At 43.0% G+C, this 288,358-nt stretch overlaps 1 protein-coding gene across 1 annotated transcript; it reads right to left on the bottom strand.

The window, feature by feature from the left end:
* Positions 1-6,364: 6,364 nt before the first annotated feature.
* LOC124802920 (inactive pancreatic lipase-related protein 1) lies at positions 6,365-238,610 on the bottom strand. The gene is made up of 8 exons (XM_047263991.1): positions 238,378-238,610; positions 178,401-178,524; positions 129,784-129,940; positions 87,751-87,899; positions 44,857-45,114; positions 23,751-23,942; positions 19,209-19,377; positions 6,365-7,305 (listed from the first exon to the last, which is right to left on the bottom strand). Exons 2-8 carry the CDS (start codon positions 178,462-178,464, stop codon positions 7,182-7,184), a joined length of 1,113 nt encoding a protein of 370 aa, XP_047119947.1. The 5' UTR covers positions 178,465-178,524; positions 238,378-238,610; the 3' UTR covers positions 6,365-7,181.
* Between the last annotated feature and the right edge of the window lie 49,748 nt (positions 238,611-288,358).

A 288,358-nucleotide genomic window follows, 5' to 3' on the forward strand; every position in this document is an offset into this window, starting at 1 on the left:
AAAACAGGGTACTAGCACAAACAGGCAGCCTGGGTGGCCGACTAAAGGGATAAGAATATCTTGTAGAACAAAGTGGCAATTATATCAAAACGTTAGAAACAGTCAAAATCTAAATGCAGCAGCCCATTACAAACAGTATTGTAAGGTGCTTAAAAAAGTTATTAGGAAGGCAAAAAGTATGTGGTATGCAGATAGAATAGCTAAGTCTCAGGGTAAAATTAAAACCATATGGTCAGTCGTAAAGGAAGTGGCTGGTCTGCAGAGACAGGTCGAGGATATAGAATCAGTGCGTAGTGGTAGTGAAGCCACTTTATAAAAAGGGAGACAGGGATAATGTTGACAATTATAGACCTATTTCAATGCCATCGGTGTTTGCTAAAGATATCGAGAGGGTTGTATATACAAGGTTACTGAAGCATTTAAATTCACATAATTTGCTGTCAAATGTACAGTTTGGTTTTAGAAATGGCTTAACAACTGAAAATGCTGTATTCTCTTTCCTCTGTGAGGTTTTGGACGGATTAAATAAAAGGTTGCGAACGTTAGGTGTTTTCTTTGATCTAACGAAGGCTTTTGACTGTGTTGACCACGAAATATTACTGCAGAAGTTGGACCATTATGGAGTAAGGGGAGTAGCTTACAATTGGTTCGCCTCTTAAGAACAGAAAGCAGAAGGTGATTCTCCGCAATATTGAGAGTGGTAGTGATGTTCAGTCCTAATGGGGCACTGTTAAGTGGGGCGTTCCCCAAGGGTCGGTGCTGGAGCCACTGCTGTTTCTTATTTATATAAATGATATGCCTTCTAGTATTACAGGTGATTCAAAAATATTTCTTTTTGCTGATGACACCAGCTTGGTAGTGAAGGATCTTGTGTGTAATATTGAAACATTATCAAATAATGTAGTTCATGAAATAAGTTCGTGGCTTGTGGAAAATAATTTGATGCTAAATCAAAGTAAGACTCAGTTTTTACTGTTTCTAACTCTCAATTCAAGAAGGACTGATATTTTGATCAGACAGAAGGGGCATATTATAAGCGAGACGGAACAGTTCAAGTTCCTAGGCGTTCGGATAGATAGTAAGCTGTTGAGGAAAGCCCATGTTCAGGATCTTGTTCAGAAACTAAATGCTGCTTTATTTACCATTAGAACAGTATCTGAAATAAGTGCCATTTCAACACGAAAAGTAGTCTACTTCGCATATTTTCATACGCTTATGTCATATGGTATTATTTTTTGGGGTAATTCTTCTGATTCAAAAAGGGTATTTTTGGCTCAAAAACAGGCTGTTCGAGCTATATGTGGTGTAAGTTCGAAAACCTCTTGTCGACCCCTATTCAACAGTCTGGGAATTTTGACATTGCCCTCACAGTATATATTTTCTTTAATGTCGTTTGTTGTTAGCAATATTAGCTTATTCCCAAGAGTTAGCAGCTTTCACTCAGTTAATACTAGGCAGAAATCAAATCTGCATGTGGAATGCACTTCCATCACTCTTGTGCAGAAAGGAGTGCAGTATTCTGCTGCATCCATTTTCAATAAGCTACCACAAGAACTCAAAAATCTTAGCAGTAGCCCAAACTCTTTTAAGTCTAAACTGAAGAGTTTCCTCATGGCTCACTCCTTCTATTCTGTCGAGGAGCTCCTGGAAGAGTTAAAAAATTAAGCAAATTCCAGTGTTACATTGTTGGTTTTCTTTATTTAAACTTACGACTTGTCGCCTGAATATGTTTCTTATATTTCATGTTATCTGTTTCTACATTCGTGTTATAATTTCATACATTGACTCGTTCCATGACCATGGAGACTTCTCCTTAATGTGGTCCCACGGAACAATAAATAAATAAATAAAAATAAATATGTGATGCGCAATGTTCAGTCAAGGAATTATCGGTGCGGGCGGCCGGTGTGGCCGAGCGGTTCTAGGTGCTGCAGTCTGGAACCGCGCGACCGCTACGGTCGCAGGTTCGAATCCTGCCTCGGGCATGGATGTTTGTGATGTCCTTAGGTTAGTTAGGTTTAAGTAGTTCTAAGTTATATGGGACTGATGACCTCAGATGTTAAGTCCCATAGTGCTCAGAGCCATTTGAACCATTTTTTTTTTAATAATCGGTGCGATGTTCCTTGACGGCACGCTGACTACCGAACGGAACGTGAAGGTTTTCGGAGATGACCCTTATTTCGACAAGATGTGGTTTCTTACAAGACGGAACTCAACCCCATCGAAGCAGGACAATGTTTGATGTCATGGAGGAGCATTTGGGGACCGCATTCTGGCTCTAGGGTACCCAGAGACCATTTGCAATGGCCTCGATTGGCCGCCATATTTACCCAGATATGAACACATGCGACTGCCTTTTCAGGGGCTATATTAAAGATAAGGTGTACAGCAATAACCCCAAAAACATTGATGAGCTGAAAACAGCCATTCGACAGCATCGATGTTCCGACACTTCATCGGCTCATGTAGAATTTCGCTATTCGTCTGCTCTCCATCACCGTCAGTGATGGCAGGCTTATCATAAGCTACATCCGAATATCTGTAGTGACGTTTACATATTGAATAAAGTGTGTGTACGCCGTAGTTTGTAATTAATTTGCGCTTTTTCATATAGTTCAATAATTGGCACCTTGGACATGGTCCTATGACAGTGTGACACTGCGTAAGTTCGACTTGAATGAGTAATCACCACTGACAGGTGGCAGGTGGCATCAATGGGAATGGAGCGTATGTGATGCATCTTGAGGAGAACGCGGACAAGTCTTAATTCAGAAACGGAGGGATTTATGTGACATCCAAAAGGGTGGGATCGTTGGCGTCTGGGCCAAGGACGGAACTCTGCAAACTGTTTGTGAGTCGCCGTGGTTAAAATATACCATGCAAGGCAAAAAGACGCTATCTAAAACTAGCGGCAAGGTTTTTTCAGACAAATCACTTTTTATGCTTCACTGGACAGATGGTCGTTGACTGGTATGGTATACAACAATCCCCGTAAGGTTCCAGGCCGATGGAGGGAGTGTTATCGTCTGGGGACTGTTCTTGCGCCATTCCCTGGACGATTTCGTCATTCTGTTACCCACAGTTTATAAAAAATGGTGTGCATCAGTCCGAGGGGACCATGTCCACCTCTACATACAGTTAGTCTGGCCTTGGCACGATGACATCTATCACCAGGACAATGGAACGTGCTACACAGATCAGAGTAGGCCCATGATTCAAAAAGCACCAAGATGAGTTAACTGTTCTTCCTTGGCAACCAAACTCCCCTAACTTAAACCCAGTCAGGAATCTGTGGGACCACTGAGATCGGACTGTTCACATCGTGGATCCTCGTTCCACACAGCTGACCACAGGACTGGAGTCGGCGTGGCTCCACATCCCCGTCAGTTCCTTCCAGAATCTCATTGACTCTCTTCCTGCACGTCTTCCAGAAGTCTGCACTGCAGAAATATGGTCATTCAGGTATTTGGCAGATGGTCACATTAATGTGACTGGACAGTGTGTATACACTCATGCTCATAAATTAAGGGTAATTGCAGAAGGTGGCGCCACACAACGTGGCACTACACAAAACTGGCGCTAACAGCATCGGCACATAGGGAACACACACGACACAGATCCGTAGTCCCACGGTATTGGTGATAAGTTGAGAAAACCGTCCTGAAACACATGTGCTGCAAAACTCAGCTGATTCCTGCACATGTACCCCGACATCAATATGGGATATGATCACCATGCCCACTACACAGGCTGCACAACGGGTTGGCATATTCTGGATCAGATGGTCCAGCAGCTGCTGGGGTATAACCTCCCATTCTTGCACCAGTGCCTGTCGGAGCTCCTGAAGTGTAGTAGGGGTTTGAAGACGTGCAGCAATACGTCGACCGGGAGCATCCCAGAGGTGCTCGATGGGGTTTAGGTCTGGAGAATAGGCGAGCAATCGTCTGATATCTTCTGTTTCGAGGTACTCCTCCACGATGACAGCTTGGTGGGGTCGTGTGTTATCATCCATCAGGAGGAAGGTGGGTCCCACTGCACCCCTGAAAGGCGGACATACTGGTGCAAAATGACGTCCTGATACACCTGACCCGTTACAGTCCCTCTGTCAAAGACATGTAACAATCATAATCCCATCCCACACCATCAAATCACGACCTCCATACAGGTCCCTTTCAAGGACATTAAGGGGTTGGTATCTGGTTCCTTGTTCACGCCAGATGAAAACCCGGCGAGAGTCACTGTTCAGACTATACCTGGACGCGTCCGTGAACATAACCTGGGACCACTGTTGCAATGACAATGTACTGACACCAGGCTTTACGGGCTCTCCTGTGACCAGGGATCAGTGGAATGCACCTTGCAGGTCTCCAGCCGAATAAACGTTGTCTGTTTAGTGGTCTGTAGAGTGTGTGTATGGAGACAACTGTTCCAGTGGCTGCGGTAAGGTCCTGAGCAAGGCTACCTGCGTGGCTGTCTGCGTTCACTGATGGTGAGATATCGGTCTTCTTGTGGTGTTGTGCACTGTGGACGTCCCGTACTGTAGATCCTGGACACGTTTCCTGTCTGCTGGAATCCTTGCCATAATCTTGAGATCACACTTTGTGGCACACAGAGGGCCAGTGCTACCATCTGCTGAGTTTGACCAGCCTCCAGTCGCCCTAGTATTCTACCCCTCAAAACGTCATCAATATGTGTTCTTTGAGCAATTTTTAACACACCATTAGCATGTCTGAAAACGTCTGCACACTTACTCGCTGCACCGTACTCTGACATACACCAACACACCTCTGTTTATGTGGACTGCTGCCAGCGCCACCGTACGACGACCGCAGGTCAAATGCACCACATGGTCATACTCGGAGGTGATTTATACTCGCAAACCCAACAGAGCGTTGTTTCACAATGTATCAGCCTTATTCTTAATTTATGAGCATGAGTGTAGTTATTCCATGGACTTGTAGACAGAGAATCATTTGCGAAAGCAAAGAGCTCGCATTAAATCTCTGTACCCATGCAATATGTGAAGGAGCTAGCATTGTCATGAAAAGAAGTGTGTGTATGAGCAACTGCAACCACTGAGGGCATTGACCTTTCTCTTACACAGCCAATTTTGTGTGAGCAGTTTAATTTCACTACAAGAGGTATAGCATCTGCTAGAGTGACATCACAAGATCACCATGGCCATTGGCATGAATTGCCCTGCAACAATCGTCAGAAGGGTCCAGGTCAGTCCAGCCGATAACTTCTGCAACAGAGTGCTGAAGATACGCAATTCACATCTGCCATTTTATTTGTTGGTGAAAATGGATTCCTTCAAAATGGAATAATAAATTTCCACAAGGATGAGTAGGATGGGAAGACAAGTGCTGGTATACGTCAAGAAAGAGAGAAGGCGTAATTACACATTATCTCCAATGTTGATCAATTTGGAAGCGGAAAAAAAATTCACAAAGGGAATCAAACTGCAAGGGAAATAATATCAGTGTTAAGACTCACAGGAGCCATAGCGCTTCTGGCCAAAAGTAAGAAATGAAATACGTGCCATAGTTGTTACAGAACATATATTATGGGTAATCAAAGAAGAATTAATGAGGAGAATGCAACGAGCATTAGGAATTTTGTGCTATATGAGGGTATCCTAATAAAGTGGATTCATAAAGTTTCAGGATTTTAGTTTCTATGGGATGAAACGAAGACAGGTTAGAACTAACTACTCTGTTGATGATGTCATTAGAGAAAGTCCACTAATCAGGAGATGACAAGGGTCACAAAGGAAACTTATTCAGGAAAACCACATAAAACCTATATCAGAGTTTTCAGTCATGTTCCAGCTGAGTTGGAGTTCAACATGATAAACACTATAGCATACCACTTTTTTGTTTATGTGGATACAATTTTAATGCACCATCACAAAAATGGTTATTGCTGTGGACGTTTATCTGTATGCTTTCTCATTTGGAAAACGTAGCAGCCTGAAAATCTTGGCAAGATTAAAGAATGTGTGACCAACTGGTTATTACTTATGTAACTCTTTCATATGATTAAATACCAAAAGAGGCAGATGAAGAGTATTTTATGGAATGTTGTCATTGTTCCTATGGTATACGTGATTCATTGGTCCTATGGTATATGTGATACTCTCATTAATGGAAACAAAGGGAAGTATTTATAAACAGGTTTGATACTAAACAACACACATGCTCACAGAAATTTGATTTCATGCTCATTCATCATCGTATTCTTATTGGTTGTTGAAACATTTGTGCTGGACAAATAATACTGTTTCAAAATTGGTTCTCAGATATGTTTCATACTTGTTGAGCTTAGTGTATAAATAGATTTTATTAAAACCATTTAAATATTTCTTACATATACAGGAATATCATCAACTATGATGATCTAAAAACACATTGTCACATTTAAATGTAGTCCTGCAACGTTTCTTACTGTTCTAACATTATCCATTCTTGTTAGTATCTTTCAGATCTATGTAAATTCTTCTAGCAGTAGCTACATATGTGACACTTGTTCCTGCAACAACACCCTCTTGACTGCAGGGATATTTCTCATGTGTCACACTCTCTGTGTGAAAGAACTGATAAAGAATAGAAAAGTTCGAGATATTTGTGGCTTCAGTTTTCAACATATCACTAGCGGACTGAAATTGAAAAATGAAACATCACTCAGCAGCTTTGCGTCATAGGTTAAACATTTCACATCATACAAAATTTTGATTTAAGAAGACCACTTCATGGTCAAAGTAAGAGACGAAGGTGCTGATCCATTGACTGCTTTGTTTCGTTTCTTCTTTACATCATAAGTTCACTTTAATTGAGCTATATCAATACTGTTTTCGTAATAAAACTACTGTACAAAGTTTTCATCAGTTACTTGTGCTTCACACGGATCATGGTCATTAAATAATTACCGAATGCGACTCCACTTACTAATTCTAAAATAATTTGTACCACTCTTGTTAAATAGTGAGGTCCCTCTATGGCGGTCACAGCTGAGCGTCATGTCACTCATACAAGAGATCTTTCGGCACAGTCCATGCAGGCGAGTAGAGCTTAACGCGGAGGGCTGAATACTGTAAGCACGCTGCGACGACTTTTGCATGGCCACAGCCGGTGTGTTGCTGCACATGTGCAGCCTTGCGTCGTGACGTCAGCGTCCCGGGCTCAACCGGCACCGATACCATTCCTCGCTTTGCGCCAGCTTCCACGTGCAGGCCTCTTGCGGCCCGGAAAGCCCTTGGCATAGGGCTTCCGCGCGTTTGTCGTCAAGTAATACAGCCCACGTGCCCTGCAGAACAACACATATGCATTACTTAAAAGTGGCTGACATACACAAGGATTTTTTTTAAAATTTATGATGTTGACATAAAATGATTCACGCAATACTGACAGAACAGAACACTGAAATTGTGCTCTCCATGATTCAATGTATACACTCTGTGGAGGACGGGGGGTGGAAGGGTACGAAGGGGGGGAGTGGGGGAGGGGGCTGCAGCATTGTTTCACTATTCCAGGTGCAAAGGTCAAATTTTGGAATGTGACAGAAATAATATTGCAGACAATATCGTCCTATTCAGAATATTTCTCAAATGGAACGTATTTCATATCTGCTGCTTTCTTCTCTAATGCCGGCCGAAGTGGCGCTACAGTGTGGAACCGCGCGACCGCTACGGTCGCAGGTTCGAATCCTGTCTCGGGCATGGATGTATGTGATGTCATTAGGTTTAAGTAGCTCTAAGTTCTAGGGGACTGATGACCTCAGAAGTTAAGTCCCATAGTGCTCAGAACAATTTTTTTTTCTTCTCTCATGGTGCTGATGCAGTGACATTTGTATGGTGTAGAAACGGTACAGCAATAATTCGGGGGCCACAAAACCAGTCATGATTCTCTTATCCTAGTACAAAAGCAAGTGGCGAATTATAGTAAGCATTTAGAAAATTCAGCAAGGACCATTTAAAATGGAGTCTGAACTACAGTCAATTTATTTCAGATCACTGGAATGTATTGCAAGCTGTTGCAAGTTTGTTGTGAACTGTTAAAGAAGTACAAAAACTGTATGTTTTTGACCTGATAAGAAGTGATAGTTCATAATCTTCCCCATTTTTTCAGAGAGAAATTTGTCACAGTGCCATGGCAGGAGTAAATTTCTGGAAGTAACTCTTCTATGGTCAATCTTATTACAATCAATTCCAATCACATTTCCTCTGTGTCATCAGTGCAGTGGTTGTAGCAGCACTATTATCTGACCACCACCATCTGAACACTTAATACACCTGCATGTCTATTTATGGGGCTGGATGAGACGGAAGCGTACAAAAAATGTAGGTATCCATGTAGATAGAGACAGTAACATGTTCTTCTTTTGTTAAGTCTACTAACTGGTTTGATGCGGCCCGCTAAAATTTCCTTCCTGATCCAACATCTTCAGAGTGGCACTTCCAACCTTACGTCTTCAATTATTTGCTGGATGTAGTTCAGTCTCTGTCTTCCGCTACAGTTTCTGCGCTCTACATGTCCCTTTAGCACCGTGGAATTTATTCACTGAAGTCTATCACCCTATCCCTTCTTCTTGTCAGTAATTCACATATGTTTCTTTCTTCGCCGATTCTGCGGAGTACGGCCTCATTCCTTATCGTATTAGTCCACCTAATTTTCAGTGTTCTTCTGTAGTAACATCTCTAACGCTTCGATTCTCTTCTGTTCCTTTTGGCCACTGTCCTTGATTCACTACCTTAAAATGCTGTGCTCCAAACGTATATTCTCAGAAACATCTTCCTCAAATTAAGGCCTATGTCCTCGTTGTCTGTGCTAGTCTCTTATTTATGTCCTACTTGCCCCGTCCGTCATGGATTATTCTGCTGCCTAGATAGCAGAATTCTTTGACTTTGTCGACTTTGTGATGCCTAATTCTGATGTTAAGTTTCCCGCTGTTCTCATTTCTGTTACTTTTCGTTACCTACACTCAATCCCTATTTTGCACTCATTAGACTGTTTATTCCATTCACCATATCTGGTAACTCTTCTCCACTGTCACTGAGCATGGCAATGACATCAGTGAATGTTATGATTAATTTCCTTTCACCTTGAATTTTAATCCCACTATTTCCTTTTCTGTTATTTCCGTCATACTTCTTCGATAAAAAGAAACAACAGTAGGAGCTAAAGACTACATCCCTGCCTTCTCCGATGTATTGATTGAACAGCAGGAGCCAAATACTGCATCCCTGCCTTACACCTTGCTTATTCCGAGCACTTCGATATTGGTCTTCCAGTTTTATTGTTCCCTCTTGGTTCCTGGATATATTGTTCATTATCCATCTTTCCCCATAGCTTAGTCCTGTTTTTCTCAAAGTTTCCATTATCTTCCACCATTTTACATTGTCGAACACTTTTTCTAGTTCGACGAATTCTTTAAGTGTTGCTTGATTTTTCTTACAGCCTTGCTACCATTATCAACCGCAACGCCAGAACTGCCTCTCTGGTGCCTTTATCTTTCCTAAGACCAAACTGATCATCATCTAACAGATCTTCAGTCTTCTTTTCCATTTTCCTGCGTATTATTCTTGTCATCAGGTTGGATGCATATGCGACAGTTTTCGTACTTGTCGGCTCTTGCTGTCTTCGGAATTGTGTGGATGATATTTTTCCAAAAATCGGATGGTATATCTCTACTCTCACACATTCTACGCACTAACGTGAACAGTCGATTTCTTGCCTCTTCCCTCAGTGGTTTTTGAAATTTCGATGAATTTTCACCTACCCCGCATGCTTTATTTGACCTTGACTCATCTAAATCAATTCTAAACTTTGATTCTAATATCGGATCTCCCCTTTCTTACTTGTCAACTCTTATTGCTTCTTCTGGGACGGCATCAGAAAAGTTGTCCCATCGTAGAGGCCTTCACTGTACTCTTTCTACTTATCCGCTCTCTCCTCTGCGTTTACCAGAGGAATTTCCACTGCACGCTTAATGTTACTGCCCTTACCTTCAGTTTCACTGAGGGTTGTTTTATCTTTTCTATATGGCGACGTGATTATGCCGGCAATCATTGCTTTTCCGACTTCTTCACATCTTTCTTGTTGCCATTTAGACTTGGCTGCCCTACTCTCCCTATGTATTTCATTCCTAACAGGTTTATTTTTCTGTATTTCTGTCGTTCCCTGAACATTTTTGTAGTTCCTTCTTTCATATATTAGTGGAGTTATTTTATCTGCTACCCAAGGTTCCTTCGCAGCTACTTTCCTTGTGCCTAAGTTTGTCTGGCGAACATCTGTGATTCCCCTTTTTAAGGAGATCTACTCCTCAGCAACTGAAATGATTACACTGGTGTGCTGTATAACATTGTTCACATCCGTAGCGAAACTATTATTCATTACTTCAGTATCTCACTTCCTTTCAAGCAGGTGCGGCTGGTCCCGGCGGAGGTTCGAGTCCTCCCTAGGGCATGGGTGTGTGTGTTTGTCCTTAGAATAATTTAGGTTAAGTAGTGTGTAAGCTTAGGGACTGATGACCTTAGCAGTTAAGTTCCATAAGATTTCACACACATTTGAACTTTTTTTTTTCAAGCAGGTTCTACCGGATAATTTTTTAACCTTCAGTCAAAAAATGGTTCAAATGGCTCCGAGCACTATGGGACTTAACATCTGAGGCCATCAGTCCCCTAGAACTTAGAACTACTTATACCTAACTAACCTAAGGACATCACACACATCCATGCCCGAGGCAGGATTCGAACCTGCGATTGTGGCGGTCACGCGGTTCCAGACTGAAGCGCTTAAAACCGCACGGCCACAACGGCCGGCAAACCTTCAGTCAACTCTTGATTATTACTGAATTGTGATCTCCACTTGGGTAAGCCTTACAACCCAATATTTGATTTCGGGTTATCTGTCTGACCATGATGTAACCCAGCGGGAATCTTCGGGTGCGTCCGTGTCTTTTCCAAGTATACCTCCCCTTCTCGTGATTCTTGAACAGTATTTGCTATGACCATCTCAAATTCATTGCAAAATTCAACTAGCCTTTCTTCTCTCTTTTCTACTGCCAAGCCATATTCTCCCGTGACCATTTCTTCCGTTCCTTCCCCTACAATTGGGTTTCGATCCCCTATGATTATTAGAGTTTCACCTCCCGTTACATACTGAATTATCCGTTCAATATCCTCATATGATTTTCTCTCTCTTCATGTTCTGCTTGCAGCGTCGACATGTATACCTGAAATATCGTTGTCAGCGTTGGTTTGTTATTGAATCTGATGAGAACAACCCTATCACTGAACTCTTCATACGAGTAGTTGCTAATTCACTGCACAACTTTCCTTTTCATGACGAATCCTACTCCCGCTATAACATTTTCCGGTGCTGTTGATATTGCCCTTTATTCATCTAACCAGAGTACAGATACACACTTTAAGGGATGGTAAACTTTCTGAAGATTCATATGAACTGCTTAAAACTAATGGTTAACTACAGTTAATTTCTTGAAAGCTACTAAAATGCATTGTGAACTGTTATAAATTTATCGTGATGTTTTAAGTGTGTAGCATGACAAGAAATAATGGTTCACCATCTTTTCTATTTTTTTGACAGAACTTTTTACAGTTCACTTTCTGAAAAAATTGCAGCTACAGTTTATTTCTTTGGTTACAATTAGTCAAAAATACTGAAACTTATTCGTGAGTCTCCTTACATGTGGATAACCCTCCACTTAACACACAAAAAGCAGAATTAGTTTATCTGAGAATTTTAGTAAGTTGGAGTTGAAGTCAGAGACTGGAAGAAATTATGAACAATGTTTTTAAGGCAATTACTAAATTATTTTGTTGATCCTGCTTCACAGCTTTGAAGAAACATTGAATTCACGTATTCTGACACATGAAGCTGCTCCATAATTTATTTTTAGGTGTATGACCAGTTCCGTTTCAGTCAGAGACTACCAAGCGTATAATCAGAGTATATATTTATAAATAATGTAGTTTATGCCCAAAAATTAATAGACTGAATACGACTTCGCATTACTTTTGCATGTAAAATTAATGAGAATTTAAGAAAAATAACACTCTGCAGTTACTTAAACAGTTCATCTCAGCTATTTCTGCGCATAATATCTTTGCAAGTCGTGGACAAGAACAAATAAGTAAGTTGAAACTTCCTGGCAGATTAAAACTGTATGCCGGACCGAGACTCAAACTCGGGACCTTTGCCTTTCACGGGCAAGTGCTCTATCATCTAAGCTACCCAAGCACGACTCACGCCCCGTCCTCACAGCTTTACTTCCGCCAGTACCTCGTCTCCTACTTTCCGAACTTCCCTGCGAATGGCAAAGGTCCCGAGTTAGAGTCTCGGTTCGGCACACAGTTTTAATCTGCCAGGAAGTTTCACATCAGCGCACATTCAGCTGCAGAGTGAAAATCTCATTCTGGAAATAAGTAAGTTAATATAATTTCGTTATTCAGCCACGAATAAGACACTAACAGCTGTCATATGTGATTCTCACCAATCGGTACCTTATAGACCCCTGTTAAAGGAGTTAAGCACTCTAACTGCAGGTTTACTGTATACACATTGTCTTGTGAAATTCATAAATAATTCATTATAAGGGTGACCCGAAAGCCGATTAACATTTGAAAATACACTAAGTCACGGAATAATGTAGGCAGAGACGTAAAAATGGCACCTGCCTGAAACGAAAAAGGTTCTTATTGAAACTAAAACAGTGTGCAAAATCTGACCAACAGATAGAGCTGGATAGCAATACGTCAGTGATTCCGCATGAAAATCGTGTATAAAATGAGTTGTAGTTAGAAAGGAAGTCAGATCATCCCTAGCCTGGCTGATGAACACTTACTGGAAAGTACGACATTTATGCCGGATGGTGCTCCAACCCCATATTGCTACACGTGTGTAAGATCTCTTGCGCACGACGTTTGGTGAGGATTGCGTGCTGAGCCACCACGTCTGTCATGCGTGCCTCCCAGTTACCTAGACCTCAGTCCAGCCTCATTAGCGATACTAAAGGACAACATCTGATGGCAATATCTCGTCATACTTATTCATATACCGTACAATGATGTTCACAACATTGTCCCTCAACTATAGGCAATGTTGACGAATGTCGGCCGACGTGATGTGGATTTGTTTCAAAGAACACCATCTTTCCTTTAAAAAAAACTGTCATGCTAATTACTGCTTTTGTATCATATGTTCGTCACTTTGTGCACTGTTTTTGGTATTATTAAATCCCCATGTCTTCTCAAACATTTGTATCAGTTTTACCGCTCTACTTAAATTTTTCCGTGAAGTACTGAAATTTCAAATGCTAACGGACTTTTAGTTCAACCGATATTTTGGAACAAATAATGCTGTTCATAACTACATCTGTAAAAACATATTCCTCATTTTTCATGAATATTTTGAATTCATTAATAGCTGATAAATGCTAACACAAAAAGCTTTTGTGACTGAATTAATATTATACAAATATTTTTGCAGTAAAGCTGAATTTGAATTGGATCAATTCTGCTTTTCGATGCAAAACTTTTACTACGGTATACATAATGTAGCTGAACTACATCCTAACTTCTATTACTAAGCAAAATGTACTGATAAGCCAAAACGTTACGATCACTGCCCACCGCGACGGGCACGTGATGCGGTAACAAAAGTATGTAAGCGGAGCAAGACAAGGGATCACCCTAGCGAAAATATGGGCTACAGATGGGGAGTCCGTTGAGATAAGCGAAAAAGAGCAGATTATTATTATGCACAGCCTGTGAACGAGTTGAGGCGTAGAGCCATATAACTATCCTGCCTTGGAGGCGGTTAAGTGGGAGATGTGTCTCAGAGCTGGATAGGGACAGATCGTGACGCGAGACTGGACGCGCATGTAGTTTATGTATCAACCGATAGAGGACAGTATTGGATAAGGGACTGATTTAGTTTCGATTGTACCCACTAGAGTGCACTAAAGTAATAGAATGTTTTTCATAAACTGTTCTAGTATTTTCATAAAGTGTTATTACGTTTTTTTGTGTATGTAAAATGTTATAAGTGTGTTTTAGCAGTATGAATGATGCGTGAGTGTGGTTTAAGGTTAATATGGAGATAATTGTTTCACGAGTTATGTAGTAGGATGTAGTGTGGGAACATTTCGAAGAAGTATGGATATGGACAAAGGGGATTTTAGTAGAATAGATTTGTAAAGTAAGTTTATGGTAAAGAGAAAGTTAATTCAAATATAAATAACAATAGTAAATAACTTTATGCATAATCAAAACTTCAGCATATTAGGTAGTTACGTCGGTAAAAAGTGCAGTCGTTAGGTTTCCTATTTTGCGATTGGTTATTGATGAAAAGCCCGGACTGACGCGGGAGAATATTGTTTTGCTATTGGCTGTTGAGTAAAATGACCAATAGTAAAGCAATATTGTTCGCACACCTTTCTCTGCTGGTGGAGAAGACTTAGAGTATTCTAGGGAGGAGTCGAAGCCTAGCCATGAAAGAGGTCGGACGTGTGCAGTAGTAGTTCTGATGGATCTAGCAGTGTTCCATACATCAGAAGTGTTGGAAAGTGACGGCATAATTATTCCGATGTGTGTGTAGAAATTTCGGAATTTTTAAGTGGATTTTGTGACGAGTAAAGACATATGTTCCTCGTGGCATATTGAGCAGGTCGGTGGCTGAAAACTGTGACTGCATTTGGTACCGACAGACTTAATATTTGGCGAGCATTCTCAATCAAAAACAATCAGTATTTTTGTAGCTATTACGTTTTCTGGATATGCAACACCATAAACTTTCTAACGTGAGTGAAACGTATTGTGAGTGACTGTGTTAAGACTAGCACGGGCTTGGCAGTGATACTCGTTCACCCAAGTTTCAAAATATGTTAATTGAGGACAAAATTTCCACCCTTTCATTTCGTGTTTCTCCCGAAACGTAAATTAGTGACTTAAATTGCAGCCTGATTCACGTCGAAGTACAGTAGGTTTCACTTGGCCTTCCTATTGATGATCTGCGGAGACAATGTTCACAGGTAGGTGAAAGTCCGTCGCAAAGGGACGGTAAACCGCGCCGCCGCAGAGCATCCCGAAAACAGCCAAGCTGGTCGAATGTTCACGTGCTATTGACGTGAGGTCTACGGAAAGAGGTCGAAGGACAGTGAAACTACCACTAAAGCGTTATACGATTGGCCGTCCACGACACTTCACCGAACGTGGGCTTCGGTGGTTTGTCTGATCTGTAAAGTAGGATAGAAGGTGATCTGTAGCATCTCCACCGAAAGAGCACGATGTTGGTGCACGCACAAGGGTTTCGGAGCACACCCGTCGTCGTACATTGTTGAACATGGAGCTCTGCAGTGTGTTCACATGTGGACCCAACGACATCGTCATTTATGATTGCAGTGGACATGTGGACATGGGAGCATCGGGATTCGATCGTCGATCAACGGAAACGTGTCGGCTCTTCGGGAGAATCACATTTTTGCTACTGTAAGTTGATGCTCGTCTCCACAAACGTCGCCATCGAGGGAACGGGGGCTCGAAACGCGCAGCGCGCCACGGACACAGGCTGGCGGGAGCAGTATTATGTTAATAGAGACGTTCTCCTGCCCTTCCGTGGGGCTTGTGGTACTAATCGCTGACAGCTACGAAACACCTGCATGCTTGATGTATTCACCGACGACGATGTTATCTTTCAGCAGTATAAATGTCCGTGTCTCGGAGCCAGAAACGTGCTACAGTGGTTTGAGGAGCATTATAGTGAACTCAAGTTGATGTCTCGGCGACCAAATTCGCCAGGTGTAAATCCTATGGAACCCTCCTGGGTCGCTTTCGGGTGTCATCACCTCGTACGCAGATCAGTGGACCGTTATTTACGCGAATCACATGACCTGTGCGTAGACACCTAATGCCATTGTTGTTGTTGTTGTTGTTGTTGTTCTTGTGGTCTTCAGTCCTGAGACTGGTTTGATGCAGTTCTCCATGCTACTCTATCCTGTGCAAGCTCTTTCATCTCCCAGTACCTGCCGCAACCTACATCCTTCTGAATCTCCTTAGTGTATTCATCTCTTGGTCGCCCTCTACGATTTTTACCCTCCACGCTGCCCTCCAATAATAAATTGGTGAGCCCTTGATGTCTCAGGATATGTCCTACCAACCGATCCCTTCTTCTAGTCAAGTTGTGCCACAAACTTCTCTTCCCCCCAATCCTATTCAATACTTCCTCATTAGTTATGTGATCTACCCATCTAATCTTCAGCATTCTTCTGTATCACCACCTTTCAAAAGCTTCTATTCTCTTCTTGTCCAAATTATTTATTGTCCATGTTTCACTTCCATACATGGCTACACTTCATACAAATACTTTCAGAAATGATTTCCTGCACTTAAATCTATACTCGATGTTAACAATTTCATCTTCTTCAGAAACGCTTTCCTTGCCATTGCCAGTCTACATTTTATATCCTCTCTACTTCGACCATCATCAGTTATTTTGCTCCCCAAATAGTAAAACTCCTTTACTACTTCAAGTGTCTCATTTCCTAATCTAATTCCCTCAGCATCACCCGACTTAATTCGACTACATTCCATTATCCTCGTTTTGCTTTTGTGATGTTCATCTTATATCCTCATTTCAAGACACTATCCATTCCATTCAATTGCTCTTCCAAGTCCTTTGCTGTTTCTGACAGAATAACAATGTCATCGGCGAACCTCAAAGTTTTTATTTCTTCTCCATGGATTTTAATACCTACTCCGAATTTTTCTTTTGTTTCCTTTACTGCTTCCTCAATATACAGATTGAATAGCATCGGGGAGAGACTACAACCCTGTCTCCCTCCCTTCCCAACCATTGCTTCCCTTTCATGTCCATCGACTCTTATAACTGCCATCTGGTTTCTGTACAAATTGTAAATAGCCTTTCGCTCCTTGTATTTTATCCCTGCCACCTTCAGAATTTGAAGGAGAGTATTCCAGTCAACATTGTCAAAAGCTTTCTCTTAGTCTACAAATGCTAGAAACGCAGGTTTGCCCTTCCTTACTCTAGCTTCTAAGATCAGTCGTAGGGTCAGTATTGCCTCACGTGTTCCAACATTTCTACGGAATCCAAACTGATCATCCCCGAGGTCGGCTTCTACTAGTTTTTCCATTCGTCTGTAAAGAATTCGCGTTAGTATTTTGCAGCTGTGACTTATTAAACTGATAGTTCGGTAATTTTCACATCTGTCAACACCTGCTTTCTTTGAGATTGGAATTATTATATTCTTCTTGAAGTCTGAGGGTATTTCGCCTGTTTCATACATCTTGCTCACCAGATGGTAGAGTTTTGTCAGGACTGGCTCTCCCAAGGCCGTCAGTAGTTCTAATGGAATGTTGTCTGCTCCGGGGGCCTTGTTTCGACTCAGGTCTTTCAGTGCTCTGTCAAACTCTTCACGCAGTATCGTATCTCCCATTTCATCTTCATCTACATTCTCTTCCATTTCCATAATATTGTCCTAAAGTACATCGCCCTTGTATAGACCCTCTATATACTCCTTCCATTTTTCTGCTTTCCCTTCTTTGTTTAGAACTGGGTTTCCATCTGAGCTCTTGATGTTCATGCAAGTGGTTCTCTTATCTCCAAAGGTCTCTCTAATTTTCCTGTAGGCAGTATCTATCTTACCCCTAGTGAGATAAGGCTCTACATCCTTACATTTGTCCTCTAGCCATCCCTGCTTAGCCATTTTGCACTTTCTGTCGATCTCATTTTTGAGGCGTTTGTATTCCTTTTTGCCTGCTTCATTTACTGCATTTTTATATTTTCTTCTTTCATCAATTAAATTCAATATCTCTTCTGTTACCCAAGGATTTCTATTAGCCCTCGTCTTTTTACCTACTTGATCCTCTGCTGCCTTCACTACTTCATCCCTCAAAGCTACCCATTCTTCTTCTGCTGTATTTCTTTCCCCCATTCCTGTCAATTGTTCCCTTATGCTCTCCCTGAAACTCTGTACAACCTTTGGTTCTTTCAGTTTATCCAGGTCCCATCTCCTTAAATTCCCACCTTTTTGCAGTTTCTTCAGTTTTAATCTACAGGTCATAACCAATAGATTGTGGTCAGAGTCCACATCAGCCCCTGGAAATGTCTTACAAATTAAAACCTGGTTCCGAAATCTCTGTCTTACCATTATATAATCTATCTGAAACCTGTCAGTATCTCCAAACTTCTTCCATGTATACAGCCTTCTTTTATGATTCTTGAACCAAGTGTTAGTTATGATTAAGTTGTGCTCTGTGCAAAATTCTACCAGGCGGCTTCCTCTTTCATTTCTTATTCCCAGTCCATATTCACCTACTACGTTCCCTTCTCTCCCTTTTCCTACTACCGAATTCAAGTCACCCATGACTATTAAATTTTCGTCACCCTTCACTATCTGAATAATTTCTTTTATTTCATCATACATTTCTTCAGTTTCTTCATCTGCAGAGCTAGTTGACATATAAACTTGTACTACTGTAGTACGCGTGGGCTTCGTAACTATCTTGGTCACAATAATGCGTTCACTATGCTGTTTATAGTAGCTTACCCGCATTCCTATTTTCCTATTCATTATTAAAGCTACTCCTGCATTACCCCTATTTGATTTTGTGTTTATAACCCTGTAGTCACCTGACCAGAAGTCTTGTTCCTCCTGCCACCGAACTTCACTAATTCCCACTATATCTAACTTTAACCTATCCATTTCCCTTTTTAAATTTTCTAACCTACCTGCCCGATTAAGGGATCTAACATTCCATGCTCCGATCCGTAGAACACCAGTTTTCTTTCTCCTGATAACGACATCGTCTTGAGAAGTCTCCGCCCGGAGATCCGAATGGGGGACTATTTTACCTCCGGAATATTTTACCCAAGAGGACGCCATTATCATTTAACCATACAGTAAAGCTGCATGCCCTCGGGAAAAATTACGACCTGCCTTCCCACCTCACCGCGAAACAAAATGCTATGCCATGCTACATTTCCCCTCGCTACGTTATAAAAGATTCGTAGTAACATTTCTAGGTTATCACTGACGCTGTAACTAACTACTATGGATTCTTCACTCAATTTTAAATTCGTTTTCTCCCACATTTTCGCACTTCATTGCTAAACTATGAACACAAATCCTTTGCGTGGAGTATCACTACACATTGTAAATCCTTGACTTACGTGTGAGGTACGTCCTCTCCCATGATGATGTAGTCTTCATCTTTGGGTTGGCACCACCCAATGAAGAACAGGAACTGGTTAGAACAAGGCGCAGCCCAGAAACCATTGAGGCTGTTGATAGACTCGATGAAGTATGGTGTCACTTTCGTGTGGTCACAAGACAGCGACTCTGAAAAATACGTGTTTTCACTGTAAATAAAATATAAAGGGCCAGTACTTACGAGCTGTTGGCAACGTGCAGACTAGTTAATTGCAAGTCGCAGGAGAAAAGGTGAGAGAAATGGCCACTTGAGGTGAAAAACTTGCTGACAGATTTAAGCTGATTTCCGAATACTTTCAAAGCTGGAACACATTTTATATACAATGAAATGATAATTAAATCAAAACCCTCAGCTGTCGACAGGCTTTGATATAGATCAACGGGGATAGTTGAAAATGTGTGTCCCGACCGGGACTCGAACCTGGGATCTCGTGCTTACACGGCAGACGCTGTATCCATCTGAACCACCCAGGGCACAGAGGATAGTGCAACTGCGGTATTTATCGTTTGCACGCTCACCGTGAGACTCACATTCCCAACTTAATGTCCACACACTACATTCGTAGTGCCCCTACCCATTACACTCATTACTCGCGGCAGACAATCTTACGGAGCCCCGTAAGAGTTCGGGCAATGCGTGTGCATCCAGCACTGAAGAGGAAGGTCACTGGCCGGTTAGCTTTAACAACACGAAGACGCTATCTGTTCTTTCGGACAGCCGGCCGGAGTGGCCGTGCGGTTATAGGCGCTACAGTCTAGAACCGCGTGACCGCTACGGTCGCAGGTTCGAATCCTGCCTCGGGCATGGATGTGTGTGATGTCCTTCGGTTAGTTAGGTTTAAGTAGTTCTAAGTTCTAGGGGACTGATGACCACAGCGGTTAAGTCCCATAGTGCTCAGAGCCATTCTTTCGGACATGTTAGTTTAATTAGTGTGTAAGCTAAGGGACCGATGACCTCAGCAGTTTGGTCCCATAGTCCTTACCACATATTTCCAAATTCCCTATTAATTGGATCATTTTACCGATCCCCTGACTCAGAAGATGTAGTTGCTGAACAGTTCAAAGAAAACTTGAGTCTCATTTCAAATAGGGACCACACTCATACAGTTATAGTCGGTGGTGACTTCAATGTACCCTCGATATGCTGCAAAACATACGTTTAAAGCCGGCGGCAGGCATAAAACGTCATCCGAAACTGTGCTGGATGCTTTCTCAGAAAATTATTTTGAAGAATTAGTTCAAGAGCCCACTCGAGGCGTAAATGGTTGCGAAAGCAAACTTGACCTCTTAGCAACAAATAATCCTGGAAAAATAGTGACTATTGTGACGCATACAGGGATTAGCGACCACAAGGCAGTTGTTGCTAGGCTGAATACCGTAACACCTACAACCATCAAAAAGAAACTCAAAGTATATCTATTTAAAAAAAGCTGACAAAAATGCTTTTAACGCCTTTTTAAGAGAGAGTCTTCACTCCTTCCGACCTGATCATGTAAGCGTAAAAGGTGTAATGTAACAAAGCAACTTAAATCACTTAATAAAGCCAAGGTCTCCGATCCAGACTGTATACCAGTCAGGTTCCTCAGAAAGTAGACTGATACAATAGCTCCATATTTAGCAATTATATACAACCGCTCGCTCACAGAAAGATCCGTACGTAAAGACTGGAAAATTGCTCAAGTCACACCTAAACCCAAAAAGGGAAGTAGGAGTAATCCGCTGAATTACAGGCTCATACCACTAACGTCGGTCTGTAACAGGGTTTTGGTACATATACTGTATTCGAACATTATGAAGTAGCTCGAAGAAAACGATTTATTGACACATAGCACGGATTCAGAAAATATCGTTCTTGTGAAACACAACTAGCTCTTTATACTCATGAATTAATAAGTGCTATCGATAGGGGATGAGAAATTGATTCCATATTTTTAGATTTCCTGAAGGGTTTCGATACCGTCCCTCATAAGCGTCTTCTAACCAAACTGCGTGCCTATGGAATATCGCCGCAGTTGTGCGACTTGCATTCGTGATTTCCTGTCAGAAATGTCACAGTTCGTAGTAATAGATGGAGAGTCATCGAGTAAAACAGAAGTAATATCCGGCGTTCCCCAAGAGGTATTATAGGCCCTCTATTGTTCCTCATCTGTATTAACTACGTAGGAGATAATCTGAGTAGCCGTCTAAGATTGTTTGCAGATGAGGTTGTCATTTACAGTCTTGTAAAGCCATCAGATGACCACATCGAATTGCAAAGTGATTTAGATAAGATATCTGTATGGTGAGGGAAGTGGCAATTGACCCTGAATAAAGACAAGTGTGAAGTTATTCACATGAGTAACACAAGAATTTCGATTACGCGATAAGTCACACAAACCTGAAGGCTGTAAATTCAGCTAAATACTTAGCGATTGCAATTACAAATAACCTAAATTGGAACGATCACATAGATAATATGTGGGTAGAGCAAACCAAATGCTGCGATTCATTGGCAGAACACTTAGAAGGTGCAGCAGGTCTACTAAAGAGACTGCTGACACCACGCTTGTCCGCCCTATTCTGGAATATTGCTGTGCGGTGTGGGGTCCGCATCAGATGCGACTGACGGATGACATCGAAAAAGTACAAAGAAGGGCAGCTCGTTTTGCATTATCGCGAAATAGGGGAGATAGTGCCACAGACATGATACGTGAACAGGAGTGGCAATCATTAAAACAAAGGCGTTTTTCGTTGCGACGGGATCTTCTCATGAAATTTCAATCACCAGTTTTCTCCTCCGATTGCGAAAACATTCTGTTGGCACCCTAAATAGGCATAAATGATCATCACGATGAAATAAGAGATATCAGGGCTCGCACAGAAAAATTCAAGTGCTCGTTTCTCCGCGCGCCGTTCGAGAGTGGAACCGTAGAGAGACAGCTTGGAGGTGGATCTGTGCGAGGCACTTTATTGTGAATAGCACCACAAGCCCGTAGATGTAGATTAATGAAATTATGGAACTGTTTTACAGGACACTGCCGGAATAATTGTAATATTTTCTTTTATTCTCCTTTCTTTAAAAAGACGTCATCCTGTCTCATGTTTTAATTAATGTGAGTCGCGCGGAGTGGCCGCGTGGTTTGAGGCCCCATATCACGGACTGCGAGGCCCCTCCCGCCGGAGGTTCGAGTCCTCCCTCGGGCATGGGTGTGTGTGTGTTGTTCTTAGCATAGGTTAGTTTAAGTAGTGCCTAAGTCTAGGGACCGATGACCTAAGCAGTTTGGTCCCTTAGAAATTCACATATGTTTGAGCAATTTGAATTAATGTGAGTTTAAGAGTTTCACTCTGCTGGGTCAGCATTTTGCAGGGCCTTGATCATCCGTTGCCCAGGTTACGAAATTTTCTTAAATTTAGTCTCCTGGTGCTGATCAGGTTTAAACTGTTGAAGAGCCGTGATTGACCGTTTCTTAATTTGTTAAATTTTTTCTTAAAGTTTCATCTAGCACTGCCCAAGGTTGTTCTTTTTTTTTTTTTTTTTTTTTTTTACGGAGACTTTTATATTTAGATGCAGCATGTTAAGAGGGATTCATTTATAAGCAATTGTCTTGATTACCCACCATCATGTTCACTTTTTTTTATATATTAGACAGGATCCCGTACGTAGATTTGAATTGTGGTTTAAGATTCTAGAACGCCATATATTCGTCTTTATCAGGATAATTACTCCGCATGTTGGCACTGATAGATATTTTTCTTCTCCTAAATGCGTGTGATTCAGAATTTGACAATTCTGTTATTTCTTATAGAAGTTTTGTTTAAGGGCCCTGTGGACTTGTTTTTAAATTGTTAATAGTTTTTTATTCAGCCTATATTAAATTAATTAAGCCGCAGAAGCCGAGACCAAAATCGGAATCAGTTATGTTGTTCATGAGCGGATGGCGTGAACTAACCAGTGATATTTTCATAGTGCCTCGTACTTTCTGGCCACAAGATCTACAGACCTAACGCGATTCGATTTCGTTTACGGAGCTGGAGGGAGACTGGAGACTAAAGAAGAAACGTGGACACTCTAGATGAAAAGCCGGTTTGCCTCAAGGACACTGCTAAAAGAAGGTAGATTATGTCCTCCTAGATTTCGAAATGTCATTCCACACTGTACTACAGTGTCGACTAATAATGAAACGTTGATAGGAAATATATTCACAGACACTGACAATTTTTTTGTTCATTGTGCTGATGAGAAACGTTTACTCGAAACGTGGATTTCTGTCACCCCGTTCCTTTCTCATGCATCAGTTTATGCAAGGAATTAATTTTTTTATGCCGAATCTGCACTTTTAAACTCTGTTTGGATGGTGTTTATATTATTATGTCTGATACTTACACGACTATATTAGTGTCAGAAAATACATGTTATGTCTTTCGAGGTGACAACGCCTGCCAGAAACCGTAGATACAGTCTATGATACCTACTCCAGTTAGGTGGGAGCTTCTCAGGAAATGGTGGCGCGGCCTTTACTCACTTAGTAGCGATGCGTGGGCGCAGCCCGGCTGCGTGGTTCCGCCGTTGACGTAGAAGTCGGCGTGCCCGTTAGGCCCCCACTGACCCAGGATGCCGGCACCCGTGTGGATCACGTCGACGAAGTGCGCGTCGCTCGAGTCGAGGTCACGCGAGCTGTTGCTGCCCATGTAGAAGATGATGGTCGGATCCAGACCTGCGCAAAAACAACATCACATTTACTGTACGACCTGCAGCATACACAATTCATAAGAAGTCTGGGGACAGATTTGCAATATATTACACTACTGGCCATTAAAATTGCTACACCACGAAGATGACGTGCTCCAGACGCGAAATTTAACCGACAGGAAGAAGATGCTGTGATATGCAAATGATTAGCTTTCCAGAGCATTCACACAAGGTTGGCGCCAGGGGCGACACATACAACGTGCTGACATGAGGAAAGTTTCCAACCGATTTCTCATACACAAACAGCAGTTGACCGGCGTTGGCTGGTGAAACGCTGTTGACAAAGGTCGGATTGTAGCCTATCGCGATTGCGGTTTATCATATCGCGACATTGCTGCCCGCGTTGGTCGATATCCAATGACTGTTAGCAGAATATGGAATCGATGGGTTCAGAAGGGTAATAAGGAACGCCGTGCTGGATCCCAACGGCCTCGTATCACTAGCAGTTGAGATGACAGGCATCTTATCCGCATGGGTGTAACGGATCGTGCAGCCACGTCTCGATCCCTGAGTCAACAGATGGGGACGTTTGCAAGACAACAACCATCTGCACGAACAGTTCGACGACGTTTGCAGCAGTATGGACAGTCAGTTCGGAGACCATGGCTGCGGTTACCCTTGACGCTGCATCACAGACAGAAGCGCCTGCGATGGTGTACTCGACGACGGACCTGGGTGCACGAATGGCAAAACGTCATTTTTTCGGATGAATCCAGGTTCTGTTTACAGCATCATGATGGTCGCATCCATGTTTGGCGACATTGCGGTGAACGCACATTGGAAGCGTGTATTCGTCATCGCCATACTGGCGTATCACCCAGTGTGATGGTATGGGGTGCCATTGGTTACACTGTAAGATGGCAAGAACTATGCCCCTTACATGAAGTCATTAAAGATCACCTAACTCACGTTGAGCGAACAGTAGGGCTGAACAAAAATGACTGACAAGGCACAATGCATCTTGTAGAGGGTATATTATGGACGTATTGTAATAATTAATGTTGGTGATGGTTTTAAAGTAATTCACACGACATGAAAACTTTGTGGAAACGCGTTGGTTTACTGGAGGCTAGTTTACCCCAGGGAAGTACTCAGAATTGACCATGGCCGCTGGGGGAGTGGCTAAGGGAAGCGACAATACGCAGCTTAGGGAGGCTAAGGCTCTGAGAAAGTGGTAACGGGCGCGGCCTCCAGCCGCCTTAAGATGAGTGACAGTGAGTGGGTGGTTGACCCCGACTCCATGCTGGTCTACCGGGAAACAGACGGAAAACTTGTACACCTGTTGATAAATGTCCGTCATCCCATTTTCTGTGAAACATGCAAGAAAGCCGCGCAAAGCTACAGTGGAGCGGTCAACAGAGGTCAAAATATGCGTGTTCGTGACTATAGCAACTTCACACTGAATTCATGGTCCGCAGAGTCTGAAGCAAATCAGGTGATGAGCGACAGAATGAAATACGCCAGCCTCCGATGGGAATGTAGGACCAAAGAATTTGAAGTACTCTCCTGGGAGTCAGAATTCCGGAAAACTTGGTGTTGTGCAGATGCTAACCTTGATGGGTGGCCTGGGAGGATCTAAATAACAGCCTCTGATGGGAATGTAGGACCAAGGAATTTGAAGTACTCTCCTGGGAGTCAGAATTCCGGAAAACTTGGTGTTGTGCAGATGCTAACCTTGATGGGTGGCCTGGGAGGAGCTAAATAACAGAATTTGAGAGGGAGGGAAATTTTGTGAGAATCTGCTCACTTTCCAGAGCAGTCATTGGTCGGCGCTGGGAAGCGACGCAAAATTAACGCGACTTGCGCTGCAATTGGCGTAAGTGATTTTGCTGGAGGGGAAACTGAGGCGAAGAGCAGACTGTCAGAAGTCTCTGTAGAGGTCTTCTGTTCCCAGCTTGCCTAGAGTGCGGACGTGGCATTCTTTACTCAGCTTGCCTGAGAAGGAGTGAGCATCTCTGCAGTTTAGGACCTAGCAAATGGAATGATTGAGCTTGGAGATAGGAAGTTTTGGTTCAGCTATGTACTGAGCAAGATAGCTAGGAGTGAATAGACGAGCGCAGCCTTGCAGCACCATGAGGTCGGCCGACGTCCGCACGACACCGCTCCGCCATGCTGAATTCGGTGATATTGTGCCCGCTCCGGCCACTGATTAATTTGCTGGATCACGTCGGCAAAGTTTGCACGAGGGTTTCATGGGCCGTGTATTCCAGAATTCTTCTCGCACTTCGCATTACGCCTGGGTCAGTCGATAAGAATTACTTTTAATTTATCGTGCTTTACTCCATGCAAACGCAATTTATTACCACTGCCAGTTAGGAGAGTCATGTAATGTGATGACTGAAGGTCGTGAGTTAAAATAAATCTGTGCTAATCGACTGCATCTGTTTTCAATCAAGTAGTTGAAATCCCAAGTCACTTTCTTAATTAATTTTATGTTCAACATTTGCATCTGGTGTTCAATAGCTGAATATAACATCAATGTGCACCCCTTTTTAATTAAAAGGGATCAATTCTGAACCAATTAATGTCAACACTGTCACCGCAGTTCAATCAGGAGTCACAGGGCCTTATTACTTTCTTTGCGTTATCCAACATTGTGGCAGTTTTGCACTGTCTGTTAATCTGTTAGTCAATTACCTGGGGTGAACACTGACCAAAACCAGATAAGTGACAGGTGGGGTGTTACAACACATCTCGGTCGCCTCTTGTTCGCGTCGACGGCACTTTAACAGTTACATTTCACATGTGTTACGACCAGTGGCTCTACCCTTCATTCGATCCCTTCGAAACCCTACATTTCAGCAGGATAATGCACGACCCCATGTTGCAGTTCCTGTACGGGCCTTTCTGGATACAGAAAATGTTCGACTGCTGCCCTGGCCAGCACATTCTCCAGATCTTTCACCAATTGAAAAATGGTTCAAATGGCTCTGAGCATTATGGGACTCAACTTCTGAGGTCATCAGTCCCCTAGAACGTAGAACTATTTAAACCTAACTAACCTAAGGACATCACACACATCCATGCCCGAGGCAGGATTCGAACCTGCGACCGTAGCAGTCTCGCGGTTCCAGACTGTAGCGCCTAGAACCGCACGGCCACTACGGCTGGCTACCGATTGAAAACGTCTGGTCAATGGTGGCCTAGCAACTGGCTCGTCACAATACGCGACTCACCACTCGTGATGAGCTGTGGTATCGTGTTAAAGCTGCATGGGCACCTGTACCACTACACGCTATCCAAGCTCTGTTTGACCCAATGCCCAGGCGTGTCATGGCCGTTATTACGGCCAGAGCTGGTTGTTCTGAGTACTGATTTCTCAGGATCTATGCACCCAAATTGCGTGAAAATGTAATCACATGTCAGTTCTGGTATAATATATTTGTCCAATGAATACCCGTTTATCATCTGTACTTCTTCTTGATGAAGCCATTTTAATGGACAGTAGTGTATGTAGTGACGGAAATGGAAAGTGCCATACCGTGAAGTACAAGCTCAAATTTGATCAAACTTTGTGGAGACATTCATCGTATGAGTATTAAATCATGAAAAAGCCTCATACTGTTGAGAACTAACGTCCACCAACCTACGAGATTTGACCCCAAAACGCTCGAATACAATCTCGTATTCGTTGTGAGATGGAAGTAAAAAGACTTAGAGTACTATGTTGAGGAAGTTGTTGAACACCCGAAAGACATGCTGTGACAGGCCATGAAGCCTGCTTGCTGGAGATTGGTATGAAAGTGTACATCTCCACAGACATGTCACATGGATGAAAAAGCAGGGGATTAGGTAGGCCAGTCAAGCATTGGTGTACTCCTTAAGTCGTTTGTGGTGGGTACTGTAATGTGGGTTCTAGCATTATCCTGCTGGAATACGCCATTTGGTACTCTGGCTACGAGTATGATAACAGGATTGACTTTTCTTGTTACATACCGGCAGACATTCAGCCTCCCATCAACAACAGCAAGATCAGTCCAGTGCTGAGATCCAATTGCTCCCCACACTATTATTCAAAGAGTCGGAAAGGTGCTGCTCTCCAGAATCGCTGCTCCATGTTGCTTTCCACGAGGGTGGACAGCATTTATGTTGACTTGACCGCCAAGAAAAGAAGCGAGACGCATCACCGAGCATCGTAGAATATCATCTGTCAATAACCCATTTGACTCTTACTCTACACCATTCACGTCTCGGTTGTTCGTGGTACACAGTCAGTGGTAAATGACACATCAGAATTTGGGACATCAACCCAACTTCCCGTAATCTACTCCCAATGGTTCATGGTGATTACTTGCAACATATACACACGTGTCTGATGTCATCACCTGTCTGTTCGGCAGAGCAAGGCGAACAATCCTACGATCATCTCAGGATGCAGCTCTTCTGGAAGGACCTGTTCCTACTCTTTTCGCCACACGACTGCTCTGCAACGGAATGGTCCAGTCCAACATGTCAAAACAACCCTGAAATATTTTATGCCGGAGGAATACAATGAAATAAATCTTAGCTGCTGAAACACACTACAAGTATTTTTCAAAAACTGTTGAAGTTACTCGTTTCTTTTCGCACGAAGAACCGCTTATGACAGCAGGTTCTACTGCCCTTCCTGCCCAGCGCCCGATCGGCCGTGACAAGAAGACATAGCGCCGCATAGTGCAATATCTGAAGTACCTAAACCATACAAAAAATATCACGTATCATTATTGTTCTGAGTAAGAGGCAGTTCATACCAACAGCTAAACTGTTGCATATATTCTTACGTAGGTGAGTAACAGAGGGAAGTAAAAGCAGTGTTTGGTGTTATAGCCGACTTCCAATAACCGTGGCGTTAATTCATCGAAATGAAATATTTCTTACACGTATATCATTGTACAACAATCACTGTAGCACAGTTTTTATGACAATTTTTGAATAATGTATATTTTGGTAACAGTGAGCTCCTTGTTTACTCTCCATAGTGTCATCTGAATGACGAAAACAAATGTTTTCCTTACACCAGGCACACCTGACGAAAGACAAATTAATAGTTTGATGTACTTCACAGTAATTATTAACTTTATTTAGACAGAGTTGCGATTGAGTAAAAATGGTCCTGGCCATTGCTCTGCTTATTGGGCTGCATACCGGGCATACTTAAAGCAATTCGTAAAACTTGCCTATGCAAATTGATAACGCACAAATGTCTGAAATTTAAGAGTACTGCTCTCCTGATTAACCTAAAATGACATGCAGCTATCAAAATTCATAATATCCGACAATTTACTCAAAATTATTTTTCCACAGTTAAAAAAATTCTTTGTAGTGAGTCACATTGGTAGTTCCGGGTGAAATCTGAATTATATAAAGTCTTTTTATCGTCCTCCTGAGACACAGAGGTACAGTTATGTCCTTGTAAGGGTCCAGCAAAAGCAATGAATTAATTTCTGCAAGTGGTCAGAAATTCATAGGACTCTATACACAGGAAAAGCTAACAGTGTCATTATGATTACAGTAAGGAAGAAAGGTAACATTTGAAACTGAGTGTTCAGAATTAATGGCTGTTCATATTCACTTGAAGTGTAAAACAGATACAACTTTTGATCTGAGTCATCAGTCTTCTGACTGGTCTGATGCTGCCCGCACCGATTTCCTCTCCTGTCCCAGCCTCTTCATCTCATACTAGCACTTGCAACCTATTTCTTCAATTATTTGCTGGATGTGTTCTAATCTCTGTCTCCTTCTACAGTTTTTACACTCTGCAGCTCCCTCTAGTACCATGGAAGTAATTTCCTGATGTTTTAACAGATGTCCTACCATTATTTCCTTTCTCCTGTTTAGTGTTTTCACACTTTAATTTCCTCGCCGATTCTCCGGAGAATCTCCTCATTCCTTACCTTATCAGTCCTCCTAGTTTTCAACATTCATGTGCAATATCACATCTCAAATCCTTCAATGATATTCTGTTCCGGTTTTCCGACAGTCCGTTTCACTGCGATAAAATGCTTTGCTCAAAACGTACAACCTCACAAATTTCTTCCTCAAATTAAGGCCCGCGTTTGATATCAGTAGACTTCCCTTGGCCAGGAAAGCCCTTTTTACCAGTCCTACTCTGCTTCTTATGTCCTCTTGCTCCGTCTGTCACGAGCTATTTTGCTGCCTAGGTAGCAGAATTTCTTAACTTCATCTATTTCGTGATCAGCAATCCTGATGTTAAGTTTCTCACTATTCGTCATTTCTGGTTTTCCTCATTACTTTCGTCTTTCTTCGATGTTCTCTCACGCAAAATTCTGTACTCATTAGACTATTCATTTCGTTGAACGGATCCTGTACTACTTCTTCACTTTGACTGAGGATAACAATCTGATGAACAAATCTTATCATTGATATCCTTTCAACTTGAATTTTAATTCCATTTTTGAACTTTTCTTTTATTTCTGTCATTGCTTCCTCAATGTACAGTTTCCCTCTCATTAGTTTTGTTGCTAAGAACTGCTCAACATTTTTTAAAAAAGATACAGACTTCGCAAGAATAACACTAGGAACAAAAATTGACTAGACTGTTCGCAGTTTAATCCTACATTTCCACAAAAAGGTGTCTGAAACGGTACTATGTTTCAGTGTAGTTTAAGCTACACACACCAAAAAAGTTTTGCATCACCTCAGTTCCCAGAACTTCTGAAGATAGACATTGATTGTGGATACTGTATGACAGACACAGTCCCTTTGACTGTTCATAGATGACACTAAACTCCCCCAAAGATGTAAACAACTATAAGTGAGCAGCGCCTATTAGATGGAGGGGGTTCGACAGCCGATCAGCTCCAGTCATTCCTACAGGAAGGAAATACACTGTTCGTGTTGTCCATAATTCAACCATGCCTAGACGGTCAATACAGCGGTTTGATCACGTCCGGATTGTTACTTTGTGCCAGGGAGGGCTCTCAACAAAGGAAGTGTCCAGGCGTCTTGGAGTGAACCGAAGTGATGTTGTTCATACATGGAGGAGATACACAGAGACAGAAAATGTCGATGACATGCATCGCTCAGGCCACCCAAAGGCTACAACTGCAATGGATGACTGCTACCTATTCATTATGGCTCGGAGAAACCCTCACAGCAACGCCACCATGGTGAATAATGCTTTTCGTGCAGCCACAGGACGTCGTACTACGACCCAAACTGTGCGCAGTAGGCTGCATGATGCGAAAATTCACTCCCGACGGCCATGGCGAGATCCATCTTTACAACCACGACACCATGCAGCGTGGTACCGATGGGACCAACAGCATGCCGAATGTACCGCTCAGGATTGGCATCACGATCTCTTCACCGATGAGTGTCCCATATGCCTTCAACCAGAGAATCGTCGGAGACGTGTTTGTAGGCAACCTGGTCTGGCTGAACGCCTTAGACACACTGTCCATCGAGTGCAGCAAGGTGGAGGTTCCCTGCTGTTTTGAAGTGGCATTATGTAGGGCCGACGTACGCCGCTGGTGGTCATGGAAGGCGCCGTAACGGCTGTACGATACTGAATGCCATCCTCCGACCGATAGTGCAACGATATTAGCATCATATTGGCAAGACATTCGCATCGCACCCCCATCGTGCACATCTTTAGCAGGCCGGAGTGGCCGAGCGGTTCTGGGCGCTACAGTCGGGACCCGCGCGACCGCTACGGTCGCAGGTTCGAATCCTGCCTCGGGCATGGATGTGTGTGATGTCCTTAGGTTAGTTAGGTTTAAGCAATTCTCAGTTCTAGGGTACTGATGACCTCAGAAGTTAAGTCCCATAGTGCTCAGAGCCATTTGAGCCCTTTTGCACATCTTGTGAATGACTTCCTTCAGGATAACGACATCGCTCGACTAGAGTGGCCAGCATGTTCTTCAGACATGAACCCTATCACACATGCCTGGGATAGACTGAAAAGGGCTATTTATGGACGACGTGACCCACCAAACACTCTGAAGGATCTATGCCGAATTGCGCTGAGGAGTGGGACAATCTGGACCAACTTGATGAACTTGTGGATAGTATGCCACGGCGAATACAGGCATGCATCAATGCAAGAGGATGTGCTACTGGGTATCAGGGGTACCGGTGTGTACAGCAATCTGGACCACTACCTCTGAAGGTCTCGCTGTGTGTTGGTACAACAGGAAATGTGTGGTTTTCCTGAGCAATGAAAAGGGCGGAAATGATTTTTATGTTGAACTCTATTCCAATTTTCTGCACAAGTTCTGGAACTCTCGGAACCAAGGTGATGCAAAGTTTTTTTTTTTTTTGATGTGTGTAAACTGCAATAATGCTTATTAGCAGCTTTTGTGATTAATGATACGTTTCAGTTGATAAAACAGCTGTGATAAAGTGGGCAAAACTAAAGTAATGTTCATGGAGTATTTTCACATGCCGGATTATGGGACATAAATCCGACGATGTTTGGAAGTAAGACAATATTGCTGGCGTTTGCTGTACAGTCGATTCCGAAACTGAACATGCGCTCAAGTGAACACGAATACGAATGTGAAGGAAATTCGGGCGTAGTCTGTACTTTTGATTAATACTACGAACAACTTAAACTGTAGCGATAACATAGATAATGTTGTGGGATAGGCAATCCAAAGATTGCATTTTATTGGTAGAACGCTTATAATATGCAACAGATCTACTAATGCGACTGCCTACACTGCGCTTGTCCGTACTTTTGAAGTACTGCTGTGCGGTATGGGAACCTTGCTAGACTGGATTGATGGTGAACATCGAAAAAGTTCAAAGAAGGATAGCTCGTTTCGTATTACTGCGAAATCGGGCTTTGAGGGTTACGGATATTATATGGAAGTTGGGGTTAAATAAAGTAGTTTTTCGTTGCGGCGATATGTTTTCACGTAATTTAAATCTCCAGCGTTCTCTTCTGATTACGAAAATATTTTGTTAACACCCACCTGCTTAGGGAAGAATGATCACTATTAAAAGGGAAGAGAAGTCAGAACCCGTATGAAATGATTAACGTGTTCTTTTTTACAGCGTTCTGTTAGAAGATGGAACGGTAGAGAAATAGTGGAAGTGATTCAATGAATCCTCTGCCAGACACTTAAGTGTGAATTGTAGAGTAGTCCTGTAGATTTAGATGTCGATATAGTTAAGGGAGAGCAGATGGAGATTTCATCCTCGTACTTTCCGAAGGCGAATCCAGTATAGAGTTTGTTTTCGGATAATGTGGTGTAATTACTGGATGATAAAAAGCAGACTGCATCCTTATCTTTAAGATAGTGACGGAACTGTCACTGAGACCCCATTTTCTCTTGGAGGTCAGTTCTACATTGAAGCTGTGTCGTAGCATCTTAAGAGCAAGAAATTCAGCAAAATAAAGGGTATCAGGTTGTGTTACGGTGGGAACGATAGCTACGTGTGTCGTCTATAATCGAGGTAGGTTATAAATATTCTGGGTATTAGAACTCAACGTGGAAGCCCACAAATGATGTATGGAGATGCACTGGCGTGACTAAGCACCAAGTGTGGCTATTAGGTAACAGAATTCAGAACGGCTATAATCATCACTTTCGACCAGGGAATTGCACATTACATGAGATGGAACAAATGATGAACCTGCATCATTTGTTTCGTGTACGGTGTTAGAGACGATTGACAGCTGTGTTATTGCGGAGAGTCAGTGGTTGCACAACTTCCACGCACAATTACCAAAGGCTAACTTGTTGACGGCCAAAGAAAAGGAAGCAGAGCATCTGTAATGCCTTGTGAAACAGACGATTTGTTGAGTGTATCTCTGTGCTACCTCAGAGGTTTTAGAGCACCGTGTTGTTTCGACAGGTACACGGCTGAAAGTATGTTAATTAGAACCGACTTCTTGGACAGCTGCTGACAGAGAAAGCACAGTCACGGAGCGTGTTACGCAACTACAGCGGCTCTTCATGAGCATCGACCAAATGAGCCCATCGCCATGAGCATCTGATGAAAACCTGCAGATGCTTAAACTGTTCTCACTCTCTCTCTCTCTCAACATCACCACGGAAGTAAATACAGGGTGGCGCACGAAATGTGTTATCAATTCTTTCTTTCACAATTTACGACGCACATTAGATATCCCACTGGGATCTCTACAGCAGTACCAGCAGAGCTTGGAAAAACAAATGAGTTATGAAATGACGTGTAATTCACGATACTGCCACTAGGAGACTAGTAAGCAGCAACGGCTGACAATGGAAGACTGACGACACAGCAACGATCGGCAGTTGTGTTACTTTCTCATGAAACGAAAAGGCTTGTTGCGACTCAGAGGCGTTTTCGACAACAGTTTAACACACGATGGGTCCCTTGCAAGAAGACCATCCACAGGTTGTACGATAAATTTTTACAGGAAGGAACAGTATTGGAAGCGAAGCGACCTCGGCCTAATCCTGTTTGTTCGCCGGAGAATATTGAAGCGGTACGTGTTGCTGTACAGAGAAGTCCCGGGAAATCGTGTAGAAAGGCAGCAGTGCAACTGGGAATATCTAGACGCTCCGCTCAACGCATTCTTAAAAGTGACCTCCATATGTATCGATACCAGAAGACCTGTGCACAGAAGCTCACTGAAGAACACAAGCAGCAGAGACTACTGTTTGCTCAGTGGGCAGAGGATAGGGAAGAAACTCTCAACAACGTTTCTTTTCAGACGAGGCGCATTTTCATTTCGACGGTGTGGTTAACAAGCAAAATGTACGCTTTTGGGCCACTGAAAACCCACAAGTGCTCCATGAACGATAACATCGTGCTCCAAGGATTACAGCGTGGGCAGAAATTACCAGTCACGGACTTATTGGACCCTTTTTCTTTGAAGAAACTGTCAACAGCGAGCGTTATTTGAACATGCTTCGCAATAGATTCATTTCACAGCTTGTTGCTACTGTCTTGCCCTTCAACACGCAGTGGTTCATGCAAGATGGAGCAAGGCCACATTCTGCAAACACTGTGTTGGAGTTTTTACACGGGCATTTCGACATGCGGATCATTTCACTCAGGTTTCCAGGTCGCCTCAATGACGGACAAAATTGGCCCCCCAATGGTCCAGACCTCAATCCATGTGACTTTTTTCTTCGGGGGTACCTAAAGGAAAAAACTTTTCCCGAAACGTCCACGTGATTTTATGGAGCTCAGAAGACTTATTCTTCAAGCTTGCAGTGAAACTACAGAAGACATGTGCCGTAGGGTAATCACTAACTTCAGTGTTCGTTTGAAGGAAGTTAGGAAACGAAATGGCGGACATATTGAGCATGTGCTGAGTTAGAACAAATCTCCACGGACGGCTCTTCATTGTAGTATATGTTCCTTTCAGAATGTATTGACAATAAAGTTTATATTCAAAAACAAAATGGTAACACATTTCGTGCGCCACCCTGTGTGAGTGGCTTCCAAAACGTAAGTTATACATTACGGCGTGACGAGTAACTTTTATTAAAAACTTCACTGCACTCTGAAGTGACATAGATACACGAAACTATTTTTCAGTATAAACACTAAGTCCCTGTAAACATCGGTAGGAAAATTCTATCAATCGTTCAATTTCTCGACGGCAGAAATCGGTGCCATGGCCACGGAGCCTTTCGAGGACCGCTGCGTGAACGACCTCCCGATCGGAAAACCTGCGATTGCTGCGAATCGGTTGATCAGCCGTCCGACCGATGTCATCTGTGACCGACGTCGACGGCTTTCATTCCCGACCAGCGTCACCCATATTTGGCACCATTTCACTGCGGCTGAACGCGACACTGCATTTGGTCCAAACACAGCCGGAATTTCAGGGTCGATCTGCGCGCCATTTAGACATTTTGCCCAGAATAATCTTACCGCCCCGCGTACTTGAACTGTGGAGTACTTTTCCAGCTGTCCTGCCAATTAACTCATACTCTGTGATGTGCCTGTTATCCGTACCGCAACAGAACTGCGTATGCAGAGAACACAGAGCACGTAATCTCCTCTGACAATGTGCCACTCTTGCGCACTTTTGCCAGTACCAGACTGCTTCTTATATCCTCCTTGCTCCGTTCGTCATGGGTTGCTTTGCTGCCTAAGTAGTAGAATTTCTTAACTTCATCTACTTCGTGATCACCAATTCTGATGTTAAGTTTCTAGCTGTTCTCGTTTCTACTACTTCTCATTACTTTCTTCTTCGATTTACTCTTAATCCATATTCTGTACTCATTAGACTGCTCATTCCATTCAACAAATTCTGTAATTTTTCTTCGTTTTCACTGAGGATAGCAATGTCATCAGCGAATGTTATCACTGATACCTCTCCTTGAATTTTAATCCCATTCTTCAGCTTTTCTTTTATTTCCGTCATTGCTTCATCGAGGTATAGATTAAATAGTAGCGGCGAAAGACTACAACCCTGCCTTATACCCTTTTTCATCCGAGCACTTCGTTCTTGGTTTTCAGTTCTTACTGTTCCTTCCTGGTTCTTGTACATATTGTATGTTATCCGTTTTTACATGTAGCTTACCGCTATTTTTCTCAGAATTTTCAACATCTTGCAACATTTTACACTGTCGAACACTTTTTCTATGCAGACGAATCCTATCAATGTGTCTTGATTTTTTTTCTTTTTCTTTAAGACTTGCTTCCGTTGTCAACTGCAACGTCAAAACTGTTTTTCCAGTGCCTTTATCCTTCCTCTAGAGCCAAATTGGAGTTCATAACAGATCCTCAGTTTTGTTTTCCATTCTTCTGTATATTATTTTCAGCAACCAGGATGTTGAGCTGTTAAGCCGATTGTGCGATAATTCTCGCACTTGTCAGCTCTTGCTACCTATCCACGGTTTCTTTGCATTTACCTTCTATGTCAATATGTTTCTCTTTCCAACTTCTTTGATTGCCGTTTTTAGAGATGTTCGTTCCTCTTCAACTGAACCGCCTACGGAGCTGTCTCTATAGCGCCTGCCGGTAAACCACCATTCTGCAACAGAAGAGTTTCGAGGACCACGACCTTATATTCAGAAAGGTTTACCAGCAGAAAACGTATCCGGTCGTAAAAGCCTTTATTCTGTTATATAGCATCAGGGTACCTCAATCGTAGCCGCGCTGGATTAGCCGTGCGGTCTAAGGCGCTGCACCCATGGACTGTGCGGCTGGTCCCGGCGGAGGTTCGAGTCCTCCCTCGGGCATGGGTGTGTGTGTGTTTGTCCTTACGATAATTTAGGTTAAGTAGTGCGTAAGCTTAGGGACTGATGACCTTAGCAGTTAAGTCTGATTTCGACATCTCTGCCGGGCTATAACGTAATCTAACTGAAATCTTCACGTATCTCTGTTCTAGGCGTTTCAGTCCGAAACCGCGCTGCTGCTACGGTCGCAGGTTCGAATCCTGCCTCGGGCATGGTTGTGTGTGATGTCCTTAGGTTAGTTAGGTTTAAGTAGTTCTAAGTGTAGGGGACTGATGACCTCAGATGTTAAGTCCCATAGTGCTTAGAGCTATTTGAACTATTTTCACGTATCGCCCGGCCTCTTCCAAGCACATCTCCTCCTTTTCTGATTCTTGAACAGCTCTGAAATTTATTGCATAACTCAGTTAGGATTTCTCCTCTCTCATTCCTACTACTAAGCCGATATTCTTCCCTTACAACCGCATTCCAGTCCCGCACGACTATTAGATTTTCATCGCTTTTTTACGTAATGAATTACCCGTTCGATATTCTCATACGTTTCTCTATCTGTTCATCTTCTACTTGCTACATCGGCTTGTGTACCTTACTATTGACGTCGATGATTGTTTACTATCAATTTTGATGTGAACAACTCCATCACTGTACTATTCGCAGTAACTCACTCTCTGCCCTCCCTTGCTATTCATGATGAATCCTACTCCCATGATTTTGACATTAGACTTATTCGCCTGTCCATAACTCTTTGTCTTGCTTGCATTTGACTTCGGTGATTCACACTGTATCTAGAGTGAGCATTTGGATTTCCCTTTTCAGATTTTCTAGCTTCCCTACCACGTTCAAACTTCTGACATTCCACGCCCAGCTCGTAGAACGTCACCCTTTTTGTTGATTTTTAATCTTTTTCTCATAGTCACTTCCTCCTTAGCAGTCCCCTCCCGGAGACGTGAAAGGGGGCCTAGTCCAGAATCTTTTGCCAATAGAGAGACCATCATAACTCTTTTCCAGTTAGAGGGCACATGACCTGTGGATACACATTGTGTCTTTAATGCAGTGGTTTCCATTGCTTTCTGCATCCTCAAGCCGTCGATCATTGGTCATTCGTCTTTCTTTTGGGAGCAGTTTCCCACTCAAAAAACCAGAGTGTGCCCTGAAACTCTGTCCATTCCTCCGCCTTCCCCACAAATGAGTGTGACGTCTTATGCCGGAACTCTTCGGCTGCCGTTGCTGACACTGACCGAAGGACGTTTTGATTAATGTAATCAGCAGAAGAAATAACTTGTGAGTTCCATAGTGCTACCGGCGTTCCGGCTAGCATTATAACTGTGCATCCTGAATTAAAAGAAAAAGGCGGTACACTGACCGAGCAGCTCCTTATAAACCATACATGTTTGTAGTCAATGCTAAGCTACGCATGAGATAGTGACAAGCATCGCAACTGGGAGTAAATGACCGGAATCGAGTGATTTAGAGAGATGAACCACACTATATTTTGGTAATCCAATGGAAGGGATTAGGTTTAGCGACCGCCTGGAAAACGGTACCTGTGTTCATGTGTATTGTGAACAATGAAGTACAAAGGAGGGCGGGTTTAGCTGTGGGGCGTTTTTCGTTGGTAGGGTGCGGTACATTCATTGCGCTTAACGAAATGCTAAATGCGGAGGAATGTGAACAAATTTTACAGCGCTGTGTACTGAGTGCAGTAGAGGGACCGTTCGGAGGTTGTGACTGTATCAGCATGAAAACCCAACCTGTCATTAAGTAGCATCTATGAGGCAATGATTTGTTGAAAACAGCATTCCTGAAATGGATTAGCATACCTAGAGTGAGGAACTGAACCCAAACAAACACTTTTGGGATGAATTAGAACGTAGACTTCACTCCAGACCTCTGCATCCAACATGACTACCCACACTGCTTTCGATCCTGGAGGAAGAATGTGCTACTGTACACCCTGCGACATTTAGATATCTCATTATGCGTCCCCAGTAGAGTTCAAGGACCAACGGCCTGACGCAATGGTAACTCTGGTTCCCGTCAGATCACCAAAGTTAAGCGCTATCGCGCTAAGCTAGCACTTGGACTGGTGACCATCTGGTCTGTCCAGCACTGTTGGCAAGCGGGGTGCACTGAGCAGTTGTGAGGCAAACTGAGGAGCTACTTGATAGATAAGTGGCGGCTCCGGTCTCGTAAACCGACAAAAGGCATGCAGAGCAGTGCGCTGACCACATGCTCCTCCATATCCCCAGTGACGCCTGTGAACTGTGGATAACACGGCGTCCGGTCGGTACCTTTGAGCCTTCATGGCCTATTCGAGCAGAGTTTAGTTTTTTTTTTTTTTTGCCGGCCGGAGTGGCCGAGTGGTTCTAGGCGCTACAGTCTGCAACCGCGTGACCGGTACGGTCGCAGGTTCGAATCCTGCCTCGGGCATGGATGTGTGTGATGTCCTTAGGTTAGTTAGGTTTAAGTAGTTCTAAGTTCTACGGGACTGATGACCTCAGCAGTTAAATCCCATAGTGCTCAGAGCCATTTTTTTTTAGCTTTTTAGTAGAGTTCAGCGGGTGGACACATCCCACATTAATGTGCGCTAATAGAGGTTCAGATGCTTTTGATCAAATAGTGTATACTACAACCTCAGTCTGAGAATGTAATGTCGATCTATAATTAAAAAAATACAAGATAGGAACTGTGTTTCCCTAAGGCACTATCCTTGGTGTGTATAAATTTATTTAAGAACTGTACTTAGATCACACATCACATAGCTGTAATTTCGTGTTTATCTAACGCTTTTCAATAATTTCATTTAATTTTACCTATTTGCAATTTGTATTCAGTGGTGTCGGTTACTTTCGTAATTTAATCAACCAAATACAGATTTTTTTGTTAGATTGTGTCATACATGTTTATTTTGTAGCTGGGCAGTTCTCTAACAACGTTTTATTATTACGTTCTTTTCTCTCTTAAGCTTCTACATAAGATAATTGTACGTCACAGTGACTAAATAAGCAATTAGATAGAACCATAGAACTAAAAATTACATACATCTTAAATATAACCCAACGACCAAAAAGAGCACAACCAGCTTTAGAAAAAAATGTTCAAATGTGTGTGAAATCTTACAGGGCTTAACTGCTAAGGTCATCAGTCTCTAAGCTTACACACTACTTAACCTAAATTATCCTAAGGACAAACACACACACCCATGCCGGAGGGAGGACTCGAACCTCCGCCAGGATCAGCCGCACAGTCCATGACAGCAGCGCTTTTAGACCGCTCGGCTAATCCCGCGCGTCACACGCTTTTGAACTGCCGACTATTCCTCCTCGGGGGAGAAAATGACAAGTGTTGAAAAAGACATCAAAATAAAAATATATTTTCTCTGACTTGGAAATTTTCTGATAATTGTTGCCACATCTGAAAATGTTTCTTGTTCTGAAGATGTAACAAAAGAAGAAATAAGAAATTGGCTTGAATTATTACCCCTCAACAGTTTCTTTGTTCTTACAGGAAAAAGAAACAGTTTTTGGCACGTAGGTCAATTAGATTTTCTATTTAACATTGCTGTCACTGTGAAAAAGAATTTGTACGAGGGCGTGCTGCGAAGTAAGGCCTCCGATTTTTTTATGTTAAAACTCTTAAAGCTTTTTAAACGAAACAAACGTTATGTAAATGCCACATCTTTATTTTTCATGTCTACATGTTTATTTCTCATCATAGTCACCCTGGCGACGAGAACATTCCTCCAAACGAGAGACAAGTTTTCTGATGCCGTCATTGTAGAATGTTTGACTTGGCTGACGGAGCCACGGTCTCACCTCTCATTGCAACGCTTCATCACTGTCAAACTGAGGTCATCGAAGGTGTTCTTTAAGATCTGGAAAGAGACGAAAATCGTATGGATCCAAGTCTGGGCTGTATGCAGGACGATAGAGGACAGTGACTCCAAGGCGTCGGATGGATGCCGGTGTCGCAGCGCTTGTGTGTCGTCTGAAGATGAAAGTGATCCATGTGTGGACGAACTCTTCGAATTCGAAACTCGATTACAGCACGCTGTTTTTTACACACCGACATGGCTACGTTGCAAACCGGCATGTTACAAGCTAAAATTCGGAGCACTCTAGCGGCGAAAGGCAGCAAATGTATAGAGACGTAGAATAAAAATGTAGAATGTTAATAACGTTTCTTTTATTTAAAAAGCTTCCAGAATTTTCACACAAATTCTGAGGAATTACTTTTCAGCATACGCTCGTACTAACTTCGCATGCAGGTAGTTGACATCGATCTACCTGCCCCGGCCCGTGTCTGTGTACGGGATGTGGTAGGGAAGGCAACATCGGTCGTGGTGGAGGTTATGTCGTGTGCGACCACCACGTATGTATTTCACAGAATTTTGAAGCTACAGTTAGTGAGACTGCAAGCGATTGTATTAACAAGCTGTGTTATCACAACTAATAATTCGAGAAACGTAAACGTCTACAGTTTCTCACTAGAGCACCGAAAAATAAATAGTCACATAAATAACTAGTCAACCAAACCAGAAGAAGATCAAGAATGGATTTGCAGAAGAGGATTTCATAAAACAATAAAGAGGCATAGTATAAAGATCACTTACTACGATACAGACAATGTAAAATAAAGAAAATGTGTCACGTGGAAAATCCTCTAATAACCTGCTTGGAGGGGGTTACATCCTTCCAAAACAATGAGGCCTTACGAAGTACATGTAGCTATGTTTCCCTCCTCCTTAATATGCCCTTCACTCGTATTGAATTATTTGAATATCTTGAAGTTGCCGCAACCTTCTCACCCACAGCATTAAATCAGCTTTATGCATCCCCGTTGGCCTTTTCCTACAAAAATTTAATGGCATTGCATTGGGTGGTTTCATAAGTCGTAAATTACCACGAATGAACGGAACATTTTTGTTGCGGCTTCACGTTTGGTAAGCTTGATTATTCCAAGGATCGTATTAAGAATATCAACACTGCACAGTGTACGAATTTAAACTTGGATGGACAGGCAGCAGAAACCAAGCGCGGCTGTCAAACAGAGGTCACCACAGAGGAAATCACTGTCAAAATCCATGACACGGTAGTGCAAGACCGACGAATAAAATTCCATAAAAATGCTGAGAATGAAGGCATCTCAACTGGGCGAGTGCATAATATCCTGCACGGAGAATTGGCTATGAAAAAGTTGCGTGTGTGCTGGGTGCTACGAATGCTCACAATCGAACAGAAGCACATGGGACACTACATTTCAACACAATGTATAGCGATGTTTGATTGCAGTCCGCAAGACGTTTTGTACCGATCGGTGACTGTTGATGAAATTTGGATCGATCATTTCACATTAGAGTGAAGACGGTAGTCGAAACGGGAGTCAAAACAATGGACAAAGACTCGTGAAAGTGCATCAAAGAAGGCAAAGACCTTTCAGTCAGCTGGTACGTATCCCAGGGAATAATTTTCTTAGGTTACTTAGAAAAAGGCAGAACCATAGTTGAACTCCATTACGCTTCATTTTTGGATAGTTCTAAACTTGCGTTGGCTGAAAGAAGACCAAGGTTGGCAGGCGAAAAAGCGCCTTTTCACCAGGATATGGCGCCGTCCCACACATCAGCGATAACAATGGCGAAAGTGCATGAAATAGGCTCTGACCTGGTTCCTCATCCAATCTATTCACCAGACTTAGCTCCAAAGTGATTTCTTCCTGTACCCTAACTTGAAACTTAGGCTTGCTGGGAAGTAATTTTCATCAAATGGGGAAGTGATAATTGTAGTCAACAAATATTTAGCAGAGTTTGTCAAAGTACACTACTGCCATTAAAATTGGTTCAAATGGTTCAAATGGCTCTGAGCACTATGTCACTTAACTGCTGAGGTCATCGGTCCCCTAGAACTTAGAACTACTTAAACCTAACTAACCTAAGGACATCACAAACACCCATGCCCGAGGCAGCATTCGAACCTGCGACCGTAGCGGTCGCGCGATTCCAGAATGTAGCGCCTAGAACCGCTCGGTCACACCGGCCGGCATTAAAATTGCTACACCAAGAAGAAAAGCAGATGATAAACTGGTATTCATTAACAAATATATTTTACTAGAACTGACATGTGATTACATTTTCACGCAATTTGGTTGCATAGATCCTGAGAAATCAGAACCCAGAACAACCACCTCTGGCCGTAATAACGGCCTTGATACGCCTGGGCATTGAGTCAAACAGAGCTTGGACAGGTACAGCTGCCCATGCAGCTTCAACACGATACCACAGTTCATCTGGAGTACAGACTGGCCAGTTACTCGGCCACCATTGACTAGAAGTTTTCAGTTGGTGAGAGATCTGGATAATGTGCTGGCCAGGGTAGCAGTCGAACATTTTCTATATCCAGAAAGGCCTGTACAGGACCTGCAATATGCGGTCGTGCATTATCCTGCTGAAATGTAGGATTTTGCAGGAATCGAATGAAGGATAGAGCCACGGGTCGTAACACATCTTAAATGTAACGTCCACTGTTCAAAGTGCCGTCAATGCGAACAAGAGGTTACCGAGACGTGTAACCAATGGCACCCCATACCATCACACCGGGTGATACGCCAGTATAGCGATGACGAATACACGATTCCAATGTGCGTTCACCGCGATGTCGCCAAACACGGATACGAACATCATGATGCTGTAAACAGAACCAGGATTCATCTGAAAAAATGACGTTTTGCCATTCGTGCAACCCGGTTCGTCGTTGAGTACTCCATCGCAGGCGCTCCTGTCTGTGATGCAGCGTCAAGGGTAACCGCAGCCAATGTCTCCGAGCTGATAGTCGATGCTCCTGCAAACGTTCGTGCAGATGGTTGTTGTCTTACAAATGTCCCCAAGTGTTGACTCAGGGATCAAGACGCGGCTGCGCGATCCGTTACAGCCATGCGGATAAGATGCCTTTCATCTCGACTGCTAGTGATACGAGGTCGTTGGGATCCAGCACGGCGTTCCGTATTACCCTCCTGAACCCACCGATTCCATATTCTGTTAACAGTCATTGGATCTCGACCAACGCGAGCAGCAATGTCGCGATACGATAAACCGCAATCGTGATAGGCTACAATCCGACCTTCATCAAAGTCGGAAACGTGATGGTACGCATTTCTCCTCCTTACATGAGGCATCACAACAACGTTTCAAGAGGCAACGCCGGTCAACTGCTGTTTGTGTATGAGAAATCGGTTGGAAACTTTCCTCATGTCAGCACGTTGTAGGTGTCGCCACCGGCGCCAACGTTGTGTGAATGCTCTGAAAAGCTAATCATTTGCTTATCACAGCATCTTCTTCCTGACGCTTGAATTTCGCGACTGTAGCACGTCATCTGCGTGGTGTAGCAATTTTAATGGCCAGTAGTGTATTTTTTCGATAGCGTGAAAGAACTGGAGGACCTCTGGATCACGCGTATATCCTTAAAAGGACACTATGTCGAGTAGTAATGTGAAGTGTCTATGAAAATACCTGTTTTACTTATTTACCAGACTTATCAATCCACCCTCGTAATCACATGGCCTGATTGTGAAGAACTTTTCCTGCACCTGTGGTGCGGGAAGACTGCATTGCTGTCCTGTGCAGCAAAGAGACAGCAACGAGAACACTCGAAGCATGCAAGCCGGTAGCGAATGTCAACGTGGTGCGCTAGCGCAGCAGTAGCGTCGAGAATGCGTTCGCGTGCCGGTTTTGCGTTATTTTGCGCTAGCTGCACTGACCGGTGATGCGGCCCAGCTTGCTGGGCGGCGGCACGTAGTTGGCGACGAGGCCGGCGATGTGCGCGCCGGCGCTGTAGCCGAGCAGGTGCAGCCTGTCGGGCTGGACGCCGCGCGGGTGCGCCGCCAGGTAGCCCACCAGCTGCGCGATGCACTCTGCACAGAAGCGCGGCGACCACTCGATCTGGCTGAGGCACGGCTCCACCACCAGCGTCGAGTAGTCCACGATCAGGATGTTGTAGTCGCCGCGCGTGAAGTACGCTGCAACCGAAAAGTGACCACGCTGAGCACATCTGCGATCACGTCTTCACGTAACTTCTGTAGGTGTACTTGTCATATAGCCGAAAACGGAAGAGCCACAGGGGATTATTCTCGTTTGACTTAAGAATGTGCCATAGATGATGGTAGGACAGAGAGTGTGGGGCGTGGGGAGTTGAGCGTGCCGGTAGTTTTACTGGACATAATTTTAGTTCATCGTGGAAAAGGAATCTGAACATTACACATCTAGTAATAGCGATTTCGCCATAGCTGACCATAACACAGTTTAATCAAATGGTTCAAATGGCTCTAAGCACTATAGGACTCAACATCTGAGGTCATCAGTCCTCTAGAACTTAGAACTACTTAAACCTAACTAACCTAAGGGCATCACACACATCCGTGCCCGAAGCAGGATTCGAACCTGCGACCGTAGCAGTCGCGCGGTTCCGGACTGAGCGCCTAGAACCCCTCGGTCACTGCGGCAAGCACAGCTTAATCTCCAGATATATTGCATCACATTTGCCCATAAGACAACAAATCTCTTATCCTACTGTATGCTTTCAGGCAAATTTTAAAAATAGCAATATTCAACCATATATATACATTTGAGATACAGCCGTTCACCAAAAGTGATAACAAAATTGAATGCTGAAGACCAGTTACAAAACAAAGAATGTTACAACAAATATTTAAAGTTACAATAACAGCAGCTTTGAATCAGTGGTCCTCTCTCCTTACGAAACCGCGGAAGATATTTACAAGTAGTTAGTTATTTCTTTAAAAATAAATTTTTGACACAAAATTCTCTAAAATGTACATAACAAATATAATCAGTTAGCTTGTCACACCACTGCCGCCCTCAGCTATACATAATCAAAACGTGGCAGTGTGAAATCAATAGCTTCACGTATTTCAAACCATATGATTGACTGTTTCGGCGCCACCGGCGCAATAAATATTTAAAAGTCCAGAATGAGATTTTCACTGTGCAGCGGAGTGCACGCTGATATGAAAGTTCCTGGCAGATTAAAACTGTTTGCCGGACCGAGACTCGAACTCGGGACCTTTGCCTTCGCGGGCAACTGTTCTACCTCCTTTTTTTTGTTTTTGTTTTTCTTCTTCCACTTTGTTCGGTATTGTTCGTTGCGTTCGGTCTGGGTGGACGTCACAAGACATCCGTTCAAGCTGATCGTTGATTCCTTTACTCAGTTTTTTTATTACAGAGGGCGAGCAGTCCTCTGCCCGAACACGCTGCGCTACCGTGCTGGCGCCATCTGAGCTACCCAAGCACGACTCACGCCCCGTCCTCACAGCTTTACTTCCACCAGTACCTCGTCTCTTACTTTCCAAACTTCACAGAAGCTTTCTTCGAGGAGTGCTGGTTCTGCAAGTTTCGCAGGAGAGCTTCTGTGAAGTTTGGAAAGTAGGAGACGAGGTACTGGAGGAACTAAAGCTGTGAGGATGGGACGTGAGTCGCGCTTGGATCGCTCAGATGGTAGAGCACTTTCCCGCGAAAGGCAAAAGTCCCAAGTTCGAACTCGGTCCCGCACACAGTTTTAATCTGCCAGGAAGTTTTAATATTTAAAAGTAATTGAATGCTGGCAAAATTTAACTCATCATCATTTAAAAAATACATGTTTATAAACATTTATAAGCGAAAGACAAGCAAAATTTAGTGGTTCTTGGTCTGGTGAATTGATGAGATTGTGGTGTGAAGAAGTTTTTCATATACAATCTGATTTTCTCTGTAAGGTGTGGTAGAGGTATGGTTGTGTCTAACGTACGTGTTGAGAGTGTACCAAGGAGCGTCCGTCATAACTCGAAATACCTTGTCCTGCAGAGCATGCAGTCTTTTCAGGTGAGAACCCTCAGCAGTCATTGGCCGTACTCTCGAACCACGTACGACGGCCAGGAGTTCTATGCCACTTCAGTTACTTAGTTTAGCATCTTCTGATAATATGTGGCACAATTGATACAGGCCATGACACTTATTGACCGCACTGGTTGTGTTCGTCTTCCATTTCAATTTCTTGCATATGCTGCCCTAGCTACACCGAAGCGCAAAAGAAACTGGTATAGGCATGCGTATTCAAATACAGAGATATGTAAGCAGGCAGAATACGGCGCTGTGTTCGGCAACGCCTACATAAGACAACAAGTGTCTGGCGCAGTTGTTAGAACGGTTGCTGCTGCTACAGTGGCAGGTTATCGAGATTTAAGTGAGTTTGAACGTGGTGTTATAGTCGAGTCATGGGACACGGCATATCCGAGGTAGCAATGAAGTGGGGATTTTCCCGTACGACCATTTCACTAGTGTACCGTCAATATCAGGAATCCTGTAAAACATCAAATCTCCGACATCGCTACGGCAGGAAAAAGATCCTGCAAGAACGGGCCAACGACGACTGAAGAGAATAGTTCAACGTGACAGAAGTGCAAACTTCCGCAAATTGCTGTAGATTCAAGTTCTGGGCCTTCAACAAGTGTCAGAGTGCGAACCATTGAACGAACATTATCGATAGGGGCTTTCGGAGCCGAAGGCCCTCTCGTGTGCCATTGATGACTGCACGACACAAAGTTTTACGCCTCACCTGGGCCCTTCAACACCGACATTGGACTGTTGATGACTGGAAACATATTGCTTGGTCGAACGAGTCTCGTTTCAAATTGTATCGAGCGGATGGAGGTGTACGTGTATGGAGACAACCTATGAATTCATGGATCCTGCATGTCAGCAGGAGACTGTTCAAGCTGGTGGAGGCTCTATAATGGTGTGGGTTCAAATGGCTGTGAGCACTATGGGACTTAACATCTTATGTCATCAGTCCCCTAGAACTTAGAACTACTTAAACCTAACTAACCTAAGGACATCACACATGTCCTTGCCCGAGGCAACCTGCGACCGTAGCGGTTGCACGGTTCCAGACAGAAGCCCCTAGAGCCGCTCGGCCACAACGGCCGGCAGTGGTGAGGGGCGTGTGCAGTTGGAGTGATACGGGCACCATGATACGTCTAGATACGACTCTGACAGGTGACACGAACGTAAGCATACTGTCTGATCACCTGCATCCGATCATGTCCATTGTACATTCCGACGGACTTGGGCAATTCCAGCAGGACAATGCGACATCCCACACGTCCAGAGTAGCTCCAGGAACACTCTTCTGAGTTTAAACACTTCCGCTTGTCACCGAACTCCCCTGACGAGAACATTATTGAGGGTATCTGGTATGCCTTGTAACGTGCTCTTCGGAAGAGATCTCCACCCCTTAGTACTCTCCAGGATTCATGGTGTCAATTGCCTCCAGCACTGCTTCAGACATTAATTGAGTCAATACCACATCGTGTTGCGGCACTTCTGCATGCTCGCAGGGGCCCTGAACGATGTTGGGCAGATGAACCAGTTTCTTTGGTTTTTCAGGGTGTATTACTGAGTCACAGTAGTTCAAGCCCTTGCCGTCGATTGTGATTTGGGAATTGGGGAGGTTGGCCTAGTTGTGAACAGAATTGCTTGGTTCTTGTTAGCGTTGATTTTCCTCCTAGGCTTCACCATAAGGTTTTTCCAGATGTCTCTGGTGATGGCGATCAATACATTTTACGTTGTTGTTGTTGCGGTCTTCAGTCCTGAGACTGGTTTGATGCAGCTCTCCATGCACATTTTACGTTACAGTATATTTTTTAATGGCGCAGCCTCATTGGTGCACAAGATAATTTCTCTTCCCGCCGGCTTGAATATGTCTTTGGAACAGATAGAGTGAAGCGCATTGACAGAACGTAGCCCAGCAGCAGACCAGCCAGTAACGGTTCGTAAATTAATTTATTACTTCCGAGTTCGCTCTGGAATTATAATGTTCCTATTACCTATTTCGGCAATTTATTGCCAGCTTCAAATGTGATTGAAGGTCCATTCTCCTCAGGCAGTTTCAAAAACTCGATTTTTCGTTTTATAATTTTTTCGAAGCTACAAGTGTGTAAAATATCATATGAAAACCCCAAGCTGAAACCTCACGTAGGAACAAAGTTACACGTCATTTAGTTCAGACGTGTAGGGCCTGCCTGTGGTGCGTCGGAGAGCAGATGCGAATGTGGGCACACTCGGTGCCCTCAGTGAAACATTTGATGGAACAGGTGACTGCCAGTCGGTATGTGCCGCGTGGCAGTTTCCTGAAAAACATATCAATTGAGGCTGGAGAACAACTGAAGTATGGTGCTCTATGGGAGCTTCGATTTTCAATGAAGGTTTCAAATCCATTCGAAAGTACTGAAAATTGTGGGAGTCGATGCTGGATACCACGCTGAAACATACGTCATTGATCGCGACAAGATCGCCTGCAGGACTGGTCACCGCCGGGCGCAGCACGAATCCCGCGAAACGCGGGCGGCCGGCAAACATGCGAAAACTGCTGTGGAGCAGCAGCATTTGGACATGTGTGCCGTGCAGGGTAGCAAATTATCTGTGAGTATTAAAATTTTTACACAAATTCATTTTTAATCTTATAGAAGTCATACTTTTATCTTTAATCGAGTATTTTTCTTGATGCAGTATTTTTCAAGCTGACGGAATGGATTATGGGCAAACTAACAAAGATATCTTTCTAATTTTGGCTGACTTACTTCTTGGACATGTCAGCAAGGAGCAATCGGCTATTTTTTTTCTTAAATTATTCATTAGTTATTTGCATTAAACGTGACCAAAAAAACCACAACAAAACTGCATTTCTGTTTCAAATGTCCGTCATTTTATTATTTCTTCGCCTCAAAAAGTGCGGTATTACTTCGTGCGCAATGTCCTATAGGTTAAGATAATTGGTTTTTGAATTCAGATTCGATTTGCAGACTGCATGAACTCCGTGGCAGACGCACCTCATTTTGGACAGAGCAACTTTAACTCCTCGGTAGGGGGCTTAATGATGACTGAATTTCTTTAAAAAATCAGAAAATGTTATCCATGAATCAATAAATAATGTGCAAAGAGATTTACATTGATTGCTTGACTAGTTTTTCCAAAAACAAATCGTAAAAATCGGTTATTTTGTAGCCTGACTGAGGAGAATGGACCCTTAATCCGCTATTACCTTCGTGAAGATTGTGCATAAAGATTCCCATTAATCATTCTGAATATCATGGTAGTCTTATGAAATATGCTAACGACTTATACATTATATCATTACGTTGCAGCAATCCATCGCTAGATCTTGCGATTTGTCCGTAGACTGCACTTGTGCGGGCCCGTCGCAGATTGCCGTGATCGATTACTGATGCTTCATGGCGTCCTAGATATGCATGCATTCGGAACGATTGCCTGGCTACGATTCTTTTTCGTTCATTAATCCGTTAAAAAATGGCTCTGAGCACTATGGGACTTAACATCTGAGGTCATCAGTCCCATAGAACTTAGAACAACTTAAACCTTACTAACCGAAGGACATCACACACATCCATGCCCGAGGCAGGATTCGAACCTGCGACAGTAGCGGTCGCGCGGTTCCAGACTGAAGCGCCTAGAGACGCTCGGCCACAGAGGCCGAATCGAGTGTGCACTTTGACGCTAAAATTCATAGGTCTTCAGGGAACACATATCACTATACAAAATGAAGCTGAAGTTGGGGTTGTCACTTAGAAGAGTATACAAATATAAAAATGTTGACACAACAGATACTAGATGCTGGGCTCCAGCGGGTGTTTATGAGTAATTTGTGAGACGACTGGACCAATTATTGAAGTTTTTAACACCTATGGAAACCACAAGGCTTTTTATTGATAACATTGCTACAGGCAATCTAGAATACAAAGTCATATTATAAAATCTGTTAGCTTAACTTCAAGAAAAATGAATAAAAAATGATTTTCTGCTTTTAAGGTGTATTTGCAAAATATAGACGATAAGAAAGTACAAGGCACACTTGACGTTACTGAAAAACAAAATGTCTTCCATAATTCTTTAAGACAGCCTACAGTCATCAAGAAAAGCGTGCGAAAACAAACGTTTTCAACTACCACTTTTTTTATTAGGCGACACACGCAGATTAATCCCTACCGCTGCTGAAAACAATTAATTTGCCACACTACAGCTTCCCACACAGTGGCATTCGAAGTACTGCTTAAAATCTCTTGGGAAAGTTTTCGTGTGTAGTGTGGCTCAAGCTAGTGACCAATTGTAGGCGACATCGGCAGCCAGCGACTGGTTATTGAAATATTTGTTCAATTATGAGAGACAACTGAAACATTTCTGTTTGAGGGTCGCAGCGTATATGCAACGTAGCACGACACCGATCGAAAATGTCGTAACACAGAAGTTACGTCAACTCAAGTGGGAGGCGCTTGAGCAACCGCCTTAGAGTCCTGTCCTCTCCCTTAGATTCTTTAAAAAAGGCTTCAAGGATAAATAGTATGTGCAGCAGGCAGTTACGGACCTCTTCACACAGCAGGACAAGACGTTTCACCTAACGGCTGTCTTCCACGTGGTGCATCGGTGGGACGATTGCCTCAATACTCTGGGCGATTTTGGCTGATTGGCATACCGATTCTGCACTGCACCGCCTTCGAACGGAAACTTTTTAATGATGCCTTATACAGTACCTCAAGAAATAGCCCTGAAGATGATTATAACGAACCTGTACTTTTCATTCAGCAGTAATTATCCTAATGAAAGAACTGACACACAAAATTCCTCGAAAGAATGTGGCCAGTAGCTACACTGTAAGTGATGACAACACCCAACACGGGGTCTACGTGACTTCCAAGTCGTCCGCTGTATAATACTGAGTGCTGCGACACCTCGAGACATTATCCAATAATAATGTTCTGCTTATATTGTAGGAGGGTCGATTTCGTTGAGCAAGACTGTATTTTAATTGTTTGGTGAAATATTGAGGGGCAGAAGCAGCAGATAATATCTCAATTATAAAAAGCCTGAGTTATCGCTTTCGCCTGCGAAAGGGCAGCATCGTATCTGGGAGTAGGCATTAGGAGTGATTGAAAATGGAATGATCATATAAAGTTGATCGTCGGTAAAGCAGATGCCAGACTGAGATTCATTGGAAGAATCCTAAGGAAATGCAATCCGAAAACAAAGGAAGTAGGTTAAAGTACACTTGATCGCCCACTGCTTGAATATTGCTCACCAGTGTGGGATCCATACCAGATAGGGTTGATAGAAGAGAGAGAAAAGATCCAACGGAGAGCAACGCACTTCGTTACAGGATCATTTAGTAATCGCGAAAGCGTTACGGAGATGATAGATAAACTCCAGTGGAAGGCTCTGCAGGAGAGACGCTCAGTAGCTCGGTACGGGCTTTTGTTGAAGTTTCGAGAACATACCTTCATCGAGGAGTCAAGAAGTATATTGCTCCCTCCTACGTATATCTCGCGAAGAGAGCATGAGGATAAAATTACAGAGATTAGAGCCCACACAGAGGCATACCGACAATCTTTCTTTCCGCGAATAATACGAGACTGGAATAGAAGGGAGAACCGATAGAGGTACTCAAAGTACCCTCCGCCACACACTGTCAGGTGGCTTGCGGAGTATGGATGTAGATGTAGATGTTGACATACATATTTGGTTTGTTAACGTTCTGTGATTTTTAACAAACTTGTGTATTTCGAGACTTTACTAATGATTTTTTTCTGATAGTAGGCTTGACTATGGAAGGACGTATTTTCAAAGGAGGTGTACTTCTATTGTTAAAAAAAAAGAAACGACAACCACCATTCCTGCGAGGCCGGCCGGGTTGGCCGAGCGGTTCTAGGCGCTTCAGTCTGGAACCGTGCGACCGCTACGGTCGCAGGTTCCAATTCCGCCTCACGCATGGGTGTGTGTGATGTCCTTAGGTTAGTCAGGTTTAAGTAGTTCTAAGTTCTAGGCGACTGATGACCTCAAATGTTAAGTCCCATAGTGCTCAGAGCCATTTGAACTATTCCTGCGCTCTTGTAAGACGCTGAACATATAATGTAATAGTTGAGCACTGAGAAAAACGTTTTTATGAAATAATTTTTTCTCATTTCTGAAGTGAATATTATGCTCGTCTTCCCTTTCCTAGTAATTACAACACAAAGTGCAAGCAAGTAGAAGACTTAGGATTTAGAAAGCTAGGTACTACTGTGCAATCCCTATTTAATAACACGATCATTTGGAATGGAAAGATTCTCTTTTGTGAAAAGCGAAAATTTGTCGCCAAGCATTACTGCAAAATTAATAAGTTATTCTTTTTCAGCCAAGAAGCCAGTAATTAAGATCCACAGCGCTAAATACTTTATTTTTTATGAAAACATCAGTTTCAATTTTCATATTCAAAAGTAACACCAAAGGACAAATTTATTTAAATTCTTTAATACTAGGAAGGAAAGAGGACCTGGTAAGAGGAGGGAACAGTAGTTATGATTAATTTTGCAGCGGGAAGTTTCGAGCTGCCTGTCTGTTTGTTCTTTCTGCTAGGAATACTTAATAATTTTTCTAGTGTCCAAGGGAAGGTCATAAGAACGTGCATGCCGCTATGGCAGTGTTAGAAAGCTTCCGCGAAGGCAAACAGACATCCATCGTAAATTCAAACGTAGCCAAAGCCGAAACTGAACGAAGCCAAAATTAGCATTAGGAGAGCCATGCGTGACGCGTTAAACGAATTAAAAGTAAGTCCATCCCAAGCTGTTTTGGTGTTATGTTAAATCAGGAAACTGATCGAAGCAATCTGTCCAGGCACTATGTGACCGTAATGGCATGGAAATAGAGGATGAGAGAGAAAAGGCCGAAATACTAAACGCTTTTTCTGCGAAACTTAAGATCATATTGTGGTTCCTCCTTTAAATCATCAGACAAAAGTCAAAATGGCATATCGAAAAGCACCGCGGGATATAAAAACAACTGAAATCATTAATCTTAGGAAAGGTCAAGAGATGTCGTGATACTAACACGATTCAGCACAACGTACACAAGAAGTACTACACAGTAAGTCGCCGGAGAAGTGAATCGTTCCTAATGATTAGAAGAAAGAGCAGATCATCACCAATTTCAACACAGGTCATCGAACAAACGCACAAAACTTTGGATGTTTTACGCTCACGTATCATGACATTTCTGGAGTCCGAAAATCTCTTCTATAGAATCAACATGGGGTCCGACAACAAAAAAGAAAAAAATGATCCTGTGGAACTTGGCTCGCCATCTTCCTCCTCCACGAGACTCAGTAAACAGTAGACACCGGCATCCATATTGATTCCGTGTTCTTTGTCTTCTGGAAGGCAATCGATGTAGTACCACGCTGCCACCTAACGAACAAAATACAAGCGTGCGGAGTATCATGCCAGCTGTGACTGGTCTGAAAAGTTTCTAGCAAAGAGAAAACAGCGCTTCATCCTAAACGAAGAGAAATCTTCATTCGTAAAAGTAGCTACATGAGTACTCCGACGGAATATTATAAGACAACTACTTTTCACATTTCCATAAATGACCTAGCGTACAACTTTGAAAGTTCCGTGAGGCGTTTCGCAGATGATGCTGTTGTATACAGAGAAGTTGCAACTCTAGAAAATCGTAGCGAAATGAAATGGAGGAAGACCTGCAGAAGCTCGACACTTTTGGTGTAGGGATCGGCAACTGATTCCGAAGACAGAGCTAATGTAGATCCATTACTATATGTTTATACGATTGTAGAACCCTAATTGTAAGTATAACATCCATAAAAAATATTAGGAAATACGCGTACCACATAAAACTAACCGTAGGTAAGACAGATACCAGACTGAGATTCATCGGAAGAATCCTTTGGAAGTTTACACCACGCGCAAAGGAGGTAGTATACAAAACCTTTGTTCGACCTGTACTTGAAGGTTACTCGCCATACAGGGATCCGCAGTAGATAATACTGATGGAGGAAATAGAGAAGATCCGAAGAAGACCAGTGCGTTACGTTGCCATCCATTTAGCGAGCGCGAAAAAGCTCAAGGTTTTCAAGGCAATATAACTAAATTCAGAACAGTTGTTATGGAAGTTTTATTGGTACATACATGATTTCGCGCTTATTGAAGATTCACGTTTTTAATTATAAATATTTGAAACTTTTTTACAAGGTGAGTACGAGTGTGACTTTTTTGAACGAAATTAATGTCGTTTGATATACCATTATTACAAATACTGGGAAACTTCTTTTGCTAGATTTTTACAGCTCTCCAAATTTCTGTGAAAAAAATATTCCAACTGTTAGGGATTTTTTTCTCTTACATTGTTTAGTATTAGAGGGCAGCGTGGGGGGGGGGGGGGGGGTAAAAATCGTAGAAGGAGACCAAGAGATGAATACAATAAGCAGATTCAGAAGGATATAGATTGCAGTAGGTACTGGGAGATGATGAAGCTTGCACAGGATAGAGTAGCATGGAGAGCTGCATCAAACCCGTCTCTGGACTGAAGACCACAACAACAACAACAACAACAACGGGTGCCTTATCATTATAGCAAATGAAAATTTCTTCCGCAGAATGCTTCACTATAGTATTGACAAATTGTATGCCAAATTTTAGTATTATGAAGTCAATGGTTTTTGAGGAAAAGGTTCATAAACTTGCCAAAATGTAAGTTACGGAAAACCTGAATGAAAGTTTTGACAGTGTTTGTATTATGCCTTACCTTATCTGTGTGAACTAGTGCAAACCTTATGCATTCTCCTCTTCATCGTCACGCAATCCTTTCCTTACTTGTCCTCTAAGGTTAACCTGATTTTCAAACTGAGTGACAATAATTTCAGCTGCATCAGTTCTCCTGTTATTGGTTTCCTTCAATATCGACGGTATGAAAGAACCGGGATCAAATTGTAGCATCTGTAGAGCCCGTTGTCAGCCAAGATCAGGACAGTTAAAAATTAAACAAGCTTCATAGCTGCAATTTCATCAGCAGTCGTGGAAACAAATGTTGTCATGGGGAATGGTTTTTCTGTCACAGTCGTAACTTTCATTAGAATTTGAGTTTTTCCGTGTACACACTTTTATAGAAGTTATGGATCTGCTATACACCGAAATATTCCCCAGATTGTGACTGCACAAAACTGGAAGGGAGCACCACAGGAATAAATAATCTGAGGAAATACAGAACAGCCAGGGGCATGGTCCAGTGCAAATTTTGTTAATTATTAGTTTTATCACACTTAGGGGTGTAATTAGAATGCAGTTTTCAGAAATTGAAACATTAGTACCACGTAGTAAATGATTTTTCAATAAAAATATTTTTAACAATTTTGGTTGCCTTAACGTCGTCCTTAAAGTTCCGGTAGTGCACGATCCTAGGAGAGTGAACCAGAATATTGCTTACTCCGACATATATCTCGTGTTGTTGTTGTTGTTGTTATGGTCTTCAGTCCGAAGACTTGTTTGAAGCCACCCTCCATGTTGGTCTATCCTGTGCAGGCTTCTTCATCTCCTAATAAATACTGCAACATACATCTTTCTGAATCTGCTTACTATAATCATCTCTTGGTCTCCCTCTACGATTTTTAATTGCCACACTTCTTTCCAAAACTAAATCGGAGGCCGCTTGATGTCTCAGAATGTGTCCTAACAATTGATCCCTCCTTTTGGTCAAGTTGTGCCACAAATTTATTTTTTCTCCAATTCTATTCAGTACTTTCCTCGTTAGTCATGTCATCGATCCATCTAATCTGTAGCACCGCGTTTAGAAAGCTTCTGTTCTCTCTTTATTTAAACTGCTTATCGTCCATGTTTCACTTCCGGTCATGGGTACACTCCAGACGAATACCTTCAAGAAAGAATTACTGAAACTCAAATTTATATTCGATGTCAACAAATATCTCTTCTTCAGAAATACTTTCCTTGCCATTGCCTGTCTACATTTTATATCCTCTGTGCTTCGACCACCATCAGTTATTTTGCTGCCCAAATAACAAAATACATCTACTACGTTAAGTGTCTCGTTTCCTAATCTGATTATTCCTATCTCATTCACTTAGCTTCCCCAGATTTAATTCGGCTACATTCCATTATTCTTGTTTTGGTTTTGTTGATGTTCATCTTACATCCTTCTTTCAAGACACTGTCCCTTCCGTTCAACTGCTTTTCCAAGTCCTTTGCCGTCTCTGATATAATTACAATGTCATCGGCAATCCTCGACGATAAATGTGAACAATTGACAGTGGTAGATAAAGTGCCCTCCGCCACACACTACAAGTTCCCCTGCAGGGTATATATGTAGGTGATGTGCCTTCCAACTGGGGTCCAAGACTCCGCTGTGTGTGTCTTTCACAGTGGCAGCCCCTAGCGGTGTCGGTAGATACTGCCACCGATAAAATTGAATCATCCGACATCAGTGGAACGGTGTCGGTCCATGGAGGCACAATTTGTTAATAAAATATGATTATAATTGCATATAATAAATATAACGGAGGGAAGTAAAAATAGCCTATATCTGGCGTTCAACATAAGGTAAATCACTTACATATCTTGCCTTGTACTGTAGGTCGCGTAAGATTCAAACCAGATTCACTATTTCAACGAATGAGGTCGTGCATTGATTATCAGATTTGACTATCATTAGAGAGCACTAGTGTTCAACTCCCAATTCGGACATTCAGCATCACGTACTCTGCAAATGCCGCGAGCGTTCCTTTGAAAAGTACAAAATAACTTTCTACTCCCATCTCTGTGCAGTCCAAGCGTCTGCTCCGTATGTAACACTCTCACGATCGACATGGCACTATGATACCTTTCCTTTGCTTATTTTCTTCATGTCCAATCTTCCTTAGTTTTTTTGTACATATTTATGCTTTTTGTACAGTATTAAATTTTAATAACGCTGATTCCCGAAAAATTGCATTAAATTTTTAGTATTAATGTTTACAGTTGCTACATATTTGTAATCAATTCTCCAGCCTTGTGCATCCTTGAGAATGTTTGTCTTGTCATTATCTCAATAACCTACTCTTTCAACACGTGGAACACACCAGACAAATACAATAAACCATGATAAACTTGTGTATCGGATCTGATTCCGAAATGTTTCTTGTTTCCATAATAATTCTTCAATGCTAACTTTAAAAACTAGTTGTGTAAGCGGTCTGTCATTATCAGCTCACTTTCAGCTAAGAAGAGACCACACTCGCGGGCAGCTGGTACTTATGTGTGCGCTGCTTATTAGCAAACGAGCTCCACTTTCTCTCTTTCACGTTGCCTGTAACCCAACATCGCAAACACTTTCCCTGCACGCGAACCACCGAGAATCATGGCAACTGAGATTTCTTGAGGTTTTCGAGTGTAATAATCTATATTGCAACACAAACCGGCAAAAACTCACATAACTGGCATATAACTATCATATTCTGTTCCTTTTACTTCCCTCCTTCAACAACACTGCGAGCTGTTCTGCGTCTGTCGTATTTCTCAAGCGAGTCCAACAGTGAGCAAATCGCAACAAAGCGAATGTTCCAGTAACTTCAGGGAATCAGTACGACCTTTCGTTCCTTGACACAAACTACTTTCGTAGGCGTTGTTGCTGTGTCGCTCGAACAAGACACAGTCAGGGCAAGAGCACCACGGGCGCAAAGATGTGAGCTGGTGCCTGTGTCGTAGAGACTCGCCACTTGCGCGAGTTCCATCCGCGCCACGGGCGGCGTTAAGGATGAAGATGTCGACTTCGCCTCGGCCAATTACCGGCCGAGTACAATCCTATCAATAACCGGACGACGACGGGCAGAAGCCTACCCGGGAGATAGAAGAGCAGCTCTCGCCTACTTGGTTATAGATCATCGTACAGGGCTGACTTAGACAGGAAACGTCGTTTCGTGAACTCTTAGAATTGAACAGACAGTTTTTGTAAACAGCATTTGGTGTGCACTGTGAAGTTTACCTACGATTATTTGCACTTAGCCATTGAGGGTTTTTTGTGTTATATGACAAGCAATGTTGCAGACTTAATAATTCGACAAGTCAACCTTATAACTCATTTGTTTTTTATTACTAATTTGTTGGAGTGTTGAAGAACCTTCGTTCTCCTATCCTGTTACCTGACCCTGGGACATAGCTGTGTAATAATGGCAGGGGAAATTGTCTTAGCGGTGTACTGAACCAGAAGCCGTTTAACGAACTCACAACTCGGCCTTCACAGCAGTAGCGACGAGACTTTACAAAAGTTGCAGCTTCAGTTCTGAAAGGGAACTTTCAATCCTTGTAGCGAAACACACAGAGCGGACCTACCCATATCGCAGCTCCAATGTGACCACTGTTCTTGGGCACTGGTTGGGTTAGATGCTATTTGTAAGCAGTTTCACGTCACCCTGACTGCATTCAAGAGACTGAATGTTGCTACGAATGATGGGTGGCCTACTGACAGTCACATACGTCGGATATCGAAAGTACCTCTCACGACCGAACGAGGCGGTGCAGTGAATTCGCATTCGGGAGGGCGACGGTTCATTTCCTCAACTAGCCATCCAGAAATCAGTTTTCCGTGATTTCCCTAAATCGCTCTAGCAAAGGCCGAGATGGTTCCTTTGAGAAGTGCCTCGTCGATTTCGTTCCCCGTACTTTCGTAATCCGAGTTTGTGCTCCATCTCTAATGTCCTACATGTCGACGGAGCATTAAACTCAACTCTTCCTTCCTTTGTCATCTCCTACGGTGTTTTTCGTCGTAGACAAGAAACTCAAATCCACCGAGATAGAATTTGATGCTGGATCCGAGATACTTTTAGGGACACTCAGTATCAAGCGTGAGCAAAAATGTGTAATTAGTTCCATCGATCGATCATCCGGCTCATTCGCACATATATCCAGAAACATCAGAGAAAACTTCAGTTCATCAATCTGGATACCAAGAACAGAACCCTGCAGAATATCCAGTTTTAACCCTTTGGATGGGTACAAGTTTGTTCCCTGTTTATTGACACTACAGGACAAACTTCAGCTACGTCTCTGATTGAAAGACAATCTTTGGTCAGAGTTTTCTCTAGTTCCTTGTGACCCAAGCTGTAGAAAATACGGCGTGGTCCACACCATTAAACGCTTTTGGTAAATCAAAGTTTTTATCTACCGTCTATAATTCACCGTTTGTTTCCCCAAGTGTCTCTCTCAGAGAAGAATAAAATGTGTTGATGATTCGTTTTTGAAACCAAAATGCTACTGCGACAACAAATTATTTGTGGTGAACTATGTTACTACTCTTTCATCCAAAGATTTCTGATAAACCTTTAAAAAACTGATAAAGAGGAATTATCCTGATTGTGTCTTTGCTTATTTTGGTTAGGTTGTTTTAGTACCTCACTTGGTGTGTCGTTGTTGGTATTAATGAATATGTAACGCAAGAACGAGAGGATGATACCCTGTACCGGCTAGAGACCAGAAACGAGCTCCATATACTCGCTTTAAAATCGCCATTGGGTCCTAAGACGTCATCCTCGAACACTCCGTACGCTCTGGGGACTCCACTCGTGAGTCTCTGCCGCTGCCCATTTAACCGAAAACACGTCACACGAGTCGGCTGTCGGGAGCAAGCAGAACATAACATGTTGTTATCAATGGAGAGACGTCTACAGACATTAAAGTAACCTCTGGAGTGCCACAGGGGAGTGTTATGGGACCATTGCTTTTCACAATATATATAAATGACCTGGTAGATAGTGTCGGAAGTTCCATGCGGCTTTTCGCGGATGATGCTGTAGTATACAGAGAAGTTGCAGCATTAGAAAAGTGTAGCGAAATGCAGGAAGGTCTGCAGCGGATAGGCACTTGGTGCAGGGAGTGGCAACTGACCCTTAACATAGACAAATGTAATGTATTGCGAATACATAGAAAGAAGGATCCTTTATTGTATGATTATATGATAGCGGAACAAACACTGGTAGCAGTTACTTCTGTAAAATATCTGGGAGTATGCGTGCGGAACGATTTGAAGTGGAATGATCATATAAAATTAATTGTTGGTAAGGCGGGTACCAGGTTGAGATTCATTGGGAGAGTGCTTAGAAAATGTAGTCCATCAACAAAGGAGGTGGCTTACAAAACACTCGTTCGACCTATACTTGAGTATTGCTCATCAGTGTGGGATCCGTACCAGATCGGTTTGACGGAGGAGATAGAGAAGATCCAAAGAAGAGCGGCGCGTTTCGTCACAGGGTTATTTGGTAACCGTGATAGCGTTACGGAGATGTTTAATAAACTCAAGTGGCAGACTCTGCAAGAGAGGCGCTCTGCATCGCGGCGTAGCTTGCTCGCCAGGTTTCGAGAGGGTGCGTTTCTGGATGAGGTATATTGCTTCACCCTACTTATACCTCCCGAGGAGATCACGAATGTAAAATTAGAGAGATTAGAGCGCGCACGGAGGCTTTCAGACAGTCGTTCTTCCCGCGAACCATACGCGACTGGAACAGGAAAGGGAGGTAATGACAGTGGCACGTAAAGTGCCCTCCGCCACACCCCGTTGGGTGGCTTGCGGAGTATAAATGTAGATGTAGATGTAGACGTAAAAAGGAAGGCAAATACACGAGTTCGCTCGTATAACCGAGGACTCGCAGCATTTCCGCTTCACACACAATCGTTGGGTAATACGGTTATAACACACCAATGCAATGACTGACCGATTAGCAGTGAATAGATATCGTATTTTGAAAAGTTTCCACACAGGCACTTGTTTATGTCATTCAACCAGCGTAGTTGCTAGGCACGATGTTATTATGTTTGCTTGCAGTGTTCTTTGAGTGCATTGAAACTTGGTAGTCATTTAGTGTGTGACAGTCCAAGTAGTAGGCGGTGAGTGGACGATGAGATTTACCAGTGCATAAAACCAACATGCTCACGGTGCATGGAGAGTGTAGGAAGAAAACATTTCGTTCTTGTAAGGTGTATGCGGCAAGATATTTCATTAAATGTCAACCATCTCTGCAATTAGTTATCAACTTCTTGAACCAGTTGCGTGAAACTGTTCCTGTGACGCCTAGACGACGTAATAGAAGGAAACAAGTGACGACAGAAGAGAGTGGAATTAATGGTCTTGGTGCTGTTGCAGTTACCGTCACGCTAGCTCCCGTGCAATCGCACGAGGAAGTGGCGTGAGTCAGGCAAGTGTCCTATGCTTTCTACAGCGACATAGGGTCCATCCCTATTACATCTCTCTCCATCAAGAGCTACATAGAAACGATTATGAGAATCGTGTTAACTCCTGTAAAGGAAACTCCAGATGTATCCATGTATATTGTTTAGTGATGAAGGCACATTTACCAATCACGCCCACGAAAACCGCTGAAACATGCCCTGTTGGTTTTGTTGACAATCTCTGTTGGAAAGTGAAGGCTTTCACGATCGGACGACATTGGTGCTGGTAAACCTTTCGGGACATAAGGTCGTGGTCAACAAAACTCTTTTGTTCTCCCAAAACCGCGTTGGACAGCTTCAGAGACGATGCTGCTGCGTTGAGTATTCCAAGAACAGAAGAGTTTTGTGGACCATGACATACCCCGAATGGTTTACATGGAGGAATTTCCGTTGGTGTCGTCAGTTGTAACTTCAGCGTCCCTGGAGCGTAAACGTGTGGTGTGGCAAAGTTACCCATCAGCTCATAGGTCTGTTTCTCATAGGCAGAACACTGAACAGGCGTAAGTGTCACAGCATCCTAACACGTCATCTACCGCGTATGCTAGAAGACATTCCTCTGCAGACTAAGAGGCACCTGTGGTACCAACATGATGGCTGTCCGGTTGATAGTGGGTAAAGTACTACAACATGTCTTCACAGATTGTTTCCAAATCATGGGACTGGACACAGAGGACCTCTATCTTTGTGGGCCCATTCCCTGGATTTTATGCCTGTAGACTTTTTTCAGAAAGGAAATCTGAAATACTCTGTCTACTTGGACATACCAACTACACCCAATGATATGTAACGTATTACTGCAGACTGCTCAGACATCTCCACTGAAAGGCATGCACTTATCCCGCAGTTGTGGCATACAATACTGGAAGCATTTATTGCCGCTGCCGGTGGTCAGTTTGAACACGACCTCATTCGTGATCAGAATCCACATAACTTATATATTCACTTGTGGTGTTCTTTAGTGTGTGCTACCATAGATATTGTAGTGTCAATGTTTTCAGAATACGATATCTCATAATCGACTCGCAGTAGAATCCTGCGACAAACTCCACGAACATTCTAATTTCCCTACTCTCTGTTTATTAATATCTACAGATATTCTTCCATTTAAAAACTGTATGGTTGCACAAAAAGTTCACTTTCTAAGTATTATTACAATATGTTGATTGCCTAACAGTACGAGCCCCTGACAACCAGTCCATTCTGTGTAAACCAAACATCAACAGAATTTTCCATTTATGCAATAGGCCTGTTTGTTGTGCAAGTTTTAGGTGATTCTCCCCTGTGGATATATATGTGTATGTATATGTACTTTTGTATATGTATGTATCTACATATGCACGTGTATATATGTTTTCATGTACTTATAGGTGTGTCTGCATGTATACACATAAAATGTTTTGGAGTTGCTCTAAATTTTTTTAATGTTTAATCTCTGTTTACAGAATGTGTAACAATTATGTTCATGAACACGCACTTTCGGCATATTACCGAATCTGTGATCACAGAACATGGAATCGTCACAGGAGGCTGAAATGTATTCTGTAAAAGGTGATTAATTACTACAGGAAATGTACTCACAGCTGTGAATATGAACCACTATCATCTGTACATTGAACTCAAAACAATGACAATTTGTGCCACTCTGGGATTTTCCACGTCACGCAAGCTGTCACCTTAACTGCTCCAGCTGTCTGTGCACGAAACATTGCCAGACCCAACCTTCCACATGGTATTGTCCATGTGGCACAACATGCACTCGGAGAGTACGTATATTCCCTTCCAGGTTCAAATGGTTCAAATGGCTCTGAGCACTATGGGACTTAAATTCTGAGGTCATCAGTCCACTAGAACTTAGAACTACTTAAGCCTAACTAACCTAAGGACATCACACACATCCATGCCCGAGGCAGGATTCGAACCTGCGACCGTAGCGGTCTCGCGGTTCCAGACTGTAGCGCCTAGAACCGCTCGGCCACCCCGGCCGGCCCCCTTCCAGGAAGGACAATTTACTGAGCGTTGAGGGCCTGACGTTGATGAATAGATACGAAGTAGCACTGCTTGTGGAATTAAGAAGTACAGTGCAATGTTCTTTTGGGCATTAACGGCTGTGGCCAGAATCCACACACAATTACAAGGAAACACCCCATCGCACTCCCATTAGACTTAGTGGTAAGGTGGAACAATGGATAGTCCATCCAAAACTGAACACAGACAAAGCATGAAAACAGGAAGAAGGTGTATGGAACTGAAAAAAGAAGCTGAATAGAAACACTAAATGGTCCACGCTCAAGATATGTAACATCGAGCAAGAAAACACAGCAATATTGTTGTATAGTTATGGAGTTGGACTACAAAGCCGGGAGATCTGTGTTCAGATCTCTCTCGTTCCCCCTTTTATTCACAAAATTATGAACCGTCCGTCCAGTCATTGACGCGTATGTTCCTTGTATTCAAATTTATCTCTGTGTCGTTGCGTAACATCTGTTTACAACAGCTAGGTATAAGGAAGGAACCTCCAGATATACGTACCTCCTATATGCTCTACAGAAGTATTACATGTTACGACTCTTTCATACTGTACTGGAAGTTTTGTTTTTTGAATTCCTTTGTTGGAACGTAGTTCACACCCATTTATCTGTTGTTTTCATTTGTGTATGGTATATATGTGGCATCTAGCTCAGTATTCATCACATTTACTTGCGACGGTAATATATTCTTACCACATGACATATATTCTATAACCAACGTACAATACTGCAATTGCCAAGACTACAGAAGGAGAAGAGACACGTTAGGGACCGGGCGTAAAGTTCGTAATTTTGTGAAAAAAACAGTGGGGCGCCAGAGAGTTCTGAACATGGATCATCCACTCTGCAGTCCAGCACCGTTTCCATACGATCATGATGCCATGGTTCTTGCTATTCGCTCGAAGCTGCACATCTTAAGCTTGGACCATCCATTGTTTCTCTTTTGCTTCTTTTTTCAAAGTTCAGTACACCTTCCTCTTGGTTTCATGCTTGGTCCGTGTTCAATTTTTGATGGGCTATCCACTGGGCCATTTTACCACTGAATCTGAGGGGTGTGCGATGGGAAATTTCCCTTGTCAGCTCATTGCGGTTGCACAGGACATTTGGCTCCACAGATTTATGCTAATACATTTACTCTAAAACATTTGTCAGTGTCGTAATCCTCGACCCTGCTATACTATTAAATGTTTACATGTGGGTCATCGGCCTCACTTTGTCCCACTAAACTGAATTATATATATCTTATATAGTCATATCCCTTATGTATATAAAGCCGAGTGTGTGTGTATGTATGAACTTCTGTAATCTTTTCCCAAACCCCTAAATTGATTTCAGCCGAATTAGGTAGAGAAAGAGCAGGCCCCACAACTATCAACAGGGTTTATAACCTCCTAGCACCAATAGCACTCTCTGGCAAAAACTTTTTTTCAAGCCTCTGGCATATAGACTCACTTGCACTATAGGCATGTTTAGTGGGAATTGTAACAGCCTGCCAAATCAACCTGTTTTGCAGCGCAGCCTACGTATCATTGGCAAAAAACTGTTTTCCAGGCCCTGACAATTTCAGACCCCTCATGTGTAGCCTGCCCTGCATGACAGATCTGTTGTGTGAGTGGTATCGGTCTGCTTTATTTATTCCAGGGACTCTACGTTCTGATGAGTATGGCTTGCATCGAGATGGATAGAGGGCGTAGACAGGGCGTTGGAAGGATAAAATAGAGCGGGAGAGACGTAGAGAAAGAGATACATGAAGTAGGTGGAAGGTGTAGAGAGGTAGTGGACAGGTGCAAAAGGAAGAGGGGTACGTGGAAACAGACTGGGGAAGAGGAGGGTGGGGCAATGGTACAAAGAGGGAGGCAAGAGGATATCGAGAGAGAGTGGAGAGGAGGAGACAGAGAGGTAGGGGTGGAAGGATGAGATGGACAAAAATAGGGAGGAAGAGGTGGACACAGAGAGAGGGACCAGAGACTTAAATGTATGTTTTGAATGCATATGTGGGTGAAGCTATGGGTAAAAGGCTGGTATAATGGTTCAAATGGCTCTAAGCACTATGGGACTTAACATCTGAGGTCATCAGTCCCCTATAACTTAGAACTACTTAAACCTAACTACCCTAAGGACATCACACACATCCATGCCCGAGGCAGGATTCGAACCTGCGACCGTAGCGGCCGCGCGGTTCCAGACTGAAGCGCCTAGAACTGCTCGGCCACACAGACCGACAAAGGCTGGTATAACTATGAGGGATAGTCAAATGAAAATGAGGCAGATGATTTAAAGAGAATAAGTAAACTGTATTATTCCGAAAGTAAACGTCGTAACTGTTAATACACTTATCCCATTATGAGGCAAGAGAGTCGGTATGTTGACAAGAGTGCTTCGACAGCATCGCAGAAGCTTTTCTGGGAACCCGTTACACACCCTCCATAGCATCCCGAATAATAAATAGTCTAATTAATTTTTTCGTTCCTTCTCATTTTCAGTTGACTACCCTTTCAATAAATGCCCTTAATTGTCTTCTACTACACGTCGCCAAATCCATCTCATTCACTTCAGTTAGCTACTGGCTCCACCCTCTGTTATACAGCATTTTCTCAAAAGTACGAGTATGCCAAGGGATGCTCATCGACTCCTTGATCTCAGTAAATTATTTTAACATACATGTCTTTCAGCCAGTCAGGCAGTGAACATATTGAAGTATTTCCACTAGCCATATCTTGGGCCACAAGTAGCACTGTTCGTCTAACAGCTTCTTCCTGCCTGCCCTTCTCAAAGTTTAATTCCAATTTGAAACTAGAAAACACCTGCCGTCACGGAAAAATCAGTCACCCTTAATCCATCGGAGAACGCCTGCAACACAAGCCATATAGAAGGATGACGGAAAGCCCAGACTATCATCTTCAACTTGCAGAAAAGTCGCCGTCCACCAGTCACCGACTCTGGCTTCTAGAGTAACCACAGGATGGGTCTGCGGATGAGGCTGGGAACAGACACATAGTTTAGGCCATCAGACCCAAACGATAACGCTTAGCTAAAATGCTCCTCCTCCACTGTATTCTGCTTTGTGTCGCCAATCACGCTATACGTAGATCTGTAAAAAATCTTCATGAATTCCCTGTGCTTCATGTTCTTCTTCCGCAGAAAATACATGTGTTTCAAAGGCCATAGATGTTTGTACACCGGAGTGACGGGACATGCCAACACAACCATTTGGTTCTCAATATGACAACAATTTTGGGCTGTTGTGGGTCTCAAAGATGCTTCCTAAGCTATACGCTACAAAACCTACGTTCTAAAGACGAAATTCGTGATCCCTGGCAATACTACTGCCTCAATTGAAAACCGTGTTCTGGAAGTAGTAAATTAACACGATGGCACGCTGAAAACTAATGCCTGAGAATTTTTTATGTGAAAACTCTTAAGGCTTTTTAAATAAAATAACCCTTATTAACATTCTACATCGTTATTCTTCATGTCTACATATTTTCGTCCCGCTGATGGTAGAGGGCTCCGGATTGTAGCGTGTAACATGGTGGCGTGTAGCGTAACTTTTTTGGTGAATGAGAAACAGCGCGTTGTAATAGAGTTTCGAATGGGAAGATTTCACTCACACATGGAGCACCCTCTCCTTTGACATGAGAATGATAGACCAAACACGTGCGTTGCTACATCCGCAACCCACTGTCACCGATAATCCTGCATAAAATTCCGAAGTGGCCCCATCCGATTTTCAACTGTTTCCATAACTTAAAGAACACCTAGAACACCTCCGAGGACTTCCCTTTGATAGTCATGAAGCGGTGCAAGCAGAGGTGAGGTTGTGGCTCCGTCAACAAAATCAAACATCCTATATTATGTTGAGAAATAAATATGCCGACATGAAGAAGAAAGATGTAGAATGTTGAAAAAAGTTAGTTTTATATAAAAAGTTTTAAGAGTTTTCGCATAAAAATTCGGAGGTATTAGTTTTCCGCACGCCCGCGTACATTTATGTGAGACATAAAATCCAACTTAGAAAAAGATAACCAGACAGCAGAGATCACCCAGCGAACGAACCTTATCTGGATTGCTTCCAGGAAACTTAGTCGCGGAAGCGGACTATCCCGATAAATTTAAACAGGAAGTCTTATTACACATGCATCCTGCCACAAGATACTGGCTCTAAACAACGACATTCACAACAAGCACTGCAAATCTACTCCAATACTTAGAATGTGTCTAAGACACAGCAACGACAAAAAAAGAGAGAAGGAAAACAACTCAGATCTATGACGTTGTCTAGCGGATAGCAAGACTGAAATGACTTTGGGCGGGACACGTGGCAACTTATAATAGACGTAAACATGGATGCAGTGTCGTCCGAGGGAGCCAAAGGAACGTTTCGGTCGTCCTCTGTCAGTGTGGAGAGACGATATCCAACGACGTGCAAGAAAAACCTGGATCCAGACCACCCAGCAAAGATCGACACTGAAATATTGGTCTATGTCCAGGAATGGGTATCTACAGTCTGAAGAGGAAGAAGAAGAAGAAAGATCTCATCCAATTCACAACTAACGCAAGATTCTCCATTCCCCACTGATTTTATCTTGCACTGGGCAGTAGATCTTCGTTACGACTTCCTGCTGAAAACGATGATTTTTTTACGTCCTTTTTCCGGATATTGCATTTTTCCAATCAAACATCTTGTGAGTTGGATCAAAGTTAGTACAGCTGAAATTTGAGATTCCTTGACAGACTACAATAGATAACTGAGATTGAGGTACATCCTCGCTTTGATCACTGCCAAACACATTGCATCTCTGTAAAAATTAGAACCACATATTTAAAATCATTAACTCTTTTGAGGATTTGGTTCTGACTACCAGAAAATAGAATGGGTCTTAGTGATAGCCACCAGTCCCACTCGTAACCAGACACTTGGCTCTCGATTCACTCACCAGGAGTCTCCACGCCGTCGCTCATCCGCATCAGATCTTCCTTAGATGACAGATTATCAGGTACTGTCAGAGAGGTCACAATTCGTAGTAATTGGCGGAAAGTCATCGAGTAAAACAGAAGGGATTTCTGGCGTTCCCCAAGTTAGTGTTATAGGCCCTTTGCTGTTCCATTTCTATACCAACGATTTGGGAGACAATTTGAGCAGCCATCTTCGGTTGTTTGCAGATGACGCCGTCGTTTATCGACTAATAAAATCATCAGAAGATCAAGACAAACTGCAAAACGATTTAGAAAAAATATCTGAATGGTGCGAAAAGTGGCAGTTGACCCCTAAATAACGAAAAGTGTGAGGTCACTCACATGAGTGCTAAAACGAACTCGTTAAACTTCGGTTACACGATAAATCAGTCTAATCTAAAAGCCGTAAATTCAACTAAATACCTAGGTATTACAATTACGAACAACTTAAATTGGAAGGAACACATGGAAAATGTTGTGGGGAAGACTAACCAAAGACTGCGTTTTATTGGCAAGACACTCAAAAAATGTAATAGACCTACTAAGTAGACTGTCTACACTACGCTTGTCCGTCCCCTTTTAGAATACTGCTGCGCGGCGTGGGATCCTTACCAGATAGGACTGACGAAGTATATCGAAAAAGTTCAGAGAAAGGCAGAACGTTCTGTATTAACGCGAAATATGGGAGAGAGTGTCACAGGCATGATACAGGATTTCGGCTGGAAATCATTAAAAGGAAGTCGTTTTTTGTTACGACGGAATCTTCTCACGAAATTCCAAGCACCAACTTTCTCCTCCGAATGCGAAAATATTTTGTTGTCACCGGCCTACATAGGGAGGAACGATCACCGCGATAAAATAAGGGAAATCAGAGCTCGTACGGAAAGATATAGGCGTTCATTCTTTCCGCGCGCTATACGAGATTGGAATAATAGAGATTTGTGAAGGTGGTTCGATGAACCCTCTGCCAGGCACTTAAATGTGATTTGCAGAGTATCCATGTAAATGTAGATGTTATAGGGTGTACATTATGTGGTAAGCATGATTAGCGTTTGAGACTTTTTGGATTGAGGTAAACAAATGATTGTGAAAGTGTTAAGTTGTGATGTTACTATGCTCTGAGTGCCAGACAACGAAATTACCAACGAGAATGTAAGTAAATGCACTAACAAAATGACTAATCATGCTTACGACATAATGTACACCCTATAACATCTACATTTACATGGATACTCTGCAAATCACATTTAAGTGCCTGGCAGAGGGTTCATCGAACCACTTTCACAATTCTCTATTATTCCAATCTCGTACAGCGCGCGGAAAGAATGAACACCTATATCTTTCCGTCAAGCTCTGATTTCCCTGATTTTATCGTGGTGATCGTTCCTCCCTATGTAGGTCGGTGTCAACAAAATATTTTCGTATTCGGGGGAGAAATATGTTGATTGGAATTTCGTGAGAAGATTCCGTCGCAACGAAAAACACCTTTCTTTTAATGATGTCCAGCCCAAATCCTGTATCATATCTGTGACACTCTCTCCCATATTTCGCGATAATGTCAAACGTGCTGCTTTCTTTGAACTTTTTCGATGTACTCCGTCAGTCCTATCTGGTAAGGATCCCACACCGCGCAGCAGTGTTCTAAAAGCGGACGGACAAGCGTAGTGTAGGCAGTCTCTTTAGTAGATCTGTTACTTTTCTAAGTGTCCTGACAATATAAAGCAGTCTTTGGTTAGCCTTCCCCACAACATTTTCTATGTGTTCCTTCCAATTTAAGTTGTTCGTAATTGTAATACCTAGGTATTTAGTTAAATTTACTGCTTTTAGATTAGACTGATTTATCGTGTAACCAAAGTTTAAAGAGTTCCTTTTAGCACTCATGTGGATGACGTCACACTGTTCTTTATTTAGGGTCAACTGCCACTTTTCGCAGCATTCAGATATCTTTTCTAAATCGTTTTCCAGTTTGTTTTGATCTTCTGACGACTTTATTAGTCGATAAACGACAACGTCATCTGCAAACAACCGAAGACGGCTGTTCAGATTGTCTCCCAAATCGTTTGTATACATAAGGAATAGCAAAGGGCCTATAACACTACCTTGGGGAACGCAAGAAATCACTTCTGTATTACTCGATGACTTTCCGTCAATTACAACGAACTGTGACCTCTCTGACAGGAAATCACAAATCCAGTCACATAACTGAGACGATATTCCATAAACACCCAATTTCACTACGAGCCGCTTGTGTGGTACAGTGTCAAAAGCCTTCCGTAAATCTGAGAATATGGAATCAATTTGAAATCATTTGTCAATAGCTCTCAACACTTCATGTGAATAAAGAGCTAGCTGTGTTTAACAGGAACGATGTTTTCTACACCCACGTTGAATGTGTGTCAATAGACCGTTTTCTTCGAGGTAATTCATAATGTTCGAACGCATATGTTCCAAAATCCTGCTGCATATTGACGTTAAGGATATAGGCCTGTATGCTACTACCTTTCTTGAATATTGGTGTGACCTGTGCAACTTTCCTGTCTTTGGGTACGGAAATTTCGTCGAGCGAACTGTTTTATATGACTGTAAAGTATGGAGCTAATGCATCAGCATACTCCAAAAGGAACGTAATTGGTATGCAGTCTGAACCAGAAGACCTCGTTTTATGAAATGATTTCAGTTGCTTCACTACTCCGAGGATATTTACTTCTACGTTACTCATTTTGGCAGCTGTTCTCGATTCGAATTCTGGAATATTTACTTCGTCTTCTTTTGTTGAGGCATTTCGGAAGGCTGTATTTAGTAACTCAGCTTTGGCAGACTGTCTTTGATATTATCTCCATTGATATCGCGCAGAGAAGGCATTGATTGTTTCTCGCCGCTAACATACTTCACATACGACTAAAATCTCTTTGGATTTTCTGCCAGGTTTCGAGACAAATTTTCGTTGTGGAGACTGTTATAAGCATCTCGCACTATCTTCGTGAACAGGCTTCTTTTTTGACATGTAACCTCACTGGCACATTCAGCAAAGGGAACTAACATCATTTCCCATTAATTAAAACGTATAAATAAATGTAAATGCAGCTGATGATGGCAGGCAGCAAGGTGCCAAAACGCGACGTGCTAACAAAATATTAGTAACAATTGACTGTCATTTTATAAAAATGTTATTAACATTGTACATCATTATTCTTCATGCCTACAAATATATTTCGCAATATAGTCACCTACGCGACGAAGGCATTTCTCGCAACAAGAGAATCAGATTTGGTTCGGTTGACGGACCAACAACATCATCTATGTTTGCACCGCTTCGTCACTCTCAAAGTGAAGACCTCAAAGGCGTTCTTTAAGTTTTAGAAACAAATAAAAATCGAATGGGGGAAAGGCCAGAGTTTATGGAGGATGATCTATGAAAATTAACCCAAAGCGTCGGAATGTTGCAGGAGTCACAGCGCTCGTGTGTGGTCTGGCGTTGTTTTGGTGAAGAATAGATCTGCTCCATGTACGGACGAATTCTTCCAACTCGAAATCCGATTACAACACGCTGTTTCTCATGCGCAGACAATATTGTTTGCTTTATTTCATTTCCACATAAAAAAATTCGGAGACATTACTTCTCAGCACGCCCTCGTATGATTGTTACCTTCGACCTCGACCCGCTCAAAATTGATCCTCAGTTGGTCATAGCTCCAACGCCCCAATATGCCTTTATAGGTATAGAATGAAAAGTACAGAAAAGAAAGGCAAATGAAAAGAATAACCGCACCGAGACTCACTGCAGTGTACTGAATGAAGTTTCCATTAACGCCATATCCTAAGCAAAGACCAAGAGCTTCCTTCCTGTTTACGTGCGGGGTCCTTCATATTGTTATTACGGATTTTCGCTTATTACGAAAATGGTGCGATATTTGTTAGTTTATGAACCCCTTTTTAGATTTGCTTTATGATCCTCTATGCCAGTTTGACGACCGCTCATGTCACTCAGGTGTTCTATAGTAGTCGCGCTACAACGAACGCCGCTGCAAAAGACAGCAACATACCAAGCGAATTCGTTATTTATCTGAGTGATGTTACCGTGCTCCAATTTACGTTCACTCGAGCATTCTACCTTTGTGTCAAATAAGGACACACAACAGCGCTCAGTTAAGCAAAAGGCGCATTTAGCACATATCTACAGGGTGGTCGATTAATAGTGACCGACCCAAATATCTCTCGAAATAAGCATCAAGCGAAAAAACTACAACGAACGAAACTCGTCTAGCTTGAACGGGGAAACCAGATGGCTCTATGGTTGGCCCGCTAGATGGCGCTGCCATAGGTCAAACCGATATCAACTGAGGTTTTTAAAAATAGGAACCCCCATTTTTTATTACATATTCCTGTAGTACGTAAAGAAATATGCATGTTTTAGTTGGACCACTTTTTTCTCTTTGTGATAGATGGCGCTGTAATAGTCACAAACGTATAAGTACGTGGTATCACGTAACATTCCGCCAGTGCGGACGGTGTTTACTACGTGATGCATTACCCGTGTTAAAATGGACCGTTTTCCAGTTGCGGAAAATGTCAATATCGTGTTGATATATGGCTATTGCGATCAAAATGCCCAACGGGCGTGTGCTATGTATGCTGCTTGGTATTATGCACGACATCATCCAAGTGTCCGGACCGTTCGCCGGATAGTTACGTTATGGAAGGAAACAGGAAGTGTTCAGCCACATGTGAAACTTCGACCACGACCTGCAACAAATAATGATGTCCAAGTAGGTGTCTTAGCTGCTGTCGCGGCTAGCCCGCACATCAGTAGCAGACAACTTTCGCGAAAATCGGGAATCTCAAAAACGTCGGTGTTGAGAATGCTACATCAACATCGATTGCACCCGTACCCTATCTCTATGCACCAGGAATTGCATGGCAACGACTTTGAACGTCGTGTACAGTTCTTCCATTGGGCACAAGAGAAATTACGGGACGATGACAGATTGTTTGCACGCGTTCTATTTAGCGACGAAGCGTCATTCACCAACAGCGGTAACGTAAACCGGCATAATATGCACTATTGGGCAACGGAAAATCCACGATGGCTGCGACAAGTGGAACATCAGCGACCTTGGCGGGTTAATCTATGGTGCAGCATTATGGGAGGAAGGATAATTGGCCCCGCCGGCCGCTGTGGTCTAGCGGTTCTAGGCGCTCAGTCCGGAACCGCGCGACTGCTACGGTCGCAGGTTCGAATCCTGCCTCGGGCATGGGTGTGTGTGATGTCCTTAGGTTAGTTAGGTTTAAGTAGTTCTAAGTTCTAGGGGACTGATGACCACAGATGTTAAGTCCCATAGTGCTCAGAGCCATTTGAACCATTTTTTTTAAATAATTGGCCCCATTTTATCGATGGCAATCTAAATGGTGCAATGTATGCTAATTTCCTACGTAATGTTCTACCGATGTTACTACAAGATGTTTCACTGCATGACAGAATGGCGATGTACTTCCAACATGATGGATGTCCGGCACATAGCTCGCGTGCGGTTGAAGCGGTATTGGGTAGTGTAGTTCATGACAGGTGTATTGGTCGTCGAAGCACCATACCATGGTCTCACGTTCACCGGATATGACGTCCCCGGATTTCTTTTTGTGGGGAAAGTTGAAGGATATTTGCTATCGTGATCCACCGACAACGCCTGACAACATGCGTCAGCGCATTGTTAATGCATGTGCGAACTACTCGCTGTTGAGAGGAATGTCGTTACACGTATTGCCAAATCCACTAAGGTTGACGGACATCATTTTGAGCATTTATTACATTAATGTGGTATTTTAGGTAATCACGCAGTAACAGCATGCGTTTTCAGAAAGGATAAGTTCACAAATGTATACGTATCACATTGGAACAACCGAAATAAAATGTTCAAACGTACCTAAGTTCTGTATTTTAATTTATAAAATCTACCTGTTACCAACTGTTCGTCTAAAATTGTGAGCCATATGTTTGTAAGTATTACAGCGCCATCTATCACAAAGCAAAAAAACTGGTCTAACTAAAAGATTCATATTTCTTTACGTACTACACGAATATGTAATACAAAATGGGTGTTCCTATTTTTAAAAAACGCAGTTGATATCCGTTTGACCTATGGCAGCGCCATCTAGCGGGCCAACCATAGCGCGTCTGGTTTCCCCCTTCGAGCTAGACTAGTTTCGTTCTTTGTAATTTTTTCGTTTGACGCTTATTTCGTGAGATATTTGGCCCGGTCACGATCAATGGACTACCCTGTATTTTAAAACGATGTGGCATCAAGCATGAAGGTGATGATCCGGAATAATGTTCACATAGTACACAGCTGTCACGGTGCCTTCGAGTACTACCGCAGGTCTCACGGAAGCACAGATGAATGTTTCCGCTGATTGCATCCTCGGAGTGGTGCGTGCTTCGAGCAGACGATCACCTGGATGACAGTATCACCGACTCTGTGCAATAAGAAAGTGATTCTTCTGACCAAGTGATATGTTTATGTTGATCCACAGTGCAATATACACTACTGGCCATTAAAATCGCTACACCACGAAGATGACGTGCTACAGACGCGAAATTTTACCGACAGTAAGAAGATGCTATGATATGCAAATGATTAGTTTTTCAGAGCATTCACACAAGGTTGGCGCCGGTGGCGACACCTACAACGTGCTGACATGAGTAAAGTTTCCAACCGATATCTCATACACAAACAGCAGTTGAGCGGCGTTGACGGGTGAAACGTTGTTGTGTTGCCTCGTGTAAGGAGGAGAAATGCGCACCATCACGTTTCCAACTTTGATAAAGGTCGGATTGTAGCCTATCGCAACTGCGGTTTAACATATCGCGATATTGCTGCTCGCGTTGATCGAGATCCAATGACTGTTAGCATAATATGGAATCGGTGGGTTCAGGAGGGTAATACGAAACGCCGTGCTGGATCCCAACGTCCTCGTATCATTAGCAGTCGAGATGACAGGCACCTTACCCGCATGCCTGTAACGGATCGTGCAGCCACGTCTCGATCCCTGAGTCAATAGATGGGGACGTTTACAAGACAACAACCATCTGCACGAACAGTTCGAAGACGTTTGCAGCAGCATGGACAATCAGCTCGGAGACCATGGCTGCGGTTACCCTTGACGCTGCATCACGGACAGGAACGCCTGCGATGGTGCACTCAACGACGAACCTAGGTGCACGAATGGCATAAAGTCATTTTTCGGATAAATCCAGGTTCTGTTTACAGCATCATGATGGTCGCATCGGCGTTTGGCGACATCACGGCGAAAGCGCATTGGAAGCGTATATTCGTCATCGACGTACTGGCGTATCACAGGGCGTGATGGTATGGGGTGCCATTGTAAAACGTCTCGGTCACGTCTTGTTCGCATTGACGGCAATTTGAACAGTGGACGTTACATTTCAGATTTGTTACCACCCGTGGCTCTACGCTTGATTCTAAGCCTGCGAAACGCTACATTTCAGCAGGTTAATGCACGACCGCATGTTGCAGGTCCTGTACGGTCGTTTCTGGATACAGAAAATGTTCGACTGCTGCTCTGGCTAGCACATTCTCCAGATCTCTCACGAACTGAAAACGTCCGGTCAATGGTGGACGAGCAACTGGCTCGTCACAATACGCCAGTCACTACTCTTGATGAACTGTGGAATCGTGTTGAAGCTACATGGGCAGCTGTACCTGTACACGCCATCCAAGCTCTGTTTGACTCTATGCCCAGGCGTATCAAGGCCGTCATTACGGCCAGAGGCGGTTGTTCTGGGTACTGATTTCTAAGGATCTATGCAACCAAATTGCGTGAAAATGTAATCACACGTCAGTTCTAGTATAATATATTTGTCCAATGAATAATCGTTTATCATCTGCATTTCTTCTTGGTGCAGCAGTTTTAATGACCTGTGGTGTAGCTGATTCCGTGCCCACTGACAACGTCGTTAGGTCAACGTGTGATCATGTAGGGGGCGTCTGCCGCTGATCTCCGTGGTATTAGTGTGGATCAGATTTGTCCTCAGTAAAATTTGCCACAGATTCGTGCTTTGCAGAGTGCGTAAGCCTCTGATCTCCATATTCTCTGACGAGACGTGGACGTCCAACAGCGTGTGACCTCTTCGTGGTTCCACGGGCTTGAATCATTCAAGCTCAAGCAAGCAGCACATAGGCAGCCGACCGACGGAGCAGCTCCACCGTTTCCGATATGCTCGTTCCCAGGCGTCGGCCCTTAATAATCTGCCCTCTGTCAGCGACGCATACATCACAGGGTATCACTATTCGCGGCCAGTATCGTCGCTACAATGATTCTCCAATCGCCTCTACCCCACTTACGTAATTCCCTTACCGCGTCACCTGCCGACAACGCTGCCAGAGCTCATTCAATTGCGAAACGTGCAGTTAATAGATCAAAGTGCAGTTTACCTCTCGCTAAATTACGAGGGCGATCAGTAAGTAGTGCAACCTGTAATCAGGTTGGTTTTATTCAGGATTCCAATACGCAATATTGTTCCCGTCTCTGTTGGATACAAAGCCCTATTTCTTGACATAATCTCCGTTCAATGCGACGGCATTACGCCACCTTACTGGGAGGGCCTGTATGCTGGCATGGCACCACACTGCATCAGTAACTTCCCCATCATCCACATGCTGTTTCCCGTGGAGTGCATCCTTCATTGGGCCAAAGAGGTGGGACTCGGAACTTGCGAGATCTGGGCAATAGGGGAAAACAGTCCAGTGAAGCTTTTGGAGCCCCTCTCGAGGCCCAGACCTGTGTGAGGCCTTGCACTGTCATGGAGAAGTTCGTTTGAATTTTTCTGGTAAGAACGCGCAGTCGTTTTTTCAGTTTTCTGTGGACAGCATAATGAGACCTGGTGGTAAGGGAAGGCAGAATTCGGTCACGATTGAGGACGGGGCCGTAATCAGTTACTATTGGTTGCTTTTTACAATTACCCACATTTATTTTTAAAACAGTAATTCCAGACTCAACAATAAATTTAAAAAGTACCACACGTTATTGGTGTGGCCGTTTGGTTCTAGGCGCTTCAGTCCGGAACCGCGCGACTGCTACGCTCGCAGATTCGAATCCTGCCTCGGGCATGGATGTGTGTGATGTCCTTAGGTTAGTTAGGTTTAAGTAGTTCTAAGTTCTAGGGGACCGATGACCACAGATGGTAAGTCCCATAGTGCTCAGAGCCATTTGAACCATTTTTTGAACCACACGTTATTAATGAAGGAATAAACATCTGTGTAAATAACAGTGTTTTCAGTGCGTTATTATTTAGCAAATCACCATAAAATGCAGATACAGTTAATGTTAAAAAAAAGCCACCGTGATCACGGCTGAAGGTCTTACACGCCAAGAATGGCAATAAATTAAGAATGTTTAAGAACTCACTGCAGCTACAACTTACAGCTAATGAAATATTAAAACGTAAGTGGCCACAAACACAGCAGAAGGTATCAGACGTCAGGAATGGCAGTAAATAAGGTTTTAAGGCTTACTGCTAGAATACAAATATCGAATTATTTCTTCAAAGCAAATGACCACAATCACGGCTGAAGGCCTTGCACGCCAGGAACGGCAACTATATAAAAAATTTAAAGCCTGCAATAAAACAGCAAATAGAAGCAAAGGAAAATTAAAAGAAACAAGCAACTGACCACCAAACGGATGGAATAAGATGATGGTAACCTTGTAACACAACCCTTACACTGCTAGATTTATTCCAGAAGGCGACCGATACTATTAACTAGACATACAGAACTTTTGATGTAGGCATTGCAAAGTATAGTAATAAATAATACAATAATAAAACACAAGGACCAGTTAGAGACGGTGCTCCAGGAATCGACCTCTGAGAAGGTCCGGCAACATAGCTTTCGCGAGCCATGAGATAGGCAGCCAAGAGCTGCATTCGTTTCACAAGATGGTAACTCAGACTAGTGTCAGTCTAACGAATGAGTAATGATAATCATGCTAAAGCTACCTGGCGTCCCACAGACTAAGTGCAAGAACGGAACATCGCGCCAAAGCTGGAACCGCCGGACTGCACTACACCCCCAGAATACTGTGCTTAGAGCGCCCGGAACGAGAAAGGAATCTCTACCACCAGAATAGAAGAATCACAAACGGCCTACAATCAAGAAATATCCTTGACATGCCGCAATCAGTGAAGTTTATACCTATAAACTGCTTCAGTTTCCAGATCTGGTTTAATGAACCATTTTCTTGATGTCACAGGTAAGCATGAAAGCGTATTGTTACTACCCCCGAAACTACAATAACCTTATGGTTCAAATGGCTCTGAGCACTATGCGACTTAACTTCTGAAGTCGTCAGTCGCCTAGAACTTAGAACTAATTAAACCTAACTAACCTAAGGACATCGCACACATCCATGCCCGAGGCAAGATTCGATCCTGCGACCGTAGCGGTTGCTCGGCTCAAGACTGTACCGCCTAGAACCGCACGACCACTCCGGCCGGCACAATAGCCTAATAGCGAGCTGTTTTTGTAGTGCTTGAGAGAACTCCTCTGTTTTGTCGGAGCCTGGTCAATTATCGTCAATGTGAAGTAATCTAACTATGAACAGGTATTTGCGGTCAAGGATCATTAGAAAGTGAGAGTGTAGTCTTTGAGGCACGCAGTCCTGCTTCTTCGGCGGACTGCCTTGAACTTTGTAATACTTTCGGCAAGAGGACACAGCTCAGTACAGGCCGCTCTGACGACACACAAGGACTCTAAAGAAACTCTTCTCATGGCGTAACAATGAACAACATTTTCTTCGGTACTCGTTTCAGTACCTATTCAATTAACCAGCAAATGCGTCCATTTAAGAGTTATATACTTATATGGATATGGCGTCTGTTCTTTCGGACATTTCCGAAAGAACAGACACCATATCCATATAATTATATAGTTCTGGCGATACCGGACATGACCTTCTTCTTCTGTGCAGATGCACACATATTCCCCAAACTCTTACGGGACTTGGAAAATGTCTTCCACGGTTTATGAGTGTGTTGGGGTGGGACACTACGAATGTAGTGCGTGGACATACAAGGTGAGAATGCGAGTCTCGCGGGAGGCGTCCGCGAGATAGGCCCAGCAGTCGCACTATCCTCTGTGTTCTCGGTGGCTCAGATGGATATAGCGTCTGCCATGTAAGCAGTAAGTCCCGGGCTCGAGTCCCGGTCGGGGCACACATTATCACCTGTCCCCGTTGATCTATATCAACGCCCGTGCGCAGCTGGCGGTATTAATATAATTCTAATTTCACTTAAGAGCTATGTCGATTCAAATTGCAGGCACAACCGAATATTAATTCTTAGGAAAATATGTTGATCTTGTCCAAACCAAGCACGTGCTCTGTCTCTGAAGATTCTATCTTTGACAGATATTTTTTCCCAAATCTGTGTCTTAGAACCCATTTAAAGACTGTCTTAATCGATTTCGTTCTTATTTCTACATTAAATAGTTTTTGTTACTAAATTACTTTTATTTTTGAAGGTCTGTTTTGTCATAGTTTTTCCTCTTTCACTACCTATTAGCAGGTATACCTTTGTTGCCATTAATATCTATGCTATCCAAGTGGCAGAAGTAATTTACTGGCCTTGAAACTGTGTTCCCACCTCAAGGATAGCTCTCTTTTGCTTACCTCAGTAATCTATTACCGTTGTTTTGCTTTTGTGTTGAGCTTATTGTTGGGGAGAATTTCAGACAGAATTCTTGAAACACTTTACAAGTTCTTTCCTGGAACCAGTAATTATTACAACACCACGACAGCGACCAGTCCAGCCCTGTGTTTGTCATTAATTATCAACATTTTGGTTTCATTTTTCGCTGTCTATCTAAAAAAGATTAAATGAGTAAGCATATAGCAAGTCTCGTCACACATCTCTGTTTTAACTCAATAAATGTTGCATACGTATTTTGTATTTATCTAAAATCTCGTTTATGAAACAGTTCTCATTGCTGTTGCACTTATCTAGTTCAGCTTGTAGTCTTCCTTCAACAATGTTTAAAAGATTCTATGAAATCTGAGGTATTTATTCCAAGATTCTTTAATTAGATTTATCATCATCATCATTTAAGACTGATTATGCCTTTCAGCGTTCAGTCTGGAGCATAGTCCCCCTTATACAGTTCCTCCATGACCCCCTATTCAGTGCTAACATTGGTGCCTCTTCTGATGTTAAACCTATTACTTCAAAATCATTCTTAACCGAATCCAGGTACCTTCTCCTCGATCTGCCCCGACTCCTCTTAGCCTCTACTGCTGAACCCAAGAGTCTCTTGGGTAACCTTGCTTCTCCCATGCGTGTAACATGACCCCACCATCTAAGCCTGTTCGCCCTGACTGCTACATCTATAGAGTTCATTCCCAGTTTTTCTTTGATTTCCTCATTGTGGACACCCTCCTGCCATTGTTCCCATCTATTAGTACCTGCAATCATCCTAGCTACTTTCATATCCGTAACCTCAACCTTGTTGATAAGGTAACCTGAATCCACCCAGCTTTCGCTCCCATACAACAAAGTTGGTCGAAAGATTGAACGGTGCACAGAAAACTTAGTCTTGGTACTGACTTCCTTCTTGCAGAAGAGAGTAGATCGTAGCTGAGCGCTCACTGCATTAGCTTTGCTACACCTCGCTTCCAGATCCTTCACTAAGTCGCCATCCTGTGAGAATATGCATCCTAAGTACTTGAAACCATCCACCTGTTCTAACTTTGTTCCTCCTATTTGGCACTCAATCCGTTTATATTTCTTTCCCACTGACATTACTTTCGTTTTGGAGATGCTAATCTTCATACCATAGTCCTTACATTTCTGATCTAGCTCTGAAATATTACTTTGCAAACTTTCAATCGAATCTGCCATCACAACTAAGTCATCCGCATACGCAAGACTGCTTATTTTGTGTTCACATATCTTAATCTCACCCCGCCAGTCTATTGTTTTCAACATATGATCCATAAATAATATGAACAACAGTGGAGACAGGTTGCAGCCTTGTCTTACCCCTGAAACTATTCTGAACCATGAACTCAATTTACCGTCAACTCTAACTGCTGCCTGATTATCCATGTAAAGACCTTTAATTGCTTGCAAAAGTTTGCCTCCTATTCCATAATCTTGTAGAACAGACAATAACTTCCTCCTAGGAACCCGGTCATATGCCTGTTCTAGATCTATAAAACATAGATACAATTCCCTGTTCCACTCATAACACTTCTCCATTATTTGCCGTAAGCTAAAGATCTGGTCCTGACAGCCTCAAAGAGGCCTAAACCCACACTGATTTTCAACAAATTGGTCCTCAACTAATACTCGCACTTTCCTTTCAACAATACCTGAGAAGATTTTACCCACAACGCTGATTAAAGAGATACCTCTGTAGTTGTTACAATCTTTTCTGTTTCCATGTTTAAAGATTGGTGTGATTACTGCTTTTGTCCAGTCTGATGGAACCTGTCCCGACTCCCAGGCCATTTCAATTATCCTGTGTAGCCATTTAAGACCTGACACTCCACTGTATTTGATGAGTTCCGACTTAATTTCATCCACCCCAGCCGCTTTATTGCACTGCAATCTATTGACCATTTTTTCCACTTCCTCAAATGTGATCCTATTTCCATCATCATTCCTATCCCATTCTACCTCGAAATCTGAAACATTACTGATCGCATTTTCACCTACATTGAGCAACTCTTCAAAATATTCCCTCCATCTGCCCAAGGCATCCACAGGATTCACCAGCAGTTCTCCTGACCAAAATACTTGTCATTTCCTTCTTACCTCCCTTTCGAAGACTGCTAATTACACTCCAGAATGGTTTTCCAGCAGCTTGACCCATAGTCTCCAACCTGTTTCCAAAGTCTTCCCACGATTTCTTCTTGGATGCTGCAATTATCTGTTTGGCTTTGTTTCTTTCTTCAACATAACTTTCTCTGTCTACCTGGGTTCTGGTATGTAACCATTTTTGATACGCCTTCTTTTTCCTTTTACAGGCTGCCTTGACTGTATCATTCCACCAAGCTGTTTGCTTCATCCTACTTTTACACACTACTGTTCCAAGACATTCTTTAGCCAATTTTAGTACTGTGTCCCTGTACCTTGTCCATTCCTTTTCCAATGACTGTAATTGACTACACTCAACTAACTGGTACCTTCTGAGATCGCTGTTATGTACTTGTGCCTGATTTCCTTATCCTGAAGTTTCTCCACTCTTATCCTCCTACATATGGACCTGACCTCCTGCACTTTCGGTCTCACAATCCCAATTTCACTGTAGATTAAATAATGATCAGTGTCATCAAAGAATCCCCTGAATACATATGTGTCCCTCACAGCCTTCCTGAATTCCTGATCTGTTATTATATAGTCAATGACAGATCTGGTTCCCCTGCCTTCCCAAGTATACCGGTGAATGTTTTTATGTTTAAAAAAGGAGTTTGTGATTACTAAGCCCATACTGGCACAGAAATCCAAGAGTTGTTTCCCGTTCCTGTTGGCCTCCATATCCTCTCCAAATTTACCCATAACCTTTTCATACCCATCTGTTCGATTTCCAATACTGGCGTTAAAATCACCCATGAGCAGAACACTGTCCTTGTCCTTTACTCTAACAACTACATCACTGAGTGCCTCATAAAAACTATCCATCTTATCTTGATCTGTCCCTTCACAATGCGAATATACTGACACAATCCTAATTTTCTTGCTAGACACTGTCAGATCTATCCACATCAGTTGTTCGTTTACATACCTTATTGCAACTACGCTGGGTTCCATTTCTTTCCTGATGTAAAGCCCTACACCCCATTGTGCTATTCCTGCTTCGACTCCTGACCTTGTATTCTCCCACTACCTCTTCTTTCTCACCCCTTACCCGAATGTCACTAACAGCTAAAACGTCCAGCCCCATCTTACTTGCAGCCTCTGCCAGCTCTACCTTCTTCCCAGAGTAGCCCCCATTGATATTAATAGCTCCCCATCTCATTACCATTTGTTTGCCAAGTCGTATCTTAGGAGTCCCTGGTTTGTCAGTTGGAGGTGGGACTCCGTCACCTCCAAAGGTCCGAGGCATTTTGCTCTGATTGTTGCCAGCATCATATTTAAAGTACCAGTGAAGCAGGTTGCTAGCCTTACTTGCCCCGAGTCCCATTGGGTTTTACCCCTAACGGCTGAGGGACTAACCGGTGGATTTGGTAGTCTTTGCCGTATGAGCACAAAGGTGACCACGACTCAGAATATGTCCGAGATGCCCAGCCTTATTCCAAAGTAACTGGTATCCCGACTGTCGGGACCACATACTTGGCCACTCATACGTTGCCCGTGGTTCATGAACTAGGACATGGCTACAGGAACCCACACCATGAACCACTTAATTAGATTTATTATTAGCATTTTCGTTCTTAGATAGGGAACTATTTTGGTATCATGTAAACTGCGCTGCCACAATTCTACCCCCATTGCAGTCGTAGATACCTTAGCACAGCAAATCTATCGTCTTACCGATACATTTATTTAATAAACATTTAATTGCAGCTTTTCTCTTGTGCTCAGGTTGTTTTATGAAACATTTTTGGGATCTGATCTGATAACCAATGGTCTTACGAGTTAATATTTCTATATATGTAAAACCAGTCACCCACAATAGCTTCATTTCATTTTTCTCTCGGAGGATATGAGGGCAAAATGAAATGTGTTTGGTTAAGCTTTTTGGTGTCAATGAACTTTATTCAAGCATTTCCAGGCAGTATATTCCACGTTTGAATACTAAATATAGTAGTTAAGGTTGATCTTGCAACAATTAGCACTTCAGATCCCATAGCTGAAGAGAGCCAAACCTACGTTTATAGTATATGTAAATTTAAAGGGACTGTTTGACAATATTGTTTGGAATAGCACTCATCGAACTTCTGAAGGTAGTACGGATAAAACAAAGGGCGCGAAAGGTTATCTACAACTTGTACAGTAACCAGACTACTGTTGTACGACCGAAGGACGTGAAAGGCAATCTGTGGTTCTAGGGGGAATGAGACAATTTCATTCAATCAGTACACTGAGCAACCAGTAACGGAAACCAAAGAAAAATTTGAAAAGAAATTAAAGTTCAGAGAGAAACAGTAAACTCTTCGATATTCTCCGACCTTATTGCTATTTTAGCAGAGATGGCAAAGGACTTTGAAAATCAGTTGAACAGAATGAATAGCATCTGGGACATAGGATATAAGATGAATAACAGCGAAACTAAAACAAAGCTAATGGAAAGTAGCCTAATCAAATTACGCGAGTGTCAAGGAAAATATTAGGGAATAAAACAGTAAAAGTAGTAAATCAGTCTTGCTATCACAGCAGGAAAATAACTGACGATGGGAAAAGTAGAGATTATGCAAGTATGGGTCCACGGCCTCTGAATTTCTTGGTGGAAGTCATTTCCCTGTGAAGGTTGTTTTATATTTTAATAATCACTTTATTTCGTTAATTAACAATTAAGTAATTTCATCCTCTTGAGCATTCTCAGGATTTATCACAACAGAAAATTTGCAATGGATTTAGCATTAGTATATTCCACATCTCTAAAAAGCAACATGTGATTTGCGAAACCATTATTAGGCTTGCCATCACATGTCGATTTTTCAAAGCAGATGTTTGGAATATATAATTCTACGTTTATTTCAAATATTCCTGCTGTGATGTAGCTTCATAAAACCCAAGGGGGAGAAATTAGCTAATTGGTAAATAATAAAATAAAGTGATTTCTTCCAGTTAAAACAGCCTACACAGGAAAACAACTTATCGCGCGAAGAAATAAAATGCAGACTGTAAATAGCAAGAAAGATGTTTTCAAGACAGAGAAATTTCTAACATAGAACTTAAACATAAGTATTAGGAAGTCTTTTCTAAATGTATTTGTCTGGAGTGCATCTTTGTTGAAAAGTGAAACGTGGACGATAAAACAGTTAAGACAAAAGGTGAATAGAATCTTTTGAAATATGGTGCTAGAGGAGAATGCTGAAGATTAGATTGACAGACCGCATGAGTAATGTGATAACTGACACATAAATACCGAATGGAACCGGAGACAAAAGGCATTTATGGCAGAACTATTCTGAAAAAAGAGACCAGTTGATAAGAGACATCCGCAGGCATCAAGCTATCAGCAGTTTGTTGATTCAGGGAAGGAGGGGCGGAAGGGTAAAAATTGGTAGACACCAACGCTGGACTACAGAATTAGAATGATGTCGATGTTTCTTGATTACTTGGATAGAGGTAAAACTGGCTGTCTCTGGGGGTGGAGGGGGGGAGGGGGCGAGGGGAGGTGAATCACTACTAGTGCTCCACAGCATTCAATATTGGGACCACTCTTGTTGTTTTTTTATATACACAATCGTGGTCATTACACGGATAAAACTGAAATAATGTTCAACAGACATGCAACACCTTAGTGCGCCGTAGACGTGCAGTATCTGACGCAACAATAATGTAAATTTACAGAAAAATATTGTTTGATCTTCAGTAAATGACCAAACACTTCATTCAGTTCTGAACAAAATGATATATACCACCATGAATAACATTTGAGCATCTGGTGAAGAAAATATGTAAAACTAAATCTTCAGAATTCCCTGGGTGCGCATATTGAGTAGAATGTTATACACATTGTGAAATGCTTGAGTTCAGCCACTTTTACTCCACGTATGGTTTGTGATTTTAATATTAAAAATATCAGAAAGTTGTCTTACTTAGAATATTTTTATACGTTGACGTCACACAGAATAATTTTCTGGGGCGCTTTTACACAGACACACACAGAACTCGTAGCACACATACATGCTACAAGGATAATATCCGGTGCCCATTACCTCGCCTCACGTACGCATCCACTTAAAACCTAGGCTTATTAACAACAACCTCACAGTGAATTCACTCTACTATGAAGCATCATTCACGTTTTGAAAATAATTGCAGTCATCGTGAATACAACTTTACGAATGGAAGTGGCTTCCGTTATTCACAGCTAAAACTTGCTGATGCACAATAAGAAGCAAAGTATGCTGTCGTAGAAATATTTGACAAGCTTCTTTGCAAATCAAAGTTGTTGGCAGATGGTGCAAGTTTTAAAAATAAATTGTTATCATTCTTATTTGACATTCCTAGTACATCACAGACAAATGTTTGAGTCGCAAGTACCTTTACGAGTTTGGATTAAATTATGTTGGACAATAAGAGTAAAGAAAAAAATCAAATTATGTAAGCTGCCAGTAACTAGCTATCTCTTTACAAAGAAAATTTAATTGGTTCGGAAACCTACTGACATATTTTAAAATACGACTCACAGAGCTTTAAAAAAATAAAGAAACCATTCCCTGCAACGAAATCAGTTTCATGTTCTTAGTAAGATATTTTTTAATCAGTTAAGAAACTAAATACTAATTCTTTCCCATTTGCGTAGTGTATCGTTCGCATGAAAGAGTAGAAAAACCGACGAGTTGATAAAAGTAATGAGACTAGCAAGCTGGGGCGAACATAATTACTCACCTTTCCGCAGGTCGGTGCTAGGCGAATAGTTGCGGCCGCCGCCGAAGCCGTGGATGATGAGCTTGGTGGGGTGGTCGGGGTTGAACGTCGACTCGTACAGCGAGTCCAGGGTGGTCACGTCCAGCAGCTTCGGGTTGTCCTGAGTGGACCTGTGGACACGCATTTCCTTGACATCCGAAGGTGGTGGTGGTAAGTTCCTATGGGACCAAACGGCTGATGTCATCGGTCCCTAGGCTTACACACTACTTAATCAAACTTAAACTAACGCTAAGGACAACACACACACACCATGCCCGAAGGAATACTAGAACCTCCGACGGGGGGAGCCACGCGAAGCTGGAGCATTGGCCTACGTCACGTACAAAAGAACATTTGCGAAAAATAGCAACACCTAAAATGATCACTTGGCTAAAGTCGATTTAATCCCAAGGATTATAAATATGACAAAATACTATGTCTGCGTTGCACAACTATGCGCGAAGTCTCACCATGAGGATTCAATACGGAGTGAAGTGACATGTGCTGAAATCAGAGCCTCCAAACGTTGCAGCATGCAGTTAAAGAGCATCCAGATATTATCCTAAGAATAGGTTAGGCTGCTAGTATAAAGGGCACCAGCAGTGTGTTCTTGAGGGCAAAGGCGAAGAAGTTGACAACAGTACTCTAGGAATTTCAATGACTGAGGTGTCAGGTGAACTTTATGACCTAGGAAATCATAGCAGCCGTCGTTCTTTGATTAACACTTTCACCTTCTTCGCCTTATTTGAGTATGTATTATAATGCTGAAAGATGTTATGGTTATTGCCGCCCCTAAAGTATTAGGAATGAAGAAAAGAAATACTCTAAAAGGGAATTAACAATTTGGAATGATAATGTTAGCAAGTTAATAAAAGACAAAAAGGAGGCGTGCATAAATTTTTGTCATCACCCAATAATGTGATACAGAGAAGATTATAAAAGTAAATCTGTTTTAAAAACGAAAGAAATATAAAAAATTAAACGGGTGAGTTAGGACCGGAATATGAGTTAAATAGAACATGATTCCCATATGAAGACAAAACATAGCATACAAGATCATGAAGCACTTGAATAACCAAAGAAATAGAATAGTTAAAATACTTCAAACGTCTGTAGACTGATAATGAAGAAGAACCAAAAATAAACACCAATACCAGCGACTCTGTAGTTTTGATAAGAATAGAAGACTTACAAAAGGTGATCGAAGAAACAAAAAATAAAAAGTATCCTAGCACTGCTAATATAAATGCGAAGCTGATTAAATATGCGTCCTTTCAAATAAAGTATAGACATAATCTTTATGAATGTTGGCTGGCTGAGGAGACATACACTCCTGGAAATTGAAATAAGAACACCGTGAATTCATTGTCCCAGGAAGGGGAAACTTTATTGACACATTCTTGGGGTCAGATACATCACACGATCACACTGACAGAACCACAGGCACATAGACACAGGCAACAGAGCATGCACAATGTCGGCACTAGTACAGTGTATATCCACCTTTCGCAGCAATGCAGGCTGCTATTCTCCCATGGAGACGATCGTAGAGATGCTGGATGTAGTCCTGTGGAACGGCTTGCCATGCCATTTCCACCTGGCGCCTCAATTGGACCAGCTTTCGTGCTGGACGTGCAGACCGCGTGAGACGACGCTTCATCCAGTCCCAAACATGCTCAATGGGGGACAGATCCGGAGATCTTGCTGGCCAGGGTAGTTGACTTACACCTTCTAGAGCACGTTGGGTGGCACGGGATACATGCGGACGTGCATTGTCCTGTTGGAACAGCAAGTTCCCTTGCCGGTCTAGGAATGGTAGAACGATGGGTTCGATGACGGTTTGGATGTACCGTGCACTATTCAGTGTCCCCTCGACGATCACCAGTGGTGTACGGCCAGTGTAGGAGATCGCTCCCCACACCATGATGCCGGGTGTTGGCCCTGTGTGCCTCGGTCGTATGCAGTCCTGATTGTGGCGCTCACCTGCACGGCGCCAAACACGCATACGACCATCATTGGCACCAAGGCAGAAGCGACTCTCATCGCTGAAGACGACACGTCTCCATTCGTCCCTCCATTCACGCCTGTCGCGACACCACTGGAGGCGGGCTGCACGATGTTGGGGCGTGAGCGGAAGACGGCCTAACGGTGTGCGGGACCGTAGCCCAGCTTCATGGAGACGGTTGCGAATGGTCCTCGCCGATACCCCAGGAGCAACAGTGTCCCTAATTTGCTGGGAAGTGGCGGTGCGGTCCCCTACGGCACTGCGTAGGATCCTACGGTCTTGGCGTGCATCCGTGCGTCGCTGCGGTCCGGTCCCAGGTCGACGGGCACGTGCACCTTCCGCCGACCACTGGCGACAACATCGATGTACTGTGGAGACCTCACGCCCCACGTGTTGAGCAATTTGGTGGTACGTCCACCCGGCCTCCCGCATGCCCACTATACGCTCTCGCTCAAAGTCCGTCAACTGCACATACGGTTCACGTCCACGCTGTCGCGGCATGCTACCAGTGTTAAAGACTGCGATGGAGCTCCGTATGCCACGGCAAACTGGCTGACACTGACGGCGGCGGTGCACAAATGCTGCGCAGCTAGCGCCATTCGACGGCCAACACCGCGGTTCCTGGTGTGTCCGCTGTGCCGTGCGTGTGATCATTGCTTGTACAGCCCTCTCGCAGTGTCCGGAGCAAGTATGGTGGGTCTGACACACCGGTGTCAATGTGTTCTTTTTTCCATTTCCAGGAGTGTATATCAGACGAATGGAATGAAGTTCTGTTATGCCCTATTTACAAGAAAGGCGATAAATCGCAATGCGAAAATTACCGAGGAGTAAAGCCTACAAGATTCCTGCCGTAAACTGTATGCTAAAATTGTAAACAAGAGATTAGTACCAGTAGCGGAAGCAAGTATGTCAAAGGTGCAACATAGTTTTCGAAAAGATAGATCATGTTTTGCTCGTCTTTTCACTTTGACACAAGTAACCGAGAAAATAAGGGAATTTAGATTGCCAACAATTATTTTATCGACGGTGAAAAGCCGTTTGAAAACGTAAAGGGAAAAATGCTATGGGTATCACTTAAGGAATTGTCAATTTAGTCATTGTACAAGAATAAGATAAGGATCCATACTGTGAGGAATAGGATAGAACCTGCCGATAACAGTCAAGAAGTCAGACGGGGCTGCCCACTGCCCCCACCCTTTTTAATTTTTACATTGACAGTATCATTCCTAAATGGTTGACTTTATTAAATGACACATTAAGAAGTAAATGATAATTAATTGAAACCCTCAGCTGCTGACAGGTGTTGTTGACATACCTTGATGTGGACAGCTGAAAGTGTGTGCCCCGACAGGGACTCGAACCCGGGTTCTCCTGCTTACATAGCAGACGCTCTATCCATCCCTTTTTTTGCGCTTTGTTCGTTGTTGTTCGTTGTGTCTGGTCGTTTCAGACGTCACATGACTTCTGTTCAAGTTCGTTTTTACAGAGGCCAACTGGTTCTCTAACCGAACTCGCTGAGCTACCCTGCCGGCTCCATCTGAGCCACCGAGGACACAGATGAATAGCGCGACTGCAGGGACTTATCCCTTGTACGCTTCCCATGACACCCACATTCCCAGCCGTGCACAATCTACATACGTAATATTCCTAATAGATACTTTGCCCATCCACTCGTTACTATCTTCATATACATTAAAAAGTGCTAATTTTAATTTTATTACAGGAGAACCTGAAGAAAAGATTGAAATTTTAGTGCACAAACTGAGTGAAATTGCATCTAAATATGGAATGAAAATATCAAAGGATAAATAAATGACATTTAAAGGACTGGAACCCATAAGAGCCAAAATTGTTTTAGATAGACAGATAATTGGACAAATAAGAGTTTCAATATTTAGGGGCCAATTTTAAATTTCCCAAGTCAGATAACTTGGAGCTAAATTTGGCCAGATTCAGACATTTCTGAGGAACTGTACAACGCACATTAAAACATAATGTAGGGAAAGAAACACTAATTAACTCTAGAAAGCAACAGCGTTACATTTGCTGTTGTATGATAGCGAATGTTGGAACCAAACATCTGATCAGTTGCGACGAATCGAATAATTAGAAATGAAGTAGCTCCTCTTTGTAGTGGGATATTCATTATTAGACCATAAAAGAAGTGCCGATATTAGAGAAGAACCTATTACAAATATAATTGAAAAATACCGACTGCACCGGAAAGTTCATGTCCAGTGAATGTCTAATGATAGAATAGCTAAAGCGGCAATGGTAATATAACCCAACCGGCAAGAGGAACGTTGGACGTCTTTTAAAGAGATGGCGTGAACAATATTGAAGTGGACTCGTCAATAGGCCTAATCCTTGAGGATGATGACGATGATGAGGATGACATACGTCAAGGAGTTGTTGTATCCAATGGCATCCTTAACTATCGTCCTTGGTGTCTGGCCGCTATATAGCTCAGCGAAGCAGAATATCATATAGTAATGCCACCGTCAATGTTTGACACTGTACGACAGTTCAAGCAGAAGTAGTCCGAAATATTACGCAGGATGCGACAAAACAATACCTACAAATTCTGAGAAGTCGTAAATGCTATACTGAAGACACTGAAGATAGGGTTCTATGTCCGTAAATATCATCGGACGACGTAACACAGTGTCGAAGTAATTGGGATCAACGCCTTTCGGTTGATCACAACTTCTGCAGTAAATGGGAGTTTTAAACGTTAATGGGCCGCTCGAACAACTTCTCGCGAAGTGGCCGGACAGCAGTCAGGAAGCTAGATGGAGTTCGACGTGTCCACACCTCCTCCATCAACGAACCTGCTTGCGTTCTGTCCTGTCCTTACATTTTTAGCGAAAGGAACGACGCACCGACAGGCGTTAGATCCTCAATCTTCGACGGCTTCGACGGCTTCGAATAATGTACACTCTATTTGCGATACGCGTTTTAACTGATCGTTAGCTAAATATTAACTTCGCAGCGATTAGTTATTATATCTCGACTAGCGAACTCGACAGTGCTTCACAATTGCTAAATATGTATGGGAATTGGATATATATCGTAAACTCCTTCGCACCCTCTATCTGTCCATCACTTCGCCCCCTTCTTTCTGTCGATCTCTTCCCCAGCCCCCCCCCCCCCGCCCCCCTCCCGCACTTCACTCTGCACTTGGGCCTTATTTTGTTGTTAGTGCAAACGAAACCTTGTTGGGATTTGAAATCGCTTAAAATGAGTGCGTAAATCGGTTGTGATTATTGTTACACGGGATTTGAGAGAGACTTCTCCGGCTAATGCGGCTGTGAGGATAGTAGCTTCAACGACAATATTTCGCATAATTTTAATGTGCCAACTGGTAGGATTATAAAGTTTAGGACGATTCAGATTCCGTAGTAGTAATCTAATCATAAGCCAATACGCCATAAATGCAACTTTCCTGTTGTTTTTTTTTTCTTTTTTATTAGGACCGGGAATATGAGGAAGAAAACAAAAGGAACGTATTGTGGATACAACTTTTAATTAATGTTATATACATAGAGAAAAACTACGTACGCTATGTGACAAACAGTTAATCCAACGACTTAAATGCCCTGCAGTCATAGTTGAAGCTCACTGCGCGAAAGAAAACGTTTCCGCAGCATAGCGAGGCATATAATTTTCTATCTTGTAATTGATTTTAACAGAAAACCTGTAAATTTTTGTTTAAAAAATTAATTAGCCTATATTCGTCTGTAAGTTTAATTTGAATTAAATGGGTCAAGAATCTTTTCTAACTACATTTGGCCTTTACGTGTTATGTATAAGACACTGACGGAAAGAAATCTCAACACCAAGAAGGAGTTGCGCGACGTAAATGGTAGTTGGTAGGTGTGAACATCTGAAAGATTTTTCGCTCTAAGGGCTAGTAGTGCTACTATGAGGATGCAAATGTTTGCTTTAGCTACATCCTGTAGCGGCCGTGAGCTTTAGTTACTTTTGAAACTGGACGCGGTGACTTGATGTTAGTCAAGAATGCCTTTTAAGGCGACATAGACGATATTATCAACAGCTCATTCAGTAAGATGGTTCAAATGTCTCTGAGTACTATGGGACTTAACTTCTGAGGTCAGTCCCCTAGAATTTAGAACTGCTTAAACCTAACTAACCTAAAGGCACCACACACATCCAAGCCGAGGCAGGATTCGAACCTGCGACCATAGCGGCCGGGCGGTTCCAGACTGAAGCGCCTAGAACCTCTTGGCCACACCGGCCGGCTCACTCAGTAAGAATGAGGTCGTGCAATATGGCTTCGAGAAGCTGGATGTTTCTTCTGCGATACGGCAAAAAGACTCGCCAAGAATATAGCTGAGTTAAACGATTGCTGGCAGCGGTGGTCACTGGAATGTACGGTCGCAAGACGAACGGCCACGTGGCACTACAGAGAGGGAAGGTAATCGTGTTCGGCGTATAGCTCTGGCGCATCGTGCTGCATCTGCTGCAACAATTTGATCAGCGGTTGGTACGACAGTGGCGCAACGAACTGTTAGAAATCGTTTAGTTCAAGGACAGCTTCGAGCCAGATGCCCTGCAGCGTGCATCCCACTAACCCCAAAGCACCGCCATTTGCGACTTCAGTGGCGTCAGGTGAGAGCTCACCGGAGGGCAGGGTGGAGGTCTGTGGTGTTTTCTGATGAAAGCTGATTCCGCTTCCTTCCTTCTCTGTGAGGGCCACGTGTTGATCAGATTGAGGCCAGCTGAGGGTCTCAAGTAACATATCTACGTGCTAGACACACCGGACATACACCTGGAGTTATGGTCTAGGGTGCGGTTTCATGTGGCAGTGGGAGCACACTCGTCGTTCTTCCACGCATCCTGACTGCAGATTTGTTCTTCAGTCTGGTGATTCGTGAACAGCATTCCAGGGGTTGTTTTCTAACAGGATAACACTCGTCCACATAACCGCTGTTGTAGCCCACCATGATGTACAGAATGTTGACATGTTGTCTTGGCCTGCTCGATCACCAGTTCTGTCTGTAATTGAGCCCATATGCAACATCATCTGGCGACAACTCCAGCGTCATCCATAAACAGCATTAATCGTCCCTGTATTGACCAACCAAGTGAAACAGGCATGGAATTCCGTATCACAAACTGACATCCGGGACCTGTACAACACAATGCATGCACGTTTGCAAGCTTGAACTAGATATTCTTTTGGTTACAGCAGTTATTAAGGTGCCAACATTTCACATTTGCAATGGCTTATCTCGCACTTACATAACCTGTGATCTTGTAGTATTAACTGCTTAAATATGTTACCGAGATAAATGTATTTCCGAAATGTTATTCCTCTACTTTAATTATTTTTCGGTGTTGCAGTTTTTACCGTGAGTGTATATATTAAAAAAGAAATAGCATATGTCCATCTGAACGTTTATTAATCGTGTACAAGTATGAAGTAAATCGGTCGGGAACTCATCGAGATCTCTGGTAAAACGTTTCCCGTTTGTATAAAATATTTAAAAATATGTATCATATATATAAAAAATAAATAGCCTATGTCCTACCGAGTTATTATTACAACATCAAGAGGAAAATTGATTTAAATCGGTCAAGTACTTTTCGAGAGCGTTAGTAACAACGTTAAACAACGACTTGACTTTATACAGTAGAATAGCAGATTATACACCACCATGAATATACCACAGCGATTATCAGTATTACGAAGGCGATTCAAATGACAAAGATAAAAGACAATAAAATTTCTAGAAGGTGTGTTATCAGTTTGGCAGTTCGCAGAAGTTACACTTGTGTTTCGACAAGTGATAAGTGGCTGACAGATTGTTGTTGCATCACGTAAAAGGAAGCTCTGACGGTACAAAGATGGCGATGGCCGCTTATTGTCGACTTACACTGAGATGGAGCACCGATCTGTGATTTTAAATGGAGCGTAACCTCTGTGGAAGAACCTCCTCGCGGGCGGAGCACACCGCGTAGGGACGAATGAAAGCATTGCCACAGTGGGAGATATTGTAAAAGAAGACAGGCGTATTACTGTACACAAAATACTCGTAGCGGTTATTTTGGTTCAGCACACCATCCAATTGAGATTTAATAACGTGTCCGGACAATGGATGCCACGTCAACTGACTGTTTAAGTGCGAAATCGTCGCGCCGATATCTGCGAGTAACTTTTGCTTCGTTTCTATGTCGAATTTACGATAGAATGTGACTAAAAAGAAAGAATAGGACACATCCTGAGACACAAAGGAATCGCCATTTCTGTAACGGAAGAAAATGTGATGGAGAACAGGGAATAGTAAAGTACTACGAAAGCTTGATTACAGTAAGGAGTTTCAAATGGATATAGGCTACAGCAGTTATTCAGAGATGAAGCAACTTGCAGAGGATAGATTAGGCTGGAGAGCTGCATCAAACCAGTCTGCGAGCAGAGGACTACAACGTAGACAGGATAATTTATACTGCAAAGTTTCAACAAGAAATTATGCTAGCATAGCGTCTATGTTGAATAATTTCTTCCTTCGATTAATATCGATGTTGACATATAAGGTATTCGACTTGTTTTTGTGTGTTTATTTGCCCTCTGTCGTGGTTCTGACGTCTAATAAATGGTTGAAATGGCTCTGAGCGCTTTGGGACTTAACATCTGAGGTCATCAGTCCCCTAGAACTCAGAACTACTCAAACCTAAGTATCGTAAGGACATTAAACACATCGACGCCCGAGGCAGGATTCGAACCTGCGACCGTAGCGGTCGCACGGTTCCAGACTGAAGCGCCTAGAACCGCTCGGTCATACATGTCTCGTACTGTTGTATTATTGACGTAATGCATCTCCTGTACTAAGTTAAAATTAATTAAATATGTTTTCTGCATTTCGTGAATTTGACTTTATGTCCTTCCTTATCTTCTTGTTATTTTCCCGTATCATCAAGGGGCTGGCATATTAATCTGGATTTGGCAATGATAGTAATAGAGGGTATCCGGATGCCCTTCCCGTCACTGCATGCAAGTCCTCATATGGATGTATGGTGAGTGATAAGGCGACGTTCGGTCTATAAACCAAACCGACTATCAACAGTGCAAGTTTTTCGGGTTGGTGACAAAAGCAAATACGTGAATTTCAGCAATGCTCTGCTGGAAACATGGAAAAGCGATAGATTCTTGTAACGGTTAGTTTTCAGTGATGATGCCACATTTCGTGTTAACGTTAAAGTGAACCGAGATAACGTGCCCATCTGGGAACTACAGAAACCTCACGTAATTGCTCAGCGTGACAGAGGCGTCAAGTGAAAAAATTTTGTGCCATTTATTACCAAAAATTTTATGCCTCCTACTTTGTTGACTGGAATGAGCCACTTTTTTGACTGGAATGAGCTATTTTTGAATACTGCAGACTTCACTTTTGCTAAAACTTGAAGAGGACTGTAATGCTTTCAGATCTGAACAGGATGGAATTCCATCGCTCTAGCACAACATTTTATGACACTTCATCAATGACACGGTGCCTCAATGCTAGGCAGGTCGCACGGAACCCCGAGAGACTGACGTAGATCGCCTGCCTCCAAGACCTCCAGACACGACGCCGTGCGATTTTTTCTTTTGGTGATGTGTGAAGAAAAGCGTTCCCATGCCCCATTTACCTCATGACATATGTTAGAAAAGAGCTTCTAATATATTGCGAAGACGCCTACCCTAAAATACTGAAACTGTGCTACCGCTCCATCTGTGCACTGCACAAGAAACGAAGGCGTCATATGTGCGAAGTAAGCACTTACGCGCTGATGGCAAGAGTTGCATGTTTGCTTTATCTAGCCGCGTAACGACTTTGTTTGTCGCTAACATACGATTGGAGGCAGCACTCCTTATGTAATACCACCCGCCACTGTAACAGTATCTTGCGAAATGTAAAGAATGTATACCTAATATAACTGTATCTAATGTACTAACGCATTTGTAAAAAAAAATAACTATGTTTAATGTAATAATGCAAACAAACTAAAAATGTGTTGAAATGTTTGTAAAGCGATAGAGAGGAATTTTAGATAACAATGTGATTATGTATGTGTGCGGTGTATTCTTTTGGGGTGATGTTGGTAGAACACACAAGAACAATTGCTGTAAATCCTCTCTTTGGGGTGATTTTCGGCGCGAGGACTCGTGAAGTAGAATGGACGTGAAGTTCTTTTGAGATAGAGATGTTCCTAGATAATGAGTGGAAAGACATGTTTCTGCGTCACCCGAAACAGTGTATCTGAGTCCACGAAACAGTGTGTATTATTTACAATATTGTGTGTTGGTGAAAGTACGGTGTTCAAATGTGTGTGAAATCTTATGGGACTTAACTGCTAAGGTCATCAGTCCCTAAGCTTACACACTACTTAACCTAAATTATCATAAGGACAAACACACACACCCATGCCCGAGGGAGGATTCGAACCTCCGCCAGGACCAGCCGCACAGTCCATGACCGCAGCGTCTAAGACCGCTCGGCTAATCCCGCGCGACGAAAGTAAAATACACAATATTTGACGATACGTGTTGTGATCTGCTAACTTGCAATGGAACTACAAAACAGGGATTGAATGCAGGTTCTTCTCTCTTTGCGTAGCGTGGCCATTATTAATGTGTTCGTTGTCATGTCGACTAATCGGTCGTGAAGAGTTACGGAAGCCACATTTCGAGATAATAGCCAACCTAGCAAGGCGCCTAATTAGAATGCGCCATTTGAGCGAAGCAAATGCAATTACCTACCTAGTTTACGTCGGGGGACTCACCCAGAATTTTTTATCGTAGTTTTTTAGTAGATGTCATAGAACTCTCTCCGTACTAGTTAAAGTTCAATCTGTGCTAAAAAGATGTTTTAGGGAAAATGCGTATTATTGACTTTGATGACCTTTATCTAATACAGAATATTTTCATCCCATTTTGGTTTAATTGATGGAACCAAATATAGTTGCATTCCTTAAGAATGCTGGAGGTGAAATCTCTAGTATTAGTAATAATAATAATAATGATTATTAAACAATACACATGACAACGGTGATCTTTGTAGTGGGAATTCTTTCTTTGTATATGTGTGGGCCAGTGCATTGATTGTGAACGAAAGTCCAGTGAACACAGACACGAAGAAAATTTGCTTTTGTAAGGTATTAGACCCGTCCTGTTTCAAAGTCATCTTTGCAGCTGATGAATTAAATGAATAGAGATTGTTAACGTAAATGTTACTACTACAGACAATGCACTGTACACTAGTTTTACTGGCCTGAGAACACTTGTTACTATTTACAGAACAAAAACGATGGCTGCAATAAAAGACTGAATTATGCAATTACTTGCAGTTTGATAGTTTGAGGTGTAGACTAGGTAGTTTTTTTTACTAAATACACATGTTAATATGAGTGGGATAATTGTGGCTGGGGGAAGAAAGGTTATCGGTTCCATGACTTTTGGACAGTGATAATTTTTATAAGGCTGATTCATAACTAAGAGTGTTGGCGCAAAATTTATAAGGTTTTTGAATACTATTAAAGATCAGTTATTGCTGTACACTGCTGGCGACCAATTCCATTTCTCTGTTAGTATCTTTTCTCAGTTCACGTAACGAAACTGCAGTTTGAGGCAAATGCGTTGCACGCGTCTCCCACCAAATAAGTCTGAAAGCATTAGGGCATACGTGGTCATCTTTATACTAATCTGCTGATAGACATAGCTGAGGTAATTATTACATTTGCATATTTTCTAAATTAGCAGTAATATAACAGAAGATATGTTATATATAGTTTTTATGTTAAATTCACCTATTTAGCGTCTAGGTGATGTCCGTGTAGCTGCTGGTGGCCACACAGACCATCCCTAATAAAATTAGTAAAATTTGAAAATTTTTTTTATTCTGCAATTTGTCTCTGCCTTCCATTATGTTTCCATCAATAAAAATGAAATTTTTAAATCGGGTCAATCTTTTTGACACACTCTGTATAAAAATAACCAACTCGGAGATGGTTGTTCTGTTAGGCAGAGAGGTAACTCCTACCGCCGCGGCAAATGCAGTATCCGGTGTGAAACGCGACTGGAAAACCTTGAATCCTTGCACTTTTCTTCAGCGAGACAGTCAAACGCAGAAAGGTCAGCTACTTGACCGCAATTTGGTCATGGGTTCTTGACTCATGGGACACTACATTTACATATCTCTGAGGTCGGACGGACACCGTACTAGGCCGTCGGCGCGTCACCACATTGGGATGTACCGTGAGAACCTCGATTCCGGGAAAGCCACCGCTGCTATTTAGCTACCGTGAGGAAAAACTTGTGGATGACAAGGATCGCTTCCGGTCTTCGTGAATTCTAGCAGCGGATAGGCAGATCACATCATTCTGCAGTTCACTGCTGGATATCAGGTGAGCTGTTATACCATGCGAAAATATTTCGTCGAAACCGACGATATTTCCCAAACTTGTACATTTTGTCCGCCATTTTCTGACCGAATTTTGAAGGGGGTGCGCGGATTGGAGGAAGTGAGCTCCGCCTATCGGAGCCCAATGCATGGCCAGTTGTGAGGACAGTCCACTACGACGGGAACAAGCTGCACTTCACTCGCATGGTGCTCCCGTATGTTGTGAAAACATACTTGAACTCTCAACAACAAATAATACTGAGCTAATAACCAGCATCAAAAAGAACACAGGGATTAGTGAACACAGGGTTGTCGTAACGAGACTGAACATCGTAAGTCCCAAATAAACCAAAAATAAGTGACAAATATACACCTATTCAGAAAAGCAGGTAAAAATTCGCTTGACGCCTTCCTGAGAGGTAATCTCTACACATTGCAAATTAACATTGTAAGTCTAGACCAGATGTGGCCTGAATTCAGAGAAATAGTATCGACAGTAATTGACAAATTTATACCAAATAAATTAAAAAACGAGGGAGATGATCCTTCACAGTACACAAAACAGATCATAACACAGTTGCAGAAACAACGAAAAAAGCATGCCAAATTTAAAGGAACGCAAAACCCGCAAGATTCGAAATGTTTTACAGAAACCTGGAATACAGTGCGGACTTCAATGCGATATGCTCATATAGTTCTCACAACGAATCTGTCTCGAAAAACCTGGCAGAAAATCCTAAGAGATCCTGATCGTACGTAAAGCAAGCTAGCGGCAAGCCACAATCAATGCCTTTTCTGCACGATAGCAATGGAAATGCTATTGATATCGGTGCCGCTAATGCAGGATTACAAAACAAAGCCTTCTAAAATTACCAAAGAAAGCGAAGTAATTACTCCAGAATACCAATCAAGAACAGCTGCCAACATGAGTAACTTACAAATAGATATCTTCGAAGTAGCCAGGGAACTTAAATCACTTAATAAAAACTAATCTTCAAGTCCAGATTGTATACCTATTGGGCTCCTTTCAGAGTATCTTGATGCGGTACCTCTATACTTAACAGTCCGCCCCTGGTAGCTGAGTGGTCAGCGCGACGGAATGTCATACCTAACGGCCCGCGCTCGATTCCCGGCTGGGTCGGAGATTTTCTCCGCTCAGGGACTGGGTGTTGTGCTGTTCTTATCATCATCATTTCATCCCCATCGACACGCAAGTCGCCGAAGTGTCGTCAACTGGAAAGACTTGCACCAGGCGAACAGTATACAAGACGGGAGGCCCTAGCCACACGGCATTTCCATATACTTAACAATCATATATAACCGCTCTCTCGACGAAAGATCCGTACCCAAAGTGTGGTAAGTGGTACAAGTCACCCCAACATTCAAGAAAGGCAATAGAAGTAATACACTAAATTACAGACCCATAACATTAACGTCATTATGCAGTAGTATTTTGAACATATGTTGTGATCGAGCTTCATGAATTATCTTGAAGAGAACGGTCTATTGACACATAGCATAGTCAACACGCATCTAGAAAACATCGTTCTTGCGAAACACAGCTAGCTCTTCACTCTCATGGAGTGTTGAGTGCTACTGACAAAGGATTTCACATTGATTCCATATTCTTAGATTTACGGAAGGCTTTTGACACCATAACTCACAAGCGGCTTGTAATCAAATTACGTGCTTATGGAATATCGTCTCAGATATGCGAGTGGATTCGTAAATTACTGTCAGAGAGGTCACAGCTCGGAGCAATTGAAGGAAAGTCATCGAGTACAACAGAAATGATTTCTAGCGTTACCCAATGTAGTGTTATAGGTCCACTGTTGTTCTTTATCTGTATAAACGATGTAGGTGACAATTTGAGCAGCCTTCTTAGGTTGTTTGCAGATAATGCTGTCATTTATCGTCTAGTAAAGTCTTCAGAAGATCAAAATCAATTGAAAAATTATTTAGATGTCTGTATGGTGCGAAAATTTGCAGTTGGCCGTAAATAATGATAAGTGTGAGGTCATTCACACGAGTGCCAAAAGGATTCCTTTATACTTCGGTTACACGATAAATAATTGAAATCTAAAAGCTGTAAATTCAACTAAATACCTGGGAATTACAGTTACGAACTGTTGTGGTGACGGCGAATCAAAGGCTGCGTTTTATTCGCAGAACACTTGGAAGATGCAACAGACCTAGTGCCTACACTATGCTTGTCCATCCGCTTTTGGAGTACTGCTGCGCGGTGTGCTAACCTTACTAACTAGGATTAACGGAGTACATCGAGAATGTTTAATGAAGGGCAGAACGTTTTGCATTATGGAGAAATAGGGGAGAGCGTGTCAAGGACACGGTACAGAATTTGGGGTGAAAGTCATTAAAAAAAAAGGCGTTTTCCCTTGCGGCAGGATCTTCTGACGAAATATCAATCAGGAATTGTCCTCCCCTAATGTGAAAATATTTTGTTGACCCCGATCTACGTAGGGAGAAACAATCATCACAAGAAGAAAAAGAGAAATGAGAGCACGGAAAGATTAAGTTGTTCGTTTTTTCCGATCATTGTTAGAGAATGGAGTAACAGAGATTCATTGTGAAGGTGGTTCGATGAACCCCCTGCCAGGCACATAAGTGTGATTTGCAGAGTAGCGATGTACGTAGATGTAGAGAAGTGTTTACTGGTTCAACACGGCGCGGCACAAAAATCGCTTCGATATATCTACGGTATACACAGGTATTGGATTTTTAGATCGGCAATTTTTGCAACGGCCGGACACAAGACACAAAACACTCGTAACCCGTAGTCAATCGACTTCTACTGCCTTCAGCCAATCCAGAACTATGGCGCCCTCCATTCAGGACGTTGTGAATAAACTTTAACGAAATTCTCTGCACATCACAGAAATAGGAATAGACGTCCAAAAATGTTCAAATGTGTGTGAAATCTTATGGGATTTAACTGCTAAGGTCATCAGTCCTTAAGCTTATACACTAGTTAACCTAAATTATCCTACGGACAAACACACACATCCATGCCCGAGGGAGGACTCGAACCTCCGCCGGGACCAGCCGCACAGTCCATGACTGCAGCGTCTCAGACCGCTCGGCTAATCCCGCGCGGCAGGAATAGACGCTTAAAGGCCATAATCAGACACTCTAAACAGGAAAGCACTCGCCTGGACTATTAACTAACATCATCACGTTGGTACGTACATGCCGAAGGCAGGACCAGTATGTCGACAGTCATATGAGGAGGTCACTTGTCAAGTGGGCGGTCTTCAGGTGGGTCGCTAATTTATAAACAATGCAAGATTTTTTTTTTAAATTTTATTTTACTGTCGGAAATTTCAGCTATGCAATCTTATGACCAGGAAACTGCTGAGGTGGCAGCGTAGGCAACGTTGTGAAATGTCATACCAAGTGGACACACAGAGAAAACTACGAATACAGATGACATAGATTCGAGAGTAATTACTACGCGAAGTGCTGTGTTCTTTTGTATAAATGACGAAGGATACTGATAAAATTTCCAGCTTTGTCAAGTGGTTAAACATCCACAAGGTTTCAGCTGAGTTCTCTTGGCAACTGCCAAGTGTTGACTGTTGTGTTACTCCTGCTGGCGTCCTTACGTATGCGGAACTCTGTTTGTGTTCCATACGGCGCTGTTCGCTCGTGTGACCGAAGTGGCGCCGCGGTTAGCACACTGGACTCGCATTTGGGAGGACGACGGTTCAAAACCGAGCCGGCCATCCTGATTTACACTCCTGGAAATGGAAAAAAGAACACATTGACACCGGTGTGTCAGACCCACCATACTTGCTCCGGACACTGCGAGAGGGCTGTACAAGCAATGATCACACGCACGGCACAGCGGACACACCAGGAACCGCGGTGTTGGCCGTCGAATGGCGCTAGCTGCGCAGCATTTGTGCACCGCCGCCGTCAGTGTCAGCCAGTTTGCCGTGGCATACGGAGCTCCATCGCAGTCTTTAACACTGGTAGCATGCCGCGACAGCGTGGACGTGAACCGTATGTGCAGTTGACGGACTTTGAGCGAGGGCGTATAGTGGGCATGCGGGAGGCCGGGTGGACGTACCGCCCAATTGCTCAACACGTGGGGCGTGAGGTCTCCACAGTACATCGATGTTGTCGCCAGTGGTCGGCGGAAGGTGCACGTGCCCGTCGACCTGGGACCGGACCGCAGCGACGCACGGATGGACGCCAAGACCGTAGGATCCTACACAGTGCCGTAGGGGACCGCACCGCCACTTCCCAGCAAATTAGGGACACTGTTGCTCCTGGGGTATCGGCAAGGACCATTCGCAACCGTCTCCATGAAGCTGGGCTACGGTCTCGCACACCGTTAGGCCGTCTTCCGCTCACGCCCCAACATCGTGCAGCCCGCCTCCAGTGGTGTCGCGACAGGCGTGAATGGAGGGACGAATGGAGACGTGTCGTCTTCAGCGATGAGAGTCGCTTCTGCCTTGGTGCCAATGATGGTCGTATGCGTGTTGGGCGCCGTGCAGGTGAGCGCCACAATCAGGACTGCATACGACCGAGGCACACAGGGCCAACACCCGGCATCATGGTGTGGGGAGCGATCTCCTACACTGGCCGTACACCACTGGTGATCGTCGAGGGGACACTGAATAGCGCACGGTACATCCAAACCATCATCGAACCCATCGTTCTACCATTCCTAGACCGGCAAGGGAACTTGCTGTTCCAACAGGACAACGCACGTCCGCATGTATCCCGTGCCACCCAACGTGCTCTAGGAGGTGTAAGTCAATTACCCTGGCCAGCAAGATCTCCGGATCTGTCCCCCATTGAGCATGTTTGGGACTGGATGAAGCGTCGTCTCACGCGGTCTGCACGTCCAGCACGAACGCTGGTCCAACTGAGGCGCCAGGTGGAAATGGTATGGCAAGCCGTTCCACAGGACTACATCCAGCATCTCTACGATCGTCTCCATGGGAGAATAGCAGCCTGCATTGCTGCGAAAGGTGGATATACACTGTACTAGTGCCGACATTGTGCATGCTCTGTTGCCTGTCTCTATGTGCCTGTGGTTCTGTCAGTGTGATCATGTGATGTATCTGACCCCAGGAATGTGTCAATAAAGTTTCCCCTTCCTGGGACAATGAATTCACGGTGTTCTTATTTCAATTTCCAGGAGTGTAGACATTCCAAGACTTTCCTAAATCGCTTCAGGCAAATTCCGGAATGGTTCGTCTTAAAGGGCACGGCCGACTTCCTTCCCCATCCTTCCCTAATCCGATGGGACCCGAATCAACCAACCAACCAATAGTGCGGATAGTTTATCTGACATAACCCACATCCACATGGCATTTTGGATATCGTTGTCGTTGTGAGAACTACAGTATTTGTCAGAGACTCAAGAATCGTTGAATTTTTGGTGGAGGTCTGAAGGCTCAATCGATTTTAAGCCTTTAGGAGCTAGCTATTCAAATCTCTTTTACATTGAACAACATACGACTAGTCCGATTTCAGCTTAATACAAACCACCTCAGCATACAAAATAATAATCTCTTTATGGACAAACTACGCGGTTTTGCGCCATCCGTGGGGTAAAATGAGATATTCATTTAAATGAATGAAGAAACTTGAAAACTGAAAAACACTTCCCTTATACTGAAAATAATGTATGAAAAAATAAAGAAAGCCCTGGATATACTATCAACGTATACCATACATCTGCTTGAATTACCAAACCAGGTTTTCAACAAAGAACTTCAAATTTTCAGTTACGGCGTAAAGTCAACGCCGGCACGCCAGTCGGGAACGACAGAGAAGAGACGGCTGAGAGAAGAGGTCAGCCAATCCCTCCAGGACGACAACGCGACAGCAGCGGGCCTCAGGTGAACAGGACGTAAGCGCCGCGCCCGACTGGTGGCGGCCCATTTCGATAGCATCTTCAACGTTAGCCACTTCGTTAGCCGACACATCGTAGCCTCTATTATTAGCAATCCCATCAAAGTTAAGTGCTTGTCCTGTTGCAATAAAATTCATTAATACGAGTTGCTTGATCGTTTGTCTAGCCAACAGAGTATGCAGGATTCCTAGGTACAACAATTACACTAATGTAGTTCAATAATTGTTCCTAATATAAAAATACACATTATTAAGAACGGAAATCTCACACGGAGTAGCCTTCTTCTTCCTCAGAACTGGAACATTTTTCACGAGCCCAGCCACGACAACATACACACTGGACCTAACACTTCTTCGACGCTGAGTCTGAATATAGCCTGTTAAATATATACCTGCTCCGTCTGAGCCTTACTAGACTGATGAAGCTAAAGACTCTCGTTTTTCAATTTTTTATGAGGCTGTGTACTCTTTCCAACGGTCATTTTCTGCTTCATCGCCTTCTTACGCCTTGGCCCATTTGGTTCTTTCCAACAAACAGTTTCCTTTCTAAGTTTCTTTCCTTTCTTCTTTCTCTTTCCTGACCGTTTCTTCAGACTTCACATCTTCCTTGTGTGCCCTTCTCCCTGCTGGTGATTTTTCTTTGAATTTTTTTCCCAGTCAACTGTTGAAAGAAGCAACTTAAGAGCTTCGGTGACACACAGAACGACGATAGCGTACCAAATGTTCCAGCAGCCTAAGCAATAAGCCCGGTGGCCTTTACGAAGTCACTGGAATAACTAACAATGCTGTCGTTCAGGAAATTTTCGGTTGTAGACGACTGAGAAACTTTTTCTTAGAGCACTCTGGCTTCAGTGGCACGATCTTGAAACATCTAAGCCTCTGATACTTGATCTTCTGGTTTTCTCGGTTTTCTCTATCTCTCTCTCTCTCTCCCCCCCCCCCCCCCCCTATCTCTCTCTTTTTTTGACGGGTGACAAAACTAGGATGGCCCGGTTTTGTGCCACCTGGTGTACCTGATTTTCCTCACTGTGCAAAACTGAGCAAACTATGTTGATGGCTAGTTAGCATTCACATTATGTGGATCCTACAAATACTGAAATACACAGTAGAACATGATTAATGAAAATAGTTATTTACGTACTGCTTATAAAGTAATGTTTCATTTAAAAATTCTACTCCAAGATGCAACAATCGCAGAAAATGTTTGCCTTAGCATACCAACGGCAGCGATACTCACATAAATCTGAACGTATACGGTTGGGTTTGACTCGCATATCCTGCTATCCACTGCTGAGAAATCAATGGTAGCAGAACATACTCCGGAAAACGGACATGGGCTTACTTTTTATATTAATGGGCAAATGCTCTCTGGGTTGGCGTTGTAGAAGAAGCGACCGAGACAAAAAAAATTCAAACAACACCGTCAATAAAGATGGCGTTCTGCAGCTAAGCGCAGTTTGGGACCCGGCCATCGGAAAGTTGAGTGGGTGCGCAACGAAAACATGACCATATATTTCCACTTAAATGGACACACGTGACATCACAGACGCCAGCGTGGTTATATAGAGACGAAGCAGCATCACACGACAGCCATCACGTTCCAGTGGCCGGAGCGCACTCGGTCGAAAGCTCTCGAACATTTAACCACTTGCCGCGGCTGGAAGCTCGAGAAAATTTTGGCAGTATGTATCGCCATGAAGCCATGCATTCGTCCGTGATGAAGACTTATGTCTTGTTACACATATGTAACTTGTAAGAATGACTGACACGAACACAGTGTCCTCTTAAAACGAACGGTATGTATTGACGCATTACATGTTGAACTATAAAGTGGAATGGCTCAGTAGGCCGAAATCTCAATCGTGGGGTGAATAAATACATTTAATAACAGTCAGGGCTGAAAATGTTGGACTGTGGACGCAAGAAAACTAAAAATAATAGCAACACTGAAGTAGTAGAGCCTTATTCTAGACACCAGTCAGCAACACAAACTACATGTCAGGTTCTGAGCACAGAGAAGAGTGTTCCACACCCATACGCGACTGGAACAGGAAAGGGAGGTAATGACAGTGGCACGTAAAGTGCCCTCCGCCACACACCGTTGGGTGGCTTGCGGAGTATCAATGTAGATGTAGATGTAGATGTAGGTACACTAGAGATCACTAGTTACTCAGTCCGCAGCTCTTGGTCTAGTGGCTAGCGTTGCTCCTCTGGATCACGGGGTCCCGGATTCGATTCCCGGCCGGGTTGGGAATTGTCTCTGGCCGGGGACTCGGTGTTTGTGTTGTCATCATTTCATCCTTATCATCATCATTCGTGACAGTGGCTAGATTGCATTGCGTAAAAACTGGACTGTGTCAAAATTGGGTCTTTGTACGGGCGCTGATGACCGCGCAGTTGAGCGCCCACAAACCAAATGCCACCATCAGTAGTTACTCACCTGTGTAAAACGAGAAGTGCGTTTACATAATGCCCGCTGTGGAGAGGTAGCGAGTGGCTGCACTACACGTGAGAAATCCCTTTGCGAGTCCCTGACCTAAACATCCACAGCTGGCATTCTCCGTGCACTGCCTAGCGTCAGCGAAGTATGCGTTGTTAGTATTCAGCGCGGCGAACGTGGGCCAGTTGGCAGCCCTGCACTGAAAGCTGGCCCGTGGGCGCGGCAAGCTGTCCAGCGAGTCGTCTACTTGTTCAACACTTACGATTAGTCCGCGGCGCGTAAACCTGTCGGGACTGTAGTTTGGTTCGTTCGTACGACAATTACACAGTGTTTCTAAGCTCGTGAAGATGGTAGCCCCGAAATCGGTCACGGTACAGTAAAGCTGCGCGGGATTAGCCGAGCGGTCTGGGGCGCTGCAGTCATGGACTGTGCGGCTGGTCCCGGCGGAGGTTCGAGTCCTTCCTCGGGCATGGGGTGTGTGTGTTTGTCCTTAGGATAATTTAGGTTAAGTAGTGCGAAGCTTTGGGACTGATGACCTTAGCAGTTAAGTCCCATAAGATTTCACACACACACACACACACACACACACACACACACACGGTATAGTAAGTCTGTTTAACTGCAGTCTGAGGCAATTTACTTACTCCTAATTAAACTCCTTTAATTACGATGTCATTTCGAAATTGAATTTTGTTGTATATCACTTACTTTTATCTTTCTACCGTTAACGCTGCAACAAACATATTCATGTCAATGAGACTTTCACTGTTCTGACAACGTTTCATTACTTCTTTACTGTCAGCTGAAAAATCGGCTCTCTCTCGAAGTACTACGTCAAAGCTTCCACAATCAAAGCACATGTTCCTTTCATTTCGTCATTACAAGTCAAAACAGAATCTTTTTACAATTTACTTTTGATCTGCTTTATCAGATTCCAAACACTACCATCACTTCTGAAGGTGTCTTCTTCAATCACATAAGCACTTCTATTTCTTTGTTTATTTAATAATTACTATCACGTATACCTGATGAGGCACCTAGACGGCTAGGGCCGCGTTGGACGATTGCTGAAGGTCAAAATGGTTCAAATGGCCCTGAGCACTATTGGACTTAACATCTGAGGTCATCAGTCGCCTAGAACTTAGAACTACTTAAACCTAACTTACCGAAGGACATCACACACATCCATGCCCGAGGCAGGATTCGAACCTGCGACCGTAGCAGTCGCGCGGTTCCGGACTGAAGCGCCTAGAACCGCTAGGCCAGCTAAAGGCCACAGGAACCTAGAGTTTTGTCACTGATGACGACTGTGCTGTCACTTCTCAACCCCACAGTTTTGGAAAGGTGGAACAAACTTTGCCTAAAGACCTGGAAGAACTCACCACCTACTATAATGAAAATCACTTGATGCCGAATCTCGCGAAAAGTCAGAACTGTGTATTCCACCTCAGGAACAAACAAGCAGCTAGAACAATTTGGATCATCTGGGAAGAATATCTGGGAGTGACTGTGGGCCGTACATATAAGAAACCGTACATACAAGAAACCTTGGCTAAACTTTAACCATAAAATGTCAGCCAAAAACAACATAGTGTGGAAACCGACAGGTACGACATGGAGTGTTCACCCACACACGGTGAGAACTGGCGCGCTAGCGCTCTGTTGCTCCAGTGCTGAATAGGCGTGTTGGGCATGCTACAAATACAGTCATGCCAGAAACGTAAATGTGGCGCTTAAGGAGATCTGTGACTTTAGTACAAGTTGTTTAAGACCTAGATCCGTAGATAAACTCCAGTATCTTGCTAGCATACTCCCTCCTGACATTAGACGTCAGACAGATGCGAGAAAAGGAAGGCTATTCGTACGGAAACTCCCACATTAAATGGCTGTCAGCTAGCACTTCCTCGGTTGGAATCAACAAAGTGCTTCTTCGCAACCACTAAAGCTCTTACAAGAACACAATAGCAAGGATCTGAAAGTAGCGGGGGAAACGTCGAAATTTGGAGAAATGTTTCGTTTCGACGGAATAGCTCCCTCCTGTTCATTCAGAGACGTGGACAACGTGGAAGGCTCTCAACCCAACATGAGCTAGTACCACTAAATGGAAAACCAACCTGCAGAAGGGGACCTTCCTGTGAAGTCAGTTTTTGCAAGTGCAGTGCTATGCAGACTAACAACCATCTACTTCAGTGTGCATCATCTCTAGTCACATGCAGCATGAGAGACCTGGTGAGGACAACACCGAATGCACTCGATGTGGCCAATAACTGGTCAACCAATGTATAAACTGATGTCAACGATCGCTTTCCGCTGGCCGGTGTGTCCAATCGGTCCTAGGCGCTTCAGTCTGTAACCGCACGACCGCTACGGTCGCAGGTTCAAATCATGCCTCGGGCATGGATGTGTGTGATGTCCTTAGGTTAGTTAGGTTTAAGTAGATCTAAGTTCTATGGGACTGATGACCTCATAAGTTAAGTCCCATAGTGCTCAGAGCCATTTGAACCATTTGAACCTACTAAAGCCATTCCAGTTCATGGCTCAATATGTAGAGCATCAATAGATACCGTTCGTTTTAAGAGGACACTGTGTTACATGGGTGTAACAAGACATAAGTCTTCATCATGGACGAATGCATGGCTTCATGGCGATACATACTGTCAAAATTTTCACGAGCTCCCAGCCGCGCCAAGTGGTTAAATGTTCGAGAGCTTTCGGCCAGGTGCTCTACGGCCGCTGGAAAGTGATGGCTGTCATGTGATGCTGCTTCGTCTCTATACAGCCACGCTGGCGTCTGTGATGTCACGTGTGTTCATTTAAGTGGCAATATATGGTCATGTTTTCGTTGCGCACCCACTCAACTTTCCGATGGCCGGGTCCCAAACTGCGCTTAGCTGCAGAACGCTATCTTTACTGACGGTGTTGTTAGAATTTTTTTGTCTTGGTCGCTTCTTCTACAACGCCAACCCAGAAAACATTTGCCCATAAAAAAAAAAAAAAAAAGAACTAGCCCATGTTCGTTTTCCGGAGTATGTTCTGCTACCATTGATTTCTCAGCAGTGGAGAGCAGGGTATGCCAGTCAAACCCAACCGTATACGTTCAGATTTATGTGAGTATCGCTGTCGTTGGTACGCTAACGCAAACATTTTCTGCGATTGGTGCATCTTGGAGTAGTATTTTTAAATGAAACATTACTTGATAAGCAGTAGGTAAATGACTATTTTCATTAATCATGTTCTACCGTGTATTTCAGTATTTGTAAGATCCACACAATGTGAATGCTAACTAGACATCAACATAGTATGCTCAGTTTTGCGCAGTGAGGAAAACCAGGTACACCAGGTGGCACAAAACCGGGCCATCCTGGGTTTGTCACGTGTCAAAAAAAGAACAAAAAAGAGGGAGGGAGGGGGGGGGGCAGGATTCGAACCTGCGACCGTAGCGGACGCCAGGTTCCAGGCTGCAGCACCTACAACCGCCTTTTTTTTTTTTCACCGAAAACAGTAACAAAAATGGCTGTAATGAAATGATATAAATAAGGTGACAGATAATTGCAGTCATAAATTACAGCATTCAAAGAATGAGTCTTTAGCAGTAGCACAGTTTAGCACCCTCATTGTCACCTTCAACTGGTGGCAGATCAGCATGCACATTTTCTTCTTCTGCAGCCGGTTCCTCATCATCATTTCCCAGACCCAAATTAATCATTCAGTAAATCTTTGATGTGTGTTCCTTCCAGGGTAAATTACGTGGACAGAAGAGAAGTCCCGAACAGCAACATCGCCGGCCGGCTTCTTGCAATCCCCAGTCTCAGAGAAGAATAGTTACCCCGAAATAACGTAGGCACACCTTTGGCGACAATTGAAGCCGCATGGTGTTTATTTCCCAGAAACGGGCTTACGTCGCAGATACTCCCGAATGACGCTGTCAAATGCAGTGGATTAGTATTTTCCTCAAGTTTGGTGAGCATCGGGAGTAATAACGGACGTGATAGCCTGCAAATTATTTAAGACATGCTTGAGGTTTGTAATGTAAAACCAGAAATACCAGTCTTTCGACACGTAGTAGGTAGCTGCTTACTGGCTGGTGGCATCTTTAAAAGAGCGACAACTCTGCAAACCGTCCTTATTCTCGTTGTTATGCACAACGGCGTGGGTGGTTTTTACGCTGGAAACTCACGTCGCGACCTTGAGAGGCGTTGGAGATAATAATGATCCACCTTGTGGGGATTGTGACAAAGAACCATCAAGCAATTGAGAACACAAGGACCATCAAAGTCTCAGAGCACTTGATCCATCACGAATCAAAACCACTGAAATTCGGTCAAAACGCAGAACAATTTGAAAGGAATAAAGACCAAATCTTTAGGTACGACAAATATAAAACTGCTATAATTTGTATTGCAGTATAGCTTGCTTCGTAGTATGTCATCTGCCAGACTTTATAATTTTAAAATACACTGGATGTCTATTTAATGCTGTGAATAGATGTACACTGATGAGGCAAAACATTACGACCACCTATTTAATAATATGTTGGCAAACCTCTAAACACAATACAACAGGGATTGTGCATGGAATCGATTCTGAATGTCCTTTTCGGGTTTCCAGAGATATGTGGCACCATATGTCTGCATACAGGTCGCGCAGTTCCTGTACAATATGGATCGCTGGTTTGCCGGCCGTTGTGGCCGAGCGGTTCTAGGGGATTCAGTCTGGAACCGCGCGACCGCTACGGTCTCAGGTTCGAATCCTGCCTCGGGCATGGATGTGTGTATGTGTGTGATGGCCTTAGGCTAATTAGGTTTAAGTAGTTCTAAGTTCTAGGGGACTGATGACCTCAGATGTTAAGTCCCATAGTGCTCAGAGCCATTTGAACCATTTTAAAAAAAAAAAAAAAAATTGATCGCTGGTTTGTGGGCGCGGAGCTGGTGCTCGGCAGCGCCCCAGATGTGTTCCTTCAGGTTCAGATTCGGCTGATTTAGGGTGAAAACATCAACGTGATCTACGAACTTCCAACATACTGGAATAGCTGTGGGTCAGCAACTTCTGTTAATCATGGTTTCATCATTCTTCAACAACATTCCAAAGATGGTCACGACAGTAGAGTGTGAACAGCCGATCAGGAACGTCGTTTCGGATGTGATTGACTGCAGACAGTGGGTGACAACTTTCTGCCCTTCGTCGAATTTGTTCCCTGCCGCCGTTGGATAAGCAGCTGCAGCAGCTCCTAGCTGACTCATTTGTTACATAGTTTAATTCTTAATTTCTTTGCGTGTTTTTGGTACTTGCATTGTTTAATTCATAAATTTCGGGCGTATTATAGTATTTGAGAGTTGTAGCATCGCGTTTTAGTACCTGAATAGTGTAAAATGGCGTAGTCTCCTTCCGCCGCCGAGCAGTGTGCCAGCAGTGCGCAAGTAACAGCATTACTGCATTTACTAGGCAATCTTGTATTTTAATAACCGTTTAAATTTTGTGTCGATTTGTTTGCGCTCTCTGTAGATTAGTTCAGACGTTCTTTGCACAACAGTTTTTAGCATGGATAGGGACTGCAACTGCTGTGTTCGCATGCGGGCTGAGTTGGCATCCCTTCGCGCCCAGCTTCAGGCAGTGTTGGCTTCGGTCACACAGCTTGAGGCTGTTGCCAATGGGCGTCACTGTGGGGGTCCGGATGGGGGTTTGTCGGGGACGGCCAGCTCGTCCCATGCATCCCCCGATCGGACTACGACTGTGGTTGCCCGGGATACTGCCTGCATTGAGGCTGATCCCTCACCTGTGGTAGAGTGGGAGATCGTCTCAAGGTGTGGCAGGGGGCGAAAGACATTCCGGAGGGCTGAACGGAAGGCCTCTCCAGTTTGTCTGATGAACTGGTTTCAGGCTCTTTCTGAGGCTGATACAGATCTTCGGCCTGACATGGCTGCTTGTCCTGTTCCAGGGGTTGTCCCTCAGTCTGCAAGATCAGGGTGGTCGCAGAGGGTGGGCTTACTGGTAGTTGGGAGCTCCAATGTCAGGCGCGTAATGGGGCCCCTTAGGGATATGGCAGCAAGAGAGGGGAAGAAAACCAATGTGCACTCCGTGTGCATACGGGGGGAGTCATTCCAGATGTGGAAAGGGTCCTTCCGGATGCCATGAAGGGTACAGGGTGCACCCATCTGCAGGTCGCTCATGTCGGCACCAATGATGTGTGTCGCTATGTATCGGAGGAAATCCTCTCTGGCTTCCGGCGGCTATCTGATTTGGTGAAGACTGCCAGTCTCGCTAGCGGGATGAAAGCAGAGCTCACCATCTGCAGCATTGTCGACAGGACTGACTGTGGACCTTTGGTACAGAGGCGATTGGAGGGTCTGAATCAGAGGCTGAGACGGTTCTGCGACCGTGTGGGCTGCAGATTCCTCGACTTGCGCCATAGGGTGGTGGGGTTTCGGGTTCCGCTGGATAGGTCAGGAGTCCACAACACGCAACAAGCGGCTACACGGGTAGCAGGGGTTGTGTGGCGTGGGCTGGGCGGTTTTTTAGGTTAGATGGCCTTGGGCAAGTACAGAAAGGGCAACAGCCTCAACGGGTGTGGGGCAAAGTCAGGACACCCGGGGACCAAGCAGCAATCGGTATTGTAATTGTCAACTGTCGAAGCTGCGTTGGTAAAGTACAGGAAATTGAAGCGCTGATAGAAAGCACCGAAGCTGGAAACGTTATAGGTACAGAAAGCTGGCTGAAGCCAGAGATAAATTCTGCCGAAATTTTTACAAAGGCACAGACGGTGTTTAGAAAGGATAGATTGCATGCAACCGGTGGTAGAGTGTTCGTCGCTGTTAGTAGTAGTTTATCCTGTAGTGAAGTAGAAGTGGATAGTTCCTGTGAATTATTATGGGTGGAGGTTACACTCAACAACCGAGCTAGGTTAATAATTGGCTCCTTTTACCGACCTCCCGACTCAGCAGCATTAGTGGCAGAACAACTGAGAGAAAATTTGGAATACATTTCACATAAATTTTCTCAGCATGTTTTAGTCTTAGGTGGAGATTTCAATTTACCATATATAGACTGGGACACTCAGATGTTTAGGACGGGTGGTAGGGACAGAGCATCGAGTGACATTATACTGAGTGCACTATCCGAAAATACCTCGAGCAATTAAACAGAGAACCGACTCGTGGAGATAACATCTTGGACCTACTGATAACAATCAGACCCGAACTTTTCGACTCTGTATGTGCAGAACAGGGAATCAGTAACCATAAGGCCGTTACAGCATCCCTGAATATGGAAGTTAATAGGAATATAAAAAAAGGGAGGACGGTTTATCTGTTTAGCAAGAGTAATAGAAGGCAGATTTCAGACTACCTAACAGATCAAAACGAAAATTTCTGTTCCGACACTGACAATGTTGAGTGTTTATGGAAAAAGTTCAAGGCAATCGTAAAATGCGTTTTAGACAGGTACGTGCCGAGTAAAACTGTGAGGGACGGGAAAAACCCACCGTGGTACAACAACAAAGTTAGGAAACTACTGCGAAAGCAAAGAGAGCTTCACTCCAAGTTTAAACGCAGCCAAAACCTCTCAGACAAACAGAAGCGAAACGATGTCAAAGTTAGCGTAAGGAGGGCTATGCGTGAAGCGTTCAGTGAATTCGAAAGTAAAATTCTATGTACCGACTTGACAGAAAATCCTAGGAAGTTCTGGTCTTACGTTAAATCAGTAAGTGGCTCGAAACAGCATATCCAGACACTCCGGGATGATGATGGCATTGAAACAGAGGATGACACGCGTAAAGCTGAAATACCAAACACCTTTTTCCAAAGCTGTTTCACAGAGGAAGACCGCACTGCAGTTCCTTCTCTAAATCCTCGCACAAACGAAAAAATGGCTGACATCGAAATAAGTGTCCAAGGAATAGAAAAGCAACTGGAATCACTCAACAGAGGAAAGTCCACTGGACCTGACGGGATACCAATTCGTTTCTACACAGAGTACGCGAAAGAACTTGCCCCCCTTCTAACAGCCGTGTACCGCAAGTCTCTAGAGGAACGGAAGGTTCCAAATGATTGGAAAAGAGCACAGGTAGTCCCAGTCTTCAAGAAAGGTCGTCGAGCAGATGCGCAAAACTATAGACCTATATCTCTGACGTCGATCTGTTGTAGAATTTTAGAACATGTTTTTTGCTCGACTATCATGTCGTTTTTGGAAACCCAGAATCTACTATGTAGGAATCAACATGGATTCCGGAAACAGCGATCGTGTGAGACCCAACGCGCTTTATTTGTTCATGAGACCCAGAAAATATTAGATATAGGCTCCCAGGTAGATGCTATTTTTCTTGACTTCCGGAAGGCGTTCGAAACAGTTCCGCACTGTCGCCTGATAAAGTAAGAGCCTACGGAATATCAGACCAGCTGTGTGGCTGGATTGAAGAGTTTTTAGCAAACAGAACACAGCATTTTGTTATCAATGAAGAGACGTCTACAGACGATAAAGTAACGTCTGGCGTGCCACAGGGGAGTGTTATGGGACCATTGCTTCTCACAATATAAATAAATGACCTAGTAGATAGTGTCGGAAGTTCCATGCGGCTTTTCGCGGATGATGCTGTAGTATACAGAGAAGTTGCAGCATTAGACAATTGTAGCGAAATGCAGGAAGATCTGCAGCGGATAGGCACTTGGTGCAGGGAGTGGCAACTGACCCTTAACATAGACAAATGTAATGTATTGCGAATACATATAAAGAAGGATCCTTTATTGTATGATTATATGATAGCGGAACAAACACTGGTAGCAGTTACTTCTGTAAAATATCTGGGAGTATGCGTGCGGAACGATTTGAAGTGGAATGATCATATAAAATTAATTGTTGGTAAGGCGGGTACCAGGTTGAGATTCATTGGGAGAGTCCTTATAAAATGTAGTGCATCAACAAAGGAGGTGGCTTATAAAACACTCGTTCGACCTTTACTTGAGTATTGCTTATCAGTGTGGGATCCGTACCAGATCGGTTTGACGGAGGAGATAGAGAAGATCAAAGAAGAGCGGCGCGTTTCGTCACAGGGTTATTTGGTAACCGTGATAGCGTTACGGAGATGTTTAACAAACTCAAGTGGCAGGCGCTCTGCATCGCGGTGTAGCTTGCTCGCCAGGTTTCGAGAGGGTGCGTTTCTGGATGAGGTATCGAATATATTGCTTCCCCCTACTTATACCTCCCGAGGAGATCACGAATGTAAAATTAGAGAGATTAGAGCGCGCACGGAGGCTTTCAGACAGTCGTTCTTCCCGCGAACCATACGTGACTGGAACAGGAAAGGGAGGTAATGACAGTGGCACGTAAAGTGCCCTCCGCCACACACCGTTGGGTGGCTTGCGGAGTATAAATGTAGATGTAGAACTGGAATGCTTCACCACCACTGACATCTGCTTCGCCTATGTAGTGTGTTTTAGAAGTGGTGGTGCGTAATGAAGTACATGACATGAATGATCATTCGAAATAAAAAATAGTAGAGTAAACATAGGCACTAAAACGCATACATTAAGAGCTACGATCAATTCTTGATCTTCGACACTGTGAAACGAATCTTTTCTACTGTAAGCTCTTTGCTTTATATATTTTGAGAAGTGGTAGAATGGACGAATACTAGGAAAAAAGTCCAGTAAAGGTGTGCTCTAAAATCCATACGTTAAAAGTAATGAGCATTTGTTCATTAGAAGAGTTGTGTCTCAAAGTAGCGAAGATCGTAAGAGATGGGAAAGAGCCACCGTGATACAACAACCGAGTTAGACAACTGCTTCATAGCAAACATAAACATAGCCAAAGCCTTGCAGACAAACAAAAATTACGCGAAGCGAAATGTAGTGTGAGGAGGGCTATGCGAGAGGCGTTCAATGAATTCGAAAGTAAAGTTCTATGTACTGACTTGGGAGAAAATCCTAAGAAATTTTGGTCTTATGTCAAAGCGGTAGGTGGATCAAAACAAAATGTCCAGACACTCTGTGACCAAAATGGTACTGAAACAGAGGATGACAGACTAAAGGTCGAAATACTAAACGTATTTTTCCAAAGCTGTTTCACAGAAGAAGACTGCACTGTAGTTCCTTCTCTAGATTGTCGCACGTATGACAAAATGGTAGATATCGAAATAGACGACAGAGGGATAGAGAAACAATTAAAATCGCTCAAAAGAGGAAAGGCCGCTGGACCTGATGGGATACCAGTTCGATTTTACACAGAGTACGCGAAGGAACTTGCCCCCCTTCTTGCAGCGCTGTGCCGTGGGTCTCTAGAAGAGCGTAGCGTTCCAAAGGATTGGAAAAGGGCACAGGTCATCCCCGTTTTCAAGAAGGGACATCGAACAGATGTGCAGAACTATAGACCCGTATCGCTAACGTCTATCAGTTGTAGAATTTTGGAACACGTATTGTGTTCGAATATAATGACTTTTCTGGAGACTAAATCTACTCTGTAGGAATCGGCATGGGTTTCGAAAAGGACGATCATGTGAAACCCAACTCGCGCTATTCGTCCACGAGACTCAGAGGGGCATAGACACGGGTTCACAGGTAGATGCCGTGTTTCTTGACTTCCGCAAGGCGTTCAATACAGTTCCCCACAGTCGTTTAACGAACAAAGTAAGAGCATATGGACTATCAGACCAATTTTGTGATTGGGTTGAAGAGTTCCTAAATAAAAGAATGCAGCATGTCATTCTCAATGGAGAGAAGTCTTCCGAAGTAAGAGTGATTTCACGTGTGCCGCAGAGGAGTGTCGTAGGACCGTTGCTATTCACAATATACATAAATGACCTTGTGGATAACATCGGAAGTTCACTGAGGCTTTTTGTGGATGATGCTGTGGTATATCGAGAGGTTGTAACAATGGAAAATTGTACTGAAATGCAGGAGGATCTGCAGAGAATTGACGCATGGTGCAGGGAATGGCAATTGAATCTCAATGTATACAAGTGTAATGTGCTGCGAATACATAGAAAGAAAGATCCCTTATCATTTAGCTACAATATAGCAGGTCATCAACTGGAGCAGTTAATCCCATAAATTATCTGGGAGTACGCATTAGGAGTGATTTAAAATGGAATGATCATATAAAGTTGATCGTCGGTAAAGCAGATGCCAGACGGAGATTCGTTGGAAGAATCCTAAGGAAATGCAATCCGAAAACAAAGGAAGTAGATTACAGTACACTTGTTCGCCAACTGCTTGAATACTGCTCACCAGTGTGGGATCCGTACCAGATAAGGTTGATAGATGATATAGAGAAGATCCAACGGAGAGCAGCGTGCTTCGTTACAGGATCATCTAGTAATCGCGAAAGCGATACGGAGATGATAGATAAACCCCAGTGGAAGACTCTGCAGGAGAGACGCTCAGTAGCTCGGTACGGGATTTTGTTGAAGTTTCAAGAACATACCTTCACCGAGAAGACACAGAGGCATACCGACAATCCTTCTTTCCACGAACTATACGAGACTGGAATAGAAGGGAGAACCGGTAGAGGTACTCAAGGTACCCTCCGCCACACACCGTCAGGTGGTTTGCGGAGTATGGATATAGATGTAGATGTAGAAGATGGACAAGTACTCATAGCTCTTAGGATATCCACTTTAGAGTATGCGTTTACTGACATTTCTTTCTTGTTTCGGTCCATACTACCACTTTCCAAAATATGGAAAGCAAAGATCTAACAATATAAGAGAATTACTCATAGTTCTTAAGGTGCGCGTTTTAGAGCCCAAGTTTAGTTTGACTATTTTGTTTCGAATGATCATTCGTGTCATGTCCCTGAATATTGAACATCACTTCTGAAACACCTTGTATAATTGTCACGTGGCCGTGAAGCTACAAGGCGGCATTTAATGTCGCTGTAGGCAGTGCTCATAATGCTTTGGTTCATCATTGTATTCCGCCAGTGCAAAAAGTCTCGTGGCTCGATTAGTAAAGAGAGAAAAGTTTAATGGTTCTTTGGGATGTTGTTCAGCTCGCGTCTCACATTTGCAGCTTCTTCCGATTTGCTGAAACTTCAGAGACACATTCTGCACTTTTTCGTTGTGGGGTTGGTGCATATAACATCAAGTCTGGTCATTTGTGAAGATTTTTTTCCGGCAGAGAATGCTCCACGTTACGTATCTCAGTGAAGTCACGGCAGAGGTCGAGATGTTTTTGTTCGGGAGTCAAGATGCGCGGGACTAACTTTACACTCACTTTTCTATTGTGCGAAACATTCTGGGGAATGTCCTTAACACTTTCGTTGCTCTCCTGCGATTTGTGACGCAACAACGTTGACACAATACGGTAGCACGTCCACAGCTTAACGCTGCCTGTTCGCTACTGACTGATCGACTGCACATCTGTTGTTTACAGTTGTTAGTTCAATCTGCCACCGTAGTTACTGCACTGAGGTCGCTTAACTCGAAGGATAAAATTAAGACTCAGAACTTTTTGAATAGTCTCAATTAGAAGCTTTTCTTTGTTATACTTACCTTAATTATTTCCGGCAATTATGGCTACGTTTGTGAACCGTGACTGTGTGGAATAATTATTTATTTGTTTTATGTTTAATCTAATGCAATACAACGCATTTAGAACATGTTATGTTCATAATCAGTCATTTGTACATACATACAGAGAAATCTTACTTAAAAATAAATTGTCTTAAACTAAATTAACCTAGAACTTTTTGTTCATTGTTCGGTGGCCCTACTGTAGTGGCTGGTGTGTCATTTGGGGGGGAAAGGGGGGGGGTAGGAGGTAGTGGATGGCCAGAAGTAAAAAAAAAAAATGGCTCTGAGCACTATGGAACATCTATGGTCATCAGTCCCCTAGAACTTAGAATTACTTAAACCTAACTAACCTAACGACAGCACACAACACCCACTCATCACGAGGCAGAGAAAATCCCTGACCCCGCCGGGAATCGAACCTGGGAACCCAGGCGCGGGAAGCGAGAACGCTACCGCACGACCACGAGCTGCGGACGGCCAGAAGTCTATATCAGTGATGTTTTCTGCTGGATTTTCTTATTGTTGGTTATGTACGGTATCATCATAGCCTGTATAGGATGCAGATAGTTTTGCATCAGTTGTGTGGTGCCATAATCGTGTGAAAACTCTTTATATGACAGTTGATCACTTACGATTTTATCGCCTTGTGGCTTCACTTGCATCGTTGGTGTAGTGGCGGAGCTGTTCAGTAACATTACACTACTGCACTTTGTATTTTGTCACTGTTTTCCGACGTAATTTACTGCACAAATTGTATACATGTAAACGTTGTGCATTTAATACAAGATGGCGGACTAATAGCTTGTGAGTCAGTGTCGATTATCGACATTTTGTATCGACGTTTGGTACTGACGGATTTGTAGTCGTTTATTTACATCGAAACATCTTGAATCAAATGAGTTAGAACTGGTTTAAAACTGATGAAGAATTTTGAGGTTTTGAATTCGGTTATCTCATTAAGAATGTTATCTCCATGTATCGTATTATGAATGAAAATCTCCATTTCTTCCCTGATATCTTTCCTATTTTCTGTTAAATTTTCGAGGTTGTCTTAGATTTTCAAAGGATGGCCTGTGTCTTCAGTATGAGTTGCTACTGTTTATTTGTTACATTTATCAAGTCTGTAGCAGTCAAAATATTCTTTGAATCGAGTTCTGAAATTTCTGCCTGTTTGGCCTATATAATATTTATTGCATTGGCTGCAGGAAATTTTGTAAATGCCAGATGCATCAAGACTTGTATCTGGTGGTTTTATATTGTGAATAAGTTTCCTACCTAGGCTGTTGGTGGTGCTGAAGCTGATATTTACAGCTGTGTTTTTGAATAATCTTGCTAATTTGTCTGATACTATTCGAAGATGTGGCATTTTCACATATTTTACTGATGGGGCACTGTTAGTTGTGAGTGTAGTTTGATGTTGTTTGTTCAGTTTATTTATTATCTGTTGTGACATGGTATTAATTAGTGAAGGATCATATCCATTGTTTATTGCAAATACAAAATTGACTGGTAGCAGAAATTTAAAATACATAATTATACTTATCTTTATTTTAAAAGTGTGTACACAGTAACATCACACCCATACACTAATTTTAACAATATCACAGCGTGATTTAATTCATATATATAACATATTATAATGAGTTGGCTTGAAACTTCGTCTCAGTGGAATATAAAATGGTTTATCAACAGAACGGATGCACTAGCGGAATCAAAATAAGACCACATAGTTTCAGACAACTTGAAGGCTCCTAAGAAGAGGAGAGAAGTTCTCCAAAATTGTAATTCATTGCATGTTACTCTTTCCAACATCAACGACTGCTAAAGTAACCTAGTTCTGACCAACATTGACCTTAATAGCTTGTGCATACTTCGTTTGAAATAAAGATCAGGATGTTGTTGTGGTCTTCAAGTCCTGAGACTGGTCTGATACAGCTCTCCATGCTACTCTATCCTGTGCAAGGTTCTTCATCTCCCAATACCTACTGCAACCTACATCCCTCTGAATCTGCTTAGTGTATTCATCTCTTGGTCTCGCTCTACAATTTTTACCCTCCACACTGCCCTCCAATACTAAATTGGTGAACACAAAACACTCAAAGGTACCGAAGAAACCTCTTCCAGTTGCTCGTCTACTTTATGTGAGAGGTGTCAGCTACCGTGTACGTAATGGCATGTGTCGCGGGGGTATCAAACCTATATTCCAGACTGGTCGCATTCTTCGAGACCTATTGAGACCTTCTAAGGGTACCTTGAATACTCTGCACTTTGCAGGCGTGTACGAACTTTCGTACGAATTCGGAGAAGTCTACGTTGGTGAAGCTGTGATGGTAATTAGCACTTGCGCATGACGAGGATAGTTTTGTCGTTGACAAGGTTTATTTATACCAATCACACACCCGTTTTACAGTATTGTCGCTGGTGTCCGACATCAGACCCGTCAGTCGATAAAAATTAACGGAACAAGGTTCATCTCCGAAGATGCTCAAACAGTTTTGGACGAAATGTTGGGAACAAACTTTTCAGGGACCACTACCGGACACCTCATAAGATTTACCAGTAACTAGCACAACAGCTTGTGGAAAGCTGTGTGTGTGTGTGTGTGTGTGTGTGTGTGTGTGTGTGTGTGTGTGTGTGAATGTGTGTATGTGCGTGTGCGCGGGCGCGTGTTGAATTTTGCTGAATTTTATTGCCTCCAGAATCACTAAACGTGGAACTCCAATTAATAGTCTGCAACAGTCATCGCTCGACGGACTCGACACATTACGTTAATGAATAGCTGAATCTCTCTTCGTAGAAGTACAAATATCTGACAACAGATGGGAGGGAAAGATACACTTCCGGATATGGACAGTTTCTTCCCTGGCAGTTCTCTGATTCAGCTAGCTGATCCACTTCTTTACGCAAATGTCCAAATCGCATTTTCAAACGCATATAAGCCATAAAGAAAGCTTGTTGTAACTCTAATGACACAGATGTCGCGAGTCCTACATCTGACTTATTGCTCTGCAATTCACACTTAAATATTTGGCAGATTAGAAGCCCTTTGTGTGGAATGCAGCCAAAAGCCTTCTGACATTCTAGAAGTACGTAATCACTTTGAGGTCCCTTGCTGACAGCACTCATGACTTCGTGTTGCTAAAGAGCTAGTTGAGTGTCACAAAAACGATATTTTCTGAATCCATGCTGAGTACGTGTCAACACATCGTTTGCTTCGAGGTAATTCATTTTGCTCCAACACTGTTTATTTTCGGGAAACCTACTGCAAACTTACATCAGTGATATGGATCTGAAATTCACAAGATTGCTTCTAATTCCTTTCCTGTGCATTGTGTGACCTGTGAAACTTTAGGGTCCTTAGCTAGGGCTCTGTCGTCGAGGAATCGGTAGTGTAAGATTGACAAACATGGAGCTATTTATTCAGCGTATTCTGGATTGAAGCTAACTGGTGTACAATGTGGACTGGAAGACTTGCCTTTATAAAGGGATACAAGTTGTTATGTTATACCGAGGGTATATAATTCTAAGTGATTCGAATTATGGGCTACTTTGTTCATGTTCTTTGGAGGAGAAATTTCGAAAAACCACGTTTCGAAACTCCAATTTAGTGCCACTGTCATCAATAATATTACCATTGCTATTGTGTAGTGAAAGACGTGATTGTGTCTTCCCGCTGGCACATGTAACACATGACCAGAAACTCTTTGGATTTTCTGCCAGACTTCGAGACAAAATTTTGTTGTATAAACTATTAAAAGCATCTCGCATTGAGATGATCTCTTCTTATTTACTATGAACTACGATCTTTCTGACAGCATATGAACACTCCTGACATTGTCTGTCTGGGGGCGATCTACAATGTATGATAACTGAAGAAAATTTCACAAGTCAAGTTCGCTAAAAAAGGCGTTTTATTGGAACACCGGTTTCCACAGAGTTATGCCACATTCACTGCATTTTTTTTTTGGGGGGGTGGGGGGGTCATCAGACCCCTGACAAGTTAGCTATGGCCCTTAACAAATTCCTCTCCTATGCCAAACTCTTCATCTCAGAGTGACTCTTGCAACCTACATCCTCAATTATTTGCTGGATGTATTCCAGTCTCTGTTTTCCTCGACAGCCTTTACCCCCCTGCAGCTCCCTCTAGTACCATGGAAGTTATGCCCTGGTGTCTTAACAGATGTTCTATCATCCTGTCCCTTCTTCTTGTCAGTATTTTCCATATATTACGTTCCTCGTCAATTCTGTGGAGAACATCTGCGTTCCTTATTTTATGTCTACCTAATTTTCAACGTTCTTCTGTAGCACCACATCCCAACTGCTTCGATTTTCTTCTGCTATGGTTTTACCAGAATTCATATTTCGCTAGCATACATTGTTATTCTCCAAATGTATCGTCTCAGATATTTCTTCTTAAAATTAGAGCCTATAATTGATACTAGCAGAGTTCTCTTGGGCAGGAATCCGCTTTTTGCCAGTGCTGGCCTGCTTCTGATGCCGTCATTGCTCCGTGCATCATGGGTTATTTTGCTGCCTGGGTAGCAGAAATCCTTAACTTCATCTACTTCGTGATCACCAAGTGTGATGTTAATTTTCTCTCTGTTCCCATTTCTATTACTTCTCATTATTTCATCTTTCTTTGGTTTACTCTCAATCCGTATTCTGCACTCGTTATACTATTCATTCCATTCAGCAGATCCTGTAATCATTCTTCACGTTCAGGATTGCAATGTCACCAATGAATCTTACCACTGACGTTCTTGCGTCTTGAATTTTAATCTGACTCTTGAACCTTTTCTCTTCTTACTTCTTACATGTATAGATTGAAAAAGAAGCGGCGAAAGGCTACATCGCTGTCTCATACTCTTTTTAATGCCAGTACTGCTTTCTTGGTCTTCCACTTTTATTGTTCGCTCTTGGTTTTTGTGCATAAGCTATAGTACCGGTTTTTCCCGAAAGCTTACCCTATTTTTCTCAGAAATCTTGCACCATTTGACATTGTCGAACGCTTTTCCAGGTTGACAAATTCCATGAACGTGTCTTGATTTTTTCTTTAGTCTTGCTTCCATTGTCAACTGCAATATCAGAGCTGCCTCTCTGGTGCCAGTACTTTCCTAAGGTCCTTAATTTTCTTTTCCATTCTTCTGTATGTTATCCTTGTCAGCGATTTGGAGGCATGAGATGTTAAGCTGATTCTCACACTTACCAGCTCTTGCAACCTTCGGATTCATGTGGATGATATTTTTCCGAAATTCGGATGGAATATCTCCTATTTCATATATTCTACACACTAATCTGAATAGTCGTTTTGTTGCCACTTCCGTAAATGATTTTAGGAAGTCCGATGAAATGCTATCCCTTCTGCCTTATCTGACCTTAGGCCTTCCAGAGCTCTTTTCAACTGTGATACTAATACTGGATACCCAGCCTCTTCTACATCGACCACTGCTTCTTCTTCTGTCATATCAGAAGACAAGCCTCATAGAGGCCTTCAGTGAACACTTTTCGCCTATACGTTCGCTCCTCTGCATTTAACAATGGAACTTTCATCTCACTCTTAATGTTACCACCCTTGCTGTTAATTTCACCGAGGATTGTTGTGATTTTCTTATAGGTTGAGTCAGCTCTTCCGACAGTCATAACTCGATTTCTTCACATATATCATGTAGCAATTTCGACCTTGCACTTCCTGTTTATTTCATTCCTAAGTGATTTGTATTTACACACATACACACCCTCCGTCTCCAGGCCACAAGTGGCCCATCGGGACCATCCGACCGCCGTGTCTTCCTCAGCTGAGGATGTGGATAGGAGGGGCGTGTGGGCAGCACACCACTCTCCTGGTCGTTATGATGGTTTTCTTTGACCGGAGCCGCTACTCCTCGGTCAAGTAGCTCCTCACGTGGCATCACGAGGCTGAGTACACTCCGAAAAATGGCACAGCGCATGTCGACCCGGATGGTCACCTATCCAAGTGCCGGCCACGCCCGACAGCGCTTAACTTCGATGATCTGACGGGAAGCGGTGTATCCAATGCTGCAAGGCCGTTGCCAGATTTGTATTTATGTATTTCTGAATTTCCCTGAACATTTTTGTACTTCCTTCTTTCATTGATCTCCTGAAGTATTTCTTCTGTTACCCATGGTTTGTTTGCAGTTACTTTTTTGTATCTATGCCTTTCCCTCCAGCTTCTGTTATTGCCCTTTTGTAGAGATGTCCATTCCTCTTCAACTCAACTCTCTACTGAGCTGTTCCACATGGTGCTATCTATAGCTTTGGAGAACTTAAGCGTGTTGGTTCAGTCATTAATACATCTGTATCCCACTTCTTTGTCCACTGATTTTTCCTGGCTAGTCACTTAAAATTCAACCTGCTCTTCATCAACCCTCCGTTGCGATCTGAGTTTGTATCTGCTTCTGGGTACGCCTTAACATCCAGTATTTGATTGTAGAATCTCTGCCCGACAATGATATAATCTAACTGAAATCTTCCCTATCTCCCTGCCTTTTCCAACCGTACTTGCTCCTCTTGTGACTCTGTAGCAGAGTATTCACTAGCTGAAATTTATTTCAGTAGTCAATTAGTCTTTCTCCACTTTCATTCCTAGAACCAAGCCCATATTGTTCAGCAACCTTTTGTTCTACTTCTTCTTGTACAACCGCATTCTAATCCTCCATGATTATTAGATTTTCATCTCCCTTTATGTACTGAATTACCCATTTAATACCATTCAATATCCTCATCTACTTTCTCTGTCTCTTCATGTTCAGCTTGCGATGTCGGCATGTATACCTGTTGTTGGTGTTGGATTGCTGTCGGATCTAATGACCCTATGAGTGAAATGTTCACCGTAACTCGCTCTCTGCCGGAGGTTCCCGTTCTTAACGAATTCTATTCCAGTTATACCTTTTTCTGGTGCTGTTGATATTATCCCATACTCATCTTACCAGAAATCCCTGTCTTCATTGTATTTCACTTTACTGACCACAAAAATATCTAGACTGAGGCTCTGCATTTTCCTTTTCAGGTTTTCTAGCTTCCCTATCACCTTAAAACTCCTGGAATTCTACGCTCCGTTTTCTAGAACGCTATTCTTTCGTTGGTTATTAAGTTTTTTCTCATGGTCACCTCCCACTTGGAGATCCGAATGGGGGATTGTTCCGGAATCTTTTGCAAGTTGGGAGATCATCACGACACTTTTCAATTACAGACAATATTTCTTGCTGATGCACATTGTGTCTTTAATGCAGTGGTTACTATTGCCTTCTGCATCCTCATGCCGTTGGTCATTACCGATTCTTCCGTCTTTAGGGCAATTTCCCACCTCAAGGGCAAGAGATGTCCAGAACATACAATCAAGGCTTTCACGACCGGATGTTTCAGTTGCCGAGAATTCTTCCGGGTTGTATGGCCGTGGTCCATGGAACTCTTCTATGCCTGACGTTTCATCCAAAGCAACGTTGGACATATTCGGAGGTGCTCCTGGTTTTGCTCTTAGCACAACCAGGAGCACCTCCGAAGATGTACAACGTAGGTTTGGACAAAACTTCAGAGATAGAAGAGTTCAATGGACCACGGCCATACAACCCAGAATAATTCTCGGCAGATGTCCAGAACCTCTTTCCGCTCCACAGCCCTCTTTCACAACGCCATTGGCTGAATGAGGTTGACGTCTTGCACCGGAAATCATCAGCCGCCATTGATGATGACTTTTATTCAAAATTTAAGCAGTGGCCCGCCTCTATCCCGGAACCCATAACGTTTGGATTACTAATCGTAGACGCTACCCATAGACCTCGGGTGAATCTACCATCGGATATTACGCTCTAAAATTTTTACAAAATATTGTCCACCAGTGTTACAAGTTGTTACACATCGGACAGATATGGAGTGTGTAAGAGCCTGTAAAAGTGATGGACAACGTGTCGTAAAATTTTAAAGGATAAGATATGATGATGACAGCATAACTCTGTCGATACCGGTTATGCAATAAAATGCTTTCTGACAAGAAATCACCAATCAGAAACTTCCTGACAGATCAAAACTGTGTGCCAGACCGAGACTCGAACTCGAGACCTTTGCCTTTCGCATGCAAGTGCTCTACCAACTGAGCTACCCAAGCACGACTCACGCCCCGTCCTCACAGCTTTACTTCTGCCAGTACCTCGTCTCCTACCTCCCAAACTTTACAGAAGCTCTCCTGCGAACCTTGCAGAACTAGCACTCCTGAAAGAAAGGATATAGCGGAGACATGGCTTAGCCACATCCTGGGGGATGTTTCCAGAATAAGATTTTCACTTTGCAGCGGAGTGTGCGCTGAAATGAAACTACCTGACAGATTAACACTGTGTGCCGGACCGAGACTCGTGCTAGTTCTGCAAGGTTCGCAGGAGAGCTTCTGTAAGGTTTGGAAGGTAGGAGACGAGGTACTGGCAGAAATAAAGCTGTGAGGACGGGGCGTGAGTCGTGCTTGGGTAGCTCAGATGGTAGAGCACTTGCGCACGAAAGGCAAAGGTCCCGAGTTCGAGTCTCGGTCCGGCACACAGTTGTAATCTGTCAGGAAGTTTCATATCAGCGCATACTCCGCTGCAGAGTGAAAACCTCATTCTGGAATCACCAATCAAGTTGCGCAACTGAGACTATACTTGGTACTTACGCAATCTGATTAGAATTTTTTGCGGAACGGTGCCAAAATTCTTTTGGAAGTCTAAAAATGTGGGATCGAATTTAGATCCCATGTTGAGAACAGTGTTTATAGCCCTGGAGACGACGCTTTGCTTACCTGGTGTAGAGGTAGAACTGTATCCTGTGGTGCGGGCAGGTGACGGGCGGGTCCACGCAGGAGGGCGTGCGGAACAGGTCGCGAACTGACTGCGGCTTCTTCGCGGAGGTGCGGTTGCGCTCCAGCAGCTGTTCCCGCTGCGCCCACACGCCGCATCCTGCAACAGCGGCGGGAGAAAGGCCTCAGCTGCGAGCAACGGGACCAGCATTGCCTTAAAATTACGGAAAGTCTGCAGTAGCTGCTGCGAATCAACAGAAGAGATTCACCGTAATGTACAGCGCCCACTCGGAGAGTGAGATGCCGAATCTCCAGTAAACCATGAACGGTGAGATTAGGAACTTGATCCTGCGAAGTGAATTTGAGAAGGAGGTGCCCCTGTAAGGTACTGTCACAGCATACAAGCTATCGAAGCCATTTTCCCCAACCCCTAGACCACGGGTCAACCTATTGTCACCTAATGTTGACCTAATCTCTTTATGTTACACTAAACTCAGCTAGTCAAGTGTGATTAATTCCGTGTGTGCTGTGCGTACTGTAAGACCTTCGGTACACACACCATCAGATTATTTGATTTGTCGCTCTAACGAAGTAGGCGAGTGTCAGCAATATGTCTCGTGGTCTTATCGTGGCGCGTTTATCTTCTGCCGTTAGGTCAGACGATAGAAATGCCACTTGCATGCTTAGAGTAGCAGATTTACGCTGACCAACTTTAAACAGGACTTGATTAATTTTAACACACATTTATTAAAATAGTAACAAGCATAAACCTTACATAACTTGATTCTGGATGCTATTTACAATTGACAATCTGAAGTTCCTTTGGTCTTGGTACGTTAATCTTATTCTCACATATCTCTGATACTTGACAAAGTGTCTATACATTTCTCTTCATGGCTATGTACAGGAATATGATAATCTTATTAGGCGCAGACTGAAACTTGACTATAGACTGGTACAGACAAATGCAGACTGATTAATCAGAGGTCTGTACACTCGTTATAATACCTCGCGTGTTCATGTATCACTGCGTGAGTGTGATTCCCGAGGAGAAAAGGTTCTACGTTAGCAGCAATCTCATTGGCTGCGTTACATATTAATATGCAGATTGGAGGAAGCAGAATTTGGTCCATCTCTAAGGCAGCGCCATCTCGTAGTGCGGAGATGGACGAGCGCTGCACCTTCGCTGTTGTGCTTAGTGGGACGCGCTCTAGTGGGAAAGTTATGTACGCGCTGACTAAGCAGAACTATGTACACAACACAACCCATCAAAGCAATTTTCCCCAACCCCTAGACCACGGGTCAACCTGTTGTCACCTAATGTTATGCTACACTGAACTCTGCTACTCAAGTGTGATTAATTCCGTGTGTGGGACTGAGATAAAAGGAAAGCAAATTAAATTTGCTCTCCAACTGAAAATAAACTGATGGTCATATGTTCGTCCTGCACTTTTACTCAAGTGTGTAAAAGAAGAAACACTGCGTCTACAGGCCACAAGTGGCCCATCGGTACCATCCGACCATCGTGTCATCCTCAGGGGAGGATGCGGATAGGATGGGCATGGGGTCAGCACACCGCTCTCCCGGTCGTTATGGTGGTATTCTCGACCGAAGCTGCTGCTATTCGGTCGAGTAGCTCGTCAATTGGCATCACGAGGCTGAGTGCACCCCGAAAAATGGCAACAGCGCATGGCGGCCTGGATGGTCAGCCATCCAAGTGCCGAGCAAGCCTGACACTTGGATGGTCACCCATCCAAGTGCCGACCACGCCTGCACCCCTGACAGCGCTTAACTTCGGTGATCTCACGGGAACCGGTGTATCCACTGCGGCAAGGCCGCGTAAAAGAAGAAACAGAAAGGTTAAATAACATCACTTTCCGACACTAAATGTAATAGGTCCCCCAAGTCTATGGAAGCAATATTGCATGCATACACCGATAAATGCACTCATGACCCGAAACGCAGCGGAGCGCTCAGCCCATAAAACTCTCGTAAAATTGTAAACAAACCGGCTCCAGAAACGTTTACACCAGCTGTCAGTTTTGAATCTAACGCCTTCTGCATTTCCCGACCACTCAGAATAAAGCATATTTATGAATGACAAGTTCGTGGGTACCGCCGTTTGCAAATATGTCCACTTCACAATTTAAATTACTTTCCTTTAGTCTATCACTTGTTTTCTTTTCCCACTTCTCACTGTCTCTTTTCCCCTTCAACCTCTCTAATTAAAAGTACGTCATTTCTAATATTGCCTGAAGGGCACAAAGCTATCTTCCCTGTTCCACGAATCTGTTGCACGACTGCATAATCTACAACTTCATGGAAGAGCATGGTCTGATACCTTGCTCGCATCCACGTTACAATCAGCCTCATTAAACATCCACCTACGATCCTGACATGTTTCTCCTAAACTCACTCTTCTACAGGACCATCGAAATTCATTGCGCCTAACGCTACCTTTACTGTAAACGTAAAACTCTAGCACACAAAAACTGCATAAAGCAAGATCTAGTGAATATTTACCTTCCGAAAAGTTGCACAGCTAACTTCTGGGCGGTGGGCGGACACAAAGTAGTCCAACCTTGTGTCTTTCCTCATAACGAAGTAACACTTTTAAGCAGCTGAAAACCCCGTCTAAGCAATTTCCTGTACAGTACTTGCTGTTGTTTCTTGCTACATGATTCAGATCTGTCAGATACTCATCACAACGTCCAGAAACTAAATGAAACATGTATTCGATATAACTACGTTTTGCACTGTACCACGATACTACTGAAGTGACTGATTCAGAGCACTGATTCAGAGCACGATTTCACCAGCACATCGGGATGCAGTTTCCGACTTTGAGATTAAGTAATGCAGCCTCATGAATATGTGAAAGGGATACTCGACCTAGGCAGAACAGGTTTCTGTCAGTGTTGCGCTGATTGGCACACCTATGTACTTGCTCGAAATACTATAAAAAATTCTAAAAAACTTTTAATGGCTTTGTATGTGATTTCGATAAGACGAAGAGAAAAGCATACTTCTTTGTAAATATGAAACCTTAGTTACTCTGTCAGTACGAACGTATAAAGATTTTCAGTAGAATTAGATCTTTAAAAAAATTATTTTAACTAACGTAGCTCGAATATTCAAACAACGACTTTTTTTTAAGTACCAATCTTCTGATTATGATTGGTTGAATGCGGCCTGTCACGAATTTCTCTACTGGGCCAACCTAATCTCAAAGTAGCACTTGCGACCTACAGCCTCAATTATTTGTTGGATGTATTCCACTCTTCTTACCCTCAGCAGCTTCCACTAATAGCATGGAAGTCTTAACATATGTCCTATCATCGTATCCCTTCTTCTTAATATTTGCGACATGATCCTCTCCTCAACGATTTCGCGGAGAACCTGCTCATTTGTTTCCATATCAATCAACCGAATTTTCGAAACCCTTCTATAGCACCAAATCTCAGACCTTATGTTTACAAAGCGTATTCTCCGGAATGAATCATTAACAGGAGAGTATAGCCTTTCTCGAGCTATTCCCTTACCAACTGAGTTACCGAGGCACGACTCACGATCTGTCCTCGCAACCTAAATTCTGAGAGTGCGTCTCTCCTACTTCGTAGCTGCGATACTGGAATACGGATACAAACCTACCAAGAAAGTAGCGCATGGCCCGGGGCGCAGAAATATAGCGATTAGCACTTTAAAAAATTCACATAAAACCAGTTAATCAGCTTCGAAATTTTTTCGTACTGTACGGACGCATTGCAAATTAATGTTTAATTTACTTGCAGCAATAATTACGTCTTAATTTTTTAAGCGTGTCAATCACACACATATTGTCCTTTCTTCTTGTCAGAGTTTTCCATACATTCCTTTCCTCGCCGATTCTGCGAAGAACCTAATTTTCAACATTCTTCTGTAACATTACATCTCATACACTTCAATTCTTTTCTGTTTCGGTTTTCCCACTGTCCATAATTCACTACCAAACGATGGTGTGCTCCAAACACATGGTTCCAAAAATTTGTTCCTCAATTTAAGGCCAATGTTAAATACTAGTAGACTTCTTTTGGCCAGAACTGCACTCTTTGCAAGTGTTAGTCTGCTTTTTATATCTTACTTGCATCGCCCGTCATATGTTATTTTGGTTCCATGGCAACAAAATTCCTGCACATCTACTTCTTCGTAACCAGTTTTGATGTTAAATCTATGGCCAATACCATTTTTGCCACTCTTCATTACTTTCATATTTAATCGCTTTAATCTCAGTCCTTACTTTGTACTCATCAAACTGTTCATTCTGTCGACATTTCCTTCATTTCTGCTTCACTCTCACTGAGGATAGTACTGTCATCGGCGAAATTTATGACTGATATCCTCTCACTGCCGATTTTAGTCTCAATCTTGAAACTTTCTTATATTTTTATCAGTGCTTCCTCCATGTTTAGATTTAACTGTAGGGATGCAAGACTGCGTACTTCTCTTACACCCTTTTCAATCTTAAAACTTTCTTTCTTGACTCTCTAACATATCGCAAATTATCCGTCTTTCCTTATTTTCCTCAGAATTTTGGACACTGTCCACCATTTTACATTGTCTAAAGCTTTCTCTAGGTGAACAAATTTCTCTTTCTTAAGTTTTGCTTTCCTTATCAAGGGTAACAAGTGAACTTGTGCCTTTACCTTTGTGAAAGCCGAACTGATCGTCATCTATCAGAAGCTGGACTTTCTTTCCCGTTCTTCTGTATGTTATTCTTGATGATTGTGCTATAATTTTCGCCCTCATCTCCCCTTCCTACCTTCTGTATTTTGTGAATGATATTTTATCCGAAAGTCGAATAAATTATCCTCTTCCCTCTTACAGGTCTTATTCAAAGAAGTTATTTACCTAGTCGGCCTTCTAAACTTCTATTAAACTCTGACCCTAATATTAGATGCTCTATGCCTACCATATCAACTCCCATTTCTTCATTTATTACATTATACCCTCCTCTGTATTTAACATTGGACACCCATTGCATTCTTAATGTCTGTGCCCTTGCTTATCATTTCACCAAAGCCTTTTTATTTTATTTTTCTCTGTTTGCAGAGTAAGTCCTTCAGACCATCATTTATTTTTCTATTCTTCATATTTTTTCTTGCAGCTATTTCGCCGTGACTTCGTGACCCATATTGCTGTGTTCATGTTTTTCCACGAACATTTTTGTACGTCCTTTTCTCGATGATCAGTTGAAGTTTTACTTCTGGTATTCAAGATTTTTTTCTGTTACTTTCCTTCTACCTATGTTTTTCATTCCACCTTTTGCAACTGCATTACTCTTCAACTGAACTATTTACAGTGGTTGGCATTACCGTTGTAAGTAGGCTGTTTATGTTTTCTCTATGTAAGTAGGCTGTTTATGTTTTCTCTATGTAAGTAGGCTGTTTATGTTTTCTTATTGGCAACGTTATGTAGCGCTCAATATGAAAATCACTGGCTGTGCTGTGTGCAGTCTGTGGCTAGTTTGCATTGTTGTCTGCCATTCTAGTGTTGGGCAGCGGCAGCTGGCTGTGAACACCGCATAACGTTGCGCAGTTGGAGGTGAGCCGCCAGCAGTGGTGGATGTGGGGAGAGAGATGGCGGAGGTTTGCAGTTTGTCATGAACTGATATATATATATATATATATTATGATTTGTGATGATATTAAGGTAAATACATTGTTTGCTCTCTATTAATATCTTTCATTTGCTAACTACCCCTATCAGTAGTTAGTGCCTTCAGTAGTTTGAATCTTTTATTTAGCTGGCAGTAGTGGCGCTCGCTGTATTGCAGTAGCTTGAGCAGCGATGATTTTTGTGAGGTAAGTGATTTGTGAAAGGTATAGTTTAATGTTTGTCAGGGCCATTCTTTAGTAGGGAGTTTTGAAAGTCAGATTGCGTTGCGCTAAAAATATTGTGTGTCAGTTTAAGGACAGTCATGTATAATTGTTCTAAGGGGACGTTTCATATGTCGACCCTTAGCCTAGGATACCTCACTGGAATCTTCTGATTTTTCTTGTAGTTTGTGTATTTAGTGTAGCTTTTGTTTATTGCTAGCGTGTAATTGTAGAGAGAATCTCCTTTGTAGTTGTAGCCTTTCATTGTTGTACAGTAAAACAGTTGTGGCATGCATATAGATTTGCACCAAGTATTTCGCAGCTGTAATTAACAAGATATTATTTTCAGTGTTATGTTAATGTGTTCTCTTATTTTTGCTCTTCAAATTGTGTTTTTCTGTGTTGTCGTGTGAAATACTGTGACAATAATGGCGTGTGAAAAACGTAATACTAGGCTCCAAAGTAAACTGAGAAATGACAGTGAAAATGAGAGCAGTGTGTTAGCGCCACCGAGTTATGAATTAACTGATGTTCAAAGTAGTAATTTGGTAATTGTGCATAGGGAAATGGAGCGGGCGGCAAACAATGGCGTGGACAGTGAAACAATTAGTGAAGAGGGAAGCATTATCGATCGATCGGTCGGCAACAGCTCGCTTCAGGAATCCGAAATGACAGGACACAATTTCGCAAATACTGTAGATTCAGGTTTTGGGTCATCACCGTTTTCTCAAATAAGTCAAGACACATTTTCTGCTTGTCAAAATGTGAATGTTGTCGGTGCAAATGCACTGCCGAAAAGCGTAGAGAAACAGATTCCAGACACTAATACATTATTATTGCAATTAATGCAACAAATGGGACAAAAGCTTGAAAAGTTAGACACAATGGAACAACACCAGAGACAAACACAGCAACAGTTAGACACAGTGGAACAAAATCTCAAAAAGTTAGACACAGTGGAACAAAATCTCAAAAAGTTAGACACTACACTTGAACAAACACGTGAAGATTTAACCACTGAGTTACATAACATCGAATCGAAATGTCAAAAAGTCTGTAATGACGTAAAAACACAAATTTGTGAGCATTTTCAACCTATTTTTTCGCGGCATGAAAATGCATTACAGAATCACGAAGCAGCCATAAAAGAGCTGCAAACCATTGTTCATGAAAATCTTGAGACCTTGTGGGCTAAATTTGACTCAGTTGCATCTACCGATTCGGTTACGCAACTTGCAAAAGCTCAGGAAAACTTAAAGGACAAAGTAGATACTCTGAAACTTGGTTCAGAAAAACACGCTGAGGAAATAAGTACACTATCAGAGAAAGTAGCCGAACTTTCGGATCAATTCACTAACTTATCTACAAAGGTAGATGATGATCTGAATGACACAAGACCCGTAGCCTTCACTGACACAGAAGAGTATGAACAAATAAGAAAATTCAAACAAAATCAGAATCAAATTAATACAAAACACCAAAGAGAAATCCGGGAAGTACAAGATCAGCTGACACAGGTAATACAAGAATTACGTATTTCAGAGGACACTCGCGCTCCAACACGGGAAGAGGGACTTAGAAACACGGAAAAGCTGCAAAATAATAACACAGGGCATTTCGGAAGTAATGAAAGAAATTGGGAATGTGCACCGAATTTTGAGATGGAACGGCCGACACGACCTAACAATGACCGATATGCGACTCGCCGTCATGATGATTTTGACTATAAGCTGTTCATTACTACACGTAAATTCAAAACATTTAAGAATTCTGGCAACGACATTCATCCACAAGCATGGCTCCATCAATTCTCTCATTGTTTTCCTCCCAACTGGTCGTTAGAACACAGATTAGAATTTATGTGTGGCTACTTGGAGAATGAACCAGCTGTAAGAATGCGATCGGTCATTCACGATTGCCACAGTGAAGGAGAATTTTACCATGCCTTCCTCTCAGCATATTGGTCTCAAGCCACACAAGACCGCGTAAAACATGGCATCATAATGATGAAACATTTCGAACAATCTGAATTTTCCAGTCTTGTGAAATATTTTGAAGACATGTTGCACAAGAATCAGTACCTGTCAAACCCATACAGCCCCTCAGAACTCATCCGCATTTGCTTAATCAAATTACCTGAACATTTACGACACATTATTTTGGCAGGGCGTTGCAAAGACGACATTGAAGCATTTCAGGGACTGTTACAAGAATTAGAAATTGACACTGACAATCGCGGAACGCGAAACCAGGAACACAGCAATTACAGGTCACATCCGTCGCAATTCCGCGATGAAAGAAGTAATAACTTTACACGACAAGGCTATTCTCACAACACAAATCGTGACCAAAACAGACACCACCCGTATGACAACCGTTGGCAGAGTAGTAATAACTACAGGGAAAGATCACCTCTCCGTGGTAATGACTATCACAGAGACAATAAGAGAAACAGACAATATGGGAACCAAAATAAATACTATCAAGGGAGACAGAATAACTTTAGACGCAACGGACCAGCGCGCAGTTACGATTCAGGGAGAAATTCTCCACCATGTGACCGACAAGAAAGAAACTATGGAATCTACCGACATGACGACAGACGATATGATCGTAACGACAGACCTGAATTGCATCAGAACTGGCGGGATTCAAACAGAGCAGGGCCCTCTCGTCACGGTGAATTTGTAGAAGTTAGGTCTCCAAATCCCAATAACGACGCGCCAACAAAGAGACAATAGGCAATGACTCATACCGCAAGCAGCCACAAAACGCACGTATGAAACTAACGACGCAGCTGCCGTGGCTAGTAATTACGTAAAAATGGAAGACATTAGGGACATTTTACTCCAAGAACACGACGTAAAACATAACAACATTGCATATCCTGTGATTCACATTACAGTAAATGACGTAAAATTTACGGCAGTACTTGACTCTGGCAGTCCCATTTCAGTAATCAGTGAAACAGCCTTTAGCAAATGCAACAAATCGAACGATTGCCCCACACTTCCGTTACGTAAGATTAAATTACAAGGTGCAATCTTTGGAAAAAGTGTAGATGTACGCCAACAAACCAATTTAGAATTCTTTTGTCAAAGCCACAGCTTCTCTATGAACTTTCTCATTGTTCCATTATTGTCGACGGAAATTATATTGGGAGTAGACTTTTTGAATGAATACAAAGCAATCTTAAACTTTCACGATGCTGAAATAAGTTTAGAAAAAGAAGGTAAGTCAATAGCTTTGAAATTTGAAGATTGGCTCTCAAACCATGACGAGGAAATTAATCGGCTTTACCTTCTGTTAGACAACAGTTCGGACTTTTCTACGGAACTAGACACTAACAATCACTCTGCAAGTACTGACAGGGATGATATCGACGGCGCATTTGACACTAATAAGTTAATTCAGAATAAAATTCAAACAATTGAGAATTGTAATGACAATGATAGGCAAGACCTTTTTGAGATTTTACAAGCACATTCCACAGTTTTTACTCACAAAACAGGAACAATCAAGGGATTTCAATACCAATTTCGTGTTCGTGAGCATACTAAATTTTGTGTTAGACCATATGTAATTCCAGCACATTATAGGGACCGTGTTAGAACAGAAATACAATCTATGCTTGACGAGGGCATTATTGAGCCTGCAGTAAGCTCATACAACAATCCATTACATGTTGTTGAAAAGAAAAATGGATCGATCAGACTTGTCTTAGATTCGAGACAAATCAATACTATCATTATTCCTGAAACAGACAGGCCGCAGACGATAGAAGAACTTCTTCAAAATTTTAATGGTGTAAAAGTGTTGTCTTCCATTGATCTCAGATCCAGCTTTTATCAGATCGAACTTCATCCAGAATGTAGAAAATACACAGCTTTCCTTTGTTTCGGCGTTTGTTATCAGTTTCGGAAACTTCCTGTTGGTTTGAACATTTCTTCGGCAGCATTCATTCGTGGGTTAAATTCCATATTACCTGAGTTCTTAAAACGTCACATCACCTTGTATGTGGACGATATTCTGATAGCAGAAGCTTCATGGGAACAACATAATCGCATCATCAACAGTTTGTTACGTATTTTTGCAGAATCTGGAATTACAGTTAACTTGGAAAAGTCTGAATTCGGTAGGACAAAGGTGAAGTTTTTGGGACATATTATTTCTTCTGAAGGCATTCAGCCGGATCCTGAAAAGTTAGAAGCAATCAGAGCCATTCCAGTGCCATCCACAAAAAGACAAGTCCGCAGTTTTCTAGGTCTCGTAAATTTTTACCGTCGTTTTCTGAATATGCAAATTCTAGCTACACCAAAACTTTGTTCTCTCACTGGAAAAAATGCTATTTGGAACTGGGACGAAGAAGCACAGTTGGAATTCAATTCTTTGAAAGAAGCGTTACTTCACGCGCCAATCTTAGCTCATCCAGATCTGTCACAAGATTTCTGCCTTAGCACGGATTCTTCTAAAGTCGGTCTTGGTGCCCATTTATTTCAAGAAGCCATAGAAAATGACACTACCATTCAGAAAACCATTGCTTTTGCTAGCCGAGTGCTAACAAAATCTGAAAAAAATTATTCCGTTACTGAATTAGAAGCTTTAGCTATCGTTTGGGCATTTAACAAATTCCGTTTCTTTCTTTCTGGTAAGCACGTAAAAGTATACAGTGATCATCGTGCATTACAATTTCTTATGTCTTCAAAATTAAATCATGACAGGTTAAAACGTTGGGCATTGTTTCTGCAAGAATTCCGCTTCACAATAGTCTACATTCCCGGCAAGGAGAACATTGTTGCGGACGCACTGTCACGCGCACCGGCTGGGCTTGAGAAAAGTACCACAGAAGGCAACCTCGAGAAAAATTTCAGTATTCTTTACATTCAGAAAGTCGCCTTTGAAAACTTCATCACCACATCTTTAAAGGACATTGCTCATGAACAAGATAAAGATCCGATTTGGAAAGACATCAAGAGCAAATGGCATGAAAGGACACACACACAGATTCGGCATTATTATCTGGTTAGAAACAACATACTGTTCAAACGCTGCACTGTTGATGACAAGCTATGGGTACTTTGCATTCCTGACGATTTTGTTAATAAGCTCATTTGGTACATTCATTTCAGCTACGCACATTTTGGTCCACGAAAATGTTATCATATTCTTCGAACGACTTGTTATTTTAACAATATGGAAAAGCGAATTCGAAGAGTCTTGTCTATTTGTAAACTTTGTCAAAAGGCGAAACCATCTACTGTCTGACATCGTGCTCCGTTGTTTCCTATCATTCCTTCTAAATTAAAAGAATTTGCTGCTGTTGATCTCTTGGGACCGCTTGTCAGAACATCTAATGGATTTTCGTACGTTCTAGTCGCTGTTGAACTTACTTCAAAATTTGTTTCTTTCACACCGTTACGTAAAGCCACTGGACGGTCTGTATCCAACGCCTTTGTTAAAAATTTCTTACGTGAAGTTGGACACGTTAGTAAAGTCATTTCAGATAACGGACCGCAATTCAGATCTGCTGTTTGGTCACGCATGCTTCGCAACCATAAAATCAAACCTGTTTTTATTTCATTGTACTCACCACATTGTAACCCGTCTGAACGGATTATGAAAGAAATCAATAAGCTTTGTAGACTTTATTGTCACAGAAAGCATCAGCATTGGGACAGATATTTACACTTATTTCAAAACGTGCTGAATGAAATGCCTCACGACTCCACTGCTTTACCACCTACTCTTGTACTGAAGAATGAAGAACCACCGAACAGAATCAGAGAGCTTGTACCTTTCCCGAATACACGTAAACTTCGACACAAAGACATAATTGATTTGGCTCTTAAAAATATAAAATCTGCAGCAGACAAAAGGAGAAAACTACACGGTAAAGCAAATGCAAAGAAGTTGTATATTGGTCAGAAAGTTCTCATTAAAGCTCATTCATTGTCACATAAGAAGAAACACTTGAGTCACAAATTCTTTCTAGTTTACAATGGACCTTACAGAATCCGACGTATACCACGTGATAATTGCGTTGAAGTTGAAACTCTGCGTACTAGGAAGAGTAAAGGTTTACACCACATTTCTCATGTAAAACCATTTATTGACAGATAATCTGCCTTTTAACTTTGTCTTTGCCATAAAACGTTTCACTTCACGTTACTAGTATGCTTTAGAAACTGTTACCATGCAACAATGTTTGAAGTTCAATATCCAGCCAAGAACCAAGAGAAATTATTTAAACAGAAATTACGAATGCATTGTTATTGCGAACAGACGACACAGTGTAATTGTGTGTGTACATTCTTGCTTGTTAGTTGTACGATTAGAACATTTACCAGTACTGCTAATGAGATTTTAATGCAACATTTTGGTTTACTTGAAAATACATTCCGGATTTAAAGTACTTTCTGAGAGATACCAGATGACACAGAGGTTAGTTTATGTGACAGCTACACGATTTTTATCACGACGCTACTAATGAGTGACAATTTACAATGTTGCTTTTGCAGTGTATCTGTTTTATATCTGCACAGTTTTCTGAATTCTTCTAGGAAGAAAAACATGTTTTAGTAGTAACTTTTGTGGTATAGCAACAATGAGACAGCCTTTTTCGTGGCATAACAATACGTTACTGTACAGTACTTTCCTCATCACGGCAATAAGCGTAATAACTAAGATATCTATACGTAAAGCATTTCACTTTTGTGTATCATGAGGTAAGTACATTGACTTTAGCAGAACTTTGCTTACAGAGGACGATAACTACGACAGTTCCACAGAGATTATCTTACAACAATATGCACATTTAGCGCTACAGGACACGCATTTGAGTGATTAATCTTATACTTAAAACACTTATTTTCAAAGATTTTTTAATTACAAAGAAAGTTTTCCGTGATACATTTCATTCCATTGCTGTAATTTGTAACACCTGAGGGTATAATTACGTTTATCCTCAGGGGGGTACATGCCTACTTTGTGTACCATGTGTGTGGCAACCACAAGGAACCCTAGCTAATATGGTATTTGCTTATACAACTTTACACATCGGTACCATATTTCTCTAACACACAAATTACACAGCTATCTGATCATGTAACTGAGAGAGACAAACATTTATTTTACTATATCAGTGACAGATGTTTACGTAATTACACAGTTGGATAACTTCACACTTACGAAATTGTATTTTGTCTATACTTTGTAAACTGTTCATATTTTTTCGGAACCATTGTGATTCTATGAGAGCTTTGAATGATGTATTTGGTATGGATTCATGATTTTTAAAGTACGTTTGAGGCAGCTGACACTTTTGACATGATCAGAGAATTATTTTAGGCTTAGAAATTATTGGAGGAAGTTACGACGATTTTGAGATTTGACTGAAGTGTTATGATATTATTACGACGACGATGTGTATTATGTTGTTGAGGAATGTTTATTATGCTACGTATTTCTCACAATGAAATATTGAAGAAGTGTCGACGAACATGTATATGTATAATGAGGTAAGGAGTAATGAATAGTGGGTAGGGACTCTTGACTTGTGAAAAAGGATGTTGGAAACCAAGAATCGTACTTTAAGAGTTATGACATGTGTGAATCATGTGTGAATGTATCACAATGCCACTGAACATTTTTTGGACACTGTTATATTCATAGGATTTTGTTTCTACAGATTTGCAACGCTAATTCTTGACCTGTGAAGTATTTTTATGTGAGACTGTCACTTTAGCGAAAATTGCTGTCGTAAATATTTCCGTACGAAAGTTAAGTGACCACCTGCACGTAATGCGTCGCGGGCACCCAGCTGTGTCAGACGCCTGGAGAAAAAGTCATTAGCGCGTGCCTTTCAGAACACAGGAAGAAAAAAAGAGGAAAGGGAAGGCCATTATCCTGGCCATTGTCATTCCTTTAGAGAAAGCATCGCAAAAACGACACGGTCGAACTTGAAAACATATGATTACACTAGCTCTTAATTTACGATATTTACTGAAGTGCCTAATAAAATGACAAGAAATATTTTTACATCTGCACACCTGATTATGACAAGCGTCTTTCTATGAGAGTTGAGAGAATTTCTACTAACTTACGAAATGTCACATGACTACTGAATGATATTTTTATGCTTTGCTTTTCATTTGACATCTGTTTTCGAGCTGTGTTGCAGCATTGCTTTTATAAAATAAAATGCATTTGCTAATGTGAACACTTTCTGTCAACAGATCTATTAAATAATTATTTTATGATCCACATTCTTTAAAAAAGGAGCACTTGGAAAGGAAAGAACAATAAGAAGGAACTAGTAACTGCATTCATAATTTTCTTTTCAAGTAATTGGTAACTTTTTGGTAGAATAACTTCTTGTGGTGCACCACTTTAATTACATAGACATTAAGATGTGAATATACATTTCCCTTATCTGCATTGTTGTTTTTACTGTAATATTTCTTCTTGAGCTATGTCATGTTTAGATATAAGCTGCTGTTTGCCAGGCATAGTGCTACTGAACTTTAATTTGTGTTACTCTGCTAAGCCAATTTTACTACACATTGATTTTTCATGTTGCTGCACATTGGCTCATATTAGTTGTAATTTTGCATTTTATCTGTTAATTTAGATTTACGGTAGCTTGCTTTGCAATTTTCCAATTTTTTGGTAATTGCTGTTTATATTAATTGTTATGTGATGCTGCATTGCCTCGTCCCTTAGTTTAGCATCTGAGCTCAGTAGATTTAAGTTAGCTTAAGAGGGGGTAGCCTCTAAGAGAATGAGTTGCGATGAATTGGAAGAAATGCATTGAGAAAACAGGTTTAGGTAGGATTTTCTTGGAAATAAATGTTGAGGTAAGAAATGTGTGAACATATAAATACAGAAAGCATGCTTAGATAGAATTTTTTTGGTGGAAACGAAGGATGAAATAAGAGGAAAGATATATGAAGTTTTGGGTTGGACTGCAGTACCAAATGTTACACTGAAAACGAACCCTGTCCTTTCCTATTGGTGTTATCCCACTATGTGTTTGTGTACCCTTGAGTATTTGTTTTCATCCTGTCTCTGTGTACTGTTTCATAGAATTTTTTTCTCTTCTAATACTAAGCTATATTCACTATGAGGAGGAATACTGTTATCCTCAAATATAAGTTGCATTAATAATATGTTATTTTCTTTGTAAAGTTGTTTACAATTCTGTTCTGTTTCAATGTTCATGTGTGAAATTAATGTTTCGAAAACTATTCTCATTATTTTATGTATGTACTTATGTCACTATTTTTGTAACACTCATGTATATGTTTATTTCTATTCTTTTGTAAAGCCTGTACTACAAATGTTATCTGTATTATTATGTTTTTAATGATGTATTTTGTACCTTTGTAATTGTATTCTTATGTTATAAAATTGTAATTGTCACCAGTTCATGACATTATTAACTTGTTAGTTACATTTCACTGCACACGTTTCTGTTGGTCATAGTATGTGGACAATATATGAGAAGTAGGGACTGTTAGTGTTTGCACGTGTGTTGGTAATTCAGCAAGGGACTGGATAACAGCATTGCTGGTTCTAAGGACAATTAAAAGAAAAACATTCTGAGTGCACAAGTGGTGGTTTATGGACTTGCTATATTCTCTGCAAGAATCTTCGATGGTGATTGTGCACCTGCACAGTCGCAACGGATGGCTGCTGGCCGTCTCTACCAGGACTGCAGTGGGTCTGCACCTCTGGTGGCCCACCAATACCATTATCTCTACAAGGACTACAGTGGGTCTGCATCTATGATGACCTACCAACACCATTATTTCTACAAGGACTGCAGTGGGTCTGCACCTCTGGTGGCCCACCAATACCACAATCTCTACCAGGACTCCAGTGGGTCTGCTCTGTGATGACCTACCTAACAATATTCTTCAAAACGTCGAATGAACTCTGCTGTGGGTTTGCTCTGTTGTGGCCCATTACCTGTCAGCATGTCAAGAGTCAGCACTGTCTTTCCGTTGGAAGGACAACACTACTTCTTCAAGACTGCATGGAAATCCACTACTTCCGTGTGCATTGTCTTTTACTGCTCAGACTTTGAGAAAAGAAACGGCAGTTTCACTGTGATGAATGATCAAGACTGTCTTTATAGACTGTGAGAAAATTTTAGCTTTTGACCAACATTGTATCAATAAGTGTGTGCATTTTATATCTTTGTTACTGTAATTGTGAAAAATTTTTGTCAAATCTGTATTGGCCAGTGCCCAACACCATTTGTAAAAATTTTTCGTGGGGAGCTTGGGGGCTATGTAAGTAGGCTGTTTATGTTTTCTCTATGTAAGTAGGCTGTTTATGTTTTCTCTATGTAAGTAGGCTGTTTATGTTTTCTTATTGGCAACGTTATGTAGCGCTCAATATGAAAATCACTGGCTGTGCTGTGTGCAGTCTGTGGCTAGTTTGCATTGTTGTCTGCCATTCTAGTGTTGGGCAGCGGCAGCTGGCTGTGAACAGCGCATAACGTTGCGCAGTTGGAGGTGAGCCGCCAGCAGTGGTGGATGTGGGGAGAGAGATGGCGGAGGTTTGCAGTTTGTCATGAACTGATATATATATATATATTATGATTTGTGATGATATTAAGGTAAATACATTGTTTGCTCTCTATTAATATCTTTCATTTGCTAACTACCCCTATCAGTAGTTAGTGCCTTCAGTAGTTTGAATCTTTTATTTAGCTGGCAGTAGTGGCGCTCGCTGTATTGCAGTAGCTTGAGCAGCGATGATTTTTGTGAGGTAAGTGATTTGTGAAAGGTATAGTTTAATGTTTGTCAGGGCCATTCTTTAGTAGGGAGTTTTGAAAGTCAGATTGCGTTGCGCTAAAAATATTGTGTGTCAGTTTAAGGACAGTCATGTATAATTGTTCTAAGGGGACGTTTCACCGTAGTATCCACAGAATAAGACAACTTCAAACGTATCTCATTTTTGCTTAGTGCTTCAGTATCATACGTGCTACCACAATGATTATTCTGGACGATTCCATTAAGTTTCAGTCTACTCTTCATCACTGCAAAATTATGATTGCTCCCCGGTACACATTACAATCCAATATCAGACTTCGGAACCTCAGTCTAACCGTGACGCAATCTAGTCTGAATCGTCTCATGTCCGTAAGCCTTTCTGAAGTATACCTTCTCCTCTTGTGGTTTCTAAACAGTGTACTCCATTATCCCAAAAAGTTTCGAGACCGGATAACAAAAGATGGTTGTTTCAGTGCTACGGATGGTCTATATTCTGTCCCCCACTTGGGTGTAAGCACAGAACTTCATGCAACCATGTGAAATTGTCAGAAAAATCCTTCTGTGTGATGTTCAAGTAGCGCGTCACATTCTCACCTTCTCCAGTCTTGGAGAATCATCAGAAACCGATTCCAGTCTGCATTTTGCCTGTTTTTAGTTCTAGCCAAGCCGCGCGTGAATGGCGTCCACGTATAGTTCTTTGTGCGTTACAACTTTTGATAGAGTTTTCTCTTCTTCAGAATGGCTTCAACACTTGATTTACAGTTCACACGCAGTGGAAGTCTGCTGTTGTCGAATACATATCTGTTGTTTTGCAGTTGTTAGATCAAGCTACCACAGTAGTTACTGCTCTGACGTCGCTAATACTCCAGGAATAAAATCTGTCTGGGAATTTTTTGGACGGACGGTGTACTCTGCGTGACAACTGAAACTTATTGCTGAACTCAATTGGTCTTTCTCCTCTTTCATTTTTTCTACTAATCCTATATTCTTCGGAAGCTGTATCTTCTGTTCCTGCCCCTATTACCGTATCCCAGTTTCCCCCCCCCCCCCCACCCCACCCCACCCCTCTATGAAAATCAGATTATCATCTCCTGTAACATACTGAGATACCCGTTCAGTATCCTCATATTCTCGTACTTCCTCCTTCTATTGAAATTCCGCATATACATAATTTTCTGATACTGTTGATATTATATTCGTCTGACCAAAAACCATTATCTTCATTCCATTGTACTTCACTGACCTCAGTATATCCAGATTGAGTCTTTTATTTCCTTTTCCGATTTTCTAGCTTCGCTACCACGTTAGAACTTTGACGTTCTACGTTTCGACTCGCAGAATGTTACCTTTTCGTTGATTATTCAAACTTTTCTCATTGTCATTTCCCCCTGGCAGCCCCATCCCGTAGATTCGAAAGGGGCACTTACCCGGAATTTTTGCCGGTGGACATATCATGTTGACGGAACGAAATTTTCAATTTTACCGGAGAGTGCGCTGATATGAAAGCTACTGGCAGATTAAAACTAGAACTCGGGATATTTGCCTTAAGCGGGCAAGTGCTCTACTAGAGCTTTGTCCGCTCCTTCGCGCTCTCTGACAAAGGTCGTTGGCAGAACGAGCTGTCTCCATCCATCGTAAATACTTGGTCGTCATTGCTGATGATTTTTATTCAGAATATAAGCAGTGGTTGAGTTCGAACCCAGGACCTATGAATTTTTTACCACTGGTCAGGGTGCTACCCATTGACCCAGTGGCGGATACAGAAAAACCGCAACGAGAGGGCGCTAAAAATATCTTACGCCACTTTTATTGTTAGCGTAATAAAAAATAATCAAGTCACATGCAAAGTTTAAGAAAGTTTTATTTAAACTGATTATACACATATAAAAGATAGTTACAATTATGGTTCTCTTCCTTAAATTATGAATTCTATGCGCCTACTGATAGACTTTCCTTACTTGGCATACACTTGCTATTCTTCTTCAGGCAGCACGGTGCTGAGTAGTTTGTACTGTTATTCGGTTCAAATGGCTCTAAGCCCTATGTGACTTAACATCTGAGGTCATCAGTCCCCTAGACTTAGAACTACTTAAGCCAAACTAACCTAAGGACATCCCACACATCCATGCCCGAGGCAGGATTCGAACCTGTCACCGTAGCAGCAGCGCGGTTCCGGACTGAAGCGCCTAGAACCTCTCTGCCTCAGCGGCCGGCCTGTTGTTCGGAATGAACGTTAAGAAGAAAATATTGATCGCATGAAGACGATCGTCTACTGCCTGGGGAGACAGAACCCTTCCTGTTGGTTCTAAAAGTCAACACGCTATTCTGTTGCTTTCTACTCAGGGATCTTACGAGTCACAATAGGTAGCAGTCATTAAATGGTGTTAACCGCGAGACATATCTTCAATATTTTGTGTCTCCTAATAGAGGCTGATTGTTTGAGTGACGTCATTGTGGTATAAGCATTGGGGTGGTCAGTTTTAGATGTTGACAACTGTTGTAACCGTCTTGCATGCTCTAGGACTTAGATGACCCTTTGAAGTACATTGATAGATATAAGAGCGTATAGAAGCTGCACTGTGCCGTTCGTGATTAGAAACTCAACACTCTCTACAGAACTGTTGTGAGAATTGTAGCATCTCAGAACTTTGACGTCTTCTAACACTGCTGCTCTGTACCTCCATTTAAGAATGATTGTTGCGAAGTTTGATGATAATTAATCGCGTGTTTTCAGCTAGTTACATATCCATGTAAATGCGTCGCTATACAGGGTGTCAGAAGTATAGGTGCAGATATTATGATAATTTGTACCTTAATATGTATTCACTTCAGTGTGTTAGTTGTATTTTTCCTGCGTCTGTCTTCCCACAAAAATTCTTCACGTAATTGATTAATCGATGTTTCCTGTATCATCGTAACTGCGCTAGTGGATTACGCCTGTCAGTATAGACTTCCCGTTTTCGTCCACACTTCAAAACCTGACCTTCTGCCCAGCGGAAAATGAACATCAATGGACTGCCGGTGTCACGCGTACTTGAAGGTACCAATCAACCTAATATCACACTATATCTAAAAAGCATCCGTTCATCTTCGACGGCGATGGAATCTTCAGCAGGATAACCGTCCGTTTCGTAAAGCTAGAATCGCGCTACGGTGACTCGAGGAGCACATTAGTGAACTCGTTGGTATCTCGGCCACCAAATTCGTCCTATTTACCCAGATGGAATTCACATGTGATATCATCGGGCGCCGCCTCCGCACGCACAAAAAGTCGGCCCATAATTTACTGGATTGAGTGACGTTTGCGTAGAAGTTTGGGGGCGAAAACCTCCGTAAACGACCAAGGATTTAAAATCTGTGGATATAAGTCCTAAGTGAAGATCGCAAAAGTTCCTTTATTGGTGATTATTTTTAGCTCATTGAGAAGCTGTCTTGAGATTCAAAACATAGGAAGTTGCATATAAGAAGTGGACAACAGCAAAAACATTGCCTATTTAAACCACCACTATATGACACATACCAACAAAATTATTACTATGAAAGCTTTCACGACCGGATGACATATCTTCTGGTAAACCTTCCGGGATGTAAGGTCGTGGTCCATGAAACTCTTCAGCTCCTAACGTTTCGTCCAGAGCTGCGCTGGACATCTTCAGAGGGGTGTTTCTCCTCCGGTGAGTCCTGCCGACTCACCGGAGGAGAAACACCCCTCTGAAGATGTCCAGCGCAGCTCTGGACGAAACGTTAGGAGCTGAAGAGTTTCATGGACCACGACCTTACATCCCGGAAGGTTTACCAGAAAATTATTACTCAATTCAGTATGCACATCGTCGTAATCTGTTGAGCTGAATCGCTCTTGTTGTCATGTACATAATGAAAACATAATAGATCGTGGCAGAAATATGACATAAAAAGGCTAATTGTTAAGTAGTGTAAGGCCATGAAAGTCGTCATGGTTACATAATTTACAAAGTTAGGTGTATGGATATTTATTGCTTATACTACCAACTTTTATTTAAGGGGGGGGGGGGGCGGGGGCGGGGGGAGGGGGGGGTAGGAATTCAAACGGACCGACTTGGAACAGGGAGACACTACAGGATATTTTAATTTCCACTGTCTATACTTTTACAAGTAAATTCATAAAACTTTGTCAACATAACAAGGAAGGATTCAGGATTCACATTTACAGCAGTTGAAGTTCAAAAACCTAACAAAATAATTATTTTTACGTGTGAAATTTCATCATTTTCTCACTCTTATTCGCCACATTTGTTGCTATAGTTACACTTTTCTTCATAAGTAAGAGAGATTCTTCGATGAATTTTGCACAGCATACAAACCATACTTACAGGTGTATTAAATTTCAGAGTTAATTTAATTTGTGAGAAAATAAATGAGTTGTTACATTTTAAGCTTCATGTTTAGAAAAAACTCAAATTTTGTAGTTAATTATCTCAGTTTACACCACAGTTTTTAATAGATTTGGAAAATTCTAGAGTTTTGCATTAAGGAGTTGGTGTTTAATAAGCATATTAGGTTATAAAATAAAAGGATATTTAATTTGGATGTTACGTATACCTAAGTACAGAAAGTTGTGTTTTGCGGAAAATGGCCGTTAAAGTTTCTGCTTGTATTTGGCATTCTTTTAGAACTGCCCACCCCATAAGCAGGTTCTTTTTTCATTTTCTAAATCAGTTTTCTCCCCTTTCACAATCCTATGATGCACTCTTTTTGATTTTATCACTTCCAAAAATGATTTATCTGGTTTCACTACACGCTCTCTGTCTATCGCATACAAAGCTTTGATGCAGTTCACTCAGGGCTTAATTCCCATTTTCTCTAAAACATATTTCCTGCTTTGCACACCATCATTAAAACACGAAACTGCATCATAAACACCAATAGCAAGCGCTCTTCTTCCCACAAAAATGGTTTTTGGCAATCTTTCCCATACTCTTTGGTTAAAACTTTCATTAGGGTTGGTTCAAATGGCTCTGAGCACTATGGGACTTAACTACTGTGGTCATCAGTCCCCTAGAACTTAGAACTACTGAAACCTAACTAACCTAAGGACATCACACACATCCATGCCCGAGGCAGGATTCGAACCTGCGACCGTAGCAGTCGCGCGGTTCCGGACTGCGCGCCTAGAATTTCATTAGGGTTTTGGTTACCGCCATGAAGACATTTCTTCAGTAAGTTTTCATTTGCAAGGTCTCTGAATATAGGGTCGATGGCTTCCATTACAGCAGTTGGTAGAGAATTCCTGTGATGAATTCTTCACTTGTGAATGGCAGAAATCTTGGTACATTTAAGACCAAGTAAAGTGCCTTATAATCTGACAAATACATATGTTTCATACATTAAACTACTCAGGGAGATGTGCGCTACAAAACATGCATATTTTTCGAAAATGGAACTTTTTTCAATTTTTGACGTCCTACCCCCTTAATAAGGGTCAATTGTCACTCGCAACAGTTACATAGTTGATACAGATTTATAATTTTTTGATCATTGGCACTGTATATACTTTCCTGTATCTTAAAATATTGTACTACTTTCAATTGTGACCATATATTAATTTCCTTCGCTGTCAGTATCTCCTGGCATTGTATTACTTACCGGACAACGTATGTTTCATTTATGGTTACTACAGACCTGTAGAAATTGAAGACAGTTCCTTGCATCTTACATGACGTAAATCTAGTAGGAATTTCGTGACGTCTTATTATAGAGTCGGGACTATATAGTTCGTTGATTAGAAGCGCTATCTGGCAGTCAGTGTTTTCTTGTAGCAATGACACTACGTAGTGGCCATTTCCCTGACAGCTGTAATGCAAGTACTTCCTTGTTCTGTAGACTGCGTTGCATGTGATACGCTCTATTTGTATCCACACGTGGACTATGTAACTGTTAGCACTCTCAGTAACCATGTATTAAAACACAAGTGTGATAATATGAGCTCTAAATATACAGGATGGTCACAAACAATATGAAAAGCTTGAAAAGGTGTTTTAGGATAGGTTGTTCTGAGAAATAATTGTTAAGAAAAAAAATTAGCGTCGAAGTTAGCCAGTCACGCCACTGCACTCCAAATCCACACGCACTCCAAATCCTAATTGATATACAGTCTGAACCGGAAGACTTGCTCTTTAAGTAGCTCAAGTTGCTTCACCACTCCCAGGATATCTACTTATTAATTACTCATGTTGACAACTGTTCTTAATTCGTATCCTGGAATATTTACTTCGTCTTCTTTGATGAGGAATTTCGGAAGGCTGTGTTTAGTAACTCAACTTCGGCAGCACTGTCGTCGATGTATTTCCATTGCTATCGAGCAGAGAAGGTATTGATTGTATCTTGCCCCTAACATACTTTACATCCGACTAGAGTCTCTTTCGAGTTTCTGCCAGGTTTCGAAACATCTCGCATTGAGATCCGATCTAGATGTCGAGCTTCTGTAAAAGATCGGCAATCTCTGAGATTTTGCATTCTGTTAAATTTGGAATGTTTTTTCGTTGTTTCTGCAACAATGTTCGGACCCGTTTCGTGTACCAAGGAGGATCAGCTCCGTCGTTTGTTAATTTATTTGGTATAAATCTGTGATTTCTGTCGATACTATTTCTCTGAATTCAAGCCACATCTGGTCCACACTTACATTGCTAATTAGGAAGGAGTGGAGATTGTTTCTAAGGAGGGTGTAGAGGGAATTTTTATCTGCTTTTTTGATTAGGTATTTTTCCCTTCATATTTGGAGGATTTGGGGGTTACAATATTCATTCTTGCTACGACACGCCGGCCGGAGTGGACGAGCGGTTCTAGGCGCTACGGTCTAGAACCGCGCTACCGTTACGGTCGCTGGTTCGAATCCTGCCTCGGGCATGGATGTGTGTGATGTCCTTCGGTTAGTTAAGTTTAAGTAGTTCTAAGTTCTAGGGGACTGATGATCTCAGAAGTTAAGTCCTATAGTGCTCAGAGCCAGTTGAACCATTTTTCTGCTACGACAACCCTGTGATTACTAACCCTAGAATTTTAGATCTTAAGATGGCTCGTCAATGAGCTGAAACTAGTTATCACTAGAGAATTTTTGCGACGGTGACTCAGGATTTTATCCATACAAATTAACATAACAAATCTCTTGTCTCCCTCTTATTTCACAATGTAAACAATGGATCAAGGACTTCCTGAATCCGTGCCGAGGCCACGAAGAACTGCTGTTGTTGGGTTGGGTTGTTTGGGGAAAGAGACCAAAGAGCGAGATCTACTACACTACATCTACATTTATACTCCGCAAGCCACCCAACGGTGTGTGGCGGAGGGCACTTTACGTGCCACTGTCATTACCTCCCTTTCCTGTTCCAGTCGCGTAAGGTTCGCGGGAAGAACAACTGTCTGAAAGCCTCCGTGCGCGCTCTAATCTCTCTAATTTTACATCCGTGATCTCCTCGGGAGGTATAAGTAGGGGGAAGCAATATATTCGATACCTCATCCAGAAACGCACCCTATCGAAACCTGGCGAGCAAGCTACACCGCGATGCGGAGCGCCTCTCTTGCAGAGTCTGCCACTTGAGTTTGTTAAACATCTCCGTAACGCTATCACGGTTACCAAATAACCCTGTGACGAAACGCGCCGCTATTCTTTGGATCTTCTCTATCTCCTCCGTCAACCCGATCTGGTACGGATCCCACACTGATGAGCAATACTCAAGTATAGGTCGAACGAGTGTTTTGTAAGCCACCTCCTTTGTTGATGGACTACATTTTCTAAGGACTCTCCCAATGAATCTCAACCAGGTACCCGCCTTACCAACAATTAATTTTATATGATCATTCCACTTCAAATCGTTCCGCACGCATACTCCCAGATATTTTACAGAAGTAACTTCTACCAGTGTTTGTTCCGCTATCATATAATCATACAATAAAGGATCCTTCTTTCTATGTATTCACAATACATTACATTTGTCTATGTTAAGGGTCAGTTGCCACTCCCTGCACCAAGTGCCTATCCGCAGCAGATCTTCCTGCATTTCGCTACAATCAGATATTAACAGTAAACAAACACTTGTAACTTCATAGAACTTCCATATTTGGAAAAGGAGACTTTGGAGTCATGATTTATCAGTAAGCTCTCTGTTTTGTTCATCATTGTTTAAGCAGAAAGTGACTGAAATGGACCCTGTTAGTGTGACTCACGCCAGTTGTGAGGTACATTCTGTCATATGTTTCCTGCAAGCAGAAGGAGTCAATGCTATTGAGTGTGTCGTGTGTATGGAGATAGGGTTAGGAGTCATGGTGCTGTGAAGGATAATTGCAGAAATCTCGAGACTAGTTGCACAGATGTGCCAGATAAAATTGGTGAGGAAGACATTCAAATCTGGCTGATGAACTTGTGCAGCATGTTAACAAAATTAAGCATGTGAGGCATCAGTTCACATCATAATGTGCCTTAGATTTCTAGGACAAATTTATTTAACATCGGCACAGAGAGATCAGGTTAACACAAGTTTTGTACACAGGGGTTATCAAAATGTCTAACAACATCCTCAACAGTAAGATTCCTTTAGTGGTACCCTGGAGAAGGGGGAGTAATTTTTGAACAGAGGGGATGAGACATGGGTGCAGTATATGGAACCTGACACTAAGGAACAGTCCAAACAGTGGATGCACACTCATTCTCCCAATGAGCCCAGAAAATTCAGAGGGACTCTATAAAAGCACAATGTAATGGTTACAGTTTTTTGTAACTGGAGAGGTACTTGACAATAGATTTGGTGAGAATAATATGTCAGAATACTGTGGCATCACATACAATCATCAGTTACTGACGATCTCATCGGATTAGGAAGGATTGGGAAGGAAGTCGGCCGTGCACTTTCAAAGGAACTATCCCGACATTTGCCTGGAACGATTTAGGGAAATCACGGAAAACCTAAACCTGGATGGCCGGACGCGGGATTGGACCTTCGTCCTCCCGAATACGAGTCCTGTGTGCTAAGCACTGCGCTACCTCGCTCGGTCATCGCTGTTGTACTGTGCTCTAAACGTGGATCAGTAAGCTACTAAATAGGTGGTCAATTTGTTGTTGACCATCAGTGTACAAACGCTTTTATATCGGTGATAGTCCTGAGTTGGGTCCACTCCAGGACAGACGTCCCTGCTGATACAGACGTCCCTGTCCTTGAGGGCCACACGTGCGCGGGCGCTGCGTCATTGTGCCCCACCTCAAGGAGCATGCGCTCGGCCGGAAGACGAAGAAAGCCTGAGCGTCCGCGTCCAAGGCTGAACTTTCGCCGCGCGGCACTTTCTGCGGTTGCGCAACTCCGAGGCGGCCGCGAGGTCGTCCGCGGAGCTGCGGCGCTCTCTCCTCCGCTGCTGCTGCTGCTGGTGCTGCTGCTGCCCAACTGACTCACTGCAGCGTCTCTTGCGCACAGCAGGCTTCTCTGCTCGTGGCCGACTTCGCCGGTGCGCTGCCGAGCGCTCAGCTGCACCCCATAGCCGGTGTACGCGCTGCTTCTGTTTACACGGACCACTCGTTTGACCCCTGCTTGTTTCGTACAGAGTGTTTCAAAAATGACCGGTATATTTGAAACGGTAATAAAAACTAAACGAGCAGCGATAGAAATACACCGTTTGTTGCAATATGCTTGGGACAACAGTACACTTTCAGGCAGACAAACTTTCGAAATTACAGTAGTTACAATTTTCAACAACAGATGGCGCTGCGGTCTGGGAAACTCTATAGTACGATATTTTCCACATATCCACCATGCGTAGCAATAATATGGCGTAGTCTCTGAATGAAATTACCCGAAACCTTTGACAACGTGTCTGGCGGAATGGCTTCACATGCAGATGAGATGTACTGCTTCAGCTGTTCAATTGTTTCTGGATTCTTTCAAGTGTCCCCACAGAAAGAAGTCACTGGGGTTCATGTCTGGCGAATAGGGAGGCCAATCCACGCCGCCTCCTGTATGTTTCGGATAGCCCAAAGCAATCACACGATCATCGAAATATTCATTCAGGAAATTAAAAACGTCGGCCGTGCGATGTGGCCGGGCACCATCTTGCATAAACCACGAGGTGTTTGCAGTGTCGTCTAAGGCAGTTTGTACCACCACAAATTCACGAAGAATGTCCAGATAACGAGATGCAGTAATCGTGTTTCGGATCTGAAAAATGGGCCAATGATTCCTTTGGAAGAAATGGCGGCCCAGACCAGTACTTTTTGAGGATGCAGGGACGATGGGACTGCAACATGGGACTTTTCGGTTCCCCATATGCGCCAGTTCTGTTTATTGACGAAGCCGTCCAGGTAAAAATAAGCTTCGTCAGTAAACCAAATGCTGCCCACATGCATATCGCCGTCATCAATCCTGTGCACTATATCGTTAGCGAATGTCTCTCTTGCAGCAATGGTAGCGGCGCTGAGGGGTTGCCGCGTTTGAATTTTGTATGGATAGAGGTGTAAACTCTGGAGCATGAGACGATACGTGGACGTTGGCGTCATTTGGACCGCAGCTGCAACACGGCGAACGGAAACCCGAGGCCGCTGTTGGATCACCTGCTGCACTAGCTGCGCGTTGCCCTCTGTGGTTGCCGTACGCGGTCGCCCTACCTTTCCAGCACGTTCATCCGTCACGTTCCCAGTCCGTTGAAATTTTTCAAACAGATCCTTTATTGTATCTCTTTTCGGTCCTTTGGTTACATTAAACCTCCGTTGAAAACTTGGTCTTGTTGCAACAACACTGTGTTCTAGGCGGTGGAATTCCAACACCAGAAAAATCCTCTGTTCTAAGGAATAAACCATGTTGTCTACAGCACACTTGCACGTTGTGAACAGCACATGCTTACAGCAGAAAGACGACGTACAGAATGGCGCACCCACAGACTGCGTTGTCTTCTATATCTTTCACATCACTTGCAGCGCCATCTGTTGTTGAAAATTGTAACTACTGTAATTTCGAAAGTTTGTCCGCCTGAAAATGTACTGTTGTCCAAGCGTATTGCAACAAACGGTGTATTTCTATCGCTGCTCGTTTAGTTTTTATTGCCGTTTCAAATATACCGGTCATTTTTGAAACACCCTGTAAGTATTGACTTGGAAAGCGAACTAACCTGGTCTGCATCATCCATAAAGCCGTCGGCACACGGACCGTGCTGTCGAACGTTAACGTTGAGCGTGCCAAGTTCAACGTGCTGCTGAACACTCAGGAACGATGCGACTCGTGCATACGGTACGTGGGCCCCAACGTGGTATACGTAATCGCAACGCACTCCAGCGGCAGTTGAGGCATGTTTCTAGTTCGTAAATCACACTGTTTACTCAACGGGCGCGCGTAAAATTCCCACGTTAGCTCTATTAAAACGCACATTTCTTCCATCGTCCACGAAAAGGAAAGTACCATGTCCAATCAATAAGGACACAGGCTTATAAAAGTTCCATTACAAGCAGTGTGTTACAAATATGGAATACTTTCCGCATGAGATAAACATTATTTCATCATTCTCACATTTTAGTAAAACCCCAAGGTCAGTCTTACTTGATCACTATTCCTACCCTATAGCAGAATCTTTGCAACATGTGAATTACGAAGCGTAAAAGAAGAAGAAGCAAATTATCTTTATACAAGTAGCGCAAGCTTCAGATTAAGCCAATCGAACAAAGTCACCCCTCAAAAAACGGTGAAATTGTATTTACATAACATGAAATATTATAGTCTATACTTATATTAAACTAATAATAAAGTATCAGAACCTAATAAAAACGCGAATGTTAGGAAAAAAAATTGGTTGAGTCATGACGCGAACCACCGCCCCAACAAAAGATTTCATAATGGGACAGGGAAGCTATTCATTACGCTAAACCAACATGACACCTTGCGTATCTAATCATAGTATCTTATCGCTTGCTAAAAACCTTAATCGTAGATATGTTGCTAACTGAAATTTAATTATAAGAAATTGTACCAAGAACAATGCGTTTTGGGTGGATCTTGAATGTGTAGCTGCCTTCAAATAGCCTACTCTCATTATACGCAAGTTACAATAATTCTTTTGCCACGAATATGATGTTTCTCATTATTTTATTGGAACGAATCACACAGTTAACAACGGGTTTTGCAGTGATTCTCAATTTGCTGGTGCTCGGAACGGCATATATACATATAGGCTTGAAATGAATGCCAATCTGGCGCCTCACAACTCTGTACTGACGGGAGACGGCGTGCGTGTGACGTAGGCGGAGTTGTGCCATCTCATTGGTCAACGCTCATACGCACGCTCAGAATATCTGACATGCCAGATATTGCTCTGCACGTTCGGAAAGACTCCCGAGCGTGCTATTCCACGCTGTGACGTCAGAAACTCGTCACTCTCAACGCTCAGCTTTCGGATGCACGGTCCGTGTGCCGACGTCTTAACGTTCGAATGCGTAGGTTAACCGCTTTCACTTCGGTAGCCGAAGTTACTATTCTGTACGCTTCTGAGGCCAGCTGATGATCGATCCGGTTGTCAATTTTTCATCTACTATACCGAGAACTAGGGCCCGGGAGTAGACAACATTCCATTAGAACTACTGACAGCCTTGGGAGAGACAGCCCTCACAAAACTCTACCATCTAGTGAGCAAAGTGTATGAGACAGGCGAAATACCCTCAGACTTCAAAAAGAATATAATAATTCCAATCCCAAAGAAAGCAGGTGTTGACAGATGTGAAAATTACCGAACTATCAGTTTAATAAGTCACGGCTGCAAAATACTACGCGAATTCTTTAAGGGCGAATGGAAAAACTGGTAGAAGCCGACCTCGGGGAAGATCAGTTTGGATTCTGTAGAAATATTGGAACACGTGAGACAATACTGACCCTACGACTTACCTTAGAAACTTGATTAAGAAAAGGCAAACCTACGTTTCTAGCATTTGTAGGCTTAGAGAAAGCTTTTGACAATGTTGACTGGAATACTCTCATCAAATTCTGAAGGTGGCAGGGGTAAAATACAGGGAGCGACAGGCTATTTACAATTTGTACAGAAACCAGGTAGCAGTTATAAGAGTCGAGGGACGTGAAAAGGTAGCAGTGGTTGGCAAGGGAGTGAGACAGGGTTGTAGCCTATCCCCAATGTTATTCAATCTGTATATTGAGCAAGTACTAAAGGAAACAAAAGAATAATGCGGGGTAGGTATAAAAATCCATGGAGAAGAAATAAAAACTTTAAGGTTCGCCGATGACACTGTAATTCTGGCAGAGACAGCAAAGGACTTGGAAGAGCAGTTGAACGCAATGGACAGTGTCTTGAAAAAAATGGTTCAAATGGCTCTGAGCACTATGGGACTTAACGTCTATGGTCATCAGTCCCCTAGAACTTAGAACTACTTAAACCTAACTAACCTAAGGACATCACACAACACCCAGTCATTACGAGGCAGAGACAATCCCTGACCCCACCGGGAATCGAACCCGGGAACCCGGGCGCGGGAAGCGAGAACGCTACCGCACGACCACGAGCTGCGGACGACAGTGTCTTGAATGGAGGATAGAAGATGAACATCAACAAAAGCAAAACGAGGATAATGGAATGTAGTCGAGATAAGGAAATGAGACGCTTAATAAATGAGTTTGCTATTTGGGGAGCAAAATAACTGATCATGGTCGAAGTAGAGAGGATATAAAATGTAGACGCAATGGCAAGGAAAGCGTTTCTGAAGAAGAGAAATTTGTTAACATCGAGTATAGATTTCAATGTCAGGAAGTCGTTTCTGAAAATATTTGTATGGAGCGTAGCCATCTAAGGTTCAAATGGCTCTGAGCACTATGGGACTTAACATCTATGTTCATCAGTCCCCTAGAACTTAGAACTACTTAAACCTAACTAACCTAAGGACAGCACATAACACCCAGCCATCACGAGGCAGAGAAAATCCCTGACCCCGCCGGGAATCGAACCCGGGAACCCGGGCGTGGGAAGCGAGAACGCTACCGCACGACCACGAGATGCGGGCGCCATCTGAGGAAGTGAAACATAGACGATAAATAGTTTGGACAAGAAGGGAATAGAAGCTTTCGAAATGTGGTGCTACAGAAGAATGCTGAATAGTAGATGGATATATCATACAACTAATGAGGGGGTGTTGAACAGAATTGGAGAGAAGAGAAATTTTGTGGCACAACTTGACAAGAAGAAGGGATCGGTTGGTAGGACATGTTCTGAGGCGTCAAGGGACCACCAATTTAGTATTGGAGGGCAGCGAGGACGGTAAAAAGTCGTAGGGGGAGACCAAGAGATGAATACACTAAGCAGATTCAGAAGGATGTAAGCTGCACTACGTAATGGGAGATGAAGCAGCTTGCTCAGGATAGAGTAGAATGGAGAGCTGCCTCAGACAAGTCTTAGGACTGAAGACCACAACAACAACATACCTAGAAGTGGTCAGGTGTCGGTAAGACCTTTCGTTCGGTACGGTGTGCTTTGACTCTGGAGACTTTTTTTTTAAAAAAAAATACTGAGTGGCTTTTAGTTTCGCATGTAGTGATTACGAAATCACAGGGACGCACCCAAGCGGAAAATGAGTTCATTATTATGCAAGCATTTCTGCCGAGAATCATGGAAGTGGACATAGTGCACATGGTACTGTTAAGAGGAAGGGAAGAGTATCGAAGGCGGGTAAGGCAGCCCGAGGAAATGCGGCGCCGTGCGCTTTGCCATTGTAATCTGAGGGAAGAGATGAACCCTTCTGAAATGCCCGCGATCAATTTTGTTGCGAGGTACTAACTGACTGAGTAGGGAGGTGGCCCGTAATTTGGTCAAGGAGCTGTAGACATAAATGAGGGCCCATCAAAGAGCTAAAGCCACCACTTTGCATCTGAAGGTATAATTGTTTAGCAAGTCCTGAAATGACTAAATCAGCTGAACGATCCTTATCAGTTATCAAATTTTTAACACAGGTAGTTATTCTAAGGAAGGCCAGACATACTGGTAGAAAAAAATAATAAAGTGTCTTCTTATGAGTACATCCTGGTTTTGTTTAAAATACAACACAAATGAATAACTGGTACACTGCGGCAACACAAAGCCATTTCAGTGTCAGTGGGATGTGAATGTACTAATCTTCTCATTTTCTTCCACCATCTTCTCTGGTATCTTCTACGACCAACACTATTCACTATCCTTTTGATTTAAGTAATGATGATAGCGTGTCTGGGAGTTGTGTCGGCTGGCCGCTTCGTGTGTGGGGCACCGTGCTGGGTGTGCAGTCGTCGGGAGGGCAGGCCCACAGCTGTGGTCACTTGTCTTTAATTGGCTGGCGCGAGAAGCGACGCCAATGGGGCACTGGCCCACCTCGGTTCCATAGTAGCCGTACCGACGCGCTATCGAACGTCTTACGGGATTACAGGGAGTCTCAGTTGTGGTAAATCTATGGCACGGTGCGCTCACCTACCGAACCGATCGGCAGAGCGACCAAACGACACAGAATAGGGATACCGTCCTAATGCTCGACAAATAGGGGAGTTATTAATGGAGTACACGCCAGGATTCTTAAGCCCCTTCCAGTACCTATGATAAAGGTAATATTTATTTTACTGACAATTTATCATCTGAGAAGGGTGGCGATACATGAACTGTGTAATAATTAATATCCCTTATGAATGACAAAGATGTTAGCATCTATTAAATAATTATAAACACAGTGAAACCTATGTATAAGATCTCTCTTTCAATTAGATCACTCTTGCAACTACATCTAGCCTGCAGTTAGGCCCCCATTGGCATTAGATTTTTCTTGCTCTGTTTCGCTGAGCTCTATTATTTCATCTGAGTCTTATTTGCTTTTGTATATCGAAATGTTTATTACAAGTATAAAAAATATCTTTTCCATTATGACTAAGTCATTTGAAGAACCTCATTAATTTTAGATGAAAAGAAAAGATAATTTCATTCTGTGAAAGTGGTGTAATAAAGTACGGAAGGTTTTCGTTCTGTTCAGCTTATTTCAAGAGCCATTTTCTGTGTAATTGCTATTTTCAAGTATTAGATTCATTAGAACGTGCAATCATTTATTTTTCCATAAGTCTGATAACTTTTCTGACTTCAATTATTTCAGAAGAAAATTTCATTTATTTTCACAGTCAGTAAAATACCAGGTGAACTGCTTAGAAATTAACTAAGTGTCACAAAAATGATAGAGGATTTGGGCTGGACATCACTAAAACAAAGGCGTTTTTCGTTACGACGGAATCTTCTCACGAAATTCCAACCATCAACTTTCTCCTCCGAATGTGAAAATATTTTGCTGACTCCGAACTACATAGGGAGGAACGATCACCACGATAAAACAATGGAAATCAGAGTTCGTACGGAAAGATATAGGGGTTCATTCTTTCCGCGCGCTATACGAGATTGGAATAACAGAGAATTGTGAAGGTGGTTTGATGAACCCTCTGCGAGGCACTTAAATGTGATCTGCAGAGTATCCAAGTAGATGTAGATGTACGAAAGTAACTGAGATTTAACCAAAGACATAATGTGGTCCAAGTTCCCTTATAAGATTACCACCAAAGGCAGAGTTTCCAATATATATTTGTATGTTCTTGATTATCTCTGAATATAAAGTTAATTTCACTTAACCATACACGCTAATATCCTAGCCCCAATTGACGACTCGAGGTGAGTGGGTCTACTGCAGCGCCCCTGGCCTTATATGCCTATATTGAGATTTCTTCTGTTTCCAGTGGTCGTTTTCCTTTACACGTCAGTAACAAAACTGCGTGTGTTGTGAGAACCGTCTGCTGTGCAGTTTAACGTCTCGCTTACGCCGCCGGATCGAGTCTTCAACTTACGGGCAGTCCTCAATTATCGACCAAGACGGCAGCATCACCTTCTACACTATTGGCCATTAAAATTGCTACACCACGAAGATGACGTGTTACAAACGCGAAATTTAACCGACAGGAAGAAGATGCTGTGATATACAAATGATTAACTTTTCAGAGCATTCACACAAGATTGGCGCCGGTGACGGCATCTACAACGTGCTGACATGAGGAAAGTTTCCAACCGATTGCTCATACAGAAACAGCAGTTGACCGGCGTTGCCTGGTGAAACGTTGTTGTGTTGCCTCGTGTAAGGAGGAGAAATGCGTACCATCACGTTTCCGACTTTGATAAACGTCGGATTGTAGCCTATCGCGATTGCTGTTTATCGTATCGCGACATTGCTGCTCGCGTTGGTCGAGATCCAATGACTGTTAGCAGAATATGGAATTGGTGGGTTCAGGAGGGTAATACGGAACGCCGTGATGGATCCCAACGGTCTCGTATCACTGGCAGTCGAGATGACAGGCATGTTATCCGCATGGCTGTAACGGATCGTGCAGCCACGTCTCGATCCGTGAGTCAACAGATGGGGACGTTTGCAAGACAACGACCATCTGCACGAACAGTTCGACGACGTTTGGAGCAGCGTGGACTATCAGCTCGGAGACCATGACTGCGGCTACCCTTGACGCTGCATCACAGACAGGACCGCCTGCGATAGTGTACTCAACGATGAACCTGGGTGTACGAATGGCAAAACGTCATATTTTCGGATGAATCCAGGTTCTGTTTACAGCATCATGATGGTCGCATCCATGTTTGGCGACATCGCGACAAACACATATTGGAAGCGTGTATTCGTCATCGCCATACTGGCGTATGGGGTGTCATTGGTTACACGTCTCGGTCACTTCTTGTTCGCATTGACGGCACTTCGAACAGTGGACGTTACATTTTAGATGTGTTACGACCCGTGGCTCTACCCTTCATTCGATTCCTGCAAAATCCTACATTTCAGCAGGATAATGCACGACCGGATGTTGCAGGTCCTGTACGGGCCTTTCTGGATACAGAAAATGTTCGATTGCTGCCCTGGCCAGGACATTCTCCAGATCTCTCACCAATTGAAACCGTCTGGTTAATGATGGCCGAGCAACTGGCTCGTCACAATACGCCAGTAACTACTCTTGAACTGTGGTATCGTGTTGAAGCTGCATGTTCAGCTGTACCTGTACACGCCATCCAAGCTCTGACTCAGTGCCCAGCCGTATCAAGGCCGTTATTACGGCCAGAGGTGGTTGTTCTGAGTACTGATTTCTCAGGATCTATGCACCCAAATTGCGTGAAAATGTAATCACATGTCAGTTCTAGTATAATATATTTGTCCAATGAACACCCGTTTATCATCTATATTTCTTCTTGGTGTAGCAATTTTAATGGCCAGTAGTGTGTTAGACTAGCTGTGTGATCAGTGTATTAGGCAGAAGTTACTGTTAAATGTACTTTGAGACAAAGAGTTGTATTTTGTCTGTATCAAGTGATACCTTGTTGTTCAGAGACGGTTGTAAATCCTCATGAGAGTTCCGTGGATTATATGAAGTAATTCTTCTTATCTTTGTCGTAATAAAGTGAATTAGTATGTTATGCGTTATAGTATGCAATCTGTCTCCTCTCGTAGCATAGTAAGGAACTATCGAGTATATTTTCGTGCGGTACGACAATAATAGAGTTTATTAATGACCAATCCAGAATTCATAGTACAAGCTGAGGTGTGCCACGACTGTCGATAAACAGTAGCTCGTCCTTGAGGCAAGATTATGGTGCGCCGAGCGCATTAGCGAGAGGTGTGTTGGAAAGGTGGATTTGACAGCACGCCGCGAAGAGTGGCGGACGGAGCTGAGTGGGGGTTGCGGGGTGAAGCGCTGCGGTTTTAACCCAAGCCTTCTGGCCTCCAAGGGTTCTGAGTCTCATAGAAGATGTCGTGGCCGCATAAGACGCAGGGCGTGGAGGGAGTGACGCTGATTGGGGCGTCTGGTTAGAACGGAGCGAAAAGGTCCGCTGTGGCTAGTGTATCTGCAATAGGACCGGCTGTTGGAGGTACGACATGGAATTACGTCCGCTGATCTCCGTGCCGCCACCATCCAGATCACCTGCATTCAACGCCAGGAGGACATACCTGGTGTGGAATTACTCGAGCTACAGTTCCTTTTGTCTCTTGCATTTAATTGGTGGTCGATGCAGGTTAATTCGACGGCTAGCTCATGGCTCTGCAAGAACGTCTCCCGCCAGAACCACGACGGTCGCAGGTTGTACTGTCTCTAACCGATATCTGACCAAGTTCTATAGTTCTGCTCAGCCTCCCTGTACCTAAGCGTTCTACGTATGATAGATCATAACTCCCGCGTCTATCTGGTCGTTCACCTGCGGGACCCAGTCGTATTAACGTAGCTGATTATTTTCTACGCTATAGATATTTATTTTACTGCTGCAGTTGTGCATCTTAAACTGTGAAACCGAGCGGGCGTACTTGCTTGAGGCTGCTCTGTTACGTAACTTGCTTCTTTTACGCGGGAAGATTAAAGTGACATTAGTCGGTAGAATAGTAACGCATTCATTCTGGGGTGTGCTTGTTCGGTCTTAAAAGCCGTGTGATCGATCCTATTTAAATTTCCTGACACTTTCTGCTACTTTTGTGCTCTCTCTTCTCCAGTGTTAAATTTTGGCGTTAGTCTAACTTAACCTCTTTCTACAGCTCCTCGCGAATCGTTTACCATTCCGGGGGAGGCAAGGCAGATAACATCTTAAGGCTAATTATTCCTGGCATTCTTAGCTAGCTCACCTAAGGATTTTGTTCCGCCGATCTGTCATAAGTGGACTCACAGCCGATATTGCGGTCGGAGCCTTGAATTGTTATTTAAATATTATGTGTATTGCTAAGAGAATATTTTGTGTGTTACGGGCATATTCTGCTCCCGTGCTTAGCCTAAGGATCTGTGCGTCGGGTCGATTGACTAGTCGGTTCCGGACGTGATAGTGTACTCCCGCCTGGGCGGCTAGGGCGGTTTGCACTAATTCTGATGTTACTGTATTTGTGATAAAGCTGTTATTGTCTAACTGCTCTTGCTGGTAAAATTATATTTTAACTTTGGTACGTACAGCTTGTAATGGTTCATTATTTACGTGACCATTATGGCACTTCAATCCCACTTCTCGATGCCAGTAATATCGTACTACTTTTCTGCAAAGTAACAGACATATTTTTGTGAAAATATTCACATTTGGTTTTATTAATGTATAGGTACTCCGATGTATCGATATATTACAGTGATATGGTTCTTGTGTGTATTCATTTCAGTGAGACTGTCATAATCTTTGACTTACTTGTAACCGTTTTGGCGCGAATGCGAACGGAGCAGTCTTTGTTTCACTTTGCAGAAGTTAAATTGTTATTTCGCTTTGTAAAAGAACAGTCAGGTCTTGTGTTTGGTTAAAGTGGAAATTAAATATATTAAGATTGATACAAAATTGTTTTCTTGATGATGTGACAATTAAGAAGAAGTATATGTGAATTTACAAGAAGTTTGATAAAAATGTGGATCGTGAACACCAAGTCAAAAATTATTTCTACCATACCATTGTTCTGATCTGGGATTGTTTGATCGTTAAGAATTTCCTGAAAAACGCATTTGTTACGTCTTCAAATATTGCTAAAATACAGATCTGGACCTTCTAGCAGTCAAAGTGGAATCACCCTAGAATCACCAAGATGAGCCATAACAGCTTCGACGAAATCTACGTGGGAATCCATTCAAGATAAGTGCCAAAATTAATCACCTTTTTACAGTGACTTCATTATTTCCATTCTGACGATACCATCCACAGTCAATAACTTTGTTGTTGCCCGATAAAGTGAACATATGCTGCGTGGGCAACATTATTAATCTGATTTCTAACCCACTTTGCAAGTGGTGGTATTGTTAGAATCTCCTGGATCACTTGATCTTTCCCCCATTGCGTTTCTGATTAATAAAGTTAACTGTCGTATCTGTAGAGTCTAAAATTGCTTAACAATCCTTGTTAAATTACATTTAGTTCGGGAGCTGGTTTGTCATTAGCACTTCAGAACAATTGCTCAGTTGTTATTTCAAAGTTCTAACAAAGTCTAAAAGCTCTTGTTCTGTGTTAACCGAAATACAGTTATCACTACTAAAATTGTTTTAAACATGCTTCAAGGTAGCATTTCATTCTTCATATTGTAAACACTTTATGACTGAGTTCAGCAACCGTGTATACAGTTATATAAAATGTAACAGTCAGCCAACCGGTTGCACACAATTCTTTTTTTTAAAAAAAAGCGCGTTAACCAGCGTTCGACACTTAAAAGACTCTCTTCATCACAACGGTAAAAGTTACAGAGGTAAATATATATGGTATAAATAATATATATAAAATAGATAAATATGTAAAAATTCTCAACCAAAACCAGAAAACTGCACTTAAATGAAATCACATAACAACCTTAAAGTTTTCAGCGACAGTGCTCTCCTCAAGTGACATGTTTTTGTTCCGTGTGTCAAGAATAAAATACATAATAAAACAGACAAATAGTTATCACAGGATGATAAAACCATGGCTGCAAGTGGCGGCACAAGTTAACAGCTGTAGCCAGCTAACAGCCGTTATGTAGTTTTAAATAAATTATCTTATGTATTTTATGAATGGTGCTTAATCTTCATTTGTGTCCAACTCTTCCAGCCTTTGAACAGTCAGTAAATCGTAGGAAACGTACCACAAGTTTTTGTCAAAGGCCGTGTGGTAAATTCTTTACTATCCTGAGAACTGAAAAAAATATAAAAATTTCATAACATATATATTTATTTGCTCGAGAGAATACATACTTAGGAGCACATCAAACAATAACTGGGATGCAGGGAAGACAACTTTTTACCTTATTCTTTGTGTCTCGTTTCCTCGCTAGGCCCTAAATGCCAAATAACAATGAGAGATAGAGGGGATAGACAGTGAGGGGCCTAAGGAGAAGCTGGGCAGAGAGGGGGAAGGAGAATTTGGACTAAAACGAGACTGGAATAGATACGTACCCAGACAATGCAGGGTACTCAGCTAATAATAACATAAGGAGAACTTGAGCAAATCAGGCGGAATTATTCATGATGAATTCATCATTGAGACACGAAGTAATAGTAGATGGTCCTACTAAGGGACATTGCACACGTGCTCATTTAAACACAAAAATTTACTAACGAATGTCAAGAACCCGTTACATCTGCGACGAAATGGTGGCTCCATCGCTATTTGAGAATTGATAATGGCTTCTTGACGTCTGGAAACGGTAGTTAGGAAATTCTATTAATGTTCAAATGAGTCTGCGGACTAAACCCTCATGTGTTAATGCCATTACGATCGCGGACCTGTGCCAGGGAAAGATACAGAGAACGTCTCGCTAACCCCGACTCCAGCCACCCGCTAATCCGGCATCGTGCGGTTTCCCCTCTGACTCAGGTAGCAGGAATACCTGCCGGTTGCTTTCACTGCACGTCCCGAAGTCCTGGGCGCGACTGATGTGAACATCTCATCCGAACGGCCACTTTCCCGGCCGTCAGCGGCTGTGAATTATCAAAGCCGCCCAAAGAAAGCTCTCAGCTGACCGTATCGCGGAGAGAGAGAGAGAGAGAGAGAGAGAGAGAGAGAGAGCTCTCAGCGTTTCAAGGACTAAGCTGCTTCCACCTGTCCTAACTAGCTAGTAACGTTTCAGCGGCTCTCACTGTCGTGTTTACGGTGTGACGTTTCAGAATATCTTCATCGTCATCTTCGTGGAGTCGTGCGGCCGTACAGTGAGACCACGTTTACCTGGACTAGATGGAACCGTAGCTCACCCAGATTATCGAGAATCCCGATGTCGGAAATTCAGAAAAAACTGGAATGACATTATTTAAATTCCATAAAAAACGCAATATTTACACTCCAAGACAAAATAATCCCACTGGCTATCTGGAGCGTCTCCAAACACGGTTGCTGATCATCATGACTCGGTTTGAAGCGGTACTCAACAGTGAAAATAATTCTGCTCCAGTCATTGAGACTCCAGGACGAAGACGTGTCTGGAGACGCCCCAGATAGCGATGGAATACCAACCTCATCGTCCCCCACCATACGGCCCAATAACCAGGTGTGATGATCAGGGGCAAAGCATCCTGGGCTTACATTTCAGCAAGACAACGGCTCCCGCGCACGACGGGGGTTTCTGTTACTTGTCTACGTGCCTGCCAAATTCTACCTTGGCCATAAAATTTCCCAGATCTCTCACCAGTTGACAACGTCAGTAGCATTATTGGTAGGTCCGTCCAACCAGCTTGGGATTTTGACGATCTAACGCGATAATTGGACAGAATTCAGCACGATATACCTCGTGAGGACATCCGACAGATCTACCAATCAATACCAATCTGAATAACTGCTTGCATAAGGGCCAGAGGTGGACCAAAGCATTATCAGATTGATGAATTTGTGAAGCTCTTTCTGCTGGATAAATAATCCACTTTTTCTGAAATTGTAATAATTTGTTTGTCTATATATGTACATCACATCTCCGATTTCAGTCACATTCAGATAGTCTTCCGTGGTGTCTTTTTTTTTCTTAAAATGTATTTTCACACAAACATACAAAAGTACATCATTTTCATATAAATTTCGTGTAGTAATTGAAACAGAAAAAGAAAGTTAATTTTACACAATCAAAGAATCAGCAAATTCCGTTTGAGGCGGATTCGCAAAGCACGATAACACTGGCATTACACAAGCAGTAGTTCAAGCGAAATTGTTTGCGCTTTGTGTTCCAAATAAACCATTATCGTGTATAGCTGTTGTTGCCTCTGATCTGTCATAATGTCGTCAGATTGGGCGCCAACTTCATCAGCTAATTCACTAATATCTTTGTCTGAAAACGAAAAACCGGTGATACTGTAATTTCGCCATGAGTAATCATACCGTCATATTGCAGCCAATAATTAACGTCATCAACATCTATGTCTGAGCAAACTGCAATGTTTGCAGATTCTTCAACGAACTCTGGCGGGTCGACATTGCCACCAGTTTCTCTCCTCAAACAGTGTCAGTGCAGTCACAAGCGGATGGCCATTCTTCCAGTCTGACACCGTCGCAAACTCAAAATTCAGAAACAATGGTTTTCAACGATTCTTCCTTAGCAATCCTATTTAGCACATTAATTACACCTGTTGATAAGTATGGTACCAAATGTAGCGTAACCCTCACAGTTTGCAGAGAAATAGGTGCTAACACGAAATATATCTGTATAACTAACCATAAATTGTTAAACTACTGCTGGTTTGACAGAGTTAGGTGGCGCAACTGGGAGACACAACTGGGAGACACTGGACTCGCAGTCATGAGGACGTTTAGGTTTTGCGCGATTTAGAAAAACTCGCAAATGCAGTATGCCTGTGGTACACCTCTAATGACCACATCGTCGTGACATTACACTCTGATCTTCCTTCTTTTTTTGGTTTGGGTAAAACAAAGGACAGACATAAAGTGCTATAACTCAACAAATTTGAGTTTGTTGTTTCCTTTATTTCGTGTCATGAGACACAAACCATGGCTCTAGACAATAAAGTTACGCACAAAACTGGAACATGTATAAAATGGAAGAAAGGTATTCTCAGTATTTTACGTGCCGTAAGGTGATGTGATCAATAAAGATACAGCTGAAGCGTGGATTGGTTAAGAATAGAGGGAGTTATTTCCTATGATGTTTTGCTGAGGAATCAACTTGGTATTAGTAATACTCGATTTAGGGAAATAAATGTTGTTGCTAGATGCCGATGGCCATGTGGTCAACAATCTGACGCCAAGATATCAGCCCGGAGGGGGTGCGGATTTGTCTTCGTGTCAAGGATATCAGTGCGCGAGTGTAAGGAGAAATCTTCCGTGCCTGGTAGGCAAAGATTGTATATTTTCGGCCAAGAGAGCACTCTTGTTGGGGAATGAGGAGACACACTTGTGCCACCTGCTGCCATTTTCCGTTAAAGGTTAAATATTGCTGCCCTCTGCAGCAAGTGTATGTGTGTGTGTGTGTGTGTGTGTGTGTGTATGTGTGTGTGTGTGTAAACGCGAGCGCTCGTGCGCGCTTCATACAGCACTAATATTTCCCGTGAAGTAAAGGTAGGTGTGCTGTGTTTTCAGTCCTCTTAAATGTTAGTGAGTTGTAACATATCAATTCAGTTTTTCCAACTTCTCAAAAAATGGTTCAAATGGATCTGAGCACTATGTGACTTAACTTCTGAGGTCATCAGTCGCCTAGAACTTAAACCTAACATCACACACATCCATGCCCGAGGCAGGATTCGAACCTGCGACCGTAGCGGTCGCTAGGCTCCAGACTGTAGCGCCTAGAACCGCACGGCCACTCTGGCCGGCTCCAACTTCTCTCCCGTGCATAATTATAGGTAAAACTATCCGAGCTATCCGTCCCGTCTCCGAGATCCTGCACTTGAAAGTGCAGAGCCGTCGAAATCATCAAACTGAAATACACTCCTGGAAATGGAAAAAAGAACACATTGACACCGGTGTGTCAGACCCACCATACTTGCTCCGGACACTGCGAGAGGGCTGTACAAGCAATGGTCACACGCACGGCACAGCGGACACACCAGGAACCGCGGTGTTGGCCGTCGAATGGCGCTAGCTGCGCAGCATTTGTGCACCGCCGCCGTCAGTGTCAGCCAGTTTGCCGTGGCATACGGAGCTCCATCGCAGTCTTTAACACTGGTAGCATGCCGCGACAGCGTGGACGTGAACCGTATGTGCAGTTGACGGACTTTGAGCGAGGGCGTATAGTGGGCATGCGGGAGGCCGGGTGGACGTACCGCCGAATTGCTCAACACGTGGGGCGTGAGGTCTCCACAGTACATCGATGTTGTCGCCAGTGGTCGGCGGAAGGTGCACGTGCCCGTCGACCTGGGACCGGACCGCAGCGACGCACGGATGCACGCCAAGACCGTAGGATCCTACGCAGTGCCGTAGGGGACCGCACCGCCACTTCCCAGCAAATTAGGGACACTGTTGCTCCTGGGGTATCGGCGATGACCATTCGCAACCGTCTCCATGAAGCTGGGCTACGGTCCCGCACACCGTTAGGCCGTCTTCCGCTCACGCCCCAACATCGTGCAGCCCGCCTCCAGTGGTGTCGCGACAGGCGTGAATGGAGGGACGAATGGAGACGTGTCGTCTTCAGCGATGAGAGTCGCTTCTGCCTTGGTGCCAATGATGGTCGTATGCGTGTTTGGCGCCGTGCAGGTGAGCGCCACAATCAGGACTGCATACGACCGAGGCACACAGGGCCAACACCCGGCATCATGGTGTGGGGAGCGATCTCCTACACTGGCCGTACACCACTGGTGATCGTCGAGGGGACACTGAATAGTGCACGGTACATCCAAACCGTCATCGAACCCATCGTTCTACCATTCCTAGACCGGCAAGGGAACTTGCTGTTCCAACAGGACAATGCACGTCCGCATGTATCCCGTGCCACCCAACGTGCTCTAGAAGGTGTAAGTCAACTACCCTGGCCAGCAAGATCTCCGGATCTGTCCCCCATTGAGCATGTTTGGGACTGGATGAAGCGTCGTCTCACGCGGTCTGCACGTCCAGCACGAACGCTGGCCCAACTGAGGCGCCAGGTGGAAATGGCATGGCAAGCCGTTCCACAGGACTACATCCAGCATCTCTACGATCGTCTCCATGGGAGAATAGCAGCCTGCATTGCTGCGAAAGGTGGATATACACTGTACTAGTGCCGACATTGTGCATGCTCTGTTGCCTGTGTCTATGTGCCTGTGGTTCTGTCAGTGTGATCATGTGATGTATCTGACCCCAGGAATGTGTCAATAAAGTTTCCCCTTCCTGGGACAATGAATTCACGGTGTTCTTATTTCAATTTCCAGGAGTGTAGTAACATACTTTTGACTTACTTTCAATCCAAAGGGAACTTCTAACAGCCTCTTACTAAGTTTCCAACAAAAAGCCAACATGAGATTAACAATATTGACTGGCCGAACATGATGACAATTTCCTTGACTATCATACATACCTATATAACCCATTCTCACCCGTGGAAACGCTTTATGGATTTTTGGCTCTCCCAAATTTTACCACTGTCTCCATATCCTTGAACCCCATATACTCCTCCTCACCTTCCGCATGCCTTGCCCTCACCCACCCTTATCTTTATCAGCTAATAAAATTCTTTCATCTCGTCGAACACCTAGAATACCTCCGTCAGCCATACTTCAAAACTGACTACCAACATATCACTTCACCCCCAACTCTTGAGATCCCTGCCACTGTCGCGCCTCTGTCAATATCTCCCACCTTACTTACAACTCCACACACTCCCCCGTCCTTTCAGAGATAATTTATAATCACTTTCCCTCCCAGGCCATGAAATCATATAACACCACCCACCCAAAGTATAAACCTCTTCCATTCCAAATGAAAGCACAAACTAGCCGTCTCCTGGCATGAGGAATCCTATTCGCCTTCTACCGCCAACTACGCCTGTTGACCTTTCCCTACACCATATTAATTTATATTAGGAAAAGGGGTCTTGACAGACGGACAGGAAGATTTTCGGATAACAAATGACGCAAAAGATATTTTTTCGAGTGATATAATTAAAAATTTACAATTTCCGGATTTTTTTTCCTTACTTCTTCTGTGAAACGTTGCTTCTTGCTAAATTTTATGACTCTAGGAATTAGCGTATATGTCTTTGATTGATGAGTTTGCGAGCCGTATCTTTTGATTGTATTCATTTACCACCTTAAACTTTTTACACCGCCAGCGTGTTTTTGATGAGTGCGTTTGCGGGTAACCAATTATGAGACATAAATGGCCACATGTCTTGACTGCATTCATTTACAAGCCTACATTTTTTGAAAGAATACACCGCCATTTGACTGTTTTATTGTTTATTTATGAACAACACAGGTTTCGACCTTTTATGCCATTTTTAGGTATCTGATTTTATGTCTTTAACATATATGGCACGATACTCAACATGCTGACAAGTGTCCTGCTATACATATTAAAGACATAAAATCAAATACTTGAAAATGGCGTAAATTGCTTAAAATGACAAATATTGCAGGTCACTCAACATGTTGGTAAGTGTCCTACAATATATGTTAAAGGGATAAAATCAAATGCTTGAATTTGGCATAAAACGTCGAAACCTGGGTTGTACTTAAATAAAACAGTGAAGTGGCGGTGTGTTCCTTTAAAAATACTGTATGACTGTTGCTAAGCAACATCAAAAACTGTTTACATTTTTTACGCTGCCTACATGGTGACTAGAGGAAGGCCACCCGGCCAACTATGTAACATAACAGTATACAATTCCTTTCTTGGAACGGCATTTCTTTGCTGTGTATGACTGTATTGCAGCATCTTTACATTATGTTCTGAGCGATCTATGTTTGTCAAGATTACTTGCTGGTTTTCTTCTCCTCTAGTCGCCGCTTGGGTTTGTACCTATAATAGGTGAACATCCTCTGTATGCACTGTGTATTGCATTGCTGTGATACTGGTCGATTGCGTGTCAGGCAGGTGTTCGATATCCAGAAATACGTCACGCCAATATTTTGTTTCTGGAGCAAGGTCTTGTGCACTGCCGTGGAAAGAAAAAAGGAAAAAAGAATAATCTCTTTCGGCCCTCGCAGACGGCCGACTAGATAGCAGTGCAAAATCGACGCCCCGGTGACCCAATTGTTGGAGTTAATAGCGGGACTGTGTCGTACGCTGTGGACGCGCGCCGGCCCAGTGAAAGTCTCCCGGGGCAAGGTCAGTGACTGCCGGCTGCTGCGGCAGCGCGGCGCGATGTGGCCCACTTCCACACACCGGCCGCCAACAGAACAGCGCGGGTGCGGAGGTTCCTCTCTGCGACACAGGCTGAAGTCTGTACCACGGTTCGCCTATAGTCTTCACAGCTGCTGTCCAAAACATGACATGTCTGGCACGGACACTGTTGTTTGTGCAACGTACGAGTGCACCCCTGGTTAAGTACTCACAATCATAGGTGTCAGCAACTTTGGGGTGCGTGGGGCATGGAGGGGAACGGTGGGAGGCGGGGGGGGGGGGGGGGGGGGGAGGAACAACAATTGGTGCCTCTGTCTGGAATTTGGTATACAGAGACTTTATTCATTACAGAAATCTCACAAACGTCTAGAAGCGATTCTGCCAAATCTCTAATTTAGCCAATTGTCAAGATTTTACACATGGCTGAAACAGCAACTGTTGAAATTCTTCACGGTAAATGATGACAGCCAAAACAGTTGCAGGATAAAGATTTATTAAAATTCTTGACCACGGTTTCGGTATATCTAAATATACCTTCATCAGAAGTAAAATACACTAAAACTACATCCTGCAATGGAGATTCATAAAACAGTTGTACCAAAGTTGCTTGTACCATTAAGTGCTCAGAGCCATTTTAACACAATTTCCAATTTCCATTGACATTCAGAACAGCTTCCAGTCGTCTCTAAATGGATAAAGACAGTACCGCTTCTATATGGGTTTCAATGGAATCTTATGCCATTCTTTCTGCAAAAGAGTGGCGTGCTCAGGTAGCGTTGATGAAGGTTGATAGCAATCAAACACCGTTCTCTCCAAAGTAGACCACGAAGACTCAATAGTATTGATATCTGGTGAGTGTGGTGGTCCTGGCAGATGCTACAATTCATCCTCGCGCTCACAAAAGCAGTGTGAACAGCGGCCTTGTCTTGGAACACAGCATCACCATTGCGGAACAAACAGTACAATGGGGCCGACGTGATGGGCCAAAGTGGCAGTAATGCGAACTTTCACACTACCTATGGGGCCCGTGAAATACCACCATATGGCTGCTCAAGTCACCAATGAACCCCTGACATGTTTCATTCTTGGGACGCAAACTCGGCCACGAGCTGGAAACAGTGAAACAAATCTCATCCGACCAAATGAGTTTCTTCCATTACTCCATAGTCGAAGTTTTATGGCTTCGGAACCACGCTTTCTTGTTGCGGTCATTTCAATCAGTGATGCGTGGTCTTAGAGTTCCAGCTCGCACTGCATTTTCCTGCTTAGTAAGCACCTTTCGTGTTGTTTCGGTGCTGACTGGGTTCGCGGGTGCGACGTTTAGCTCAGCAGTGACTTTTGCAGCTGTCGTCCTGTTATTTTTCGTCACAGTTCTCTTCTACATCTACATCCATACTCCGCAAGCCTCCTGACGGTGTGTGGTGGAGGGTACCTCGAGTACCTCTATCGGTTCTCCCTTCTATCCCAGTCTCGTATAGTTCGTGGGAAGAAGGATTGTCGGTATGCCTCTGCGTGGGCTCTAATCTCTCTGACTTTATCCTCATGGTCTCTTCGCGAGATATGTGTAGGAGGGAACAATATACTGCTTGACTCCTGGGTGAAGGTATGTTCTCGAAACTTCAACAAAAGCCCGTACCGAGCTACTGAGCGTCTCTCCTGCAGAGTCTTCCACTAGAGGTTATCTATCATCTCTGTAACGCTTTCGCGATTACTAAATGATCCTGTAACGAAGCGCGCTGCTCTCCGTTGGGTCTTTATCTCTTCTATCAACCCCATCTGGTACGGATCCCACACAGGTGAGCAGTATTCAAGCAGTGTACTGTAACCTACTTCCTTTGTTTCCGGATTGCATATCCTTAGGATTCTTCCAATGAATCTCAGTCTGGCATCTGCTTTACCGACGATCGACTTTATATGATCATTCCATTTTAAATCACTCCTAATGCGTACTCCCAGTCAATTTATGGAATTAACTGCTTCCAGTTGCTGACCTGCCACCGTTGCTGACCTGACCGTCTGCCACCAGCACTCAAAACACGCTTTCCTCCGCGCTGTGACTTAGCAGATGATGTTTTTTCCGCTTTACCTGTGTGCAGTATATATCTTCCGTATGGTGCATCTTGAAAAACCAAACAATTCGGCTACTTTTGTTAGAGAAGCGTCCACCGTAAGAGCACCAACAATTTGCCCACGTCACATTCACTTAGCTCGGACATAACGTACTCGCATCTACACAGAACACTGTTCTGACCACGATTGACGCTTTCAGCGTATTGAGGATATCGCGAAGGTGTCGTTCGTGGTCAAACTCAACAGCCCAACTTGCAGGCTTGGCTAGCATCTGCATTTTTGTTCAAGCATGAGTTTAATCCTTTGTTGTCCAGTCGCTGTATACCAACGACAGTCTTCTACCTGGATAAACAGGACACAACAACATAGTGCAGAAGCGAAAAGGATGCTTTTGCTCTGGCGCTAATCTGTCTGGAAACACGGTTTCTTATAGAAAGACTTGCAAGCTGACAATCACTGATTTCGTCGATACATTACATCCAGCTATTGACGCCATCGTGCCTAATTTTATTGGATGCCTGTTGGGGTGGTTGGCAATCTAGGGAGTTTACTGCTTGTTGTGAACGTGCGACGCAATCTTGCATAATTAACTATTTAAAGTTGGGTACTTAATTACTAAGCCAACGGCCTTGCCGCAGTGGTAACACCGGTTCCCGTCAGATCACCGAAGTTAAGCGCTGTCAGGATCAGCTAGCACGTGGATGGGTGACCATCCGGTTTGCTGAGCGCTTTTCGCAAGCGGGGTGCACTCAGCCCTTGTGAGGCAAACTGAGGAGCTACTTGCTTGACAAGTGGCGGTTCCGGTCTCGTAAATTGACGTACGGCCGGGAGAGCGGTGTGATGACCACATGCCCCTCCATATGCGCATTCAGTAACGCCTGTGGGCTGAGGGGTGACACGGCGGCCGGTCGGTCCCGTTGGGCCTTCATAGCCTGTTCGGGTTGAGTTGAACTTAATTACTAAGAACTCAATTTAAGATTCATTCATAGTAAATTCAATCATCAGTCAGCACCTATTCTGTTACATCAGAATCCTAATCACTATTCTGTGGTGTGTGGCACATTAATTAACGGAGGGCAGTTACAATTTTGTAACGCGCGTCTCGTAAACAATGTGCCCCAACTACCGCTGCTATCACTGGAGCAATATTTATCCACAGCATAGGGCTGCGGCTGCAGACAACAGCACTGTTGGGTGGACTCACCTGTCAGGACGACGAGCCAGACCGCCGCCTGTAGCAGACTCTCGAGTCGTCGCGACGCCGCCATCGCGCTGGCATAGTACTGCTCCGTGCCGACTCTTCACAAGACGGTGGCCTCCATCGCCACCTGCAACCAGCATTCTCTGTAGACACTGCGAACACTAGAATGCTCTTGCTCAAAGTAAAAAGCGTTTCCACATTCTCACAGTCAGTTTGAGGTGGACCAAGAGTTCATTACACCTATATTACTATTTCACAGCAATGAGAAAAATTCCACAAGGATACATTCAATAACAGTACTGGAAATCTCGACCATATGCCACAATTGAGACCCAGGATCGTAGTGTTAACTTTCACAAAATGATGTACCCACACAGTATCTTCCCTGGCTACAGAAGTCGAAGATGATTCTGATGATGATGATGATGATTGGTTTGTGGGGCGCTCAACTGCGCGGTCATCAGCGCTCGTACAAAGTCCCCATTTTTACACAGTCTGATCTAGCCACTGTCACGAATGATTATGATGAGGATGAAATGATGATGGCAACACAAACACCCAGCCCCGCGCACAGAAAATCTCCAACCCGGCCGGGAATCGGACCCGGGTTCCCGTGGTCCAGAGGCAGCAGCGCTAGCCACTAGACCATGAGCTGCGGACAACTGCTTATGCGTCACATAACTCTGTCGTACTGTGTGCCACCACCTTCAGCATGTTGCTCTATGCTACGTGACGCAGCAGACGCAGCCCTCTCTCGGAAAGGAATCGCGCAGCTCGGCGAAGTTGCAGTGCTGGCAAGAGAGGTTCTTTAAGGGAGAGGATAATTTTCGCCGTCTGTCCATCTGGGGTGCTCTGAACATACGTCTCAGGTTGATAATATTGTGGAAATGGATCGACATGATGGCCTCAGTAATCCCATCTGGGATAGCATCACACTAGGAGCACGTTAACTGCTGCATTCGCAACGACAGCTTGATGACCATGGTCTACTCGGAAAACCTAGGCTTGGTCTGGTGGTGGAGAGGCCAGACCAGCTCGCTTCTTGCGTTGAAGACCGATTGAATTGTACTGGACGGTCTAGGCTTTACTAGGAACCATTGCTGAGCAGAATGTGCTTCCTGGAAACCATGCCTTACCACATGGTCCACAGTATGCAGAGCCACTGTTGGTCACATACAACCACGTGCCTTGTACGTGTAGTAGTGAATCCATACATATAAAAATGGGTCTGTACGTATATGTATGTTTAAATCTCCTCCTAAACCACTGGACCGATTTCGAGCAAACGTGGTACACATATCACGTATTGTCTGTGTAAATTATCGCTGTGGGACAAGAAGCATCGACCTTTCAGAGCGGTGAGGGTGGGAGTGAAAAAGCAATGTACCTTACGTCACGCGAATAGTCATACTTCAGTCATCCAGTATTTGAGAATGAGAGCACTTAGTGTCTTGGAACAACCATTTACAAATAATTTCAGACCTTAATAAACTTTTCCTCGCTGACAGATGCCATAAAATGATGAAACGAGACACGATTATTGTTTATTACATTTTCGCAATTTATGCAGTAACACTGTCTCATGAAGCATGACACTTTAATTTCTTACATCTTTACTACTAACTGTGTTCGTGTCACATTTCGCAGACAGTACTTACACATACCACTAAATGTATCAGCAAACTCACATCATATTACGACACACGGTTCAGAAGATATGACGTCAAATAGTGAAAAACTGAGGTGTCATGGCGTTTTAATTTATTACTTCTTTTACTACAAATTTTATTCGTGACACTTTTGACAGACAGTATCCACACATGCCGCTGAATTTACTGAATGTACCTACAAATATATCATACAACACATAGTTCAGGAGATCTCACATCACAAACACTGAATTGCGTGAAGAAATGGCGCATCGCGTATGATGATTTAATTTATTTACTTCATAATTACTAACTCTATTCACAACACATTTAGCAGATAATAGCCACGTAAACCACTATACGTAAACCACTATGTGTATCTGAAAAATATTATATCAATGTATAGCACATAATTCAGGAGATACGACGTCATAAGCCTTAAGCTGAGTAAAAATGAAACTGCAGGACGAAATTTGCTAGAGATGCAGGTGAAATATATTTACGATTACGTGTGACATATGTTAAAATTATGTGAATTACATTTGATGATATGCAGGCTGAAGCAATGAATGAAAATTTGTACCAATGCCAGGAGTGTCCTGCTCGCAAGAAAAATGCGCTAACCACTGTGCCACATTGGCACATCGGCTTTGGACAACTGTACGGACCACCTTAGCACACCTCTCCCATCAATCCAAATTTTCATTCACGCCTCAACCAACTTGGTAGTCCCCCTAAACTAGAAAGGCATTGCATAGGCTCTCCAACTGTATGGGAATAGCACCTCAATAACCATATACTTCCATTAGTTAAAAGCACCTATTACTTGGTTTCAGGCTGGTCCCCCACTTCGCTTCAAGTTGAGGTGTATTCCAATACAGTTGGGGAGTCTCTGCAACACTGTTCAAGTTTAGGGGGGATACCAAGTGGGCTGAGGCGTGAATGGGAATTTGGATTGAGGAGGGGAACGTGCTAGATAGTCAGTGGAGTGGTGCAAAGCCACTGTGCCAGGGTGGCGTAGTGGTTAGAGGATCTGCCTAGTGAGGAGAAGACCCAGGTTCGAATCCTGGCTGTAGTAGAAGCTTTCATTTGTCGCATAAATCTCCATATGTACATCATAGATGACTGAGACATCAAAAGGTCTCTTGAACCATACAGTTTCATTGATATTTGACATGTGTGCTCAATTAACGATTTAACGATTCCAGATTTTAGGGAAATCTTGCAACAGACTAGAATGAGATGTACAAGGAACCTGATGCTAATTTAAAATTTAATTTGTTTCATGATACCTTTTTTTATATTTGGAAACAGTTTCCCTCAAAAAAAAACAGTGAAATATAATTGTAAGAAACCAAACCTTGGCTTACTAAAGGGATAAAAAAATCTTGTTAACAAAAAGGGGAAACGTATCTTATAGCTATAAGGAGTAATGATCCAAAAACGTTATAAAAATTACTGAACTGTATTAATAAAAGTTACTAAAAAGTCCAGAATTATGTGCATTATGTCTGAAATTAGCACCACTGATAATGAAATTAAAACAATTTGGGATATTGTTAAAAGGAAAACAGGGCAACTGAGATCACAAGAAGACTGCATTTCTACCAAACTCAATGAAATGTTTGTTAGCAAAGAGTCAGAAGTAGAAAACAAAAAAATGGCTCTGAGCACTATGGGACTTAACATCTGTGGTCATCAGTCCCCTAGAACTTAGAACTACTTAAACCTATCTAACCTAGGGACATCACACACATCCATGCCCGACGCAGGAGTCGAACCTGCGACCGTAGCAGTCGCGCGGTTCCGGACTGAGCGCCTGAACCGCTAGACCACCGCGGCCGGCAAGTAGAAAACATTTTTAATAATTATTTTTAAGTGTTTTAGAGATAATAGGATCCAGCTATTCAGTAAAAAATGCAAGGCAGTATATGGAAGAGGCAATACCTATGCGATTTGAAGAAACTGAAATACAACCCTCCTCTCCAAGTGAAATTAGGAAAATAATAAATTCATTCAAAACTAAAAGCTCACACGGAATTGCACCAGAGTACTAGAAGCTTGTTTCCATAAGATCAGTAGAATTCTCAGCCACATATGTAGTAGCTCTATGAAAGAGAACATTTTTGGAGACAGACTGAAATACGCTATTCTTAAACCATTGCAAAACAAAGGGGTAGGTCTGATACTAATAACTACCGCCCAGTCTCATTTCTAAATGCTTTATCCAAAATTCTTGTAAAAATAAGATATTCAAGAGTAACGCCACAATTTTCTAAAAATGTATTAACAAAACGTCAGTTTGGTTTTCAGAAAAGCTTTTCAACAGACAATGCTGTTGAGCCGTGTGTCGGCTCTCAACATGTAACGCGCTGTCAAGATTGTTCTGAGTCCTTCCAATACATCGTTAATTGATTCTTTCATATTTATCGTTATGCTGCGTACGACTCTGTTGAGATTCCCCTCTGGCAGCGTGTCTGTTTTTATCGATCTTCGAGTCGTTGCTTCCTGTTAGCTATGTGTAAGTGAATAAGATCTTTGGGGGATGGCCGGTTGATTGCCTAGCGGTGACGAGTCGGTCGGTCGGTTTTTAAAATCGGGGATTAGAGGATGTCGTACGATGAGACTGCGGCGTGACGTGGCGGTGTAGAGTTGGCTGTTGTTTCGAGAAGCCGCGTGGTCTATCCTGGCGGTGCGAGACATGTGAGCCGAGTTGACGGGACAAGGCTGTAAGCTCTTGCTGTGATCACCTGGGGCCCATGGCTGTGGTTCCGAGTCACTACTTGGTGGGAGCGGCAACGGATGTCTCTAAATTGTCCGTCTGGAGGCGGGAATGATGGACTAGTAACTCGCCTAACCTGCTAACCTGAGGAGTGGTGGGTGCAGAGAAGACGAGGGCTCCGGTGACAGACCGCGTGGCTGCGTGACTGTGCCCGGTTGGGTTCGCTGGCGACGTGGACACGGTCGGGTGTTGAGGAACCTTTGCTTCGGAGTTCACCTGTTGTTTCTCTCATAAACTGCAAGTTAAGTTGGTTAAAGGTTTTGATATTAATTGAAGAATTTTGGTTTGTGTAACCAGCGTCTTTTCTGCCTTGTGGCCTCCTGCGTTCCGATTTCCTGTCCCTGTCGCCGGTGTAATTATAGACAGTGATCTTTTGACTTCTTCTTAGTACCGCCTGGGAGGAAGTGTATTTTTGGGCAGGGATTATGGTTCCTGATTTTATTCCTCCTTCTCTCCTGGCCTCGCGTGAGGTCGATGTGATTGCTGAATGTGAGGCGTTGTGGATCTGTTAGTCGGCTTCTAGCCTGAGCATCCTTCGGGAGACAATTATTGTAAATGGTTGTATTTTACTCTGATTGTTTTTGGCCACTGTTCAAAAGGGTTGAGTTTGGCTTTCATTGGTGGTTTCTTTTACAATTACGTGGCTTTAAAATTGTTAGGTATTGTAAAAGGTGAATAACTGTATCTTTACTTTGATTGTTTTAATCTATTTGCCATTCTTTGAAAATGCTAGTTCTGCCTCACTGTTAGCGAGCCCTTGTAATTTAACATCTTGTTGTGCCAAAAGTTAAAAGAAGTAGCTTCCTACATGCTCGGTAGCAAAATTGTATGCAAACTGGTGTTTTTGTTTCATTACTTGCAAAGTTTTAATTTTGTTATTAAATGCTTTATCAAAGTCTGTTTTAAGTAAAATGGCTTGGCCGTTAACTGTAAAGTAAATTGTTTTGAAAAGGCACTCATGCCTGCTAGCTTTTTGGATCTGTTCCTGGTCAAGTGCTAAGGAAATGGCTTTTAATGGTTGAAGTAATCGATAAAGAATTTGTAAATCGCAACTCGACAGTAACCAACTAATTTTGGCCCTGTTTCCCAACTGGGGGTTTTCCTTGAGTAATCGTAACACCCGTCTCAGCTGTATATACTTTCATTGGTCAAATATTAAGTGCTCTGAATAACCGAACGCCACCCATATTGATATTTGGTGGTCTCTCAAAGGCTTTTGAACGTGTGAATCACGAAATTCTTCTAGATAAGCTTAAGTATTGTGATATGAGTGGGACAGTGCACAAACGGTTTAATTGATATTTAACTAGAAGAATGCAGAAGGTTGAATTTCACAGTACAGATAGTCTGCAAATATCAGCAGAATTCTCTAACTGGGCACGTATCAAAAATGGTGTCCCATAGTGTTCATATATATTTATATATTAATGATTTGCCGCTCTATTTTCATGCAGATGCAAATCTAGTTCTTTTTGCTGATGATACAAGTATCATCAGCTGAGAAAACTGCAAATAATGTCTTTCAGAAACTTGCTTAGTGGTTCTTTGCATATGGACTCTGACCCAATTTTGAGAAAACACAGTACAAACAATTCTGTATAATAAATAGCATAACACCGTTGATAAATATAAACTTTGAAGAGAAGTCTGTCGCTAAGGCAGAATATTCAAAATTTCAGGGGGTGTGCATTGATGAGAATTTGAACTTGAAGAATCACATTGATGATCTGCCGAAACGGTTAGGTTCAGCTACTTATGCTGTTAGGTTACTGAGAGAAATATATCAGTAAATTAGCCTAATATGGCTATATTCATTCAATACTTTCATATGGAATTATATTTTGGGATAATTCATCATTAAGAGAAAAAGTATTGATTGCACGAAAGCGTGTAATCAAATTAATAGTTGGAGCCCACCCAGGTTCACATTGCAGACATTTACTTAAGAAACTCGGGATATTCACAGAACCTTCCCAATACATATATTCACTTATAAAATTTGTGTTAATAACCCATCAATTCAAAAATAATAGCGATGTGCATAGCCACAACACTAGAAGAAAGAACGATCTTCACTATCATTGATTAAATCTGACTTTGGCACAGGAAGGAGTGAATTTTGGTGCAACAAAAATCTTTGTTCAATCATCAAATACCCTTAAAAGTCTGACAGATAGCCAACCAACATTTAAAAAGCAAATTAAAAGAATTTCAAATGGTTCAAATGGCTCTGAGCACTATGGGACTTAACTGCTGTGGTCATCAGTCCCCTAGAACTTAGAACTACTTAAACCTAATTAACCTAAGGACATCACACACATCCATGCCCGAGGCAGGATTCGAACCTGCGACCGTAGCGGTCACGTGGTTCCAGACTGTAGCGCATAGAACCGCACGGCCACTCCGGCCGGCTAAAAGATTTTATGAGTGACAATTCCTTCTATTCAAAAGATGAATTTTCAGATATGAAGTAGTAACTGTAAAAAAATTAATTATATTATGTAAAGAGAACTTACGTTAAAATGGCACGTTCCACATCATTACGAAATATCGTATTCATGATATATGGAACAAGTATAAATCTAATGTAATGTGATGCAGACAAAGCCACGGTGGGAAGCTCATGCCAAACCCCTGGAATGATTTCACCACATTTGGTACAGATACTAGTAGTAACATAATTACCGCGTTTAGTGCTCCATACTTCAAGAAATATCATACAACAAAGAAGATACATTCGAAAACGCAACATGAATTCAATCAAAGATATAGAAGCCACGCACTGTGCTTAGAAATCAGAATCCTTAACATCGATCCGCGCCACCTCCCCCACTATGGTCCGCTTCTGCGGGGGCTGACCAGTTGAACAGGGAGGGCTGTCTCTTGGGGAAATGAGGTGCGTAGCGTTGCCGTACTTCAAGCAGTGTCTTCCTACTTCATTCCCTCCTTAGGCGACAGATCACTAGGGCCAAAATCGGCGGCTTTTGTCCGCTTGCCGAACTTCTTCGAAGCTTCTCACTTTCAATGGATATTTCTTAGTCCATCGTTTCCAAAACCGACCTGAAATCTTTGATTAAGACAAGACTGGTCAGCGTTTACGATTCTGTGGGTAAAGTTAGTAAGCTTTCACCATCAAGAGGGTGTGCTACTGTCGAAGCTTCAACGTTGTCTCCTTCTGAAATTAGTTTGGAATTTACTGCGCGTTAGATACTGACGAGGCCGACGCTGAACTGCTCTTCCGCTAACCGTGCCCTCCCTAGTACATTTCGCTCACCATTGCCCGCCCCCTCCCCACCATCCTCCTTACAAGGCCGCGAGGAGACTCACGAACGCCTCATAATGCCATTCTTGGCGAAGAAATAACGGGTCTGTGACGTGGTGAACGCGGTCCTCACTTCAGACAGCTCATCATTAGCAGCGTGAAACGTTTCTGCATCGGCAATGTAGAAAGTCCCCGTCGATTGCTGTAGAGAGCAATTAAAGACGTGTCTATGCTAGTTTTGGTACATAGTTACGGATTTCCTGCGAGTGCTGTAGGAAAAATGAAGCATCTGTAAGGACTTTTTTGTGATAGCGCCCCGTAGAGGACCTGCAAAACGTAACTGTCCGCCAGAAGCGATACGCAACTATTCGGATAGCTTACGAGAATCTTAGTTACACCTGCCAGTAGCTCCTCGAGTTTGCTGACGTGTTTCACCTGCTGATGAGGCATTTTCTCCCTTAAGAGAGTCATAGTTACCTCCGCCAGTTGCTCCAAGTGTTTGCTGATGTGTATGACCTGGTGACGAGGCACTTAGCTACCTTAAGAGAGTCATAGATACTCCTGCCAGTTGCTCTCCCTTTTTGGCTTGGATTCTTGTGAATAAAATCTACCGCACTACCTGTTAAAATGTTTTTTAATAAAAATTCACTACTGGTTTTGCAGCAGTAGAGATGCATCTTCAGGTGACCTGTGCAAGTAATTAAAATATTACAGACCTACCAATCAATGAGAGCTCAGTACTCACATCTTTTTAAAAAACTCTTGGGTCGTTACTACGAGCCACGTATGTGATACGGCGCCAGCGCGAGCCTCGGACCGAACTGACCACAGTGAGTCCAATAGCTTAGAACGAAGGTCCATCGTTCGTCGTCAGGACAAAGCCGATAGCGCACTAAAATCGGTTGTCTATGAGTAAACTGACTGGGATTGTGCGGCACCTGTGAGCGATAGGAAGTCGTGTAAATTGATTTATTTTCCGACTCCCATTTAGTTATTGAAATCAACTAAAACATCCATATTAACGGGTCTTAACTTCGACAAATAAGTGTAATACGAGATGCATTCAAGTTCTAAGGCCTCCGATTTTTTTTCTAATTAACTACTCACCCGAAATCGATGAAACTGGGGTTACTTCTCGACGTAATCGCCCTGCAGACGTACACATTTTTCACAACGCTATGATTCCATGGCAGCGGCGAAGGCTCCTTTAGGAGTCTGTTTTGACCACTGGAAAATCGCTGAGGCAATAGCAGCACGGCTGGTGAATGTGCGGCCATGGAGAGTATCTTTCATTGTTGGAAAAAGCCAAAAGTCACTAGGAGCCAGGTCAGGTGAGTAGGGAGCATGAGGAATCACTTCAAAGTTGTTATCACGAAGAAACTGTTGCGTAACGTTAGTTCGATGTGTGGGTGCGTTGGCTTGGTGAAACAGCACACGCGCAGCCCTTCCCGGACGTTTTTGTTGCAGTGCAGGAAGGAATTTGTTCTTCAAACCATTTTCGTAGGATGCACCTGCTACCGTAGTGCCCTTTGGAACGCAATGGGTAATGATTACGCCCTCGCTGTCCCAGAACATGGACACCATTTTTTCAGCACTGGCGGTTACCCGAAATTTTTTTGGTGGCAGTGAATCTGTGTGCTTACATTGAGCTGACTGGCGCTTTGTTTCTGGATTGAAAAATGGCATCCACGTCTCATCCATTGTCACAACCGACGAAAAGAAAGTCCCATTCATGCTGTCATTGCACGTCAACATTGCTTGGCAACATGCCACACGGGCACCCATGTGGTCGTCCGTCAGCATTCGTGGCACCCACCTGGATGACACTTTTCGCATTTCCAGGTCGTCATGCAGGATTGTGTGCACAGAACCCACAGAAATGCCAACTCTGGAGGCGATCTGTTGAACAGTCATTCGGCGATCGCCCAAAACAATTATCCCCACTTTCTCGATCGTGTCATCAGACCGGCTTGTGCAAGCCCGAGGTTGTTTCGGTTTGTTGTCACATGATGTTCTGCCTTCATTAAACTGTCGCACCCACAAACGCACTTTCGACACATCCATAACTCCATCACCACATGTCTCCTTCAACTGTCGATGAATTTCAATTGGTTTCACACCACGCAAATTCAGAAAACGAATGATTGCACGCTGTTCAAGTAAGGAAAACGTCGCCATTTTTAAGTATTTAAAACAGTTCTCATTCTCGCTGCTGGCGGTAAAATTCCATCTGCCGTACGGTGCTGCCATCTCTGGGATGTATTGACAATGAACGCGGCCTCATTTTAAAACAATGCGCATGTTTCTATTTCTTTCCCGTTCGGAGAAAAAAAATCGGAGGCCTTAGAACTTGAATGCACCTCGTAGAGCCTTGAGCGCCTTATCATATCGGTTTTTAATTTTATTATCAATAGTCATAATTAGACATTATTTTAAAAAACAAACTTCTTTATCAGCCCTTGATGGTTTTTAGGGTAGCATTAATTTGTATTTTGAACTTTTTAACTGTTTTTAATTATTTTAAAGAGAAATCCCTATGACTACACAACAGTAAGTAAATTTCATGCACTGTAAAGCCAGCCTCCACCTTTCTAGACGTAGGGACAGTGAGTCCAAAAAGTATTTGTCTAGCTCCATATCTTTTAGAAAACAAAGTCTGTGTAACATGAAAAGAAATGCATACAAAATCTAAAGGGCCAGTCACGTAAGAAGTGCTTCGATAACCCAATCTTTTTTTTTTTTTTTTTTTTTTTAAAGCAAGGAAAGAAATCCATCCAAATCGACAACAAGGTTAACAAAACAGAAAATGTAATACAAGAGCTAGTTCATAAAGTATTCCTCCACCATCTGAACATGACGAAATTCTGCGCGCGGTAATTAAACTATGACGCTGACCCACGGTACACACTAGAGTCAAACGTGTGCGGCCCCACTCTATCGCCTGTTGTGGATCTGAACGGCGCCGATACAGTGCAATTAGCGCCATGGGCCGGAAGGGTAGTGGACGACGCTGATCGAAAGGAAACTTATTCTGCGCTTACATAATGAGTGCAAATCTTCTTACGAGATTACTGAAGTAGTCGGTAGACCTAGATCGACGTTTCAGTCGGTAATACTATCTATTTTGCGCAACAAAGTCATTAAGAAACCAACGACGTACCGGACGCCATCACACTTTGACCGATGCAGACGTGAGCTTTATAATGGGGGAAATGAAGAAGAAACCTAAAATCAGCACTCCTTAGTTGCTGGGGAGGAAGAAAGGGGAAAGAAGGTATGTGTCAACACAATCAAAAATACCTACAAAACGTATGGGTATCACGGCCGGGTAGCGCGCAAGAAATTTTGCGATGGAACATAGATTCAAAAAAGGAGACTTCTGGAATAGAGTAATATTTTCTGATGAGAGTAAATATAACGTATTCGTGTCGGATGGCAGGCGACTAGTGTGCGTAAGAAGAATGCGGAGATCATGCCACGCAATCTTGTACCAATAGTTAAACACGGTGGTGGCTCCCTGATGGTGTGAGGCCTTATGAGTGCTGCATGTGTTGGGCCGGCCGGTGTGGCCGAGCGGTTCTAGGCGCTTCAGTCTGGAACCACGCGACCACTACGGTCGCAGGTTCGAATCCTGCCTCGGACATGGATGTATGTGTTGTCCTTAGGTTAGTTAGGTTTAAATAGTTCTAAGTTGTAGGGGAGATGTTAAGTCCCATAGTGCTCAGAGCCATTTTTGCAGGTGTTGGAAAATTACACTTCATAGAAGGTACGATGGATCACCTCATATGTATATCAACATTTTAAAGGACAATCTGAATCCTAGCGCCGAAAAATTAGGTCTGCAAGGAAATTACATTTTTCCACAAGATAACGACCCAAAGCATACGGCTCTAAATACGAGGCTGTTGCTCCTGTACAATACCCCAAAACAACACCCACCCTCAGAGCTCAGACATTAATCCTTTGGAAAGTACAGGAAGATGGCATCAGGAGAAGACACATTTATAACAAGAGAGACCTAAAAGAAGCACTTCAAGACGAATGGGACAAAATTCCAGCCTCTCTGACGGCAAACGTGACCCAGACGACTACAAGCATAATAGCTGCAAAGGGAAGAAATCCCACTAAATCTTAATTTTTGTAATTGAAGTCATATTTTCACATCGTAAATTTTAAAAAAAATATGAGTGGACGAATACTTTTCGAAGGACCCCTTGAGTAAATTCTCCGTTTTGTCAAATTTGTTATCGCTATGGATGTATTTATTTCCTTGTTCATCAATAAAAATGACTTACCAAGGTTCGATACATGACTAGATATTCACATTTTATGTTCCCTTCCTTCCACGTGACATATACTTAGTTTTTTAAAGAAATTTGGACTCACTGTGGTCAGTTCGGTCCGAGGCTCGCGCTGGCGCCGCCTCACATACGTGGCTCGTAGCAACGACCTATCGGTAGTGTTTACGGTGTCGCCGTGAACACTTCTATGCTGTCTGCGGCATGGTAAGACATTCGAGGCTCTATTACACTTACCTGTCGAAGTTAAGACAAGTTAATGTGGAATTTTCAGTTACTTCCCATAACTATACCGGAGTCACAAATTTTAATAGGTTTTTCTGGCCATCTTTCACTTACAGTTGCCGCTCGAGTCCAGTCAGTTTAATCATAAACAAGCGCTTCTGACGTGCTATCGGTTTTATCTTGACGAAGAATGGTGAGATTTGGCTGCGAGCTACCACTCTGCCCCGCCATGACTTTTTCAAAACTTGTGAATAGTCAGCTCTCATTGATTATGGCACTTAAAGATAGTACGCATCTCTTTTAAAAACCGTTGTAATTCTGTATCGTTTCAATTTCTTGTACAGATCACCTGAAGAAACATGCGGAACCAGTGTTGTCTTTTAATAAAGGTAACAGCCAGTACGGAAGATTTTACTCACCATGTGCAATTTTGCATGCAGTTGCCCGACCTCTAAAATTGAACAACTGTACCTGATCGAATGGTGGGGGAGCTTCTACAGTAAATTGTGCATAGCTTTAATTAATTGTTTAATTTTTCCCTTAATTTTTTCTACTGGTTTAACAGCTTCCCATTCATTACTTTGATTTTATTATTGAGTGTCTAGTGCCAACTATCTTTATTCAAGATTTCCTTTTGATAATAAGGGCCATAACTCATTTCAAAGTGGCATTGGACAGCACTGGAAATCGCAGCACACACTGACATCCTGTGAAGAGACTCCGCATAAGAAAAATTCCACCCAAGACACTTGACTGATTTGTCCAGTACACAGTGCGTCTGTACCACAGGGTCACATGTCACAGTGTCAGCAAGGACCTTTACTCTTTACTGGACACATTGTTCCCATGCCTCAAGCTGTATCGTTTCAGGTCTTCTGAACGTTAATGTGCACTCGATGCACTAATGATAAAATTTAACTTATTTGGAAAATATCAGTCCAGCTTCCGTAAGCATCACAGAACGAACACTGCACTAATCAAGGCAACAGATGACCTAAAACATACCACGGACAACCGTGAGGTTACTCCTAGATATTTTTAGACTGTCAACTTTGACATACTGCTCAGAAAAAAAATGTGACAGCTAAATTTTTCATATACTGCGCTGAAGTGGTTTGAAAGCTACTTGAAAAACCAGCAAAGTATGGATATGAAACAGTGTTCTGGAAGCATGTTTCCTCGTGAGTGCCACAAGGATCAGTATTACGCCCACTCTTGTTTTCTCTGTATGTCAATGACGTTTCATCAGTTTTGTCTTCCTGTAAATATCATTTCTATGCCGACGACGTCCACTTCTACCCAAGTGCGGGGCCTGAAGATATAAATACTGCAATTCCCCAGATGAATGAAGATCGGTCTCAAGTAGTAAATTTGGCGGGAAACCTGAGGTTCAAAATAAACGCAAAGAAGTGGTAAGTAACATCAGTATTCATCATAATTTAGTAATTCCGCGATCAATGGCGTCCCATTCAACTTGACGGCATCTCAACAGCCTATCGGCAAGCAGTGAAGAACATGCGTGTAACTTCGGATACACCACATGCTATGCCCACTGTACTTCCCGTCTCATCAGTGCACAAGCAGCCCCAGTACCTCGATTCAGAAATTACACATCGCTCGTGCAATCGTAATATAAACACAAGGTCAACATAAGGTCTCACCTATCTAGTATCACAGCCGTGCCCATTCATGAGGCAAGAACATTTCAACCTCCTTCGCTGTGGCATGTGTCCGCGTCTGCAACAAGCTGCTGTAACATATATACTCTTCTGGAAATTGAAATAAGAACACCGTGAATTCATTGTCCCAGGAAGGGGAAACTTTATTGACACATTCCTGGGGTCAGATACATCACATGATCACACTGACAGAACCACAGGCACATAAACACAGGCAACAGAGCATGCACAATGTCGGCACTAGCACAGTGTATATCCACCTTTCGCAGCAATGCAGGCTGCTATTCTCCCATGGAGACGATCGTAGAGATGCTGGATGTAGTCCTGTGGAACGGCTTGCCATGCCATTTCCACCTGGAGCCTCAGTTGGACCAGCGTTCGTGCTGGACGTGCAGACCGCGTGAGACGACGCTTCATCCAGTCCCAAACATGCTCAATGGGGGACAGATCCGGAGATCTTGCTGGCCAGGGTAGTTGACTTACACCTTCTAGAGCACGTTGGGTGGCACGGGATACATGCGGACGTGCATTGTCCTGTTGGAACAGCAAGTTCCCTTGCCGGTCTAGGAATGGTAGAACGATGGGTTCGATGACGGTTTGGATGTACCGTGCACTATTCAGTGTCCCCTCGACGATCACCAGTGGTGTACGGCCAGTGTAGGAGATCGCTCCCCACACCATGATGCCGGGTGTTGGCCCTGTGTGCCTCGGTCGTATGCAGTCCTGATTGTGGCGCTCACCTGCACGGCGCCAAACACGCATACGACCATCATTGGCACCAAGGCAGAAGCGACTCTCATCGCTGAAGACGACACGTCTCCATTCGTCCCTCCATTCACGCCTGTCGCGACACCACTGGAGGCGGGCTGCACGATGTTGGGGCGTGAGCGGAAGACGGCCTAACGGTGTGCGGGACCGTAGCCCAGCTTCATGGAGACGGTTGCGAATGGTCATCGCCGATACCCCAGGAGCAACAGTGTCCCTAATTTGCTGGGAAGTGGCGGTGCGGTCCCCTACGGCACTGCGTAGGATCCTACGGTCTTGGCGTGCATCCGTGCGTCGCTGCGGTCCGGTCCCAGGTCGACGGGCACGTGCACCTTCCGCCGACCACTGGCGACAACATCGATGTACTGTGGAGACCTCACGCCCCACGTGTTGAGCAATTCGGCGGTACGTCCACCCGGCCTCCCGCATGCCCACTATACGCCCTCGCTCAAAGTCCGTCAACTGCACATACGGTTCACGTCCACGCTGTCGCGGCATGCTACCAGTGTTAAAGACTGCGATGGAGCTCCGTATGCCACGGCAAACTGGCTGACACTGACGGCGGCGGTGCACAAATGGTGCGCAGCTAGCGCCATTCGACGGCCAACACCGCGGTTCCTGGTGTGTCCGCTGTGCCGTGCGTGTGATCATTGCTTGTACAGCCCTCTCGCAGTGTCCGGAGCAAGTATGTTGGGTCTGACACATCGGTGTCAATGTGTTCTTTTTTCCATTTCCAGGAGTGTATTACAAATTATTAGAAAATTCGAATTACTTCTGGTGTTGGTCAGAGGATACGTAAAGATGCGAAGGAATCGATTGCTCGTAGTGTGAGTCCTTGCCAATACTGACATGACTCGCTTGTCTCTAAAGAATAACATCAAATTTATTATGGCCAATGTAAAACTCCACATCGTTTTCCACCAGCAAAGCACAAGCTATAGGGAAAGTTGGATAATATACATTATGTACGAGAACCAGAGCGATTAGTAATAACGAAAGACAATAAGCAAAGAGCTCGGATAAAAAAGGGCATAAGACAGGGATATAGTGTTACTTCTACTGCTCATCCAGTAAGTGGAAGTACACAAAGGGAAGTTTATCTATGTTGTTTTCGGTGTGTTTTGTATGGTTTTTGTATGTTATGAACTGTATTCATAGTTTTTATTTTTGTACACGTCGAGTGTCGAATGGTTCAAATGGCTCTAAACAGTATGGGACTTAACATCTGAGGTCATCAGTCCCCTAGACTTACAACTACTTAAACCTAACTAACCTAAGGACATCACACACATCCATGCCCGAGGCAAGATTCTCTAGCCTGCGACCGTATCAGTCCCGTGGTTCCGGACTCAAGCGCCTAGAACCGCTCGACCACAGTGGTCGGCTAAGGGTGTCGAAACGTCGGTATTATTTTGTAGTCATTTCTACGTGTTATAAAATTTCGTGGCCTGGTAATCAAAAGAATTTCTTTCACTGGTCGTGTAAGCCTATGACATCTAACTTACTTGTCCGAATGAAGTTTATTTGTTGTTCATTGCCTGAAAATAACGCCTCATCAATTTTTATACACTGTGATTCATCGAAAATAAGTCATCCAGTAGTTGGCACAGGTTTCAGTAATGAATCTGAAGGAAGTCGAGGCGTTAGTTGCCCCTCTCCTTTCCGATGGTTGAAATGTGCGGACGGTTATAATTCAGAGTTGTGAAGAAAATTTGGTTATGCTACTGAAGTTACGTCCCACGCTGGCCTTTTACGTGAAAAATATGAAGATATCATGCAGTTTATTTAATCGTATGGCTAGGGCCCCGCGTCGGGTGCCGGCCTTTCAATTTGACGCCACTTCGGCGACCTGCAGTCGACGAGGATGATAGGATGATGATGAGACAGCACAACACCCAATCCCTGGGCGGATAAAATTCCCCCGACCCACGCAGGAATCGAACCCGGGCCCCGAAAATTGACAATCCATGACGCTGACCATTCAGCTACCAGGGGCGGACATCAGGCAGTGAAAACCCGGTAACAGTAAATTTTCTCGGCAAAAATGTGAGCTGGTAGATGGAAACAGAAGAAAACTGCAATAGGAATTGTAAATATGCACTGCATGCATCCGTTGTTGAAGAATTATGAGGTGACAAACGTTACATAAAACAATGAAACACACCTACTCAGTGGCGGGCACAGATATATCTCAAGGTGGAGGCGCTCAAGATATCTTGAGCTACCTTTACTCTTACCGCAGTAAAAAATAATAAAAATGTGTGTGAAATCTTATGGGACTTAACTGATAAAGCCATCAGTCCCCTAAGCTTACACACTACTTAACCTAAATTATCCTATGGACAAACACAAACACCCATGCCCGAGGGAGGACTCGAACCTCCGCCGGGACCAGCCGCACAGTCCATGACTGCAGCGCCTTAAATCGCTCGGCTAAGGAATAATCAAGTCCAGTGCAAAGTTTAAGAAAGTTTTACTTAAGCTAATTATGCACATGAACAAGACAATGCCATCTTATGATATAAAAACCTTATAATCGTGGTTCTCTTCCTTAAATGATGAATTCTATGCGCCTATTTTTCCTCGCAAATTGGTTAATTACATCATCAATAGGGCAGTCAATTTCAGCGTGAGTGCTCAAAAGGGCTAAGCCATTAAGTCGATCCCTTTATTCCAGACAGAAACGTATAAAATACGATGACGCGGACGTGCGTGCTATATAGGAAAGTACTACTACTCGATAACTCGATTCAGTCGAGTCGACTGACGGAGAGAAACGAACGAATAGCGTGCAGGCTGGCTGGCGGGGGACGGCACGGGTGGCAATGTGGGCGTCGCCACAAGGTCGGTGGGGGGGGGGGGGAAGGGGGGGGGGGGAGGGGTGCCTCGCGCGTCCACCATGTATGCGCCACTGTACCCATTTTAGTTTGGGTATTAAAAACGACATTTAAAGGGGACTTAGTTTTAACAGGCCACAGCTCACTTCGTTGTAGCTGTAGTCACTTTCATAATTAATTAAATTGATTAACACGAGGACTGTGTAGTAACACAATTAAATGAAAATGCCACTTTCATAATTACAGAAGTTAATTAACAACATAATTATGTAATTACACAATTAAATGAATAAGCTGCCTTTCGCAACCTGGAGCTCGTCATCTCGATTTCGGTATTCGAGCGAAAGTCGGTTACCAATTAACTGTATATTATCCTTGGTGAGCAACGGCATCACAGAAAGGACTGATGCACGAGACTGGCGTAATTTTTTAAAGCACGACTCTATGCCACGACGAAGAAGCCTGCTGTGATACCTTTTCTTTTAAAAATAGTTTTTCATTGGCAAAAAACTTAAGTTTTCCAGCGCACGTGCTTGAACGTCTTAAAGCTTGTTAATATACTGCATTGACAGTAATAGCATCTGAATCTGATGATTGCCACAGTCAAAACCAGTAATGCGGTGTACCAGTTACGTGATTTTGTGAGTGAGAGAAATTTTTTTCTGTCATTCAAATAATTGTTGCTACAGCTGCATAAAATTTTCTCGCAGTGGAAATTATGCTGCAAAAGGTACAATGGCATATATTTCTCCATATGTAATACATTTGTGTCGAAATTTTAAAACAAGTGAATCAGTTATGGCAAAGAGCAGATTAACAACGGGATTGACGTGCAGTGCGGCTTTCTGTTACGAGAATGTGCACTATTATTAGAGCTTCGTTGAGTCAGTGTGGTGACAGAGGGTCTCTGTGATAGTTGCAGGCGATGGGGGTGATAAATTTGAAACGTAGCATTCGTGAGATTTATCTTGTGTTATCAGGTATACTTATCCGGATTAGTGTCCCAGAGACTAAAATTGCTTCCCATTGGTTTTGCACTGCAAATAAACCACTGTACAAATGTTACTGTGTGTATGCAGCAGACGTGGTAATGGAGGCAAAATTTAAAAACCATCACTCTTTGATAGGATTTGTAGACACATAAAAATGATTCGAGAACGCGAACTGTTCAAAACGCATCCTTAAAAAAATAATTAAATACTACAGGAAAAGAAAAGTAATATCACTACGCACAAGAACCAAAAGGAGAACAGTAACAAGAGGCAGGTGCTTGAAATAAAAAGGGCGTGAGAAACAGACAAAGTCTGTCTCCCGTACTGTTCAGTCCGTAACTGAAGAGAAAAAAATAAAACTTCAGGAAAACAAAACTAAAATCTCCTCCCGAACAGGCCATGAAGGCCTAACGGTACCGTCCGGTCGCCGTGTCATCCTCAGACCACAGGCGTCACTGGATGCGGATATGGAGGGGCATGTGGTCTGCACACCGTTCTCCTGGCCGTATGTCAATTTCCGAGACTGGAGCCGCAACTTCTCAATCAAGTAGCTCCTCAGTTTGCCTCACAAGGGCTGAGTGCATTCCGCTCGCCAACAGCAGTCAGCAGACCGGATGGTCACCCATCCAAGTGCTAGCCCAACCCGACAGCTCTTAACTTCGTTGATCTGACAGGAACCGGTGTTACCGCTGTGGCAAGGCCGCTGCCAAAAGTTCAGGGCTGTGACCGAAATTCATGGTGGAAGGGTATCAATAACGAGATTTGCTGACGACTTTGCTATCCTCTTGGAAAGTGAAGAAGAATTACAGGACCTGTTGCCTGGAATGGACAGTCTAATCAGCACAGAATATATACTGGAACTAAATATAACAGAGACGAATGTAATGAAAAGCAGCAGAAACGAGATTAGGGATATACTGCGCACCAATATTGGGGAACATATAATACAAGAAGCGAAGAAACTCTGCTGCCCTGGAGGCAGAAATACATGGCGGACAAAGCATGGTGGGAATGAGTAACAGGCAAACAGGAGATTCATGGCCAAAATAAGCCTACTAGCTGTTTTACAGAAGGAAGCTAAAATTTAAAAAACTAGTAAGAAATGTTCTCTACAGAAAAAAATGATTCAAATGGCTCTGAGCACTGTGGGGCATAACTTCTCAGGTCATCAGTCCCCTAGAACTTAGAACTACTTAAACCTAACTAACCTAAGGACATCACACACACCAATGCCCGAGGCAGGATTCGAACCTGCGGCCGCAGCGGTCGCACGGTTCCAGACTGTAGCGCCTAGAACCTCTCGGCCACCCCGGCCGGCGTTCTCTACATAAAAGGCGAGGAAAAGAACATGTGGAACACAGTAATCAAAAAAAAGAGAGGTTGAAATGATTTTCGTTAAGAAACCAGAGAATAACTTCCGTGCCGCTAAAGAGAGCCCTAACGGCAGTAATAATTAAGGACACTGGGTATGTATGTGTACGACTCTGAGATGAGAAGCTTGGCACAATAGAAGCAGTGATGTCGTGGCGGGCCTTATCAAAAGGTTCAAAAGACTGATGACAATGAAAATAAGGAAAGAAAAATGCCTCTCATGGTTGATTACATTCATGTAAGTATTTCCGTCAATCTGCTGTTCTTTTTGCATGTCTGGTTTGATTTCGTATCTTGACGGCGTTGATTTCTGCAGTGTTAACTTTTGAATTTGAGTGTAACGTCCAGCAGGCATTAAATATCTGTACAATGGACGTTCAGGAAATAAGTTGTTTTTCGCACGGAAACCTTATTGCTAAATCAAATACTCTAGCTTCATGAACTACATACCTTTCACCATTTGTCGTTATATTTGCCATCGACAGTGAGAACTCTAACGCAGCCTGCAATCAGTTTGAAGAAACCAGTATGGTAAAACGCGGTGCTCTGCGAAGCAAGGAATTGTCGCCCAGCCCGCTCCACCTCAGCTTTGGTTTGGAAGCTATGTCCCGAGAGTGAGGCTTTCAATGTAGGGAACAGGTGAAAGTTCGATGGGGCAAGATAGGGACTGTAGGTCGGGTGAGCCAAGCCTCTTCACTCAAGAGCTCTGTCTCTTTCATCAAATTGGGTACCTGAGTTTGGCGATGGTGTCTGAACTTGCAACACCAGCGACCATCCATTTGACGAGAAATAACCTTTTCACCACCCACTGCCTGCAGGCTTTTATTGATCATGAACACACTAGTTCCCCATGCCCATTCACAGTGGATAACAGCACGCACTTCCATTGGCGACCATGTTGTCAGTCCAAGTCCGTCTACACTCCCTCCGTCGATAAAACAGCAACGTGTGTGGATTCATGTGGCGTTTGTTTGTGTCACCTTGTGTACCACCTTCTCTTTCGAAAACAAGGCTACATTTACTTTCTGAACGTCCCTCGCATGTTTGTTAATTGTGGCTTCGAGATCTAAGCACATAATGAAAGCGTCCCAGATTTCCTAATTGCGTAAGCAGTGATGTTAACAGAATGAATTTAAAGTATCTGTTTTTATTTGTATTGGTAAAATTATTCCATCTCTACCGTAATACTGTTGTAGAAGTCACCGTTGATTGATTCACTTCCCGGTGTATCACAAGCGTGAGTGACTAGTATTTTGTAGCGTTTCCTAACACTGACGGAAAGGTTTTGCATGTTGCATTTCGAGTTCAACTCCGCATTCCGGTTTTAAAGAAACTTGCTCTAGTAACATCTTAGTATTATTAATAATTCCCTTATATTTCAAGTGTGAATAATGGTTGAGACAATGCAGCATGTAACTCATTATACATACACTATATGTGTGAAAGGTAGATTAAGGAAAGGCAAACCTACGTTTCTAGCATTTGTAGACTTAGAGAAAGATTTTGACAATGTTGACTGGAATACTCTGTTTCAAATTCTGAAGGTGGCAGGGGTAAAATACAGGGAGCGAAAGGCTATTTACAAATTTGTACAGAAACCAGATGGCAGTCATAAGAGTCGATGGACATAAAAGGGAAGCAGTGGTTGGGAAGCTAGTGAGTCAGTGTTGTAGTCTCTCCCCGATGTTATTCAATCTGTATATTGAGCAAGCAGTAAAGGAAAAATTTGGAGTAGCAATTAAAATCCACGGAGAAGAAATAAAAACTTTGAGGTTCGCCGATGACATCGTAATTCTGTCAGAGACAGCAAAGGACCTGGAAGAGCAATTGAACGGAAAGGACATGGTCTTGAAAGGAGGATATAAGATGAACATCAACGAAAGCAAAACGAGGATATTGGAATGTAGTCGAATTAAGTCGGGTGACGCTGAGGGAATTAGAGTAGGAAATGAGACGCTTAATGTAGTAAATGAGTATTGCTATTTGGGGAGCAAAATAACTGATGATGGTCGAAGTAGAGAGGATACAAAATGTAGACTGGCAATGGCAAGGAAAGCACTTCTGAAGAAGAGAAATTTGTTAACATCGAGTACAGATTTAAGTGTCAGGAAGTCGTTTCTGAAAGTATTTGTATGGAGTGTAGCCACGTATGGAAGTGAAACATGGACGATAAATAGTTTAGACAAGAAGAGAATAGAAGCTTTCGAAATGTGCTGCTACAGAAGAATGCTGAAGATTAGATTGGTAGATCACGTAACTAATGAGGAGGTACTGAATGGAATTGGAGAGAAGAGAAATTTTGTAGCACAACTTGACTAGAAGAAGGGATCGGTTGGTAGGGCATATTCGAAGCATCAAGGGATCACCAATTTACTATTGGAGGGCAGCGTGGAGGGTAAAAATCGTAGAGGGAGACCAGGAGATGAATACACTAAACAGATCCAGAAGGATGTAGGTTGCAGTAGGTACTGGGAGATGAAGAAGCTTGCACAGCATAGAGTAGCATGGAGAGCTGCATCAAACCAGTCTCTGGACTGAAGACCACAACAACAACAACATGTGTGAAAGATGAGTTTTCAATGGCAGTGAGGGCTGCCTTTTGTGCACGGTACGTATTACTGAAAAGAGATCAGCGTTAAAAGAATAATGCCGTTTACGATCACTGTGCTATGAAAATTTACTATCGATATGGAAACGAGATTTCATAAAATATTCATGATGTGTTATAGTTGTAACAAATTAAGAACTAATTTTAATAACGAAATGCAGATTATTTTGTGATCGAAATATATTTTATATAAGAAGTTTCGAAAAAATCGTATGATTGGCGCGAACCGCAGTAACCTGCAGATCTTGCATACAACAGATTTTAGCCATAGAGACTTGAGCTACAGAGAGAACATCTATACTTCGAAAACTACAGTGTACTGAGCTACAAGTAGAAACAGACGTCGATTTTTTCAGTAAACTAGCCGTTGTGCCAAACTGATTCAGATATGTGATTTATAATTGTCAGCATCGCCCTGTTAGCATACTGTTGATTAAAGTATAGTAATATACAAATAAATTGCCTGTTTTTAGTACAGCTTGTTTTATTTTGCCTCTAGCAAACCAGTGCTTAGTTCCGAAGCACTGTTGTATCATACCAATCACACCGAAGAGAGTGTAGATAAGACAGAACCGTAAAATTCAATAAAGCATTAGTTCTTGAACAATGTTTGTCCGTGACACTGAATAACCAATTGCTCTTAGACATAATCTGATCCATAAAAATGCTAAGCAGCAAAAAATCTCCAGTCTCTTACTTAGGAATGATATATTCTTGTCTCGATCGGAAATTAGATTTTGAACCATTTTCTCACCCATTTCTGTAATGGAGGGCTTTCAAGCAAAAAAAAAAAAAAAAAAAAAAAAAAATCCAGTGCAAGGGTAATTAGAAACAGTCAAAAACTTGGTGATTCTTCCGATTCCTTCCACCACGTTGTCGGTGAAAGAAACATTATTTTGAATAAACTGCACCGTTTTGAGAACTAACTGGAAAAACTGTCTGAGGAATAGTTCCGTCTAAAATTACGCGTTCTGGACTACAAATAAAAACCTGTAAGTGTGACTGAGTCTTCAGCACTTGTATGATTTTCCGTTGGTGATACTTCCAGTATCTGTGATAATTTTGCTAAATGTGATATTGTTTACTATTGAAATATTCTTTACTATTTGTAATGTTTTTATGATTCTTGCTTTACAAATACCTGTTCACTGTTAATGACGTACTAGATTTTCCCACATTACTTTGTTGTGGTTTTCGGTCAGTTTGATACAGTTGTGTATGATGCCTAGACGCTTCATCTCCGCATAACTACTGTGTGTTAACTTGCGTCTGCCTTTTGTCTTAAAACGTTGGTCTCCCTCGACGATTTTTACACAACACGGGTCCCTCCATTACCAAACTGAACATTCATTGATGCCTTAGAATATTTCCTATCAAACAATACCTTCGTTTAATCAACTTGGTCCATAATTCTTTTGGTCTCCGCAATTTGATTCAGTGGCTCACTAGTTATACAATCTGCCAACCTAATTTTCAGCATTCTTCTGTAGCAAAACATTTGTAGAGCTTCTATTCCGTTCTTGTCTGTACTGTTTATCGTCAGCGTTTCAATTTCATACAGGGCTAAATATGATAAAGATACCTTCAAAAAGACATCAATAAATTTGTTGTTAGCAAATTTCTCTTTTTCAGAAACGTTTTTCTTGCTATTGCTAGTCTGTAGTTTATATATCCCTGTGCTGAAATGTAATGCCTCCGAACATGTTATTCTATTCTCAATAGCGGTGCAAGTTGGAGCCCTCTGTCTGTGTGCTGCCAGCCCCTCGGAAAACAAAGCACGAATTAGAAGAATTGTCCACAGATAGAGCACCCTCTTCTTCAGCATGAGAAAGCCAGAACACACAAGATGGCTGCAACATCTGCAACAATCCGACACCTTGTTTTTTCTCTCTTCGATCATCCTCCATATAGTTCGGACATGGCCGACTTCGATTTTCATTGGTTTTTAAAACTTAAAAGAGATCTTCGAGGACTTCGTTCTCATATTGATGAAGCGGTGGAGGCAGAGGTGAGATTGTGGCTCAGTCAGCATTGTCAAATCTTTTAAAGTTACGATATGAAAAAACTAGTCTCTTGTTGCAATAAAACTGTTCCTCGCCGGGTTGATTATGCTGAGAAATAAATATGTAGACATGAAAAATAAATATATAGGATATTAATAAACTTTATTTTATTTCAAATTCTTTAAGAGTTTTCATATAAAAAATTCGGAGGCATTACTTTTTAGCATGGCCTCGTATTGTGCTGCCCAAATAGCAAAACTCTTGTATTAGTTTCATTGTCTTTTTCTAATGCATCACGCATTTTAATTCAACTACATCCCCTTACTCTTGTTTTACCTTTACTGATTTCATCTTATCTCTTTAGAAGGCACTGTTCAGTCCGTTCAACTGATCCTACAGTCCCCTGTCGTCTCTGTTTGAGTTAACAATGCCATTGGCAAACATAACGTTTTCTTTATTTCTTCTTCCTTAACCTAAACGTTGTTACCAAACTTCTCTTTGGTTTCCTTCACTGCCTGCTCAATGTACAAACTGAATGACGTGTAAAAGAAAGGGAACAATACTGTCTCACCTCCCACCTCAAATTATCCTTCCCTTTCATGCCAATCGACTCATATAACTACAATCTAGTTTCTGTACAATCTTTCGCCCACTGTATTTTATCCGCACACTGAAATACCTAAGTACACACAAAGGCACTTGGAAAACACATTATTCCTACAGAGAAAGACGGGTAATATAAAATCCGTTGAAGAATCAAGAGGGAACAATAAGACTGCGAGATCAAGAACGAATCGCTCGGATTAAAAATGGTATAAGACAAGGATGCACTCTTTCGCCTCCAGAGAGAAGTCTATTCGTAGAAGAAGCAACGACAAAAATAAAAGGTTCAAGAGTTAGATGAAAGTTGAGGATGAAAGGATATTAATGATAAAATTCTCTGATGATATTACTATTCTAAATGGTGGTGAAGAGGAATTACAGAATCTCGTGAAAGAAAACATTGCTCATTGTAGACTGGATATTTATCTCACTTATTTACTGTGCAATGGGCAAATTCGACTACCATGTCAAAGTTAAACACATATACATTAACACTTTGCATTGTGTCGCACGTGCTGTGGCATGCGTATTGAAGTATCACCTCGCATGACAAAGCCACACACGAAACAGTCCACACAGCATAACTTCAGGACGAAGACAGCGTCTTTTCTCTACAAGACCACATCATATCATTTGTGAACCATAACTATTCAACGTATAAACAACATTATTATTAAAGAATCTGATAATGGAATGAACAGTCTGACGGGTGCAGAATATATTTAGAGAGGAAACTCAAGAAAGACGACAGAAATGAGGAGTAACAGAAATGAGAATAGCGAAAAGATCAAAGTTGGTGAAATTAATGAATTCTGGTGCCTTGGAAGAAACGTAACTCATAATGGACGGAGCAAGGACATGAAAAGCAGACCAGCACAGGTACAGAGGACGTCCCTGGCCAAAAGAAGTCTATTACCATCAAACAAAGGCTTTAACTTGAGGAAGAAATGTCTAAGAATGTACGTCTGCACCACAACATTGTATGGTAGTGAATCTTGGATTGTGGGAAAACCGGAACAAAGGAGAATCGAAGAAGAATGTTGAAAAATTAGGAGGACTGATAAGGTAAGGAATGAGGAGGTAGTCCGCAGAATCTGCAAAATATATTTTCTGTGTCGACGAGTTCCAACTTCACGCAAGTGCCTGACCTGAAAATGTTAATACTGCCATAGTGCAGATGAACGACAATCTGTTTTCAGTGTACAGATGGCCGCAAACCCTTCTGTAACACGGAGCTATCCTGCACTCTGCGCAGAATTCACTGACCTTCCGCCTTTATGAAGAAACTGAAGCACTTCCCCCGTCTGCAGCGTTAAGTTACTTCAAAAATTAGCTTATACACTGCCAGAAAGAAATTAGTACACCTAGAAAGACGGCGTCGATTTTCATTCGATGACGGCATAAGCCACCTGGGGGAGAGTAGATGTACTGATAATGATCTCAATGTGTTCCGCAAACAGATAGAAAAATGGCATAACTACGCGAGCGCCTTGTGTTTCTACTCTATAATGGGGAATGCTCACAGCCAGAAGATTCAAAAATGTTACACACTACTTAACCTAAATTATCCTAAGGACAAACACACACACCCATGCCCGAGGGAGCACTCGAACCTCCGCCGGGACCAGCCGCACAGTCCATGACAGCAGCGTCCAAGACCGCTCGGCTAATCCCGCGCGGCCCCCAAGGTTCATTATGGTGCACCCGTGTGATCGAAGCAGGCAACCATGCAATGGAGTCGCATTCGTGCTGCCTACAGACAACTCAGCGAGCTTGAAAGGGGTTACATCGTAGCGGTCCGAGTGACGGGATGGTCCTTTCGGAGAAACGTCACACAAGCTGGCCGCTTGCGTCAGCTGTGCAACGATGCTGGTGTCAGTGGTCACGCGAACATTCTCACACCCGTAGACCAGGCTCTGGACGTCCATGTAGCACTGACACCCGCCGGGATCGTCCTATTGTAAGGGCAGCAGTTTTTTTTTGTTATGGTTTTACGGCGCAAAACTGCTACGGTCATTAGCGCCCGGTCTGTGACTTAGGAAAAGCTAAAAAAAGAACGAAACTGGAAACCAGCAGCAATGGGAGCAAAACTGAAAAAAGTGGGGAAACCAAAAACACAAGGAAAGCTTAAAAAACCACTATAGAAGGGTGGTTGTTTGTCCCCAAAAAGAGCTTCAAATTACTGACGCCGTCTCACTGGCACTAATGAACTCTATAACACGATCGGCTGATCGCGTGTCATCTGCTAAAATGGAAGATATGTAAGGCGACAGCTGTAGACGGGCGCGTAACGGAGTAAAATAGGTGCACTCAAGTAAAAGGTGTCTCACCGTCCACAGTTGAGAGCAGTGGGGACAGAGTGGGGGAAGATCGCCGCTTAAAAGATGTCGATGACTAAAAAGACAGTGCCCTATCCGGAGTCTAGTTAAAATTACCTCCTCCCGACGACGAGTTCGGGAGGAAGAGGTCGAAGCTCAGGGAAGAGCTTTCACGTCTCGCAATTTATTATTGGGAAGTGTCGACCAATGTGCGTGCCATAAAAGAGCAACACGACGACGTAAAACACTCCGTAGATCGGCGAAGGGAATCATGCGATTAGCTGGCCGAAGAAGAGAGACTGCAGCCTTGGCCGCTATATCGGCCGCCTCATTTCTACAGATACCAACATGTCCTGAGATCCAGAGGAACGCCACAGAGACGTCCCCCAAGTGGAGCAAGTGGCAGATCGTACAGCTACCATAGCACGGGATAAGAGGGCGTGTGAACCCGACGTGTCAAGATGAACTGTTGCCAACGGGTTATTAGCAGTGGGAATACGAACACACAGACTTCTAGCCTGCCTTTCTCACACATAACAGCATCGTCGTGCGCGGCTGAACTGATGCCATCAGAGGATCATTTCGAAGATGGAATGGCCCGCCGTTGTCTTCAGCAATGAAAGCAAATTCTGCCTGCACGCAACTGATGGTCGTCCGCGCATACGACGTAGAAGTGAGCACTGCCTCGCAGAGTGCATTAGTCCAAGACACACACTGACCCCACCCCAGGCCTTATGGTTTGGGATGCGACAAACTCCAACTCTCGTACACGTGTTTCTGGATGGGACGTTCACCAGCGCTCGGTACCTGCAGAAAGTTGTTAGAATGTTCTTTTGCCGTTCTTGCAACGGTAATCTCATATGTTGTCCTTTTGCCGTTCTTACAACGGAAATCTAATGTGTCGTTCCAACAGGATAATGCTCATCCACAGATGTGCAGCAACTTCCCGGGCCAGCACGAGCTCCGGACTTGTCTCCAATCGAGCACATGTTGGATGTGATTGGACGAGGAGTGACTGGTGCAAGTCGTGAAACCAACAACACTTACAGGCCTCACATCTACGTGAACATGTCGAGCAGGCGTGGCATAATTTATTCCAGTACAGTATTCTCCGTATGTACGATTGACTGAATAACAGAGTCAGCGCCTGCATTGCCGACAGTGGAGGCCACTCCACTTACTAATATTGGTGTTACAGCATTGGTTGATAAACCCCAGAATGGCTTGTACTATTGACCTGTAAATGAGACCATTTCTTGTACTCCACATGCTCTTTTGCAAGAATAAAACGTGAGTGAATTGGAAACATGTAAAAGTGTGAACCAAATTTTTTCATGCAGAGTTTATGCTCTTTTCCCTCTGCCAAATAATAAAACAAATCCACTCATTTTCTCCTAGTCACGCTCTTATTTCTCTTTTCCTTCCTCAACCAGTCGCGCCATATTCTTTTTAAATCGCAGTCGCATAAGTTAATAGGTCACTCACACGTGTGGCTAGAGCCTGTGGCAATAAGTGGAGATAGTGAAAACTCAGCTTACAGTGTAATACCATCTAGTTTACCGGTTCTTTTAACTAAAGTTACTTAACTGCTGTCACCCACCAGCCGTACTTTTTACTCTGTACGTCCTGCAGGATCGCAGTTTTCTGTTGCATGTTGTTATATGTATTTCGTATTACAGCATGTAGGAGATAGCAGTTAACTAACTTTACTTAAGACAACCAGTAAACTAGATGGCCAGATCCTGCAAGCTGAGTTCTTACTGTTCCCACTTACCAGCATAGATTCTCTAACGATGTGTTGAGACGTCCATTAACGTATGCGACTGCGTTTCAAAATATTCAAGTAAAAGTCGTATATTTTGGGTTTCTCTGGGACTATTCACACGTTTACGAGCTACAGAAACCTTTATGTAACAGCGCCACACTGGGATAAACACTGGGTTACATCTGCCCATATTTAAACCAAACACTAGGTAAACAGCCGCAGCAAGCCTTTAGGGCTATTACTTTTAATAATTTGAAAATAACACGTTTCCTTAAAGACGTGCATATGAAAGTACACTTCAGTTCGCAAAAGACAAAGATTTTCTTAGTATGTAGATATCCGTGCAATGGTAATCGGTAGTATTATTGATTTACTTTATCCTCAACAACAGAGCTCTGATTTTCTGAGCAAATATCTTGCTAACCCGACATAAAATCTAGCGCTGTTATATTGCCTAAGACCAGGATATGAGTAAGCTTACGACCTTCAAAATTTACGTGCCTATAATTTGTCTTCATTGCTGTATTTGTCATTAAATAACATAAACCGAGTTTTTTCCCACACTATTTATTTCACAGTAATGTCTAAATGCTGGAGCGTACATAAAATGTAACATACATTGTGCTTGTCATAATGAACGTAATTTACAATATCTAGAGTACCTGGTGCGAAGTAATAAAGTTCCTGATTGTCCTTATCTAGGCAAGTTAAATAAGTAAATAACTTGACAATAATAACCTTTTTTTGATGTTACGCTAACCCTCCTCCGCTTCCTTTCCGACTTCGGTCGTGAAAGACTACGCAGTAACGAAAACGAGAAATGTACAATGTGCTTAAAATGAAAACAATTGTCAGTACTAATGCTTCTCTTTTTACATTTGCATGATGTGTTGTACACGTGTCTTTTAAGATTTTCTGATCTCTGAACTGAATTCAGCAATGCCTCGTTCCATCCTTGGCACAAAAATCTGGCCTTAGCAGCACCTGTTGCCGAAATCCGTACGACCCCCGCAGTTGGTGTCAGGAGAAAGTGACGCTGTATTCGCAATCGCATGTGAAGCGTAGTGTAATTCCTTTTGCGGCGCTGACATCCACTGTTGCGACACAGCCGGCGTCTGGCGTCTTCGATGATGGTGAAGGCCATACACAGGCGCACGCAGTCACAGACCAACAACAATATCAATGTTTTCAACTAATCTTCTTATTTGTTTAGTTATTCATCAGCGCCAGTGAACCCATGCGAACTAAAACTACTTGGTCATGGTACGAGTCAGTACTTATTTTGTAGAATGCTTGCTAGGAAATTTAGAAACATAACAATGACTGGAACGTGAAAAATAAACTGAGAGAGAGCACATACTATAAATGACACATTATACAGAAAACTTGCCAACTACGAGGAACTTTGGGGCAGAACAAGAGGAAAACCTTCCATTTAGACCTGAAGACGAGTGGTTTAGTACAGTTCTACTGAAAATGTAACGCGCTGAAAAGTGCACCCCTTTCTGTACGAAGTTTAAGAAAATGTTATCGGCGTCCAAATCGTTTTTGTGCCTATTGTTAACGGAATGAAGGTGGCAGTTCCTTCTGAATGCGTCAGTATTGTCAATAATAAACCCCATGGTGGGTTATATGTGCAGAAATGGCAGATTTAGGATTCAGAGACACTTAAACAACGACCGTCAAAGATCACGAAGTCTAACACAAAAATGCTTCATATGGCTCTGAGCACTATGGGACTTAACTTCTGAGGTCATCAGTCCCCTAGAACTTAGGACTACTTAAAGCTAACTAACCTAAGGACATCACATACATCCATGCCCGAGGCAGGATTCGAACCTGCGACCGTAGCGGTCACGCGGTTCCAGACTGTAGCCCCTAGAACCGCTCGGCCACCCCGGCCGGCCCTAGCCTAACAACATTCTTAGTCAATACACAGATTGCCACGGAATATGACACCACAGGCGATTATAGGGTGAAAGTAAGTAAACTAACAAGAACAGTGTAGGTCATTCTTATGTGACACCACGAAATTAAAGGTTTTGGTGTTACGCAGAATCAGTAACGGTTCGAAATTCTGTGTTCACGCATTCAGTGACCATAGTGGCACCAAAACGGAAGATAACCGAGAGAACGCCGATAATCTGAATTCGGTGTTCCGAAACTGTTTCAGTGTAGAAGATTGTAGCACGTCCCTCCTTTCAATCGTTGTACCAACATGGAAATGGCAGGTATTGAGGTTACCGATCGTGGAATATGAAAGAAACTACAGTCACTAGGTAGTGGTGTGATATCAGGACCAGATGAGATAACTAGAAGATTCTACAAAGATTATGTGAAAGAACTTTCTCCCCTTCTACCATAGATTGCCGGAGCAACGAAGGGTACCTAGTGACCGGAGAAAAGCACTTATCATTCAATTTTTTAAGATGGCCGTCAGTCAGATGCACATAATTATAGAGCGTTGATAACAATCTGTTGTACAATTCTGAGACAAGCTTTATGCTCAAGAATTATGGCGTTTTTGGAGAAGGAAATTATTCTCTATAAATATTGTTGTATACTGCCTACTCGTCAAATATGAGGTGCCTAGGAAACCTGCTTTCTCGCATCGATAGACAACAATGGAAGAAAATCGTATTAGTGAAAAAAAAGTTCAAATGCGAGTGAAATCTTATGGGACTTAACAGCTAAGGTCATCAGTCTCTACGTTTACACACTACCTAACTTAAATTATACTAAGAACAATCACACACACCCATGCCCGAAGGAGGACTCGAACCTCCACCAGGACCAGCCGCACAGTCGATGACTGTAGCGCCTTTGACCGCTCGGCTTATCCCGCTCGGCCGTATTACTGAATTTTATTGCAAAAGGAAATGATTACAATACTTAACTTTGTGTTAAACAGATGTGTCGCAAGCAAAGGGCGACAGACAAAATAAGAAATCTCTTCGGTATAGGGAGTGTTACATAATAGAAGCGAAATGACTAGTCTTGAGGCTTTTCTATCTCGCTGCTGTAGAACTCGTAGAACTCGCTAGTATTCAACTGGGCTGCAGTCAGTCGGCGCGGCGCTTATGTTCTCCTGGCCTAGAGGTGGCTGCTGTCGCGTTGTCGTCCTGGAGAGGGGTCGGCTATCGTGCAATTGGCTGACGTCTTCTTGTCACAGCCCTCTCTCCTCTAACGTTCCCGACGGCGTGCCGGCGCTTGACTTTACACCGGAACATATATGAACACGGATTCCACAAACAGAGATCTTGTGAAACTCAGTTACCCCCCGTTTCTTCTTGACAGCCATAGCGCTGTAGACAATGCCGCACAGATTGATGCCGTGTTCCTTGACTTCAGGAAGGCGTTTGACGCCGTTCTGTACAGCCATTTAGAAAAAAATATAAGCTTACGGACTATCGAAACAGGTTTGCGACTGAATACAAGACTTCCTTTTACATAAAACTCAACACGACGCTCTTAACGGTGAAAAATCGACAGATGTAAAAGCAATTTACAGAGTACAACAAGAAAGCGTGATAGGACCGTTAGTGTTTACAGAGTACACGGTCCAGTCACATTAATGAGACCACCGCTTAAGTTCGACGTCAATGAGCAATCTCATGTTTGCGAGAACATTTTCGAAATGTTCGAGCAACGTGTATCTGAGGCGGATGCGAGAGTCTGCCCGCTGTCTACCTAGGTGGATGTGGGAAACAGTCTAAAAGCCGCATCCAAGCTGGCCAGCACGCCTGCCTCCGTCGTAAACCCGCCGGGTGAAATCCATCTGGGCCTGTGGGCTCCGCGTTGCAGGAAGAAGGCACTTAAATGCGCTCGACATGCGTATTAATGCTAGGAAATACTTTTGAAAGGAAACAAACAGAAAAAATTGGATACAGAAGTACAAATTGTTTTTTCTTGTTGTTGTTAATTAATACTGACTTCCATATACACTCCTGGAAATTGAAATAAGAATACCGTGAATTCATTGTCCCAGGAAGGGGAAACTTTATTGACACATTCCTGGGGTCAGATACATCACATGATCACACTGACAGAACCACAGGCACATAGACACAGGCAACAGAGCATGCACAATGTCGGCACTAGTACAGTGTATATCCACCTTTCGCAGCAATGTAGGCTGCTATTCTCCCATGGAGACGATCGTAGAGATGCTGGATGTAGTCCTGTGGAACGGCTTGCCATGCCATTTCCACCTGGCGCCTCAGTTGGACCAGCGTTCGTGCTGGACGTGCAGACCGCGTGAGACGACGCTTCATCCAGTCCCAAACATGCTCAATGGGGGACAGATCCGGAGATCTTGCTGGCCAGGGTAGTTGACTTACACCTTCTAGAGCACGTTGGGTGGCACGGGATACATGCGGACGTGCATTGTCCTGTTGGAACAGCAAGTTCCCTTGCCAGTCTAGGAATGGTAGAACGATGGGTTCGATGACGGTTTGGATGTACCGTGCACTATTCAGTGTCCCCTCGACGATCACCAGTGGTGTACGGCCAGTGTAGGAGATCGCTCCCCACACCATGATGCCGGGTGTTGGCCCTGTGTGCCTCGGTCGTATGCAGTCCTGATTGTGGCGCTCACCTGCACGGCGCCAAACACGCATACGACCATCATTGGCACCAAGGCAGAAGCGACTCTCATCGCTGAAGACGACACGTCTCCATTCGTCCCTCCATTCACGCCTGTCGCGACACCACTGGAGGCGGGCTGCACGATGTTGGGGCGTGAGCGGAAGACGGCCTAACGGTGTGCGGGACCGTAGCCCAGCTTCATGGAGACGGTTGCGAATGGTCCTCGCCGATACCCCAGGAGCAACAGTGTCCCTAATTTGCTGGGAAGTGGCGGTGCGGTCCCCTACGGCACTGCGTAGGATCTTACGGTCTTGGCGTGCATCCGTGCGTCGCTGCGGTCCGGTCCCAGGTCGACGGGCACGTGCACCTTCCGCCGACCACTGGCGACAACATCGATGTACTGTGGAGACCTCACGCCCCACGTGTTGAGCAATTCGGCGGTACGTCCACCCGGCCTCCCGCATGCCCACTATACGCCCTCGCTCAAAGTCCGTCAACTGCACATACGGTTCACGTCCACGCTGTCGCGGCATGCTACCAGTGTTAAAGACTGCGATGGAGCTCCGTATGCCACGGCAAACTGGCTGACACTGACGGCGGCGGTGCACAAATGGTGCGCAGCTAGCGGCATTCGACGGCCAACACCGCTGTTCCTGGTGTGTCCGCTGTGCCGTGCGTGTGATCATTGCTTGTACAGCCCTCTCGCAGTGTCCGGAGCAAGTATGGTGGGCCTGACACACCGGTGTCAATGTGTTCTTTTTTCCATTTCCAGGAGTGTAGTTATGGATCTCTCATTACAGCGAGGCAAACGAATTATATTTACGGGATTTGGGCCAGCTTAACAAAAAGAGTATTGAGAAAAGCGTCTTTGTAACTGTTTCGGCTGAATTAATGACAGATTCTGAGGTGCGGAAAAAAAACTACTGTTGTCACGCTTTATGGAGTAGTTCAGCGCGTCAAGTGATGCGATGTCGTCAGTACACGCAGAAGCTACCGGTGTCATTCATGCTTAGAATGGGCAAGACAGGCGATGTCACTGTGTTTGATCGAGTGTGGCGTAAGGCACATCCCATACCGGAGACTTTTTCGGCATGTAGGCTTTCCACTTACCACCGTATATGGGAAAATTGTGAGTATTCCTATTCAGAGAAGACAGCCGCCATGAGAATCAGCAATCGTGAGGAATAGATTGAAAATACACTATGTGATCAAAACTATCCGGACACCTGGCTGAAAACGACTTACTAGTTCGTGGCGCCCTCCATCGGTAGTGCTGGAATTCAATATGGTGTCGCTCCACACTTAGCCTTGATGGCAGCTTCCACTCTCGCCGGCATACGTTCAGTCATGTGTTGGAAGGTTTCAAGGTTTCTTGGGGAATGGCAGCCCATTCTTCACGGACTGCTGCACTGAGGAGAGGTATCGGTGTCGGTCGGTAGGCCTGGCACGAACTCGGCGTTCCAAAACATCCCAAAGGAGTTTTATAGGATTCAGGCCAGGACTCTGAGCAGGCCAGTCCATTACAGGGATGCTATTGTTGTGTAACTGCTTCGCCACAGGCCGTACATTATGAACAGGTGATCGATCGTGTCGAAAGATGCATTCGCGATCCCCGAACTGCTCTTCAATAGTGGGAAGCAAGAAAGTGCTTAAAACATCAATGTAGGCCTGTGATATGTTAGTGCCATGCAAAACACCAAGGAGTGCAAACCCCTCCATGAAAAACACGACCACACCATAACACCACCGCCTGCGAATTTTAGTGTTGGCACTACACATGCTGGCAGATGAGGTTCACCGGGCATTCGCCATACCCACACCCTGCCATCGGATCGCCACATTGTGTACCGTGATTCGTCACTCATCACAACGTTTTTCAATCGTCCAATGTTTACGCTCCTTACACCAAGCGAGGCGTCGTTTGGCATTTACCGGCGTGATGTGCGGCTTATGAGCAGCCGCTCGACCATGAAGTCCAAGTTCTCTCAACTCCCGCCTAACTGTCATAGGACTTGCAGTGAATCATGATGCAGATTGGAATTCCAGTGTGATGGTCTCGATAATGTCTGCCTATTACACATTACAATCCTCTTCAACAGTCAGTCTCTGTCAGTCAGCAGACGAAATCGCCTTTACGTTTTGTGTTGCACGTGTCCCTTCACGTTCCCACTTCACTATCACATCGGAAACAGTGAACCTGGGGATTTTTAGGAGTGTGGGAATGTCGCGTACAGACGTATGACACAAGTGACACCCAATCACCTGACCACGTTCGAAGTCCGTGAGTTCCGCGGAACGCCCTATTCTGCTCTCTCACGATGTCTAATGATTACTGAGATAGTTGAAATGGATTATCTGGCAGTTGGTGGCAGCACAATGCACCTAATATGAAAAAGTATGTTTTTGGGCGTGTCCGGATACTTTTGATCACATAGTGTAACACGAATCGGTGTGGACACTGTCGTGGATAGTAGGCTAACACAGGATAGATGCCTCACGGAGCAGTAGATCGACCACCAACTCAACACTGTATAGACGTGCCATCCGCATCTATCTCGTGGCATGGGTTAGAGGTGCTGAGAGGAATTCTTCTTTGCCTGCTTATTTGTGTGGTTTTTGGTTTACATACCTTATGTTATCCGAAGTACGTGAATTTTATATGTGCAACATATTCTTTGTCTTCCTCTGTAGCCTAGTGGTCACAGTAGATGGCTATCGTGTGGAGGAACCGGGTTCGATTCACAGTACTGATGAGGACTTTCCCTCGATGGGAGGACTGGTGCGGGGGTGCACTCTGCCTCGTAGTGCCAATTGAGGAGCTACTTGACAGAGTAGTAGCGTCTCCGCGGTCTAGAAAGCCTGCAGAGCGGCCGGGAGAGCGGTGTGGTGACCGCGCGCCCTTCCCTAGAACATCCATATGACGCCGCAGGGCAGAGGATGACACGGCGGCCCTTACGGCCTGGCGAGGAACTCGTTATACTTGTTGTACATGTTTATGTTTTGCAATTGAAGTACTGATTTCAGAGAAATTAAACTTATTGTAATATTAGAACAACAAAGAAATAGAGACAATATTGAATGACAGTGGTGGAATCTGTAATGGAGTTTGTTGGAATGTTTTGGTGGTTCGATGTGCAAGAGGGGTGCTGAACCTATTTAGGCTTGAGATCTACTGGATGCAATTTGCTCCATTTAGAGGCCTACTGACTTAAAAATCCATAAAAGCGTAAGTACAAAATAACACTGTAGCCAGAACTAACCATTTTAATTACACAAAATATATAAAAGGTAATTTTCTCTCCATATGAAATTGCGGGCCTACTATTCAAATTTCAAGATGTTACAGTTGTGAAAATAATTGACCGCATCTCGTGGTCGTGCGGTAGCGTTCTCGCTTCCCACGCCCGGGTTCCCGGGTTCGATTCCCGGCGGGGTCAGGGATTTCGTCTGCCTCGTGATGGCTGGGTGTTGTGTGATGTCCTTAGGTTAGTTAGGTTTAAGTAGTTCTCAGTTCTAGGGGACTGATGACCATAGATGTTAAGTCCCATAGTGCTCAGAGCCATTTGAACCATTTTTTTTGTGAAAATAATTAAAATGTACATCATAAACGTTGAAAAAGATTTAATGATATACGTGGCTTTGCATGATATTGGCAAGTTTATTGTAATCTGCTGAATAATTTATCAGAGCCAACCTTACACAATTTGAAAGATCAGAATCAGTTCATTTCTACACATACACCCAAACCTTCAGATGTTAGACCCTCAGATCGCTACCAGACGTTGTATGTCGATAGAATATCAACCGAAACACCTATTTCCACTGAAGAAACAAAGTAACTGGTATACCTGCCTAATAACATGTAGGGCCCTTGAGAGCATGCAAAAGTGATACAACACGACGTGGCACGACCTCGACTAATGTCTGAAGTAGTGCTGGAGGAAACTGACACCATGAATCCTGCAGAGATGTCCATAAATCCGTAAGAGTTCGAGAAGGAGGAGATCTCTTCTGAACAGCCCGCTGCAACGTTGCAAAGCATCCCAGATATGCTCAATAATTTTCATGTCTGGGGAGGGAGGGGGGGGGGGGGGTTTGGTGGCCAGCGGAAGTGTTTCAACTCAGAAGAGTGTTTCTGGAGCCACACGATAGCAATTCTGGATGTGTGGGGTGTCGCATTGTTCTTCTGGAATTGCCCAAGTGCGTCAGAATGCACAAAGAACATGAATGGATGCAGGTGATGAGACAGGATGCTTACGTACGTGTCACCTGTCAGAGTCGTACCTAGACATATCAGAGGTCCCAGATGACCCCAACTGCACACGTACCATATCATTACATAGCCTCCACCAGCCTGAACAGTCTCTTGCTGACGTGCAGGGTCCATGGATTCATGAGGTTGTTTCCATTCCCGTATACGTCCACTCTATTCAACTTGAAACGAGACGGGCCAGGCAACATGTTTCCAGTCATCAACTGTCCAATGTCGATGTTGAGGGGCCCAGGCGAGACGCAAGGCTTCCTGTTGTGCAGCCATCAAGGGTACTCGAGTAAGCCTTCGGCTTCGCAAGCCCATATCGATCATATTTCGTTGAATGTTTCGCAGCTGACAGTTTTTAACGCCCAGCACTGAAACCTGCAGCAATTTGCGGAAGGGTTGCACTTCTGTCACGTTGAAGGACTCTCTTCAGTCGTCGTTGATCCCGTTCTTGCAGGACCTTTTTCCGGCAGCAGCGATGTTGGAGATTTGATGTTTTACTAGAGTCTTGATATTCACAGCACACTCGAGAAATGGTCGTACGGTAAAATTCCCGCTTCATCGTTACCTCGGAGATGCTGTGTCCCATTGCTCGTACGCCGACTATAACACCACGTTCAAACTTACTTAAGTCTTGATAACCTGCCATTATAGAAACAACTGAGCCAGACACTTGTCTTATATAGGCGTTGCCGACCGCAGCGCCGTATTCTACCTGTTTACATATCTCTGTATCTGAATACGCGTGCCTAAACCAGCTTCTTTGGCGCTTCACTGTAGTTAGTGTTGTGTGCTCTCGTTCAGTAGAGGTTGCGTAAACGATAATTAAAAGTATCACCAGAGCTACGGAGTACAGGAAAATGTTTATGTGAGCGACTGTATTGTAGATCTTGCGCGGGTGAGAGGGTAGTGCGTTTCCGTCGTTGTACCAAAGATCCAGCGTTAAAACCCCACTGATGACAATTTGTTAAAACTGTTTACTCGTGAAATTGTTGTGTGGGAGAACATGTTTTTGACATATAAAAGGGATTTTTCAGAGTTTGTTGTAATGTTATTTTGGCAGTCTGCTTTCACTTCTTTAATTTAACATCATGAACTTATTACTGAGCTTATTATTTCGTTTATTACTACTTATTATTACTATTACTTCCGCACATGTGATGCAATTGTTGCTTTTTTTCTGTTCTGATTTTATATTCCGTGAAACTACAAGCGTGCTCCAAAGGCTTACTACTTCCAAAGAAACGAAGCGAAAACAGACTGCCAAGGGAACATTGCAGTAAACTCCAAACAGCCCTTCTCACACGTCATCAACACATTTACACATATAACACACTCACACATGATACTGTAAGATAATTTGTCGTCATGGGGTTTGAACCAGGGACCCAATCTAACGCTCTACCAGCTTCCCCACGGAAGCAACATGTTTTAGTTACTCAACAGTTACGCTTTTAATGTGCTCCGTAGTTCCGGTGTCACTTTTAATTATCGCTTACGCCCGTTCTACTGGACGACAGCACACAGTACGAATTGTTTTGGCTCAAACTCTATCTACATACAAAGTTTAGTACCGATATGAGCGTATGACATCTGGAGGTTTGGGTATTAGATTACACTATGTTCATGGTTGAAAACCCAGCCTCACATAGATAAGTTGATCCAAAACAATAAGATTTACGATGCCACTTTTACAGTGTTAGGGCAGCGTCTCACACTAACTAATTTCCAGAATTCCGAATTTAAGGAAATGCTGTTCTGAAATCCAATTATTTCCTCTTCAATTTTATTCTCCCGAAAAGAGAAAGGAGCACTCATTTTATTTGAAATATTTTCCACATTCATTTTTTGGAAAGGTTGAACTATGAAAGCTATAATAGTTGCCATTTCCTTGAAATCTGAAAATTTTGCAACTATCAGTATCTACCATTTTTCTGCCAAAATAGAAACCGAGCGAGGTGGCGCAGTGCTCAATACACTGTACTCGCGTTCGGACGACGGTTGAAACTCGCGTCCGGCCATCCTGATTTAGGTTTTCCATGATTTCCCTGAAACGCTTCAGGCAAATGCCGGAGTGGTTCCTTTGAAAAGGCACGGCCGACTGCCTTCTCCGTCCTTCCCTAATCCCATGCGACCGATGACCTCCACCAAATCAACCAACCAACCAAAATAGTAAAAATAGTAAATCTCCTCTTCCACTTTTAGTGTCTTAGTTTTTAATCACTGAACATCATTAGACGTAATTTGAGTTCATTCCATTATTGCTTTACTTTTATTGGCGTCTTGTTATAGTCTCTTTTCAAGGTACTTTTCAATGTATCTGCACAAAATACCCATGGTAAAAACAGTTTTGCACTGGTATTTTTTTTTAAGCCATTAGCGTCACAAGAGGATTTTCTGTGTCTAGTTGCCCTATACGGTGATTTTCTCCTTTTCGCTTTACAGACACCACAGTCTAAATAACGTCTGTTATCAGGCTCATAATTTTCTTAACACTTCTCCTAAAAGCCCTTGAACAGCTTTCCACTGGCTTTCAGCCCATCCCCATTATAGTAATGAGCGTGCTGTCGCACTCCCTGACCCAGAGGAGAGCAATGAATGCTGTGGTTTACCACATTGACCATTGAGTAACAGTTATTTTACTCGAGGTGCCGCGAAGAGACGCTAAACACCAAACAGCCCATTACGAAATGGATCACGTTTCGCAATTACTGCCGGCTTTACTCCAGGAAACATTAGTAAAGATACGCGTGTTGAAACCTAAACAATGTGACCATGCAATAAAATACCCCATTTTAGAGATAAACTTTGCCGTACTGAGCGGCTGTAGAATACCAACGGAATTGTTCGTTTCAAGTCTACAGTGTAGAATCTTCTGCGCGTCTTTTATCGAAAATATCTCGACACTCTACATTTTTCTTCATAATAACATCACATCGGTAGATGAATAAAAAGTTTGCTCTATAGTGATACTGATGTTTCCGTTAATTATTCAGTAGTTTTGGCCGTGCGGTTCTAGGTGCTACAGTCTGGAACCGAGAGACCGCTACGGTCGCAGGTTCGAATCCTGCCTCGGGCATGTATGTGATGTCCTTAGGTTGGTTAGGTTTAAGTAGTTCTAAGTTGTAGGCGACTGATGACCTCAGAAGTTAAGTCGCATAGTGCTCAGAGCCATTCAGTCTGTTGTGAATCTAAAATAGGGTACCGTTAAGAGCGTCAATTTCGCCATCTCAATGAACACTTTCGAGTTACCTTTTTTGGGTTTTCCAATTATTAGACAGACAAGAAATTTGAAGCCAACCTTATTTTCTACGTTTTGTTAACATTGTAAGACAAAAGTTAGTAACTTCAAGTTAATTTTTTGTTTGAAGTAGCACTTATATTGGTCAGAAAAATGTATTTTGTCGTTGATTTTTGCGACATTTTGAACGGTTGTGTCTAAAACATTGTATCACTGACAAGTCTTGCAGTTCCGATGGCCACTGGAAAGCCGTTTTCGTGAAAAGTTGTAATCACAGAATTTCCGTGAAATAATTGTAATTAATTTTTCTGAGAATTTGCTAAACCTTATCTTCTTAACCTTATGGAGTTAAGACACTGTGTGATAGCCTTTCGTGCACGTAACGTGCTTTTCTGGTGGCTTATATAACGTGAGCTATCGGCTAGATATGTCGACATAGTTGGAAAAAGAAATCAGAGGCGAGAAGTTTTTCGGTGTTGGATAATTAAGATCTCTGACTCCATCAGCCGTGACGTAACGGCTGCTCCGTGCGGCGAGTGACTGACCCTAGCAGCATTTACTTGTATCTCGGGCTCATGGTTACTATGACACGAGAGAGAGTTCAGCTGGATTGTTGCCTGAGCAAAATGTACGAAGAAATGAAATATTTAAGTACAGGCAATTAAAGTGTCGTTAGGATCAAGTTGTACATCGAAAATCTAAAATGTCTAGAAACGCGTAGTGGAGGGAACACTTCACAGGTGAAACTGTTTGGCGAATCCCCTTGGGTAGGTACGAAGGTTCTCCCTGGTAGCCGTCTATACGACTTAAAATTCTTTTTCTATTCGGTGTACAACATACTAGAAAGAGAGTAAAGATTCAGTCTTTTTTTTGTACAAACAACTATATTTCATTTAACAGTCAGAATCGACCAAAAGTACAAAATGGAACGAAAAAGGTGTCCTTTTAAAAAAGCTGATATACATTCACTTGACGGTCCTTCCTAAGAGACATTCTTCATTCTTTCAATACTACTACGTAAGCGTAGATCAAATGTGGTTTCAATTCAAGGAAATTGTGTCGGCGGCAATTGAGAGTAAAAATGGCTCTGAGCACTATGGGACTTAACTACTGAGGTCATCAGTCCCCTAGAACTTAGAACTACTTAAACCCAACTAACCTACGGACATCACACACATCCATGCCCGTGGCAGGATTCGAACCCGCGACCGTAGCGGTCGCGCGGTTCCAGACTGCAGCGCCTAGAACCGCTCGGCCACCACGGCCGGCAATTGAGAGTATTCCGTCAAATAAATTAATAAGAGTCTGAAGAGGCCTCACATGGTACACAAAACAAGTCAGGACAATGTTGCAATGGCAATGAAAACAGCAGGCCAGATTTTAAAGAACGGGAAATTTCAAAAATTGTGTTCGTTTACAGATGTCCGGAACTTAGCGCGGAGTTAAACGCAAGATAGTTTTAACAGTATCCACAACGTAAGTCAATAAATCTGGCAGAAAATCCAAAGAGACTCTTCCCCTGCGTAAAGGATACCAGCGGGCGGACAATCAGTATCTACACAGGGAAAACCCTTCATCAAAGAAGATGCAGTAAATATTGCAGGATACCAGTCAAGAAGAGCTGTCAACCTGAGTAACATAAACGGGGAGATTCTCCGCGTAGCGAAATAACTTAAATCAATTAATAAATGCAAGTCTTCTGGTCCAGACTGTATACAAATTAGGATGCTTTCGGAGTATGCAGATGAAATAGCCCAATTTTTAGCAATCATATACAATCGCTCTCTCGACGCAAGAGAAAATATTTTACTTTTCGGATCTAGGTAGAAAACTGAGGTACAAGGGAAAAGCTGTGGTAAATAAATATAATGCGGCGAGTGTATACTACATTACACGCGATGATTGACCAATGAAATATATAAGGCAAACCAGAAAGTCATTTCGAATAAGATTTCAGGATCACCTTAAGGCAATCCCCGATCAGCACTAGCAGCACACTTAGCGAAGAGGGGCGCAGCATCACAAGTCCTCCAGAAAATTTAAAAATATTTCACAAAAAAAGAGCCAAATTTTGAATATATTAAAGGAAGCAGGAAAATTTGTAGTTATGAAAAAGGAACTTGACAGTTGACGTTGAATTCTGGATTCCGGCTAATTTTGATAGTTAATACGATTAGGTATTAATACATAATGAAATTCTGTGTTATTGTTGGTTTTGAAGGTAGCGACCCAGCGCTACTAGTCTCGAGTGTATGACGTCAAACTGTTCACGTGGGTAGCTTCCGTTCCGCCAGCCAGCTTAAAACATGGCTCTGCAACCACAGGTTCCACCTATTAGCAATATTTCCCAAATGAATGGAGAACGCCTTTGTTGCCTTTAGCTCGCCATGTTATTGACAATATTCACTGAATAGTAAATTTTGACTAGGAGCGATGGGTACGCCTATGGGCTTTTAAAGTTGTATATTTTGACGTTCCGTTACTTGTTTTAATATCCACAAAATACGGTAACACATCACTTTGCTATTTACCATGTAGGTTGCATTTGATGATTCAGCTTTAGGCCGCGAAACCGGTAGTTAATAAACAACAATTGCAATTTTACCAGCTGTTAGCGGAATGCTTCCCAACATCATTATTTAAAATTATCTGATTTGCAATAGTTAAGAGTGGGAACCATTTCATGCATTCGTTATTTGGCGTGTGGTTAGTTGGCAGGTGATTTTGTACTGTAGTCTTCTTTTGAAAACCAATTTATTTCCAAGATCGCTATCTGAACACAATTAGTGGATTACTAGTTTCGGCAATACGTATTGTCATCCACAGATCCATAAAACCGGGCAGTGCTGGTTACGTCATACAGAGCTAACACCACTCTGTCACATGAGAACTATAGAATATGCATAAAAGGTCGAGGCGTTACAATGATAGCACATCTGACACGTTATTGTACTGCCTCGACTTTTTTATGCATATTGTACTGTCCTCACATGGGTGAGTGGTGTAAGAACTGTGTGATGTAACTACAACTGCCCGCTTTTATGAATCTGAGGATGGCAATACACATAGCTGATACTAGTAATCTACTAATTGAATTAACATAGCGATCTTGGCAAATACATTGGTTTTCAAAAGAAAACTACAGTACAAAAAATTACATACCTTCGTTAACAAAGCATGATAATATGACCCAGGGCAAAATGTGTATGGTGTAGGACGCGATAATAGCAATGACGGACTGATAACTTAGAGTGAATTATTCTTACATACAGAGTCAAGTAGGTGCGTAAACAGCCAGGAACATTATAAATGTATATAACATGTATGACGAAGACATGTAAAAAGATTAAATACAGCCTGCCGGGGTGGCCGAGCGGTTCTAGGCGCTACAGTCTGGAACCGCGCGACCGCTACGGTCGCAGGTTGGAATCCTGCCTCGGGCATGGATGTGTGTGATGGCCTTCGGTTAGTTAGGTTTAAGTAGTTCTAAGTTCTAGGGGACTGATGACCTCAGATGTTAAGTCCCATAGTGCTCAGAGCCATTTGATTAAATAAAACGGCGCAACCGCCAGTCAAGCGTCAATATAAATTTTATGTTGAAGAGGCTAACAAAAGCTGGTATAGAATTATATTTAATGAAAGTTTATGGTGGCTCTGTGGAAAAGTCGTTAGCGGTAGTTCTTTGTATTTTACCACCAACGACCTTGGCTCGTTGGATACACTGCTTGCCGCGGGAGCTCCGAACTTAAGCAACGTCTGGAGTGGTCAGATTTTGTGTCCGTCCAGGTACATTAAGAGCTATTGGCAATTTTCCCTTTGCCTTTCCGGGAAACGAGAGAAACTGCCATAACGCATGTTTTGGAGTTGTATTCACGAGGAAAGCGTGCCTGCGGCTCATACAACAGTTAATTGAAACCTAATTTACAAATACTTGAAACCTGTAATTCTTTGTAACACTGCAGTAATTTTAACTCCTTAGCAAGCTCAAGATGATAGATCAATTTGTCGCAACCCATTAAGAACAGTAAAGTATTTCAATTGTGCAGCTGACGACTGGTTTTGTTTTGAAAGGGAAATATACCACAGTTTCTGTAGGAATGACAACTATGAACAAAATCACTTTCGATTTTGCTTTTGATTTTCTCTACTTCCATAATTTTTCCATCGCCAAGATACACCTCTTTGAACAAGTGCTGCAGTAGTTCAGGCGCCGGACTCGTGTTGCGGAGGGTGGGGATTTGAATCATCATAAGATCATCCAGATTCAAGTTCCTCGCGTTATCCATAAACATATCAAGGCGAATGCCACAATGATTAGAGTAGGAGTAGCCCTTCCGCATGACTTCAGTCCGAGTTTCTCTTTACTCTCTAACGACGTTTTTAATTTATTTTTGGCTTTTGGAACCAAATACGATACAGCCAACAGTAGTTACCGAAGTACCGTATTACCATAATTACAATTTCCACAGTAGAAAAACAAAGAGTTCGCTGTACAATCATAAGTTCATGTTAATTAAAAACACCGAAATATGAACAGGAGACAGCCAGCAGTATTTACAACAGTAACAAATTAACGTTAGTGCAATTTTCAGAACAATCATAAGAATGTGAAGTAAAAAGATAAGTTTTATAGATAAATTTTAAAAAATTACGACCGGGGGATCAAACAGGGCGCGTTCGAGAGGAGAATGACATCCACAGCAACTTATAACTGAAAGCTAGACAACGGAGTCGTTTACAAGTATAAGTTTAGAATGCAAAATGTTTTCGAACCTGGTTGGCTCCATGAGAGGACTAGATCCACAAAATTTACCGGTCAAAGTTGAATAACGGCCTCTTTTAAATAGTTTGTGAGCAAATAATATTTATATACATCGAACCGGTGAACTAAAGCGGCTACACTTGTAGCGAGGGTGTAGCCCCTCGCAACCAGTTTTTATTAAAACACCGCCTATGCAGCCGAGTACTTGGTACATGCCAATATGAGGTAGTTTATATCCACCACCACCATTTTGTTTTAATTACAGGGTCCAGAAGCGATGATTTTCAACAGGTGAAGGTGGGCTGGGTAACACCCGGGTCCCAGCCTAAGCTGGTGCGAGGGATCACATGGCGCCTACTAAGCTTTACTGAGGTGAACCACGATCGAGAAGAGACGTTCAGCTGTACGCCGTTCATAAATTCAGTCGTGATAAGCAGCTCTCTTGGCCATCGATTTGAAATCCGTATAAGATTTGTGCTGGGTTGAACCACCCTTTCGTAATGCTCTTCTGAGCGAAGTGATCAACAGTTTCATTATGCATTATGCAGAATGCCTTGATGCCCCTATATCCAAACTACGCGGGCGTCAACGTCCAATGTCCACGCATCTATTGTGGCCATCCAGACATCCAGACATCCAAGGCATATCTGTTTGCCTGTTTATCAGACGCTGGAATTTTTTAGTTTCTGCAACACACTCTGGGAATACGTGGGGATCATTACGAGCCGGAAAGTCTGTGTGTCACAATAAATAACGATCTCGCCGTTGGCGGTATATTATACTTAAACCTTCCTTCCTTTCTAAATTCTGACCGCAGGAAGATGCTCCAACTGTGTAGACCACACGTGAAGCACAAAGCACTGAACCTCATGCCCCGCGTCGGGTCTGTGGCGCAAGGCGGTGGTAACTGAATCTCCGGTTTTCGCTTTCGTTGCGGCGAAAGCTTGGCGCACCTCGACGCCTTCTGACCGTCACGGCGAGTTCCGCTCTCAGGGCACGCAGGAGGTGGTCAAGCTTCCGGGAATCCGCGGCCACGCTTGCCAGCACGGCGCCCAAGTCCGGAAACGTCATTCCTGGAACCGGCGAGTGCTCGCGAAAGCTGACGTTATCACACTTTATGCAGGAAATTCCTTGACGACTCTCGTGCCCCTCGTGTTTGTATATGTGGGTGTTGGTTGATTTGGGGAAGGGGACTAAACGACGAGGTCATCGCTCCAGTCCGATTAGGGAATCGGATGGGGAAGAAAATCAGCCCTGCACTTTCAAAGGAACCATTCTGGCATTTGCCTGAAGCGATTCAGGGAAATCACCGGAAAAACCTAAATCAAAATGGCCGAACGCGGGTTTGAACCGTCATCGTCCCGAGTGCCAGTCCAGTGTGCTAACCATTGCGCCATCTCGCACGGTTAGTCTGTGAATAAGTATGTGTTTGCTCGTGTGCGTGTGCTACCAGTTCCAAGGTTTTCAGATAACCATTGATGACAGAGTGGAGTTTCGTAAACTAACATGGAAACTCAACTAACTAATCATAAAAAAAAGCCTTCAGTACACCAAAATTATTCAGAGTTGCTATTATGCTCTTCTTTTTTAAGAAGTGTAATTTTGCATTAAAGGTTTAACATAATAATCACGTTCGAAATTATTTAACTCATATCACGCACAATACATATACACTACTGGCCATTAAAATTCCTACACCACAAAGATGAGGTGATACAGACGCGAAATTTAACCAACAGGAATAAGATGCTGTGATATGCAAATGATTAGCTTTACAGAGCATTCACATAAGGTTGGTGCCGGTGGCGACACCTACAACGTGCTGCCATGAGGAAAGTTTCCAACCGATTTCTCACACATAAACAGCAGTCGACCGGCGTTGCCTAGTGAAACGTTGTTGTGAAGCCGCGTGTAAGGAGGTGAAATGCGCACCATCACGTTTCCGACTTTGATAAAGGTCGGATTGTAGCCTATCTCTATTGCGGTTTATCGTATCGCGACATTGCTGCTCGCGTTGGTCGAGATCCAATGACTGTTAGCAGAATATGGAATCTGTGGGTTCAGGAGGGTAATACGGAACGCCGTGCTGGATCCCAACAGCCCCGTATGACTAGCAGTCGAGATGACAGGCATCTTATCCGCATGGCTGTAAGGGATCGTGCAGCCACGTCTCGATCCCTGAGTCAACATATGGGGACGTTTGCAGGACAACAACCATCTGCACGAACAGTTCGACAACATTTGCAGCAGCATGGACTATTAGCTCGGAGACCATGGCTGCGGTTACCCTTGACGCTACATCACAGACAGGAGCGCCTGCGATGGTGTACTCAACGACGAACCTGGGTGCACTAATGGCAAAACGTCATTTTTTCGGATGAATCCACCTTCTGTTTACAGCATGATGATGGTCGGATCCGTGTTTGGCGACATCGCGGTGAACGCACACTGGAAGAGTGTATTCGTCATCGCCATACTGGCATATCATCCGGCGTGATGGTATGGGGTGCCATTGGTTACACGTCTCGGTCACCTCTAGTTGGCATTGACGGCACTTTGAACAGTGGACGTTACGTTTCAGATGAGTTACGACCCGTGGCTCTACCCTTCATTCGATCCCTGCGAAACCGTACATTTCAGCAGGATAATGCACAACCGCATGTTGCAGGTCCTGTACGGGCCTTTCTGGATACAGAAAATGTTCTACTGCTGCCCTGGCCAGCACATTCTCCAGATCTCTCACCAATTGAAAACGTCTGGTCAATGGTGGCCGAGCAACTAGCTTGTCACAGTACGCCACTCTTGATGAACTGTGGTATCGTGTTGAAGCTGCATGGGTAGCTGTATCTGTACACGCCATCCTAGCTCTGTGTGACTCAATGCCCAGGCGTATTAAGGCCGTTATTACGGCCAAAGGTGGTTGTTCTGGGTACTGATTTCCCAGGATCCATGCACCGTGAAAATGTAGTCAAGTCACATGTCAGTTGTAGTATAATATATTTGTCCAATGAATACCCTTTTATCGTCGGCATTTCTTCTTGGTTCAGCAATTTTAATGGCCAGTAGTGTACTATAAGTATTCAGCCATTATTTTAGAGTGCGAGACAGCGACTTCCAACAAACTTTACACATATTTTCAAAATTTATCCAAGCATTTTCTCGCTGACACAAAATAATGAAAACTATATGGGGGACGATCGATGACTGTGAACTCACGGCTTCGGATCGTTGCAGATGTCGCAGCGCTCGCGTCTAGTCTGGCGTTGTCATGCTAAACGAGAGGGTGTTCCATGTGTGGACGAACTCTTCAAATTCGAAATATGATTGTAGCACGCTGTTTCTCACGCACCGCCATGTTGCCCGGTACACTCTAGCGGCAGATGGGTGCAAATATGCAGACATGAGGAATAAAGATGTAGACTGCTAATAACGCTTGGTTTATTTAAAAAGCTTTAATTCGGAGGAATTGCTTTTCAGTACGTCCTCGTACATTATTCAGTGCAAAACCACCTTATTTCGCCTTCTTGGGCGCTGTCAGGCAGCGTTTCATAAAGAAATATATTCAGAAAGATGTCACTATCAACCTTTCAGTGTGAAATCATGCAACAGCATTCCGCGTTATCATCAGACGACGTAATTCGCTTATTTAGTAAGCTCTATATTGAAAACTAACAAACACAACACATACTCGACTCAGCGATTATATTTGGATGTGGCTTAAACTTGTTAGTACAGGAGATAATTTGATTTGATTTGATATCGTCCCCCATATAGTTTTCATCTGTTTCCAAAACTTAAAGAACACGTTCCAGAAATTCACTTTCATAGTTATGAAATGGTGCAAGCAGAGATGAGGTTGCGGCTGCATCAGCAACGTCAAACCTTTTAAAGCGACAGTATGAGCAACCTGGTCTCTCGTTGGGAGAAATGAGTTTGTCACGAGGGCGGCAACGTTGAGGAACAAATATGTAGACAAGAAGAATAAAGATGTAGAATGCTAGTAAAATTTGTTTTATTTAAAAATCTGTAAGAGCTTTTTCATAAAGAATATAGAGGCATTACTTTTAAGCACGGCCTCTTATGTATTTCAAATAAAACTACAGCCTGATTCAGAAAAAATAACTTCTAACTGGAAATTTGACGCAGTTGCGGATTGAAGCATGAGAATTACCAGTCCTCCTCTCCCTTTTTCTCCACCACCATGAATACTTGCTAACCGAATAGGTTTGCTGACTTCGTTGAACCAATGAAAACTCTGAGAAATTTAAAAAGGCTAAAAATGAAACTTCTGTCATCAAAGTGTCTTTCCGCGTAACAAGACTATCCACGCTATTCTCAATTACTTTCACATTTTGGGGGAGTATATGCTGAGATGAATACCGGTGACGATTTGAACGTGAGTACCACACCCATCCTTTTAACAGTATGTGCTTTATGTGCGCAGTGTACTAGCAGTAGTGTCTCCTGTACAAGGTACTTCGTACCATGTCCGTGTATTTAGTGTGTCATTGATAGTACTGACACAACTGCATCTCTTCCACTTATGTGATTAGCGTAGGCACAGAGTATTTGTATGTTACTGACCAGCATCTGACTTAGGAAGCTTTTTCTCCTGTATTCAGCAGCATAAAAGCAAACAAAACTAGTGTCCTCCTTGCTCGCGACGCGTGGCGGTGGAGTCGTAGCTCTCGACACGGGTTCCGACAACTTGCTCGTGCGTGAAAGAACAACAAAACTGACTGCTGACTGCTCGGAGTGTGTGTACAAGGCAGCAGTCTTTTATTTTGAGCACCGAATTAAGGCCACGAGAACCAGGTCTACGTATCTGACTGCAGGTGGAAAGTAGATGCCTGTTCGCCCGATGACGTTCTACCGTAATGACTGCGTTACTTAGTACAAGCCGAACTGAAGCTTCCAGTGGTCGTCTCTGCTTTGGAAAAAGTGATATTCACAACAGAAAGCCATGTGTTTTAATCATCAGCCCACGAATTCCTCACCCGTGTCAACGTCATCACCTCACACTTCCCCACAATGTTCTCAGATATTTATTCCAATCTCTGACTTCCCTTAACTGTTTTTGCCGTCAGTAACTCCCTCAAGTACGATCGGAGTTATTCCCTCACGGTTTAAGACATGACCTAGTGTCATGCCCTTTATTTTGTCACTGTTTCCCATGTGTTCCTTTCTTCGCTGATTCTGCTCACAACCTCCTCATCCCTTATCAGTCCCCCTAATTTTCAACATCCTTCTGTAACACCATACCTCAGATGCTTCGATCCTCTTCTTTTCCGTTTTTCCCACTGTTCATAGTTTACTGCCATACAACACTGTGCTCCAAACGTACATTTTCAGAAATTTCTTCCTCAAATAAAAGCTGATGTGTGATACTGCTTTTGGCCATGAATGCTCTTCTTAACTGTGCTAGTCTGCTTTTTATGTCCTCCTTGCGTCGTCACTTGTAATCTTGCTTCCAAAGCAGCATAATTCATTCACTTCGTCTCCAATTTTCACTCTCTTTTTATCGCTACTCTCATTTCTGTCACTTCCCAATACTTTCATCTTCCTTCGCTTTACTTTCGATCCATAAAATACAATCATTAGATTTTTCATATCATTCAGTAGGTTCTACTTTTCTTTCTCAATTTCATTAAGAATAACATTGTCGTCAGCGAATATTATCACTGATATCCTCTCACAATGAAATTCAGTCCCAGTACTAAACCTTTCTTTTATCTGAGTCATCACTTCTTCGATGTATAGATTGAACAATAGGGGTGAAAGACTGCAGCCTCGTCTTATACGCTTTCGAGCATTTCGTTATTGGTCATCCATTGTTATTGTTTCTTCTTGGTACTTGTGCACATTATATATTACCTGCCTTTCCCGATACCTTAGATCTATTTTTCTTACGATTTAAAAACGCCTTGCATCATTTTACATTGTTGAACGATTTTTCTAGGTCGACAAATCCTGCGAATGTCCGTTCATTTTTCTTGAGTTTTGCTTGCATTATGTTAAGTACAGAAGGAAAGTGCCTTGTACTCATGGTCCCTGAGACGTGTAGGGTATTAGTGAACTTTTGGTTCAATATTTTCCACGAAAAGGAACCAGTATTTCAAATACTAACCTGAAATTTAACATTTAACTGCTTGCAAAATGAAAGAGAATCATTATTGTGACTCTGTAGCTTCTCTCTCACTGTCCATAAGGCACATAATATCGATAATAGAGTAAATGCTCATTATGAATTTCAATGAGAAAGTCACTGCTGAGGGGCGAGTGCATGGCTCATCTGTATGCCCCGTAGTCCTACTTGAAGGGAAGCTGTCAACACGACGCCCACGCTGTACCGGGAAATGACGCGCACCGATACGTTTTTCCACACCTCCCATCTCCCCCCTCCTCCTCCACAAGGAGGAAGGTGAGTGCCCCAGAAAAGAGGTAAACAGGTCTAGCACTGTGTGTAACTCGAAGAGTATCAACAAGGAATTGGAACACCTGAACACCGTCTGAATGTAGACTTTTCCGGAATACACTACGCCAAAAGACGATGTGTACGACACTCATCAAAACATCGCGTTATCTTAACGCTGCAACCCGGCTTCAAACCCGAGAGCTTTTCGTCACCTGAAGACTGTTTTCCGTAAGAACGGCATGACGCAAAAGTAGATTCGCTGGCACTAAGCTCGCACATAACACAGCCAGAGGAAACACTATAGTTACCTGAAAAGAACGTTCTTAATATGTTTCATCTGTTTGGTGTCACATTATCCGGAAAAAAATAGGACGACCTGTAAAGAGGCACCGAACTGAGGCTGTCCTTCTGATGCCCTACTAAAAAATGGGAATTGTTTGCTAGCGTCGTAGATCCCAGGCTTCGTAATTTTGACGTATTCTGTAGCAAAACGCGCTCAGACAGACATTGCCCACAACTGAAAATGGCTGCTCGTGGCATACTTCTGTCATGTCATAACGGAAGACTCAAGCATGGGGGAGGGGGGTGGGGGAGGCGTGGCGAGGGACGAAGAAGAAGGCTATCTTTGCGTCATTTTGCGGTCTGATTCGTTAAGGGTCCCTCTTGTCTTAGTTTTTCAAAGAGTTTTAATATTTTTATTAGTTTCCCATTTATGTCTTCCAATAGTACCCCATTTATATTTTCTATCGCAAATGGAATGTCGTGTACACCCGTTTCCTAGTATTCTTTTCACACCGAGGCCTCCTTAGATCTTCTGCCCATGCGACACTTATCTAGTGGTCCATCGCTTGTTTACGTGTTAGTTTGCGGTCAGCTGCGGCGTTGTCTTGTACGCACTCGTCTGATCCATTAGTATATGATACGCTTTTCTCCTTTTTTTCTATTTTCTTCCGTTCGGCCCCCTTCCTCTCCCCCCTGCCCCCCCCCCCCCCCTGCGTCACAGTATTTTAACGGCCTATTTATATTCCTGTTTAGGTCCTGGCTATTGACCCCTCCCCCCTTCACGCTAGGCCATGGTGAACTGGACATGATTTTTGAAATGGCGTGAAATTCTAGCAATCGACGAAAAATTTAATATAATATCAGTTGTACTCCAGTATCATGTTGTACCAGTAAGAATTGGTCAGCACGACATTCTATGTGTTTTACTTGCATTCATCCATTTTTGGCAAAGGTCTGACGATTCTTTTTTTATCCAAGACTGTAGCGTCCAGGCATTATTTCACGCTTTCTCTCTGTTCAGGACTTCACCTGAGGATGTAACTAACGTTACGAAACCGGTCGCGCTTTTTAAATAAAGTAACCGTATAGCTGCAGTGGAGTTTTTCAGTCAACGTGAAGCTGTGAATGTGCATTGAATAAACTTTTGTGTTCACACTTTACTGTGCCCATACACTCTATACAACTTAACATCTTACTCACTCGGTCATCTCTGAAACTATTGTTTTTGTTACTCGTGTAAAGCTGGGCCACGTTCTGCAAATGACGAGCGTATGCGCTTCCATAACATGTGTATATTGTAGCAGTTCACAGGGAATTATACAGGCCTTACACAGCCCATGTGCAAATATGTGTTAACTTTATCATGTGAAAAACAAACACAGAACGTACTCGTCACACAGAAACATCCATCACAGCGTCACACCAGTGACGAATACAAAACGAGGCCCTAACAGGAAGCAAAGGAAAGTTGTTAGAAGCTATCTGAAAATGGATTTGTAAGAATTAGAAACCCTTATTGGTTTGAGTGAGATAAACTTTTTCAAATCACACTTGTGGCTGTTATCAGCTTAAATTTGAAACCTTATAAATACATTAACACGACCAGAGTCGCAATCTAAAACGCAATGGTAGAGGTCTGGGATGTGTTAGAACGTCGACGTGGCTCCAAGCACCAGCGTCCCACATCACTACCCTCTCTGATTTTGGATTTTGGGAAAGAACGGGCTGCCGTTCCTCCATAGACACCTCACTGAAAGTAACCCAGCAGATTTAAAGCCGTCATAAAGGCGCAGATTGGCCACACCCCATATTAATGTCCACTAATAGGCGTCTGGATATATTTGATCAGATGGTGTATATGGGGTGAGAGGAGTTGTTGTGCTCAAGAGACCATTCCGGTACGGTAAGAGGGCAGAGTAGGAGAAATAGCGCTTTGGTACCTGCGTTCCACCAATCGCAGATATTTCGAGAACGGTAACCCGTTTGACTGGTCCCCCCACGCCAGTTGCAGCATCGCAGGAGAAAACGCAGGCATCGTTCTGCGCCTGCCGACGTCGCTTGCTCCAGAACACGCAGCCCGAGCACGTTAACCAGCAGCAAAAGTAAAAAGTGAAGGCAGGTGTGCCAACACGATAGTACGTGACGCTATCGTGCTGATGGGTCTCTCTAGCCTTCACAACCGTCTGAGCGAAGTACCTTGGTCCGCGCTGGGGTTAGAAGAACAGCGTGTTCCAGGTTCATCCGTTTTCGTGAGACTATGTTTTGCACATGAATGAAGGTAGAAACTCAGGGAATATTTTAACTTACCCATCGACGCTACAAGTTGGCGCCAGTTCTAAACTTCCAGTTCATGTGGATGACGGTGGGAGTCTCATTAGTGGAGCTAGACCGCTCGCTCATTCGTTCATTACACAATGATGATGACATAGCGCCAAAGGGTGTTTTACGTTTGCCGTTTATAAGATGTCAGCAACTTTCTTAACAAAGACCTGCGTATCTTTTCTGAATTTACAGGTTAACGTCAGTCTACCTCCGTGGCTGCATGGTCAGAGTGGCTTCCTAGCTTGCAGGAGACCAGGGTCGATTTTCGGTACTGCCAGAGATCTTTCCTTAGTAGGTAGACTGGTACGGGATGAATTCAACCTCGAGAGCGCAGCTACTCGATCAATTAGTAACGGTTCCAAGCTCAAGAAACACGGCAACGACCGGAAGAGCGGTGTGGTTATTCCATTCCCTTACTTGCCGCACCCAGTGACGCCATTGGCAGAGGGTGACGCGGTGATCGGTCGGGCCATATTGGTCTGTCTGGGAACGTAGAAATAACTTTTTACAATTTCTGTTAGCCAGATCATACATTTCTTTGAAGTAGCATAAATACGAAACATTTTACTATTGATCGTTGTTGAAACTCCAAAGAGATACAGCAAAGTACAATGGCTGCACCATCACGGTGGTGAAGCAAGTTGAACAGTCTTCTGCCGTGCCTTATTTAGGAAAAACAGAAATGTACTATAACCGAAGCAAATAAAATATGAAATAACATTTAAGAATCTTGTAACGGTTAATTTTTTAGTATTTACGGCAATATTTACAGCAACAAACTGAATTTTTCTTGATTATACTGTTCAAACGCATGATACTTCCTCCATCAGTTTTGGTAACATTAACATAGGCACAGTAGTTCCACACGATCAGTTGTGTGGCAGTCACTGGTAGAACACACAATTGGGAAGTTCAGTTTAGAATCAGTGTTCGTTTGCTTTAGTTAACCTGATCTATGTCGAAGATCTATCAAATGCACGAAAATCTCCGAACTGTGTAAGATCACAGTTTTCGAAAAAAGAACGCAAATTTCAAACAGAAATAATTCAGAAAAAAATACTTTTATTTATATCGGAGCACTAATTTTTAAACTACTTCATAAGTGATTGAAAACGGTGTGGTACAAGTGACAAAACCGGAATATTTGACTCGGGATGACGTTGCATACAAACTGGATCAATCGAATATGCAACTAATTCTTGTTGTTGATCGAAAGTACACAAAATTAATACCTACGACTACAGTGCACCTCTAGGTAAAACGTCTTGCTCCTGAAGCAGTGTTCCATCTACAGATTACAGAGATGCAGCGTTTTTTTCAAAACGACTTCCCAGTACATTTAGATACAAAATTCAGCACCGTACCCTAATGTTCTGTACTCGTCTTAAAATAAGGAAGCTAATTTGACTGTCTCACTCTCTCATTTCCATTAACTGGTAGCACGAATGTTATCAGCTGTTGCTGACACGAACACGCGACCTTGTGACCTCACGTGATAACAAGGTACTCCTGAACGTTCTTAAGAAACGGTTGTTTTATTCATTGCATAAAATTATTGCTAGTATATTTTGTATATACTTTTCTTCCTATTTTAATTGCTTGTACAAACCTAGCAATGTGCCACAAACATTGTCTCACTGAGCTAATCTGCGGGAGATGTGAAAGCTGAATAGTTGCTTGTCCACGCCGATTAGGGTTTCCGTTGGATTTCACAACAGCTACACACAAAGGCCGCTGCAGTTCAGTATATGAACCCACAGTTGATTCATTCTCTGACTCTTCTCAAGCTCAATTAGTGGGATGTCTCTAACGTCACTGTTGGAGAGACGATCACTTCTAAAACTCCAAAACTCCAAATACTTCGTCACGTGAAATTAACGTTATTACGATCATTTGCTTTTTATTTTCGATACGCCTGGTCTGCTTGCCTGACTTAAACCCTGGAAATATGACGCAATTACTGCGTCGCCAGGATTGCGAAGTGGAGTGAAACACTCTGAAAGAAACTAGTCTTAAGATCTCATTAATAGGACTGCAGTTCGGTCGAACATGAGAAAGCTCTATTCAGCTGATATGAAACCCATATTTGTAGTTTGACAAAAATATACTATCGAGTAACTTATGTGAAATAGGAAACTGAAGGAACAGTTTGACGTAAAGTCCCGTTGATATTAGAGACAGGACACAAGCTTGGACAGGACAACTGTAGGCCCGGAAAGTAGTTATGTCTTTTAAGTAATGAACTGTTCCAGGGTTTACCTTGATCAATTTACGGAAATTACGGAAAAACTTAATCCAAATGGCCGTACGAGGATTTGTACCTCACTCCCAACACTAACGATTTCCGTATCAACTGTTGCACAGCCTCACTCGATAGCTCTTAGTTGAAATGACAGCGAAGAAGAAGAAGCGTCCATTATCAGCCGTTGCAATGCATCGAACGCTTTTCGGAACCTAGGCTTCATCTCGAAACACTACATATGTTACACAATTAGTTTTTAGGGTTTACCTGCCATAGTTTCCGCCATCATACCGACTAATCTTCACAACTAGACAGTTTAACAGGTACTTGAAAATAGTGCCCAGATACATAAAATTCGACTTCAGGAGTGTGTAGCCAAGTTTTCTGTTCACATACAGGAAGAAGTGTTATGACAGAGTAATACTATATGCGGAAACTCACTTGCACAGTAAAATTTTATTATTGCAGCGGCCTGTTGAGGACGTTAAGCTTCGGTTTTCCATGTTTTGTACAACTCATAAAATCTATAGCAACTTAACATTACAAATTGCTAATATAAGAAAGTTGATGAGAAAATTATAGTATCTGGTCGAAATGAAATACATATAGCAGCACAGGACAGGGGAATAGCCGATTAGTGGCACTCGAGACGGTGGTGGCGTCACCGCTAAGCGTGAGCTTTTTGTCAGTTTTATTGTATACAGGGCGTACCAGGCGGAATGGTCAATATTCACGGATAAGATAGCAACGCTCATTTGAAACAAAAAGCTTTATATTGGGGCATATGCCTTATTCCAAAGAGTTTCCGAAAAAGAAGACATTTACGACGGATTTGTACGTTTTTCTTGAATAACTTGAAAATTACGCCCTCTAGCGGAAACATGTTACGGTACAAATTAAGTTACATTAAATTTCCTACAAGAAAGGTCTTATTCCTTTTTTCTCTAGGACTAACAGCTTGCGCAAAGTGAACAAGAGAATACTGAAACCCTCTCGCGACGCGCATGCGCTACAGCTTACGTAGTTTTTGTAGGCCTGTTTGAGGTAGTTTCCCGAGCTGATAGACCATAAGTCCTCAGTCAAACTGTTCGTCGCGAATTCCTCTGTACTATTGTGGTATGCTGTAAACAATGACAGTTTACTGAATAATACTAAAAATAAACAACATACGTTAAACTTTTTCCATCTCGGAAACCCTTCGGAGTTGAGCATATGTCCACATGAAGTTGTCTTGCTTTAAATGATTGTTCTGAACATTGACCATTTCGCCTGGGACACTGTATGTTTGTTGTTGGTGGAGTTTACGCAGTGAAGGTAGTAACGTAAAGTTTTTTGTAGGTAAGTCGAACGCGGATGCTTGACAGTCAAATCCGGTCATTGAGAAGCATAAATTTTACTGTGGCGTCTCACTTCGCTCCTAGAATGTACGCAACAGCTGCTGCTCCGATCCGTCGTACCACAACAAACGTTACCGCTGTTATGTTTGTGAATACTGCACCAGTCTATCAGTAGAACCTTTATATACATTATGCGGAAAAACAATTTAACCAAAATTGTAACATGGGAAGACAGCATCAGACAACGGAATTTGAGTGTAGGAACTAAGGGTCGCAGTTACATAATTTCGGCGCTACAGAAACCTAGTTCAAATCTGACATACGGACGTCATTACTCAAAAAGAAATGTAATTCAGAGAAATTGTGTATATAAACAACATGTGTGGACTAATGAAATGTCACTATGACAACAAGAAAACTTAAGTCATCACTTACACGTGTATTGTACTTAGCTGACGTACCATACTTCTGCAGGAACTAAAACAATAACCTGTTAATGTTTCATGTTTCAATACAGCCTAAAAACGTCGAAATAATGAAAAACAAGAATGCGCTTGTACACAGGCTTGCCACCACATATTAACGTAAGTATGTCGTACCAAATGTTCAATCTGACGAACATTTCAAGCTGACATAGCGCCGTAAATATTCAGCTGCAACCTCTAGGTCTTATTGTAAAATTCCTTCGTTTGATGCTGTCCTTCTGCCATTCACTTTTGGTCAACTTGTTTTTCCGCACCCTGTACAGCTACTTTATCAGTCAGGTTGCAGCAAAAGGCTCAAGAACGTGTTACAGTGCATACAAAAAGTGAGAAATCATTAGATACTGCATTATCTTCTGGGATTAGCCGAGCGGTCAGAGGTGCTGCAGTCATAGACTGTGCGGCTGGTCCCGGCGGAGGTTCGAGTCCTCCCTGGGGCATGGGTGGGTGTGTTTGTCCTTAGGATAATTTAGGTTAAGTAGTGTGTAAGCTTAGCGATTGATGACCTTAGCAGTTAAGTCCCATAAGATTTCACACACATTTGAACATATTGAACATTTTCTTCTGCAGCCGGTCGAGGTGGCCGAGCGGTTCTAGGCGGTACAGTCTGGAACCGCGCGACCACTATGGTCGCAGGTTCGAATCCTACCTCGGGCATGGATGTGTGTGATGTCCTTAGGTTAGTTAGGTTTAAGTAGTTCTAAGTTCTAGGGGACTGATGACCTTAGAATTTAAGTCCCATAGTGCTCAGAGCCATTTGAACCATTTTTCTTCTGCTACTGTTTAAGAGCTATAGTTAACGATACAGCCTACAGAAAACGATTATCTCAAAAGTAGCGTCTTTCTCACCCACTGTCAACGAATTGTAACAGTGCCTTACAATTTCATCACTTACCTATCTGAAAATTACTTCGACGTGGGCTGGAGACTCGAGGAAGAAATTGCGTTCGGCGAAGCACACACTGCACTACTTGTTTGCAGGCGAAGTGCTCTGTAGCGTCCTAGCAACTGTCACGACGAGCACGCACAACACTTGGATCGGTATGTGTGTCACGCTGGGACCGCGACTGGCGAGCGCGGCGGACGGGAGGATTCAGGCAGTGGCTGCGGCGGCGGCGGGTGCGGATCGCGAGCTGGCGCGGACTGCGGCTGGGGGGTCGTGGCTCCAAGGCTTTTGGTCGGCGTCGCCGAAGAAAGCGACGCGAGGGGGGCGGGGCGGCGCGCCGCCTGTGGCGAGAAAGTGAGGGGCGCCGCCACAGGTGAGAGTGGTTCACCTTCGCCTCCGCGAGGGCCCGCGCCAACCTCACTTTCGGAGCGCCCACGCCCTTGAAAAGGCTCAATTTAGAAGGCGCATCACAAAAGTAAAGGGCGAAATTACATTGAAATGAACACCCTTAACTGCTTACAGGCGTTGGCATACGTCAACGGGGACAGATGAAAATGTGTGCCCCGACCGGGACTCGAACCCGGTATCTCCTGCTTACATGGCAGACGCTCTGTCCATCTGAGCGACATTCGTAGTGCTCCCGCCCATTATACTCATTACTCGCGGCCCGTTGCCGATTCCCGTAAGAGTTCGGGCACTGTTTGTGCATTCGCACAGAGGAAGAAGATGGTAAAGTGGCCGGTGAGCCTTAACTATACACATACTAAAGTGGTATCTGTTCTTTCGGATACCATCTTACTATATATATAGTAAAGGGCGACTCGAAAATGTGCTGATACTAGGGCGAGGCGAAAAGTACTCGACCTGACAGTATAACACAGATTTCTTAGGTAAGAAAGTACACTGATGTGCAAAACTCAAGGACGACAGTAACTCTCGCACTGTGTGTCACTGCTGAGTAACGTAGCTCGATGAAACTTGGATCATACATAGAAAGAACTGCTGCAGTATAATACCGAAGATAACTGAAAGAAGTACTCATTGGGAAGAACGGATAATTATTCAACGGCATTAATTACCCAAGACAATGCGATTTATAATCGCGCCCCGGGCATCAGCGTCACGGCGTGCTTCTATGCTGGCCAAAATGTTCGTAAGAAGTTTGTGGTGTTACGCCACATAACGTGATATTAAATAACTTCGCAAATGTACCAAAACTGACGTCGTAAGGAAATATGTTATTGCGTGAACTTTCAAAAATAGAAATATTATCTCTTCTCAGAAAAATAACAGACTCTGTGATCCATTAATATGATCTGCGAATGTAATTGCAAACTCTGTTTTTTTCTTTTTTTTTGCAAAAAGATTCTCTCTCTCTTCCCTTTTTTGCAGTGTAAAAAGCCATTTTATGACGAGGCACGAAAACGTTTAAGTTTCGTGTAATAATTATCCTAAATAGAATCAAATATTGCTTAGAAGTGTTGTCAAATTTTATAAACACCAGTTCCTATATTCATGAAGTGGCAAAATTAATTTCTTTATGCAAATTTTGTAGGGGAACGCTGGTGCAGAGGTCAGCGCTACTGTTTTAAATGATAACGGCCCACAGTCGTAAAAATACCGTAGTATTCTCTTATTTTGGCAAGTAAAAATAAATGTGATTATAGGAAATTTCTCTTGATTAGCGATTCTTTCCTTACAACAACAAAAGTAATCAATACTTTTTTCGATCCTCGCTGAACGAAATCGCTAGAATCTCCTTAACCACGTCTTTTAACAAAAGTGAAACCAATTAACAAAAATCATTTTTAATATCATATACATATATCTAGACTTTTGATTCTAAATCGCGTACAAGTTTCAAGAACTGGCACAGAAATATTCATTTTAATTATCACATCGTCATATATATGTGGTGGCGTCTTTTAATATAAAAACACCGTGACGAGCAAATTAACTGCGAGAAGCACCACAACAGAATCACTGAAATAAATAATTTTCCAGTTATGAAGCAGACACAATAACATTAACTTCACCATTTCATAATGTATAAAAACCAATACATGAAGAACCACCACAAATTCCTGTGGTAGGGCGTTCTGTTCCTCCACCATGCGGGTTACGGCTAGATATCCTTCCGCTCATTACTAAACGTGCTTCAATACGTCTCCTCAATGCGTCCTACACGTCTTCGACGAGGTTTAAGTCGTGGGGACGGACAGGCCAGCCCATTTTGCTGAATATCCTCTCGTTCCAAGAGCTTTGTATTTGCGTAGTTCGATGCGGTCGTGAACTGTTATCCATGTAAATGAGATCAGGGCCAAATGCCAAATGCACCCCTGAAGAAACGCATATGCGGAAGGAGTACAGTCTCACGACAAAGTTCACCGTTGAGTGTACCATGTTCAAAGATTTGGAGTCATTACGTCCATACCACACCATAACACACCTGGACCAGGGAAACGATCATGTTCGAGAATGTTCCTAGGTGCAATACGTGTCCTCAGCTCTCTCCGTGAGTGGGTACGCCCAGCATTGTCGAACATGGTCGTCCCGGTGGTCTAGGTATGGTGCGAGAGGCGAATGTTGCATGGGCGTACTGAGCTCCAAACCTTTGAACACGGTACATTCACCGGCCAGCGATGTTATGACGCTGTACTCCTTCCCCATATACGTCCTTCCAGCAGTTAATTCCGCCCAGATCTCATTTTTATGGACGAGAATGCGCGACCGCATCGAGTAGCGCAGGTGGAGAGTGCCCGTTCCCCCGAATTAAATCACATCGAGCGCATGTATGTTGTGATCGAGGCGTTCTGCAGCACGTGCAAATGTACCAAAGAACATGAAGCAGTTGCTAGTAGCGCTGATGGAGGAATGGAGGGCCTAACAACAAGAAATCCTGTCCAGCCTTGTGGCCTGCATGGGAGCACGTTGCAGAACATTTATTGCCATCCAAGGTGACGACACATTCTATTAAGAACCGCGTCTCTCCCTCTTTAATATCCAGTGGACCATCAAAAATCTCCGAGAAGGGTAATTGTTCTGTTTGAATAAGAGTTCGTTCCTGTTCGCCTCATAGCGTCTTTCTTTCAGCTACCTTCTGTACTACACTATAGCAGTTCTTTCTATGTATGATCCAAGATTCATCGAGCTATGTTACCTGACAGGGCCACATAATGGCGAAAGCTACTTTCAGTCTGAAGTATAGCACTCCAATGTTCTTCCCATGGGTGGTTCAAAGAGCCCAGTGCCAGATACTTAAGTATGAATTGGAAAGTAGTTATGTAGATGTAGATACAGTCAAACGTTTTAACTGTGATCGTAAAAAAAAGAAAAAAGCTGCGACCACGAATATTGGTGACTGTGATAGGTCGTCTTTAAAGTTTTCCCTTTCCACGCAACACATTTTTCCGATCGTTCAGTGACTTTACGACGTTTCATCTCTTTATTTAGCATGCGTAATGAAATGGAAGACCTACAGCCTTCCTTAACTGAATTATTACATGGCTAACAGTTTCAGTGCTTCAGTACACCACCTTCAAGCCTTGACGCTGAGGGGTTGATTCCAATCGTATACACAAGTCTATCAGCGATAACGAAAATTCTGAGTACTAGGATATGGCTTATCGTAGCGAAAGGATGTCAAGAACCTTTGTGCACACATAGCCGACGCCTCTTCCGACCGACAATGTTTACCTGGAGAACTAAGTCAGCGTTTCGTGGAAACGGATAAGCGTAACAACTAATGTGGCACACCTTTGACAGAAATCGATAAGTCCCGGTGGCGGTTCGAGTCCTCCCTCGGGCATGGGTGTGTGTGTGTTTGTCCTTAGGATAATTTAGGTTAAGTAGTGTGTAAGCTTAGGGACTGATGAGCTTAGCAGTTAAGTCCCATAAGATTTCACACACATGTGAACATTTATTTTTGAAATCGATAAACAAACAAAGGTATGTAGAAAGGAAATGAAGAATATCAGAGTAGTGACAGGCAATGGAGGTAACAAAAATGGTTTTCCAGGAGGCAGTGTTCTTGCCTCAATTCCGTCCAATATTTATACGAATGGCCAGCCCCTCCCAGACGGCACTACGATCTTCAAATGTACGAATGATCGAGATATTGCCTCTCAGGCAATCTTCTTTGACAATCTAGAAGAAAAGCTATCAGACGTCCTGCCTGATCTAACTAGTACTATCAAGAAAACCAATTGAAGCCTAGCACATGAAATATTCATGTATGTGCGTTCCGCCTAAAGAACTAGCAGGCTTCAAGGAAATTGGTCTTAGCTTGAATGGATGTTCAGTTAGACCGCTGTACAAAACCTTTCACGAAAAGCACTTACAAAGATCAAATGGTTCAAATGGCTCTGAGCACTATGGGACTTAACTTCTCCGGTCATCAGTCCCCTAGAACTTAGAACTACTCAAACCTAATTAACCTAAGGACATCACACACATTCATGCCCGAGGCAGTATTCGAACCTGCGACCGTAGCGTCGCGCGGTTCCAGACTGTAGCGCCTAGAACCGCTCAGTCACTCCGGCCGGGCAAAAATCAATGCATAAACACCAATTAGAGAATGTCAGACATAACACCCTTCGCAAATTGACTGGGACCAGTTGGGGTACAGAACTAGTGCCGTAGCTCTGTGCTACTCGGCAGCAGAGTATGCATGCCGTGTGTGGTACAGTTCCAGTCATGCTAAAGAGGTTCAAATGGCTCTGAGCACTATGTGACTTAACTTCTGAGGTCATCAGTCGCCTAGAACTTAGAACTAATTAAACCTAACTAACCTAAGGACATCACACACATCCATGCCCGAGGCAGGATTCGAACCTGCGACCGTAGCGGTCGCTCGGCTCCAGACTGTATCGCCTAGAACCGCACGGCCACTCCGGCCGGCCCTGCTAAACAGGTTGACATAATGAAACATGTCGATTCATCACTGGTTGATTAGACCAGCAGCAAGTTGTCTGTCTGGCAGGAATCACTCGACCAGATGTTAGAAGAGAAGCTGCGTGCATGAACAAGAGATCTGAATAACACACGCGCATCTACTGTGTCCATATCACCCTGTCCACCAACGAGTGAGATCTAGGCGGAGTATCCTCCATACAAATGAAAATTTAAACGAACTTCTCGGATGGCAACGTTAGGATTATAGAGAACGAGTAACACTCATCTTTCTGGTTACATGCTATCAATCGAACATTTTCCCCTATGAACTGCAGCAAGTGACCTTTCAGATACTTAATGGAGGATTTGATGTCAGCAACACCTAATGCCCGTTATTTGACAAAATTCTGAGTTGACACTGGTTAATATGTTCTGTATATAGCCCTAGCAACGTAAACAAATTCATCGAGAGATATAAGAGAAGGGCAAGATTTTTGTAATACATAAACAGTAGATAATATTGAAAAATGGCAGTCACGCAAAGAAAGATATCTCTAAGTAAACAAAATATGTACGGAATATCCGAACGGATATGTGATTTAATTAAAGAGTTCCTAGCAAATAAAACTCTATCTATCGTTAATGGTAATGCATCGTCAGAAGCGAAGGTAGCGTCCGATGCACTTCAAAGTTGAGGGATACTGCCGCTCTGTTCACGAATAAGCAGGATATGAGAAAACGATACAGACGCATTTCGGGGGACTACAGATGTCTTGAGGAACGAACTGAGGAGAAGAACCCACGTTTCCAAATGTCTTCCAACGATACTATACTACACAGCATCGAAATCGTAGAGGTCACCTCATGCAGAAAGATCATCCTATCGATAGGAGCGTCGTCATTGTACGCTGACAATGTGTTGTAAGTTGCGTGGAGAGATCGGCACCATATATGGGCCTCAAAACTGTCAAACTAATAGCGAATAGTGCCACTTGTGATCCGTCAGTATAAAGTTCAGGTTTAATGCCGAGGGGACAGCTTAGGGGCAGGTGTTTTTCCATTTTAACTTCGATTCTCTGAAGTGCTATTGGATGCTGTTTCTGGACGTTCGTTCTTATCCTCAGTTTGTTCCTAAAAACTCTATCTACATACCCTCAAAGTCCGGCAGTGTTGTTTTGACACGTCTTATTTACAGATTTTCAGGGATAATGCAGAAGGGTAATCATGTCAATCTGAGGTAAGAGACCTTGGTCCGGAAATAATCCAGTCCAAAGTTAAAACGAAAATCGTTCAGATACATTTGGCGATGGAATACGTGCACCGGTACTATTGTTCTAAAACTGAACACTAGGCAAAAAGGCCACTTGTCATTCGTCAACGGACGTAGATCCATCACGATGGAGCCCCATCTAACTTTGGACTGATGCTTCATGAATACTTGGATCACAAATTCCCTGAAAAGTGGATAGGCAGGTGAGATACTGTTTTGTGGCCAGCGCGATCACCTAATCTCGCCCCACTTGGTTTCTTCTTGTGGGGCCATGTGGTAATCCTTGTGTACCAGGCGCCTGTCGAGACTGTAGAGGATCTCCTGGCAAGAATTCTCGCTGTTTCAGCGACACCAGTACGACACAAGTTCATGCGACGATGCCATGCCTGCATTGCTGCTGGGGGACGTAATTTTGAACAACTGTTGTAAATGTAACAGTTCGAAACGGGTGCAGGTCATAGGATTCATTATTACTGAACCGTAGACTTAGGATTTTGGGTCTCCTTAACATCAAGTTACTTGTACCAGTACCAGTCCATCAACAGGAGAAATTATGTGGGGGTATCGGGGAGTATTCAGAGGGAATTCCGTACGTCATGATCACTGTTCAGGAATTGGGGCCCTTGTCTGAGAGTTGCGCGAGGCTAAGCTGGAACGTTAGTAGATTTCCGCTTATACCTTTCTGCTCAGTCGTTCCTGAACTAGGATACCTTAGCCCAAATTAATACATTTACCTTTCACTACCATCACTGAAAGTTTGTAACGTCAATAAGGAATCACGTGTATAAATTACCTGAGGTGTGATATCTGTTGTCTTATGAGCCTAAGCGTGACGTCGATAGAAAATTGTTACTAAGTACTGAGACAAGGTTGAAAATGGTTCAAATGGCTCTGAGCACTATGGGACTTAACATCTGAGGTCATCAGTCCCCTAGAACTTAGAACTACTAAAACCTAACTAACCTAAGGACATCACACACATCCATGCCCGAGGCAGGATTCGAACCTGCGACCGTAGCGGTCACGCGGTTCCAAACTGAAGCGTCTAGTACCGCTCGGCGACTCCAGCCGGCACTGAGACAAGGAGCGTAGATAATTTTCATGTCCTAGGGGTACGGGGGGATGGGAGGGGGGGTGGGTTCAGTCCTGTTAGAGTACAAGATCTTCATTCAGATACTAGCAGCAGAACTGTCGTAAATTGTTTCAATATTTACGAGTAGAATTGGAACATCTTTTGCATCTACTGAAAATTCTAATACAAATGAATGTCACTGAAAGCACTGTAGTAGAAAAAATGTGACACGTATTGATGTTGACGTAAATCTCTGCGTAAGCGGAAATACTTAGTGTGTATGGACCACACGTTATGCGACAGTCCATTTCAAATGCTTTCTTTCTCAGCGCAGTTGATCTGGAAGGAAGAACTTCACAAAACACATCGCACATCCGAATAAACGGGAAAAACATTAGTCAGCCTGAGGATTACTGTTCACGAAAAGTATGTTTGTACGTCTCGGATCTTTTCCTAAACCTCTTGAACGATTTCAACCAAATGTCGCACATTAGAAAATGAGCCATGTGCGGCTCGTGTTCATGTCATTTATTGTTTGTCATCTTCTATCACGGTACTGCCGCTTCGTTTTCTTTTTCCATTTACTGGCGTCACTAATTTCCTGCCTTATTTGCCCGTGGGTGGCAGCAGCAGTGCGTATCGATAGTGCAATGTCATACCATCTCTGGAGCGACCGATAATATTTCCGGGTCGTCGTCTGTCTGAAAGTCAGTTGGACCAACAGTACAGTCGGGGACGGAGCAGTGTCGGCGACGGAGGAGCATCGCGGACGGAACACCAGTGCAGACCGCTGCCGTCACACATGCACTGTCCGACTGAAGCGGGAGCGACCGTTGGTTGGTCGTACGGTCGGTCGTCCCATCAGCCGACCTGTATTTGGTCCTTGACCACTTCCAGGTGTATGCAGTCGGTCAGTTGGGGTAGAGCAGCAAGGCGGTCCCTGCCGCGCTGAGTCGGGTCGGAGCCGCTGGCGGCGTGCACGCGCGATTGGATTGAGAGGCGCTTCTTGCGAGGGTTACGAAGTTCGTGGCCCACCGATCTTGAAGTTGAGTGCTCACTTACCTACTATCCAGTCTCGAATGCTATCCTCTTTGATTCTGGTTGTTACTTTCTGTGAGATTCCTGCGAGAAACAACGTGTGTGCATTCAAGCCGGCTAGAATTGCAGCCGTTTTCTTGGATGGGGCTTAATTTAATTCACTCCTTCATTAGTGAAGTACACCAGCGGTATCTTCTGCCTTGTGGCCGTTAACGTTCCGGTTGCCTGCCCTGGGCGTTGACGTAAGTTTTGGCGGTGTAATTTCTTTCGTTGTGTTGGTGCTGTCCAGCATGGCGTGTGGTTCGACAGCTGAGATGTGTTGGCAGTTTTGGGCGTTTATTCTGATTTGGCTGAATTGGGCACCAGTATCAAGAACGTTGAGTTATTGACGTCTTGTTGTCGTTTTGCTCGTCGGATGGAGCAGAACTAATTTGTTTGGATGGTTTGTCAGCTGGCCTTCAGTTGGGTTGCTTCCGATTAAGAAGTTGTCGGTCTGGCTGCCTGTCTCCCATAAATGTGCGTTAGTATTACTTCCCAGGCTGACCCTTGGAACCGTCTCAGCACCGCTCCTTGTGCTTAACGTAATAATTTCCTTGTAGTTATAAGTACTCTGTGTGGTCTTCAGCCGAGTTTTCGGTTATTAAAATTGTAAGTTTCTTCTCTTTAGGCCTTAAGCCGTGAAATTGTTTTCTCCATGGTGTGTGGCCTTCAGCCAAGTCTTAAACTATCTTAAAATGCAAATTCAAAATCTTGTTCTTGCTTTTAAGTCATAACATTGTTATTTTTTTGGCTGTGAGGCCTTCAATCGAGTTTGCATGAAACGTTTTAAGCAAAGGCCCTCAGCCTTTTCAGATTGAAAGCTGTTCTTCCTAGGCCTTAAGCGGTAAAATTGTTTTGACATGATATGTGGCTTTTAGCCGATTTCTACTCTCTCCTAGACGGCCGAAGTGGCCGTGCGGTTAAAGGCGCTCCAGTCTGGAACCGCAAGACCGCTACGGTCGCAGGTTCGAATCATGCCTCGGGCATGGATGTTTGTGATGTCCTTAGGTTAGTTAGGTTTAACTAGTTCTAAGTTCTAGGGGACTAATGACCTCAGCAGTTGAGTCCCATAGTGCTCAGAGCCGTTTGAACCATTTACTCTCCCCTAAATTAAAATTTCAACATTTTTGTCTTGCCCTTAGGTCATAAGATTGGTATTCTTTAGTATGTAGCCTTCAGCCGAGTTTGTATGAAATGTTTTAAGCTGAGGCCCTCAGCCTGTTAAATTGAAAGCCTTACTTCCTAGGCTTTAAGCAGATAAATTTTTTGGTTGATAAGCGGCCTTCGCCCGGGTTTCACCCTATTTAGAATTAACACTGAAAATCTTTGTTGTGGCCTTAAGCCGTACCATTGTTCTTGCTTAATGTGTGGCCTTCAGCATATTTTTTATTGAAGAAAAAAAATTTTCAAAGAGGTGAAACTTCCAGAAGAAATCCTGTACGTCAATTCCTTGCTTAGATCTTGGGCCCTAGATTTTCGTATGTGGCTTTCAGCCTATTTAAATCAAATCAAGGGAGCTCTTTCGTTAAAACCTTGAGAGTTTTTAATTCTTGCCTATGTGATTGTGCTTTTAAGAAATAAAATTTATATGTTGAGTGTAACTGACAGCAACTTACTTTGGCCCCTTTCTACAAATATAACCTCACGCACTCTGTCCTGCTAGTCCAGGGAATCCAGAAGCAAACTTCATGAATATCAGCACTGTGTGTTTATAACCTCAGTACTCAAGCAGGAGCGAAGATAAGGACATTAACGTGTTTTTTCGACCACTACTGTATAGAGGAGTTTCCAGAATGAGATTTCAACTCTGCAGCGGAGTGTGCACAGATATGAAAATTCCTGGCAGATTAAAACTGTGTGCCCGACCGGGACTCGAACTCGGGAATTTTGCCTTTCGCGGGCAAGTGCTCTACCATCTGAGCTACCGAAGCACGACTCACGCCCGCTCCTCACAGCTATACTTCTGCTAGTATCTCGTCTCCTACCTTCCATATTTTACAGAAGCTCTCCTGCGAGCCTTGCAGAACTAGCCTCCTGAAAGAAACGATACTGCGGAGACATGGCTTAGCCACAGCCTGGGGGATGTTTCCAGAATGAGATTTTCACTCTGCAGCGGAGTGTGCGCTAATATGAAACTTCCTGGCAGATTAAAACTGTGTGCCCGACCGAGACTCGAACTCGGGACCTTCGCCTTTCGCGGGCAAGCGCTCTACCATCTGAGCTCCGCTGCAGGGTAAAAATCTCATTCTGGAAACATCCCCCAGGCTGTGGCTAAGCCATGTCTCCGCAGTATCCTTTCTTTCAGGAGTGCTAGTTCTGCAATGGGAGAAAATGGTTTTCACCTCCGATGTGCAAGCTGCCCTCCACAGCAGGGTTTTTACGCAGATAGAGTTGGCATGCCTTGCAGGCTCTATGAATACGGATGGGCAAGGCTGAGTAGAGAATTTGATGGGGGATATGGAGAGTAAGGTAGAGGGAGAGCGGGAAGGTTGAGGTGGATGTAGAGAGACGAGGAGGGCTTGTTTTGTGGGCAGTGTCGCCATGCCTTGCGGGGCCTACAAATCCGTATGGGCACAGTTGAGCATAGAGAAGGGAGATAAAATGGATTTTTAGGTAGGGGAGAGGATGAGACGGACAGAGAAACGAGGCAGGAGAGGTAGACAGAGAGAATGTGGAGGGGGATGAGCTGAAAAAGAAAGGAGGCGGGAGGAGATAGTGAGAGAAAGAGGAGCTGCATAGAGAAAGTGAATGAAGGACAGATGCAGGAGTCAGGTGGAAGGTGTAGAGGGATAGTGGACAGGTGAAAAAGAGGGTTGGAGAGGAGAAGACGTATAGCTTGTCCAACATTTCTTGAAGTAATGCCCCTGCTATTGTCTGGTATTCATAAGTTTTCATGACGCTTGCTATCCTACTTGCCTATCTATACAAGATGACACTACGTGGTACTGCCCTAGTCGGTATACAGTGAACTGCCTGACCTTGTGCTCTGGCAATTGTGTAATTTGTGTAATTTCATTTCAGAATTCATACCACAAATAAGTACCACACGGGAACATGAAAGTCATTGTAATGCGCTTTTACAGGACCCTATTACTTCTTGCGTCATTTCCATCATAGCAAGTGGTCAGTTTATAGTGCGAGTTGCAAATGTTGTCAGCACTGTGGGAGATTTCGACTAAGCGGTGGGAAATAGTGTTTGCTACTTCATTCCCCAAGCTGTGTGCTAAGATGACACGCGGAAAGCTGGACATGCTGTACTGCAATTTGCTTACGGCAGAAAAAGTTTTGCAATACTGGATTTATGTGTTTTCACCACATTCAACAGTTTCCAGTTTACTTCATCATGTTATCAATTTTTGCTGCTTTCCAGACGAACACAAATTAAAAATTCAAAACTGCATGATCTGAGGTATAATTTGGAAGTATCACGTATCAGGAAAAGGATCGCTAGTCATTTAGAACTACTGCCGAAATGAAATTTGAATCGAAGGCAAAATTGTATATTTAGGTAAAGAAAAATATAGGATGGGTTTCTTGTGGCCTCCCCTCTTCCCCCCATTCAGAAGGCTCAGTGGGCACGTTCATTTAATTAAGTGGGTAATGAAATATTTTCCGTTCATTTGCGAACATTATTCTGTACCTGACAGTAGATATATAATCATATCTCCATTCTTGAAGTGTTTTTACCCCAACTGTTCTGCCTTCTGGATTATTACCTACATTTGTAACGCATTTAAAAGGTCACTAGAAACAGGCTACCGGTTTTTATGATTTATTTAAATGATAACCTCTCAGCCTTAATATTGAATGGATGATTCAAAAGTTATATTTACTTGCACGTAATATTAGCAAGATTAAATTAATACAACTATCGGTTCGTGCACTACAGTACACAGTGTGTATGAACCAATAAGTTTCAAAAGACTCGCGAAAAAGCTATTCTTCATGCGGTCACCGAGATAAGGTATCGGGTCAAGAATTTTGGATAGTTCTTGGTCTAGCAACCATTTACGTACATATCGGGAGGAAGGACATACTGTAGCTAGCCAGTACTACAGGATCAAAATTTAAACATTAAACACTTCCTCCAGGGCAGGCAAATTGCGTTAGATGTAGTCTAGGAGGGGCCTTAGATGGATTATAAAGGCGCGATTTGTTCAAGGGCAGTTCCTGAGAAAAGCGAAAGAAATAATTAATTTTGGTGATGGTCACTTCTATAATTCCTAATCAGGCAGATCGTCGACATTTTCGCCATATGTCCTTAAGATGATGTCCTTTGGGAACTTTGAAACTTTTTTCGGTATAATTATCCATTTCCGAGACCCAGAGGTCCAAAACTACCGTACTTATGTGCATAAAAGACACACATAATATCTGCTCTGGGGCGTAAATGTAGTTGGCTCACTTAATACGTGGACAGCTTTTAGGATCATCGAAAGTATTCTGATGTCACCAAACTATATTTTCAGTCAGCATTTTTTTCACCAATGAATCTTTATGATGCATTGTCTCTTTATAATGAGCACCTTAGGCATATAGAAATATGCCCAAAGTGGTACTGCGGTGACAAAAAATGGCCTAAAAATAGCCTTAACATGACTGAAAAGAACTTAAAATGACTGTCGAAAATTTTGTGAAACTGCAGAGACTGAAAGTTCAGTGAAATACTTCTAATAAATTTTTACTCTTTAAAGATAAAAATTGTATGTCGGGCGTTTTCTATGAATTGCGATCGATGAACAAAGTATCCAGAAAAAATGTAAAGCAAGTGATTTTGTGTTAACTACGTATCATGCTTGCTTGTTTATATGTGCCGAAGTATACAGAGTGGTCCATTGATCGTGACCGGGCCAAATATCTCACGGAATAAGCGTCAAACGAAAAAACTGCAAACTCATGAAATATGCCATTCAATGCCGCTTCAAGCGCACGCGAGCTATGTTCCTGACATCCATCATGTTGGAAGTACATCGCCATTCTGTCATGCAGTGAAACATCTTGTAGTAACATCGGTACAACATTACGTAGGAAATCAGCATACATTGCACCATTTAGATTGTCATCGATAAAATGGAGGCCAATTAACCTTCCTCCCATTATGCCGCACCATACATTAACCCGCAAAGGTCGCTGATGTTCCACTTCTCGTAGCCATCGTGGATTTTCCGTTGCCAAGTAGTGCATATTATGCCAGTTTACGCTACGGCTGTTGGTGAATGACGCTTCGTCGCTAAATAGAACGCGTGCAAAAAATCTGTCATCGTCCCGTAATTTCTCTTGTGCCCAGTGGCAGAACTGTACACGACGTGCAATTCCTGGTGCATGGAAATATGGTACGGGTGCAATCGATGTTGATGTAGCATTCTCAACACCGACGTTTTTTAGATTCCCGATTCTCGCGCAATTTGTCTGCTACTGAAGTGCGGGCTAGCCGCGACAGCAGCTAAAACACCTACTTGGGCATCATCATTTGTTGCAGGTCGTTTCACATGTGGCTGAACACTTCCTGTTTCCTTAAATAACGTAACTATCTGGCGAACGGTCCGGACACGTGGAAGATGTCGTCCAGGATACCGAGCAGCAAAAAAAATGGCTCTGAGCACTATGGGACTTAACATCTATGGTCATCAGTCCCCTAGAACTTAGAACTAATTAAACCTAACTAACCTAAGGACATCACACACATCCATGCCCCAGGCAGGATTCGAACCTGCGACCGTAGCAGTCGTGCAGTTCCGGACTCTGGCCTAGAACCGCTCGGCCACCGCGGCCGGCATACCGAGCAGCATACATAGCACACGCCCGTTGGGCATTTTGATCACAATAGTCATACATCAACACGATATCGACCTTTTCCGCAATTGGTAAATGGTCCATTTTAACACGGGTAATGATCACGAAGCAAGTACCGTCCGCATTGGCGGAATGTTACGTGAGACCACGTACTTATAGGTTTATGACTGTTACAGTGACATCTATCACAAAGCGAAAAAAGTCGTCCAACTAAAACATTCATATTTCTTTACGTACTACACGTATATGTAATAAAAAATGAGGGTTCATATTTAAAAAAAGCGCAGTTGCTATCCGTTTGACCTATGGCAGTGCCATCTAGCGGGCCAGCCATAGCACCATCTGGTTTCCCCCTTCAAGCTAGACGAGTTTCGTTCTTTGTAGTTTTTTCGTTTGACGCTTATTCCATGAGATATTTGGCCCGGTCACTATCAATGGACCACCCTGTATAAATGTGTTTAAGTATATGAACAATTAGCTGTCAAAACTTTACTGATCTGTATAACTTATTTTCTATAAGCAGCTCACCGTCCTGTGGCAGTTAAAGGAAGGAAATCAGCGAATAATGCTTCTGTCGGAGCACGAACATGGCCAATACTTTCCTCTGACTGACATAAAAGTGTGGGACCAGCTGCCAAAATCTTCATTCCGCCTTCTTCAGCAAAAATGTGACACGCAAATGAATTCACGCTTTTTTGTGCTGATAGTAGGAGAGAAAGAAAGACAGTGACAGTGGAACAGAGAGAAGACCGTTTCAGTGGAAGAGAAATACAGAGGAGACAGCGACAATGTGAGAGAGAAAGTGGCAGTGAAAAAGAATCAAAGATGGATGAAGACAATATCAGCGAGCCAAAAAGAGAGGAGATGCTGATGGTCAGTGAGAGTATGACCAGTGGTACTAAAAGAGAAAGAGAGATGGGGATAAAAGCAGTGGGAGTAAAAGAGGGAGAAGACAGTGTAACACCCCAAATATGGAACCCCCAACGAAAGCCCTTTGGTAGTAAAAGAAATAGCAAAATTAGTTATCCCGACATTGATGGGAGCTACTGACAACAAAATTAACACTATTGGAAGTTTGACTAACATGAATACTATGTAACTAATAACTTTGATTATAAAGAAAGGACTAAATGAAAGACTATCAGATGGTACGAAGCCTGAAACTTTAAATAAATAATTCAAAATATATTCTTTACGAAGGTTAAAGCCCAGACCATAAATAGATCAGAGATAACATTTATCCAAGAAGAGAGTTGTAGCCGCATCGAGCTGTAAATTCGCTGCGACTACAATGTAACACTGCAATGGAGATGTTAATTCAGTCTCTCTTGTAGAAGTCGCAATAGTAGTAAGGCTATTGAACGCTACTAGATTGTTTCAAAACGATGTGAAGTTTTAAAAGTTTTGCAGTATTGACTTGACGTACTAGTCAGAATTTCGAAGTGAAGTAAAATAACATTTATTGTTTAGCCAGACAACGGAAGAGTTATTATATGTGAAAGAAAAGTAAATCGTGTGATAACTGACTAACGCTGGTTGGTTGGTTGGTTTGGGGAAGACCAGACAGCTTGGTCATCGGTCTCATCGGATTAGGGAAGGATGGGGAAGGAAGTCGGCCGTGCCCTTTCAGAGGAACCATCCCGGCATTTGCCTGGAGTGATTTAGGGAAATCACGGAAAACCTAAATCAGGATGGCCGGACGCGGGGTTGAACCGTCGTCCTTCCGAATGCGAGTCCAGTGTCTAACCACTGCGCCACCTCGCTCGGTGACTAACGCTGGAACTTAGCATTAGTGATCTGTAATTGTTACGAACATCAAAGGACACAGCAATATACCAACTGCCGACATAAACTCTATTATTAGCCTTGAGTAGGAAACAGCTACACGCGACCATGAAGAACTCACAGTTACGCCGTGTTGTCGGAAGCTGTAGTCAATGTCAGAATCGCTGATGCAAATAGATTCAAGATCAGTGTGTTTTCAGTACAGGGTAAAATAATTACGATGTTCAATAAGCTCCAATGTAGCCTTAATGCTTCGTGTCGACTACGTCATTTAATGAAAATTTACTGTGTAATTGTGAAATTAACTATTTTTTGAGAGAACGTAGAAGTTAAAGGTGATTTAGTGATTTTATTAACAGTGAACAGCAAGTTTACACCGAAATACAACGCTTTCTGTACTTTGTCAGAAGAGTATTCTATCTCTGGAATTAAGTCGTATTAGTTGTTGATTTAACACCGTAGCGACGCCTTGACGACGCTACATGAATTAATAAATCAACATCCTCGCAAAAACTATGATGTGGCATCGGCTTGAGTGATGGACTTTATAATTCAAGATATCCTGTAATCTGCGTTTGAACAAATGGTTCAAATGGCTCTGAGCACTATGGGACTTAACTTCTGAGGTCATCAGTCCCGTAGCCTTAAAACTACTTAAACCTAACTAACCTAAGGAAATCACACGCATCCATTCCCGAAGCAGGATTCGAACCTGCAACCGTAGCAGCAGCGTGGTTCCGGACTGAAGCTCCTAGAACCGCTTGGTCACAGCGGCCGGCGAAACCTTTTTAAAACGTCCACAGACTCCATTCGTCTTTTAACCCTCATGTAAACAAACACACGCTCGGTGATTGTTCAGTGACCCTAGGACACAGCCACAGCATGTTGTTACGCTATTGGAAATACGCCCAATTTATTTTTTAGGTATACTGTAGTTACAGCACTACAAATGAATCTGTGAGACATTCTAAAGTCTAAAGTTTTGAAAGCCTTCAAGTTTTTGGTTATCACTAAATTATTTAAGCCAAGTTTGTTTTACCTCAAGTTTCAGTGATTTCAGACGTCCCATTTCCACTCCGTAGACGTCAACAGGTGCCGGTATAAGTTGTCGGTGCTAAAGTAAGGAGCGTGAGATGCGGAAAAGCATGAAGGAGAAGTTTGTCGGCACTTTGAGGAGGGACGTAAGAGGGGAATGTTATCTGTCTGCTACACAATAATGCCACTTTACGCATGTGTGTACGCTGATAATCAGCGGCCATGGTGTAAGTTATACAGGCAGGTAAGATGGTAATGTGGAAGAGTATCATAGTTTTTCACGTTCAGAAACACCCGTTCCGCTACTTATTTTTCCGTTGGCACACTTAATATGAATTCGCCGCGCTACTATATTAGTGCAGCTATTAGATCACTGAAGTTGGTAGCAGTCGTACACATAAGACAGTCCAAACAAAGTGTACCAACATGTACTGGAACGAAGTAAGGATCAGTTATCACTGACAAATTAAAGACATTATGCAACTTCTCGCTGGTGCCAAATTTTGTAATCTAAAAGTTATTGCAAGTGTTCAACAGGCAAAATCTAATCTCATATTCATTGCAATGATTCTTACTTTGTTCCAGTACATGTCGGTACACGTTGTTTGGACTGTCTTTAAAACTGCTTTCCATATTTTAGCATGAGCGACATTACACTGTGTCCTAGGGTCACTGAACAATCACCGAGCGTGTGTTTGTTTACATGAGGGTTAAAAGACGAATGGAGTCTGTGGACGTTTTAAAAAGGTTTCGCCGGCCGCTGTGACAAAGCGGTTCTAGGAGCTTCAGTCCGGAACCACGCTGCTGCTAAAAAAGAAGAGAAAAAACACTTCATGGCTCGGGGCAGGGTAGGCTTACAAAATTATCAGTTTACCTTATATTAAAATAAATGTAATATAATGTGCTATAGACGTATGTTGAAAATTAAGTGGACTGGTAAGATAACGAAGTAGGAGATGTCACGCAGAAACGGAGAGGAAAGGAACAGATGGAAAACACTGACAAGAGGAAGGGACAGGATGACAGGACATCTGCTAAGACGTCGGGGATTAACTTTCACGCTGCTAGAGTGAGCTTCAGAGGGTAAAAACTGTAGAGTAAGACAGCGAATGGAACACATCCAACAAATAATTGAGGACGTATGGTGCTGCAGTCGTGGAATGTGCGGCTGGTCCCGGCGGAGGTTCGAGTCCTCCTCCGGGTATGGGTGTGTGTGTTTGTCCTTAGGATAATTTAGGTTAAGTAGTATGTAAGCTTAGGGACTGATGACCTTAGCAGTTAAGTCCCATAAGAGTTCACACACATTTGAACATTTGAGGATGTAAATTGCAAGTGCTACTCTGAGATGAAAAGGTTGGCACAGGAAGGATTTAATTGCGGGGTGCATCGAACCAGGCAGAAGACTGATGGACCCCCCCCCCCCCGCCCCAAAAAAAAAAAAGCGTGAAACCAGAAGCAGGTAAGAAGAGTCAAACGTCAGTGTGTGCAGTTGCAGCCACATTTAAAAGGACTGCAAGGTACAGTCACACTGGCCTTAGCCCCCCCCCTGCGGGTCCGGGGATTAGAATAGGCCCGAGGTATTCCTGCCTGTCGTAAGAGGCGACTAAAAGGAGTCCATCCCCCTCACGGGGGTAGTTAGCGCCTGCGTCCGGAGACGGACGGTTCCACGACCTATAATTGTGGTCTTTTTGGTTTTTCACTTCTCGTTTCTTCCTTCCTTTTGTTGGTTCCTTTCCTTGCTCTTCTCCACCTCACTGTCTTCCTTACTCTTTCCCTTGACTTCTCCTTGCCTTCTCATTGCCTTTTTCTCCTTGCCTTCTCATTGCCTTTTTCTCCTTGCCTTCTCATTGCCTTTTTCTCCTTGCCTTCTCATTGCCTTCTTCTCCTTGCCTTCTCATCGCCTTCTTCTCCTTGCTTTCTCATTGCCTTCTTCTCCTTGCCTTCTCTGGTCTCCGCCTCGGCGTTTGAGACAGTCTGTCCTCTTTCTCCCTCTCTCTCTTCTTTTTCCTCTTCTTCCTTCCTCCCTGTGCGTGCCTGAAGGCCGACCCACGCGTTCGCACGCGTAGCCGGTGACGGGGTAACGCGTAAGTCCCCGCCCTGGGTAGACATGTAAGGCACGCGCGTACCCCCTGGTAAAGGCCAGGCCCGGGGAGGGGTGATTGCCTGAGCTGATACCTTCTGACCATGCCGATTGGTCCCTCCGTCTGTTTCTCGGGAGGTGTGACCTGAGGTATAAACATTCACCTAAGGCGGGAGTGCCCTCTGAGAGGGTCCCCACAAGGAAGGAGCGCGCCATCGGAGACGCTGGCAATCATGGGGGATTCCTCCGCAATGCATTCTAATCCATCTCTTTCGACTTCGACCCAAAAACGGAAACGTGACCAGCCAACAGTGCCAAAAGTACTACCGCCTGCCCCACAGTTCCTCGTAGTTTCTCGATCTGAGGACGGAAAGGATTTTTCCTCTGTCAACCCTTTCGTTATTCAGAAGGGCGTAGATGCCATAGCCGGATCTGTCAAATCTTGTACCAGGTTGCGTAACGGCACCTTATTACTAGAAACTGAGAGTGCCTTTCAGGCACAAAAACTGCTTCGGGCCACCCTCCTGTACACGTTCCCTGTCCGGGTGGAAGCCCACCGAACTTTGAATTCGTCTCGTGGTGTAGTCTATACTAGCTCCCTCGACGGATTGACTGACGAGGAGCTTCAATCATTCCTCGCTGAGCAGGGCGTGACGGCTGTCAATAGGGTCATGAAAAAGGTCAACAATGACCTTGTACCGACCCGGACAATTTTCTTGACCTTCGATAGTGTTAAGCTGCCATCGCGCATCAAGGCGGGCTACGAGGTTATTTCTGTTCGCCTTTATGTCCCGACACCTACGCGCTGCTACCAGTGTCAGCGTTTCAATCACACTCGACAGTCTTGTTCCAATGTGGCTAAATGTGTCACTTGTGGCAGGGATGCCCATGAGGGTGACTGTCCACCTCCGTCTCCCCGTTGTGTGAACTGTCAGGGTGACCATGCCGCATCCTCCCGCGACTGTCCTGTCTATAAGGAAGAACGCTGTATCCAGGAAATTCGGGTCAAAGAGAAAGTGTCCACCTCGGCTGCTCGCAAGCTATTGGCTAGTAGGAAGCCCACGCTGCTCCCAGCGGGGAAATACAGTACTGTCCTCGCCTCTCCTCGGACTACCCGGGAGGTAGCAACCCAGACATGCGATCTGACCTTCAGCACCACGGTCGTCCGTTCGGCCAGTGCTAAGATCGCGCGGTCGACGTCTCCTCTTCCTCCCATCACCCCACAGACACGAGCACCTTCCTCAGCTTCTGCTAAGACGAAGACATCGAAGTCAGATGCACTGGCCTTCAAGAAGGAACCATCCCGTGCAGACTTCCTCCGTACCTCGACCTCTCAGCCGTCGACCGGTACTTCCACTACACGTCCTTCCAAAAAGGCGCATAGGAAGCACAGTTCTCCTTCTCCGCCACGGCGCTTTTCTTCTCCTGCGCCACCCAGCGGTTGCCGCCCCAGGCCGTCATCCGTTTCGCCTGGCCGCACCGCTGGTCGCCGTACATCTGGCCGTTCACTGGCGGAGGAAGCTCCCCCTCCCGGCCATCCTCCCGAGATGGCCGATGACCCTATAGACCCAATGGACGATGACTGTCCGCCTACTGATAGCGGCGGCAGTGCTCGCTCGAAGCCAGGCCCTAAGCGGCCGTCGAGGTGACCACTTCTCTCATCTTCCTTTTCTTACGATGGCACTTATTCACTGGAATATTCGCAGCATTCGCTCCAACCGAGAGGACTTGAAGTTGCTGCTCCGCTTGCACCGTCCGCTTGTCGTAGCCCTCCAGGAAACGAAGCTACGCCCATGCGATCAAAATGCCTTGGCACACTACACCTCTGTGCGTTTTGACCTACCCCCTGTGGTAGGTATCCCAGCTCATGGAGGGGTTATGTTGCTGGTCCGGGATGATATTTACTACGATCCCATCACGTTGCACACCGGCCTGCAGGCAGTTGCCATCCGCATTACTCTCCCCACTTTTACGTTTTCCTTTTGTACCGTTTACACTCCATCGTCATCTGCCGTTACCAGGGCAGACGTGATGCAACTTATTGCTCAGCTACCTGCACCATTTTTGTTAACTGGAGACTTCAATGCCCACCATCCCCTTTGGGGCTCTCCAGCATCCTGCCCGAGGGGCTCCTTGTTAGCAGACCTTTTCAACCAGCTCGATCTTGTCTGCCTCAATACTGGCGCCCCTACTTTTCTTTCGGACACATCTCACACCTATTCCCATTTAGACCTCTCTATATGTACTCCCCAACTTGCACGCCGGTTTGAGTGGTATGCACTTTCTGATACATATTCGAGCGACCACTTCCCGTGTGTTATCCATCTCCTGCAGCATACCCCCTCTCCGTGCTTCTCTAATTGGACCATTTCCAAGGCAGACTGGGGGCTCTTCTCTTCCAGGGCGACCTTTCAGGATCAAACCTTTACAAGCTGTGATCGTCAGGTCGCACACCTCACGGAAGTCATTCTCGCTGCTGCTGAATATTCCATCCCTCACCCTCCTTCTCCACGTCGCGTACCGGTCCCCTGGTGGACCGCAGCATGTAGAGACGCTTTACGTGCTCGTCGACGTGCTTTACGCACATTTAAACGCCACCCTACAGTGGCGAATTGTATCAATTATAAACGATTACGTGCTCAGTGTCGTCGTATTATCAAAGAAAGCAAGAAAGCCAGCTGGGCTGCTTTCACAAGCACCTTCAACAGTTTTACTCCTTCTGTTGTCTGGGGTAGCCTGCGCCGGCTATCTGGCACTAAGGTCCACTCACCAGTTTCTGGCTTGAAGGTCGCGAATGACGTCCTTGTGGCCCCTGAGGCTGTCTCCAATGCCTTCGGCCACTTTTTCGCAAAGGTTTCGAGCTCCGCTCATTACCACCCTGCCTTCCTCCCCCGCAAACAGGCAGAGGAGGCTAGGCCACCTAACCTCCGCTCCTCGAATTGTGAAAGTTATAATGCCCCATTCACCATGCGGGAACTCGAAAACGCACTTGGCCGATCACGGTCCTCTGCTCCAGGGCCAGATTCTATTCATATTCAGATGCTGAAGAACCTTTCTCCTGCGGGTAAAGGTTTTCTTCTTCGTACATACAATCGCATCTGGATTGAGGGACATGTTCCCGCATGCTGGCGCGAGTCTATTGTTGTCCCGATTCCTAAGCCGGGGAAGGACAAGCACTTGCCTTCCAGTTATCGACCTATCTCGCTTACCAGCTGCGTCTGTAAAGTGATGGAGCGAATGGTTAACTCTCGATTGGTTTGGCTGCTCGAGTCTCGACGCCTACTTACCAATGTACAATGTGGATTTCGTAGTCGCCGCTCTGCTGTTGACCATCTGGTTACCTTGTCGACCTTCATTATGAATAACTTCTTGCGGACGCGCCCGACCGCGGCTGTGTTCTTTGATTTGGAGAAGGCTTACGACACCTGTTGGAAGGCGGGCATTCTCCGCACCATGCATACATGGGGCCTTCGCGGTCGCCTCCCTCTTTTTATTCGCTCCTTTTTAATGGATCGACAGTTCAGGGTACGTGTGGGTTCTGTCCTGTCCGACACCTTTCGCCAGGAGAATGGGGTGCCACAGGGCTCAGTTTTGAGCGTCGCTCTCTTCGCCATCGCGATCAATCCAATAATGGATTGCCTCCCAGCTGATGTATCAGGCTCCCTTTTCGTGGACGATTTTACCATCTATTGCAGCGCGCAGTGTACACGTGTCCTGGAGCGCTGTCTTCAGCGTTCTCTTGACCGTCTTTACTCCTGGAGTGTCGCCAATGGCTTCCGTTTTTCTGCCGAGAAGACGGTCTGTATTAACTTCTGGCGCTACAAAGAGTTTCTCCCACCGTCCTTACGGCTCGGTCCCGTTGCTCTCCCAATCGTGGAGACAACCAAATTTTTAGGCCTTACATTTGACAGGAAACTTAGCTGGTCTCCACATGTGTCATATTTGGCCGCCCGTTGTACCCGTTCTTTAAATGTCCTCCGTGTTCTCAGTGGTCTGTCGTGGGGAGCGGATCGAACCGTCCTACTTCGTCTATATCGGTCGATCGTCCGCTCCAAGCTGGATTATGGGAGCTTCGTATACTCCTCTGCACGGCCATCCATCTTACGCCGCCTCAACTCCATACAACATCGGGGTTTACGACTTGCGATCGGAGCATTTTATACCAGTCCCGTAGAGAGTCTTCATGCTGACGCTGGCGAATTGCCACTCACCTACCGGCGCGATATACTGCTTTGTCGGTATGCCTGTCAGCTACTGTCAATGCCCGACCATCCGTCTTATCGTTCCTTTTTTGACGACTCTCTTGACCGTCAATACGGGTTGTATGTCTCTGCCCTGCTACCCCCTGGAATTCGCTTTCGTCGCCTCCTTCAACACCTTAATTTTTCACTCCCTGCAACCTTTCGAGTGGGCGAGAGCCGCACGCCACCTTGGCTCCAGGCTCAGGTCCGCGTTCACCTTGACCTCAGCTCGCTCCCAAAAGAGGTCACCCCCGGTTCGGTCTACCACTCCCGTTTTTTGGAACTTCGTTCGAAGTTCATCGACATGACTTTCATTTATACAGATGGCTCTAAGACCAATGACGGGGTCGGGTGTTCCTTTATTGTCGAGGCACAAAGTTTCAAATACCGGCTCCATGGCCATTGTTCGGTCTTCACAGCTGAGCTCTTTGCCCTCTACCAGGCTGTTCTTTACATCTGCCGCCACCGACATTCTGCTTATGTCATCTGCTCAGATTCCCTGAGCGCCATCCAGAGCCTCAGTGATCCGTACCCGGTTCACCCCTTCGTACACCGGATCCAACGCTCTCTTCAGCAGCTGGTGGACGTCGGTTCTCCAGTTAGCTTTATGTGGGTTCCTGGCCATGTCGGTATCCCTGGGAACGAAGCTGCAGATGCCGCGGCCAAGGCTGCGGTCCTCCAGCCTCGGACAGCTTCTTGTTGCGTCCCTTCGTCCGATTTTAGCAGGGTGATTTGTCGGCGCATCTTATCTCTGTGGCATGCCGATTGGGCTGCACTTACCGACAACAAGCTTCGGGCCTTAAAACCTCTTCCCGTGGCTTGGACGTCCTCCTCACGCCCTTCTCGGCGGGAGGAGGTCGTTTTAGCCCGGTTAAGAATTGGACACTGCCGGTTCAGCCATCGCCATCTGCTGACGGCTGCGCCGGCGCCGTTCTGCCCATGTGGGCACTTGCTGACGGTTAGACACATTTTAATGTCCTGTCCAGATCTTAACACACTGCGCCTCGATCTTAACCTGCCAAATACTTTCGATGCCATTTTAGCGGATGACCCACGAGCAGCTGCTCGTGTTCTTCGTTTTATCAATTTGACAAACCTCGCTAAGGACATTTGATGATGCTGTTTTTTAATCCTATGCCTGTCAGTCTGTCTTTTATCGTGTTTTCCCTTTTAGTTGTTGTGGTCAACTTGTGCCTCGCGGTGCATTCTTAGAGTAGTCAGGGCGCTAATGACCATTGAAGTTGTGCGCCCTAAAACCACAAAAAAAAACACTGGCCTTAGCAATGTTTAGTACTAGTTAACTGTCCTATAAACATATGTCTGCCAAAAATACTTGTTGAAATTGGGCCATTCCGTGCTAGGCTAATTTTATATATATATATATATATATATATATATATATATATATATATATATATATATGGGTCATCCGTCACGGAAATCGAGAATTTCGATGATTTTTGCCTCTTATCGATATTGATACTGGCACGATGTCAAAATATGTGACATAAATGGCCCCATCGTTTGACCGTACCGACATAGAAGCTTAAATTTTCTACACCGTCAAGGGACTACAAACTTTAGTATGTGACACATATTTCAACTTGGTACGTTCACCCCTTTCTGAGAAAAAGGGTTCTTAATTGATGTCAAACAGTCGGATAACATGAAAAATAAATTCGTATGATGTACTTACAAATTAAGAATTTTCAAATGTTTTCCCTTACTTCTACTATTAAACTTGCTTCTTGCCAAATTTCATGATTCTTGGTCTGCAGGAAGGGCGCTTGCGAGTGTCAGAACTGTGATATAAATGGTCGTATTTTTTGATTGCATTGAGTTACAATCTTAAATTTTTTTCATCGCAAGGAACTGTAGACCGCAATGTATAACGTAAATTTCAACTTTGATATGTCTAACCGTTCCTGAGAAAAACGGGTCGTAAACAGTCGGACAGACAGAAAAACAGACAGACATCAAAGTGATTCTGTAAGGGTTTTGTTTTTACCGATACAGTTACGGAGCGCTTAAGAAAAGAGATTATCGTTGCTTCTCCTCAGTTGTTAACTGTGAGCAATTTCTTCTTCTTCTTTCGATTTCGGCCATCTTTGGACCACCTTCAACAATTCACTTGCCCGGCTTTTTGATCTTTTTTTCTCTCTTCCCAATATTTCCTCATCATTTTCGAGTGGTTCCTCCTCCGCTCTTCCGACCATTTCCTGTTATTATTCTTTAGTTTCGTTTCTTCTGGAAAACACTTAATTTCGTTCACTATTTGTCTAAACTTTTCCCTGTCCCTGATTGACTCACGGGTGACATTAAAATAGGCCAAATCCTTTTTCACCATCTGTATCCATTTATTGTTGGTTTTTTCGTTCCTGTTACTATGTTCAAACACTTTTCTTGTTAGTCTGTTTCCATCCATCCTCGACAGGTGACCATAAAACGTTAGTCTGAGTTTACGCATTGCCTCACTCACTTTCTCAATAGTTTTGTATATTTCCTTATTACTCTTTAGCTTGTACTCTTCTCCAATCTTTCTCGGTCCTAATATTTTTCTCAAAATTTTCCTTTCTTTCTTTTCCATGTTTTCTATTTCCCCCTTTTTGTTAAGAGTTAGGCACTCCGATGCATACAGGCATTCTGGTCTAATGACAGTTTTATAATGTCTTAATTTAGCTTGAATCGAAATGTTTTTTTTGTTATATATGTCTTTGGTTTTTTGAAAAGCAAATTCCATTTTCCTTGCTCTCGCCTGGTTTGCACTCTTGTCTAAACCATTCACTTGAATTATTTCACCTAAATACTTAAATTTTTCTACTCTCTTAATATTGCCGTATTTAGTAATAAGATTTTTCTTGTTATTTCTATGATTAGACATATACACGGTTTTTTCAAATGAAATCTGCAGTCCAGCTCTGGCCGAAACTTCTTGTAGTTTCTCCAGGTAGTTCTGAGCTATTTCTTCGTTTTCTGTAACTATTGCCAGATCGTCTGCAAAAGCTAAACAGTCCACTTCTATTTTTTCTTTTTTTGTTCCAATTCTGATGTCATTCTTGGTGCCTTTGAGTTCTTCTTTCCATATTCTCAATATCTTTTCCAGTACGCAGTTGAAGAGGATTGGGGATAAACCATCACCTTGTCTAACACCTGTTTTAATTTCGAACTTCCTTGAAATTTCACCCATAAATTTAACTTTGGCCTTACTGTTTGTTAGCGTCTGTTTGATAATTTGAATTGTTTTCTTATCGACCCCAAATTCTTCCAATACTTTCAGTAATGTTTCTCTATCTACCGAGTCGTATGCTTTTTTGAAATCTACAAATACTATTGCAAATCTCTGGCCTCTTGAGGTTCTGTAACGAATTAGTGTTTTCAGGTTAAATATTTGTTCAACACAGGATCTACCTTGTCTAAAATCTGCTTGATATTCACCTATTTTTTATCCAGAACTGGCTCCACGATTTGAAGTAATTTCCTCGACAAAATTTTGTATCCTACTGGTAGTAGCGAGATCCCTCTATAATTATTAACATTCATCTTATCCCCCTTTTTGTGTAGTGGGTGTATCAGGGCACACTGCCAGTCTTCAGGAATTCTTTCTTCGTCCCAGATCTTCTTAAACATATGTTCCAAAACTTGTGGGAGGTTGGTATCCATTATTTTTAGGATTTCTGGTACTATGGAGTCTTCACCTGGGGCTTTATTGTTTTTTAGACTGTGTATTATGTGTTTTATTTCTTCAGCGTCTGGAGGTTTTGACTCGGTATTAGTATTTCGGTGGTTTTCAAAACTCATTTTATCTTTGGGTGGTTCACAATTTAGTAGATTCTCGAAATATTTTGCTAATATTTCACAATTAGTCTTGTTTGTCAAACCTAGCTTGTTCTCTTCATCTTTAAAACATAAATTTGGGGATTGGTATTTGGTTAGCTGTTTTCTAAAAGTTTTGTAGAAATCTCTAGAATTATTTCTTTTAAAGTCTTCCTCAATCTGTTCTAGGTTATCCTGAAATTGTCTTCTTTTTTTATTACGGAAAAGCTTGGCTGTTTCTCTTCTCTGGATTTTAAAATTGTCAAGATCTTGAGGATCTTTTGTGGAGTTCCATTTCTGCCACAATTTCTGTCTCTTCTCCAGGTTCTCATCACATTCATTGTCCCACCATGGATGTCTTCTTACTCTTTTCACGAGACAATTTTCTTTTGCTATTTCAACTATTTCGTTTTTGATCTCCTCCCATCCCGCTTCCTTATTTATTGTGGATATGCCATCGCTATCTTTGTGCAATGCTCTTTGAAACCGTTGTTTAATTTCTTCATTTTTTAAAGTTTCTGTGTTATATTTTGGAATTTTGTAAAAGGTTTTCTTCTCTTTTCGAAATGGGAGTGGTCTGAATTTAATCGTAGTCAAATAGTGGTCTGAATCAACATCAAGGCTTTTCAGCACTTTAGTGTTTTGAATTTCTTCTTGACAATGAAGTGAGATAGCCACATGGTTAATTTGGAATTCTCCGAGAAGTGGATTTGGTGATCTCCATGATTTAGTTTTTCGGCTCAGCTTTTTGAAATGTGTTGTCATTATTTTCAAGTTGAAATGCCTACATACCTCTATAAGCCTTTCTCCATTTTTTGAAGTTCTTTTGTGACCTGGGAAGAGGCCTACTGTTCCATGGTATTTTTTCTCCCTTCCTATTTGTGCGTTAAAATCGCCTACTAACATTTTTATGTTCTTCTTTGAGCATCTATCCAGTTCCATTTATTAATTATAAATAATAGAAAATTGGCTACAAATAAGAAATAAGAAAATATCCCTTCCGGGAATTTAACTTTTAATAAACTTTTAGAAATATTTCTTTGCTTTGCCGGAAGCTTTGATTACTTATCTCACTGAAATCGAGTTTAGCTGAAGGGTAGTTTTGCATAGAGGAGATAGCTAAACTTTACAGTGTGTTTTCATTCATCAGTCACACATCTGTATGGGAGCACCCAAAGCACTGACTAGAGAGGAAAGTAAATTAATACCCACTCCACCCTTTTTGCTTGCTTTGTCTAGCGTCACGTGTCGCTGCAGTAAACAAACGAGGACTCAAGAGCTGTGAGGTAATAGGTGAGGTGCAGGGGAACAAGTCCTGCCTCCGTCTCGCTGGGGGCTGACAGTCCATACCTGTGATTTGTGCTTCTACGAAAACGGAACTGCTATGGGTCATAGGGCGCGCCGAATCTTTCAGGTGTCGTGCGATTTGTATTCGCACCCCGTGATGGACCAGGATTAGTCTCTTCACTAACAAAGAGCAACGTATACCACATGGCAGAGAATTACACAAAGCCTTTTTTAATGGCTGAAGCGCGATTGCTTCTGCAAGTATTTTACGCAACCTTAGTTCAAAACAGCTGTACCCAAAAATTCCAAGATAAAGGGTTCGCACATTGATAAGGCAAAAGTGTTTGGTCAGCCAACAACATAAACCACTGGTAGCCACAGGTCTGAACTGAGCTAGTATATGAACTGTTACCTGCTCCCCGTTCAACATGCATTAGGTTGGTTGATAAGTTCGTAGCGTTTTTCCTTAAGTGTGTAAGTAGGCTGTTTATGTGTTTGTATGTTGGCAGCGCTTTGCATTAATAACTTTGACAGCGCTGTGCGCACTCTGTGGCTGGTCGGACTTTCAGTTGGAAGTTAATCACCACCAGTGATGGAAGTTGGAGGTGAACAGCCAGCAGTGATGGAAGCTGGTTGTGAGTAGTCAGCAATGGTGTCAGGATTGGTGCTTGCGGCATCACTGTAGTTCGTCTAATGAAGATTTTCTGTGAGGTAAGTGACTTATAAAATGTATGGATTATTGTTAGGTTTTCTTCTAATTTAGGGCCATTCTTATGAGTTAATTTTAAAGCAGTCAGATCACGTTACCGTTGAATATTGTGGGTAATTAATGAATAGGAAAAGTTTGAGTTCTGTTACTCAAGGTAAATTCTGTAGGTCAGTGTTGAAATGATAAAATAGCAAAGAGACAGTATAGTCAATTTCACTCAGCAATACAAGCAGAAAATTTAAATAAAGAAGTTTCAAGTTTAATAAACACAACAGATACACTGTAAGAGGTCCGAGCAGATGTAATTTCGATGTATTGCTCATGAGCTGCCTGCGATATGCAAGGTATAAGAGAATCTCTGACCAGAGAGCAGTGTTGACTGCAGTAGGAACTGTGTAGCTGTAGCAGTAAGTTGTTGCTAGTCTGCTGTCTGCTCTGGTCTGGTCTGGTGTTTCGTGTTGGCTGGGCCGGTCGCGGTGCAGCTATGCCGGAGCCTGAGCATTATTGTATAAGGTAAAAAGCAGCCTCGCGCATATGTAGTAATGTCATCTCAAGTCCCATGTAAATGTTTTAAAAATCTCGTAATAATAATCTTTCTCATAAAAAGTAACTTTTAGCAACCATTCATTTCAATTTAAAGAATTTACTAATTTCTCCTATCCATGATCATTCCGATTGTTGCTAAAGAAAAATCAGTTGCTTCCTTTCATAAATGACAAATCTATTGGCCAGCATTGCACAGGGCTGTGCCAGAAAACATTATTTTAAGAGCAGATATATATATGTTATCCGGCGACTTCATTGAGGTAACAATTTTTCTCTTTTTTGTTCAGAATGATCTTTCAGGGCCATGACGCAGCACTGATGACGTCCAAAATTTACCAGGTTAAATTCACAATCAATTATTGAAAAGTTATAAGTGAACGACAATTTAATTGAGAGGTTAGTTACATTGTACTTTACCAGGTAACTGAATTTATTTTTTTTGTTGGGACGTTACACTGAATGTGAACGACATAATTATAATTTTTTACTGTTGACAAGTTTAGGAATTTTCCTGTTTTTGAGCTTAGATTAAATGTGAATGAATTTTGTGTGGAGGTTAATGTGAAAAGAATTTTGTGGGGAGGTTAAATGTCAATGAATTTTCTGTTTTGAAGTTACACTAAATTAGAATCATATTCATATTATTTATTTTATTTTGTGGGGAGGTTACAACACATAACAGAGACTTTAGTCATCAGTAATATATTCTCCTCCATTATTTACGACGGTATGCCAAACCTAGGGTATCTTTTCGATTCCGAGACTGTAGATACGATGTGGTTCTGAAGCGAAGAACTCATCGAACCACGTTCGGAGTGCATTTTTATTCGTAACGTAAGTTCCTTGAAGTGTGTTCTAGCCAGAACGTAAAAGGTGAAAGTGTGAGGATGCAAGATCAGATGAATAACTCCTTTATAGCGTTTTTGTCAATCCAGCGGAATGCGGGCTGGCGTTATCGTGGAGCAGCGTCGCTTCGCGCAGTCTTCCTTGTCCTTTTTCCTGGAATGCATCTCTAAGATGTCTCAGTTGTTGACAATAAATGTCAGCAGTGATGGTTATACCTCAGGGAAGCCTGTTCCGCTGTTCAAAAAAATGGCTCTGAGCACTATGGAACTTAATATCTATGGTCATCAGTCCCCTAGAACTTAGAACTACTTAAACCTAACTAACCTAAGGACATCACACAACACCCAGCCATCACGAAGCAGAGAAAATCCCTGACCCCGCCGGGAATCGAACCCGGGAACCCGGGCGTGGGAAGCGAGAACGCTACCGCACGACCACGAGATGCGGGCTGTTCAGCTGTTCCGCCGGATGCATAACATCACCTTCTGCGGATGAGCTCAGGACTTTTTACGGAGAGTTGTTGCTCAGCCATTCCTTTCTTTTTCTTATTTCTGCTTAAAGACGCCATTTCTCGTCACCGGTAACGATACAGGATAGGAGTGGTCGTTGTTATTCTCGAACCAATTGCTACATGCGATACCCATACACTCGATTTTTGAACTTTCTCTCCTCGTATGAGAATCACACACGATGATGGAATGATCACAGTTCATCCCAACTGCCATTTCCCAAGTTCACTGATGTGGATCATTATGAATTAATGCGTTTAAACGATCTTCATCTCATACTCAAAGGTCTTCCTGAGCGTGGAGATTTACTAATGTCAAAACGATCCTCCTTAAAACCATTTTCTTTCCGTGCTCTGTCCAATGGCATTAACATCGTACATGGTGCATATGTTCCTGGTTGCCTCCGCTGCTGTCACTCCTCTATTGAACTCAAACAGAAGATTATCTTGGATATATTAAGATTTTTTCACTTGGTACATCATTTTCTAGCGCCCACAGCTCTATTCACTATCTCCAAGTGACCGAATGACAACTTGTAAACTGAAATGACAACAGTCAACTACAAATAAAAAGTGGCAGTTGATAAATAAACCCATAGCAACCGACATATCAATATGCAAAAACGCTACGAACTAATGCACCAGCCCAGTATATACGTACATATCCAGGTAATTTTTTGTGCTGTTATCGTCAAACATTGTTCAGTATCATTGATAATCAACCCCTCGCATTCATACTTCTCAGCTGCAGATACTGCAGAGTGTGAACTTTAGGTTGTCAGAGGGTGTTCTGGGAGCGGAGAAAGTAATCCCATCGCCAACGTAATTCATAATGGGGTGAGCGGCCATATGTGGAAACCTAGCCCCACGTTCCCCACGCAGTGCAGGCACCTTAACCAGTGCTTCATGACTCTGCGAAAGTAACACTCACGCACAGAGGTAAAAATATTTTAAATGTTATTCGTAATAGACACGGAACTTGTCCTATGTACTGACATGTTTGGAATGAAGTGCAGAACAGGAACAAAACAATAGCTACATCACACGGTGCTCTCAGCTAGGTAACGTTGATTGAAATAAAAAACAGATGGCTACCTGCCTGAGCCTTCTGACATCTGCCAACTTCTACCGACTCTGATCTAGGGTGCCGACTGGCCAAGTTAGCCCTTTCCAATCCAATTTTTCTGCTCACTGCATTCTCTCGAACTCTTATTTGTTTTACGCGGATACGACGTTAGGGGTTTCGGGTTATTACGCTACAATTTAAAAAATAAAAAGTAGTATGAAGTAACTTCACAACTTAATTTTCTCGTCTACCTCTATATCTATATGATTACTTTGCAATTCACCTGCAATTGCCTGGCAGAGGATTCACCGAAACACCCTCAAGTTATCTTTCTACCGTTCCACTGTCGAAGAGCGTGCAGGAAAAACGAACACTTAAATCTTTCCGTGCATCTCTGAATTCTCTGATTTTATTAAGATGATTAGTTTTCCCTATGTAAGTTGAGGAGATAAAATAATTTCACACTCTGAGGACAAAGTTCGTGATTAAAATGTCACGAGAAGTTCCTGCCGCAACGAAAATAGCCTTTGCTTTGATGATTGCTACCCTAATTCGCGTATCATATCCTTAGCACTCTCTGCCATGTTTCGGGGAAGCAAAAACCGAGCTGTTCTTCTGTGAATTTTTCATTGTCCTCCGTCAATTACATTTGATGCGCACAGCGAAACTCCAAAAGAGGAGGGACAAGCGAAGTGCAAGCAGTCTCTGTTGAAGAATTGTTGAATTTTCTAAGTGTTCTGTCAATAGATCAGTCTTTGGTTTCCTTTCACCACAACATTATCTATGTGATCGATCTAGTTAAATTTATTCGTAATTGTAATCCCTAAGTATTTAGCCAGCTTTACAGCGTTTAGATTTGTGTGTTTTAGCCTGTAATCGTATTTTAGCGGAACCTTTTAGTACTCAAGTGGATGACTTAAGACTTTTCTTTATTTAGAATCGATTGACACTTTTAGTACCCTACAGATATTCAATCTATATCGTTTTTCAATTTGTTTCGATCATCTGATGACTTTATACGACCGTAAATATTCCGTGGCTTCGAAACAGCGTCTTTGATCGGCTATAAAAACGTCCACATTCGATCCCTACATTTTTTAATAAAAATCATCAGCAATGCCGGCCGAAGACTTCTAGCATAAGAAGTCACCCTCATTCTACCAACGACCTTGTCAAAGAGGGAAGAGGTTCAGGCCACTCTCTTACCCTTGGGGTAGGAAACTGCCTTAAGGTCGAATAATCAGCAATGATCAACCGCTTGAGGATGCAGAAGGCAATGGAAACCGTACACTAAAGAGACATAACATGTATCCACTTGACATATGGCCTATAATTGAAGAAAGTGTCGTGATCTCTCCATTGGCAAAAGATTTCGGACTAGTCCCCCTTTCCGATCTCCGGGAGGGGACTGCCAAGGGGAAGTGACCGCTAACGGGGCGGTGACCATGAGTAAAGACTGAATAACCAATGAATGGATAACGTTCTACGAATCGGTGCGTGAAACGTCGGAAGTTTGAACGTGGAGCAGTGCGAAGGCTTAATCTAGATATAGTTGGGGTCAGTGAAGTGAAATCAAAAGAAGACAAGGGTTTCTGATCAGAGTGATTATAGGGTAATACTAACAGCAGGAAAAAATGGTATAACGAGAGTAGGATTCGTTATGAATAGGAAGGTAGGAAAGAGAGTTATTGTGATTAGTTCAGTCACAGGTTGTTTTCATCTGAATAGACAGCAAACCAACAATCCACATACATGACGACGTCACAAGCAGAAGATTAAGAGACAGAGGAAGTATATGAAGATATAGAACAAGTATTTCAGCACTGAAAAAAAGATGAAAACCTAATTGTCATGGGGGATTAGAATGCGGTTGTAGAGGAAAGAGTAGAAGAGAGATTTACGGGAGAATATGGGTTAGGTAGTAGGAATGAGAGAGGAGAAAGACTATTTGAGTTCTGCAATAAATTTCAGATGGTAATAGCAAATACTTGTTCAAGAGTCACAAGAGGGGAAGGTATTCCTCGAAAAGGCAGGGAGATACAGGAGAATTTCCGTTAGATTACGTCATGGTCAGGCAGAGATTCTGGTATCTGATACTGGATTGTAAGGCGTATCCAGGGGTAGACACAAACTCAGTTTACAATTCGGTAATGATGAAGCGTAGGCTGAAGTTTATGGTAGTAGTCAAGAAGAATCAATATGCAAAGAAGTGAGATACGGAAATTCTAAGGAATGAAGAGACGCTTGAAGTTCTCTGAGGCTATAGATACTGCGATAATGTATAGCTCGGTAGGCAGTTTAGCTGAAGAGGACTGAACATCTCTAAAAAGCTGGAGAGAAAAACGTAGTTGCAGGAAAGCAACTGCAAGGAAACCGTGGGTAACAGAAAGGTACTTCAGTTGATAGACGAAAGAAGGAAGTACAAAAATGTTCGTGAAAATTCAGGAATGCAGAAATACAAGAAAATGAGGAATGAAATAAATAGTAAGTGCAGGAAAGCTAAGGCGGAGTGGATACATGAAAAATGTGAAGATGTCGAAAAAAATCATTGTCGCAAGGACTGACTCAGCAAATACAAAAGTCTAAACATCCTTCGATGAAATTAAGAGCCAGTGCGGTAGCATTAAGGATGCAGAGGCAATTCCACTGTTAAATGCATAGGAGAGGGCGAATAGGTGGAAAGAGTACATTGAGGGCCTCTTTGAGGAGGAGGACATGCGAAGAGATAGGGGAACCAGTGGCAGAATCAGAACTTAGAAGAGCTTCGGAAAACTTCAAATAAATCCAAAGGGGCATATAATATTAAATTGGAATTTCTAAAGTCATTGGAGGAAGTGGCAACAAAACTATTATTCACATTGGTGTGTAGAATGTGTAAGACTGGCGACATACCATCAGGCTTATGGAAAAACATCATCTACTCAATTCCCAAATTTGCAAGGGCTTACAATCATAATATCTCACGCATCCAAGTTTCTGAGAAAAGCTATATACAGAAGAATGGAAAGAAATTGACTACCTGTCGGATGACGGTCAGATTCTCTTTAGCAAAGGTAAAGGCGCAAGACAGTCAGTTCTGAGTTTGCTTTTGATAATGGAAGTGAGACTGAAGAAAAATCAAGAGACTTTACTAGGATTTTTTGACCTGGAAAAAACATTAGTCAACGTAAAATGATTCAAGATGATGCAAATCCTGAGAAAAATAGTTGGAAGCTATATGGAAAAATGAGTATTCTACAATATGTACAAGAATCAACAGGGAACAGTAAGACTGGGGGTCTAAGATTGGGAGACCAAGACGTTGAATAAACCGTGACGAAAATAAAAGAAAGGTTCAAGATTTGGATTGGAATTAAAATTCAGAGTGAAAGGATGTCAATGATAAGAGTCGCTGATGAAATTGCTATCCTCAGTGAAACTGAAGAAGAATTACAGGATCAGTCATATGAGTGCAGAATATGGATTGAGAATAAATCGAAGAATGACGAAAGTAATGAGAAGTAAGAGAAATGAGAACAGTGAGAAACTTGACATGATAATTGGTAATCACGACGTAAATGAAGTGAAGGAATTCTGTTTCCTAGGCAGAAAAATAGCCCATGACCGACGGAACAAGGACATGAAAAGTAGACTAGCACTGGGAGAAAGAGCTTCCCTGGCGAAGAGAAATCTACCACCATGAAGCAAAGATCTTAATTTGAGGAAGAAATTTTTGAGAATGTACGTTTCGAGCACAACACTGTATTGTGGTGAGACATTAACTGTGGGAAAACCGGAACAGAAGAGAATAGAGGCATTTGAGATGCGGTGCTACAGAAAAATGTTGAAAATTACGTGGAGTGATAAGTTAACGAACGAGGAGATTCTCCTCAGAATCGGCTAGGAAAGGAATACTGACAAGAAGTAGGGAGAGGATGATAGGACATCTGTTACATCAGGGAATAACTTCCATCGTACTACAGGGGCATGTAGAGGGTAAAAGCTGTAGACGAAACCAAAGATTGGGATATATCCAGCAAGTAATTGTGGAGAAAGGTTGTTGTTGCTACCCTGAAATGAAAAGGTGGGCACAGGAAAGAAATTTGTGACGGGCTGCGTCAAGCCAGTCAGAAGACTGATGACTCAAATCGACGTTAATGATATGGGGCTGGAATTCAGTGGATTCCCTATTACCTTTCTTGGGTATTGGTGTGACTAGTACCACTTTCCTGTCTTCAGGTGCGGATCTTTTAACGAACGAGGCGTGTATATGTTCGCTAAGTACGGGGCTATTGTATCAACACACTCTGAAAGGAACCAGACTGGTATACCATTTGTACCAGAGACCTTGCCTTCATTAAGTGATTTAAGCTGCTTCGGTACACCGAGGATATCTGCTTCTAAACAGCTGTTCTTGATTCAAATTCAAGAATATTACTTTGTCGTCTTTGGTGAAGGATTTTCTGAAAACTGTGCTTAGTAACTCTGCTTCAGTGACGCTGTCATTCATAACATCGCCATTGTTACCGCGCAGTGAGTTTTGTATGTGTCTTACCGCTGGTGTACTTTATGAGCAGAAATTTTTCCTGCCAGATGTTGAGACATAGTTTTGCTATAGCAGCTATTAAAAGCATCTCGCATTGAAGTTAGCGCTAATTTTCGAGCGTCTGTATAACTTTGCTAATCTTGGGAGTTTTGCGTTTGGGATGCTTTTTTGGTTGCTTCTGCAGCAGTGTCCTGGCTTGTTTTGGGTACCATGAGGGATCAGCAGAATCTCTTATTAACTTATTTGGTATTTATCTGTCAACTGCTGTCGATAGCTTTTCTCTGAATTTAAACCACATCTAGTCTACACTTACAGAGTCGGATTGGAAGGAGTGGAGACTCTTCCTTAGAGAGGGGTTCAGCGAATTTTTCCCTCCTTTTTTAAGCAGATGTACACTGATAAGCCAAAAAATTATGACTACTGACCACCGCGGGCACGTGAGCGGGCACGTGTAAGCGGAGCAGACAGGGACGCAGGCTCTTCGTAGTGAAGATATGGGCTGCAAATGGAGAAATCCATTGAGATAAGTGTCTTCGACAAACGGCAGATTATTATTGCGCAGATTCTGTGAACGAGTATCTCGAAAACGACGAAGCTGGTCGAATGTTCACGTGCTACTGTCTTGAGCACCCAAGAAAAGAGATAGAACAGTGAAACTACCACTAGGCGTTAAATGGTTGGACGTCCACGATTCTTCACAGAACGTGAAGTTCTGAGGTTTGTCCGCTCTGGAAAGTAGAATAGTAGGTGATCTGTGACATCTGTGTCGAAAGAGCACAATGCTGGTGCACGCCCAAGTGTTCAGAGGCCCACCGGTCATCGTACATTGTTGAACATGTAACTCCGCAGCAGACCAACCCAACGACATCGTCAGTTACGATTGCAGTGAGCATGAGTCCATCGGGGTTCTACCGTCGATCAGTGGAAACGTTTCGGCTCTTCGGGTGAATCACATTTTTGCTGCACTAGATCGATGGTTGTCTCCACAAACGCCGTGATCGAAGTGAGCGGCGGCTCGAAACTTAACGCGCACCACGGACGCAGGCTGGTGGGAGCGGTATTATGCTACAGAGACACATTCTCCTACGCTCACATGGGACATATGGTAACAACCGAAGACACGCTGACAGCTGCGAACCACTTGCTTTCCTTCATGCTCGTTGTCTCCCCGGCGGCGATGTCATATTTCAGCAGTATAATTGTCCTAGTATCGGAGCCAAAACCGTGCTATAGTGGTCTGAGGAACATTATAGTGAACTCACATTGACGTCTCGGTGATCAAATTCGCCTGATTTAAATCCTATGGAACCTTTCTTGGTCGTATCAGTTGCCATCACCGCGTACGCAGATCAGCGGCTCTTTATTTTCGCGAATTACACGACCTACGCGTAAATATCTAATGCCACATATCTTCAAAAACCTACGAGCTGTCAGATCCCTGATACGCAAAGTCAGTGATGTATTTCGTTTCACAGACGGACAAAACAAGCTATTCAGCAAGTGGTCACAATGTTTTGGCTCATCAGTATATTTTGCATTTATTTTTGATGGGTTTTGATGTTAAAGTATCACTACAACAACCATGTGATCTCTAATTCTAGTATCCGTCATGATGCTCTCTATTTGCTCAGGTCAAGTATGTCTTCACAATCAATCGAGTGGGCTCCTGAACTAATTGTTCAAAACGTTTTTCTGAGAAAACGGTTTCTGAAGACGGTTTATGCGTGCCACCGACTTTAAACATATATTTTCGCCAAAATATCGAGGGCAGATAGAAATCACCGCCTACTATAATTGTGTGAGTGTGGTACGTGTTTGAAACGAGACTAAAGTCTTTTTTGAACTGTTCAGCAACTGTACCATCCGAGTCGGGGCTCGTTAAAAGGAATTAGTTCGTAATTTATTCCATTTGTCAAGTATAACCTCTACCCATACTAACTCACAGGATGTATCTACTTCAATTTCACTAAAAGATAACTATTTCTGACATTACTAAACACTCCACCACCAACTACATTTAATCTGCCCTTTCTGAACACTGCTTGTCGCTTTGTAAAAAAAAAAAAAAAAGTAAAAAAAAAATCGGCCGAACATATGTAAGGCTTTAGCTAGTTTACTGTATATTTTCAACTTCAGTGCTTTGTATTAGCGCTTAGTCACCGCTAATTCGAAATCTGCCATCAATCCTATCGGGAGTATTTTCCACCAAATTTCCGAAAAGATGGATTTATGTCTCTCTTCTCTTGTTGGGCAATAATGCAAAGGGAACTGGATATATGTTTGTTTCATTATTTTTACTCCCAACTGTGGGAACTGTGTATACTTGCGAAAACTGTTTGCTACAGCTCTTGAACGTACCATCCATAAAGAAGTCTTATTTACTTCCTAGAGCCTCTCTCCCTACTCTTCCGATAAAACTGTTGTGCTTTCCCCTAATAGGTCGTCGCTTAACAGAAAATCGGCTACGATCACTCATGGCTAGTAACTCTGTCTTGAGGTCCGTTTCTTCTCTTGCCTGTGTTTTGCCGGCCAGAGTGGCAGTGCGGTTCTAGGCGCTACAGTCTGGAACCGCGAGACCGCTACGGTCGCAGCTTCGAATCCCGCCTCGGGCATGGATGTGTGTGATGTCCTTAGGTTAGTTAAGTTTAAGTAGTTCTAAGTTGTAGGGGACTGATGACCTCAGAAGTTAAGTCCCATAGTGCTCAGAGCCATCTTGCCTGTGTTTTGCTGTGATTTTGCCCACTGGTAGAATAAAGTGCTTTTAGTTGATTGCTCCTCTGGCATTTCGGTGACAAAATCGTATTCTCGATTATGCAGACAAACCCAGCTCCCATGAATATATGTTGGAAGTAGAAGTCTCTTCCTCTAGTTCCCTTTTCTTTGCCCGGTTCAAGTCTTCCTTACTTTCAACCAAGGGTCATTTGGAACTCCACATTGATGCTCGAGTGAAAAAAGCACCGTCGAATCCTTAGTTTTAAGTATTCCTCGGCGATGGTTTGCGTTCTGCCTTGAACAGCGCCACGCCACAGTCTCTTCTTCTTTCGTTCTCTTCCTATGTAAGAATAACCATCATAGTGGTAACATAACTTACCGTTTATTATCGTTGAAACTTCCATATCGGAAATATTGATACATAAATAATCAAGCCGTACGATGTCATCTCGACGACAGCTAAAGTGCTACTAAGGCTGCTTCTCCAAACTGTCAGCTACTGTGGTGGAAGATGTCTATCGGGACGCAGTTCGGCAGTGTCTAGGGAACAGTTGAGAGTTTAGAGTAATTACGACGGTCCGGGCGCAGGGACAAGTCGTGACACAAAGGTAGCAGGTATTGAGCGCAGATTTCACAGGTTTCTTATAGGGCACAAATTTCTCTCGCCGTAGTTTTCATGGAGTCTGAAACCCACCACCCTATGGCGCAAGTCGACGAATCTGCTGCCTGCACAGTTGCAGAGCCATCTAGGCCTCTGATTCAGACCCTTGACTCGGCTCTGTACCAAGAGACAACAGTCACTTCTGTCGACGATGCTACAGATGGTGAGCTCCGCCTTCAGCTACCAAGAAAGACTAGCAGTCCCATTTCAGCTAGCCGCCTGAAACCGGAGAGAATTTCTTCCGATCCAAAACGACACACATCGTTAGTACCGAAATGAGCCACTACCTGCAGTTCATTGCACCCTGTGCTCTTCATGGCATCCGGAAGGAGCCTTTCCACATCTGGAACGACTCCTCCCAGTATACACACACAGTGCACATGTATGCCTAGGCCTCCTTCACAGCCGTATCCCTAACGTGCGCCTTTACATGCCTAACGTTGCAGCTCCCGACTACAATCCCACCCTCTGTGAACTCCCAGACCTTGTAGGCCGAGAGGCTTCCTCCGGAACTTGACTGACTGAGGGACTTCTTTTACGTTAGCTTTAGAAACTGCATATGGTATGTATTTATTTATTTACGGTTGTTTATACTTTTATTCTGCAGGGTACTTCTTAAAATACTCTGGCATGTGAAGTCAAGGCTTCCTCTCGGATGTTTCGCAGTAGAAAACTGTTTCTCTTCTTCCTGCTTCTCCCTGCATTGCTCCAAACCATGCAGTCCTTTGTTGCTTTTTCTTTCATTTTTACATACAGAATTCATTTTCTCATTTAGTTTATACTCGGTGTCGGACAATGATGGTTTTTTTCTCTTCTTTGAATTTGCATTTCTCATCTGGCTGAATACCCTTCTGATTAGATTTCTTACATAAGAAAGATGTATCTGCAGTTAACCACATTCGTTTTTGCATGTTAGTAAAGAATCTAACTGGTCGCTACAGTAACTTCAACCAGTCAGAAGGATATTTTTTCCCTTCACCGTTTTTTTGTTTTTTTTTTTTTAAACGATACCAACTACAGTAGTGATGAACCCTGTACACTCCTCGTATAAACTTTGTCTATTCCAAAATAGCAGTAGCTTTCAGGAACTTCAAAGGCTCCTTCTTCCGATAACTAGCGATCAGTTGGGCTTAAGTACCAAAGAATTTCTCAATGTTTTCACTGACCTCTGGTCATGGAACGAAACACATATAATTTTCATCTCACATTGGTAGGTCTGTGACTCACATTCAACAAATTTCTTCTTCACATCGGAAGAAATGTCCTTCCTACAAGGTATAACTGTACCTTTTAGATGTAATTTCAATGTGTGCTATTCCCGAGCAAGTTAAGAGTTTGTGTAGTACCTGTCAGTAAAGATGCGACAGCCTGAACCATCCGCACAAACTAGCTAATGCTACGCCAAATAAACCACAGTTAAGGTTACAGATTGTAAAACAGGACGAATTAGACTTTCTGCAGATGTTTTTCCATAATACTGAATGTGAGAAAAAGCATAACCATTTCCTCAATCAGAGAGAAAACTTGTGCACCCCACATCGTAGGCTTCTTTGGATTGTAACACTTGAACTGAATTCTTCGTTTCAGCCCTACTGCGCTCTCATCTATAATCACATTTGGTTATTATGTCAAGTACTTTGCATTTACTGTCAATACACTCACTAACATTCTTCCCCTTACTTCCTCTCGTACGTTGACAGCCCTGAACTGTGAGAGGTGGAACTAAATGCAGCATCGTAATTGAAAAAAAAGATGAGGGAAGACATCCTAAAAATTTGAGGGAAAACATCCTTCAAAAATGGAGTTCGTTCGAGCCAGCCTTCAGGAATATAGACATGTAATTCTGCCTTAAAACCCAAGATCATGTTCAATTTTATACCAAGGAAAGCCTTCAATTTTTCGAATGGAACATCCCTCCACGAGTGCTACATTGAGTGTTCTGTAAGTGGAGCAAATTCCTGTTTCATATCTTTTAACATTCATATATGTGGCATTCAGTATTTCACTAACAAGACTGACAGTGAAGAGGAGTTGCTAATATTCAAGTTCGGATTTTGGTCGAACAGCGTGAGGAATGGCCAAACTCTGTTCCGTGACAGAAAAAGAAATTTCTTGGAATCACCTTCACTATCGCGATAAATATTCCCGGTATTTTCTTTAGGTTGTTTCTCTTCTTGTTAATTCGCTGCAGACGACCAACTTGCTTATGATAGCAACATCAGGTGCACTAAGAAACTGCAACAAAGCACTTGGCTTTTGTTATAAAATACATCCTCAATGGCGGAACACAGCGTTTTTACGAACACAGATATCGCGAAGCCCTTTGTCGGTAACCTCATATTCAACAGCCTTACGATGGTAACACTACGAATCAAGTGAGCGACTTAAGGATCTCACATTCAAGCGGTCTCGTGTCGGTGACAAGGTTAACAGCGAATTTCTAGAGCGAGAGAATGACTCGGCGCTACTTGGCTCGTGACAATGGGGATTCCTTTTTATGTTGTCGCAAAGCACTTCACCCAAGTTGTACCTGCAAAGGGAAATTGCTAAGCGGAACGCCCCAAATTGCCTTGAATGTTCCGCGATACAACACAAGAAACTCCTCACATCTCAGAGGCGGTTGTCGTTAGTACTTGAGTAGCAACATGGAACAGCCCACTTGCTATAATACCACTATGCCTGTTCACCCACCTCCGTAGCGCAGTTTTCTAACGCACGCCTATACAGTGGCGCTCGACTCGAAAGAAAACCAGTTCGAATCCTAGTGGTGAATTTCTCTGGCTGGCGGAGGGGGGGGGGGGGGGGGCAGGAGACATGGTGGCCAACATTAGGCATGAAGTATGAATTTAGACCCTATTATTTCTTTACTACCGACTCTATAACCAATTCTTTTGCAGACGATATCCAAATACAAGTATATTACTGAATGTATCATTGTACGACACATAATCTGTGAGATGTGGTGTTTTATGAAGCAAGTCGATTATTCAAAGGTCAGGAGGGGCGAGGGGGTGGGGGAGAGAGTTACTGATCTATCTACAATAGCGTGAGATAATCGACTTTTACAAGATTTAAATATAATAATAAAAACTATATTTATTGCCGGTAACCCATTTCTTCTAAGGTAGTATAAAATGTACCCTTTATGATAGAAGGGCTTAACTGAAACTCACAAAACAGCCCATAACTTCAAAATTTAAGTTGTTAAGTAAACTATTTTACTTTGCTGTTGCGGTGGAGTATTTTCTTAAACGCTTTCTCATTTTTGAAGTACTCACGAAGCTTACAGATTTTTCAAACAGATTTTGTATGTAAGTTTATTATTGTCATGCTTATAAAAACAGGTTTCACTTTTCATGGGTGCCATCCTGTCAACAGATTTAGTAATTCTTGTACTTAAGCTATTTTAAACAACTGGATTCCAAGTGAGCTATATGCGAACGAAACTTGCCAAGGATGGGGAAGCGTCGCAAATACTTTCGAAACTCAGTCTGTCGTCCACATGGACACCGCTCAATTAGCTGTTGGCCTGTACATAGATGCTCGCAAGTTTAGCTGATGACGGTGTTGGAATTAAGTCATTTGACCAAAATATTGGATAAATAATAAAAATGTAATAAATCATTAATACGATCATTCGGCACGACACTTTCTATAAAACACTGATATACGTTAACATATCAGTTGGAAAGTGCCTAGTACAAATTATCAGTATTCGACACCAAGAAGTATCGATGTGGTCCTCTCCCTGATGCTAACAAAGGGAAGGTCTCAGACGTGGCCAACCGATTCGGCGCATATTTGGTATTTTGCTTTTGCACAGTCTAAAATGAAAAAAATGTTTTCGTTCAATGTAGCCCCGTTTTTGATACACAGCCCCTAAAATACACGATGCGCAATCGACTCAAAATTTACGGGGTCGATGTATTATGCTCGCAGTAAAAGGTCGTAACAACGTGATAAAATTGTCTCTGATAGTGCTGTTAAAAGAATTACTATTTGTTGCGCGTATGAAGAGTCTTGGGAGAGACGGCTGGATATTTTTAGCAACTATTCATACATGAGATTGCAGGTTCGAGTGCTGTTGTCCACGTCTCTTCCCCTACACGTCGCATTCAATCTGAAACAATTCTGCTATTTCAATACTTCCAAAAATACTAATAAAGGTCGTGACGCTCACCTTTGTTCTCATGAAATAATAACGATTTATTGTGTCTTGTACACTTCTCCACATAACGTCAAAAGAAGCGAACAGAAAACTCTAGTTACCCTTAGTTACGAGTAAACCACAGAGAGAGTAAGTAATATTCCAGTCAACGATATAATTATCATAGAGTCTCTCAGATACCGTCTTTGCCACTTAGCTTTCTCACAGTCAATTCAGTACATTACATATTTATTACACTACAGTCTGCTTGGTTGTGCAACTTCAGTACAAAATTAATACAAAGAAAAGTAAACTACAGAGTGCATGTGGGGATCAAACACAGGACTTTGCTCCCTGGGAAGATTGAAGGGAGTCTACTGGGGTACACTTGCATACAGCACCAGAATATTCTAGGGATACAAATGTCAATTAAAATGAAACTATTATATTATAAACGATGTATGTCTCTGATGGTCTCTATAAAGCGGATCGCTGACTGTACACGACCGCAGAGCCAAAGATACTGCTTCTGGTCCGAGAGTGTAGTGTTAGAGCAAGAGAGCGCTTGGCGCACGGCAGTGTGTATCTATGAGCGAAAGAGGGTGGAGTAGGTAGTTTTAAAGGTGTGCTCTGTAAAGCCGCCAAGTGTTAGATTATAATATAGGAACTAAGAGTGCATGTATGGGAATATAAATGTGGAAGCAGAAGTCTTCTCGCAAGCAAGGTAAAGAGGTTAAATTTTTATGACTTTCGTTTTGCCAGCGCGTTAGTGTATATGAGTTGGCTGATAACTGGTAACAGTGAGCTCTTTGTTGAGTAACCCCAGAATGTTCGAAAAGAGATTTGGTGTATCGGCTAGTTAGATATTTCCCGTTCGTAATGTTTCTAAGATTTGTTAACAGAGGTCTACGTAATTTGACGATTAGTTTTTATACTTTTTTTAGTGAGGCTAGATAATACTTACTGTACCAATCTCATTGCTTCTGACTCAATTAGGAAAAAGGATGTAATTTTTCTGAGTAATTTAATTTCAATTGTCAGATGTTTTGAAAAGGCAAACTTAACTTGGAATACAATTTCACTATTGAAAAAGCCAGTGTTAGTAATTCACCCAAATCACTACCGCCTCCCTGTCCAGGTCATATATTCTTCTAAGACATTGAATTTTTCTTAAATGTTTTCGTTTATTAGCCAAACGAATTTCATGTATATTTCAAAATATTACGGCCAGCATTGCTCGCCGCTGTGCTTGTAGCTAGTATACTTTATTCTTCTTCATGAGAGACCAGAATATGTCGCGATCCACCGTTGCTGCTTTAGAGGTAAAACAATTTTATTTATTTGTTATGTGCACAGGAACCAAAGTTACCATTTTTGAACCGGGCCAGAAGATTCAGTACCTAAGGATCTGAGTGTATTTTGCAGTGACTGTATTTCTTGATTGATATTGGGAGCTGCATTGCCTAATCAGCTCGTATAAAGTTTTTGCTAACGGTAACAAAGAGTAAGCACACCACTTGCAGTTACAACACGCTACACTCCAGTTATGTATGCATTCCCAGTCGAGGCGTTCATTTAATGTATTAGAAAGAAATTTAGAAAGAACGTTACACTACAGAATTTTTAAAGAACGTTACAAGGTTCCTTTGTCGCTACGCCAGTAGCGCTTTCGTTGAACAGTGTTTGCGTTACGTAAAAGTTTCTTTACTCGATTGCTAAGAAAATATGCGTTTCTGATAATGAAAAATGCTCAGTTTTGAAGTATCTGTCGACCTCGTCAATGCTGAATCGACCGAACGTCATGAGCCTTAGGGATGGTCTTCTTAAAAACGGCGGAGTGTTGAGACGAAATATCTAAGAGTCTTTCATTTTACGTTGTACACAAACGATCCTCCAGATAAGAACCCAACCTGTTGGCCTCGTCTGAGACCATCGCCTTGAAAGTGTTAACGGTGGTTCTTCGTTCACCGGCAGCGACTCAGAACATTTTCTGTAAAATGGAATTTAATGTAACTGTTCAAATTTGTTTACGATTTTGTTCTTAGCTGTAGTTCAGGAGTTGCAAACTATTTCAGCAAAGATAAAAAAATCAGTCGTTACCTGCAAACGAAAACTTTTCTCTGGTTCATTTTACCGGTTTCAAGAGTTTAAACTGTCATCAAGAGAAGTAACGTAGGCTCAGACCATTTGTAAGCCAAAGTGGAAATAAGGACCGAACGGAAATGTCCTTTGCTACAGAACAATGAAACAGAGTAACCTCGCTAAAAATATGTGATATGTACAGTGAGTGGCAAAAATTAATATGTAAGATTTGACAGTTCATTGTTTGCCACTCATTGCACATATCATATACTTTTAGCTGTGTCACTCTATTTTTATTGATTCTGTTGCAAAGGATACTACCGTCCTATTCTTAGCTTATCGTTCGCTAACCAACGTTCTGAGCCTATTTCACTTCTGTAGATGACAGTTTAAACTCTCGAAACCGATGAAGTGAACCAATTAAAAGTTTTCTTGTCAGCTGGCGACTGGCTTATCACCTTTGTTGACAATTTGCTTTATTGGATTACTAGCCTTTTCACAAATGCTTCGCCTGCGTTTGCGTTCAACACATATATTGAACACACCTCCTCCTCCCGCCCTCTATATTCACCTCTTCCTTGCTCTATCTGTCCACCTCATTCTCCCACCTCTATATGTGAATCTCCTCTTCCATGTTCTCTTCATCTCATCCTCCTCCTCTCTTTGTGCATTTTCTCAATTCCTTTCTCTGACCATATCTTCCTCTCCATCCCTCTGCCAATAACATCCCCTCTCTCTTTCCACTTGTGCCACCCCCTCTTCCTTCTCCAAATGCCCACTACCCCTCTACATTTTCTACACGCCTCATGCATCTCCCCTCGCCCCCTCACGTGGTCCATTTCTTTTTCGCCCTCACTCTGTCCATCCCCTCCTCTATCCATCTCAACCTGTCCCCAGCTTTGTTCATTGACGCCGGCCGGGGTGGCCGAGCGGTTCTAGGCGCTACAGTCTGGAACCGAGCTACCGCTACGGTTGCAGGTTCGAATCCTGCCTCGGGCACGGATGTGTGTGATGTCCATAGTTAGGTTTAAGTAGTCCTAAGTTCTAGGGGACTGATGACCTTAGAAGTTAAGTCCCATAATGCTCAGAGCCATTTGAACCTAGTTCATTGACACATGTAGCCCCGTCAATAAAGTTCAATAAACTGGTTGATACTAATCTCATAACACACATGTCATGCAGGGCAACCTACACTTCGGGATCTGGAAAACCATTTCTCACCCTTGACGTGTGAGGTTCCCCGCTATGCAGGTTGCTGTGTAGGTCGATACTGCTCTCTCACAAGATTTCTGCCACGCAGGACAGCTTATACATTAGAAGCTGGAAAAAACTGTATCTCCATTCCTCCTGGAGCTAGGAGTTTATAGACCCAGCAGTGATGATACTCGTGAGACATACTTTTCCTGTGTCAAATTTGGTTGAAATCGATCAAGGAATTTGGGAGGAGTTTCTCGACATACACACAAACACTCTGCTTTACACCTATACTAGAAGATTGCCTCCATTTTCAGACATATGTTGATGTTAACTTTTTCGTTTCTTTTTCGTGACAGGAATCACCTCCTGACGTTTGTCCCATTACTGCATATTCCCCCAATATTCATTGGTGAGAAACTATAAACCGCAGCACTACGAACGATGACTCATGAGTGGGCGAAACTTGGAATCCATCCTTAATCTGCTGCTCACAGGTCAACGACACCGTGACACTGAATTTCCAGAGCGAGAAAACGAGGCAGCAGCAGTCAGCCTGTAACAGTGAGCCGCGCTGTAATGCCTTACTTACATTTCGTCACGAAGCACCGGAGGCAGTGTCAGCGTATGCAGGGTAAGGCTGGCTTCACACGACGCCAACGATAAGCGCTTCTCTGCAATTCACTCAATCTTCACGCAGTGCTGCGCCACTGAGAAGCAACTCCTTTATTACCGCTCTACGTCACTGATGCTACCGCTACTACAGAACCACTGTGCTCCTCTCCCATCATGGTGTCTCACGAGGAAGATGACTTACTTTTAGGTACTCACATATGGGAGGCAATTTAGCCAGACTCAGAGAGCTGGAGTGATTCGGTGTTGACTTCGCATCCTGCCAGACGAGAGGTGCAGACCTTCGGTCAGGTGTTGTAGCCACCGTTGTGAATCTGCACTACTTGGATGAGAGCTTTCAGACAGGAGGCAATGAGCCACTTACCGCTGTTGGTGTGCATCATTGCTTGTCGCTGATCGCTTGACAAGAAAATAGAGGCAATACGCAATATTCAGAAGAACCAAGAAGGAACAATACGAATGGAAGACCAAGAACGAAGCTTTCGGATAAAAAATCAAGGTGGGACATAATATTTCGACCCTACTGTTCAGTCTATACATCAAAGAAGCAATGAGAGAGGCACTGAAAGTCAGAGTGAAAGGATATCAATGATAATGTCCGCTGATGGCTTTGCCACTCTCCGTAAAAGTAAAAAAGAACTGTTGTATGGAATGGAGCGTCTACCGAGTGCAGAACACGGGTTGAGAGTAAACCGAAAAAAGATAAAAGTTATAAGGAATAGCAGAAAAGGTATTATTCAGACACTTAATATTAAAATCGGTAACGAGGAAGTAGATGAAATAAAGGAACTGCTAACAAGGAAGCAAAATAAAACACGACACAAACAGGAGATTAGTAAGAACGAAGTAGTAGTAACGAAGAAGTAGTTGAAGTGAAAGAACTCTGCTAAGAAGGAAGCGAAATAAAATACGACACAAATAGGAGATTAGTAAGACCATAGAGGATATCCTCGGTAAAAAAAAAAGTCTAGTAACTTCAAAAATCGCATTTATGTGAAGGAACTCATTTCTGACAATGTATCTGCGGTGCTCAGCATTGTATGGTAAGGAATCATGGAGATTAGAAAAACCGGAACGGAAGAGAATTGAAGCTTTCGAGATGTGGTGCTACAGAGGAATATTGAAAAGCAGGTGGACTGATAAGATAAAGAGGTTCTCCACAGGAACAGCAGAGGAAGGAAAATATGGAAATCATTGACAACTAGAAGATACAGAATGATAGGACGTTGCCGGCCGGAGTGGCCGTGCGGTTCTAGGCGCTACAGTCTGGAGCCGAGCGACCGCTACGGTCGCAGGTTCGAATCCTCCCTCGGGCATGGATATGTGTGATGTCCTTAGGTTAGTTAGGTTTAATTAGTTCTAAGTTCTAGGGGACTGATGTCCTGAGAAGTTAAGTCCCATAGTGCTCAGAGCCATTTAAAACATTTGATAGGACGTTGTCAAGACATCAGGGAATAACATCCATGGTTCTGGTGGGAGCTACAGAAGGTTAAAAATGTAGGGGATAACACAGACTTGAATATAACGAGCAAATAACTTGTGACGCTGGCTGTAAATGCTACTCTGAAAAAAAATGTGGCTCTGAGCACTATGGAACTTAACTTCTGAGGTCACCAGTCTCCTAGAACTTAGAATTACTTAAACCTAACTAACCTAAGGACGTCACACACATCCACGCCCGAGGCAGGATTCGAACCTGCGACCGTAGCGGTCGCGCGTTTCCAGACTGTAGTGCTACTCTGAAATGAAGAGATTGGGACAGGAGAGGAATTCGGGGCAGGCTGCCACAAACCAGCCAGAAGACTCATGACTAAGAAAACGCATACATATATTTGTTACATATTAATGGAAGCATGTAAAATGCTTCAGGATGAAAATATTTAGAGCTGACAGCTTCTTCGACACTTTAAATATTTAATGTTTCCCTCTTTGTGTTCCGTATCACAAGTTCAGGAACTAAAGGTACCATAAACAGCGTATCTTTTGTAGTATTTAGCATTAAGAGCTTTAATGAA

Source organism: Schistocerca piceifrons, chromosome 6 (assembly GCF_021461385.2).
Source record: "Schistocerca piceifrons isolate TAMUIC-IGC-003096 chromosome 6, iqSchPice1.1, whole genome shotgun sequence".
In the NCBI taxonomy this organism is placed as follows: domain Eukaryota; kingdom Metazoa; phylum Arthropoda; class Insecta; order Orthoptera; family Acrididae; genus Schistocerca; species Schistocerca piceifrons.

What these genes read in the sequence shown, in the direction of transcription:
- LOC124802920 (XM_047263991.1), bottom strand. Translation starts at nt 178,464, where the DNA reads ATGGCGGCGTCGCGACGACTCGAGAGTCTGCTACAGGCGGCGGTCTGG. An exon ending in CTGGCTCGTCGTCCTGACAG is followed by an intron (nt 129,941 to 178,400) that starts GTGAGTCCACCC and finishes CCGCTGTTGCAG; the next exon opens with GATGCGGCGTGTGGGCGCAG. An exon ending in CGCCCACGCATCGCTACTAA is followed by an intron (nt 19,378 to 23,750) that starts GTGAGTAAAGGC and finishes CGTATTTTTCAG; the next exon opens with AGTCGCTGTCTTGTGACCAC.